We start from the raw sequence: 210,392 nt of genomic DNA, 5'->3' as shown, positions 1-210,392 counted from the left end.
AAAGACAAAACAAATCAAAACAAAATTAATGCAGTCTTAACAGAGCTTGGCGTCTGGGGTCACGACTGAGTTCAAAGTTTAGCACTGCCACTTTATAGCTATGGGACCACATAATCTCCCCAAGCTTCAGTTTTCTTATCTGTAAAGGATGTAGTGGTGTTGTGAGACTAAAAGAACTGATGCGTGGCAAGTGTCTGGAACAGGACTTGATACAAAGTAAACACTCAATATCCTGTTATCACTATAAACCTTTTTTTTTTTTTTTCCTCGCATGAAATCTTAGGTGGAAACCTTTCATATGAAACAAAGGAAAGCAGAGTTGCTCTTTTAAAGGTCGTCCCAGAAGCTTTGGGTTCTCAGTCCCATAGGTGGTCTTCAAGTTTCCTCTAATGGAATCCCCAAGCTTGCTAAAACAGATGAAAACAACTGTTATTGGAGAAAGTCCAAACTTAGAAAGTCAAACTGACCTTTTCTATTTTTTTCCCCTGATACTCCAAACAACGTCTTCTCCTGCACACACTGTATTCCTCCTTGCCTTCATGTTTTTTTCTAAAGTCATTCTATCGGGAGCGGGAGTGCTCCTTTTTTTTTTTTTTTTTTTTGTCTTTTTGCTATTTCTTTGAGCCGCTCCTGCGGCATATGGAGGTTCCCAGGCTAGGGGTTGAATCGGAGCTGTAGCCACCGGCCTACACCAGAGCCACAGCAACACGGGATTCCAGCCGCGTCTGCGACCTACATCCCAGCTCACGTCAATGCCAGATCGTTAACCCACTGAGCAAGGGCAGGGACCGAACCCGCAGCCTCATGGTTCCTAGTCGGAATTCGTTAACCACTGCGCCACGACGGGAACTCCTCTCCTTTTCTTATTTATCATTTAAGATATGACTCAAATTACAACTCTTTCTTGGGTGACTGAATAAGAGATTCTTTTTTACTGTAACCTCTTCCTACCTTCAGCATGGTGTAGACAGCTCAGAAAGGACTGAGTCATTTTCTCTCTTGTTTTAGGAAAGCTCACAGTTTTTTGTGATTACAGGGTTAAGGAAATGCTTTGTTCTCATGGTAGGTAAGGAAAAAACAAGTAGATCCCCAAGGATACAGGGAAGAAGGACCTTTGAGAGGAGTCTGACGGCCTCCAGGGCTCTGCTCTGTGCCCCATATGCAATACAGTGCTGGAGGTCAAATCCTTTCCTTTTAAGGAAAATGGAGGGCACATTAACAAACATGAGTTTTGGAATTCTGACCAGGTCAGAGGGCTTGGGCCGTATTTAATTTAGAGTAGTCAACTGAAACATGTGCTATTACTTGCTCCCAAAATGGCATGAAGCAATTTCCATTTGTTAAACAGAACTAAATTATTCATATAGAATATTCATACAGAAATATGATGTTCTGAAACATTTAAAAATAATGTCCTTCACTGATTTAAAGACAATATGGTGCAAATGTAATAATAATCACTTGAAAAACATCTAGAGAAACACCCAAAGCCTCTTTTATGGTAAAAAAAAAAATAAGTTAAAATAATTAAATTGGTAATATTTGTAAATGCTATTAAAAGCAAAAACTTTTGAAGAGCAAAGAGAACTTTATTCATGAGAGCAGTTTTCACTAAGTGATATGAAAGTAGATTCAAAAATATTTTCTTTTTCTTTCTTTTTTTTTTTAATCTTTTTTTGCTATTTCTTGGGCCGCTCCTGCGGCATATGGAGGTTCCCAGGCTAGGGGTCCAATTGGAGCTGTAGCTGCCAGCCTATGCCAGAGCCACAGCAACACGGGATCCGAGTTGAGTCTGCAACCTACACCACAGCTCACGGCAACGCCGGATCCTTAACCCACTGAGCGAGGCCAGGGACCAAACCCACAACCTCATGGTTCCTAGTCGGATTCGTTAACCACTGCGCCACGACGGGAACTCCCCCCAAAATATTTTCTATATAAATGGTTCTGTACTTCTGAAAGAATTTCAATAAAAGTAGAACTTTGGCTAGTGATCTATTTGGTATGATTTAAGTGCCAACTTTAACAGTCCAACCTATCACTAATTCTCTTTATCAACTTTAAATGCCAGGCTTTACTGTACTCCATGCTTCATTTTCAAACTTTGCTAATATGCCAGCCCTCCATCTAGCTGTTCCCTTCTTCACCTCCCTAATATCGACTCAACAATCCAAATCATATCCACTCTTCAAGTCTCACTTCCTTCAAGAAGTTCTTCTTCTCACTGACAACAGTTTTGAATCATGTATTTAGATTACAGCTATTTGTACATATTTTATTTCCTTGTAAGGTTCTTGAAAGCAAGTATCATGTCTTATTCATATTTGTATTCCCATCAGTCCCTCTCCCACTAGAATTCAAGTTCCACCAAACAGAATCTCTGAATATCTTCTTCATCACCGTATTTCCCAGCACCCAGCATAACTGGCACATAGTAGGCAAGTTACAAGTGTATTTAGAGTGAGTGAATGAATGGATTTTAGAACATAAGCTCCATAAAGGCAGAGATTTGTCTGTTTTATTCATTGCAAAATGAATATTTGAGTGTTTACAGAAGAATAAATCATATTTTGGAAGACTAAGCATTCATTATATACAATAAAAATTCTTCAATCTATTTATCTTCACAGAAGTCAAATATAAAGTATTTATGTTGCCTTTCACCCAACTAATTCAGTGGATGATATATCTTTCTGAAAATAAGCTGTCTCCCAGAACTGCAAGAGTAAAATTTAAAAGAATCAAATAAAATGACATTAAAAGCAATTTCAGTTTTCTTTCTTGTACTTTTGTGTTCTAAATTTTCTGCAATGAAAATGTATTTTTTTTTGTAATCAGACAAAAATAATCAATACTATCTTTAAAGAAACTATGAGATCATTTGCAAACATAACTGAGGACATTTTAGGGATACTCAAATCCAATCAAGTTATATGGAGTTAATACCCGAGAGAAAAACATTGGAATGTGAAACTAAAGAGTTGAAACCTAATCAGTCTGCCTAAAAACAAACTCCTCAGTGGGGAGATGGATGGCACTGACTCTAGGAAAAAAAGGGTATTGAAGAACATGAATTGACACTGTTTAGCCCTGTCCTTGGAAGTATGACACACTTGCTGTGAACTGAATTGTGTCCTAACTGCGCTCACCACCAATTTCATAGGTTGAAGCCAAAACTCCCAATGTGATGATATTTGGAAATTTACCTTTGAGAGGTAATTAGATTAGATGAGGTCATGAAGCTACCCTCATGGTGGACCGGTAAATTTTTTTTTTAAGGGCCATACACGCATATGAAGTTCCCGGGCTAGGGGTTGAGTCGGAGTTGTTGCCAGCCTACACTACAGCTACAGCAATGCCAGATCCGAGCCAGCTTGTGGCCATGTGGGATCTTTAACCCACTGAGTGGGGCCAGGGATTGAACCTGCATCCTCACGGACACTGTGTTGGCTTCTTAACCTGCTGGGCCACAACGGGAACTCTGGATTGGTAATGTTTTAAGAAAAGACACCAGAGAGCTTGCATATGTTCCTCCATCCCCATTTCCTCCCCCACTTTGTGAGGACAGAGTGCGAAGGAGGCTACCAGCACACTAGAAAGACAGCTCTCATCAGAGCCCAATCATGCTGGCAACCCTCATGCTTGACTTCCAGCCTCCAGAACTCTGAGAAGGTGAATATCTGTTGTTTAAGCCACTCAATCTATGGTACATTGTGGTAGGAGCCCGGGGAGACCAAGATAGATTAAACTGACCAAGATCTAAACTGTTGTGGGACAGGTAGTTTTCTGACACTGGAAGAGAATCTCCTCACTGTTTCAGTGGATAAACATTTATTAAGCGTCCACCGTGCTCCATGCCCTGTGCATAGTGCTAAGGATTCAAAGGTAACTAAGATATGGCTCCCACTCCTCAGGGGTTAATTTAATAGGAGACAAACATACAAACAAACTGAAAAAAGCACTGTAAGTATCTGACAGACGTATGTGTAAGGTACTACATCCTTCTTCCAGGCACCTGGAGGTTAGGGTAGTGGATTCTATCGCTGGTTGGGGTGGGCTAAGTTTGGTTGGCCTGTCATCCCTCCGCATCGTTAACTCTGAGATTACCGACCAAGACAACAGCTGTGACTTACAATGTGGTGATAAACGTGAGACTTCACAGTGAGCCCTGCAGAGACCACAACTGGACAGAGAGCCATAGAGATTTGGTCGGTGGCTGCCCACCGAGGAATGGTAGGAAGGAAGTCACCACATGCTCTGAAAAATGGAACAGGCTCTTGGCAGTGGCTTACTGGACTCCTCGATGATTTCCACGGAATTTCCACTTCTCATTCTTCTTTGGGGCCTTGAATGTTTATAACAACATTCTCGTTTACTTACAAATACTGACTATGTTTTGCATTAGTTAATAAGTATTCAAAGCCTATTACACGGAGAAAATCTACTGGCGAACGTGGGAACCAGCACTAACTGTACCACCCTTCAGCCTCACGTGCCTTTTGCTAATCATCCCCCGAGTCCTGGTCAAGATCTTACTTTCTCTAGAGGCTCTGCCTAAACTGCACCTCCCCTGGATTGATTGGGTGCTCCTGCTATGAGCTCCCTGGCAACCCCATACTTCCTGCATCCTAGCACTTATCATACTGTTCTTCAATCTCTTGTTTAATGGTCTCTTTCCTCGATCAGACTGTCAGATCCTTAAAGATGGTAATAATATTAGTCTCCATGATGTGCCTGGGTCACTGAAGGCTTTTGGTGATGTTTGTTGAATGAATCTAGTTTCAGAGCCTGGGAAAGTAGAGACCAGAGGAGCATTGTTTATGGTGCTACCACCAAGGTACACCTAGCTAAGGAAGTTCATCCATCTGACTTTGGTAGAAGTTAATCCAGTCCAAACAGAACATAAATAGTAAGGGAATACAGTGAGCCAGAGTCAGGCTGACATAAAAATGAAGATTGTTAACGGTTTCATATTATGTTACCTTCGTGAAAATTAAGCTAGGTTTGGACAGGTGAAGGTCATGGTGGAAGGGGCTGGAAAAGCAGTCTAATGACAAGATGTTTATTCCAACATGACGTGCTAGTCCAATATCCAAAAGTGTGTTTATACTCTATATTCACTTTTGTCAGAGCACTTATAACCCTTTTCTCAGTTGGTTTACATGTATGTCTCCTTTTAAATCAGGCCCTTAGGTAGTCTAATGCCCTGCTTACTTAAACATGATTATTCTAACAACTAGGCAGGAATTGGCCTAAAGCAGAGGAACTTATGGGTGATATGTAAAAGCAGAGATGGGCTGCTGATTAAGGGGGATAAAATGTGACCTATGCAGGTAAGCCTTTCTTCTCATCTTCTCTGCTAGCAGGTCACGACGCCTGAAATTCCTGCTACAGAAGTCACTCTTTTGGTTAAAGGTACTATCTTTATTTTTTTTAATTTTAATTTTTAAAAATTTTATAAACTTTTACTTTATTCACTTATATACATACATGTATTTGAAATCATATATAAAACAATTAGAATTTTCTTTGAAGTTTATTTAATCGTAATCTTTGATTCTTAATCCTTGGTTCATACAAGGACTAGTTTTATGTATTTAGAAGGTGATTTCATTTTTTATATGTCATGTAAAAATCATCTGAAAAGTCATCCCCAAAACAAAAGCTTTGAGGAATGCTTATTTGCATGGACTTCTTTTTGGACAAGATTGTAATTCAGCTTCTTCATGAGGATCTGACAACGTCTTCTTGATCTCTGGTCACTTAAAAGGTACTGTCTTTAAATAGCCCTTGTTAATCCTGTAAGAATATGCTACTAGGTGATGGTAACACCCAACACAGTGGTACTCTTGGCTCTCGAATCTGATCTTTCCTTTTCCTAGGAATGTGAATGCTTAGTGAGGGACAGCACTGCTCAGCCTCTTCACACCTGGGCATGGTCACCATCAACAGACTCTAAGAGGAGAGGTGCGTCCAACTTCCAATCACTTCCTTGAAAATAAATCGTTTGCCTTGGGCTTTCTTCCTTCCTTCCTCCTGAGGACTAGAAGGGGGACATGGGAGAAACCATCTTTGACCTTTGTGGGCATGGCAGAGCCTCAGGACAGAAGGACGTGGGTCTCTGAGTAGACCTCAGAGTAACCTTGTCATTATCAACCTGTCTGCTGGTTTTACTGGAGGGAAATACATTAAATACTGTACTTTTTGTTTCTTCATTACAGCAGCTTACCTTACCCTAATTAAGATGATATTCATGAGGCTGGCATAGATTTGAAAACTAGCTCTCTCTCACCTGGAGAAAAAGATTAGCATCAAGATGTTGGTCACAAGAAACAAATAAGAAAGGGCTGGATCGGGGCACTCCTTAGGTGGAAGCAAACTCAGATGGGCTGCTGAAATGGGGGACTCTGTGTACCTGGCTAGGGAATAGGACAAAGTCTCTGACATCTAGACAGGCTTAAGAAGAAAAACCAATGAAAACACCACGTGTACTTCAAAATTTTGGGGACCAATCAGTTATACTAAGTCACAGAAAGTTGTTCAGAGAGGTAGAAATGGAAAAGAGGCAGATTAGCAGGGAAGCAAAAATTGATCAATGAGTAAAACAAAACAACAAAAAGAAGACGAGCCCCAAACAATTCAAGGCATGAAAGGCTAGGTGACCATGAATCATGAAACTGTGATGGTAAGAGCAAGTCAGAGCAAGCCGTGGGCTAGCAGAACAGGATACTGAAATTGTGGCAGTACAATGACGTGTACATGTCACTATACAAATTAAGATATACTGATGAATGGATGTTTGAAAAAAAAAAAGGAAGGTAGAGTTGAGGTTGGAGATGTAGAACATTACCCTCATAGCCCCATAGGGAAAGGGTAATGGCTAAAACTGCTGCTTAAAGAAACTGGCACACATTTGGTTCTATTACATTTTAAGCTTAAACACTACATATGTCAATATCCATCTGGATAAGAGTAGCCGCTGCTGGCATCTTTCGAATAATTATATTCAGCATTCTCTCTTTTCACCTTTAAGCTTGTATAGAAGTCTCTCCTTGATCTTCTTCATCTTTATTTTTCTGTTCAGCTTTTTCGAGAAGCCTGGGGCCTAGCAAACCAATAAGTAGACCTCCAATTGGGGCCGTGATGAGGATGGCCAAAAATGCCACTGTCAACACATCCATTCCATATCCTTCTAACTCTTTCTCTCCATGTGACCTTGCTGTGTCCAAAGCCACAGATCCTATTGCAGCCTATAAAAGGAAAAGTTGGCAGCATGAGAAGACAAGCACACAGAAAAAAGGTGAATTATTTTATCATTTGCAAAAACAAAATTTCTTTTTCTTATCTTCAACAGAAAGTTTGATAGTCTCTTTTTAAATGTACTGCAGTTGGTTTTTCTTTCTTTCTTTTCTTTTCTTTTTTTCTTTCTTTCTTTTTTTTTTTTTGGCCACACCCCCAGCACACGGAAGTTTGGAGACCAGGGATCAAACCTGAGCCATAGCCGTGGCAATGCTGGATCCTTAACCTACTGAGCCACCAGGGAACTCTTGCAGTTGGTTTTGATGATCTCTGAAAGCTCTCCCTGCTCTTTCATAGGAAAAGAATGATGGTTCACATGTCCCTATTTCCACAAGGTAAACTTACAAAAATATCAGGCAAATATATTTCAAAATACAAGGCAAACACAAACTTAGGATATTAATTAACTATAACATGATTTTATATACTAAATTCCCTTTGAGTAAAGATGAAAGTTACTAGTTATATCAATTTTTTAGTGTTAGGAATTTGGGATTAGGAAAGACCAAGATAAAAAAATGCAGTGATACTTACTGTAAGATGGTGAAGGTTTTCTTTCTTTGGGTTTTTTTTTTTGTGTGTGTGTGAAGTTTTAAATGAAAAGCTTAAGAATATTTACTGCTTTAGAGCCTAAACTGCTTTACAGCCTAATTATTAAACATCAAGAAACTTGAAAGTGGCAGGCATCTTCGAAATGTGAAGCTAATCTTGTTAGGTATGTGGTTCACTCTCTGCCTTAAGAGTTGGTGAAATGTTTTATTCAGAATCTATCTACTAGGAAGTATTATGAAAACTTATTTTCTTCTAGAGGGAAAATGCAATATATTTTTTTTGTCTTTTTTTTTTTTTTGCCATTTCTTGGGCCCCTCCCGCGGCATATGGAGGTTCCCAGGCTAGGGGTTGAATCGGAGCTGTAGCTGCCAGCCTATGCCAGAGCCACAGCAACGCAGGATACGAGCTGAGTCTGCAACCTACACCACAGCTCACGGCAACACCAGATCCTTAACCCACTGAGCAAGGGCAGGGATCGAACCCACAACCTCATGGTTCCTAGTTGGATTCGTTAACCACTGCGCCACGATGGGAACTCCGGAAAATGCAATATTATCAGCACAGATGGGAAAAAAGATATTAGTCAATCTAGTTATCCCCTTATTCTAGAATATAGCAATGCTGATCTCTAGGACAATGAAACAGAAAAGAAAAGATTGGTGTGGATGAGACACAAGAGCAAGATTATTAATTGGCCACAAATATCTGAATGCCCCCTTTTGCTTCTATAACAGAATCTCTGAGTTTTAGCTGATCACACTGCTGTCCAAATAGAGATTTCTTTTCCAGTCTTCTTCGCAACTAGTTGAAGCTATATGCCAATTGTAGCTTATTCTTTTTCCCCTTCCTATTAGATGAGAAATGGTGAAAAAGTGGACCCATGGACAGAAGGTGCATGCTGAGAACAGCAAACACCCTGCAAGCTCCGGAATGTCCACACTGGACTGTTGGTTACAGAGAAATAAAAATCTAGCTCATTTAGCTTCTGTGTTAGAGGGCTCTTTGTGACTGCAGATCACCTTTTCCCATAGCTAATTCAACATTTCATGAATTCTCAGCAAGAACTGCACTCACTACAATGTATTTTTCTCTTTAAGTTCTCCCTTGAGTGTATAAATGTGTATGTATTTGTATATTTTGGGGTTTGTATGCTTTCTGAGTTTTCATTTAAAATATATTTCTTGAAGTTCCCATTGTGGCATAGTGGAAACGAATCCGACTAATAACTATGAGGTTGTGGGTTCAATCCCTGGCCTCACTCAGTGGATTAAGGATCCAGCGTTGCTGTGAGGTGTGGTGTAGGTCACAGAGGTGGTTCAGATTTGGCATTTCTGTGGCTGTGGTGTAGGCCTTCAGCTGTAGCTCCGATTCAACCCCTAGCCTGGGAACCTCTATGCCATGGGTGAGGCCCTAAAGAGCAAAACAAACAAACAAATAAACAAAAAAACCCAAAAAACCCCAGCTCTCTATATTTATTTCTTATATATCATAGATAAAAAGTTTGAAAAACACTAATATGGAAAAAATATATACAAAAGTATTATTTCTTGTGCAGTGGCAAAAGAAGAAAAATAAAATTTTATACAATACTTGTTTCATGAATATGCAAGATTCAACAAATAATTTCTCCTTACTTTAAAATTTGGAGTTCCCTAGTGGCCTAATGGTTATGAATTCAGTGTTGTCACTTCTGTGGCTGGGGTTTGATCCCTGGCCCATAAACTTCTACATGCTGAGGGCAAGGCCAAGAAAAATTATTTTCATAGTGTGCAAGTGCCATCTTTCAAATTCTAACATTTGGAAACAAATCCTTCATACCAAAGCCACTAGAGTGATTCTTTTATTTATTTGTCATTCTATCTTTTAGGGCCGCAGCAGTGGCATGTGAAGGTTCCCAGGCTAGGGGTCAAATCAGAGCTTTAGCCGCCGGTCTATGCCACAGCCACAGTAATGTGGGATCTGAGCCTTGTCTGTGACCTACAGCTCATGGCAACGCCAGATCCTTAACCCACTGAGAGAGGCCAGGGATTGAACCCTCGTCCTCATGGATGCTAGTCGGGTTCATTAACCACAAAGGCCTGTAACACTGAGCCACGACGGGAAGTCCTAGAATGATTATTTTCATATTCACCTACTAAGGTTACCAGAAGTAGTGTGGAAGGTGGAGACACTGAGGGAGAAACTATTCCACTTACTGTCCTATATTAACCTCACAGCATTCTTAGCCAGTTCAGATGCTTTTGAAAGTCTGATGGAAAGAAAAGCTTCTCCTGAATAATGCTCAACTCCATAACCACACCAAACCTGGCATATGGTTACAGAGCATACACATCCTTCAAAGCTTCCTAAATTAAGACATCTGATTTTCACTTCATGAAACAGATTTTTTTCTTTCTTTCTTTCTTTCTTTTTTTTTGGCCACGCCTGCAGCATGTGGAAGTTCGCAGGCCAGCAATGGAACTCATGCCACAGCAGCGATCCAGGCTGCTGAAGTGACAACACCAGATCCTTAACCCACTGAGCCACAAGAGAACTCCTGAAACAGATATTTAATAACTGCAAAATAACCAAGGATGAAACAGTTAAATCTCATTTGCTATAATTAGTCAGAGAATATACAATGCAAACAGGGATATATAACATTTACAACAAATGATAATCTATACAGTTCTAATTTAATTAACAACTATAGGTAGCTACCAAATACCCAGTCACTCCACTCAAGCATTTACCTGTTGGTGCCTCGTTCAGTAGAGTGCATACATTTTGGGTCATGGGATTGAGACCTTTGGCAGGTGGTTCAATTGGACTGAAAAATTTAATGTCAACTAATAATCTAGGAAATAAAGCATTTTCTGAGTTGTTTCTCATTAATCTTTCTCCATTATACAGAAAGACTGTGGTAGAGCATAACTGATCATCAATTACATTGACACTGAAGTATTTCCAAATACTAAGATGGGCTATGCTATTTCTTTTTCACACTCTTCTTAGAAGATACCGAAATGAAAAGAGTTTAATAACTATCTCTGGGTGATTTAGAGAGCTCTGACTGGTGAAACTCTTTCCAAACTCTTTCTTCCTGCTTCTACTGCTTTCTAGTAGCATGGGTATTTACTGGATATTCAGTTGTACTCTAGCAATCGAAAGAAATTTAAACAGGCAGTCATATTTAAGGACTCACTACACCAAAAATAAAACTGTTAAAGAAGAGATGAGCATAAATTCTTTCCATAAATCAAACTTTAATTACTTATTTTCACCAAATTTGAACAAGGCCTCTTATTCAAAATTTCAAAGTGTCATACAGAAATAGGAGTTAAAGAATCCATCATTACCTGTACTGTGGCCTTTGGAAGCCATGCAAAAGAAATAAATATCTTTTCCTTAATGTTAAAACCAGCAAAGCACACCATCAAATATGTGGTCAAAATTCGTATCAATACTGCAATGCCCAGGGTGGCAACACAAAGGCCTGTAAGACATATTCGATTTTTAGACATAAGGAAATACTGAGGGAAAAACTGAATCTCATGGTTATTACTTCAAAATTCTCTCAACAGATATTAAAAACATTAAAAAATTTAAAAGACAAAAATGGCTAGGCATAATTTATCAAAACATCAATATTAAGGATCAATAAGGCCATTCGTTTAAAAGAAGATATTTCCCCCAGATTTGTTTTATTTTTTAGTAAAAGGCAAAAGATTTATTTGATCTGAAGAGAAACCAGATTACTACTCTAAATTAAAAACAGAAATTAATTAAACAATTTGAATTTCTACAAAGGAAATGTGAATGTCTTTTTATGCTTTCTTCCATGTGTTTATTTAAGAAGAATTTATTAATGACAGGTTATGCATGGCAGGATTTGGACTAGACACTAATATAAAGAATGTATAGTGTGCAGATTTGCCTCTTCATAGACAGAGGAAGACAGCAACATAAACAACTAGTTAATATACTATGAGGTCAGTGCAGTATAAAACACTGGTAAGAGAGCATAAAAGAAGAAAAAAATTAATATTTTCATCAACATGGTTGAGAATTCATTACAGAGTACAGAATCAGAAGTAAGAGCCAAAATATTTATGAGCCAATCAGAACAGAGCTGGCTGAGCACTGACCAATCAAAATAGACACTGGCACTACACATCTGTTTCATCATACTGATGTGTACACTCACAGCCCCTCAGTCCTGGTTGTCATATACATCAACTTCATTCAGTCAGCATTTAGAATCCTTTGCTGATAAAGGTAAATTTATTTTGATGTACAAAATAAAGGATTGTGGCTTGGCCTCTCCAGGCTACTGGACCTGAAAAAGGCATAGCTAAAGTGACTCGGGATCCGAACCGAATCTGCAGCCTACACCACAGCTCATGGCAATGCTAGATCCTTAACCCACTGAGCAAGGCCAGGGATAGAATCCTCATGGATTCTAGTCCGGTTCCTTACCACTGAGCCACAATGGGAACTACAGGATACACAGATTTATAGATAAAGATTTTGGAATTATATAGTTTATAATCAAAGTCCCTGAATGTAGATGAGCTCAGGAAAGTGAAGAAGAGCGAGAAGCATAGAAAGCTTTGGAAAGAACTGGGAGGAGGAGACGCATTTACGCCATATGTAGCATAAAGACTCAAAAGACACTGGAAAATAGGAAGTTTCACACCTCAATGTTTAAGTGATTTTTTTTTCTTTTTCGGGTCACACCTGTGGCATAAGGAGTTCCCAAGCTAGAGGTTAAATTGGAGGTGCAGCCACAGGCCTATGCCACAGCCATGGCAACACTGGATCCAAGCCTCAAATGTGACCTATACCACAGCTTGAGGTGACAGCAGATCCTTAATCCACTGAGCAAGGCCAGGGATCCAATGCACATCCTCACAGAGACAATATCAGGTTCTCAACTCTCTGAACCATAGTGGGAACTCCTGAAAGTGTTTTTAAAGAGGCTAAAAGCATCAAATGCCACTGAGATATTAAGGAAAAAAGAAAGACTGATAAGTGTTCAGTGAATTCAGTAATACAACCTTGGTAAGAGCAGGGTTGCTTGTGTGATGGGGCGAAGCTGAACTGAAATACTGAGGAAGGGAGAGAGCATTGAAACAAAAAAGGGGAATATAGGTACTGTTTTAGAAAAGACTGAATAGAGGAATAGAGAGACAGAGTGGTAGGCGAGGGGGAAATGAAATAGAAAAAGGATGTGTGTGTGTGTGTAAATTTTGATCACGAAAAATACACATGAAATTTTTACCAGTTAATTCATTTTTAAATGTGCAGTGCAGTAAGCACACAGTTAAGCACTGATATTTTCTGCAACAAATATCCAGAACATTTTCATCTTGTAAAACTGACACTCTGTACCCATTAGACAACAAATCCCCACATGCCCTTTTCCCAATTCCCTGGCAACCACCATTCTACTTTCTGTTGCTATGAATTTGATTACTCTGGTTACATCATATAAGTACAATCATACAGTATTTTTCTTTTTGTGACTGTTATTTTTTCTTAGTGTAATGTCTTAGGTTCATCCATGAAATAGCATGTATCAGAATGGAAGGATATTATCTTAAGATAGGTGAGATTAAAGTCTGTTTAACTTCCAAGGAGGAGAAAACTGTGATAAGGATGTTTGAAGGTGCATGAGAAAAAGGGAAGAATCTATGTGTGTGATCCAGGAGGAGGTAGCAGGGGATGGAGCCCCTAGTAAGGATGGAAGACTACTGTGATGCAAGGAAAGGAGGAAATAATGAGTGTATGTGTGTAAAATAATTTTTAAGTGAAATGCTATGAATTAAGAGAGTTTTAAAAAAATTTTTATTATAGTGGATTTATAATGTTCTTTCAATTTCTGCTATACACATTCTTTCAATGTGACCCAGTGATACACACACACACACACACACACATTCTTTTCCTCATATTATCTCCCATCATATTCCATCACAAGTGATTAGAAGTAGTTCCCTGTGCTAGACAGCAGGACCTTATTGCTTAAAGAGAGTTTTAACATGATGGCTTTCAAATGTTTGAACAAATAAAAGAATGAATGCATAAACATTTCTATTCCAGGGGCACATATTACAAGAGTCACTATTGAAAATTCTGGCCTTTGATTAGGATAAGACTAGATGGAGCTCCCTTGTGGTTCAGTGGGTTAAGGATCTGGCATTGTCACTGCAGTATCTTGGGTTGATGCTGTGGTATGGGGTTTGATCCCTGGTTCTGGAACTTCATCTATATGTTGCAGGTACAGCCAAGAAAGGATAAGGCTAGATGAACAGTCTCATCCTTGGGAAAAAAAGTTTTAAGGCCTGCATTTTCTTCTTTCATTGCTGCAGTGAAAATACCAGATCCTTAACCTACTGGAACATGAGAGACACCGTAGGCTTGCATTTTCTTGATGGTAGTCAGCAGTGCTACTTTTCTTTATAAGGAACCGTATTAAAGGTATAAAATTTACTGTCTTAGATTGATATTTATTATATAATTGTGACAGTGGGAACTACTAAGTATATTTCAACTGAATTTAAAGAGTTGATTTTAGCAAAAGTGTAACTTTGAAATTCTTACCTACAGTTTCTGGTCTGAGAGATGCAATGGAAACCTCCGCTCCAATCAGTCCAAAAAGAAGGGGCTGAAAAATGCTCCAGGCAACTGCTATAATTTTTTCAACATCTACCTAAAAGAAGTGCACACATACACACACACACACAAAACACACAGATTTTTACTATATGAATTTAGAAGTTCTAAGAGTTTTACTAATTTGAAATTTGAATGAATTTGACCTGAGATAGACTACATCTCTGTGGCACCTATAAATAAGAATTTAGCTAGCATGGAGCAAAAAATTACACAAAGATATTTCTAACACAGTTAAGGTATGAGGTGTTTTAGTATTGGTTTGAAAATAAATGTTAATTATAAAGAATCTTACCAAGTAATCTCAGGCGTACTTCAGCTTCTGAATACACAATCTATGCATATATATTATAACTAGTATATTATTTCATAGTTTAAATTTTTGTTAATTTTCATCCAACAATATGATTTAAAGAACTTACGTTAGTGCATATATTTAGATATGCTCCTCATAATTGCTGCACAGTAATCTGTGGAATAATACCAGATGGAAGTACCATACTTTATGCAATAATTTCTTTATTGATAGGCTTTTGTTTCCAATTTTATTTTATCTTTATAAAAATACTGTTTATGGTTATCTCAAATCATGCACAAAAATAAAATCCAGGTACAACAAAGTACTGTGACAGTTGTTAATTTATTGCCTCTTTGCTCAAAATCCTCCTTTCTTTGATGCCCTGCAGAAAATGGAGCTGGGCCCTTTAAATATTTCTCCATTGCCAGCTTGCACTATATTAAATTTTGTCAGCAGAAGAGGCTGAAAGATATTTCAAGAAAAGTCACTCTTCCTGATTTCTGTGGCTTCTCGCAACAGGGTCCTTCAACATTAGGCTCCTGCAATCCAGGTGGTTTCACTAGTACCAGGCTCCTACAGTACCCATGGTGGCCAGCAGCTCCCCCCATGCCCTCTCCTGGGGTGATTTCATAACCAATTCCCTTGGGCAGTACACCTCCCTATGTACCCTAGAACCCTAGGGGGTGGATGTCCTACAAGTTTGGAGAGTAGATATCCAGCAAATTCTGTAGACAGGGTGCCACAGTGATTTCTCTGTCACCCAATGAACCAAGGATCTAACAAGGTCTAAATATTCTCGGTCCAGGGGGACGGGACTAGTGAGGTGGGGAAGGGAGGTGGAAGGATATGCTTTGTCTCAGCCCTAGGGATTTAGAGCTGCTATTCCTATACTATTTAGGGGTCTCTTTACATCTTACAAGCCAGTCCCTTGTTGCCTGATCCCCAGGATGGTTAATAATAAATTTCCTACTACAGATACTATGTTACTATGTAATGTCTATCTCTACAGGGATTCACATAATTGAGTATGATTATATACCTAATCTCAAGATTTATAATCTTCACATGCTTCCATATGGCATTATATTAAGCTTAATTATTTTGAGCAGTTGTCTCAATGTTTTCCAGAATGATATATCTGCATTTAGTTTAGGTCACATGCACTCAGTTTCTTCATTAAACAGAATAACATATGATCCTGTCAAGTTCAAATCCACAAAAATGCACCTTGAAATTAAAAAAATTAAATGGGAGTTCCCATTGTGGCTCAGAGGATTAAGAATCCGACTAACATCCATGAGGATTCAGGTTTGATCCCTGGCCTTGCTCAGTGGGTTAGGGATCCAGTATTGCCATGAGCTGCGGTGTAGGTTGCACGTGTGTAGGTTGCAGGGGAGGCTCGGATCTGGCTTTGCCATGCCTGTGGTGTTGGCCAGCAGCTGTGGCTCCAATTTGACCCCTGGCCTGGGAGCTTCCATATGCCACAGGTGCAGCGCTAAAAAGAAAAAAATAATAAAATTATTTAATGAAGGAAAATCAGCTAGCTTCCATCATACATTTTAAGAAAATGAGTAATCTTTTTTTTTGGTCGTGTATATGGCATGTGAAAGTTCCTAGGTCAGAAATCAAATCTGCACCATAGCAGCGACCCAAGCCACTACAGTGCAACGCCAGATCCTTAACCTCTGTGCCACAGAGAACTCCAAGAAAACGAATAATCTTAATGATCGTGAAAATTGCTAAGAAAAGCCAAAACAATCTTATAAAAATGGGCACATTGAACAAATTAGGCAGTAAGCATATGAAAAGATGACTAGCTTTATTAAAAAAGAAATGAGATCAGATCATCAATGAGATACATTTTTCACCCATCAGGTCAGCAAAATAGCTAAAGACTGAAAGTGTTAGCTAATTTTCTCCGGAAAAGCAGATCCTGGAGTTCCCGTCATGGCTCAGCGAAAACAAATCTGGTCAGCATCCATGAGGATGCAGATTCGATCCCTGGCCTTGCTCAGTAGGTTAAGGATCCGGCATTGCCGTGAGCTGTGGTGTAGGTTGCAGACATGGCTCTGATGGATCCTGAGCTGCTATGGCTATGGCGTAGGCCAGCAGCTACAGTTCTGATTTGACCTCTAGCCTGGGAACTTCCATATGACATGGGTGTGGCCCTAAAAATCCCCCCCCCCCAAAAAAAGGCAGATCCTCACACACTGTTGGTGAGAATATTTATTGGTACAGCCTTTTAAAAGGGCAAATTGACATTATCAAAAATATTGTGCACTTTCATAGAGCAATCCTATTTCCAGAAATGTATCCTATACATAACCTCAATAATATGCTATACTTTGTTAACTTTTTTCACATTTTAATGTTTCAGAAATTAGGACATTATGTCACAGTTTAATTGGCAGCATTCTTTTTCTTTTTTGGTGGCATGTAAAATAATGATGCTTCTTAGACTGGGTAGTATCTTAGAGTTTATGGATTATAGTATAAGAAAGGGCATTTTACTGAAGCATTTTCTGTCTTAGCTGAAAACTAGAAACAATCCAATGTCTGTTAGTAGGAGACTGATTAAACAGTAGAGCAACAGCTATACCATGGATGCTCTACAGCCCTTACAAAGAATAAGGAAGGCAGCATGGAAATAGGACCATGATATATTTTAAGACGTTAAGTTATAGATTGGAATGTGGGGGGGTAAGGATGTAGGTGTGTGCACTTGGACATACATTTACACATGCATAGAAAATCGTTTTTTGTTTTTTGGGGTTTTTTTTGTTGTTGTTGTTGTTTTTGTCTTTTGTCTTTTTAGGGCCACACCATATGGAAGTTCCCAGGCTAGGGGTCCAATCGGAGCTACAGCTGCCGGCCTGTGCCATAGCCACAGCAACACCGGATCCAAGCCACACCTTCGACCTACACCACAGCTCACGGCAACGCTGGATCCTTAACCCACTGAGCAAGGCCAGGGATCAAACCCGCAAGTTTATGGTTCCTAGTCGGATTTGTTTCTGCTGCACCACAACGGGAACTCCAGAAAATCGTTTTTAATGATTCATTAATTTCATTAATTTGATGTTAGGAAATTTTCTGGAAAGAAAACATGAATCTGGTCAGAAAGTAATCACAAGCAGAGGAACGTAAAATGAATTCACCTTTGTGCTGGCCCATCCCTTGCCCGCGAGGAAAGCCATGACCAATGTGCAGAGTCCTCCAGACCCAGGAAAACCAAAATACGTGCTGCTGAACACAGCCAGCACTGCCAGCCCCAGGACCAGGTACGCTCTCTTCCATACGAGCTTGTCCTTGAGGAGAAAAGGGGCTGGTTAGTGCAATTATTTCAGACAACTGATTTCTATTTATTGATTTTTCCATATTCAGGACTTAGTAGGAAATAAAAATGTCCCTTGTCTGTGCACATGAATGCATGATATAACATTTACTTTCTTTTCATTAGTAAAAATAGAATTAGCCCACGTACAAATGTAGGTTCCTCTCCAGGGATGCCAGTTATTTTTCTCTGTAGTTATCAAAGCAGAATTTTACAGCGCTAAATGGAAGAGCAGGAAGAAGCATATGGGCTTTGGAGTCAGACAGACCAGGGTTAAAATTCTCTCTTTTACACCATGGGCGTGTGCAGTTGGCCACATTACTTCCAAGCTTCCGTTCCTTCTTCCTGAAAGCAGTTACATCACAGGGATTCTGTCAAGGCTAAAAATATATCTCTACTATTTTGAGGCACTTTCTGTTCACTCTTTAATGTGGTGCTCTCCTGGTTTTTCTTTCTAAATCCTTGAGTACCAAGAAGCTTTAATAGCCTCTAGACTGACAGTAGTTTTTTGTTATTGATGATTTTTGAAGTCTAAGAAATGTGGACTTTTTTATTTTACTTTTCCCTGTTCAGCCTTTTAAACTTCTTGATCACTTTAGAAGGAAGGCAGGGCTTAAGAAATCTTGGCTTGGAGGCACGCAGGCTCTGGCCTGGGTTACCTGAGTTCATTCCCAGTTGCACTGCTTTCCAGCTATATGACCTTGTTTAACTCACTTCTGCCCAAGCCTCATTTTCCTCATCAGTAAAATGGTCATATTAATAGTATGCTCTTCAAGTGCTATGGTGTGGGTTGCACTAGATCAGCACTTTCCAACAGAACATTCCGTGACGACGGAAATTTCTGTATTGGCACTGACTATGGAAATGTCCTATATCGGCAATGGCCACAGGCAGCTAGTGGCTGCTATACTGAATGAGAGTACTTTATTGTACTTCCAACATACTTTATACACAGTAAGCACTAATATGTAAGCTACTATTTTTCTCTTTCTTTTGCTGTTTAATTAGAAAATTTTATAATTTTCTTTTATGCATCTATAAAATCTTTTACAGACAATCTCACGTGGAGCTTTTTGGAGCACATTAAAATTCAAACCAACATACATTCTGATAATGTTAGTTCTACTTTAATTTCTTTCTGTGTGTGTGTGTGTGTGTGTGTGTCATTTTGCCTTTTCTAGGGCCGTACCTGCGGCATATGGAGGTTCCCAGGTTAGGGGTCTAATCCGAGCTGTAGTCGCTGGGCTATGCCAGAGCCACAGCAACTTGGGATCCGAGCTGCATCTTTGACCTTCCCCACAGCTCATGGCAATGCCAGATCCTTAACCCACTGAGCGAGGCCAGGGATGGAACCTGCAACCTCATGGTTCCTAGTCTGATTCGTTAACTACTGAGCCATGATGGGAAATCCTACTTTAGTTAATTTCTAACTACATTCAAAATGCTCTGAAATCTCAAAATAATGCCAGTTCTCACAGGAAAAAAGGACTTTCATGTGATAATTCTGAGAGACTTAAGTGGGTAAAGGAAGTGGGTATAGTGAAAAACTTTGATATCTTTGGTGAGAAATATTGGACTACATTACAATGAGATGTTAAGGTCTATCTATTTGACAGTATTAGAATCTAAGGTATTTTGATACTGTAGAAGAATTTAAGGTATTTGGATACTTAAAAAGGTGGGGGGCCCAAAAGCCATTTTATATTCTGATTTAGTTGAGTACTAATAATAAAAACAAATAAAATTTTAAAAGACACGTATTAGTTTAGAATTGATATTATCTGTTTTACAGTGAAATTTGAAGTATACAGAATACAGAGAAAAAAAATTCCAGGACTGCATTAAAATCTTATATATCCAGCCCTTTTCATAAACCTCATGGACAGTACCAATATTGCAATTAGCAGTGTTAAATTGGGGGCCCATTCTTCTAAATCACATACTTCACATCAGCTTTCAGGGGTGTTCTAGAATGCTTCTCCAATGACAATTTTTTTTTTTTTCATTTTTGGCCACCCCACGGCATATAAAGTTCCCAGGCCAGGGACCATATTCAAGCCATAGTTTCAACCTAAGCCACAGCTGTGGCAAGGCTGGATCCGAAACCCACTGTGCTGGGTTAGGGATTGAACCTGCGACCCAGCACTCCCAAGATGCCTCCTATCCCACTGTGACACAGTGGAAACTCCTCCAATGACATTTTAGAGCATGACTTTTCCACAGATTATTTATTTTACCTGGTCACTGCTTGGAAAATGCTGAATAAAAAATCCAAGAAGGAATCCAGCTGCCATCCCAATTACAACCTCCAAAACTCCCTTGAGGACATTAAAAACTGTGGAACCTTAAAAATACATAAGAAGAAAAACTTCAGACAGAATTCTAAATCCATAAATACACAGCCTTTAATCAACAACATAAAGCGTCTGATTTACATAGAAGGAAAAGCTCATAGGTATTTCCTGCTCTCCACATTCTTAAATATATGTGAGTTAGAATGCCTCACATATAAAATGGGCTTATATTAAGAAAGATATGTATATTGTATCTGTATATTGGAGATAAATTTCAAAACTAGCATAAGCTATGATTTGTGTATCTTTTCCTTGTTTACTTCAGTATGTATCTACTTTATTACTTACTAAAAAATATGAAAGATTGGCACAACACTGTAAATCAATTATAATAATAAAATTTCATTATTGTAGAAAAAAAGAAAATATGAAAGATAAAATTCATGAATCAGAGCTAATTTGTTCTAATACATTATATGCATAGGCTAGGTAAATAGATCTAATATTCAAATTACCATTTAAGAGCTTGATTTTTTTTGTCTTTTTTTGTCTTTTTGCCATTTCTTGGGCCGCTCCTGTGGCATATGGAGGTTCCCAGGTTAGGGCTCAAATCGGAGCTGTAGCCACAGGCCTATGCCAGAGCCACAGCAATGAGGGATCTGAGCCGCGTCTGCGACCTACACCACAGCTCACGGCAACGCTGGATCCTTAACCCACTGAGCAAGGCCAGGGATTGAACCCGCAACTTCATGGTTCCTAGTCGAATTCGTTAACCACTGCACCACAACGGGAACTGCAAGAGCTTGATTTTTTAATAATAAATGCACATTTATCTTAGTACCTCTAAATATGTCTAGAATGTAGTAACTTAAGAATTCGGTAATTAAAGTCAAGAATCTTTTCTGACTACAATGAAGGTAGGGGACTTACCCCTTCTCAATGTTATTTCTAAGAGTAAATCTGAAAACAAATTTTTTTTTTAAATTTTCTTTAAAGTATTGTTGATTTACACTATTGTGCCAATTTCTGTAATACAGCAAATTAACTCAGTTACATACACACACACATATATACACATTCTTTTTTTAAAATGTCATTTTCCATCATAATCTATCCCAGGAGATTGGATATAGTTCCCTGTGCTATATCCTATAATAAGTAGGACTTTATTGTCTATTCATTATAAATGTAATAGTTTGCTTCTATTAATCCCAAACTCTTCGTCTATGCCCCTCCCCTCCCCCCTCCCTGAAAACAAATTATTTTTGAAATTGCTCTTGGAATAATCTTTATTTGTTGCTTAGCTTCTTTGAAATGTAATATAGAGGTAAGTAAACTATTCCCCCATGCTGCCCCATCATAGCAAACAGAATTTAAGAAACTTTAATTTCAAAAAATCTTTGTTAGCACTTTGTGCAGAAAATTATACTGAAATTGTCCAACATAAAAAAACCTTTGCTCACACGCTGGTCTAAGAAACTATTACTAACGACTCATGTTGTTTCTTGTTACTGTAGTTTTAGGTACAGAATTTGCCACTCCAAAGTATGCCACTTTGGCATAAGGATTATTTTGAGCTGAAGGCAACTGGGAAAAAAACAGATAAAGATAAGCTCTCTGCCTTCTCCCTATTTGCCTTTGAGAGCAGGACCTAAATATCAGGAAGGACAGAAGTCAACCACTGAGACGGAGTGGAACCCTAATCAGCCCAGGGACGGCATCAGAAGAATGTACATAACCACCTTCTAAAACCAGCTCTACCTTATCTAACAGTAGTTTGCTCATATATTTGCCTCTCCACAATTTGTTGCCTCTAAAAGCTCAAAGTCCTTTTCTTTTGTCCAGCACTGCTCTGTAAAAGTATTGTTCTTTGCTAAAATGCTACATATAAGCCCCAATTCTAACCACCCCTCTGAGTTACTCATCACGAGTACTCCTGTGTATAAATGTGCGCACATGCTAATAAACCTTTTCTCTTGTTAATTTGTCTGGTCAGCCTGATTTACAGGAACCCAGTCAATGAACCTGAGAAGGGTAGAGGGGAAACAATTTTTTCCTCCCCTAGGTTTTAGTCATCTCTTATTTAAAAAAATAATCACCTCTGTAGTAATTTTGCTTAGCTAGGAGAGCTCTCTGTTAGGTAATGGTGTGAGGGTCAAAAGCATCTAGCTGTGGTAGCGGCCTATGTCTCGAGAAAATAATTTTTATAAATGTGCAGGAGTTCCCGTCGTGGCGCAGCGGAAACAAATCTGACTAGGAACCATGAAGTTGCAGGTTTGATCCTTAGCCTTGCTCAGTGGGTTAAGGATCCAGCGTTGCTGTGAGCTGTGGTGTAGGTCACATATGTGGCTTGGATCTGGAGTTGCTGTGGCTGTGGTGTAGGCCTGCAGCTATAGCTCTGATTAGGCCTCTAGCCTGGGAACCTCCATATGCCACAGGTGCGGCCCTAAAAAAACAAGAGACCAACAATAACAACAATAAAATGTGTAAAAAGGAGCTAATTAGTTTCAGTCTCTGACATAGTAAAATTGTTTTAAAAAAAAAAAAAGATTTCTTGGGCCCTACTTCTGAACTTCCTGATTCAATAAATCTAACAGGGCTTGGAATCTATATTTATTTTCTTTACTGGCAACCTGAGCTGCTGCATTGACAATGCCTGATCCTTAACCTGCTGTGCCACATGGGAACTCACTAGGGAATCTACATTTTAAAGAGATACCTGGGAGTTCCTGGTAACCAACCTGACTAGCATCCAGGTTACTAGCATCAGTCTCAGTCTGTGGGTTAAGCATCTGGCGTTGCCTCAAGCTATGGTGTAGGTGGCAGATGTGGCTTGGATCTGGCATTGCTGTGGCTGTGGTGTTGGCCAGGAGCTACAACTCCGATTAGACCCCTAGCCTGGGAACTTCCATGTGCTGTGGGTGCGGCCCTAAAAAGAAAAAAGAAAGAAAGAAAGAAAGAAAGAAAGATAGATAGATAGATAGATAGATAGATAGATAGATAGACAGACAGACAGACAGATAGATGAAAGAAAGGAAGGAAGAAAGGAAGAAAGGAAGAAAGAAAGGAAGAAAGAAAGGAAGAAAGAAAAAGAAAGAAAGAAAGAAAGAAAGAAAGAAAGAAAGAAAGAAAGAAAGAAAGAAAGAAAGAAAGAAAGAAAGAAAGAAAGGAGAGAGAGAGAGAGAAAGGAAGGAAGGAAGGAAGGAAGACAGACAGACTCCAGGTGATTCCCATCCGAAAGACCTGAGAGCCACATTTAGTGGGGCAGGGCAGAGGGTATACAGCATTGGTGACTGGGAAGGTTCTTCAAGGGATCCACGGCCCACACCCTCCCCACGCAGACTCTCCCAACTGTCCTGCGCTTCTCCATCTTCTGTGATTCTAATGCGAACTGTTGCTCCAAAGCCATGGTTTCCATTCCCAGAGGTTGTAATTTAATTGGACGAAGGCAGTGCCTACTTGAGTACTTTTAAGTAAAAACTCCCCAGGTAATTCTAGTGTGCAACTGAGGCTGAAAGCCAGGGTTTTAAAGGTGGGAACGTAAGTTTGGACACGTATAGCCGAGTTAGAAGAGGCAAAAGTGTAGATGTGACTTAATAGGGAATAGGGAATCCTCAATGGTTCTCGAATAAGAAATTAATATTAGGACAGCCATGTTTTGATAAGATTGATTTACCAGTGACATATGGCAGGGTCTGGGTGTCAGGCAAGTTGAAGGCAATGGGAAGAGAGAAAGTTCTAGGTAATCAGCAGAAATCACATATAATCCAAAAATGGGAAGACACCTTCAGCAGGGTGAGGAGACTGAAATTCGTGATATTCTGAGAAGGTGTCTTCTCACTAAATTATCTGAGGCTAAACTTAAGCTTCAGTTACATTTTGTCATTAATATGAAACTGCAAATCTTCTCTCTCAATCTTGCACGTGGATTAAAAAATGAACTTAAGTTTATGCTGCGCCAAAGGAGAGTAAAAATACTGAATAATAGCGAGAAAAAAAAAATGCCTTGAGTTCTTTTTTTATGACTACTAAAAACATAATTCATCCATTTCAAACACTTAGTACGTATTAAAAAGATACCCATTAAAATCATTGCTGCCATTACCTGTAAAATGCTGAAACTCTTGCTATTTTAGAAGAGTGCTGCTCCTTCCACTTGGCCTGATGTCATTGCACTCATTGAAAACCTACTCATCCCTCGTGGGGTGTCTCCAAAATTAAATGTTCCCAGAGGCTTCGGCAGAAGCTATTTTAGCCCTTCTTTAAACTTTGCCTCTTTGAATCTCCGCTTACTGCACTTACCAGACTGAGCAGTGTGTGTCTAGGGGTGAAGCAAGTAAACCCAGGAGGCTACGGGTCCCTTCTTAGGTATGGAACTAACTCTGGGGAGGTGCTTTCTCTATTTTAATTTCCCTTAATCAGTTATCAAGCAAATACGCCATGCTTGTAACATTATAATCTCCGTCTCTCGAGTGCAAGGGAACAACACATTGTGAATGGATCAGTGTACCTGTGGAAAAGGCCATGCCCAGGCAGGTGTTGAAGCCAGTGATGGCCAGAATGTCATCGAAGCTGCCAGCAGCCATGAGCAAGGTTGGGACGCCTTTTTCAACACCATAGCCTCCTTCTTGCAAAAGGAGCATGGAGGGTACCACGACAGCTGGGGATACAGCGCCTACAACAAAACTAAGCAGGCAGTGCTTTGAGCATTTATGACAGCATCTTACTCATTATCATATTGTTGTTGTTCATGTAATAATAATCTCCACTTTTTCAGAGGTTACACTTTTTTTCTTTTTATGGCTGCACCCATGGCACATGGAAGTTCCCAGACTTCCAGGTGACTTCGTGCTACAGCTGCCGGCCTACACCACAGCCACAGCAATGCCTGATCAGAGCAACGCCAGATCTTTAACCCACTGAGCAAGGCTAGGGATTGAACCTGCGTCCTCATGGATAGTAGTTGGGTTCGTTACCTCTGAGCCACAACGGGACCTCCAAGAGGTTATACTTGAGACAACTACAGTCTTTCAGATGGCAGCAAAACACCAAACCAGAAACACATACACATAGGCCAGTTCCACAGAATGCTTTTTCAGAGTGTGGCCATGGATAACCTGTGTTAGAACTACTTAGGCGGCCTTAAAGTGTGTATTTATGAGTGGTATAGAAGGCCTAATGGGGCTAGGTCTTGGGAATCTGCCTTTTTTTAAAAAAACAAAATATTCATGGTATGAGGTTTGAAAAACAGGGCCAGGGACTTTGGGGATGGGAACCCAGTGACATCAGGCCTTCTATCAGGATGTGACATGTAAAATAAAACAACAGGGTAGAACAAGAAGGCCATAATGACACTGGCAGCGATGCTCATCATGGCAACAGCAGTTAACAGCAAGAGAGCATTTCACAGTGCTTACTATGTGAAGCACTTTACATACAGTGACTAATTTAATCCTCACAACAACCCCATGAATTGGCTATCATCATTATCTTCATTTTGCATATGAGTAAACTGAGGCACAGGGAGATTAAATAACTTGCCAAAGACTGCATACCAAAAAGTTACAGAGCTGGACTTGGAATCCAAGCAGTATGTATAGTTTCAGGGTCTTGGCCATGAGAAGTAAGACGTTCTCATTTCTTGCCTACTTATTAGTACTAAACTCTTACTGGGTGTTTTCATATTTACTTACTTCTCCGCCTCTTTAACCATTAGACAGCAGGGCCACCTAATCAAATCTGTCTGGTGATAAAAGGAGGAAAACAGTGCTGGGTGTTGATCACTGTTGATGCATTTATTATCCTTTCAACAGACGCTGAGGTGAGATTGGGCATCTCCCTGGCCAGCACGGAATCACGTACAGGTAGAAGATGATTATGTCTTCAAGAGTTTATTATAATCACTGCAAAAGCTAGACATAAACTATATACTTAGACTCTAATTTGAAGTTATAATATTTATTTTATTTTATTTTTTATGGCTGTGCCCATAGCACATGGAAGTTCTTCGGCCAGGGATTAAATTTGAGCCGCAGCTATGATCTGAGCCACAGCTGCTCCAATGCTGCATGCTTTAACCTACTGTGCTGGGCGAGACCTGAACCTGCACCTCCACTGCAACCTGAGCCTATGCAGTCGGATTCTTAACCCACCGCACCACGGCAGGAACTCCAGAAGTTATAATATTTCGATTATGCTGGAATAACAATACTGTATTTTCTGATGTCCTCGAGAAAATGCTATTATGCTTTCTCTTGTATGGAATCAGCGAAAGCCCTAAATGTGCATGTTGTCACACAACAAAGAAAACCATTACCCCAGCATAAATCCCCACTGCCATGGTAAACCCATGAGGAAATGGGCAAGAAGAGCAGATGAACACGCCTCCACGAGACAAGGACCCATGGATAATCTTACGCAAACACCCTTCAACTTCTTCAGGGCCTGAAATATAAAAACAGACATCCTAAAATAATTCTCTAGGGATATGCAGAGATTATGATATCAAGTGCTTTCGCTTCAGTCTTCAGACCATGTCTGGATCACCATACATTTTCCAGGTATGTTCCAATGAGAACATCCAGTGTTTTCAGTGTTTTAGAGAGAGCTTGTTTAGTCCTCATAGCAGCCCTATGGTACAAGCAATATGATTATGCCCGTTTCATAGATTGTGCATCTAAAGAGGCACAAGTGAAAGCAATTTGCTTAACGACCATGAAATGAATGACTTGTGGAGCTAGGTTTGCACCCAGGCAGGCTGCTTCCAGAGGCTGTGCTCAAAATACCCACACTGGCTGTTTTAATCCTCGCAGTTTTAGCTTGACTTATCATTTGTGGCCCCCAAATGAGGCTTGGATGAAAACCTCCATCCCCAAGAACATTTGTTCCTACATTCAGAACATACAGGGGAAAAAAGCACTAAAAAACCTTGTACTTGAGATTCATTCTCTATACTAGGCAGGTTCCTGAGCCAGTAATTAGCCCTAAGCTATAGGGCTTTCACACAAAAAATACAGTGTGTTCTTTCTCATGACCATTATTTGTAACTATGGCCCATATCCCTGTCAGAGAAAGCAGCAGGGGCGGGGGGCGGGGGCAGGGGGAGCCCTGTGCTTGGTGCTGTGCCCACGCAGTAACCCTGCCTTTCTCCAAGAAAGAGCATGGGAACATCTGGGGAGTGTCCTGCATGAAATAGGTTCTCTTCTCTTCTTGAGAAAATAATGCACAGTGTTCACCTCCATTTCCCAAAGCTCAGTGATTCGAAATACTGGCAATAGTGAAGGAACAAAATTCTTAGTTGACAATGAGAAATGTGTTACTTTGTACATTTGAATCAAGCCCAAGGCCAGCGCGAACTAATATGACAGAGAGGGCAATGCTTCTCAAAGCCGAAGACCACTTGTGCTTGATCTGTATGTTATCACTGATGACAGGGATATTTCTGATGAGAAACCCAGCAAGCAGCATGCCTGGAATGAAGAAGTCAAACAACTCTTTATTAGTTTTCAAATACAGAAAGCAGGTTTTGGCACTTTAGCTGTAAAAGAGATTCCCTATAAACCCAGGAACCACCTCATTTTTTCACTCAGTCCTTAGGTGAAACTAGATTAAACTTTCAATTAAAAAATATAAAATACAAATTAATTAAAGTATTATGATAAATTAGAGAAGCTAATACAAGGCTTTAATATGCAGATAAGAACAATAGATTAGGAGCTCCTGTTGTGGGCTCAGTGGGTTAAGAACCCAACTAGTATCCATGAGGATTCCGCTTCAATCCCTGGCCTCGCTCAGTGGGTTAAGGATCCGGTGTTGCTGTGAGCTGTGGTGTAGGTCACAGATGCGCCTGGGATCCCACCTTGCTGTGGCCGTGGTGTAGGCCAGCAGCTGCAGCCCTGATTCAACCCCTAGCCTGGGAACTTTCATATGCTGCAGGTGAGGCCCTGACCAAGATAATAATAATAATAATAATAATAATAATAATAATAATAATAATAAAATAAAATGCTTATGGTAAAATTAAAAATTACTGTTAAAAATTAAAAATTAGTGTAAAGTATCAAGTACATGCCCTCCACCGACTGCAACTTTTGACCTTCATTCTTCAAAAGTTCCACTGTTAAGGATTTTCTGTGCCCTTCCAGAAAGTTTCTATACCTATTTAAGCATGCCTCTGTGTATGTGCATTTGCGCTCATGCATTCTTCTTAGCTAGACACAAATGGGAGCACGTTTATATATTTTTGTGTAATAGTTCCTCATTTATATATCATAAATATATCTTCCATACATCCTAATCTATATCCAATGAAGCACATATATATTTATGTCTTATTTTTTAATAGTTGTGGAGTTCCCACTGTGGTACAGTGAGTTAATGATCCAGCTTGTCTCTCTAGCATTGCCGGTTCAAGCCCCAGCCTGGTACAGTGGGTTAAGGATCCGGCATTGCCACACCTGTGATAGAGGAGATGTGGCTTGGATTTGATCCCTGGCCCAGGGAACTTCCATATCCCATGGGTGTGGCCGAAAAAGGAAAAAAAAAGTTGCAACGGTATCTGATTGTTTGGAAGCATCATAATTTTGGAACAAATTAATGGACTTTAAGATTTTTTCATTACAGGAGTTCCTGCTGTGGCACAACAGGATTGGTGAGATCTCCGCAGCACCAGGACACAGGGTGATCCCTGGCCTGGCATAGTGGGTCAAAGGATCTGGCACCGCTCCAGCCGCGGTATTGGTTGCAGCTGTGACTAGGATCTGACCCATGGCCTGGGAACTCCAAAAAGAAAAAAACATTTTTTTCATTACAAACAGTGCTGAAATGAACATAGTTCATATATCAAGTGTTTACTAAGTGCCTGCAATGTGCCAGATCCTTCCGATACCCTGCTAATACAGAGGTGAGCTGGACCAGCATGATATCTATACATATGGTTTATCCAAGTATACCCACAAGACAATTCTTAAAATGGAAATATTAGGTCAATAGGGTATAGGCCTATTTCATTTTCATAGATACTGACAAATTACCAAGTTCCAAATGCTGCACTAACCTTATATTTCATTAAGACGTCTACGATTCCTTACTGAAACTTAAAATGTGGATTTAAACCAGTCCTAAATTAATTATAGCATATACCTACTTGAAATCAAAATATGTTAAGAGCTTCTTTTGGAGTTTTTTGGGGGAAGGGAGCATTTTCTGTTCCCCAAATGAATGTGAAAACAATTTCCCCAGGACCCAGTTTCCTTTGCCGATGGTCTGGGCTGATGAGGCCGCTTGACATCCCTTTGACACGTGTCCTCTTTTTGCTTCTGCGCCCATGTGCACCTTGTCTGTGGTTGTGATGGAAAGAGCATCTTTGATAGAGGAGTATTCTTCCTGATTTGTATTATGGAGATGTTTTCAATAATAATCTGCTCCAAAAAAATTTAGGAGTAGACGAAATAAAATTGACCAAGTACTGATAACTTTTGCATATTTAAAAAGGTTTCCACAACACAGACTAAGAAGAAATGGATAATGCTCCTCTATTAAGGACCATGTTCTTTTCCCCATGATCAAGGGAGGCCCTCGTGGGCTCAGAAGTAAGAAGGGAACATCCAAATCAAAATCACGTGGCCACATCAGCCCAGATCATTGGCAAAGGAAACTGCTCCTGAGAAATTGTTTTCATGTTCATTTGGGGAATAAAAAACTCTCCTTCATCCTCCACTACCAGCAATTATTTCAATGAACTCTCGAAAATAAAGAACAGGCAATCAGCACACACACTTGGCCTTAACAAGTCTTTATGGATTCGGATGTTTTGGTTTTGGATACTGGTCCTAATATAAGAACTGCTAAACTTTTTCCTCTGTCACAAGTGCAATACTACAAAAAGAGCTGGAAAGATACATCACCATGTGAGCTTTCAGAATAATTTCTGTTACCCCAGGAGAATTCATGTGATCTCAAAGCCCAAGCCTGTACCACTTGGCAGTATGGTATATTTTGTTTGTTATAATAATAGGCATGGAATGGAAAAAAGGAAGAGATATAAAGGGCATTCTCATGGACTCTAGAATAGCAGTCTCAGCTTAGGTTGCACATTGGAATCCCCTGGGGAGCTCTGAAAAATTCTGATGCCCAGGGTACATCCCACATCAATTCATTCAGAATCTCTGGGCATCAGCTTTTTAAAAACTTTCCAAGGTGCTTCCTATACATGCAGCCATGTTTCAAAACTTAAGATCGTGACATGGAGAGGATGGTCTTTGAGCTTATTAGAAATGAAGAATCTCAGGCTCCACCCCCATAATCTCCTTAATTAGAATCAGCATTTTAACAAAGTGGCAAGGTCATTTTTCTGCACGGTGAAGTTTGAGAAGCATTGATTTAGATGCAGGAGTCAGCAAGTATTTTCTGTCAAGGGTTATATAAGAGACACTTTAGGCTTTGGGGGCCACAGGGTCTCTTTTACAACTTCTCAGTGATGGCACTGAGGTGTGAAAGCAGCCAGAGATAACACGTGAATGAGTGAGCAAGGGTGTGTTCCAATAACGTCTTATTTACAAAGAGAGGTAGATGGCCAGCCCTTTATCACAGCATACAGACATATTTAGGAACAACTCATTTTAACAATCATTCAATTTATAACTTTAGAGGATAAAAAGCGCTCGATAAATAATATGAATTAAGCCAAATAACTTTAGTTTTACCTAAAATTGAAAACTATAATTGAGAAAGAGGGCATGGTAAGATATAAATAACTATTTCTTTTTATATTTAGTTACAACTGATGACCATAAATTTAAAAGCAAGTTAACTGTGGTTGATGTTAGCCAATATCGATGGTCCTCACTAATATGAAATAACAGGAAAAAATTTTTACTCAGGAAATGTGTGTAAATATATATTTAAAAGATATTTAACTTTTAAATAAAATGTGATGATTTATAAATCTGTGAGAAATGGACAAAGAATGCCTTCTGTGATATAATGAAAATGGTAATTCTTTGAAGAAACATTAAAGATACAATGCCCAGTTTTAAGACTAATTTTCATGTGTATCATGTTTGGGCAGTTCTCATGGCCTTTGGAAGAAAATTTCTGGCTAAATTTTTTTAAATAAGCATGATAACACAATACATCCAATGGTGTGCTGGTAAATGCTTAACAAGCGGCTTTCCAAAAAAAGTGCGTGTCTATTTATATTTACATATTTATTATAAAATTTACTGATATAAAGGGATGTGACATACAACAACAACAACAACCATCACCGTATCCGGCGTTGCTGTGAGCTCTGGTATAGGTTGCAGATGTGGCTCAGATCCTGTGTTGCTGTGGCTGTGGTGTAGGCCAGTGGCTCTAGCTCCAATGTGACCCCTAGCCTGGGAACTTCCATAGGCTACAGGTGCAGCCCTAAAACCCTAAAAAGCAAAAGGCAAAAAAAACCCCAAAACCCAAAAAACCAACCATCAATGTAAATTCTATACAGCCAACTGATTCTCACAGAAACCTTTCACGGTTTTTCATTGCTGATCCTGTATCCATAACTATGGTTGAGTTTAACAATGAATCGACAAAATCGGACTACAAATAAATGCATGACTACTATTTGGTTTAGCAAACTCACATCACTGACGACTGAGGATAGTGTCACCTTGAATGTTCGTTGATATTTTGTTTATATTAATGAATTGCAAGGTGAAAATGAAACAATGAAAATCCGTGATGGAACTTCACTTGTTTGTTAGCGATACGAATGACTAACAACATATTAACTCCTGATTTGTAGCATCTGCTGATTTCTGTCTTATGGATACTTCCGCTGAGAGTTTCCAACACAGTGTCACTGAATGTGGATTTAGGAAGAGAAAGCCAGAGGCATACCATTACATGGTATTTCCACAGTCTCAAGAGCACAGATAAGGAGGAAATAAAGTAAAATAATTAGGAAGTGATCAGTTTTGCATACTTAATGGCTCTTGTTTTTAATGAAAGTTTTTTTTATATTTTAAGTATATATAATTTAATTTTAAAAAACTGCTGTGCATAACAACTGGCTCACTGGACTGAAAATTTTACAATTAGCTTTTAGTTCTAGGACAGCAAATACAGAATTTTTTTTTTTGCCTTTTTTTTTCTTTTTAGGGCAGCAACCATGGCATATGGAAGTTTCCTGGCTAGGGGTTGAATTGGAGCTGCAGCTGCCCGCCTACACCACAGCCACAGCAATGCCAGATCCGAGCTGTGTCTGTGACCTACACCCCAACTCATGGCAATGAGCTGAACTGAACGAGGCCTGGGATGGAACCCGCATCCTCATGGATACTAGTCAGGTTCGTTACCGCTGAGCCATGATGGGAACTCCAGAAATATTTTATAGGTACTCCCCAAAGCTTTCTAAACTACTATTTAAAAAAAGAAAACAGAAAGTGTTCAGCACTCACCCAGAAGAGGAGGCAGCGGAGGTAATGTAGGCAACTTAATGAGCCCAAAAAGTTTACCTCCAGTGACGGCACAATAGAATAGAATTATAATCCCAAACAGGTTTCCTCCAGGAAGACATTCACTGCCAGTAATTGACCAAACGACAGCCCACAGAAGAACCACCATGGTAACTGAAATAAACCAAGAGAACTAGTTTCGACCAACAAATGTCATATGCAGGTCATAATATAACCTAAACATTAAAAATATACTGAATATTTATGTATTGTAAAAATACAATATTTATAACCATGTGTAAGTTTGAAAGAACATCAATAATATGAACAACTGTGTAGTCACCAACCACCTTAATAGGATCTCACCTGTACTTTTGAATCTACCAATGTGCCCCCTCCTAATCCCATCAGCCACCTCCTTTCATACTGTCAGAAGGAACCAGCACCTTGAATTTCTTTTTACCACTCCCTATTTTTCTTTATAATTTTACCATAGATAAAATTCACTAGTTAAGAAAAAGCATAATAATAGTCGCCGTCTTTATCCTCCTCAGAGGAACACAAGCATACTGAACAATCACAGTCTAGGATTTTAGTGCTGCATTGAATTAAACCTCATTGTTTAATTTATTGGTTAAGCCTTGTTTCTTTTCTAGAGTTAATGCTTGTTGAAAATTACTCACATACTTACCTTTTTGGGGGGATCATCATCCATATGGCATCTCAAACCTTTCATCTGGGAAAATTATGTTGTTGTCTGAAGTATTTCCTTTAGGAGAGGCATTGCTGTCAGAATGTGCAATCTGTTTTTCTGTCTGAAAACCTTGTGTTCTACAAAAATTGTACACTGAAAATAGAAAGGCTCATGGAAGAAACAGGGCAGGCCACACACAACTCAAAACTTGTGACCAAAGCACTAAGAACAACAACAACAACCCTAATAAATGTACTGGCACAGTTAAGTCTCTACCACCATTTGTATCTCCCACAGTCAGCCTCGTCTTTGCAGACTTAAGCTCTGGGACCACTCTTCCTATTTCAAGACAGAGAATCTTAAAAGCAGTTCCATAAAAATCTGATCCAGCTTGTAGCCTTCTCCATCAAACAAGTAATTTGTTGTTGTTTATTTTTTTTAACTAAGGGAAAAGCATCAGCAGCTTCTTTATCTACCTGTGGTTTCATTAGACAGCTTGATGTTGTGGAAAGTTAGTTTTTGAAGCCTCTGGGAGAACAACTAACTGCCTGAAAAGAAGGCACTTCCACAGAGTGCTCAGTTTTCCAAAAGGTTGCATCTTTCAAATTAGTTAAGTCTTTAATTGTAATAAAGTATAATATTGATCTTCTGGAGTTTTTTTGCTTTGTTTTTCAATTCACTTTGTACTTATCTGCTATTGCTTGATGTTAAATGTTAATGTCCAGGGAAAAATTATGTACAAAAATGCAAACTTCATCTTAGACACAATTCCCTATTTACCATCGCATATGAACAAATTCATGGTATAGAAACACCCTGTAGCAGAGCATGCTATATTTCTCATGAGGATCTGTTGGTAGCAAATTCTTAGTTTTATTTATCTGGAATTATCTTTATTCTTATTCTTAAAAGATAGCTTTTCTAGGAGTTCCCATCGTGGCTCAGCAGAAACGAATCTGATTAGGAACCATGAGGTTGTGGGTTCGATCCCTGGCCTCGCTCAGTGGGTTAAGGATCCATGAGCTGTGGTGTAGGTGGAAGATGTGGCTAGGATCTGGCATTGCTGTGGCTGTGGCTGTTGTGTAGGCCAGCAGCTGTAGCTCCAATTAGACCTCTAGCCTGGGAATCTCCATATGCTGCTGGTGTGGTCCTAAAAAGCAAAAAAAAAAAAAAAAAAAAAGCTTTTCTAGGAGTTCTCCTGTGGCTCAGTGCGTTAAGGATTCAGCATTGTCACCACTGTGGCTTTGGTCGCTGCTGGAGCATTCATTTGATCCCTGGCCCAGAAACTTCTGCACGCCTCAGGTGAGGCCAAAAACAAAACAAAACAAACAAACAAAACCAAAACAGATAGCTTTTCTAGGTATACAATTCTAAGTTGAGGGTTACTTCTCTGGAGTTCCTTGAAAATATTATTCCTTGATTTCTGTCTTTCATTATTGTTTTTAGGTCTAATTTCAGCTCTTTGAGGGAACAGTTTTTCTTTGGTTGTTTTTAAGATCTTTCCTTCTCTTCAGTTTTCTGCAATTTCAGTGTATGTTCAGGAATGGCTTCCTTTTGTTTTGCTTTAGGTTTTATTTATTTATTTATTTATTTATTTTGTCATCTCTGGAAATTTCTGAATTTCTTCAATTATTTCATTTTCCCCATTCTTCCTATTCTCTTTTTTTTCTGGAACTATGATTAAATAGTCACATTCTCGTCTCCTTGCTGCTAACTCTAGCTTCATATTTCCCACCTTTGCTTTGCGTACTGCACTGTAGATAATCTCTTCAGATCGATTTGCTAGTTGACCAGTTTTCCTTTAACATACTCTGCTGTTTAACTTATCCACTGAGGTTTAAATTTCAATTACTGTCCTTTATTTTTCATTCTAGAATTTCAATTTCTTGTTAAACTCTATTCATTTTTATAAAGTTATTAGTTTTGTATTCATATTTGCTATTTTCACTTTAATTTCTTTATAGATACTGAAAATATTTTATATTCTATTTTCTGATAATAAAAAATTTTGAAATGTTTCTTTGTGCATTTCTTTGTGATTTTTTTGGCTTGCTTTCCTGCAAGAGCAGGAAACTTCATCTTTGGGAATTGCTGGAGCCTTAGGTTGAAAGTGAGTTTTCCTAGTTAGAGCTGACTTTGCTTCTACCATGTGTTTAGATGCTTACCATCTGGGACCACTTTTAGATATACTTTCTGTTTGAGTCTTTTTCTGCAAATCTGGAGAAATTCAAATCAGAATGGAGTTACCCATTTTTCAACGGAGACTCTCCCTTCTCCCAGCCAGCACCACAGTTTAGACAGAGAGGCTTAGTTACTGGTCCCCAAAGGGCAGGTTTACCTCAAATCCACCATCACACTGGGTCCAACTTTGTGTGGCCGAGGGAGAATCATTTCTCCTATGATACTTCTCCCTAGCAGGACAGGCTCTAACATAGCCTCCTATACGCTCATGGTTCTCAAATCTCAAGTGCATTGGTGTTTTGCAGAAGCTAATGCAGTAAAAGACAGCTTGAGAGTTTATTTATCTCTCCTACTTAACACTTTGTTTTTTGTGTCTGATGACTTCCTATTTTCTTGACAGATAAAAGGTATATTTAAAAAGACTTAAAATACTGTTTTCAGACATTTGCATTGGCCTAAGTGAGAAAACTCTTCCTTGAGTCTCATCTACATATTGCTAGAGATCAAGTCCAATATTCCATTTTTAAAATCCTCACAGAATTGTTTAAGATTTTCTAGGCTTATGGGGCTATTACAATGAAGCAGTTAAAGGGCTTTCAGTATTTTACAATTGGCTCTAGGGGCTGAAGTTTCTAACAGTTCTGTTAGTATAATGGGAAAGCAGAAATTGCCAGCTACTAAATTTTATCACAGCATAAACTTAATTTTATACTAAATTCAGAAAGGCAGAATTAAGAGTTTTCCGCTTCAGTACTACTCTTTAAAAAAACAAACAAACAACAACTCTAACTTTTCTTTTTCTTTCTCATATTCAAAATGTATAATGGGAAAGCAGAAATTGCCAGCTACTAAATTTTATCACAGCATAAACTTAATTTTATACTAAATTCAGAAAGGCAGAATTAAGAGTTTTCCACTTCAGTACTACTCTTTAAAAAAACAAACAAACAACAACTCTAACTTTTCTTTTTCTTTCTCATATTCAAAATGCATGTAATTTACTAATTACATAGTAAATGTTCATTTATAAGGTTTCTCTGAATCATGTTGAATTCAGTTAATAATTTACTTCTTATCTACAATTTTGGAAAATAGTATTTTCACATGTAAGATTTACTTCTTTTTTTGGTGGGAGAGGGCCCCACACCTGTAGCATGCAGAAGTTCCCAGGCCAGGGGTTGAACCTGGGCCATAGCAATGACAATACTGGATCCTTAATCTGCTGAGCCAGCAGGGAACTCCTAAGACTTATTTTTAAGAAGCATATTTTGTATATTGAATGAGCACAGGAAGGAGTATAGTGGGGAAAAAAAAGCAATCTTGTAAGCCTTGGGAACAGAAATACAAGAAAACAAGTGAGAGAAATTTATGTATTGGGAGTCCCCATTTCTCAGGTAGCTTTACGGACAATGATTACAGAATTACAAAATTAGTCTCCATATCACATCACTCATTTACACCCTTTCCTTAGTGCAGTCTATTATCTGCTGTACTGTAAATGTTTTAACTAGAAGTGTGCCATAATTTGAATGGTAAAAGTTTAAAAAAATAATAAAAAGAACAAAATAGGTATTACATTTTCTGTTCCCGTCTCAACTAGTGTATATTTTGGAACCAGGTTTTCTCTACATGTTTATTAAGGTTTGAGATTTTTTATCATGCAGTTTAGAAACTTACCTAATTTCATTAAAAACATATCTACAGCCTGAAGTATAACATATTATACTTGGCTTCCTTTGTCCCAGTTGAGAATGATAACAATGTTTTCAGTGAAATAAGAGTATAAAGGTGTGAGTCTGACTTTTCGTAAACATAACTTCTAGATTAAATGTATTACATTCTTCAATATATTTACACGGGGAGGCCATATACTTACTATAATGATGCTGTCATTCCTTAACACAAGTTTTGAAATAGGCTTTATAGAAAAGTTTTGACTTTTTTCTCCCTTTTTCCTGCTCTATTACACATCCTCCAATATACATACACAGCTCAAAAACAAATATAGATCAAAGGAACAGGATAGAAAGCCTAGAAATAAACCCAAGCACCTATGGTCAATTAATCTATGACGAAGGAGGCAAGAATATACAGTGGATAAAAGACAGTCTCTTCAATGAGTGGTGCTGGGGAAACTGGACAGCTCCATGTAAAAGAATGAAATTAGAACGTTCTCTAACACCACATTCAAAAATAAACTCAAAATGGATTAAAGCCCTAAATGTAAGCCTGGATGCTGTAAAACTCTTAGAGGAAAAGTAGGCCAAACACTCTCCGACATAAACTGCAGCAATATCTCCTCAGATCCACTTCCTAGAGTAATGATGATAAAAGCAAAAATAAACAAATGGGACCTAATTAAACTTAAAAGGTTTTGCACAACAAAGGAAACCATAAACAAAAAGACAAGCCACAGAATGGGAGAAAATCTGAGAATGAAGCAACCGACAAGGAATTAATCTCCAAAATATACAAACACCTCCTGCAGCTCAATACCAAAAAAACAAAAAACCCCACCAAAAAATGGTCAGAGATTATAAATAGACATTTCTCCAAAGAAGACATATGGATGGCCGAAAAACACATGAAAAGATACTCAACATCACTAATTATCAGAGAAATGCAAATCAAAACTACTATGAGGCACCACCTTACACCAGCCAGAGTGGCCATCATCAAAATGTCCACCAATAATAAATGCTAGAGAGAGTGTGGAGAAAAGGGAACCTTCTTACACTGTTGGTGGGAATGCACATTGGTGCAACCACTATGGAAAACAGTATGAAGGTTCCTCAAAAAACTAAAAATAGAACTACCATACGATTCAGCAATCCCACTCTTGGGCATCTACCCAGAGAAAACCATAATTCAAACAAAAAGATGCAGGCATCCCAATGTTCATTGCAGCACTATATACAATAGGCAAGACACGGAGCAACCTAATTGCCCATCAACAGATAAAGAAGATGTGATACATATATACAATAGAATATTACTAAGCCATAAAGAAGAAAGAAATAATACCATTTGCAGCAACATGGATAGACCTAGAAACTATCATACTAAGTGAGGTTAGTCAGTCAGTGAAAGACAAACATCATATGACATTACCTATGTGTGGAATCAATAAACATACATATACACACTTCCTTTATGAACAAAAATAGCATTATTGAATCTGATCACCTATTCATTCATCAAATTGCTATCAAAATATGTTGGGCTGATTCCAAAAAACAAATCCATTCCTAAAAGACAACTATATCCCAACCCTAACATAAGATAAATTCCCCCTCCCTACTCCTCAAATTTTAAGTATTTGCAGTTCTACAGCAATAAGTGGAACTGAAAATCAGGATCCTGATGGATTCATCTGGAAGTGTACATTGAGCTGTATTTGCTCAAACATTAGTGGCATTATCTAATAGTCTTAACAACCAACATTTATGTTAGTGCTTTTCTGTTGACAAGTGATTTCTCAGTCATTTTTCTCACTGGAGCCATAACATAACCCTGTGAAATTACTCATATACAGAAAAGGAAAGTGACCTTGGCTCTGCTCTTTCCCTCTTCCTGCTGGCTGCACTGGTGGTGACAACAGCATTCTTGGAAGCCCTATGTTGAAGATGGTGGCACCCTGTTGGCCTGGGATCCCGAATGGCTGTAGAGCAGGGCCACCTACCGTTATAAACTGTTCATCTTGCAGTTTTGAAGTGACAGAGAAGTAAACCTTTTTGTCCTTTAAACCATATTATTTTAGAATCTCTCATCATAACAACTTCATCTTTTATCCTCTTGGTCTGAATTCATCCTTCCCGTGTACATACCATTTGTTACTATGCTGTCCAGTAAGCCATGTGGTGGGCAAGCAAATGTCTGTCTTATTCTTTGCAAATGATTTGGTTCAGGTGTTGTTTCCTGTTGCATTTTTTCACCGCTATTCAGTAGGTTACTTCCTTCTGTTGGTTCATTTCCATCTATACCTTTGGGGTTCATAATTGTTTCCTCCTGTGTGCAAAGCAATTTAAAAAATTCTTAAATTGCTATACATTTTTATGTTTGCAGTTACTGAATCATCACATCACAAATCAAATTTGCATTGCTAGAATCAAGGCTAACACTTTACAGGGAATCCGCACAGCTTTGTTACTAATTAGTGAATGCTCAGAATGAGAACTATGTGAGGTGTAGTTATCATTGAGTCACAATTTGTTGCATTGTAAATGCTTGAGTCACACAAAATTTCATTATGTTGTTCAATACTGGGTTTAAAAATTAGCCTATTTAACATAGGATTCAAGGCACCAGTTGGTAAATATATCGAAGTGATTCAGAAAGACATAGTTATCTGTGGTGAAAATGAATTCACACTCATTCATCTACCTGAATTTAAGCAATAAAGACAGAGAAGGAAGAAACCAGAATCATTCTAGGGGTTAGGCTGGAAACATAAAGCATCTCACAGGCTCTCCATGTAGGGCCAGCTGGGTACGACCGGGTAGCTGGGAAAGCTGGTGGTTACACATCTATACCAGTTTGGGGATTAAGAATGGGGAGAGTGGAGTTCCCGTTGTGGCTCAGCAGAAACGAATCTAACTAGTCTCCATGAGGATGCAGGTTCGATCCCTGGCCTCGCTCATGGATTAGGGATGCAGCGTTGCCGTGAACTGTGGTATAGGTGGCAGAAGCTGCCTGGATCTGGCATTGCTGTGGCTGTGGCCTAGGCCAGCAGCTACGGCTCTGATTTACCCCCTACCCTGGGAGCCTCCATGTGCCTTGGGTGCAGCCCTAAAAAAAAAAAAAAAAAAAAAGAATGGGGAGAGTTGTTAATTGAGTGATAGGGAATGAAAAAGCAATTCTATCACAGACTAGTTCCCTCCTTAAGGAAACGGTTGGGATATCCTCCATCTGATCATACCTGTGCTTCTTGATACGTGGACATTGTGTTTTTCACCCCCGTGGATGGTTCCGAATCTTCGTGTTCAATTGTTTTATCTTCGTTCTCCATGGTTTATAATTAAGAATGAGATGACAGAAAAGGAACTAGATCTGTTCTGAAGGAGAAACAGTATAGATAAAGCAAAGCGATTTGAGATTTAAGTGATTTAAACAGCAACCTGAGCAATTTAAATGAATGAACTGTACTTATTTTTCCCCTTAGAACTCTGAACAACTAAAATATTTTAAATCAGATTACTCTTAACTTTCAATTGCTAATCTTGTCTTTGATTGCTAATCTTGTCTTGTCATCTTAATTCTTGGCCACCTTTTCACCTTTCCTGAAAAAGACCTCTTTGATCATCATATTTTTATGATTGACTTTCCACCCTGTTTTTTGAGTTATATATCAAATAGTCCCAGCAATATGACTGACTGTTAAATTGTCCTTCCTAATGGGCCAAATTGAAGCAGGAGAGCTCCAAGTAATTTTCCAATGTTGACATGGAAATGAGGCATCAAAGAGAAATCTACAGATTCTATCATGTTCAAGAGAAACTAGAGTCACTCATTCCTGCCTAATTCGTATTCCAAAATTAAAGTTAAAAAATAATACAACAACCCTGATTGAGTAACCATGGTGTCTTGAACCCTGTAATATGTTCTATGATAGTCTCTTGGTAGTCACTGTGGGTAATTCAAAGATTACCAAAGCACAACCTTTGTTCTCTACACACTTACAATATACCAAGGGGGAAAAAAAAAAAAAAAAAAAAAAAAAAAAACCAACTTGGATGAAGTAACTAAAAGACCCATAGGGCAGACATACAGATTGGTTTCATAAACACCCATATCAAGCTCTTCTCCCTTGGCTTCCCGTGCTATAGAGACTGAAAAGTCAAATATTCCAATTCCGAGCTATTTCTGCAGTGAGAGGTGGCCATGTGCCACATTCTATGGAATGGGAAATAGGTGGGAGTCCCTGAGGACGGCTTTCATTCTCAAACAATGAAGCCAGGCCTTTCAAGGATAAAAGTTTACCTTTGCCCTCTAACATCATCTCCTTCTCCTTCCTAGATTGTAGATGTACTACCTGGAGAGCCAAAAGCCATCTTTCAACCATGAGAATAAAGATCCCTATACCAAGGACAGCAGACAAGAACAGAGGAGATGGCTGAGTTGCTGCATCAGGCATGGACTGCCCAGCTTTCAAGTAACTAAAAACTATGAGTCGTGTTTTCTTTTCACTAGTAACCAAACTTATTCTCAATGTAAGAGGATGATGAAGATTATAATAGAGGTACAAACTACAAGCTTTGGCAGAACCAAATTATGTGAGAGAAGGAAACAATCTAATTCAATACACCTTTGAGTGCCTAATATGTGCCAGGCACTGTACCAGATCATAAAGACAAGGATTACTTAGATAAGAACCCTGCCTGGAGGAATCATTTTCCATTTAACAACATGCCAAGATATTTGCATTTAAAATTTCAAAGGAAATTACATTCTTTCCATCACCATCACCACCATCATTTTTCTTTCTTGCCGAACAAGATGCCACCTCTGCTGGCCAGAGTGGCATCTCAAAAAACCTTCAGTTTGATTTTTATTATCTACAACAAATACATTAAATAAAATGATACACATGTGCACATTTACTTCAAAAGTCAGACTTACAATGAGAAAGAATGGCATCCTGAGAGGAAAATGTTGGGTTCAGAGAATCTTTGTTTTAAAAGCATAGAGACATGAAAGCCAGGGGCTCCAGGGTGTATAGAGGAAAACTCTGTTGGAGCACATGGTGGGAGGCTGTGATTAACGGGAGATGAGGATGGAGAATTAGGACACTGTATCCCAAACCGCGGCACTTGGTCTTCATCATCTGTAGAGAACGACCCTCTAACGTAGTAGGTGACAAAGTCTGTTGGGTCTGGATTCAGACAAACCTGGGTCTGAAGTCCAGCTTCATCATAGTCCAAATTTCTTAGCCTCTTTATAAGTAATTCCCTATCTATAAAATGGAGACAAGAGTAGTTCCAGCCATGCACATAGCAGGCATTCAAAGCGTTGGCTATTAGCCACTCATGCTCCTCCTCCCTAATGATCATAAATCTCTAAGATTCCTTTTGCTTTTCCTATTAAAGCAGGACCAGGTCTCTCCAATCTTGAAGAATTTATTGCATAATCACACTGATTTTCTTTGATCACGCTTTGTATCTCTTTCTTTCTTGATTAGGGGATGTAACACTCACCAGTGCCGTTTCTTCACCTTTCTCATTGGTAGAATTTCATCGCAACTCGTGAGCAATGTTACGAGAATCACCACCTTTATCAGATTCCCTAAATCAGCCAATTTTCCCACTTCTGAAGAATATTTTTATTTTTAAATTAATTATTTAGCTGCACCAGCAGCATGTGGAAGTTCCTGGGGCAGGGATTGAACCCACAAGGCAGTTGGGGTCTGTGCCACAGCTGGGGCAATGCTGGATTCTTAACCTGCTGCGCTACAAGGGAACTTACTGACAAATATTTTCAAAGAGCCAATAGTACAAATGCTTGTTTTTAGTAGACATAAACTATTGGTTAAAATGAGTTTGAGAGTTCATTTTAAAAATTCTGGTTGTTTTTTTAACATAAACAATGAAAAGCGGGCAAGTTGGACAGTGTATGAGATTTTTGAGAACCCATATAGCTTTGTGTTTTAAAAAAAAAAAAAAGCCCCGATTCTCCCATCATCTCCACCATGGATGCCAAAGTACTTATTTGAGATCAGAGAGGTACTGCAGAGAGAAAAGGTAAAATAAAATACCAGTATTTTAATAAATCCTGGTCAGCTCTGTTTATACTCTGCTATGTTTCTATTTTCAAAAGAGCACTTAAACCACCTGTCTCATTTCAGAAACTCACTTACAGTTAGGAAAATCACAAACATTTAACCTTGACTTAAAGCAACTATATTCATGGCATTTATTGTTCATAATCAATAGGTCTTGAAATTACAATAGTATCTCCCCATTAAGAAAGCAGTTTGGACAACGAAATCAGAAAATATGCAAAAATAACCTTTGACGGGCCATAAGAAATATTGTGAAATCCATTAAAAAGTAGAAAGTTTATACTACTTGCTCATGAAGAGGTTCTCAAGTCCTCACTCAGAGCCTATTAACTCTTACTTAGAAAACAGTTCTAATGATCTTGCTTATCTGGTTTCCAAATCCTCAGATGATGTCATACACTAAAATGCAGGAAGAGATTGTGATAGAGGCAGATTGACAGCAGTGTGACTGACAGCTGACAGTGAAAGAGATGGAAAAAAATAGCAATCTAGAGCTACAAAATGTGGGGATAAATATCATTTCCATAGGGGATATTTATAGTTCTTCCAAGCATTTTTCTCCCCCCTTTTTTTGTAACAGCAAATTTATTTTCTTTTGTAGAATCCACACCTCCTCTACTCCCTATCTATTGCAGTTCATGTAAAGCTGTTATTATTCCTCCTTCCCCATCCCTATGCTCGGCCAATACTCCAGAGGTCCTCGCCAGTGAGGGAACTTCTTCGTGGTCACCTGGACTGTTTTAGTCACGAGCATGTGACCCATACCTGGCCAATGAGAGTCGGATTTAGGGTGTTTACTGGAAGCATTCAGAAAGAGCTTTCTTTCTGTTGGGGTTGCTAAACCCAGACTTGCTCTTGACAATCCTTGTACCATACAAGAAAAACCTTCCAAAGAATGAAGTCACTGACCATAGAGCAAAGTGGAGTCTCACCATGGAACGATGGAAAGTTAAAGCTCTAAATTAATAATCACATTGTTGGTACACCTGGAAGCAGCTCCTTTTCAGTTAGTGCAATAAATTACTTACCAGTTGGAGTTGGTTTCTGCCACTTGCCACCAAGTCAGTCCTTAGTGAGACTTTTCACACCCAAATTGGCCCTGAAGGATTCAGGACCCTGTGCAATAACAGATGTTTAGAAGAGTGATTCTACATCTTCAAGAAAATGAAAAGAAAAAAATTATGTGCAAATATCTTCTATTTTAGAAGGCATTAAAATATACAATACAGTTTAGAGCTTTTCATTACAGAAAATGTAATGAAAATTTTTCTATTCAAAAATTTTCTAGTCAATAAAATAGGTGTCAGTTACACAGAAAATTAAGTGAAACACTTTGTTTTTCAACAATGCTAGTTAACTGAAATACTACAGTTAGTGGACCCCAATTATAATTATAATTTTTATTGTGCTCATGAAGTCTTTGGGCCCACTGAAGTTTCAACAGAGCTGATGAGAATCACCCTGAGATGCTGGGTGTCTGAAATGGAAAAATTAAAAAGTGAGGAAATACGGAGAAACTAGATGGCTTCTACGTACCTAAAAATCACTCACAGTTTAATGGAATAATAAAAATTAGAAAGACCTTTAGAAAGTGCCTTGTCCAATCTCTTTCATATTTAAACAAGAAAATTAAAACCTAGAAAAGCTAAATAAATTTTCTCAGTGAATACAGCCAATATCAGCCAAGCTCCATGGTAAAACTATAAAAATTTGAGATAGTTCATTAATCTATATTTTAGACTTCATGTCATTTCTACCAAATCGATGATTATATTTTTACAATTTTGCTATATTTTGTTTAAAACTTTACTCATATATACCCATAGCTTATTATTATAAGTTTGAAAACGCGTTCCATAAACAAATATAAATATTAAATTTTCTATCTTATGTTCAGTTTTACTTTTTTTTTTTAGGGCCGCACTCGCGGCATATGGAGGTTCTCAGGCTAGGGGTCCAAATGGAGCTACAGCTACCAGCCACAGCCACAGCCACAGCAATGCCAGATCCGAGCCAAGTCTGTGACCTATACCGCAGCTCATGGGAATGCCAGATCCTTAACCCACTGAGTGAGGCCAGGGATTAAACTCGAAACCTCATGGTTCCTAGTCGGATTCGTTTCCGCTGTGCCACGATGGGAACTCCCAGCTTTAGTTTTTTCCATTGTTATAAATGTTATAATTACAAACAAAAATTTTCACTAATCCATTTAAGCTGCACAACATTGGTAATAAAATGAATGAAATAACTTTTATTCTATGATTTAAGATTCTAAGAATTAAGGAGGTTTTCATTTAACAAATCCAGTTAAACTGAGATGCTTTGAGAAATTTTTGCATATCTGAAGATTATACCAAGAACTAGGAATGCAAGGCACATTTTAGATAAACATTAAAAGGGCACATATGCAGAAGCAAGTTTTTTTTTTTACTGCTTCTCAATCAAGATACTGCTTTGTTTAGACTGATACACAACTTGTAAACCATATTAGAAGAATGTATCTTTTGTCAAATGGTGAAATTTTATAGATTTCATGAATTTAATAAAAAATGTGAGTTTAACCAAGGTTCTCTGACTCAAATACAGGTTTCCATAGAAGAATGAGGCTTGACCTAAGCCCAGGGACATGGCTGTTATGACTGTTGTGATTGCCCATTTGCTTATAAGTTAGTAGGTCAAGTATTTTCAAAAATCACATGCAAAGGCTCATGCCTCTAGCATTCTCACTATGTGGAATTTCCTACAGGACAGATGCACATGCTTAGAAACTACCTTGGTTTAATTTGGCTTTATTTTCCGGTATTAGGCACATATGCCACCAAAATCATAGAGATGTGGACCTCAAAGAACAGTCTCTTTAGCCTCTCCTTCAAACTTGGGAGAAAATTGCAGATCAAGAATACTAGATGAAGAATATGAGCAGTTCTATATATGTATGTGTGTGTACATATATATAGTCTGTTGAAAGTAGTTGCCTTTAGGGAGGGAAATGAAATGGAGCTGTTAGAATTTCATTCTTATTCTCCATGTTTCCTTATTGGCAGGATTTTTTGCAATAAGATTTTGAAATGCAATTTAAAATACATGAGAACACAACTCAGGCAATTCTTAGGGCTTTAAAGAAAATGATACAGCTTTCCTTGGTAATAATATTTTTCATAGACAGAATCTGGTGATTGGATTTTAGGTAATTTAATTCTACCTGCCACAATTTAAAGTCATTTTTGCTTTCTGTAGTTTTCAAAGAAGATAGGAACTGCCTAGAATCTTCCACAGCAGTTTTCAAATGTTTTTTGAAATAATCCAGAGATCTTTCATCAAATGAAAACTTACCCTGAAATACAACAAATGGGACAGAGAAAGGTGAAGCTGCAGGAGCCCTGTCCCCTCTTTCCCCCACCCGCCTTGCTCCTGACAAGTGAGGCACACTTTGAAAACCACTCTAGAAATATGCTTTCACAAACAGAAAGAGGTATGTTAAGTCAGTCTTCTCTTTTTCAAGTGACCTTATCAATCTAAGTGCTTTCTGCAATATTCCAGAGGAAATAAAGGAACTACCAACCTGCAAATGTCCATAAGCTCTTTGATTAAGTAAAATACACTTAACTGCAATCAACTGTATTACTGCTAAAAGACCATTACATGGGTAAAGGCTGGTTGTTCTTGTTCTTTTCTGTCTGTGGTATAGACATGCTGACGTTTAATAGGGTGATTGTACTGAGAATTTACATGTACTGCTGGAGTACTCTATACGCATTTGAAAAAGCATTTCCTTGACTGTGAAGTACTCTATGATAATAAAAATCGTACATCTTTGGTTTCATTTATTTATGTGTTAAAAGCATAGGGTTTCTGTTTCATTCAGTATTTCTATGTAGAACATACTGAAACTTTCCAATTTCTGGATTCTGCTAATCAACTCTGATCTAATGTTCATTTTCCAAAAGGGTCTCTATCATCAGTGAGGAGTTCAGATCAAGTGAAGAGTAGAATTTTTTTGACAACTAATTACTGAAATAACTAGCAATGTCTCCTTGAATGAAAACTACCTTATCTGAACTTATAAGCATGCCAACGAGACCAAGTTACCAAAGGAAAACAACCACTATTCTGTTTAGTTAACTGACACAGTGATTTATTTGGCTGAATCATCATAAAGTAAAATGCTATGTAATGAGATAAGAATAAAAGGAAATTATCCTTAGGTAAAAAGGGACCCACGACTTGCTTCTCCTTAAAAAAAAAAAAAAAACTCTCTTCCTAGCCAAGGGCAAACGTATTTAACTGAAAGTTTAAAATACTACTTCAGCGGAGTTCCCCTTGTGGCTCAGCGTCAACAAACTCAAGACTAGCATCCATGAGGATGTGGGTTCATCCCTGGCCTTGCTCAGTCAGTTAAGGATCTGGCGTGGCTGTGAGCTGTGGTGTAGGTTATAGGGCTTGGATCTGGTGTTGGTGCTGTGGCTGTGGTGTAGGTTGGCAGCTACAGCTCTGATTTGATCCCTAGCCTGGGAACTTCCATATGCCTCGGATGGGGCCCTAAAAAGACAAAAAAAAAAATAAATAAATAAATAAAAAATAAAAATACTACTTCTAGGCTTACTAAAATCAGAATCTCCAGAGACTGAATCTCCTCAAGTGTGGAGCATGACTTATGAACTATCTAAGACTCACCAGCAGTGGGTCCCTTCCCAACTCCTAGGAAGAAACCACTACTGATCTAAACCAATCTCTGTAATACTATCCTTCTTTGCCAGTTGCTGTTTTAAGACTGAACATGGTTCATTTCTTACCAATGAAATCTGTGGGCAAGGCCATTGGGGACCACTGGGTAAGATTTTCCTTCCTAACATAAAGACAAGAGAGGCATGAGGAGAATCTTTTTCTCTTTCTGTCTTTTTTTTTTGGCTGTACCTGAGGCCTCAGCCAGGGATCAAACCTGCACCACAACAGTGACCCAAGCCACTGCAGTGACAACACTAGATCCTTAACCCAGTGAGCCGCACTGGAACTCCTTCTTTGTCTTAAAAAAGAGTTACTGGAATATGGCTGATTTACAATGCTGTGGGGTTTTTCTGTCTTTAAATTGTGTGTGTGTATGTGTGTGTGTGGTGTGTGTTGGGGAGGAAGGATGAAGCTGTGGATGTGGGTGTTTCTTGGAATTCTAGCAGCAATCATTTACAGGTTGAAGAAAAAGTCAAGATTAGCTCAGAGAAAGCAACCTAGACTCCTATCAATGGGCTACTGAACAAACCCTGGATCTACTTACCTTCAGATATCTTGTTGTATGAAAACGGTAAACTTGTATTTTTTTTTTTTCCCACTGTACAGCAAGGGGGTCAGGTTATCCTTACATGTATACATTACAATTACATTTTTCCCCCACCCTTTCTTCTGTTGCAACATGAGTATCTAGACAAAGTTCTCAATGCTACTCAGCAGGATCTCCTTGTAAATCTATTCTAAGTTGTGTCTGAGAAGCCCAAGCTCCCGATCCCTCCCACTCCCTCCCCCTCCCATCAGGCAGCCACAAGTCTCTTCTCCAAGTCCATGATTTTCTTTTCTGAGGAGATGTTCATTTGTGCTGGATGTTAGATTCCAGTTATAAGTGATATCATATGGTATTTGTCTTTGTCTTTCTGGCTCATTTCACTCAGTATGAGATTCTCTAGTTCCATCCATGTTGCTGCAAATGGCATTATGCCCTTCTTTTTTATGGCTGAGTAGTATTCCATTGTGTATATATACCACCTCTTCCGAATCCAATCCTCTGTCAATGGACATTTGGGTTGTTTCCATGTCCTGGCTATTGTGAATAGTGCTGCAATGAACATGCGGGTGCATGTGTCTCTTTTAAGGAGAGTTTTGTCCGGATAGATGCCCAAGAGTGGGATTGCGGGGTCATATGGAAGTCCTATGTATAGATTTCTAAGGTATCTCCAAACTGTTCTCCATAGTGGCTGTACCAGTTTACATTCCCACCAACAGTGTAGGAGGGTTCCCTTTTCTCCACACCCCCTCCAGCACTTGTTATTTGTGGATTTATTAATGATGGCCATTCTGACTGGTGTGAGGTGATATCTCATGGTAGTTTTGATTTGCACTTCTCTTATAATCAGCAACATTGAGCATTTTTTCATGTGTTTGCTGGCCATCTGTATATCTTCTTTGGAGAAATGTCTATTCAGGTCTTTTGCCCATTTTTCCATTGATTGATTGGCTATTTTGCTGTTGGGTTGTATAAGTTGTTTATATATTCTAGAGATTAAGCCCTTGTCGGTTGCATCATTTGAAACCATTTTCTCCCATTCTGTAAGTTGTCTTTTTGTTTTCTTTTGGGTTTCCTTTGCTGTGCAAAAGCTTTTCAGTTTGATGAGGTCCCATGGGTTTATTTTTGCTCTAATTTCTATTGCTTTGGGAGACTGACCTGAGAAAATATTCATGATGTTGATGTCAGAGAGTGTTTTGCCTATGTTTTCTTCTAGGAGTTTGATGGTGTCCTGTCGTATATTTAAGTCTTTCAGCCATTTTGAGTTTATTTTTGTGCATGGTGTGAGGGTGTGTTCTAGTTTCATTGCTTTGCATGCAGCTGTCCAGGTTTCCCAGCAATGCTTGCTGAATAGACTTTCTTTTTCCCATTTGATGTTCTTGCCTCCCTTGTCAAAGATGAATTGACCATAGGTGTCAGGGTTTATTTCCGGGTTCTCTCTTCTGTTCCATTGGTCTGTCTGTCTGTTTTGATACCAGTACCACACTGTTTTGATGACTGTGGCTTTGTAGTATTTCTTGAAGTCTGGGAGAGTTATGCCTCCTGCTTGGTTTTTGTTTCTCAGGATTGCTTTGGCGATTCTCGGTCTTTTGTGGTTCCATATAAATGTTTGGATTGTTTGTTCTACTTCTGTGAAAACTGTCCTGGGTAATTTGATAGGGATTGTATTTTTGAAGGCAGTTTTGGCTGAATATCCATCCTTATTACTTACAGCCAAAATCAGCCTAACCAATGTAACAGGTGATTTTGATGCAGAGCCAGCCCTGAGAAGCTCTGATGATGAGCAATGACGAGGAACCTTTGGCTTACAGGTATCTCCCTAACTTCTTGACATGGTGCAAAAGCTTCATAGAGGAAGAACAAATAGGACACTGCCTTTTTATTGATATATCTCAAAAATGTCCAGAAAATAATATTTCAGCAGGTAAAAGTCAGTGCCTAGGTTTTTAACATCATTCTTTTAGTCAATAGAGATTGCACAGGTTGTAAGGTTATATACTTTTTCTGTGCTATCCCTGAAGTTCAGCTGTAATATTTGACTATTAAACTTTTAAAAGTTGTGCTTACCAATATTTGATTGTTTTGTAAATTTCTACTCATGAAACAAATAAAGCATTAACAAGAAATACCACTACCATCACTGCCTGGGGTTTCACGTTTCACTTTCTCTACTAGGTAAAGTTCTGCTACTCATTCAAGATCTAACTCAAATGTCATTTTTTCAGTTAGTATTTTCTAACTCCATGTAGACTAACCCCGTGCCTCTTTTTTTTCTCCCGGTGGACTCATTCATTCATTCAACAAACATCTTACCATGTTCTAGCCCTTGTGTTAGGGATTGGACTGTGAATAGAATGCCATTGTTCCTATACTCAAAGGTTGCAACCTGGTCAGAGAATGTCAGAACATTCCTTAGGCAACCATAATGAAGTGTGTAGTAAGTTTCTATTTTAGGCACATGAGGTAGCAACCCCATCTTTTCACAGTCAGTGAAGTGCATCAGACTTTTCCTGGGTTTCTACGGTGTGCAGAGCCCAAAAGACAGAAAGACGACTGAGATGTAGTCTCTACTTTTTAAGAAAGGGACAGAGACAGATAAGTGTTCACCAAACCAGTTTCCTCTGCTGCCCCAGCACACAGGTCATCGACATTTCCCAGCCTCCCTTGCAGGTCAACGCGGCAAGTCCCAGAGTCAGGCAATTGCGTATAGGTGACAGATTGTACCTCCATTGCCTTAAGAAACCTCCCAGCTTCCCTTGAAAGTCCCAGAGTCAGGCAATTGGGCATAGGTGACGGATTGTACCTCCATTGCCTTAAGAAACCTCCCAGCTTCCCTTGCAAGTCCCAGAGTCAGGCAATTGGGCATAGGTGACGGATTGTACCTCCATTACCTTAAGAAACCTCCCTCATAATTCGCCATATGCTCTTTTCCTGTCCATTGACTGGAAACCAGGGACTCCAAGGTCTTACAGGATGCAAAGCCATAATACAAAAAGAGCTTCTTGAATCACTGAGTAGAAGGCCACCAGCTGGAGACCTGACTGGACTTTACATGGGTGAGAAATCAGCTTCCAATGGGTTGAGTTTAGAGATCATGTGTCACAGCAGCTAGTGCCACCATAAGTAAGGTAATTTAACTATAATGTCAAGTGCAGGCACAGAGTTAAACAGGGGAGAGAAGGTATTGTCCTGCTTGGCTTATACTTGAATTAAGGCTGGAAAGATGACTTAGTCTTGTAAACAAATTAAAGACCATTAATAGGCAGAGAAACAGCATGATTAATGGATAAGGAGAGAGCATGTGGGGGAATTTTATGCACATCCATGTCAATTAGAGTATAATGAACATAAAATGTAAGATATGGAGTGGTGGAGTTCCCGTTGCAGTTCAATGGTAACAAACCCAACTAGGATCCATGAGGACATGGGTTTGATCCTTGGCTTTGCTCAGTGGATTAAGGATCCATGAGCTGTGGTGTAGGGTGCATACGCGGCTTGGGCCTGGCTTTGCTATGGCTGTGGCTGTGGCAGGCAGGTGCAGCTCCGATTCAACCCCTAGCCCAGGAACTTCCATATGCCACAGGTGTGGCCCTAAAAAGACAAAAAGAAAAAGCAAAAAGATGTGGAGTGGTCAGAGGGAAACGAGATGAAAACCCTGAGTCTATACCCTGGTGTTGCTGCTTCCTAATTGGGCCATTTGGGGCACATTACTTAGCCAGCCTACATGATTTTCTTTATCTGTAGAATGACGATAATGCCAAGGCACAGCAAACCTTACACCAGTACGCAATACATCATGGAGTCCCAGTAAAGTCCCCCCAGTACTTTATCTTCCTTTTATGTAATTTTCCTTGAGAAAGAAACATATGCGTACTGAAGAGCACAGGTAAGGGAAACTGGTAAAGCAAACCTTTCAGTCCTTACGAACCACAGAAATGTAAACAGAAATAAAAGCAAAGTGCTTTTATTATATTGACAAAATATTACTTAATAGCTTTATAAGACTGTTAAAAACTCTTTAGAACTTATCACAATTGCACTTTCTTTAACACGTATGACTCATGCCTACAAAGAATGCTCCCTCATTACCCAAGTGCATGGCAGCTCCGTCTCCCCACATACCATGTTCCTGGGCTTTGTATGAACATGGTGTAAATTCTTTTCCCACAGAGGAAAAATGCGTTCTATCATTGGGGTTTGTGCGCCAACCAAGAGTCAGCAGCCTACCAATTATGAATTGGTAGGGAATGGTTAGTCATGAACCAGGTTGTCAACAATTGCTTATTATAGAACATAGTCTGAAATTTTTATTTTTTCCATGTTTGGCTGCCCTGCAGCATATGGAGTCCCCAGGGCAGAGATCAGATCCAAGCCACAGTTGCAATCTATGCCACAGCTGTGGCAACACCAGATCTGCTGGCGTTCACTGTGCCGGGTCAGGGATCAAACCTATGTCCCCGTGCTCCAGAGATGTGGCCGATCCTGTTGTTTCACAGTGTGAACGCCTGAAAACTTTATTTTTTTTTTTAGGGTCCTACCGGAGGCACATGGAAGTTCCCAGGTTAGGGGTTGAATCAGAACTGCAGCTGCTGGCCTACACCACAGCCACAGCAATGTGGCATCTGAGCCACATCTGCGACCTACACCACAGCTCAGGGCAATGCCAGATCCTTAATCCACGGAGTGAGGCCAGGGATCAAACCTGTGTCCTCAAGGACCCTGGTCGGGTTTGTTAATTGCTGAGCCACGAGGGGGACTCCCTGAAAACGTTTTAAATGAAGAAATGTTTTGTATTATACTTGCAGAACAAGAGATTTCTGAGATGATCTAGTCTATGCATAATAAACTCAAATACCTTCAGGGACCAGCTCAAATGTGGCAGTTTGTAGCAAGCAGAGAGGGCAGAGCCCAACTGAAGACATTCAAATTGCTGCCAGCCCCTGGATTCATCTTACGGTTTTATTTCCCACCTAAAAAAAACTGAAGAGATTAGGTATAGGTGACTTTTTGAGGGGAGGCTGCACCCCCAGCATGTGGAAGTTCCCAGGCCAGGGATGAAACCTATGCCACAGCAGTGGCAATGCCAGATGTTCAACCCACTAGCCACCAGGAAACTCCTAGGTGACTTTCAGAAGCTACATTACAAACATATTATTCAGAGTCTGTGCAGAAAACAGAAACCATGCCAAGTATTTTAAACAGAAAGATGTTATACAGGGAATTAAGTGAATTGTTGACAGGCTAGAGATTGTTGAAAGGGCTACCAGTGTTGCCTCTTGGCTAGGCCTCCAGGAATGACTTCTAGAACACTAGTAAATGAACCACCATGGAATATACTATTTTTTTTTGTCTTTTGTCTTTTTGTTGTTGTTGTTGTTGTTGCTATTTCTTGGGCTGCTCCTGCGGCATATGGAGGTTCCCAGGCTAGGGGTTGAATCGGAGCTGTAGCCACCGGCCTACGCCAGAGCCACAGCAACGCAGGATCCGAGCCGCGTCTGCAACCTACACCACAGCTCACGGCAACGCTGGATCGTTAACCCACTGAGCAAGGGCAGGGACCGAACCCGCAACCTCATGGTTCCTAGTCGGATTCGTTAACCACTGCGCCAAGACGGGAACTCCAGAATATACTATTTTTGCCACAATCAGGAAACTCAGAGGGACTGTGGAGTTCAAGAACACATTGACACTGTAACCCTGAGAAGCTGGGCTCTGGAAGCTGTCTGGACCGGGAATTCAGAATGTGCTCGTGCCCTCTCTCAACTACCCCTCACAAGCTAGGAAGCTGGTAATTCAACATGGCACGCTGAGTCTGGCTGCTGGACATCCCAGCCAATATCCACAACTCTGTAGACTGGACACTGATATCTTGTGTACCTTCTTTGCCAACAGAAAACAGCTGAAAATAGCAAGGAGTGTACTGAAGAGCACGGCTAATGGACGCTGGTAAAGAGACACTTGCCTCACCTCTGCCTTTGAAATCACAGGCAAGTCATCTACTTGCTGGACTCTACCTACACAGCCAGAACTCTGGAAGAGCGTCTGGGAAATATTCTTTGCTTTCCAGTTTCTCCTACACGAGAAGGCACAGGTAGGCAGGAGTGTGAAGTGCCAAACTTCCATATCCAGCTCAGTAACTCTCAGTGTTGACCCCGACTCAGGCCTACGTCACTGACGTTTCCCCCCTTATTCTATCATGCCTTCTATGGACATTCTAAAAAGGCAATAATCTAGTCAGTAAGATTGTAATTCTAAAGGTTTTAATATGCTAGAAAATACGCAAATCAGCCACTCTGCTCACATCATTAGCATAGGGTAAATCACACTACCTCGTTACTTGTTAGGTATATTCTGACCCATTGAATTTTGAGCTCCTGAATGGCAGAAAGTGTATTAAATTCCTATTTGCATCTCCTGTTCCCATGCCTGCTTGGCCCAGAGAAGATGCACAGGTATTTGCAAAATTAAAAACTTTCATTCTTGACTTAGAAGCAGTAAACTAGAACTTCATGAGATACTGTATAGCAGCAGTAAAATCTGGTGGAGGCCGCATGACAGAGGAGTGGGGAAAGGGGGTTTTAGTCTCTCAGAGAAAACAGAGGTAGACCTGGCTAAGGAAGCTACCTGCTCTGTCTCTAGCCATTGGTGTCCTGGATTTCTTGATGGGAGGCTAAAGTCAATGATGCCTTCCTGCTATGAATCTTTTAAGGCAACAAAACACACCGGGATTCTATGGTGAGGTAACAAGGATGTGATAACAAGCTGATGCCTGGTAAGTCACATAAAGCCTCAGACGCAGTGTGCGCTTAAGAGCAGGAGGTTATTTATATTCCCCAATCAGTAGGATCTGATTAGTCGTAGCACATCAGGGGTGCTAACCCGAGGCCACAGTAGCAACAACTTCTAGTGGATTTGAGAACTAAAACAAAAACAAATAATAAGAACCTACTCCAGTAACTACCTACAGTAGACAGACACACAGCCAGCCAGCCAGCCAGCCAGCCACCCACCCACCCCTTTGCGCACAACCAGAAGGCGCTGGGCGCTCGGCTCCCGGTTTCTGGCCCACAAGGCCTACAGGTTGCCGCCACGGGTGCGGGTTTAATTTACCCCCCAGTGCTCTTGGGGGTGAGGGGGTACTCACCTCGCGCTCCGGGGCCCAGGCACCCGGGTCGGCCCCAAGGATGAGCAAAGTGGCTCACAAGTCCTCTGGGAGGCCGGGTCGAACCTTGCGCGCTAGGTTTCCGGGTCGCGCATCGCCCCAGGCAGCGCCGGAGGCTACAATTACTGCAAATACCGGGGCGCCAGTTGCCCGCAGCCCCGCCTTCTTCGCTCGGCGTAGGCGGTCCGGTGACGGAGACCCGCCGGGTGGTCCCCGCAGGGAGCCCGGGCGGGTCGGGGCCCAGCAGTAAATGGTCCCACGCGCTTTCCGCAGGTTTGGGGCTGCAGGGCGCGGACGTAGGCTTTGCGTGGGGCTGGGGGACCCGGAGGACAGCTGGCTCACTTCTCGGGACCTACGGGCGGCGCCGCCAGCCCCCGGGGACCGGACGAGCGCGCCTCCCCGGGAAGCAACGAGGATGGTGGCCCAGCGCGCGCCGACCCTGGCGTCGTCTCGCCCGGCGAGGACGAGCTCCTGGGCGAGGACGCGCAGCGCTGGCTCTTGAGGATCCAGGAGTGCGGCCCGGGCAGCGAATTGCTGGCTTTGTCGTCCCCCTCTACATTCTGAGTTTTAACCCCCGTCTTTAGAAGTGTCTTCTCCAGTGGGGCAGGAAGACGAGATTCTCTCTACTAGTGAACAACTAAGTGGGATAAAAGACTTGTTTGTCCTCCCTTTTATCGCTTCTTTTTTTTTAATTTTTAAATTTTATTCTTTTTTTTTTTTTTTTGGTCTTTTTTAGGGCTCCTCCCGCGGCATATGGAGCTTCCCAGGCTAGGGGTCCAATCGGAGCTGTGGCCTCTGGCCTACACCACAGCCACAGCCACAGCCACACGGGTCTGCAACCTACACCACAGCTTAGGGCAACACGGATCCTTAACCCACTGAGCAAGGCCAGGGATCGAACCTGCAACCTCATGGTTCCTAGTCGGACCACTGAGCCACGATGGGAACTCCCTTTTATCGCTTCTTTAGCACTTGCCCTTCTTGCTGTATGGGTTTAGGTTTTCACCTGTTCATCAGCAGTTTGATTCTTTTGCATTTCGTTCTCCTTTCCATTACCGTGTCTTCCGTTCCTTTATAATCCCTCCTCCCCCCTTTAACTAAATGTGTGTATATGCGCGTGCGCCCTTTCGGGGGTAATTTTCATTTCCTTTAAGAAATAAAAATTGTCTTACCTGTTTTTCACCCCTTTAACCAAGTGCCAGTTTTAATCACCGTTTTTCAGGCAAGACGGACAATGTCACATAAATGTTTCCACTAGACAAAACCCACTCCTTCTCTCTCAGGTCCTCCTTTAGGAGAGAATGGATGAACTTCTTCAGAGCGTCTAAAATGATTATTTTTCTAAACAGAACACTTCCTCTCCTAAAGCTTGTAGAAGTTTCTAGTGACATCCAGCTTCCTCTTCCCGCAGGAATGAACTATATTTTTCCTTATCTTTCAGTCATATGATCTTCATGATACATCACCCGATTTGATTAACACAACTTTGGAGAACAAGGAACTTTTGGCTAGCTTTACTTTGTTTTATCGTTTATAATGTTTTATATTTATAGTTCTCTCTGAAAGAACTAACTCTGAGGAAACATTTGCTATTGTTAGAATCCATTTTGCAGTATCCATCACATGATTATTTAGAATTCATTTTTTCATCGCTCACATATGCATGTAAGTACTTCATAAAATACTTAAAAGCTTCAGTGTTGTATTATTTCACTTGATAAGAAGTTATAGCATGTTGATTGATACATCAAAAGAAACCCAATCATTTGGCCCAGTTCCCTAATTTCACAAAGCAAAAAACTAAAATCCAAGATAAAGTGGATGATGTGGAGTCTAGGTAAAAAACCACACTATAGGTGATCCAGTAGTGGAATATCTGGTCCAGAACCCTAAAGCAAATCGTAATCAATGAACTCTTTAGGAATGCTAGTCAAAATGTCCTTTGCTTTCAGTTTTAACTCATCTTCATCAAATGCATGTTCTTCCTCATACATAAAATGTTAGCCTTTCACTGTCCATTTCAAAATCTTCCTTGTTAATATTAAATACAGTTTAATATTAATACAGTTAATACAAAAGATTGAGGAACTGCTCATTTATTATCTATATGTGCATTAAGTCACTTGGTCTTTTGAGGTAACAACAAAGAAAAAGCAAACATCAAACCCTAAAACAAAAAGAAAAACCTTCTCCCTAGTAATCTGTTATTATAGATAATTTTCTGATTGAGTCTAGAATTATCATCTATGAATTTAAAGTTTTTATTGAAACTCTTGTTTCTTGTTATATGATTCATTTCTGTTTACTTATCCAGAGATTATTTCTAAATTTCATGTTCTCTTGCCTGTTATCTTGGAATTTGATGAAGAAATCTATACTTAGTCTGTAAAGTATCTCTCAAACTGTGACAATACTGCAGTTTAGTTAACTATGTTTATTATGCCCATGTCAAATATTGCTTATTTTAATACAGATTCTTTAGACTAACAAAATAGTACTTGGTTATAAGTGATGACATGCATTAAGTATAAACATCCGATGATTATATTTCTTTTATATAACAGATCAACAATAGTTCTGAATCTAAATTCCTTTTAATGTAAGTTATTGAAAACAAGCACCTTCCTGCCTTGGGTGTTCATTTTTTTAAAAAGATATTATTATTCGAATGTCTTTTTTAGGGCTGCACCTGCGGCATATGGAAGTTCCCAAGCTAGGGGTTCAATCCCAGCTTCAGCCACCAGCCTATACCACAGCCACAGCAATGTCAGATCTGAGCTGCATCCTTGACCTACATGGCAACACTGGATTCTTAACCCATTGAGCGAGGCCAGGGATTAAACCTGAATTGTCATGGATACTAGTTGAGTTCTTGACTCCCTGAGCCATAATGGGAACTCCTATTTTTATTATTATTATTATTTTTTATGACCACACCCATGAGACATGGAAGTTTCTGGGCCAGGGATTGAATCCAAACCACAGCTGTGACCTATGCTGCAGCAAGGTTGCACCTTAACCCACTGGGCCGGGCTGAAGACTGAACCCACACTGTCACAGAGACAACGTGGGATCCTTAACCTGGTGCACAGTGGGAACTCCTGGTGTTCATTTATAATGGTGTAAAATTTAAAAATTAGTATCCACATACATACCAATGCAAAATTGTACAAAAATATTTGAGTATTGGAAACTAGCTGGAATGTAATATACCGCACAAATGAACCTTCCCACAGAAAAGAAACTCATGGAGTTGGAGAACAGACTTGTGGTTGCTGAGGGGGAGGAGGGAGTGGGATGCACTGAGAGTCTGGGGTTAAAAGATGCAAACTATTGCATTTGGAGTGGATAAGCAATGAGATCCTGCTGTATAGCACAGGGAACTATATCTAGGTACTTATGATGGAACATGATGGAGGATAATGTGAGAAAAAGAATGTATATATATATATATACATATATGTGTGTGTGTGTGTGCGACTGGGTCACTTTGCTGTACAGTAGAAAACTGATAGAACACTGTCAACAAACTACAATGGAAAAAATAAAAATCACTAAAAAAAGAATACTTTAAAAAATTCCTTTTTTCTTCATATTCACATCTTAATTGTATATGCTTACAAATTGAAATTTATTTTAAAAATATTCTTTTTGCAGTAAGCTCATTATCCCACCTATCTACAATGATTTCCGAAGAGATTAGAAAGAGAGTAATATATTTAAAGAATCAGAATTCTCTGAGCAACGACATCATCAAAAAGGTCTTGTTTTCATTAATATGCCATTGATAGCAGAGAGAGGATGGGTGACTGTTCTTCATAACCGGTTCACTGTGGACAGGAAGTGACTGCCTTCCCAGGCAAGGAGATCCTGAAATCACAAGCTCCAGCCTCCATCAATGACAACAGGATTACCTGTTACGTAGGCAGACTGCAGTGATAAACACAAAAAGAAAGAACGATTAACCAGATGTGTGTTCCTTCAGTCTTCCTGACTGAGATAGCTCATCAATTTATTTTCATAGTACCAGGAAAATGCACTTAACAAAGAGAAATCAGGAAAATATGAATTAGATTTCCGATGAGTTAAAAGTGCTGATTTTTCTCGGGATCGGGTGCTAACTGGTCTCTGGCTAGTGGCTGAACACATGTCACATTCTGAGGGTGTTTAGACTCAGAATCAGAAAATTAAGAAATCTTGTGATATATTGCCGTTCCCCAAATTTGGATAAAGTATAGGCTAAAATAGTACGTTTTTGTTTTGAAACTCAAAAGTATTGTAAGCTAGCTGAGTTGTGTGCCACTAATAACTTTTGACATAATCAAGCGTGCGAAAGTGGTCACAACAATTACCAAACAGAATTAAAAAAAAATGTACATTTAGTTAATCAATAAACATGGGTAATTCCAGGAACTTATTAAGCACATTAAATGTGTTTTTAAAGTTTAAAGGAATAGGAGTTCCCATCGTGGCACAGCAGAAACGAATCCGACTAGGAACCATGAGGTTGCGGGTTCGATTCCTGGCCTCGATCAGTGGGTTAAGGATCCGGCGTTGCCATGAGTTTAGGTTGCAGACATGGCTCGGATCGGCGTGGCTGTGGCTGTGCTGCAGGCCGGCAGATGTAGCTCCGATTCAACCCCTATCCTGGGAACCTACATATGCCACGGGTGTGGCCCTAAAAAGAAAAAAAAAAGTTTATGTGAATAATAATTATAATAATCTACTAACCAAAAATATATTCTATACTAGTTTCAGACATCCAAATCTGTACAAAACTAAAGGAGTTAAAAAATAAGTTTTTTTTTTTTTTTTCCATAGAAGCTGAAGTGATTCTTGTGGTAGAGAATTAAAAATGTTTTAATGTAAATATGGATAATGAGGACTCAAATTGATGTTCTTAGTTTTAAATTCACCTGATGTCTGAAACAATGGCAGAGGCAGGAAGGAAAGACATCATATAGGAGTAAAGAGTGTTTTAAAGTTCATTATATGACAGCTGATCATCTAAAGTAGGTAAACAAGGTTAGTTACTCTACCAAGCAACCACTCTGAATCCCCCAAGTTTTTTTTAAAAGGCAAGCTTTCTGTTTTACATATGGACTCTTCTGGACCTTTCTAAAAGGACAAAGGTCCTTTTGTTGCATATTCCAAGCTAGAACATGCCCAAATACTTGGCAACCTAAGCTCTGGCAAAACAGGGGCAACTTAGCTTATCAGCAGTACCCACAGAGCAAAAGAGCTCTTCGGAAGATACAGATTCAGAGACATCAAAACGTCAAGGTACTCGCTTCATCATAATCTATCTAGCAATTTTCTCAGCTGTGGACAACTGCTGCTAAGAGTTCTCAGAAGTAACTGTTCTGTTATTAGCATATTGCAACCTCTGTATTTGTCCCAGTCACCAACCACCTGCTGTGCTCCAAGTCACAGTAAAGAAGAGCTGACTGACTGACCAATAATACACCTCCGCACTCACCCCGACTCCCCTTTCCTCCCTCTTTTCTCTCACAGTTCCCTGGTCATGTACTATTCAAAAGCATAAAACAGGGGATGTCCTTGTGCTCCATACCTTATAAATAGTTTCTGTTTTCATAGCCCTATGCCATTTAAAAATACACAGCAGCCATTAAACAAAAACTGATTACTAAATAGATGCAAAGTGTAAAGAGAATGAAGAACTTCCATATAGGATGATAAACAGGTAGGAATTTGTAGGAAAAAAAAAAGAGGTAGTGGGATTCTTCTAAATAAGTCATCAGTAAAAATGAAAACATCAGATGCTAATTCAGTGTCTCCTGGACACAATTACATCTCATTAACCCTGCCTTCATTTCACCTGAAGCTCTCATCATTTGGGAAGATCACTTGATTTATATTGCATTATGCTTTCCCAAACTGTAATTTTGGAAAGCAGTTATAAAATCGAGCAGTTTCATTTTTTTCCATCCTCTACCACTTCATTTGCTATCAGATTTAGTGACACAGGAAGCTGAATGAAAAAGAGTTGCTGGCTCAGATCAAAGTGGCTTTTCTTTGAGCAAATTAAATCAGAATTTATCCCTGCAGTATAAACACACCGTCTCAGCATCCATATGCCCTAAAATCACATTATTTTGATGAGCACATTGTGGTCAAATGTGACTGAGGATAATGAACTCCCTGGGAAGAACAGTGCTTACTTCATCAGAGGCCAAGTACACGCAGAGCAGGGCTACTTCTTCCGCGGTTGCAAATCTTCCTGTTTTCTGTCTCTTTAGAAAATCGCTCAGTGCCTGTAACCAGAAACCATACCAGACATCAGTGATGTGAACTGAAGTATGAACTCACCTGTGACTCCTTCGGGAGGTCAAAGGCAAGAGGAATCTACAAAGGTACCATTGGCTTGCTGCCCTGGTTAATCATAAATGATATAGGACACAGGAGAGTATCGTTAAAAACATTAATTGTGGACCAAGTACGACTCTGGTGACTTCCTAGCTATTCAAACTATTTCTGTTTTTCTAAACATTACAGACACTGTGACAGATCAGAAAGCTAATATTAAAGAAGAGGGCATTTTTCGGAGTTCCTGTTATGGCTCAGCAGAAACAAACCTGACTAGTATCCATGAGGATGCAGATTTGATCCTTGGCCTCGCTCAGTGGGTTAAGGATCTGGCGTTGCGGTGAGCTGTGGTGTAGATTATAGATGTGGATCTGCTGGTGGTGTGGCTGTGGTGTAGGCCGGCAGCTGTAGCTCCAATTCGATGCCTAGCCTGGGAACTTCCATATGCCACAGGTGCAGTCCTAAAAAAAAAAATAATAATAAATAAATAAAAAAGAGGAAATTTTTATATTTTTTGAAAATGTGGTAAATACATACATAACAAAATTACCATCTTGACTATTTTTAAGTGTCCAGTTCAGTAGTGTTAAGTATATTCACACTATTATGCAACAAATCTCCAGCGCTCTTTCCATCTTGCAAAATAGAAACTCTATACCCATTAAATAATAACTCCCATCTCCTCTCCCCCAGCCCCTGGCAACCACCCTTCCACTTTCTGTCTCTACCAATCTGTCTACTCTGGGTCAGGAAAGGGCAGGTCTTTAAAGTAGAAGATTAAAATAGTAGACATACCTCTTCAGGATTTGGTCTAGCTTGTATTCTTTCTTGCAGAGAGGGGGTATCAACGGTACCTAAATCAAAGGGAAGCATTCAGCTTGGTAACTTAGACTGAAAAAGAAATGGACTATTACACTTTAAACTTTCAATTCAATACAATAATCACTGAAATCCTTCTCCATCACTTAGAAGGACAATTTCATCTCTACCTGTCTGCCCTTTTATTTAATAGGCTTATAACTTCTTTAGTAACATCCATGATTTTTAAAAACACAGACTCCAATTCTTTGTGGCACCAGTCAGGGACTCTGGGCGAAGCAGCCAGCATTTCCAAGAACACAGTTTAGTCACATTACACTGACACGATACTTTATGGATCTTAAGCACTTTTATAGGTATTACCTGTTGATCCTCATAACAACCCTGAGATGTGGCTAAAATCATGGATATTCTTTACCAGTACAAGCACCCAGACCAGACGGGTTTAAGGCTCTCAAAACCACTCTTCCCTGTCAAGTTCCCTCTGGGGGTCTTCAGGGACAACTCACTGCCTGTCACAGTCCTCAATAATTTAGGTGGCTCTACATTTTCCTCATTATCTTACCTATTTTCATTGGTTTCAAATTTAATTGTTTCATGTTTCTTATCAAAAGATATAACTTAAAATTATTTTACTTTAGAAAAGGAAAAATAAGAACGACACTAAATTTTTTAAAATCCCACCTAGTTCACCTTCCTACAGAGCAAATGGCCAGACATTTTTTGTTCACTTAGGTCATCTGTAAACTCTCTTTAGAGGGCCCTTCTTCTGGCTGACAGTACGCCAGGAGACCACACGATCTTTTCCAAGGTCATAACAAATGATTTCACAGTCACACCCTCAGCTCCATCCTTAGACCTTGCTCTTGGGTGGGCCATAGATTTGCTGTTTGCTCAGAAACCATTTAATTTTATTTTTAGTCTTTAAAAAAAAATTTTTTTTTTAGGGCCACATGTGCAGCATAAGAAAGTTCCCAAGATAGGGGTCCAATCATAGCTGCAGCTGACGGCCTAGCCCACAGCTGCAGCAACACGGGATCCAAGCCACATCTGCAAACTACACCACAGCCACAGCAATGCTGGATCCTTAACCCACTGATTGAGGCTAGGGATCGAACCCGAATCCTCATGGTTACTAGCTGGGTTTGTTACCACTGAGCCACAACGAGAACTCTCTCTTAATTTTATTGTCATTTGCCATTTCTCTAGAGAGGCTGGGAATCTTCAAGATCTGCAAATCTTGGCCCCTTTTTGTTGAAAAGCCTTTTCCTTGTGTCTTTGCTCTCATGTTTCACTGTAAGTGGGCGGCACTATCAACACCCTGGTGGCAGTTGCCTTGACTGTGTCCCCAGCTTCATCAGGAACATTTTCTACCCTCCACGGTACTGCAGGCAATAGTCTTGATGAAGTTTCTTTTTCTGTTGTTGTTGATAAAATTTCTTAAACCACATAACAAAAATTCCTTTGTATCTAGTTTCCCATGATATTTTCCTCACTTCCCTCATTAGTAGCCTCCTAAAGTCTGCAATTCTACCAAGGGCATGGATGGCCAAAAAAACACATGAAAAGATGCTCAATGTCACTAATAATTAGAAAAACACAAATCAAAACTACTACGGAGTATCACCTTATACCAGCCAGGATGGCCATCGTCAAAAAGTCTATAAACAACAAATGCTGGAGAAGGTGAAGAGAAAAGGGAACCTTCTTACACTGCTGGTGGGAACGTACATTGGTGCAACCACTATGGAAAACAGTATGAAGGTTTCTCAAAAAACTAAAAATAGAACTACCATATGATCCAACAATCCTACTCCTGGGCATCTACCTGGAGAAAACCATAATTCAAAAAGATACACCCCCCCCCCCCAATGTTCACTGCAGCACTATTTACAATAGCCAAGACGTGGAAGTAACCTAAAGTCCATCGACAGCAGAGTGGACAAGGAAGATATGGTGCATATATACAATGGAACAATCCTCTGCGATAAAAGGAGCGAAATGATGCCATTTGCAGCAATATGAATGGATCTAGAAATTGTCATACTAGGTGAAGTTAGTGAAAGACAAACATCCTGTATCATTTATATGTGGAATCTAAAAAAAGGATACAAATGAACTTATTTGGAGTAGAAACAGACACACAGACTCTGAAAAACTTATAGTTACCAAAAGGGACAGGTGGGCATGGATGGATGGACTCGGGGTTTGGGACTGGCAATATGCACACGGAGGTATATGGAATGATTGGCCAATGGGGGCTTACTGTATAGCACAGAAAACTCTACTCAATATTCTGTGATCATCTACGGAATGAGAGTATATGTATAACTGATCACTTTGTTGTATAGCAGAAATTATCACAACCTTGTAAATTAACTATACTTCAATAAACTTAAAAAAAAAAGGGTGTGCTCAAGTCACCTAAGCTTTCACTTATTCTCCTCAAAAATCCTTAAATCTCTGGAGTTTCCTTTGTGGATCAGTGGTAATGAACCTGGCTAACATCCATGAGGACAAGGGTTTGATCCCTGGCCTCGCTCAGTGGGTTAAGGATCTGGTGTAACTGTGAGCTGTGGTGTAGGTTGCAGACGAGGCTCGGATCCCATGTTGCTGCAACTGTGGAGTAGGCTGGCAGCTGCACCTTGGATTTAACCCCTAGCCTGGGAACTTCCATATGCTGCAAATGTGGCCCTAAAAAGCAAAGAAAAAAAAATCCTTAAATCTTGAACAGATTCCTCCCACTGAGTCAAATGCACAGCACATCTTACCTACGGCCAGTATTACATGAACACTGTAGAGAAAGCCTGTGCCTCCCACTTAATTCCTCTGTCATCTGACTCTGCTGTGACAAGGCATAGACTAACACACCGTGTCACTGTCCACAGCAGTCTGGAGTTGAAGGGTTGTGACCATACCATCAGCACCACCCCTGACATACTCATCCCTTGTCACATTTTCTTCTATGACTAGCTTAGTGAGTCACAGCTGGTTCCTTGTTCCAGAGAGTGTGATTATATACTTTCCAATCTTCCGAAAAGTCCAGTTTTAAAACAACCACATTTTCCAAATCATCGTGCCATTTATTCCACTGGATAAATGGCCCCAAGAATAGCTTGACTCAAGCATCACTGGTGTGTATGTTAAAACCCGATGCAACTGTCCCTCCTGTATCTCCTTCTTTCTTAGTGTTACCTTTGTTTACCTTTCCAGTCCAAGAAAAATTAAGTGGAACACCTCAATCAAGGAAATTCTGTAGCTTGAAGGTTATTCAGTAGTTCCCCCCTTTCAACCAATAAGTCAGGGTTTTCACCTGAGAAGAGACTATGATGGATTACATCAGAATCTCCAAACTACACACAGTGTTTGTCCCCCACCAGCTTCTTCTCCCAATTCTGGGATGCCCCTCAGGTTTTAAAGGGTCCCATGGGTAACGGTGAAATGCTATCCCCTCACCAACCCCTACCCCCCAATACCAGTTGTGAACTACTAAGAGAAACCATGATTCTGGAGATGCAATACTGAATTTCTTTTAAGAGAGGAAGTTGATAATTCTTCCTAGGCACCCTGTACAGGCAGACTTTGTTTTACTGTGTTTCACAGATCCTGTATATATATATATATATATATATATATATATATATATACACACACACATATATATATAATTTTTTTTTAACAAATTGAAGGTTTGAAGCAAACCTGTGTTGAGCAAATCTATCAGTACCATATCTCCAATAGCATTTGCTCCCTTTGTGTCTCTGTGTCACATTTGGTAATTCTTGCAATATTTTGAACTTGTTCATTATATTTGTTACGATGATCTGTGAAAGCGATTTTTGATGTTACTGCTGCAAAAAGATTACTACTTACTGAAGGCTCAGGTGATGGTTGGCATTTTTCAGCAATAAAGTATTTTTAAGTTAAGGTATGCACATTGTCTTTTTTAGACATAATGCTACTGCACACTAATATGTGTTTTTTTAGACATAATGCTACTGCACGCTAATGCTATTGCAACATAATTTTAGTATGCATGGGGAAACCAAAAAATTCATGTGAGTACAGCTTTATTACAGTATTTGCTTTGCTGTGGTGGTCTGTAACCCAGCTGGAAGTATCTCTAAGGCATGCCTGTGTTCATTTTGGATTGGTTGAAACAGGTGAAAGGGCATAACTTATTTCAATAACTTATTTCTTAAGAAATAAGAAAATGAGACATTATTCCTAAGAAAATGAGACATTATTCCTAAGAAATAAGTTATTGAATACTTTTCTTTGGATAAATTGAATGTCCTCTCTACTAATATAAATTCAGCTATTCTCTTTTCCTTTATAAGAGGGGCCAGCATGCTTTTTGGTCAAAAGCAAGAATGCAAATGTTTTCAGCTTTGAGAACCATTTGGACTGCAGCAGGAAAGCAGACTTAGCCAATACAAAAGCAAGCTGCGTATGCTCCAGTAAAACTGTGTTTACAAAACAGGAAGTGGGCCAGATCTGGAAGGCAGGCCATAGTTTGTGGACCCCCTCTTTATAGCACAAGGGAAGGTGTTAATCTCTCCTTTTTATTTATAGGCGCTCCAGGTGATTTACATGACTCAGTGGCTCCCTATGTTCCAGAGCCCCCTCTTTCTTCCTACTGTCCCGTGAGAACGGTCTCCTTTTCATCTTTCCCCTGACAAGGTCATCCCAGGCCTGCTTCCAAAACACCAAGCCCTGGCCAGTTAGGCCTCTTAACCACAGGGTTTGGAATTGCCCCAAACACCCAAGTAGCATTTAAACCTTTTGCGTCTGTTAAACCAAAATGGCGTCATTTGTGCTGAAGCCCATGCTGTCAAACCCGGATTTAATGCCTGATGTAACTGCAGAATCGACCTTCACCAGAAAAGGAATCACCCAGTCTGGAACTTTCTGGTCAGCGCCAATGAGGTAATGGGGCCCCTTGGCTCCTCCTCTATCCCCCTAGAGGAGGAAGCAGCAGCAATACGTGTGGTAAAACTGGCACAGTCCCCTCCCCGTAAAAAAGAAGCCCTGTCCCAGAATAACCTGTTCTTTTCTTTTGCAAATGCCCTCCTTTTGCCTGCCCTGCCCTCCTTTCTGGAAACACCTTCCATTGTGTTACCTCTCCTTGGAGCATCCATGGTGCTAGGTGGGATGCTGCCTGACTCATGAAGTGTTGAATAAAGCCAACTAAAGCTTCGGATTTACTCGGTTGGAAAAAAAAAATTTTTTTTAAACACATCTGCAAGTTATTCCTCATGACTTAGGATGTCTTTTCCAACTTACCCTTGGATGGTTATAAGCCAGACTATTTTTCTTTTGAACTTTTCCCCATGACAATACAGGTGGTAAACAAGCTTATATAGACACCTTTTACAGTGGCAGCTGGGATGTCAGAAAGGACAGTTTCACAGCCCGGCAGTGATGAACTCACCTGGACACACACAGTTGCACCGAATGCCTTGCTGGATGAAGTCTGCAGCCACGGACTTTGTGAGGCCAATTACGGCTGCCTTGGTTGCACTGTACACACACCTGTTCACAACTCCTGAGAATGAAGGGAAAGTTCAGCAGTTGAAGGAATAAAAAACATAGTCTCCTTTAGGAAAGGAACACAAATAATTATCTGTGTGGAGTTCCCTGGTGGCTCAGTAGGCTAAGGACCTGGCATTGTCACGGCTGTGGCTTGGGTTGCTGCTATGGTGCAGGTTTGATCCCTGGCTTGGACACTTCCACATGTCATGGGTGCAGCAAAAAAAAAAAAAAAAAAAAAAAAAAGGAAAGGAGGAGTTCCTGTCATGGTGCAGCAGAAATGAATCCGACTAGGAACCAGCAGGTTGAGGGTTCAATCCCTGGCCTCGCTCAGTGCCATGAGCGAATCTGGTGTGCCATGAGCTGTGGTGTAGGTCAAAGATGTGGCTTGGATCCTGTGTTGCTGTGGCGTAGGTTGATGGCTACAGCTCCTGATTCAAACCCTAGCCTGGGAACCTCCATATGCTGTGGATGCAGCCCTAAAAAGCAAAAGCAAAAAAACAAAAAACAAAAAACAAAAAAAAACACCCAACACCCTCTCCCGGAAAAACCAAAAACCAAAAACCAAAAAATAAAATAAAATAAAATAAAATAAAGGAAAGAAAAAGCATCCTGAGTAACTACTGTCGTGCTTCCTCATACTCCATCATTTTTAAACATTGATTTCAGGATTTCATTGCCCTTAATAAGACTAATTTCTGAACCCGGGAAAATAATGTCATTATTGACACAATTAAGTTGAGACTTCAGGTTTGAGATGCTGCGTTTATTTTTAATTTTTAATTTTTTTTTGTCTTTTTGCCTTTTCTAGGGCTGCTCCCGAGGCATATGGAGTTCCCAGGCTAGAAGTCTAATTGGAGCTGTAGCTGCCAGCCTACACCAGAGTCACAGCAACGCGGGATCTGAGCCGCGTCTGCAACCTATACCACAGCTCACGGCAACGCCACATCCTAAACCCATTGAGCAAGGCCAGAGATCGAACCCACAACCTCATGGTTCCTAGTTGGATTCGTTAACCACTGCACCACGATGGGAACTCCTGAGATGCTGCATTTAAGTGATAGGAGTGAACTTAGTTTTTCATCGCCAGTGGGTAGAACCCTTAGCGTATTCCAAAAGAAAATTAGGGTAAAGCAGTGCAAAACAAAACACAACCCAAACAAACCCAGAGGCATAGGCATCTCTTTGCATTCTTCTCCAGGGTGGACTTACCATGGGTACCCTTGCTAAGAGAAGGGATGTTATCTCAGCAATAGCTACTTCATTTCAAACTCAAAAACCCATCTGTTCCAAACTGCCACCATCCACCATCTCCATTTCTGCACTGCGATCTGGCCCTTCAACTTGACTTCTTATATAGGACTGGATCAAATGTATTTGTGAAGCACTCTCCAATTCACAGGCAAACAAACAAAAAAAATCCAAAAAAAAAAGGTGAGTTCCCGTTGCGGCTCACTGGGTTAAGAATCTGACTAGTATCCATGAGTGTGTGGGTTCAATCTCTGGCCTGCTTAGTGGGTTAAGAATCTGGCTACTGGGAGTTTCTGTCATGGCGCAGTGGTTAACAAATCCGACTAGGAACCACAGGTTGCAGGTTCGATCCCTGGCCTTGCTCAGTGGGTTAAGGATCCGGTGTTGCCTTGAGCTGTGGTGTAGTTTGCAGAGGCAGCTCCGATCCCGCGTTGCTGTGGCTCTGGCGTAGGCCAGTGGCTACAGCTCCGATTCTACCCCTAGCCTGGGAGCTCCCATATGCCACAGGTAAGGTCCTAAAACAAACAAACAAACAAACAAACAAACAAACAAACAAATCCAATCCACAGGCAGAGTTACAACATTGCAGGTACTGCGGCAGCACTTCGCACGAAGCTGTTCTCATCCTGTCACAGTGTAGGTGTGCATTTACCTGACCCTCCCCTCTTTTGGTCCTCAATTCTTTGGGGTCAGGGACACCTAATGGGTGCTCAATACATCTTTTTTGATTAAGTCAATGGATAAGTGTTTTCTTCTCCACTTTGGTCTTCATTTCTGTATCTATCAGAAGGAATAAAAGGCAGGGCAAAGCAAATAAACTTCTATTTAACTTTATAACCCTTTTGTTCTAAGGCAAAAGGGTTGGTAGTTAAAGAACTTAATGCCAATTTTTATTTTTTTGTCTTTTTTTTTACAGGGCTGCATCCGCAGCATATGGAAGTTCCCAGGCTAGGGGTCAAACCAAAGCTGCCGCTGCTGGCCTACACCACAGCCGCAGCAACATGAGATCTGAGCCGCGTCTGCAACCTCTACTGCAGGGCTCAAACCCGCGACCATCTTCATGGATATTAGTTGGGTTCGTTACTGCTGAGTCATGATGGGAACTCCAATACCAATTTTTAAAAAGCAGTTTTGAAGTTATGAGTGGGTTACATGATGTCGGCTATGCCTGTTTTCCAAACCCCCAGCTCCCGAAGGAGTGTGAGTATGTACAGCATAATTCCCAGAGGAACAGAGACCTACCTTTGATGCTAGAAGCTACAGAGGACATGTTGATAATGTTGCCAGACTTCTGAGCAAGCATCTGTCAAAACAAAACAAACACACACACAAAAGGATGTTATTTGGCAGGCTAAAGACACTACCTCTTCAAAAGATGTGCACTTACTTACGGTTTGCAGAAACATTTTATTAGCTATTAACATGAAACCCTGTTAAGCAGTCTGAAGCGTCTCACCCAGTCACTGCTGGGAATTGATGGCTTGTGCACATCCCTGGGGGTCACCGCCTTTCTGTGGCATAAGAGCATCAGAAAGACCAAAGAAGAAGCTCTGAGCTAAACGAAATGCTAATCAATGTTAATGTCACTGATGCTGGAAAATTCTTACTTCAGTCAACACGTATTTGTTGAATGTCTCCTGTGGTCAGATACAGTGCTAGGTTCAGGAGATTCAAAGATAAACAACTCAGTCTCTGACATATAGAGCTGCCAGTCTGATTGGAGTGGCTGATATAACCTGCATCCAGCAACAGCACAGACTGTTACAGAGAAGGGTAGGGGGAGAGGCTGGGTTTTCTTGGCCACGCACACAGCATGTGGAAGTGTCTGGGTCAGGGATGGAACCCTCACCACGGCAGTGGCTCAAGCCACAGAAGTGACCTCCACCTGGACTGACAACTTAGATTCATTTATTCATCCAACAAATGTTTGCTAAGCACCTCTATGTGCAAGAGACTCTTTAAGATAACAGCAAAGGAGGAAAACGCCCCCAAGTAGCCAAGACCTCCCTAAATCCTTGTTGTAACTAATTTCTTCTGGTGGACGTTGGATTCTGCATTTACCTCTTTTCACAGTATTTTTAAATTTGTCCTTTGCCTTTTGACTGCTTTTCCAGTCTTGGGATGGTTTTCTGTATGCTCATCCATGAACAAAAATTTCCCTACAAGTGTTCCTCAGTTTTGACCACCTGACCTTTCCAATGTGCCTAGTTTCCAAATCCTGGCTTCCCCTGGAAAGTTCTAACCTGGTATATGTGTGTCATGGTTTGTGAACATAGCCAGAGCTGGAAGGGATTGTGTCATCTATCACCCTAATTTTGAATAGAAGCAATGAATGCTGAGAAAGCACAAGTGCCATCTCCCAGGTCATGGGGTGAATTAGGGGCAGAGCTTGGGCTGTGCCAAAGGCCTTCTGCTGCCAGATTCCAAAATCCGAGGTCAGGTTGGTTACAGTCACTTTAACAAGTGTGGCACTGACTCCTTTTGATTCCCTGTTCCAGTCATTAATATCTCTTGGGATTTTTTTTTTTTTTTTTTTTTAACAAATGAGTGTCATTGGCTTACATGGATTACTGTTAAGGTGCTTTAAATCATAGGCAAACTCACTAATTTGCAAGCTAGTGTTTGATATTTTAAAAGTTAACACTTAACAAGTTTAAATTTCAGCTCCACAATACCCCATACCTACTTCCTTACCTGATCCTTGTCAAGCATTCAGTTTTACATATATCTCATGCACAGGCAACAGTCTTATCCATCTCACCTAAGCTTTCCTCTTTTACTGCTCTTCCTCATATCCCATGCTAAAGGTTAGTCTTAAAAAAATACATTTACGTTCCGAACAACAGATTTCATGAACTCCAAATAGGAAAAAAAAAGGGGGGGGGACAATTTATATTTTTAAAGAATTTGCCAGCTCAACATTCAATAGGCCAACTCAAAAATTCCTTCTAGGTGCTAAACAAGCAGACTGAAAAATGCCTTTGTTACTAAGTCAATTCTCTAATTTTCCTTTCAGCATTCATCTGCACCCCCTGACATCAGGCTGAAGGTCCAGAGCAAAGTATCAGCCCTGCTTTGCCATCAAACAGCTCTTCTCCTGCCCCAGGTTGGGCAGCATTCAGTATCATCAGTCGGTCACCTAATCCAGCTGGGAAGGAAGAGACAGATGGCTCTTTTGCATTTCACTAGAGTGCAGCTTACAACCTTGAACTGACCTGGTTCTCTACAAAAGTCAGTCTTGTTCATTGTCTGCTACGACTGGCTTATAAGCTCATTTGAAGTCAATGCTTTTCATATTTAAATTTTTTTTTTAATGGCTGCACCTGTGGCATATGGAAATTCCCAGGCTATGGGTTGGATCAAAGCTGCAGCTGCAGTCTACACCAGAGCCATGAGAACACTGGATCCGAGCCACATCTATGACCTATACCAAAGCTTGAGGCAATGCGTGATCCTTTCACTGACTGGTCGAGGCCAGGGATTGAACCCACATTCTCACAGAGACTACATTGGGTCCTTAACCCACGGAGCCACAACAGGCACTCCAATGTTTTTCATACTTATATCCCCCTCCTCCAGAACATGTAGCATGGTGCTTTCTATCAAGAGGCACTTAATACTTATTTGTAAAATTAAATGAAAAATGACAAATTGTGTGAAGGCTGGCAAATTTAAGGGTAGCAGATTCACAAGGAACACTCTTTCCTTAGCATATGATATCTCACCTCTCTGGTACCTCTGTGGCTGAGCTGGAAATAGGAATGCAAGGAGAATACTCAGGGTACAGAAAAGCAATGGGGTACATTCACCTTGAGAGTGTGTGCCAAGACACTGAAATCAAGAAGGAGCCCAACTTCCAGGGTTCAAATCCTGGCTCCAGCTAGTTGCTAGCTACATGACCTCAGGCAAGTTACCTAACTTCCTAGTTTCATCCTTCTGCACAGTGGCTGCGATAAAGTAGTACCTTCCTCATTGGATTTCTTTGGTCCCACATGCTTCCTTGCTGTCCCAATCCCTGGAACCCTCTTTCCAGATACCTGAATGCTCAGCTCCCTTGCTTCACTGGGATCCCTGGGAAAATTTCACCTGATCAGTGAGGAGTTCCTGGACCTCACTGATATCTGAGCTTCTTTTTAATTCACAATGCCTATAACCATACCACACACTCTGTTTATTTGATTATGTATTATCCTATTCCACCCTCTCAAACATAGGACCTCCCTTATCCCTTATAGAAAGGACATCTGCCCAGTTCTGTGATGTGCCTCCTGCGCCTGGAATGCAGCCTGGCGCATGGTGCTCAACACTCCTGGGATGAATAAAGGGGAAAAGTAAATGAGTTAATTTCTATTAAACGCCTTGGTATAAATGTTCAATACAGGTTCGTCATGTTAGCTCTCATCACCCTTCAGCACACGTGGGGACCCTCCCTAGATGTCTGCCACGCAGACCTACTTCTCCAGTGCTGCGTATCCCAGCGGGGCCGGTCCTCTTACTTTAGGAAGAAATGCCTTGATCATCAGGTACATGCTGCGGACGTTGAGATTCATTGAGAAGTCCCAGTCCTTCTCCTCACAGTCCAGGATGGTTCCGTGATGGACGAAACTGGACGAATGGTTAGACAATGGGGAAAACAATCATTTAAAAACATTTCTACTCTATTCCTTTATCCTTTTTATTATCATTTATTGGCTTAGACTGTAGCCCCTTCCCTTACCAAGATTGTTAATTTAAGCATAATATCACTTAGTACATTAGATGAGGAAGTATCCCAACAACATACTTTAGTTTATTTGAAGACAACATCTTTATTTTATTTTACTTATTTTCCTTTACTTAACTTTTTTACTTTATTTTATTCATTTTAATTTTCCTTTTATGGCCATACCTGTGGCTTATGCAAATTCCCAGGCTGGGGAACAAAGTGGCAATGCCACAGAGACAAGTCAGACCATCAACCCATTGCACCACAGTGGGAACTCCAATATCCTTCTTTTTTTAATTTTTTTCCCCCTTTTGCCATTTCTTGAACCGCTCCTGCGGCATATGGATGTTCCCAGGCTAGGGGTCGAATTGGAGCTGTAGCCACCAGCCTACACCAGAGCCACAGCAACTCGGGATCTGAGACGCGTCTGCAACCTACACCACAGCTCAAGGCAACACCGGATCCTTAACCCACTGAGCAAGGCCAGGGATTGAACCCGCAACCTCATGGTTCCTAGTCGAATTCGTTAACCACTGAGCCACGATGGGAATTCCCAACATCCTTCTTTTAAAAGAAGCAGGACTTTGGAGTCACCAAATATAAGAAAATCTACACCAACTGCATAGGAAACATCAATGCCATTAAACATGCACAAATGAGAACAGGAACTGTCTTGACTCCTATTTCAAGAGCAACAGTGCCCTCAGGTGGCACAGATTTAACATTCTCAAGGGAAATGAAAACTGCAAGGAAAACAAGTGTCTCAAAATCTCAGGATAGCAAAGTAATACCCATACTGAACATTTCTAGCATACTGAGTAAACAAAGCAGAACAAAGCAAAACCTTTAAAATAAGCTTCACTCTTTTTTAAAGTCACATTTCCTAAAGCTTTCTAAACACTGGGGTCCTAATTGAGTTCACTGACCCTGGATCAAAGGTTTATAATTTATTATAAAATATTGTTGGTTGCAATAGCAAAATACACCATGTGCCAGTGTATTTCCAGTTCAACTGAATGACAGCAAGAACCACATATTATAACTCTGAATCTCTCATGCTGCTGAAAATATAATAGATGCTCCAAAACTAATTTTGCTAGTTGATTTTTTCACAGCTTTGGGTATATTCCCCTAAAAGGGATGAGCAGGTTACTTATAAAATAGATCAACATAAATTGTTGCTTTAATTTAATTTCCATACATTGCAACATATGATAAATGATAGACTAAGGTTTTTTTTTTTTTTTTGACTCTGAGTCATGATTGGGAAGAATCACAAAAATATTATTAGAAGGCTGGGGATTTTTCTATGTAGCATTGTAAATGGAACACTATATAAGAAAAGTGGGGTTTGGAGGGTATCTGCTGCGTTCCTATGTACTCACAGCAACGGTTGTGCCTGAGAAGGGACATTGGGTACTAGCACTTCCTGTATCTACATGTAATGACTCCAATTTCAGGCTTTCATCATTTACGCATGATTCAGCAAGCTTGGTACCACCCTAATAAGTTCAATTAAGGCATTTTCTTTGGTGCTGTGTATAAAGGTACAATATGAAACTTCTTTTGCTGGGATTGACTGTCCCAATCGGAAACACTTGAGTTGGAAGGTATAAAGAACTTGCTAGAATGTGCCAAAAAATTTGGAACATTTCCATTTCCCTAAGCTGAGTACTTGGCTTCTGGTAAATATACCCTGGTTAAGTGGTATTTTAAAGACACTCTACTGGAAAAGTTTTCCACATTATTTTCTAAGTCCTAGGGGAGCATCAATGACCAGGCCATTGGCAGAAGCCTGTTCCCAGCCTTGAGAAGAGCACTAGCTGCTCATTAGTACTGGCTGCCTGAGTGACCTTAACTGTCTTTAGGCTTCAAGCTTATGTCAATGTCTATGACTGTCCTACTTGCCGAATCTCACTTGTAATAAAAATTCTGTTTAAAATCTAGCTATTTCCCAAGGACTATATAATGGTTCACAATGAGTAATTTTGCCATATTCTCAAAATTCTTTTGATAAAAGTTATGGGAAACTTTCTGTAAGGAGAATGAAGTTAAAAAGTTATGAATTACCCAGCAACGTTAAAGAGAACATCAAGCCTCTCAATGTCATTGGCGAACTCATCAATTTGTTTCTTCTTTGTGACATCAAGGACCCGAGTTTGAATACCTGAAGAATAAAACAAAGAACACAATTTGCCTATACCTATAAAGAATGTTTAACCTTGAAGATTTAGCGGTTTCGAGGTGTGAAGATGGCAATATCCGTCCAGTTAGGCTTTGCAGGATTGCTGACCATTAGCAGGTTTCCAGAATATTAAGACTCTCGGGAAAAATTTTGAAGTCCATCCTATTTTGACCTCCTCATTCTCCCTCCCTTTGTCTCCATTATTTAAAATGAATGATAAAGGTCTTTTCTGAGTAAGGACTTCGTGGTGAGGTATGAATGATCTATACCAGATGCTTCTCAGTAAGCAAGCAGTAATAGCTGAGAGTTGGCTCACTTTAGCCCATTCTTTCCCCCAGAGGTCAAGTCAGTGCTACAGCAATGGTGAACCATCTATGTGAAGGGGAAGGGCAGGAATGGAGAATAAGGGATTGTTTCAATTTGTGAACTTGACCTTAATGTTAATTCTGCAATTTTTTAGGGAGTTCCCATCATGCCTCAGCAGTAACAAATTTGACTGGTATCCACGAGGATGCCGGTTTGATCCCTGGCCTCTCTCAGTGGGTCAAGGATCTGGTGTGCCATGAGCTGTGGTGTAGGTCACAGATGTGTCTCAGAAGTGGCATTGCTGTGGCTGTGGCTGTGGCCAGCAACTGCAGCTCTGATTCAACCCCTAACCTGGGAACTTCCACATGCTGCAGGTGTGGCCCTAAAAATACAAAAAAAAAAAAAAATTCTATGATTTTTTTTTGAAATGACTCTGTTGGCCAAGGGTATTATCCCTTATTTCTGGACTAAACTGCAAGAAGGAGATATAAAAAGGCAGAAGAAGGGGTGAAACACTTGAAAGCCAGACATAAGAGATCTACCATAGGATCTGAGAGAGACACATCATGCTAGCTGCTAAAAAACACCTGGACATTCTTTAATGAAACAGCAGTCATTATTTTAATGTTTTTTAAAATATATACATATATATGGTTTATTTTATTATTCTTTTAGATATAGAAAGAAAAGTTCATGAAAAGATTATAAATACAGGGAAGACTGAAATTGAATTTCAGAAAGACCTTTTTTCCTTTGTGCTTTTCTAGTCTAACAACTTTATACTGATTTGTTGGAATTAAAATTCAATATAGCCTAATATAGATAACTAGGTCAGTGAACTAATTTGTGTTTGATCACAGAAACGTCTATTTTGTCGGAACAGTCAACTTCCAGATGAATTCTCTGTTTTGATTTCTTTCAGAGTAAATTGCCTTTGATATTGGATTTAGGTTTAGTGTGGTGTGGTAAGGGGTAATACACACCAAAATAATTTGGGTTGTTTCTTTGGGTTTCTGGTTATGATATAGAATGTTAAGGCTGAGCTGTTTCCAATATGGTAGCCACCAGCCACACGTGGCTATTAAGCACTTGAAATGCAGCTGGTCTGAGTTGAAACAAGTTGTGAAATGTAAAATACACGCGGATTTTGAAGATTTAGTATAAAAAGTGTAAAATATCCTGTTAATAATTTTATAGGGAGTACATTACACTTATAATAGTTTAAATATATTGAGTTAAATAAAATATATTTTTTAGATTTAATTTTCACCTGCTTCTGTTTACTTACTTGTTTATTTCTGGTTGCGCCTGTGGCATGCAGAAATTCCTATACCACGAATCAAACCCATATCATAGCAGTGACAATGTCAGATCTTAACCTGCTGAGCCATCAGGGAACACTCTTGGTTTATTTATTGACTGATTTATTTTGCTACACCTGAGCATGTGGAAGTTCCCTGACTAGGAACTGAACCCTGTCCAAGTTGCGACCTGAGCCATAGCTGCAGCAATGATGGATCCTTAACCTTCTGTACCACATGGGAACTTCCCTCTGTTCACTTTTTAAATGAAAAATTTAAGTGTAAATTTTACTAGTAAATTTAAAATTATGCCTGTGGCTTACGTCATGTTTCTCTTGGACAGGGCTGCCCTGAACGGGGGTGCAGAGCACAGAGGTGAAAGGTTGTCATCAAAAGTTAACATAAAGACTGTTAAATAGGAATTCACATTGTGGCTCAGCAGGTTAAGAACACAACTAGTATCCATGAGGGTGCAGGGTACGATCCCTGGCCATGATGGGTTAAGGATGGGTTAAGGATCTGGCATTGCTGCAAGCTGTACCATAGGTCGCAAATTCAACTCGGACATTGCATTGCTGTGGCTCTGACTTAGGTCGGCAGCTACATCTCCAATTCAGCCCCTAGCCTGGGAACGTCCATATACCTCAGGTGTAGCCCTAAAAAAAGACTGTGAAATATTCACAGAGGATTTTGTAATTAGCTACTGAACCCTTCAACATGTTGGATAAATAAGAATTTTAAGTATATATCTTGAAAATTTTGTTTATACATTGCATTATATAGACTTGTCTGTAGGTTCATAGAATCGGGCCAGTAGAATTGAACAGCTAAGGAATTTTTTTTCAACATGTCAGTACTACTAACACTTTATAATCCCTAGTAGACTCTGAATCGCAGGTTCAAGCTGTTGAGTTGCTTACCTGGGTAGTTTTCCAGTTCCTGAAGTTTGGACTCATTGATATCTGTGGCTATGACTTTGGCACCTTCTCTTGCAAAAGCCTGGTAGACACAATGCACAAATAAATCCTTTGTTTACTTGGTTAAACCACTCTCATGACTGAAAGTCATTTAGCCTTTCCCTCTTATCTTATTTTCATTGCCGTTTCCCTTATAAAATACGTGGGATCTCAAATTTTCAAGTAAATTGATAGTCTCATAACTCTGGAGTTCTATATCTGAATGGACATAATTTCAGAAAGCTGTGCACTCCTGTAGGACCCCTGCAGTAAATGTATTATGGTGCAGAGAAACTGAGGCAGAGAGGTAAGTTTCTCAGAGTCCAAGTTGATTAGTGATGTCGCCTAATAAGCATGTCAAGTATATTCATTCCTTCATCTATGTGGGGTCAGGAGTCGCCACCTTCTTTTTTCAACTTAAGACAACAGACGCACAAAAGAAAAAAAAAAAAAACAGAGCGGATTAAATGACCATGGAATCTGTCCACACAATTCAATACCTCAAAAGTTAGCAAGAAAATAACAGGAGATAACTTACCAAGGCAGCTGCCCGGCCGATCCCCTGAGCAGCGGCTGTCAGGATGATGACCTTCCCATCAAGTCGACCCATAATTGAACCTGTGGTTTAACACGAAGGTGTGTTATTAATGGCTTTTACTGTAGGCATGGCCGTGTGCAGGAACATCTAGAAGGATGAGTTCAATGCCCTCCTTTAAGAACCCAAAGACAGTACTGCTGTACAAATATTTCCACCACTTGAGAATATTCCCATCATTCTCCGAGAATGCCTTCTTTCAATGCCTAGCTTTGCCTATGAAAAACCCACTGTAGGGCTAATTGGTGACAGACAGACATCAGCCTCTAATCCCCTGTTAGACTCCTTCAGTTCCCCAAGAGGACAGCCTCTGGTGCCGACAGAGCAGGGGTGGAGTCCTTCCTTCCACCCTAGAGGGACTCCATTCCTGCACACACTGATACACCGTCGTGCCCCGGATGTGTCCTGACTGTCTGGGGCTGCTGCTTGCGTCTTCTCTTGGAAACTTTTGTTGGGATTTGCACTATTAATTGTCTGCGTTTTTTCATAACCCTTGGGAAGATTTCACAGTTGTCCTCAGAAAATCATTAAAAAAAAAAAGAGTTGGAAAGTCAGACCATGTCCAATGCCCCCATTTTACAGATGAGAGAACTGATGTGAACTGCCCACGGTACAGGACTGGTCAACCAACCGAGCCAGAAACTAAACTCAGGCCTCCTGACTCTTGCTCTGTGAACATTTCACTCGCCAACGCTGTTGATCTTCTTTAAAGTTTAAGCATTCGGTAGGAACACTTCAACAGATACAAACAGTAATTTTTAAAGCGAGGACTGAGAAATTCTGACATGGGGGAAATGTGATGTGCAGGAGATATTTGGCCAGCATTTGGATTGTAGATTCAGGGTGAGAGGAATGGCTGGTGACGAGGAAAAGTGAAGAGTCAAATGGTGGTCAAATGAGGCTGTCTGCAAGGAACCAGGTCCCTTCTCTCACCCTTTGGTTCTTAGTGTGTCTCTGACCACACACCAAGGCAGAAAATGGCTGCTATGTCCAATCAGATCTGTGTTCCAGGCAAAAAGAAGGAAAGGAGCAAAGGCCAAAAGTCTTGCAGAGGCCTCGCCTTTCTATTGAAGAAGGAAGCCCTTCTTAGAAATTCCAGCCTATGTTCATTGGTCAGCTCTGGCAGCAGAGGCTAAGAGTAGGAGTTTTGTTCATGTACAAAATAACCTCCACAGTCTGTTCAGTTACCTGCCTGATAAAGTACAGTTAGCTAGCAGTCTTGCCTGGATGGCTCTTGTGATTCAGTCACATCTTTTGAACTTATCTCTCTGCTCTCTTTGGCCAAAATTGACTTTGCCCTACCCAGTGTGTTCTGGCTTTAAGCTCTCCAGGCTGAGAGCTAGTTACTCCTCTGTGCAATGGGCACGAAAGGATTTATGGAAAGAGCATGACACGATCAGGTGTATATTCTAGAAAGCTCACGTGGAGAACAGTCTAGGGACGGAGACAGCAGGTGTGAGCAGGGGGTTTCCTTCTAAGCTCTGGGCTTCAGTAGCGCAGAGATTGGTGGAGAAACAGCAAGTATGGACAGCAGGGGTGGAGGAGGGACGTGTTTAAGAGATGACACAGGGTTTGGTCACCAGCGCACTAACCTCAAAGAGATTACGTGGTTTGCCCAGAGTTTCACGGCTGTGAATTCATACTGAGGCCTCTTGATTGTGGGTTCGAGCGAGAAGGCCTGTGGTCCTGGCGTTCCTCTTGCGGTCCTCACACACCCAGCGGAACTCTCTAAACCCCACGCGGCACCAGGAGCCTGTAGAACAGGGACCCGGTAACCGACCAGGAGGCCGGCGCTGCGCTCTGAAACCCATCGCTGAGTTTGTGCCGAGGCTACTTCCCCCTGGTTATTTCCAGTTGGTGTCTGACAGCGGCCTCAATACTAAGCCAGACCTATTTCTGGGACACACCGAGTCCCTCCCGCCGGCCTCATGGACCCTCCCAGAAACGGCAGGATCCCGCAGGATGCGCCCATCAGCCCAGCCCGGCGTCCCACGCTCCTTCCTTTGCCGGCCCACTGCCCTCGTGGTCCATCTGCGCTCCGAGCCTTATCTGGTTCCTTCATTTTCTCTCACCCCACATTTCCCCTAATAAAGCCCAGGCATGTTTAACTCTGTCTTGGAGTCAGCTTCTCAGAGGGCCCCGGACTAACAATGCGTCCCAAGAACTGACTCCAGCGACGAGTTTACGACTTCACTGATGTTCTTGTGTTGACGGGGAAGCTGGTCTTTTACAGTGCCTGACCTACTCTGATGAAATGAATTTTTACTTTTTTTTTCCCATATACGACTTATACATTTTCACTTAAAACAGGGTAAGCATTGAGAAATGTATTCAATAACTTAGAAAGTAAGAGACCCCCCCCCAATAATCTTCCCTCCCCCAATCTTGAGTATGCTGTATTAAAAAGTTATTTTACACTACTGTTATTAGTGACTTTTGGCCCATGGCACTGTGAAGACAAATGCCAAAGGTTTCCCTGGGAATCTTTGACACCCTGAGAAGCACTTACTAAACAACTGCTGAAGCAAAGAGCAGTCCTTTTACTCACTCTGAAAACCTCCCCCTAGCTGTCCTCTCTGTCTTTCTGGGACCAGATTTTGGAGCCAAAGCCTTACTACTAGATAAAACTGCAGAATCACACTAAAATGGATTTACTTGAAAAAACGAGTGCAATCATTTGGTGAGATGAGGAAACTTTCGGTAAATACAATGTGAAAACCAGACAAAATAGACTTCTTACTCTAAATTTTGGAATCAAAGTGTTTTTTTTTTTTTTTTCTTTTTTAGGGCCGCACCTGTGACATATGGAGGTTCCCAGGCTAGGGGTTGAATCAGAGCTACAGCCGCCGGCCTATACCACAGCCACAGCAATCCCAGATCCAAACCGAGTCTGCTACCTACACCACAGCTCCTTAACCCACTGATCGAGGCCAGGGATCGAACCTGCAACCTCATTGTTCTTAGTCGGATTCGTTTCTGTTGCACCTTGACCGTAACTCCCAAAGTGTTAATTTTTGATTAGCAGAGACACAAACAGAGTTTTCAGAAACTCTTATCTTCATTAGCCAGGAAAAAAAACCCCATTTACAGACACTGTAAAATCCTCTCTTCTTTGGCAACTCTGAGTTTCAACCTGTTAAAAACCCATCCCTATCCTGATTCTTACTAAAAGTATCTTGAAAAAGGTAATGCGCAGAACAAAGTAATAGATATCTGACAATTAAACCTCTTCTTTTCCCAGTTCCAAGTTTCACTTAAAACATAATTAAATATCTTACTTTAGAGCAGCAGAGTGATGGCGTCCTCCAAATCACACTGCACTGCGCACAACAAACTTAAGACCTTTGTGCAGAAGGAAGTCATGTACCCAATAATGCATCCTGGGATTTGTAGTTAAGGCTGCTCCAGTTTTTAGAAAAGGGCACGCACATGCACATACTTTATATGTTATATGCTGCCATCTAGTGGGGCTAAGGTAGAACTGTTAACTCCAAGTACTTAGTGAAAAGTGGAAAAGCATCTTATTGCTCACTTAGAATGTGGAAATCATTTTCTTCACCAAATTGACCTCAACCCTTCTCTTTTATTTGCAATGACTATATGCTGCTCTGGGGACATTATACGATTGGACGAGCCAGACATTTCATGTGGAAGTTAGCAACAAAACAGAAGGAATCTGGGTCATCGAAGGTACTGGAGCTTTTCTTCCTGGCCCTTGACCTGGATTGTTTTGAGGGACGGAAATAAAAATCCTCTTGTGTTTTTAAGATGTGGTTATTTTGTCATACACAGTCTGACACTAATACACATTTAGTGGCAGAATGCAGGCATCCTGGGTGCATATCTAGGAAACTTCAAAGTACCTGTTGAGTAAGGGCAAAAAAATCAAGTTTGACTCTAAGAGAACAAGAAATATCAGAATGAAAAGGACGAACTGGATCATGTGAACCTTCTCTATGAGGCTTAGTAACTCATACTTCATCAAGTGTGTAACTGAGCCCAGTGATTGTTCAGGCTCTTTTGTGCATGTGCTATTTAAGTAGGCTCACTCAGCACCCACCCACCTCTCTCTACCCTGCCTTTTATTTTGTAAAGCCTGGAAAAAAAACCTCTCAAATTCCTAGCCTTCTTTGCTGCTAGAGCTGGCCAATGAAATGTGGGCTGAAATCTCAGAGGGCTTCTCTCTTAGATAGAAAGGTAAGGCTTCTCTGAAAGGCTTTTGACTTTTGAGCCTTACCTTCTTTTCCCGTGTAAGGCAGATACAAGGCCTAGGGACATGGCAGCAGTGACTCTGGTGTGAGGTCAGAAGCATACATTAAAGACAACAGGGTGAGAGAAAGGACAGGGTTCCTTGAAGACAGCTCCAAGATAACAGCCTTAGGCTAACTCCTCTGGACTTCTTATATGTGAAAAACAAACTTTAGATCATATTTTTGTTCTTGGAGCTAAGAGTATTTATAATAATCACAGTGGCTCAGAACAAAGACTGTGGAGTCAAAACTGTGCTACTTTCCCTCACTAGCTAAGTAAATCACTTAACTCTACAAACCTCAGTTTTCTCATCTGTAAAATAATTATAGCACCTACCTCAGGGATATTGTGAGGAGGAAGGACTTGGCATGTTAAACCATCAGCACAATGTTACTTGTACTTAATAAATGTTAATTGTGATTAACAAACATTAAAAATCAATTATAATAGATGGCAAATATCACCCTTAATTTTTTAAAACTCTAACCTAGTTTCTGCATATTTCTTTGGTAATTGAACCTCCTTTTCTCACTGTAGTTTCTAGTGTTGAGTCTAATTATCTGTAACCACATAACCTCCTTGCTTTATTGTCAATGCCTTTTCTTTGACTTTTGAGGGTTTTTGGAATAGATATTTTATGAACACAAGAGTTCTCTTATCAAGGCCAACTCTGATTCTTTTTTCTTGATGCAACTTTCTCCAGCCTCCCTTCATCCACTGATCTTCTAATGCTTATTCTATAACAGATGCCTAAGTCACAAGGTATTACAAGTATTTAACTTGTAATTTAACTATCTGTATTGTCAGTGGACTAAATTTTCTCAAGGCTATGGACTGTTTTCATCCTTTATGTTGTGATCAGCTCACATTAAAAGTACATGAGCTATCATTCCGTCACAACCAGGCATCACAACATTGAAACTCAGGTTGTGAGAGTTAGGCAACATCCCCAGGGGGATGTCAGTGAGGTGGAGGACTAGGAAGTGCCCTGACAGAGACACTGACTTAACAAGTGTAGGAGTTCCCACTGTGGCACAGTGGGTTAAGAATCTGACTGCAGTGGCTTGGGTCACCAGGGAGGCACAGGTTCGACCCCCTGGCTTGGCACAGTGGGTTAAAGGATCTGGTATTGCTGCAATTACAGCACAAATCACAGCTCCAGGAACTTCCATATGCCAGGGGTGGGCCATAATAAAAACAAACAGAAAAAACAACTAATATATGGACCACAACACTTTCGTGAGTACTTTAGAAGCAAATTAAGAAGTTTCAGCCCCCTGGGCAAAGCTGAGAACAGTCATGCCCCTTCCCTGGGCTAGCAGAGCTTCGTCCCTAGCTCAGTTTCCCCATCATGAAGAGCAGGAGGGAAGAGAATGGAAAATTCTCCCAGGTTCCAAGTTTTTGAGAGCTGCCCGAGTGACTGGTTCCTCTTTGCCGGATTTGGAGTGCTGATGGAACTGGCATGGTTTGGCACCCGAGGGTCTGCAGTGCCCCAGACATAGGCTGGTGTGGCTCTGCACAATCAGGGGAAGGTGCCCAACTTGAAGCTTCATCCTTGGGAGGGAGGAAGAAGTGTGTGCGTCTGGTGTTCCAGCTTTCTGGATGGCTGCCCAAATGACTGGTTTGTGTCTTGCCTGACTTGGCCTGTTGATGTACTTTGGGTGCCTGGGGGACAATGAGAAAAAAGGACAGTGGGGTGGCTTCCTCCTCTAGCACCAAAGAACCTGCAGTACTGCAGATGGACACCAGAGGGAGAAAGAGATCATGAGTGCCTGAAAAAGAAAATGGCAACCCTCTGTAGCAAATCACACACACAAGCCCAGAGTTGTGTCCCTCCAGAAAAGTTCCAGAGGCCCCCAGAATCTATAAATGGGCTGATTGGTGCAGGTCTTCCCTTGTCAAAGCTGGAGGAGGTGGCTGTTTTTTCAAATGCATAGAACTCAGCCAAAAATCAGAAGGCACACAGAGAAGCATGGCCCATTCAATGGTATGAAATTAATTTCCAGAAACCAACTCCAAGGAAGTGATCTAAGAATAACCTGACAATTCAAAATAATGGTTTCAAAGAAGCTCAATGATCTATAAGAGAATGCAGACAGCTAAATGAAATCAGGAAAATGATGCATGAACAAAATGAGAATATGAACAAAGAGAGAAATTATTAACAACAACAACAACAACAACAACAAAGCCAAATTCTGGCATTGAAGAATACAATTGAGCTGAAAAACTCACTCAAAGGATTCAACAGCAGGTTTGATCAAGCAGAAGAATCAACAAAGAGGAAGTTAGGCCATTTGAAATTATCCAGTCAGAGAAGCGAAAGGAAAAGGTGAAGAGAGCCTAAGGTACTTATGGGACTTGAGCAAGCAGACCAATATATGCATCATGGAACTTCCAGAATAGAGATGAGGACAATGTTTGTTTTGAGAAAATAATGGTCCAAACTTCCCAAATCTGAGGAAGGAAACACACATCCAAATTCAAGAGTTAAGCAACATTCTACTAGACTAGAAAACTGATGATTATATTTTTAATGGCCTTTAAAGCAGTTTTATTATTCAAGTGAACTTACCGACTACTTTGAGGGAGAAGCCAACACTGTAAAGAATCAAACCTGTGGTGCTGTTATAATGTCTTATTTGTGTAAGGATGGAAAGGAGAAACAGGTCCAGGGGGAGGATTATAGAAGGGGATACTTTCCTCTTAGCCCTGCCATTTCTATGGGAAAATATCCAATCCACAGACTTTAAAATGAAGTTTATGATGTAATTCATAAGCTCTTTCTTTGAATAAATTTTCTTACCAAAGAACCAAGACTTGAAATCATTCACTCTGTTCTAAACCTTATGCATCTTGCTTATATTTTACGTGGTTTTTAAAAGTCGTATGCTATAAAGTATCACATACTCATCAAAACTGTAGACCCCTCTGGGAATATGATAAAAGAGAGCACGGACCCTAGTATCCTCGAAAAATGCATCCACATACCCAAGTTAGCATTAAATTTCAGAGGTTTTATAGACTGCATGAAGTACACCTTGGATGCCTTATGTATCTGTGGGGACCCCAGTTTTAAAAACTTTGCTTTGATGGAGACCCTGGTGCTGTTTCCCCATGTCCAAAGTGAGAGGGTAGAATAAATGATCCATGCAGTTCTTCCAGCTGGGGGTGAAGTACAATCAAGTACAAAGTCTAAAACAAACCAACTAATTTAGAGTGCTTGCGTAGGCTGGGAGTAGGGTGGGTGGAAACTGAAAAGAAACCACCTTTGTAGTTATTACAGCTAGAGGAAGATTAGACTAGAAAATGAAAAGGTCATACCACTTGCTATCTCTCAACAACCTAAGTCAGGAATGCATGTGTATATTTTTCAGCAAAATTCTCAAAGTCAACAAAGAGAGGAGAGCCAAATATACCCCGAGTATCCCACCAAGAAACCACCTGCTAATATTACACGGTGCTGTGAATCAGAGCAACTAATCAAACATTTATTAAATGAACAGGGTACTAAAAATAAGGAGTCTGTAATTTCGTTAAGTGATGCTTTATGTTAACTTCTGAATTATGCTTTGGAACTCTCTAGGTCATATGTGGTTAACTTTAATAAAAATGTATACATTTTATGTATACATGGGAAAATTGGAAATTTCCTTCAATAACTTTATTCTTTACAAAAGTTATAAATAAATAAAATGATTTAACTTCTAAAGAATGATTATATTGAAGAAGAAGGCATTGCTATCACCATTCTAAATTATGGGAATGCACCCTATTCCTTCACCTTCCAATTCTAGCGGCAAAGTGAAAACTGAGCTGAAATTAAGCTGAACTAGGACATCGCTGCCTGGGATAGACACATATGGTAATAAGCACAGGCATTTCCAAACACGGAACGCTGGGCCCCCAGGGTGAGAGAGAGGGGTCTACTGAATCTTGCACTCGGGCACATCTTCTTCCGAGGAGGCATGCCAAAGGCCTGGCTGGGGAGCCACAGTCTCTGCTTCCGAGGTTTGTTCTTCTGAGGGGAAAAAAAAAAGAAGCAACAACAAAATTAACCTTTGTAAAAGCACACACAAAATCCAGATACAAGTGAAGTGGAAAGGATAGCAGAATTGAGACAGTAGAAATACATGTAGAATGAAACATGACACTTAAACATGGTCATTAAATTCTTCGTTAAAAAGGTTTACGTGGGAGTTACCATCGTGGTTCAGTGGGTAACGAATCTGACTAGCACCCATGAGGGCGCAGGTCTGATCCATGGCCTTGCTCAGTCGGGTTAAGGATCCAGTGTTGCCGTGACCTGTGGTGTAGGTCACAGACGTGGCTCAGGTCCTGTGTTGCTGTGGCTGTGGTGTAGGCCAGCAGCTACAGCTCCAATTTGACCTCCAGCTTGGGACCCTCCACATGCCTCGGGTGCGGCCCTAAAAAGAAAAGAAAAAAAGGTTTATTTTACTTCATCAGGGCTAGAGAAGTTTATTCCCTATTTTCTCATAAAATGAATCATAAGAAAAACCATATTGTACATAAAGCAAAGAATTAAAAAAGTCGTATTAGGAATTCATCAAAGTCAAAATAGGAGATTCAAAGTGAATCAAATACAGATTAACTAAGTTTGATTTTCTTGTGTCTTATTTTTATCTTATTTTTTTTTGCTTTTTAGAGTCGCTCCTGCAGCATGTGGAGGTTCTCAGGCTAGGAGTCTAATTGGTACTACAGCTGCCGGGCTATGCCCAGCCATAGCAACGCAGGATCCGAGCCGCGTCTGCCACTTACACCACAGCTCATGGCAATGATGGATCCCTGACCCACTGACCGAGGCCAGGGATGGAACCCACAACCTCGTGGTTCCTAGTTGGATTTGTTTCCTCTGTGCCAAGACGGGACTCCTTGCGTCTTATTTTTACAAAAAAATAAAATAAAAAATGGTGTGCTAAACAAATACTATATATTTTAGAGAATCTTTGGCCCTCTTTCGAAACTAAATCTAGCATAACTGATTTTGGCAATTATCTTAAGTGTTGAAATCATGTAAATTTCCTTTTATAATTAAAATTAAAAACTGACATTAAATTTTCTTAGACTTATATTTCAGTAAGTCAAGCTGAGATTATGTTCCTTAATTCTAAATTGGTCAGTTTCTGATTTATGTATCCCTCCAACCTACTCTTTTATTGATTTCACTTAAAAAATTGTACCAGAGATCCATATATTGATAAAAAGATTTAATCTTTTTTTGAGGTTGGATTAATCCATATTATGCATGTACCTTTGGCACTTCAGATAAGATCAAAAGGTGATTGTAAGACTTCATCAGCTTCTCAAAAGACTCTTCTAAAATGTGTTTGTGTGTGTTTGCAGCAAAAGTTCCATGAAGTGCTAGCTAATGGAAGGTCCTTAAATGTTTGTTAAATACTATTCAATGACATGAATAGTTAAATTTTTTGTCCAAATTGCTTTGTTCCTTACTATATCCCTAAGAGCACTGTCAGACTGCTGACTTGATCTGGTTTTGATGTGTAGTTGGTAAGAATGAAGTGATTCCTTCTTGGTCACAAAGCAGTGCTTTCATAAACCCTGGCAATCTTTGCTCAGAGCTTTCAAAGATCTGGCAGCTGCCTCTTTTGGTGTAGATGACTGCTTTAGATTTCCACAAATAGGGTATTTCTGAGAGGGATATAATGCTGTCACAAAGGGCTATGGTCCATGTACACTTGGGCATGTGATAAATGCTGTGTGGTGAGAAAGACTGAGAAAAACCCTATTTCAGAATTTCTCCTGACAAATTCTCACCTCTGTGTACAGCACCCCCACAGAGCGGGGATGTCCTTGACGCCACCCCACTCCATCCAACCAGGCATCTAGCACTGCTGATTTTACCGCCAAGTCTCTCCCATCTGCCCGTGTTCATGCTGTCACACCCTTGCTCTTGCAACTGTCAAACTCTTGTTCTTATGATTTGCTGGTTACCTTATAGCTGAGGTAATGTTTTCAAAATTTACAAGTCATCATGTTCCTCTGCTATTGTTTAAAGTCTTTCAAAGGCGTCCTAAATATGCTTTCAGGATCAAGTTTAAATTCCTTTATACCATCCACAAAGTCTCGCCGCACATCTGGCCCGCCCTTCTCTCTGACTGCATCCACAGGAGCCTACATTCCTCGTGCTCTGGCTGCATTGTATTTCTTTCACCCTTTCCCCGGCTGTGGTCCCTCCTGCCCTGGGTCCTGGCTGGGACTGCTACTCTTCCATCTCCCTGAAATGCTTTCTCTCCCCTCTTTTCTAAGTAACCTGTATATTTACATACCTGGGCAAAGGCCTAAACCTGAGTTATCAAAATAGCGAACTGGAGGAGGTATTGGCAAAGTCTTGGATCGTCTATCAAAAAACCAAGATTTCGGCGATTCCTTTGGCCCAGGATCTTGTAAATTCTGTTCCTTGCAGTGAGAAGGCATATGCTGTCTCTTTTTAGAGGCTGTTCCAGTCACTATAGGAGACTTTGGAGAATTCTCACAAGCTACTTCTTTATGAGCCTCTCTTTTAAGAGTTTTCTCCTTCCATGTTTTGACTTCATTGGAAAGATGATGATTATTGCTGAAATGTGGGGGGGGGAGAAAGGAGACTGTGATTCCTGCAATACATTCACATTTAAATTAAAAAAATTGTTTTAAATTGTAGTAAAATATATATAACATGTAATTTATTGTTTTATCAGATTTATATTTTAATTTTAACCTAATGCTGCCTGTTTGGATTGTTTCCAGTTCAGAAAATGAAATGTGGTCAGTATAAATTGTAGTAAATCTTCATAATCATAGAGTTTTGAAAAGAAAACTCAGAGCATGTCATTGGCTTTATACATGAATCAATGATATCATCCAGGGTTTATTTACTGATAATTTGTGGCCATCATTTGATAAACTAGCCTTCTGGATAGATGACTCTAATGTACTGCTGTTTTAAAATAAATAATCCACGGTGCTTTTCTGGATTAGCTATGGTCTTGCTTCTATAGGCAATGCCACCAGCCTTTATTCAGTTTCTCCAGAGGAAAACCTGGCCAACAATCCTAGGGACCTTTCTCTCCTTTATTTTATGTCAGCCAAGTCTGTTGATATAACCTCATACTTATTTCTCCAATTCACCTCCTTATTTTTATGTGCATTGGTGCCATTCTAGTCCATGCCAAAATTGTCTTTTTCTTGGACAACAGATGCCTAAATCAGACCCTTTTACACTGAGGTGCTATCTATCTCATCAGGCCATGCCTTAAAATTCTCCACTGGAGGTAACCTTCCGTTACATTTAGGATACCATCCCAACATCCTCAGATTGACCTCTAAGGGCCTGTGGAGTCTGGACTAGTTAACTCTGGCATCTCATCTTGCACTTCACTCTGTCTCATTCTCTATGCCTTGGCCACACTGGATGTCTCTCAGTTCTACCAACTGTTTACTCTTCCTGATTCAAAGCCTGTGCAGATGCTGTTTCCTCAGCCCAGAAGGCTTACCTGCCTCTCCCTTCATCTGGCCTAATTTCTACTCATTTTTCACATCTCTTCTTATAGTTTGTTGATCACCACCCTTCTCCATACCTAGATAAGGTTTGAGTTCTTTGTTACATACCCTTTCATAATGTACTATTTTTTTTGTTGTTGTTTGCTTAATAGCACACATTACAAATATTTAGTTATTTGTAATCTTTGCCCCCTCAAAGATCTTTTTTCACTTCCTAGTTCTCGGCTTAGTTATTAAAAACAGGTCAGTTGATAAACAGCAAACACCTGAAATGGTACTACCATATTCTTATTCCTTTAAAAAAAGATGTACCACATTAACTTTAAACATTACTTTCTCTATATGTGTGAAGCATTGCCAACTGCAAAAAAATATTTACTGATGTGTCTATATCATCCTCCTCCACATCTAACAGCCATGAGTATAATTTTTGTATCATGTAAGCAGCTCTTACCTTAACAGTTCATTCTTTTGCTTTATTAGCTGTTCATTTTGCTGCTTTAACTTAGAAACTTCCTTTTCTAGCCGCACATATTCATTTTTCAGAATAAGAACTTTTGTGCTTTGTATAATACCACTGCCTCCCCCACAGGTTAAGGGTTTATTTGAAGGCTGAGAATCAGTATGTTCTGATACCACTGTGAGAGGCAAAAACATAGGTGATACTTTTAATAGTTCCGAAGTTCAAAATAAAGAAAACATCACGAAGGGCAGTAAGTCACTATAAAACCCCAAGCATCTCAACCACCATCTCCCTGACTTCTTCCTTCTCCCTTACTTCACATGCATATTTGGTCATCAGTTCTAAATAGCTCTGGAATCCTCCTGCTACTCTCCATCCACCAGTTCCATGACCATAATCCTGCTGACTGTTCACCATGACTGCAGCAGTGACACTCCTCCCCGAAAGAGCTGTCCTCCACTCTTCTACCTTCCACAGTAGTGGAATCACCTGGACGGCTTCTTCCTACAGTGTGCGTGGGGTTCACCCCCGTCACTCAGTGCATTACAAGTACTTAACACATACTTGTTCACTAAATAATCCTTAGGCTGCTACTGAAGCACATATTAACTATTCTATAGTATGTGTGTAAAAGTAATGTAAAGAACTGTTTTGTAAAGTTTAGATAAAATTGCATAAAAATGCAAGGAGCTTATGAAGCAGAATTATCCACTGGGTCACTGACTCAATGTCCATTTCCTTGTGAATTATTTTGAATTCAGGGATAATATATACCTGAAAGTCACTTACGAATCAAGAGTATTTATCCTGATCTTTCTGTAACAACAAGGAATCCTCGGTTCTATTTTTATCGGTTGAAGCTTTCCAGGTAGGAGCTGTGATCATCTTTAACACAATCTCTGATTCTTTTTTTAAATGAGTGCACAATAATACACAAAAATATTACCTTATGCTTGCTTTACCTTTAGAATTTTCAGTGTGTTTGCACACACAACTTTTAGTTTGATCCTTACAACAATTGTATATGTAAGCCAGGATTGTCCAACCAATCTTAGTGTTGTCCCCAGGATTTCAGAGCCGTTAAGTGAGGGCAATCACTTCAGAGACTATCCCTGACTGCTAGTTTAATGCTTGTTTTACTATACAAAGCTGCCCCAAGTACTGTTCAGCATTTTCTTTCAAATGAAACATAAGAGAGAGAAATATGGAAAAAGGCATATAGTTTGAGGGATGCACTGTAGAAATTTGATCATTAGACTTGAAGACTGTACCTGAGATAAATACCAAAGAGTTTGTAAGTGTGCATCAACTCTGTATTTTTAGTATTAAGAACAAGTAGGATAACATTTAGTTCTTTTTACCGTGAAATGATAATATTTTTACTGTGCATGTGGTTATAATCCATTAAGACATGTGCTTGTATTTTCACTGGCAAGTGTACTTCCACCCTGGTAATTAAGTCATTCCTTTATAGGACTGAGGTATCTTCACTAGTAAGATCTGATAATGTAAAAGTAAAATTCATATTTTCTAAGAATCTATAATGGATAGTTAAGATTATGGTAAACTAAAGAGATTTCACAGGATAAATATGAGCACAATGACTTCATTTAAAAAACAGCTCTTTCTTCACAGAGAGAACAGACTTGTGGTTGCCAAGGAGGGAGTGGGATGGACTGGGAGTCTGGAGTTAGTAAATGCAAACTATTACATTCTATCCATTTAGAATGGATGAACAACAAGGCCCTACTGTATAGCACAGGGAGATGTATCCAATCTCCTGGGATAGACTATGATGGAAAAGAATATAAAAAAAGAGTGTATATAAATGTACAACAGTCATTTTGGTGTACAGTGGAAATTGGCACAACAGTGTAAATCGCCCATACTTTAAAATAGTCCTCCCTAAATCAGTGATTAATTAGGTTTATTCTTGACAGTCACATTTATAATAGTAGTCTTCAAAATGTATAAGCACACTGAAGTAAAATGGAAAAATTGGGAAATATCAGCATTTTCTACTTACTTGAGGTATCTTGGGCCTGTTGATTTCTTCTAAGATTTTCTCGCAATAGCCTTATAACTTCTTTTTGATATTCTACAGTAGCTTTTGTAGAAGCAATTCTATAAGAACAACAATAGGAATATGTAAAAGGCCAGAAACTAATGTTTAATGAAGGAATAAACAACTGCTACCACGAATATTCTAATAAGATCTATCACATCAACACAACATCCATAGGTAGCAGTAGATAAGACCTCAGGATGCCCTCTTCGCATCATGCACCTCACAGCTGTAACGCCATCAAATGGAAATATTCTGTTTGGTTGCAGGGACGATTTTTTCTTTTTTTAACACTGGGAAACCAGTTCTTTTTGAATTTCAGGAAGCCCAACAGCTATTAATTGATACTGAGTAACATTTCATTTGGGGTCACCATAAAACAAATAATTGGTCTGTTACCACGAGGGCCTAGAAATACTTTCAAGGTACAACAATCACCAGAGCATGAAAGCAAAAAGCAGCTTCCTTTCTAGATTGTCAGGAAGGCAAACCCTGGCTGCAGCTCTGGTCTAAGGTGATACAGTCAAAGGTCAAATTCTGCTCATTGTTTCCTGGTAGAAAGAGATATTTTATGAATTGTTTGCTTAAGCGTTAATTAATGATGATAAATTATGAGATACACTGACTTAGAAATTTACAGCACTTGCTGTAAATAAAATTGTTTTTTATAATGAAGATCTTAATTGGTATAAGTTTTTCCAGGATAAATGAAAATTTAGTGTCACATTTTAGGCAAAATTAGACATCATCATTAAAATATGTGTGTGTGTGTATTTATTTATTTTTTGGCGCACCTGTGGCATGTGCAAGTTCCAAGGCCAGGGACTGAACTTGCACCACAGCAGTGACCCAAACCACTGCAGAGACAATGCTGGATCCTTAACACACTGTGCCACAAGAGAACTCCAAGATATCATTTAAAGATTTATAGGAAGAATAAAGAATGTTAGGAGCCAGAAGGAATCGAAATCCTTTAATAAAAACCTACCCTTTTATAGATTATGAATGTGAGGCTCAGAGAGATTAAACAGCTTGTGGAAGGTGATATATTCATTAGTGATAACACATTTCTAATTTAGGTTCCCTGGCACTATTTAATGTTCTTTAATTATGCTATACCACAAAGAACTTTAAGCATGCTATTATATATAGTACCATACAGAAATCAATAAAAAGAAGATATGCTTTTGGGCACTAGGTGTGATTTAAAAGAAAATACAACTTTTACACAAAAACACAATAGGAAGAAAAAATAAAATTAAGAGAATAAACAGAAACCCCAGTTAAACTGCTAAATATACCTACACACACCCGCAGGTTCTTAACATTCACTTTTAAGCATAAAAAAGCTATTTTAAAACCATTTATATCTGATTGAGCAAAAAGCATCCAAAGACATAATGTGTTAGTAATTAATTAGAGCTGTGCTTATTTTAAAAACCTTTGCATCCGGAATGAAATTTTAATAAATTTAAAAATCTGTGCATGTTTCAATTATTTTTTGAAAAAAGCAATAACAATATTTTCTAATACTTAAAAAGTTTTAACTAATGCAAAGAAATTTATATAAATTTCCTTTTAAAAGGAAATTTAAGCTATTAAAGTCATGTTTAATTAAGGCAAAACCATACTCCTTTTCAAACTCCTTGGCATTCTTCATTTTCTCTAGGTCTATTTTCACCAGCTTCATTTTGAGGTCTTCAATTTCTTCTTTATAGGGCTTAGCTCCTAAAGTAACTTGGTCCTAAATTTTTTAGAGAAAAGAAAAATAATTTTAGAGCAGTTTCAGAATTGTTAACTGCCTTGAACTGATAGGAACACTTGAAAATAGCAATTTTCAAATATATGAAAAGCAGAGAAGATACAAATTTTAACCCTAAAATGAGTAATAAATGGATATTTGATGTAAAGTATATTTGAAGCTATTGGAAGCTAATATGTACTTAGAGAACATGATTTTTGTTTCTGAAAACAAATTTTGTTCCCTACTTAAAAACAATCTACCTAAATAAATGAAACAAAGGTTGAAAACAATGAAACATGTAGAGAAAGGCGAATCAGGAAAATGAAACAAAAAGTGGTCAGAATAGCAATATAAATATTAAACTAGAACTGAATTAAAGGCACAAAGTATTATGCAGCACTTTTTTTTTTTTTTTTTTTTTAAATGGCCACGCTGGCAGCATATGGAAGTTCCTGGGCCAGGGATGGAACCTGCACTTATGCACTGACCCAAGTCACTGCAGTGGAATTCTTAACCAATTGCACCACAGCAGGAACTCCTATGTAGCATTGTTAAGGATATTTTTTAGTCAAAGATGGTTCAATCCATTAATAAAAATATATCTACCTACTACTCAAAGAAAATATCCACATAGAAATCTTTCTTTAATGCATAGATTTCAATTTTAGAGTATTTAGGCTTACAGAAAAATTGAGCAGAGTACAGAATTCCCAGGTACTGTGCCCTCCCCAACCCTAACTTTCCCATTATTAACATTTTACATTAGCGTGGTGTATTTGTTACAAATGATGAGCCAATATTGATACATTATTATTAACTAAAGTTCATAGTTTACACCAGCATTTATTGTTTGTATTGTATATTTGATGGGTTTTGATAACAGTATAATGATCTATTCATCATTACTGTATCATACGGAATAGTTTCACTGCCCTAAATTCCCCCTGCACTCCACCTATCCATCTTTCCCTCCCTCCCACCCCCCTTGAACTGCTGGCAACTATTGATCTTATCATTGTTTCTCTAGTTTTGCTTTTTCCAGACAATCATGTGGTTGGAATCACACAATATGTAGCCTTTTCAGATTGACCTCTTTTATTTATTTATTTTTTATTTTTTGTCTTTTTAGGGCCGCACCATGGCATGTGGAAGCTTCCAGGCTAGGGGTCGAATGGGAGCTGTAGCCACCGGCCTACACCACAGCCACAGCAACACCGGATCCAAGCCACATCTGTGACCTACACCAAAGCTCATGGCAACGCCGGATCCTTAACCCACTGAGTGATGCCAGGGATCGAACCCAGGTCCTCATAGATGCTAGTTGGGTTCGTTACCACTGAGCCACGACAGGAACTCCCCTAGATTGACTTCTTTTAATTAACAATATGCATTTAAGGTTCCTCCATGTCTTTTTGTGGCTTGATAGCTAACTTTTTATTATTGCTGAATAAAATGCTCTTTTTTATCATTGTATGACAGCCACACATTGAAATACTATTAGGTATTGAATAAAAAAAATAAACCAAACTAAATAGGGCCCTAGAAAGCTCTCTCTACTCCTCTACGCTTTTCTATCCCTATAAAAACATATCATATGCACACACACAATAACTAGCAAAGACTGAAAAGATGCTAAGCTTCTAAAAATGACAGATGCTTGGTGTACAGAGATTGTTGACTGGGTCAGATGAACTCTATTTGCTCAGTCATAGTACTGGTTCAATACAGAGGCATTCTGGACCAGACACTGGTAGCATGGACTCCTTGAGCATGTGATTGACTAAAGTAGTATCAGTTTTGTAAGAACTGTCTTCCAAAGCAGCTGTGTTATTTGCAGTCCCACCACAATGAGTGAGTGTTCCTGTTGTTCCACATCCTCGCCAGCATTAGGGTTTTAAGTGATTTGAATTTCGGCTGTTGTGGTATTTTGAGATACCATATGTATAGCATTATTCTTATCGTTTTGATTTTCAATAGTCTAATAACATGATGCTGAGCATTTTTTCATATGCTTATTTGCCATGTGCCTATCTTCTTTGGTGGTGTGTCTATACAGATCTGTTGCCTATTTTTTAATCCAGTTTTCTGTTTTCTTACTGAGTTTTAAGAGTTCTTTGCACATTTTTAGATAATAGTCCTTTATCTGATATGTTTTGCAAAGATTTTTTTTTTCCAGTCTCTGGCTCGTCTTTCAGAGAATAAATACTTTTAATTTAAATGAAGTCCCATTTACCAATTTTATCTTTCACGGATTGTGCTCTTGGTGTTGTAACTAAAAAGCCACTGCCAAACCCAAGTTCACTTAGCTTTTCTCCAAAAGTTTACAATCAGTTGAGTTCACTGATGTGAAAGGGGTAAGGTCTGTGTTAAGATTTTTTTTTTTGCTTGTGGATGTGCAATTGGTCCAGCACCATTAGTTGAGAAGATTATAGTTTTCCATTAAACCAATGAATTGCCTTTGCTCTTTTGTCAAAGATCAGTTGACTGTATTTGTGTGGGTCTATTTCTGAGTCCTGTATTCTATTATTCTATTTGTTTATGTACTGTTCTAAATGTTGAAAGAGCTTGACATGTTCAAAGAGCATTTATGACATAAAAAATTTTAATATATTCTAAAAGTGTAGAAATTACTGTCTCTTTAACACAACATAAGGAGATAAATTTTTTAGTTAATGATCTGTTTATCACCTATATTTTATTATTTATTACTTTTTAGTTTTAAAAAATTTTATGGCTACACCTGTGTCATATGGAAGGGATTGAATCCAAGCCAGAGCTGCGGCAACACTGGATTGTTTAACCCACTGTGCTGGGCTGGGGATCAAGCCCTCACTTCTGCAGTGACCCGAGCCACTGCAGTTGGATTCATTCATGACCTACTGCGCCATGGCAAGGACTCCATCACCTATATTTGAGATGGATTCTGTCAAGAAACTTTCCTTATTCTACCAGAAAAGAATTCCTTTGAGAGTTTGAACAGAATTACATTAAATTTTGAAATTAATTTGAGAAAAACTGATGGATGTATAGTAAGTTTCTTACTTTAAATCACATAACAGGAAATGGTAAGTTTATTATTTTAAACCACATGTTTTCCTCTGTTTCTTTTTAAAGTTTTGTTGTTCTTTTCATATATGTTGCCCTCATCTTTTGTTTAGTCTTTCAAGTATTTTATTTTAGATTCTGTGGCCATTTTAAGATTTTTTCATAACGTATAGCATGCCATAAAGTTCTAGTGCAGTTTAAATTTTTAATGAATACACTGCTCCTTGACATAAAGAATTTGTAAAGATACAACAGAGGAAAAATACAAAGATTTAAACAAAACTGTTAATGATTCATTTGTTCAAATTACTTTCTTCTATATTCAATTAATAAACCCTATATTATATTGGACAGGTATTTTGAAATAGTGGTAAATGGGTTAAAAGTTAGTATCTTTGTATTTTTATTGTGCCAAGTCTTGAGTTAAATACAGTCTGTTGCATTTTATAGAATATTTATATTATACACAGAAACAAAACTTTCAAAAGTCAAACTGTATGAAGATTTTATGGATACCCTGTATTTTGCTTTCTTTCTCCACTGGTGCTATACAACACCAGACCCCCACTGTGTTATCTAAATGGTTACTTCTGGTACGTAGGAGAGATATTTCTCTCTATAACACAAGTATCAATCTATACTGAATGTGAAGCAGTTCACTGCTCGCTCTCTCTTTTTTGAAGTACTTTCTTCACTTAGGTGAAGAAACTGGAACCACTCCCTCTTGCCCCCCTTTCTCTTTTACGCAGGCCTGCTCCTTCTCCGTATTTTCCGGCTACTCCACATCTCTTCTCCGCTATGCTCATGCCTCAACGAATCTCATGACTGTTACATGCTGACAATTTCTCAAACTTATTTCTCAAGTTTAGACCTCTTTTTCTCAGACTAGTATATCCGGCTGCCTAAGTCATATCTCAACTTGGGTGTCCTCAACAGGCACTTCAAACTCCACATGTTCAAAACCTAACTCTGAATCTGCTCCCATGGTTTCAAAACCTGCTCCTCTGGCAGTCTTTTCTGTCTCCATAAATGGCATGTCCGATCTTCCAGTTGCTCAGGTCAAAAACTAGGGAAGTCATCTCTGACTCCAAGAAATATGAGAGGAAGAGATGGGTGCCACTTCTGGGCCAGAGCCTTTTTTTTTTTTTTTCTTTTTTTGCCTTTTCTTGGGCCGTTCCTGCATCATGTGGAGGTTCCCAGGCTAGGGGTCTAATCGGAGCTGTAGCCGCCGGACTTACGCCAGAGCCACGGCAACTCAGGATCTGAGCCACGTCTGCAACCTACACCATACATAACTCACGGCAACGCCAGATCCTAAACCCACTGAGCAAGGCCAGGGATCACACCCTCAACCTCATGGTTCCTAATCGGATTCGTTAATCACTGAGCCATGATGTGAACTCTGGCCAGAGTAGAGATTTTAAGGTAATTTTTAGTTTCTCCATCTTGTCCCTTTCCTATGAGCCTGAGCATGGACAGCTTACAACTTGTCTCACGGGAAGAGGAAAACAGCGCCCAAGGGCATGGTGGAGAAACAAGACAGGAGAAATGTGGGCCTCTGAATGATCACGTGAGATAAAGCCGCCCGCCAACCTGGAACTGAGGCTTTTATGTGAAATAGAGAAATAAGCTTCTGTCTTGCTTGAGCTACTGTCTTTTTGGTTCCCTCTGTCACGGTAGCTGGCTTGTCAAACACTAACAAACAACACCTTCTTCTTGGAGTCTATCTTTGAAGGGCATTTTTTAAAAAAATAAGTTAGGCCAGGAAAAAAATAAAAATCATTAAAAAAAAAAAAGAATGTACATATGTATGTGTGACTGGGTCACCTTGCTGTACAGCAGAAAACTGACAGAACACTGTAAACCAGCTATAATGGGAAAAAACAAAGATCATTAAAAAAATAAGTAAGACCATAATATCCTTTAGCCAACGTCCTCTGATGATTTCCCATCTCATCCAGAATGAAAACCAAAGTAACCTGCAGGACATTTACGATTTGGCTCTCTGCTACTTCTCACCTTACTTCCTACCTCTGTCCTCTAGCTCACTCTGCTCAGGAGACACTGGCTTTCTTAAATATGTCTAGACTGTTTCTGCGTTGGGGCCTTTGTGTTTGCTATTTCCTTTGTGTAGAAAGCCTTCTCCCATCACTTGGCTCACCCCATCACTTCATGTCACCATGACTCGCCCCATCACTTTATGTTACCTTAAAGGTGTGGCTCTCCTCAATTCCCCTTTATAAAGTCACATCTCCTACCCTTATACTACCACTTACATGCAGTATCCATGTACCCCCTTGTCTGGCTTAATTTTTTTCCATTTCACTTTTCACCATTTGACACACACCCATACTTTACTTTCTGTCTTCATGAATGAGAACATAAAAACTCCTTGAAGGAAGGGAGAAACATTTTTTTTCCCACTGCTGTACACATGGCATCTAGAACAATGACCAACACACAGAAGGTACCCAACGATTTTTGTTGAGCGAATAAAAATGTGGTCATTTAATAATTTGAAATATTAAAAAATTACTCTCAAAAATTCTAAAGCTTCACAGTTAATTTTCTTGGTTTTTAGTTATACCAAAAATTGTCAAAAAACAAAACATTATTTCCTCTTGCTTCTCTGTTTCACGTCTCACTGACTGGATTAGAATTTTTAGAACAATTAAATAATGGAAAGAACAGACATCCTTTATTTGTTCCTAATTTTAACTGGGGATGAAGAGACACTGGAGCAGAAACAGCAACAAATGCCTGTCCAGATAGGACTCAAGTAGCAGAAGTGTGAGAAATGGCAGGGCTAAAACAGAAGGGAGTGGTAAGGATGTGATGAATGAGGGTGCAACTTGTGCAATGGCATTCATGGTCAAAAACATTTATACTACTGTTCTTTATAGAAATAAGAGGTCAGATTCAGCTGACAGGCTAGCAAGTAGGATTAAGGAGAAGAAAAGAGAATTTTAAAATGTACTTATCTAATAAAGAAGGTTAAATATTTAGATAGGGAGCTTTTCTGAAAGAAAAAATATATGTTTTAAACTATAAAGAATACTTTTTATATGTCTTTTAAAATAATTTTTCTAGGGAGATAAAAATGAAAATGTATTCCTACATTTCATTTCTAAGTTGTTACTTGCTTTTTTAAAGCTTGAATATTGAACCTCGGCTATTCATAGAAAATAGGAAGTTAAAGATGGGTCCCAAATTATCTGCCAAATTCAATTGTGAAAAAAACAAAACAAAACACCTTTTATTTATGAAACAAGTTTGTTAAATTACCTGAAGTACTTGGATCATTTCTTTTGTTTTTTCAAGGCATTCATTGGATTCATTAACTTCCCCTTGAAGTTTTGCTATTACATCATTAGTCATCTCAAGTTCTCTCTGCAACTTTATGATTTTGCCCTCCTTACGCACAGCACTTTCTTTAGCTTCATGGAGTGATGTTTCTAGCTCCTGAATTTTCTATTAGAAAAAGCATAAGTGTAAAGTCTGCCATGTAGACCAATTCACAGTATATAAGACAAAGATATTAATATACAGATACTAATTTCTACAGATTGCACTAACAAGGGATAGGAAAGAAGAGAAGCCAAATGTCACTCAATTTACACATGCATTACTTTTTTCATTTAGAAGCTAACGCTTTTTGGATTAAAAAATGCCCAAATTTTACATTATAAGGTTGAGTGTGGTACTAGTTAGCGTGGTGCCAAGCTTATTAAATTGGTACTTACATTTTAGTTTTTAATGTTGAAATTTATTAGTATTTTTTTCTCTTTTTTGGCCGCCCCGTGGCATATGGAGTTCCTGGGTCAGGGATCAGATCTGAGCTGCAGTTGCGACCTATGCCGCAGCTGTAGCAACACTGGATCCTTCAACCCACTGTGCCGGCTGGGTATGGAACCTGCGTCCTGACGCTGCAGAGACGCTGCTGATCCCATTGTGCCACAGCAGGAGCTCTGGCGCTTACATTTTAAATGAACACTACTTAAAGAAAGTACATTTGATAATTAGCTCTTTAATATATGTCTTTTCCTTTATTTTTATTACCTAGTTTTTAACATGAATAACAAGTATGTGGAAAAATTCAAAGGCATTTGATGAAGAGTAAGTTTTCTACGTCAGAACCCCAGGTGACCCTGAAGCAATGACTAAACGCTTTCAGGTGTATCCTTCCAGAAATTTTCTATGTGTAAATAAGTATAAATAAATATTCAGTTCATAAACATGACTGGTTATACAAATAGTAGGACTAGCTAAATATATAATTCTGCTTTTTAAATAAAAGTTTGATGATATAGTGTTCAGATCTTTGCTTAATCAATATACATAGATCTCTTACATTTTTGTTTTCAAATATAAAACAATGTGTATTTTAATACACATACATTCTGTTTCATGGAGATGAACTACTACTGAACCTGAGGTTATTTCCAGTTTCTCCCAAGTATACAAATACCTGAATTTGTTCATATTTATAAGATTATTCACATATACATATATGCACGTTTTCCTAGAAAATGTGTTTTTATCCTATTCATAATTTATTTTTGTGAATGAGGTAGAAATCCAGATTTTTTTTCCAGAGAGCTCACTGGTCATTCTGAATCAAATGTTAAGTACTTCATTTTTTCCTGAGTTGACTGTTAGCGTTATCATATACTAAATTCTCAGGCTTAGTTGAGTGTATTGCCATGTTCTAATGCTCTATTTATACATTTTTGCATCATTACCAAACTATTCTACTTATTTACTCCTGTATCACTACCAAACTACTCTAATTTAGCATAATTCCCAAACTCATAGTACATTATTTCTTAACTGATAAGACACCTCCTGGGTCACTGAAGATAGAATTTCCCTCTGCTTCTTCATCTTATTGCTTTGGTAGATGGGTCTCAAATTTCTGCTATTTTCTCTCTGCCAGATGACTGCGGTCTGTTGTAATCAGCAAATAAACTGTATACTAGTAAACTTCTAATTTCTACTGGTAATTATTAAACTAGTGGTTGATGTTTTATTATAAGTTTAGTTTTGGTAAAAATGATAAATTATACTTCACTCTTGAGTTTCCCACTAAGTCATTTTGTGTGCTAACAAAATAAAATAGCATGTTTGCTTTACAGATCTCCAAGTAAGGATGATAAAGCAATTGGTTATTCAAATAATATACTGATTCTTGGATATAGGTTAATCTGCTTAAGAAATCTGTTATATTTTTTGCTTCTTTCATTTTCATTAAAATCATAACAATAACCACTATTTAAAGACATTGATGATAATTAGAGAGAAGCTAAATTGCTCTTTTCCTCTAAGCTAGTTCTGTAAATAGACACAGATATAGTTCAACAGGAAATTATATGATTTAGGAAACTTACACTGTATGGTAATAATACTGTAAGTGGTATATGTATCTATTCATCAAATTAAGCTATGAGTTACTTCTGTATTATGATGCAAAGGGAAGCTCTTACATAATGTCTAGCTTTAGAATTAGCTGAGTGATAGCTACAATAGAACTATATTTAAAAAAGGCCATCACACAAAGATAGTGCATGTTCCTTAACACATTCAATACTATAATTTTGCTCTGAAATGTTATATGTGCTATATATAAATATTATGTAAGATGTTAAGTGCATATTTAACTCTGTGATGAAGCTATAAATTGAAAAACATAAGAAAGTACATACCTCTGTGGCTTGATGTGTAGCTCTTGATGTAACATGAAGATTCTTATTGTCTTGTGTGGTAGCATTAACAACGGCACCAGAGGTCAGGGAGATCTTCAAAGTTTGGTAGTCTTTAAATAGTTTTTCATTGTCTTCTTTCATGGATTTCAGATTATGTTCCCATTCTTTGGCTATAGCAGCATTTTTTTCTTCAAACTCTGTTGACTCATTCATTAAAGCCTATTGGATAGTAAAGACCACTACTGCTTTAAAATGAATTACATATTTAAATAAAAACACTATGAAAATACTAGAATTCCAAGACAAAGTATATGCTGAAATTCATAATTCAGAACATTTTGGAGTGGCTTTGAAAGAAAGTGAACATTCTTTGTGATTTGCATCAGTTCCTGAAATTGCAAATGCTATTGCTATTGAGAATGAGAATAAAAAACTAAGGACTGGAGAAGATTCATATTGATTTGCAAGATGATAATCTCACTTTATGAGATCAGTACTAACATAGGAAGAAGAATCCGAAGAATTGTGCAGGCTAAAGTTATTATGTGTGTTATGACATAAATCATGCCATATATAAACATTAACTGACATGTAACAGTGGAACATACCACCCCTAGTAAACTTAAGAGCGATCTATTTTCATTCCAAACCTCAGTGTTTACCGGGAAAATAATTCACTGTCTTCCGGTAATTAATCTGAAAACCTTGTACTTTTGTGCAAGGAATAAGAGTCAACTAATACCTTCTTTACATCAAAGCCCAACTCAAATTACTCATAACTTCTTACTTCCTAATTCCTACAGGATGTACTTTGTTCTCATCGCTGATGCCTTATTGGTCTTACCTATAATTTTTTTGTGTGTGGCTTTATGGCATTCCATCAGACTTGAATCCTAAATTAGTTGTGTCCTTCCTGGCACCTTGGCCCCTCTGTGGCTCCAGACTACTGACCCCCCACTATACAGAATTATCAGTTCCTTCTCTCACAGCGCTGGAAGAAGCCACATATCCATGCTGATCCACACAGAAGGATCCCCTACTTTCTAATCACAACTGGACCCTCAATATTATAAGAAAAACACTGAATTATACGGAGATTATCTTATCTAAACATTGGTTATGCTGTTTTCTACTGATTATGGACTGTTTTTTTTTTTTTTTTTTGGAGACAGCGCATTTACTATTTTGCTAGCTCGGGGCATTCAACAAATGGGGTAAATTATCTAACCATGGGAAAAAATAAAAAAAAAATTATCTATATTTCCATGTGATTTAAGTATAGTTTCTAGATGAAGCTAAAGTTTCTGTCAGTAAAGAACTACCCAAGCGTATGAAATATAAAAGCAATTTTAGAAGCTGTAATGTTAATCTAGGTCCCTTTGCTCCAGTTGCAAATATAACAAGCAACTTTCTGATTATTGCATATTTCACCAGGTATATGAAGTAGGGATTAATCAGAAAGCAGAATGAATACTGTGATCGGTGAAAAGAAAAACAAATTAATAAACTATTTGTAAGCAATGCTGGTTCTATGATTCTGTCCATTAAAATTGATCACCTTGGGAACAGCGATTACTAATCTCATTTTCAACTTCAGAACTAAGGATCACGGCATGTGACAGAGATACCACTGGAATGAAAAGCATACAAGGCTTTACTAAAGCAGGTGGCCAGGCTTGCCTAGGGCTTTCCCATAGCTGCTGCCTGTAGCCCTGACATGGGCTCAGCCTGGAGGAAAGGCTTAATTCCTACATAAGCAGTGAGAAGTGAGAAATGAAAGAGGTGAATGGCAAGAAGATTCCAGATTCCACAAGTGGAAAGTGACAGTTACACACCAAGATTTTTGTTATCCTCTTCACAGGTACAAATATATATTTAATTATCCCAAGGAAACATAATACATTAGAGAAAGTAAATGCTTTGCAGCGTCAATTTTTTTTTTGCAAAGCATATACAAGTATATTTAAAAAAATCACTTAAAATTAAGTTGTTCTAAGTCTTTTTATAATTGAGCTAGGAAAATTAAAGCAGACAACCAAAAGAATGAGGTGTCACAAGAAAATTACTTACTATTACTTTGTTATTATAGAAGTTGTTTACTTGGCAAATACTATCATTTTCTTTCTGGATGCCATTTTTAAGCTTTTCTATATCAAAATGAGCATTCAACCACTCTTCCAAAAACTGGGTCATTTCTTTCCTATTACTTAGCACTTGTTGGAATTCAGTCTTTATGCTATGGAAATCACTTTCTGAGAAATCTTTGAGAATTTCCTGTGGAAAATAAGCATTAAATTGTCTGAACATTAGAAAAGTTTTTATCTAATATTATACAAATATCATAAAAAGAACGCTCTTTCCTGAACTCTCATGCTTATTATTTAGAAGTAAACATAGTTCTAATTCAAAATGTTAGTAATTTGAATCATAAAATTCTGGCAATATAGGCTATGTAACAGAGGCACATTTACAAATTCTGCCTTTAGAATTAAAAACCATCAAAATTATAAATCTGTGACTGATAATCACAATATATGATTTTCTTCTGGATGTAGCTTTCTGTGCATAGAGCAGGCCTTACATTGTATTGGGGGTTGGGGCCAGCCTCATACTGCTGGGTGAGAGCAGGACACTTCATGTAGAGCTGACGCTATAAAAAAGTTGCTGACACCCCAGTCACAGATCTGGAAGTTTTAGAAGGCATTAGGAAACTTATGCTAGGGTTCCATGAATTCCCACTTGCTGATACTACATCTATTTTCTGTATCTTTGGGGTTCTGAAAGGAGGCTAGACTATTCCTTGGCATTCTTTACAACTGGCCAACTGTTATGCTGCAACCACTTTTTAATTTCTGGTAAATGAAAATGACTCTAACCATACGAAAAGGCACCTTTCTACTTGATGAAAAGCCTTAAAATCTAATTAAACTCATTTTAAACACATTGTACCTCAATATGTAGATCCAAATTCTGGCTCAATTTGACGTCCCTTAATTCTCTGGGCGGTACCGCATAATCTTGTTGAAGGCGCTGTATTTTAATTAGTAGGTCATTTTGCTTTTCCACTTCATCAATAAAAGCCATTTCAAATTTATTGATGGAGTCATGTTGTTCTTCCTTTGTCTTTGTAATATGGCTTAGCACATACTTGCAGAAAAACATTAATCAAATCACAAAATGAAACTTTTATCACATTTAGATGAAGCTGTAAATCCCTAAGACTATGAAGCAGGATGGTATCTCTTGTTATTCACTGGTAAATGACTAAGAAGGAAAGAGCCCTTCTCTCTCCCAATTTTCTTCTCTCAGCAACTTGGGAGAATAACTTTCAGGCTTCCCACTGGTTCTATATTTCTGTCTTCCCCTGGGATATATCTCATGAATGCCCTACAATTACCTCAAAATCAACAGGTTTAAAAATGTGCATAATTCCTTTCCCTAGAAACCCATTATTCTCTGCTGTTCCCCTTTTGGTTAATTAATTAATCAATCAATCATACGGGTTTCCTAGATAGATACCTAGGATTCATTTTCAACATCTTCTGCTTACCTTGAATTGGTAACTGAAATAGGTGTGACATGCCTCAAGATTTACTTGTCAAGTATATTTAGATGTTTGCCCTAAGGTGACAATAATTTGAATACCGTATGTTTCATGGACCTCCTCAATAAATTCTGGATATCTGATGGCCAGGATTTGTGGAAGAATATCAGAGCCTGAGGGGCAATTTACCTAGCAAGGGTACTCCCTGCTTCCATAAATTCTACCATTTCTTAACCTCATATAATTTAGCCTCTTTCTTAACCACTCAACAAAAACTGCTCTGACAGACGTCATCAGTGAGCTCTATTACCAACAAATTGAGGAGAGCTCTTCATTTCTCATTATGACTGTCGGAAGCATCTGCCACTCTTGACCATTTCATCTTTTAAATACTGTCCACTGACTGGAGTGATAGCACTTCTGCTTGGTTCTCTTCTTTTTTTTTTTTTTTTTTTAACTTTTCCAACCTTGAACTCATGTGTTGCTCTCTTTTCTCTACTAACTCTTTAAGAGTGATCTTTTCTGGAGTTCTTACCTTATCTCCAAATTCTTATTCTTCTATTACGCTTTCTGGGTGACCTCACTCAGACATGTTATGCAGTCTATCACGTATATGAATCCCACATCTTTGCCTTTAGTCCTGACTTTTCTCCTGACAAACCTCAGACTCTCTACTAAATGCCTACTTGGTCTCACTTCTTGGATGTTCATCAGAATTATAGGTATTTCTACCTCAACACATCTCAAACCAAACACCTGATCTCCCTTCTTTATCTCAGTTAATGGTACCACTATCCACAAGTTCAAATCCAGGGACTCAAACTAAACGACTCTCTCCCTCCACCACCAATTACATGGACTACAATTTTAAGCTAAATGTTTCTTTATTCTGTGCTCTCCATCCCTATCAATCCTTCCCCAGTAGTACAGTCATCCATAATCTCATCTGGATCATTTTAACCGCCTCTTATCTCTTTTCTCTGCCATGAGGCTTAACCCCTACAAATATATGTCTTCTTTGTCTGTAGGAAATTATCCAAAATGATAATCTAATAATCTAAAAGGTAAAATGATCATGTTAATGTTACTGCCACCAACTTAAAACAGGCATACAATGGCTTTGTCCCATCTACAAAATGAACTCCAAGCTTTATTGCTTGAGTCTGTCTCATCTTCTCTAACTTTTTATCTGGTACGTTATATAATCTGTACCTCCTTCTACTGCTACACTAATTACCTGTTTATACACTGAGATCCTTGAGATGTTATTCGTACCTATCTCCTGAACACCTGGACAGTGTCTAGGCCCATAGGCAAAGTCCATGTTTAGCTGAATACACAGGTTTTACGTGCACTGAGGATCTTGTACATACTGTGCTTGGACCCATGTAATCTTTAATTTAGTAGTAAATATGCTAAATAGCAAATATGCCAACTCCCAAAGCAGAATTTAAACATAGTAAAGTCTGTAATAGAAACTTATAGTAATATTTACAATGATGTTACTAAAAAAAGACAATACCTCAAGTTTCTTCACGACTCTATGAAATTCCATGGAGTATCTTTGGTTTGCAGTTAGAAATTTCTGAATTTGTTTGGTTTCTGGATATGGAAGTGAGAGGTTTGCTTTTACTCTAACTGAAAGCTCTTTTTGAGTTTCAATTTCCTTCTTCAAGTCGAGAGACAACCTATTTAAGCACTCATAGTCATTATCCATTTCTGAATATTTCTTAAGAAGCTCCTAAAGAAAATGAGAATTTATTCAATTTAATAATTCATTCTAACTTAATAAATAGTTCTAGCCCTAAAATTATAACAAAGCTTAATGCTTTAATACATTTTATAGGAAAGAAATAAAAGACCTTTGTACTTAAAACACAAAAAGCAAACTCCTATTGTTGATTTTGGATTATAGAAATATAATTATATAAGTTTTAAAAATTTAAACAAATATAACAAAGAAAACCTAAAACAACAACTGTTATCACTTTGATGCATTTTCTTTTGGTCTTTTAAACATCTATGATTTGAAGGAGCATTTACAAAGTCTGAATGGAAATTTTAGTAAATTCAATCTAGTAAGTATTGTAGTTCAAGGCTGAATGCTGACATATTTATAGTAGGCAATATGAGTGAGAAGATAAAACAAATGACTAAGATCAAGCCAGTTAGTTATCTGTCAACTTGCTGAAGCCTCTTTATGCATTTCTATCACCTGCCTAAGGTCCAAGCTTTCCAACTTTTTTTTTCTTTTTATGGCTGCACGTATGGCACATGGAAGTCTCTGGGCCAGGGGTCAAATGGCAGTTGTATCTAAGGCCTACACCACAGCCATGGCAACACCATATCCTTAACCCCCTGAGCCAACCAGGGATCAAAGCTGCATCCTCACAGAGACAATGTCGTGTCCTTAACCTGCTGACCACAAGGGAACTCCTGACTTTTTTCAGTTTGAACTCAGCTTCTAGCTCTGTCACTTGCAGACTGGGGAAATACTGAGTCATTTTCACAACTATAAAATGAAAACTATAATAAATGCTGCAAAGTTTTCTAGGGGATAAATATTAAATACTTTAACAATGTAATCTGTAAAGTATATAGGCATTTCAGTTTAAAGGAAATAAAAATTATATTTGTAAAAATGCTCTATACACCAGTTTAAAACTTTGTCAGACTTGGTTTCAAATCCTTATTTTACCAACTTACTAGCTATGTGACTTTGGGAAACCACTAAATTTCCTCTTTGAGCCTCAGTTTCATTTTTATAAATGGAGTAATAAAACCCATCTCATGAGGTAAAGCACCCAGTACAGTGCCTGCAAGTGGTAGATGCTCAGTGAGCCTGGGCCCATAAACTCAAATGACTGCAGATGGGAAGGTGACCCCTTGGTCAGGGTAATAGGTGGAGGAACACAAAAAGCTTAAGTTGCTCCATCATGTAATAAACAACATATTTAGTTCAGGGTGTTAAATTACAGAAGAAGGGGCTTCTGACAACAATGAGCTCTCTTTTTAATAATTTAAGGAAAAGCTAGATGGATGTCCATTAATCTGGGATGCTGGAGAGGGGATTTTACCTTTGGTCTCAGAATGAATCACATTATGGCACGAGCAACATTGTATAGTCACTCATTTGTACTTTTAATAAATACATACTGAGCTTGATTTTTGTCAGGAATTGTGCTGATACAGCCATAAACAATTGAAAAAAGTCTTCAGTGACTTTACATTCTAAAAGAGGTGACAGTAAATCCTGTTGCTTTTACCTCCAATATATATCTGGAATCTAAATACTTCTCACTACTTCCACTGCTATCTCTTTAGGCTAAACTACCATCACTGTTGCCTGCAGCACTGAAATTAAGTCTTTCAAATGGTCCTCCTGTTTCCACTCATTTTCAACAAAACAATCAAATACATTCCTTTAAAATTTAAGTCAGACCATGTCTCTATTTTGTCGAAATTCTCCAAGGCATCTCCATCTTACTCAGAGTAAAAACCAAAGTTCTCCTAAGGCCTCTTCCCCATTAATTCCTGATCACATTTCTGAATTAGGTGTCTTCCTTTCTTGATGTTTCTGGAACCCATCAGGCAGGCTTTTGCCTCAAAAGCTTTGTAGTTGCTGTTCCTCCAGCTTATTCTGCTTTTGCTAGACACCTGTGTGGCTTGATCCTTTCCCTCTTTCAGGTACTTACTCAAAGATCACCTTTCCAGTGAGGCGTTAACATCACAAACGCCTCTGTTTTGTGTGTGTAGTGTATACATGTATATGTGTGTACATATTCATATTTGTACTAGATTATAAAGTTTAGAAAAACACTCAGCTTTTTCTATTCACTCCACATTTGGCCTTTGGAAAGGTACAAATATTCATTTGTAATTTTAATAGGAGAGCACTTACTTTTATCCTAAAGCACTTTTCTCTCAGGCTTTTTATAAGGTGTTGGTTTCCATCACATAGTAACTCTTTTCCGTATTTTACTACCTCCTCATTGTTCTGTTGATCCTGCTTTGATACAAAGAAATACAAAAGGCTTTAGCTGTAATTATATTCACAAATAATGAATAATCAGATACTTTTTGATTACATCTTTATAGTCTTTTGATAATGGAATTAAACATCACATGTAACTAAAAGCAATGCTAAAAATGCTCAGAAAATGAGTATCAGTACCTCTAAGTCTTGGAGTGAGTAACCTCAAATTGTTGGAAAAAGAAATGGGAAAACTACCTATTTTTTAAAGATAAGATTTGTTCCTTTACCATTTATAGTTGCAAACTGGACTTAATCTCTGGTTTCTACTCTTCTAAATCTCTGCCTTAGAATCACTGCTGCCAACTCAATACACTAGCAGAGCCCAGCATACTAACTATGGTGTTACAAGCCCTATTCATATATTCTTTCCAGCATCTTGGAAAAGAAAATTCATATCCTGTTTATATATTGCACTTCTTTCTCTCTTTTTTTTTTTCTGTCTTTTTAGGGCTGAACCCATGGCATATGGAAGTCCCCAGGCTAAGGGTTGAATTGGAGCCGTAACTGCTGGCCTACATTACAGCCACAGCAACACCAGATCCCAGCTGCATCCATGACCTATGCTGCAGCTGGCAACAATGAAGGATCCTTAACCCACTGAGTAGGCCAGGGATCCGATCTGCATCCTCATGGATACTAGTCAGGTTCTTAACCTGCTGAGCCAGAAAGGAAACTCCTACATTTTGTATTTCTGATTAAAACTGCAAAATGAAACATTGTTCAATAAATATTTGTTGAATGAATTAAGTCTCTTTATAAATTTAGTTAGGGCCCATTTAAGATGATTCCCAAGTGTCTGACATTTTCACTAAGATTACAATGATACTGCTTTCCACTCTATTGCTATTTTTTTTTACTATGAGATAATGATGAACATTAGAATGAAATACGAGCATAAAAAAGATTTTAATAGATTTCATATTTCTTATTTGTTTGAATTTTACAGAGGGATTCAATTAGATTTTAAAAGATACATGATTCTGAATATCTATAGTCATAGTGATAGAACTTCTTTCATATTCATCTTGCCTTTTTTCCTTCTAACTTCACTAACAAGAGCTTATGTTTAAAACTTTTTCACGCAGAGGTAGAAAAATGAGATATTTAATCTTTTAAAAATCTAATCCTTCAAATATTTCTCCATTGAGAATAATGCTATTTCTTGGTTTAAAAAACTCTTTTACAACTGACAAGGGCTTAATCTCTAGAATATATAAACAACTTATACAACCCAACAGCAAAAAAGCCAATCAATCAATGGAAAAATGGGCAAAAGACCTGAATAGACATTTCTCCAAAGAAGATATACAGATGGCCAACAAACACATGAAAAAATGCTCAACATTGCTGGTTATAGAGAAATGCAAATCAAAACTACCATGAGATATCACCTCACACCAGTCAGAATGGCCATCATTCATAAGTCCACAAATAACAAGTGCTGGAGGGGCTGTGGAGAAAAGGGAACCCTCCTGCACTGTTGGTGGGAATGTAAACTGGTACAGCCACTATGGAGACCAGTTTGGAGATACCTTAGAAATCTATACATATGACTTCCATATGACCCCGCAATCCCACTCTTGGGCATCTATCCGGACAAAACTCTACTTAAAAGAGACACATGCACCCGCATGTTCATCGCAGCCCTATTCACAATAGCCAAGACATGGAAACAACCCAAATGTCCACCGACAGAGGATTGGATTCGGAAGAGGTGGTATATATACACAATGGAATACTACTCCGCCATAAAAAGGAATGACATAATGCCATTTGCAGCAACATGGATGGAGCTAGAGAATCTCATCCTGAGTGAAATGAGCCAGAAAGACAAAGACAAATACCATATGCTATGACTTATAACTGGAATCTAATATCCAGCACAAATGAACATCTCCTTAGAAAAGAAAATCATGGACTTGGAGAAGAGACTTGTGGCTGCCTGATGGGAGGGGGAGGGAGTGGGAGGGATCAGGAGCTTGGACTTATCAGACACAACTTAGAATAGATTTACAAGGAGATCCAGCTGAATAGCATTGAGAACTTAGTCTAGATACTCATGTTGCAACAGAAGAAAGGCTGGGGGAAAAAATGTAATTGTAATGTATACATGTAAGGATAACCTGACCCCCTTGCTGTACAGTGGGAAAATTAAAAAAAATTATTAAAAAAAAAAAACTCTTTTAAAAATTACATTTAAAAAAACCAGTCTGCCTTTTTTTTTTTTTCCTTTGTCTTTTTAGGGCTGCACCTGTGGCATATGGAGGTTTCTAGGCTAGGGGTCAAATTGGAGCTACTGCTGCCAGCCTACACCACAGCCACAGGAATGTGGGACCCAAGCCATGTCTGAAACCTACACCACAGCTCACAGCAATGCCATATCCTTAACCCACTGAACGAGGCCAGGGATTGAATCCATGTCCTCACGGACACTAATCAGGTTCATTAACCACTAAGCCACGACGGGAACTCCAAAACAGTGCTTTAACAAATCTTTTCTTAAAACTAAAGAATTAAAAGGTACTTTCTAAAAAAACCACAAAATCCTAATTTGAAAAGATACATGCACCCCAATGTTCACAGTAGTATTGTTTACAATTGCCAAGACATAGAAGCAATCTTTTAAATGTCCATCCATAGATAAATTGACAAAGAAGATGTGGTATGTACACATAAACACCATGGACTACTCAGCCATAAAAAATAATGAAATTTTGCCATCTGTAGCAACATGGATGGACTTGGAGGGCATTATGCTTAGTGAAATAAATCAGGGCAGAGAAAGGCAGGTATTGTGTGGTACCACTCATATGCGGCATCTAAAAAATAAAACTAGTGAAAGTAAGAAGAAAAGAAGCAGACTCACAGATGTAGAGAACAAACTAGTGAAATTAAGAAGACAAGAAGCAGACTCACAGATGTAGAGAACAAACTAGTGGTTACCAGTAGGGAGAGGGAAGGAGAAAGGGACAATATAGGGGTAGAGAATTAAGAGGTAGAAACTATTTTGTATAACATAAGCTATAAGGATATATTGCACAGTATAAGGAATATAGCCAATATTTTAGAGGTGTAGATGGAGTATAACCTTTAAAAATTGCACATCATTATACTGTTCATCTGTAACTTAGATAATACGGTACAACTGTATTTCAATCTTCAATCGAAAAAAAGTCCTTATCAAAAAAAGCATTTTCTGAAAATATTTTGGCTTTTATAGCTGTATTTGTATTTCCTTTCTTTTCTTCTTTTTTTTTTTTCTTTTGTGGCTGCACTCCACAGCATACGGAAGTTCCTGAGCCAGGGATTGAAATGTGAGCCACAGCTGTAGCAGTGCCAGATCTTTAATTCACTGCACTGGGCCAGGGATCAAACCTGTGCCTCTGCAGTGACCTGAGCTGTTACAGTCAGATTCTTAACTCACTGTGCCACAGCAGAAACTGATAAATACTGTATCTTATATTCATGTGAAAAATTATAATGAATAGTTTTCCCCATTATCCTTTACTATTTGTAGAGATTTATAGGAAACACAAAACACTGTTACCCTTTCCAAAAAAGCTTGATTCTTATAAATAGTTACTGGATAGGGGAAGATTCCAAACTCATTCTAGCTATCATTTCTCTCAAGGTTTCTCTGAATTGGTCACTTCCCATTTTGAAAGATTCTTTTATCCTCCTTAGCTAATTAATCTCTTTCCTTAGCTACAATTTTTATTTCTTCAAGGCTTAGTCATGTGTAAATTATCCATTTCCACACTTTGCACAGATAAATTCTGGGCCTCCAATTACTTCAATTGTTCCATTTCATTCATTTTTTAATAAGCTGTACTGACAGCTTTCATTTTAAGAAACTTAGGCTCTTTTTTTCTGAAGTTCTTGAATCTTGATGTAATTATAACACAAGTTAGAATGCAAACAGAATTCCTTCGGTAAAGGAAAATGTCATCTACAGTATATGTACATATCTATAACTACATCTATTACTGACATATCTGTATCTATGTCCTTTCTCATTCCTAAGTAATTCTGGGCATAGTTTCTCCCCAAAAGAACAAAGCAACACATACCTTTTTTTGTAATCCATCTTTTGATTTCTTTAAATTTTTTGGAGTATTTGAAATCTGAGATGTCTTTTCTGAAACTCTCTCTCTGAACTTATCAATAGTTTCTTGGTGTTCTTTCAAATGCATACGAGCAATTTTTAGTTGCTCTTGTGTTTCCAGATCCTTTATTATTAGAAAAAAATTGAGAAATATGATATAAAGGCACGTTACCTTTTCTTAACAATGAACTAATTAAACAAAATCTTAAAAAAAAATACATGTTCATAGTTAAAAACAACCACCATGCCACCCCCCATGGAACTAGAGACTCTCACAATAAGTACGTCAAAAAGAGAAAAAAAAAATACTGTATGATATCACTTATACCTGGAATCTAATATGTGGCACAAATAAATCTATCTATAGAAAAGAAACAACTTGTGGACTTGAAGAAGAGACTTGTGGTTGCTGAGGGGGAGGGGGTCACTTTGACTGTATAGCAGAACTTGGAGAACAGATTTGCGGTTGCCAAGGGCTGGGGGTGGGGGGGTGTCTCTTTGCTGTGCAGAAGAAATTGACAGAATTTTGTGTCAACTATAGAAAAAATAAAAATCTTAAAACATTAAAAAAGTCCCTGTCCCTAGCCTCACCCATCCCAGTTCTGTCTCATGTTGAACTCTGCTGCTTATTTTTCCCATTTCATACCATTTGGACATCTTTCTAAATAAGTTATCATTCTTTTGTTTGTTTTTTGTCTTTTTTTTTTAAGGGACACACTTGTGGCATATGGAGGTTCCCAGGCTAGGGGTTGAATTGGAGCTGTAGCCGCCGGCCTATACCACAGCCACAGCAACGCTGGGTTTGAGCCACGTCTCTGACCCACACCACAGCTCATGGCAACGCTGGATCCCTAACCCACTGAGCAAGGCCAGGGCTTGAACCCACATCCTCATGGATACCAGTTGGGTTCGTTACCTCTAAGCCAAGACAGGAACTCCAAGAGTGTCACATTCTTCTGCTTAGTACTCCACTATAGCGATGAACCCCACTCAGCCAGGGCCTTATTTATTGGTAGATACCTGGATCAATTCTGATTTTGTTCATTACAAACAATGTTGCAGTGAACGCTGTTATATTTCAGTGCAAATATGTGAGTATACCAGTAGGATAAATTCCTACAAGTGGAATTGCTGTTGCAAATGTATATGCCAATAAAATTTTAAAACAATACTGTCGAACCATCTCCCTAAAAGGTTATAACATTCAATACTGTCAAACCATCTCCCTAAAAGGTTATAACATTCAAAATTTAGCCAATAGTATCACTTATTTTCAAACCTCTTGTATTAAAGACATGTTACTTGACAAGAAAAAAGAGAAGAGCACAACTCACTCGAGCTCTGGTTTCTTGCAGGTCTTCCTTGAGGAGGTCTCTCTCCAGTTTGAGAGTTTCTTCTGCTCTCCTCAGGTTATCCCTTTCTTTCACTACAGATTTCATTTCCTCAAGGTTTTCATGGAGTTTCTGAGCCAAATTTAAGTTCTCCATTTCTATTTTATCCAGAGTTAAACTTTGGGCCTTGAATTCTTTTTTCAGTCGTTCCATGTCACACAGTTTTTTCTGTGTCACGATGATCTCTTCTTTTAATTTAAAAAGTTGATGTTCATTTGCTTTAAGTTCTTGCATCTTAAGATAATCATAAAATATGTTAGGATATAGATGGTTTCTTAGGGAAGGATAAAGAATAATTTCTAAATTGATTAAGTGATAGTTTTCCCATGTCACTCATTAATATTCTTTTTTTTGTTGTTGTTGTTGTTGTTGTTGCTATTTCTTGGGCCGCTCCCGTGGCATATGGAGGTTCCCAGGCTAGGGGTTGAATCGGAGCTGTAGCCACCGGCCTATGCCAGAGCCACAGCAACGCAGGATCCGAGCCGCGTCTGCAACCTACACCACAGCTCACAGCAACGCTGGATCGCTAACCCACTGAGCAAGGGCAGGGACCGAACCCGCAACCTCATGGTTCCTAGTCGGATTCGTTAACCACTGCGCCACGACGGGAACTCCCACTCATTAATATTCTACATAACTCCACACAGGATTTACTTTCCTTTGCAGTACAATGTACATAACTACACACTAATCTTACATGTATACAGCTCAACTATTGTTGACATATGCATACAGCTATGTAACTACGACTCCGATTAAAATACAGAACATTTATTTCCCTTGCCATAAGTTTCCTTCCTGTCCCTTCCTAGAGCAAACCGCTATTCTGACCTTCATCTCAGATCAATTTGCCTGCTTTTTTTTTTCTTTTTTTGTCTTTTTAGTGCTGTACACAGGGCATATAGAAGTTCCCAGGCTAGGGGTCGAATTGGATCTGCAGCTGCCAGCCTACACCACAGCCGTATTAACTAGGGAGCTGAGCTGCATCTGTGACCTACACCACAACTCACGGCAACGTCAGATCCTTAACTCACTGAGCAAGGCCAGGGATCAAAATCATGTCCTCTCCAACACTAAGCAGGTTTGTTACCGCTGAGCCACCATGGGAACTCCTGCCTTTATAAATATATAAATCACAATATATTTATCCCTTCTCCTGTTGATAAGCATTTGGGTTGTTTTCAGTTTTTGCAATTATGACTGCAGTTGTTATGAACATGTACGCACACCTCTGTGTGGAAGCGAGCACTCTTTTCTCTTCGGTACATATCCCGGGGTGGAAATGCAGGGCCACAGACAGGTGTATAGTTCAGTGCTAATAAAACCCACCAAGCTGTTTTCTAACATGGCTAGACCATTTTACATCCCCAAAGGATTGTAGGCATTGCTATTTATTCTAGGAATAAATCAGGCATCCAAACAAATAACCCCCCTGACCCACTCAATACCTTTTCTTGTAATTTAGCATTTGAATCATCTAAATCCATTTGTATAATTGATATTTCATCTGTTTTCTCAGAAACAAGCCTTCTGAGTTTATCAATAATTTCCTGGTCCTCTTTCAGATGCATGTGAGCAATTCTTAGTTCTTCTTGTTTTTTCAGGTCCTTTGTTATTAGAAAAAATTAAAAAAACAATGACACATCTTAATGTTAACTAGTACTTTCTTTTTAATGAAAGTGATACGTTTTCTTAGTAAAAATAATAAATCTTTTACTTCTTACTCTACATTTTTGATGTTGTTAGAAAGTTATAGGCTTTTGCTTCCTCTGTCCTTACCTCCCACAACATACTTGTATTTTTCAGAGGCAAACATGTTCTACACACACTGTTCTACAACTTGCTTTTTCCCCCTAAGAGTTACTTTGGGCTTCCAAATTAGGACATTCAAATCTATTTCATTTTCTTAAGGGTTGCACAGTATTGGTATATGGCTCTCATCTATTCAGTTGCCTTGTGATGGACATTTAGGGTATTTCCTATTTTTAATCATAAACTATTATAGTGAACAACCTTATGGCTTGTGTATGTTTGCGTTGTGAATATATATATACACACACATACACATATATCCCTTCCCTTATCTCCCCCCCACCACTTTTTTTTTTTTTTTTTGCTGTGCCTGTGGAAGTTCCTGGACCAAGGATCAAATCTATGTCAGAGCTGTAACCTAGGCCGCTGCAGTGACATGAAAATGCTGGCTCCCTACCCTGCTGTGCCGCAAGAGAACTCCCATTTTTCCTTTACCTTAAATGAGTAAGTGTACATGAAAGATAAAGTCCATAAAGAAAATGCTGGTTATAGAATTTAAAAATTTAAAAAACAGTAACAAATTACTTGCCTAAAAGCTTGTATCAGTTAACTCTCACCAATTCCAAAGAAGGGCAGCACTCATTTCAAAGAACAGTTCACTGATTTAAGGAAAACATCACATTTAGTTGCTGGGAAGAGGAGTGAGTATAACTTACTTTAGCTTCCGTTTCTCGGAGGCTTTCCCTGAGCTGGTCTTGCTCCATTTTGAGGGTTCCCTCCATTCTTCTTAGGTCATCTCTTTCCTTAGTAACAGATTTTATTTCTTCAACGTTTTCATGAAGTTTCTGAGTCAACCTTAACTTCTCTGATTCTATACTTTCCAGGGTTGAATCCTGGGCCTCTAATTGCTTCTTCAATTGTTCTGTTTGATACATATTTTCCCTGAGATCATTTTTTAACTTAAGAAGTTGATGTTCTTTCTCTTGAAGTTCCTGGGCCTTGATATAATCATACAATAATAAGTTAGGATATAGATAGACAGTTAAAAAGTTATAAAAAGTTTCTAAATTGAGTAGGGTTAATTTATATTCTGTTTCATTACACAAAAGACCGGATTCAAACTCTCACTTTCTTAGATATTAGAAGAAATACCTGTGCTTTTAAGGCAGTATTTGTGTTTTCTAAATCCATTTGGGTATTCGATATTTCATCTGTCTTCTCTGAAACAATTCCTCTGAGTTTACAGATAGTTTCTTGGTGCTCTTTCAGGTTCATGTGGGCAATTCTTAGTTCCTCTTGTTTTTCCAGGTCCTTTATTATTAGAGGGAAAAAAATACATTCAGAATAATACAATTCAATAGTGTGTAGAAAGGTACAAGGTAAGAAGTAAAAATTCCCCTCCCTCCTTAGGGCTCCCAGGTCTCATCCTCCGAGTGACTTTCTAATGTCAGTATATTCTAGATACGCTACTCTGTAATGTAATCCTTTTCCCTATCAGGACACTTCCAAATCAGCTTTACATCATTTTTTACCTGTGGGTTGATATTCTGTCATCTGAATGTGCTGTATTTATTCATCCAGTCCCTACTAGAGGACAGTCAGAATTTTTCCTATTTTTGGGGTGTGCTTTACTTTGTTACTGCAACTTGTTGCAATGAATATCTGGCTACAAATATCTTTGCACAACTGTGCTAATGTGTGCAGGATAAACAGCGAAAACTGGATTTTTTTGGGTCAGTTCATACTCTTATTGAAAAGTTTGGAAGATATTCTCATATACCCACCCCTGCAGCCTTCTTCAAGGTTGGACCAATTTTACATGACCACAAACTCTATCAACCATGGTTCTTTTAGGACATAATGTCATATTTACAAGTCAGAGAAAGATGCTAACTCACTCTAATCATGGTTTCTCTTAGGTTTTCCTTGAGCTGGTCTCTCTCTACTTTGAGAGTCTCCTCCACACTCCTAAGATCATCTCTTTCTTTTGTAACAGATGTTATTTCTTCAAGATTTTCATGGAGTCTCTGAGTTAACCTTATGTTCTCCATTTCTGTATTTTCCAGAGTTGACTTTTGGGCCTCAAGTTGCTTCTTCAGGTTTTCAATTTCACATAATTTTTCCTGAGTCTCACTGACATCTTTCATCTTAAGTTGATGTTCTTCTTCCTGAAGTTCTTGAATCTGAGAAAACATAAGACAAGTCAAGATACAGGCAGAAAATTTTAAGAAAAAAACAAATCAACCTGTTTTTAAATTAAGGTAGCCATTTCTCTCTCTCTCTACATATTTATTTCAGGGCTGCACTTGTGGCATGTGGAAGTTCCCAGGCTAGGGCTTGAACTGGAGCTGTAGCTGCAGGCCTACACCACAGCCACAGCAGCACTGGATCCGAGCCGCATCTGTGACCTACATCACAGATCACAGCAACGTTGGATCCTTAACCTACTGAACGAGGCCAGGGACTAAATCCGTATCCCCATGGATACTAGTTGGGTTTGTTACTGCTGAGCCATGACGGGAACTCGACTCCCCATCTTTATATCTTAGTCTAATGTATGTACTGTTTTCTTCCATAAGTGATAAGAGGAGCAAAACAATCAGATGTCATTTTATAACTTAATAAAACAAGACCTACCTTTCCCTGTAATTCAGCATCTGAATTTTCTAAATCTCTTTGAATATCTGTTCCTTGATCTATCCTCTCTGAACTATTCCTTGCATTGATGGTTTCCTGGTACTCCTTCAGAAGAATGTTGGTAGTTCTTAGCTCCTCTTTGATTTTCTGTCCCTTAATGTTTGGAGGAAAATTAATACAAGTTAACAGTGAACATTATCACTATCATCTTAACACTATTTTTATTCAAAAACATTACAAGAAGCAAACTTACCTCAGCTACAATTTCTTTAATATTTTCTCTGAGTTGGTCTCTCTCCTTTTGGAGGGACTCCTGCGCCCTCTGCAGTTCATCTCTTTCTTTAATTATGGTTTTTACTTCTTCTTGACTTGTCTGAAGTTTCTCAGCCAAACTGAGCCTCTCGCTTTCTGTTCTTTGTAGTGATGCATCTTTGGCTTTGAGATGTTCCTTCAACTCTTCTAGTTCACTCATTTTTTCCTGAGTCTCACTGATTTCTTTAATGCTGATAAGTTGTTCCTGTTTTTCACGAAGCTCTTGGGTCTTAAAATAATAAGAAAATAATTTAATAGCCAAATATATACATAATATGGGTGATTAGATATGTGTATGCATAGTTTTTTAAAGGAAAAAAATCCAGGATGCTTTCCAAAACAGTTTAGTAGGTAAATAGTAGTCTTTGAAATCCAATTAGCTACCTCCCTTCAAGTTTCCTCCCACTGTTCCTTTACCCTCAATTTACCTTTTTCTGTAATTCATCATTTGTCATTTCTAATTCCTGCTGAATGCTTGATAGTTCAGTTGCCTTCTCTGAAAGATCCACTGTCAGTTTACTAATAGTTTCCTCCTTTTCTTTCAGGTGACCACGAACAACTTTAAGCTCTTCTTCGGTTTCTATGTGCTTTATTATTAAAAAAGGAAATTGCAAGAAATTTATGAATGAAAACATTATAACAATTACACTATACCTAGCCCCTTTTCCCCAAAGGTTTAGTTTTTACCAAGATACCTGCTTAAGAATATTAACAACCCCCCCATGTGAGCAAAGGATGAAACCTACTTTAGCTACCATTTCTCTTATGTTTTTTTGGAGTTGGTTTCTTTCAGATTGAAGAACTTCCTGTAGCCTCTCTAAGTCATCTTTCTCCTTAGCTATAGATTTCACTTCATCATGACTTTCTTGAAGTCTCTCAGACAACTTGAGCTTTTCCATTTCTAGTCTTAGTAGTGCTGAATCTTTGGCTTTGAACTGCTCTTTCAATTGTTCCATCTCACTCATTATTTTCTTAGTCTCACTGTCCTTTTCTTTCACACTGAAGGACTGTTCTTGTTTGTCTTGAGATACCTGAATCTTAAGAGAATCATAAAACAATACAGTTGATATCCAGAGATAATTTATTTTATTTTAGGAGAAAAGAAATAGGATCCGTTCTAAAACAATTAAGTCAGGGATTCAATGGTTCATTTACAGAGCAATCTTTGCACTCACCCACTCTTCCATTATTCAGATATTTAACACTTATTGAGCACTCACTGTGCTGTCATTATCAGAGGTTGGAGGTGAAACAGTAAAAAGGCTTTACATGATTTGCCTTTTTGAGACTTACACACATTAGGGGGAAAGATAGATATAGCAAATATTATCAAACAGAGGTGCTAGGTTCTTTCAGGACATGACTGGCAAACTTAACCTACTGTGAGTGGTTAGGAAAGGCTTCCTGGGGGTTGAAAGCTTCAGTTGAGATCTGAAGCGTGAAAGTACTAGTAAGGCAAAGAGGGGTGTGGAAATACTACAGGAAGGGAGACCAAAACATCTGAAAGTCATGAGATGAGGAAGAGCAATAGACTAGAGTTTTTGGAGACAATGAGCTGGACAAGTGAGATAAAATAGGGCTAGAAGCCAGCAAGGACGGACTGGGACCCAGGATCTCACAGGCCACATTAAAGAATCTAGCCTTTACTTCAAGAGCAATAATAAGCTGTTAAAAAGTTTTAAGAAGAAAAGATTGCTTGGGCTCAGAATGAGAAATGAATTAGAGAAGTATGGAATGACTGGGGAGACCAAGTAGGAGGCTACTGAAGAAAGCTGGGGAAAGAAATAATTGTGGCTTGGATTAGGGTTCGGTGAGTTGGAGAATTTCTCTCTCTCCCCCTCACAGACACACCTTAAAATCAACAAGGTTTGGTGCTTGAATAAAAGGGTGAATGGAGAGGAAGGGATAGTAGTAGGGGTGGGTGATTCCCAGATTTCTGACTGGATCAGTGAGAAAGATGGTAATGCCTTGTGAGATGCTAGAGAAATAGCTTTAAAGAAGAAAAGAATAGTTTTTTTTTTTCCTTTTTTTGACTGCCCTGCGGTATATGGAGTTCCCAGTCCAGAGATCAGATCCAAGCCACAGTTGTGACCTACACCCCAGCTGTGGCAATGCTGGATCCTTTAACCCAGTGTGCTGGGTTGGGGATGGAACCTGTGTCCTGACACTGCAGAGATGCCACTGATCCCACTGCACCACAGCAGTAACTCCAAAAGAGTATTTTCGCTTTATCTTTTCCTGTAATTTAGCACTGTCTTTTCTAAATCATTTTGAGTATTTATTAGCTGTCTTCCCTGAAACACTTTCTCTCATTTTGAGTAGTTTAAAATTTATGAGAAATTTTTAGTTGTTACGTTTCTAATCACTTCACAATTAAGAGGCACTTAAAAAATTGTTAGTAACATTATAATTATAAATGCCCTCTTTCCCAAAGACTGGATATTTATACAACACTTATTAAATGGGAGGAAAGAATGAAACTTACTTTAGCCAAAGTTTCTCGAATTTCTTCTTTCAACTGGTCACACTCAATTTGAAGTGCTTCTTTTGTCACTTTAAGATCATCTCTTTCTTTAGTTATGGTTTTTATTTCTTCGTGACTTTCTTGAAGTTTTTCAGTCAATCTATGCTTTTCCATTTCTATACTTGCTAGTATTACTGAATCCTTGGTTTTGGATTGTTTTTCCAATAGCTCCAGTTCATCCATTGTTTCCTGAATATCACTGACTTCTTTCACATTGGGAAGTAACTCCTGTTCCTCATGAAGCACTGGGATCTTGTGATATTCATAAAATACCAAGGTTACTACCTGGTCAGTGTTGTCATAATATTTTTCTTTTAAAATTTCCTTTTCTTTTCACAGCCACACCTATGGTATATGGAAGTTCCTGGGATAGGGATCGAATCGGAGCTGCAGTTACTGGCTTATGCCACAGCCACAGCAACATGGGATCCAAGCCATATTTGTGACTATTCTACAGCTTGTGGCAATGCTGGGTCCTTAACCCACTGAGCGAAGCCAGGGATTGAACCTGCAGCCTCATGGACACTATGCTGGGTTCCTAACCCACTGAGCTACAAAGGGAATGCCCATAATTTTTTAAAAGGGAAAAGATGAACATACTTTTTGTAGTAATGAAAGTGATCTTGAACCCTCATGGTCTATTATGGATCGCATACTCATATTTATTCATTTTCACTTGATTCCTACTAAAGCTATTCATGAGTTTTCTGCTAGCTATATTGCAACATAATTTTCTTTTTCCTCTAGCTTCCACCCAAAGTGAACCAATTCTTACATATTATTAACGAGTCTAGTCAGTTGTACATTTCATTTCTATACTAGTTTCCAAATGCAGTAGAAAAATTAGTTGACAAAGAACTAAGAAGAAACATTTCTGAGAAGGCAGCTCAAGTAATAAATATTCAGAAGAACTTAGAAAAATCCAGTATTGAGTTACAAGAAAAGGTTTGTCTTCCTTCCTTCCTTGTCCCATCAGTTCTCAATAAATGAACAGCTCCTATTCTCCGGTGAATTCTAATTCTAATTCTAATGCTACTTTACAATCTTTTTACGTGTACAGTTTGATACCCACATCCCATGACCACTGGTGGTATAAGTTTACATATCATATTTCTGCATATATCATGGTGGAATTGAGGAATTTTTTCCATGCCTACGCTGGGGAAAAAGAACAATGTCTTATTCATATCCGTAGTCTCAATGCCTGGCATGTACTAGGCTTTTAACATAGGTTGATCCAGTTACCCCAATATTTCATTTTCTCCACAGCATTTGCCATTATCTCAAATTACTTTGTTTATTCTTTTCACTACAAAGTTTTCTATGGTCAGAGATTTTGTCCACCTTGCTACCATTTTATTTCTATAACCCAGGACTGTACCTGTCATATGAGACATTCAACAAATACTACCCAATAAATGAATGAACCATAACTCAGTCATTATTTACTGCTTATCTTTCTCAAAGGAGAAAAGAAGGAAGATAGGGCAAGGAAGGAAGGAAGACAAATCTTTTCCTGTAACTCAATACTGGATTTTTCTAAGTTCTTCTGAATATTTGTTACTTGAGCTGCCTTCTGAGAAATGTTTCTTCTTAGTTCTTCAATAGTTTCTTGGTGCTCTCTTAGATGTATGTGAGCCATTTTTAGTTCTTCTTTTGTTTCTAGACCCTTTATTAGCAAGTGAAATTTTGAATAATTATAACATCATTCCAACACTATCTCCCCCTTTCCAATTGATTCAGTTTTTAAGAAAAAAATTAATAGAAGAAAAGCATATGACTTACTGTAGCTTCAATTTCTTTTATGTATCCTTTAAGCTTATTTCTCTCTGTTTCAAATGACTCCTGTAATTCCTTTAGATCATTTCTTTCTTTGATTACGAATTTCATTTCCTCATAATTTTCATGAAGTTTCTGAGCCAACTCTAGCTTCTCAATTTTTAGATGTTCCAGTGTTAATTCTTGGGTCTTTAATTCATTCTTTAAATTTTCCATTTCATTCATCTTTTTCTGCATCGTTCTCATCTCTTCTTGTACACTAAGAAGTTGTTGCTGTTTTTCTTGGAGTTGTTGGCTCTTAAGAAATACAGTTTTTATTATTACCATTTTGTCTATTCTCTCTTAAAATTCTCATGTAACATAACTTTGCAAGACTGAAATAATCATTATCATAGCCCTGACTGCTATCCAATATAAACAAACAAGTAGCATTAAAAGTAAAGTAACTTTCTAGGCATAATGTTTATAGTGGGTAAAATAGTGTCTCACTCGAAATTCAAGTCTACCTCGACCCTCTGAAAGTGATCTTCTTTGAAAATAGGGTTTTTGCAGATGTAATTAGTTAAAGACTGAGAAAAAAATCCTCCTGGATTAAGGTAGGCCATAAATCCAATGATAATTTCCTTGTAAGAGACAGAAAGGACACACGGAGGCACAGAGAAGGTTATATCAAGATGCGGGGGGTGAGATTGGAAAGATAAGGCTACAAGCCAAGGAACCCCAAGGGTAGCTGGGAGTTAAGGACAGTAAGAGGCAGGAAAAATTCTTCCCTAGAGCCATCAGAAGGAGCTTGGTCCTGCCAACATCTTGATTGTTAACTTCTAGGATCCATAACTGTGAAAGAATAAATTTCTGTTGTTTAAGCCATTAAGTGTATGGTAATTCAATACAGAAGCCCTAAGAAACTAAGATAGTGCCACTAGGTTAATCCAGGAGGTAAAGTAAACATGAGAAAAAGTAAAAAAGAGACATTAAATATGCATTTATAACTTCCAAATAACTGTAAATTGCTCTCCTCTTCAAAACTTGGATAATTTACTTTCATTTTCAATGAAGTCTATATGGGGTTGCCCAAACAAAGAGGCCATTGAACTTTTACATAAGCATACTGATTTCATGTCTTTAGGAGGAATATGAAATAGACATAAGATTTTAATATATTCAGTTAAGTTATAGTAAAAAAGATGAAAATTAAAAGAACACATATTAGGGAAAAAAACTCTACAGAAGCACAATGGAAGTCACAATATATTATCTACAATGCATATGGCACTGCTTCTGGAATATACAGAAAGATCTCATTGAGTGCACTTTAGAATTAGGCACATCACTGCAAATACTAAGAGATGGTAATACAGTCATCCCTAGGTATCCACATGGGATTGGTTCCAGGACCCCCTGTGGATATCAAATTTGTGGATGTCCAAGTTTCTTATACAAAATGACAGTATCTTCATATAATACAAGCACATCCTCCTATATACTTTAACTCCTCTCTAGAGCACTTATAATACCAAATACAATGTGAATGTAATGTAAATAGTTGTCAGTATGTGGCAAATTCAAGTTTCACTTTTTGGAACTTTCTGGAATTTTTTCCCCTGAATATTTCCGATCCATATTTGATTGAATCCAGGGAGGCAGAACCTGCGGATGTGGAGGGCTGACTGTAGTGATAAATCTTATATTTTAAAGAATGACTAATATAGCTTTATCAGGGCAGAATCTTGTTTTGTTGACTAATACATCTCAAGAGCACAGAATAGTGCGTGGCCTATGGTAGGCTCAATAAATACTTAATGAATGAATATATCAAATGATTAGTTTGGATGAATGAAGGCCCTCTCTCTTATTTTATAATTCTCACAAAGGATGTTAGTTAACTTCTCAGTAGGAGTTGAAATTTCCCCAAATATTAGCATTAAGATCTGTTCATTTGAGAGTTATGTGTTATTTCTGGAATTTAGGTCCACTGGAATCAAATTTATTACCAAAAAAAAATCTAGTTAGGAAAAATGACCAGGACGATAACTTTGAAAAGTCACCTTTTCCTTTAGCTTTTCTTCAACTTCTATCAGTTTCTCACAGGTCCTAGAAAGCTCTTCTTCTTTCTTTATGGTATGGTTCTTTTCTTGTGCAACTATCTCTTGTTGCCTTTTAAGTTCATCTCCAAGAATTCTTAATTCTTGTTGGTTTTCAATGGTCTAGAATTTTTAAAAAGTGGAGATTAAAATAATACTAGCTTACCTTTATGAAATCAGGTAAAAACCAGCATTTACCTCGGCCTAGTGAAGGTTCTAAATGGAGAAATCATGGCAAACTATAACTGAAAAGACTAGTTAAAAACAAGCCTTTAATTTAACGCTTCAAATGCCAAGAATCTGTTTTCAATGCTATTTCTTCATTGCTCACCTTATGATCTATGATGAGAAGTTTGCTCATTATCTACCCTTAAGCCAAAAGACTTTCTAAGCTTTTGTTGACTATAGTTGAGATATATAACCTCATATATATGGTTGTGGGCTTTTCACATACTAGAATGGCTTTGGTTTTGCACACTGCTTAATGGCAAGCTCAAAATGGCAGCATCCTTTGCTAGCGTGAGGTGAGCTAATCCTAGTTAATACACTTAAACAGTAACATTCTCAGTTATTTTTATTTATTTATTTATTTTTGTCTTTTTGCCATTTCTAGGGCCTCTCCTTCGGCATATGGAGGTTCCCAGGCTAGGGGTCGAATTGGAGCTGTAGCCTCCGGCCTACGCCAGAGTCACAGCAACGCGGGATCTGAGCCGCGTCTGCAACCTACACCACAGCTCACGGCAACACCGGATCATTAACCCACTGAGCAAGGGCAGGGACTGAACCCGCAACCTCTTGGTTCCTAGTCGGATTCGTTAACCACTGCGCCACTATAGGAACTCCTCAGTTATTAAGATCAGAGACTGAAAAAAGAATATCACTGTTTGTATTCTAATTTGCATTCACCAGGTCATACTGACCAATCTCAAGAAATATGGAAAATTACACAAAAAGTCAGGTTCTACTGTGATCCATAGCAAACTTCTCAAAATATTAATTTCAATCTATACATATTAAATTGTCCCTAAATTTAGAAACAAAAACTAAAGTAGGTCTGAAAATGTTGGCAAACACAACAAACGATTAAAAATGAAATTTAAAAAATTACAACAGCATAAATCAAACAAAAACATCTAGGAACAAATTTAACAAAATATGGAAAAGACCTGAACACTGAAATCTGTAACAAATCACTAAGAAAACATAATTTACAGAAAGATACACAATGGCCAATAAGCCATTTTATGTTAAAAAGCATAAAAAGATGCTCAATATCTTTAGTCATTAGGGAAAGGCAAAGGAAAACAATGAGGTATGCATCCAACAGAAAAGCTAAAATTAAAAACACCCATAATATGGAATGTTGGTGGAGATGTGGAGCCATCAGAATTGTCTTAATTTGCTGATGGGAATGTAAAATGGCACAACTACTTTGGAGATTAGCATACCAAATTCTCATCAAGTTAAATATACTCCCCTAGGATTCGGCTATTCCCTCTAGATATTTACCCTAAAGGAAAAAAATATGTTCATAAAAAGACTTATATGGAGTTTCCATTGTGGCTCAGCAGGTTATGAACCTGACTAGTATCCATGAGGATGCTGGTTCGATCCCTGGCCTTGATCAGTGGGTTAGGGATCCAGCACTGCCACAAGCTGTGGTGTAGTTTGCAGCTGCGGCTTGGATCCTGCGTTGCTATGGCTGTGGTATAGGCCAGCAGCTGCAGCTCCAATTCATCCCCTAGCCTGGGAACTTCCATATCCTGTAGGTGTGGCCCTAAAAAGCATAAAAAAAAAAAAAAAAGACTTGTATGTGAATGTGTACCGCATCCTTATTCAAAACACCCAAATAGTGGAGATAACAAATTTCCATCAATAGCACAAAGTCCAAACAAATTGTTGCCCATTCGTACAATGGAATACTACCCAGCAATAAGCAAGAGAGTAGCAAGCAGACACTAAAGAGTATATGCTCTGTGATTCTATCTGTATAAAGTTTCAGAAAAAACAAAAGTCAAACTGTACACTTGCACCAGATATATTTACTGCACGTAAACTGTACCTCAATACAACTGTAAAAATCTGACGCTTACAAAGACAAAATGTAATGCTAAGTATACAGTGCTAAATCCTACCATTTCAATGTTTTCCCTTAAGTCAGTCTTCAGTTGTTCCTTTTCTGCTGTGATATTCTCTAACATTTGTTGTAGTTCATTTTTCTCCTGTGTTAAAGAAAGTATCTTTCTCTGTTGCTCCATTAGCTCATTATCTTCAACAGCTGCAACCTATGGAATGGGAGAAAATACTTCCAAATCATACAACTGTTAAAGGGTTAATACCCAGAAATATATAAAGAAATCTTACAAGTCAACAACAACAACAAAAAAACCCCAATTTAAAATGGGCAAAAACCTGAATGGACATTTCTGCAAAGAAGATATACAAACAGCTTACAAGTCTGTGATGTTTCATTATGGCTGCCCTAGCAGACTACTATACCTCTCTTAAAAAAACAAATCACCATTAGCATCCTAGCTTTTCTTGTATATAATTAAATAACCAGTCAAGCAGTTATTTTCCTAAAGTTTCAGGACAAAATGAACCATATTATCTAAAATGAATTACTAGGGTAAGATTTAAGCACCTAGTAGTAAAATTATGGCCCGAACCCTGGAAGTAGACACAAATACAATAAACACATTGATTTTATAGCAAACTAGTATACAAAATCTGACATAAAACAGATATTTTAGCCGTAATTAATAATAAACACTCAATCTTTCCTCTATTCTTAGAATTCAGAGGGGATTTTAGATGTGTAAATCATATCAGGCCTCAGAAAAACATTAGCTCCAAGTCTGAACTAGTATTTTGCCTTTTCCTTTTCAAATTGATTGATTATAAATTGTTATATTTGAAGGTATTTCAAAGACATAAGGGTAAAGCTTGTAAATTATTCTGAGTTATTAACACCATGAATAATAAATAAGACTGAGATTACCGTGATGGATTAAGTGCTTGAGGTTAAGGAGAAAGCTCACATACAAGTATACGAAAACTTCAAATAGAAACTTCCCTTACCTTTTCCTGAAATGCATTCTTAGTGTCTAAGCTTTCCTCTATGTGCAAATTCTTTGAAGTTTCCTCAGAAATTTTCATTTTTAGTGTGTTAATTGTTTCTTGGTGTTGTTTCAAAGACTCAAGAGCATTTCGTAGTTGTTCCTGGGTGTCTATGTTCTTTTTCGGAGAAAGAGAAAATAATTTTCATTAGAATGTGAGACAATGAAAATAATTTTATAATTATTGCTTGATCATAAATAGTGCATGATGGTTCCTTTAATGTTTTTAAAGAGGCTCTGAGATTTCAAAGTTTCATGAGTCAAAACCTTACCATGTTTATAGTATCCTGAATGTCACTTTTGAGTTGGTCCCTTTCGATTTGCAGGCTCTCTTGGAGTTGTTTTTGGTCATCCTTTTCTTGGGTTAAGGTTTTTACTTCCACTAAGGTTTGTTGAAGTTTCTCAGTAATCAGTGTTTTCTCCTTTTCTATAGTGTGCAGCCTAGATTCCCTATTTTCTAATTGTTCCTTCAGCTCTTCCACTTCTTTTAACCTTTCTTCATTCTCAGCTGTTTTTTGCTGAAGTTCTTGGGTTTTGTGAGAGAGCTTTAAGACAAGAAAAAGTAAATGTGAAAAGCAGAGCATTCTATGTCATATACATGGAAGCCAAACACTGGAAGACTAACAATTACCTCCCTAGAGGGTATTTGTACCAACCTCTGTCTTCAAAGCATCCAAATGTAAACCAAGTTCTTGAGCTTCTTTAGAGAGATTTCCTATTTCCTGATTCAATCTTGTATTCTCCTCAAGGATCGTTTTATACTTTTGCTCAAATTCATCATGATGATTTTGATCTTGGAATTCTTGATCAGCACTTTCATAATTTGACTGGGAAGTTGCTAGGTCAACTTTAGTTTTCCCAATTTCTTCAAGTAAACCTTGAATTCTACTTTCTTTATGAACTACTTCAGAAAACAATCTGTCTTTTTCTGATGTTACTATACAGAGCTCTTCAGATTTATCATTTACCTATGGAAAAGAAAGAAAACTTATCTATGTTAGCAATATACGATCCACCTAAGCAGTTTAGAAAAAAGCTTTCTTTGCCCCCCTCCCCTGAAAAGACATTGAAATTAAGCAAAGATTTGACCGAGGAAAGGCAATTTTTTTTTTTTTTGTCTTTTTGCTGTTTATTGGGCCGCTCCGGCAGCATATGGAGGTTCCCAGGCTAGGGGTCAAATTGGAGCTGTAGCCTCCAGCCTATGCCAGAGCCACAGCAACATGGGATCCGAGCCGCGTCTGCAACCTACACCACAGCTCATGGCAACGCCGGATCTTTAACCCAGTGAGCAAGGGCAGGGACCAAACCCGCAACCTCATGGGTCCTAGTCGGATTCGTTAACCACTGCGCCACGACGGGAACTCTGGAAAGGCAATATTTTTATTGTCACATCTCTTTAACAATATACATGCCATAAAAAAGAATGAAATAATGCTATTTACAGCAACATAGATGGACTTAGAAATTATTACATGAAGACAGTGATAGACAAACATCCTGTGATATCACTTATATGTGGAATCTATAAAAAGGATACAAATAAACTTATCTGCAGAACAGAAACAGACTCACAGACTTTGAAAAACTTATTGTTTCCAAAGGGGACAGGTGGGGCTGGGGGAGGGAAAGACTGGGGGTTTGGGACTGGCACACGCACACTGTGGTATATGGAATGACTGGCCATAGGGACCTGCTGTATAGCATGGAGAACTCATTATACATGTTTTCTTTTCCATATTCTTTTCCATTATGGTTTATCATAGGATACTGAGTATAGTTCCCTGTGCTACACAGCAGGGGTTTTTACTTCAAAATAAGAGTTGTTTATTTAAAAATGTTTACCTCTTTCTTTAGCATTTCTACTTCTGAAGGTAAAGATTTCAATTCTGAGAGCAAATTCACTTCTTTACGCAACGCTTCATTTTCTTCAACTTCTTTACTGAGTTCTTTTTGGAGATAGGTAATTTTTCTCTCCAATTCCAAATTAGAGAGCAAATCTAAGAATGTTAATAAAACAGCTTGCAGTTATAGAGTCATTCTAATTACAAACAGATTAATCAGATTATAGAAAATGTATTATAGAAAGAAACAGTTGGTAAATAGCTAATCTAATCGTTAATCACCTTGTCCAAGACTGGGTTCAAATTACTTGAAAAATAATTTTTAAACCTTTATGATTTGAGGTTTATGAAAACATTTGTAACTACTGATAAAAAATGAGTAAAAAATTTAACATTAAGCTTTTAAAAACATCAGAGAATCTTTATCTCTTTTTATCTCCCTTTCTCCCTTCTTTCCTATCTCTCTCCCCTCTTCCTCTTTCTCCCCTCATTTTATTTTTGGCTGTGCCTGCATCACAGCAGTGCAATGTCAGATCCTTAACTCACTGAACAACCAGGGAACTCCAATAATAAATTTTTACTTATTTTTTTAATTTTATTTTTGTTTTTTTAGGGCTGCACCCCGCGGCACATGGAAATTCCCATGCCATGGTCGAATTGGAGGTGAAGCTGATGGCCTACACCACAGCCACAGCAAAGTGGGATCTGAGCCCCATCTGCGACCTGAATCACAGCTCACAGCAATGCCAATTCTTGACCCATTGAGCTAGGCCAGGGATTGAACCTGTTACCTCATAGATACTAGTGAGGTACTTTACTGCTGCGCGGTAATGGGAAAGCCCTCCAATAATGAATTTTTAATCACTGGAATACAGTTGCAAAACTCTTTAGGTCCATTTCTATACAAAGTCAGATTTGCAAAGACATGAATCTGAAATGATAAAATACCTTTTGGAACTTTGCCATCTATAAGAGAGGTGAGTTTTGTTATTTCATTAAAAGAGGACTGTAATTCTTTCTCCAGGTCAACTTGCATTTTCTTCTTCACTTCCAAGTGGCTTTGATATAGCTGAATATCATTTTCCATTTGCTTGCACGTACTTGTAAGTTCTTTCTATTTAGAGAAACATTACAAATTCACAGAAATATACTAATTATTAAACTGTTATTACAAATATTACAAAATTACTTACCATTTTCTCTTTCAGGTTTAGATTTTCACTTCTAAGAAAGGCTGATTCTCTCTTGGCATCAAGAGCCACAGTTTCAGCATCAAGCAGAGTCTGTTTCATTTGTTTTAGGTCTTCAGTGTCTTCCTATACACATGACAAAAAGGACTGAGCGAAATCTACTTTTCTTAGAGTTAGAAAATACTTAATATGCACATATGTTATTCCCAACAAATAAAAAATGATTAAAAGATGCTAATTGCCAAATATATTTTTAGCATAGATAATAAAAACAAATGGTGTTTTCCATAATAAAATTTTTTAAAAATTATGGTTGTATTTTTCTAAATTATAAAAGCACCATATGGAAGTATCAGAATTGTTGTTTAAAAAGGTTAACACACAGGAGTTCCCATCATGGCTCGGTGGAAACGAATCTGACTAGGAACCATGAGGTTGTGGGTTCAATCCCTGGCCTTGCTCAGAGGGTTTAAGGATCCACATTGTTGTGAGCTGTGGTGTAGGTTGCAGATGCGGCTTGGATCCTGTGTTGCTGTGGCTATGGTGTAGGCCAGCGGCTAGAGCTCCAATTGGCCCCCTAGCCTGGGAACCTTCATATGCCACAAATGTGGCCCTGGAAAGCAAAAAAAAAAAAAAAAAAAAAAGGTTAACACAATAGTTGTTCACCTAGCCTATTAAACTTTTCTAGGTATTTTTAAGTTATTTTCTTCAAGACATGATAAGTGAGTAGTTAATAGTTAAAATTATGGATATTAAATCACAAATTAAAAAGAAAAAGATAAATAATCCAATAGAAAAACAGGGAAAAGATATGAACAGGCAATTCACAGAAGAGAAATGTAAATGAGTGATAAATACATGAAAAAAATCCGGTCTCATTTTTAGAAAGAAGTTGCATTTCCCCCCCTTTTTAGGGCTGCACCTGCGGCATATGGAAGTTCCCAGGCTAGGGGTCGAATAGGAGCTACAGTTGCTGGCCACAGCCACAACAGATCCGAGACATGTGTGTGACCTACACCGCAGCTTGCAGCAACACTGGATCCTTAATCCACTGAGCCATAATGGGAACTTCAGAAGTGGCATTTTAATATGACCTGAACTTACATGAATTCAACCGTATGTCCTCGTCAAAATATTAATGCAAACATGCATAAATGAATGAGTGAATAAACTGGATGAATAAATAGAAAGAAATAAACATTTTAAAAAATGGGCAATTCTATTTGCCATTCTATCAACAGATACTCCAGGATTATATGAAAGTGCCTTCCTTCCCAGAGCTTCAGAACAATGAAAACACTTTAAAAAGAATCATTTGTCGTTAACAGAAGGTAATAAAAGAGTACTAATAGAACGTAGCAAAAAGTACTATGAAAAACTCAAAATGAAAACAAAAGAACAACAGGAAGTAATATTTTAAAAATTCTACCTAGAAACTGTTGCCTTTAAAAAAAAGTATTGAAAACTAGAATCCAATGGCTATTTTCCTGAAGTAATCAGGTGGATAGAAAGCAAACAGGAAAAAAAAGTTAATTTCATCATGAGAGCATATGCCAACTAAAACCATTTAGAGCTAGTTTTTGAAAAATACCAAACTCCTAAATGGTTACTTAATTATAATGAGAATGTATTAATATCTGTTAAATAAAATTAATAAAATTTATGAAGTCATACTCAATTACATGTACACTTAATATTTACTTATCTATACCAATATTGAGTGCTCATCTGGAGATGTTGATTATACATTTCTGCATGCATTTGTATAAAACAATTTGACTTTTTTTAATGAAAGCTCATTTCTAATTTATTTACATCCAGCCAATGGATAATATCATCAACTCTCTAGCCATAAAATAGCAATGATACTGAAGTTACTGATAGGATCAAATAAAATGCTACCCATAAAACAATTAGAACAATGCCTGGCATGTAGTTGGCTCACTATAAGCATTTGCTATGATGATGATGATGATAGCATACTATAAATGTCAAAATGATTACACCACAAAATAAACCTGATTTTTACCAAGGAGTATGACAAGTCCATTTTCATACTTCCTGACTTCTGAGAGTCTATGTATTTCTGTAGCTTCTTAATCTGGTCTTCCTTTTCTTTAAGCAGCTCTACTTTTGAACTTAGTTCATTCTAAAACAAAGGAGAATGAAATAAAATTTAACTGGGCCTGAAATCTGAAGAATTAAAAAGAAATTACATTTAACAGTTTAAACTGGTAGATAATAACATTCAAAAAGTTGATATTTTTAAAAATATAATTCTGGAGTTCCTGTTGTGGCGCAGCAGAAATGAAGCCAACGAGTATCCATGAGGACCCGGGTTTGATCCCTGGCCTCGCTCAGTGGGTCAAGGATCCAGCGTTGCTGTTAGCTGTCACATAGATAGCAGATGCAGCTCGGATCCTGCGTTGCTGTGACTGTGGGATAGTGGCAGCTGTAGCTCCGACTCAACCCCTACCCTGGGAACTTCCATATGCTGCTGGTACGGCCCTAAAATATGTATATGTGCATATATAAATATATGTTTATTTATATACATATACAAAAATTCCTTCTACTTTCTGAAATGATGTTTAATTACATATGATGTATGTTTAATAGTTTGTTCCTTATCAGCAGGAATACCAACATAAATGCTCACCTCAAGATCTTGATTATATACTTCTGCATTCTTAACTAAATTCTTTAAGGTGGAAATTTCATGAATTAGTTGCATCTGTAAGAGCATGTGAACAGGCAACAGAGCAAACCAATAGTTAATAAAGCAAAAAAAAAACAACCAAAAACCAAAAACAAACCAAAACAAAAAAGAGCATTCAAATACTGCATTCATTCACCACTTTAGAATCACCCAAAACAGTAAGGACTGGGAGATCAAGCTACTGCAACAAAGAACCTCACTATTTAAAAGTAAATGAATAACTAAATAAATAAAGCCAACCAAACAAAAAAAACCCAATTCCACAAAACAAGCAAATAAGGGAAAAAAACCACAATATGACCCAAGAAACAGTTATGTCATCTGTTAATAAAGCTATAGTAACATCAAAAGCAAATTAGTATGCACCACTTATAGCAGATAAAGTAGTAATCAAACTTTTAAAAAACATTTGTTTAGTAGATTTTTGTTTTGAGTAAGTTAAGTGCAGAAATGTGTTTATTCTCTAAGATTTTTTTCCTCTTCCATTAAATTATTCTCCTAGTTTGTACTGGCGTACTTTTTAATGAGCTATGACTTGGAATTTAGGTTTGGGTTATGACAGTTTCATGTGGTGCCTTTATAATATTATTACTGTTCACCAAAGCTACAGAGATATATATGGGATTATCAACTATTACCTTGTTGGTTTATTCTATAGCAAATATTGGAAATATAATGTTATTGCTTTATACTGTGTGTCTAAAAGTATTAAAAATACTTAAAAATACAAGTATTTCTATTAAAATTTCCTTCTTATTGAAATATTGGTAGCATTAAATATCTAAGTACCAGAAACTTTTGTGTTCAAAATAAACTACAGTTTAACAAAGACAAACATATTTTCCCTTAGAATTATTTAATCTTCATAATCAGATAAATCCTTAAAGTGTAAAAGCAAATTTTAGTCAAATGTAATGGACTTAGAAAAAAAGCAACTTGTTTAAATACTATTTTCTAGATGTGAAATTCAGTCCTAACTAGTTTTAGATTTCAGACTATGCTAGTTTGACATTCCTATTTTAGGTCAGCACCAGTAAATTGAAATATAATGTGGAGTTCCCGTCGTGGCGCAGTGGTTAACGAATCCGACTAGGAACCATGAGGTTGCGGGTTCGGTCCCTGCCCTTGCTCAGTGGGTTAACGATCCGGCGTTGCTGTGAGCTGTGGTGTAGGTTGCAGACGTGGCTCGGATCCCGCGTTGCTGTGGCTCTGGCGTAGGCCGGTGGCTACAGCTCCGATTCAACCCCTAGCTGGGGAACCTCCATATGCCGCGGGAGGGGCCCAAGAAATAGCAACAACAACAACAACAACAATAACAACAACAAAAGATAAAAAAATAAATAAATAAAGTTATAAAAAAAAATTAAGAAATATAATGTGAGCCAAATTTATAATTAAAATTTTTCCAATAGCCATCCTTAAAAAAAGAACAGGCAAAGATTCCCATTGTGGCTCAGCAGAGTGAATCTGGCTACTATTCATGAGGGCGTGGGTTCGATCCTTGGCCTCACTCAGTGGGTTGGGCATCTGGTGTTGCCGTGAGCTGCAGTGCCGGGGATCTGGTGTTCCTGTGGCTGCTGAGTAGGTCAGTAGCTATAGCTCTGATTAGACCCCTGGCCTGGGAACCTCCATATGCCATGGGTGTGGCCTTAAAAAGACAAAAAATAAATAAAAAAAGGACAAAATTAATTTTAATATATGTACTTCATCTAACCTACTACATCCAAAATACCATTTCTTCATGTAATCAATATTAAAAAATTAATGCAATATTTCATATTCCTTTTTTCATACATAAGTCAATTGAGACTGGCCCTATTTCAAGTAACTGAATGCCATATATGATTTAGTGGTTACCTCATTGTTCAGCAAAGTTTAACAACTGAATTGGTTATAAATTAAGTTGGCTCTTTTGCCTTTTCTTCTGTTTCTAACTTTTGTGCAAGGAAAACCAACTTTGTAATTTTTGTGCAAGAAAATCACATTTACCAGAAATGAAGAACTAAATAATCAATCTCAATTTTTCAGAACATTAAGAAAGAAAAGTTCTCCTACTTATTTGAAATAGCTCTTCATTTTAAGTACTGGTTCACCTAAACAGAAAGATTGTTAAGATCTGAGTATATTCTCCCAATGATGTAATGTTTAAGATGAAGAACATAAACATACAATATCATCAAAAGTTAATCCATCGTGGAGTTCCCGTCGTGGCTCAGCAGAAACGAATCCGACTAGGAACCATGAGGTTGCGGGTTCGTTCCCTGGCCTTGCTCCGTGCGTTAAGGATCTGGCGTTGCCCGTGAGCTGTGGAGGTCACAGACTCGGCTCAGATCTGGGATTGCTGTGGCTCTGACAGAGGCTGGCAGCAACAGCTCCGATTAGATCCCTAGCCTGGGAACCTCCATATGCCGTGGGTGCAGCCCTAAAAGGACAAAAAGACCAAAAAAAAAGAGAAAAAGTTAGTCCATTGTTATGGATTGTAAGTTGCTACAAAAAACATTGTATATTTCAACTGTAATTTTCAGCAGGTGAAGTGAAATATTTAATTAACTTAAGACAAAAATCTCCAAGTTGTGGAATTATAAAATTAAATCAAATTAAAATAGGCAGGAATGAAATTTCTCTTATTCCCTAATAATATTTGACCTTGTCTATTCCTTTCTCTAAAATTACTATTTAGATATCTTATATTATTGTATCCCCACTTGAAAATTATTCACGGCTTTGGTGATTTTTGACAAAACGCTTAGGCAAACCAGGGCAACGGTCACATGTCTTAAGGCCATAATTTGACTTTTACTTCTTTTTTGGTTAAGCCTTTACCCTAAATCTAGGTTTTAGAATATATTTCATGGCATACACATAGACTTGTATTTCTAGTTTAACATGGAATGGATATTACAAAACTATCTCTGAACGAATTAATTTTTTTTTTGCTTTTTAGGGCTGCACCCACAGCACATGAAGTTCCCAGGCTAGGGGTCGAATTGGAGCTACAGCTGCCGGCTTACGCCGTGGCCACAGCAACGTGGGATCCGAGCTGCATCTGTGATCTACACCACAGCTCACAGCAATGCTGGATCCTTAACCCACTGAGCCAGGCCAGGATTGAACGTGCATCCTCACGGATACTAATCAGATTCGTTTCCACTGCGCCACAGTGGGAACTCCCCAGAGTAAGTTTTAATTATTTAATCTTTTAGGTTACTTCACAGAACCCAGAATTTCAATTTGTGCCCAGGTAAAAATAGGATTGTTTCCCCCCTTAACTACAAAAAGGAAAAAAAAATTGAGATGTGAGATTCTAGGCATATATTCTGTGTTATTTCATAATCTTTTTGTGTGTGAGTCAATTCAGTGAGCTACACTGAATATATGTGATGTAAGAAAAATTAGAGAATTATTGCTATACATACACCCGAAGTTAACTTTACGTCACATCATTTGTAAGATATATACAAAAAATCAGATGAAATTTTGGAGTTAGAAGGGGACTTGGCAATCCCCTAATCTTACTCCAAGGGGGAAGAGATGCAGAAAATAAGCCTTGAGAGATTTGATGACTTGCTCAAGTCCTGCCAATAATTCACGCCAGGCTCCAATCTGCAGTAAGCTGGTAGACAGCAAAACTGGGGCTTCATTCCAGGTAGTTTGCTCCAGAGACAATGCTCTTAATCATAACATTAGCGTACCCCTCTAAATAAAACCAGTTTATTGTGGGTGTATGACATCCTTTTCATGGCATTTTACATTTTGTGAACACACATATTTTAAAACAAATTAAATCAAACTCTGTGAAGAACTTACAGACTTTTGCCTCTCAAGATATAATACCTATGAAAGGCAGGAGTAAATTTAATTTGTAGGTAAAACAGAAATAATAGTTTTGGTACAGAATTCTTTTCTCTTTTTAAAAGAGAAAAATGGGTGAGAAACTAAACAAGAATACTGAGGTAAAGGATTATGTCTCTTTGGGCTATCCATACAGAAATCTGAGAAGTAGCTGCCAATTAGCTCATACTTTAACTACACCAAAACATTGGCTCTTATTTTTGAGGGGATTCATGGATCACGACACAAGTCTGATCACAGCTATGGGTTCTTTCTTCCAGAAAATTAAGTATAAACTCCAAATTATATAACATATTACAGTGTTTATGAACTCTAGGTTAAAGACTCTCTACACTAAGAAATCTCTTGACTCTTTGGATAGCTTCCAGGTCCCCAAAGTCTGATGATTTCTGAATTAGGTTCTCTTAACATGTAGCCTAACACTATATAGTTAAAAAATATATGTGATCCATTTCATTTCTAAAAATTCCATTAAAACTCTTTAGTATTAGTTATTCTAATTTTCACAGTAACTTTATGTGAAAAAAAATGCAAATTTAACTTCCCCAGCTATTTTAATAATGGTCTGGCTATTTAGGGATTTACTTCCTAAAGAAAATAAAATCCATTAATAGGTAGTATCCATATGTAAAAACATTCATCTAGATATTAAAAATCATGTTGATCTCCATAGGAAATGGCAGTGCACTAGGCAACATTTCTGATATGGTCAACAAATTAAATATTGTTAATATACAATTACAGGAAATCATTTCTTCAATACAAATCCATCAGTAAGCAGATTCACCAAACCTTCCTAAAGATGTTTTTAATTTCTTCTCGTGCATAAACACAATGAAACAAATATAATTTAACTAGTTTTAAAACATTATAAATGAATTAATTACTTCTCAAAGTCTCTAAATTGTGTATATGTACGGAAAATGGTTGGATCCTCAATATCTCAACCTTAGAAGTAAGTATCTTTAGGAGAATGATACGTCTTTTAAACATGTAGTTTCAGTTTAGTTCCACATTTCCACATCTTTTACCTCTTGATCTTTTTCTGCTTTTCTTTCTAGAGCCTCAAATTCATCCAAATCATTCTTTTCTTTTAATTTCAACTCCATTTCTTCATTTTCTTTTCTTAGTTGTTCATAGTCTAATACCAGATTATCATAGTTAGCACGAAGTGAACTCAACTCACTTTCTAAGTTTTCCTGTTGTAAAGAAAACCAAATTTTCAAGTCAGAAAAAATTCAAATCATGTATTCTTTGTTTCCTTAACTAAAATTTGCATTAGTCAAATAATTAATTTAACCTTGAATCATTCGTCAGTTTAAATAAGCCATTTTCTTCCTCAATATCTTTTTAATGGTCTAGATTGATCTAGAATAAAATAAAGGGTCTGCATTTTGGTAAACTAACTTAGAAGACTATTTTGAAAGGGGTATAATTTTAAAAAAAATCCTATAACCAAATGTTCTGCCTATGCCTGATTGGAAAAGCTGAGTCAGAAATAAGAAGTAGGGCTCATAACAGAATACAGATCCTTAAGCTCCTTAGGAATAAAGCTGGTAATTTAATTCTCCACCTGTTTGACTACTATGTTATTTCTCACATAGCTCTGAATTTTAAAAATGAAACTGAAGAATTTTTTACTGACCTTTAAAACTCTAGTGGCTGCTAGGTTTTACTATACTCAAAAGAGGCCTATTTCTGCTTTCTATACTATTATGTGAAACAGTTAAACCATGAGTTAAAAACAGAAACTAATACCAGAGGTTTTCAAAAAAAACAACAAACTTCTAGAATATGTTTTAGGGACACAAAAGCATTTTATCTAAATACTTAACTAATCATAACTAATTACAATGGTTAGCTAATGATAATAATTCCTAAGAATCACAATTTTATTCTAAAAAACATAAAGTTTTCTTTAACAAATATATTTGTAAAACTATACTATATTTCTTTGCACATTAACAGCCTAGAAAGTTGCCGGAGGCCAGCTCCGGCGGCCAGGGAGTGTACACTTTCCCGAAGAAGATGGACGGCGTCGGCGAATGTACAAATATGGAGACAGCCTCTTTGTCCCTTCTTTCAGGGCGCTGGACTGCTCAAACTTTATTGGCAACAGTGGTTGATTTACACAGACAGTTTTTCACTACAGATGACATCACAGTGTTAAAAGTACATTGGTATTACATGGTATAGCAGCTATACACCATGTTTTAAGATCTCTATCTTAACTAAACTTAGTGAGTACTTTGAAGAGGCCATAGACACAAGAATTTGGCATTCACAAACCTTGTTTGTAGACTGGTGCTTATCTTCAAAGCTTAATAGTAGGGAGATAGTGTAAGTAAATGTAAACCAACTTAACTAAACTAGCTATCACTTAAAAGCTTTTAAAATCAAGGACAAAACTCACAGCTAGGTTTCTTGGATAATATATGTCTAACTTCTATGAACCTCATTAAAATCCTAACTCTGAAATTTACTATCTAACTAGTTAGTAGATAAACACTATATATTAATTAAGTTGGATATGAATAGGTGAAAGTCCTTCAGGATGAAATTTTTATTATATTATTATTGTAACTTTGTTAAATCACAAATTACCACAGGAAAATAAGAATGGAAAATAAGAATAATAAGTAAATAATCAGGAGAGACTGAGGAAAACTGAATAGCAAGTGAAACAGCAGGAAAGACTAGGTCACCAGAGAAACAATCCATGCTCTCCAGCGCAAACATGGAAATTGCTTTCCCAGGAAAGCCCCAATTCTTCCCCATCAACATCAAAATGAGAGCTGTGTAACCTGAGGCCTGCCCTCAGCTTGTACCTTGCAGGCAGGCTTTCATCCTGACTAGAGGTCTACCTTGGGCATGCACATTCAGGCAGGCTTTTTATCCTGACCAGAAGCCCACCTTCGGCTTGTACCCTTCAGGTGAGCTTTTATCCTGTCCAGAGGCCCACCTTCGGCATGTACCGTTCAGGTGAGCTCCCTTCCTTGGTTAGGAACTTGCCTTCAGGTTTTTCTGCCATCAGGCAAGGTCCTTTTCCTCACTCCTTGCATCTCCTCGGCTCCCCACAGAAAGTAAACATGGAATTTAAACTTACTAATGTATTGACTAATTATTCCTTACTAATGTATTCCTTATTTCTTAAGGTTGTGGTAATATAATATACACTTACTTTTATTTTTCAGAATTACTCGCTAATCTTACCCCTCTCAAATGTGTATCATTCTTCTAATATATGCCTGAGAATTTTGACACTAAAAATTAGCCCTTTTTACCCCAGTGGACTGCCCAAGTCAAAACAGAAACTTAAAAAAAAACAAAAAACAAAAAAACCCCATAGATACCAAGATCTGTTGGCAAAGAACTAGAAGACTTAATTAGAGCCAACATTGTTACTGAAATTAAGTCAGACAACAACAATAAATACCAATAACAAACGAACTTAAAAGAGTAAAAGGATAATGTCCTGTAAGATTCATCGAAGTTACCTGACTTAGTAGCTTTGTTGCTGGATTCCACTCTATCTCAGTTAATGTGTTACTGAAAACGTCAGACTCTGAACAGAGAGCTACAATTAGAGGGAAAAGAAATTTATCCATAGACATGTTATTAAGTTCCTTAAAACTCAAAGGACTAAAAAATTCTGATCAGAGGTAATAAACTCAAATTAGCTAATATGTGGTGATAGTATGAATACCAAGAATATAATAACAGATGTGATCATTTATATTACTGTGTAAATTAAGACCACTGGTTAGAATGAATGATAAAATATAGGTATCCTTAACACAATATAGACAGAAGGGATAAATTCTAAATCTGAGGTTTATGTCATGTAGATTTTAAAATGCCCCTAAAAGAACTTGTAACAATATTGGAGACATAATTTTGAAACAGCTTCCTATGTAAATACCACTCTTTCAAGATTAGCAAAGTTTAAGGCTGATGTTAGATGGAAACTAATTGGATAATGATTAAAACAAGAACATACAATAAAATTATCTGTCTCCTATGTTTCAGCTATAGTGCACCATTCTTAAGAGATACGGAAAAATAAAAGTTCCCATCATGGCTCAGCAGAAATGAATCTGACTAGTAACCATGAGGATGCAGGTGTGATCCCTGGCTTTGCTCAGTGGGTTAGGGATCCAGCGTTGCCGTGAGCTGTGGTATACATAGCAGACGCGGCTCTGATCTGGTGTTGCTGTGGCTATTGTGTGGGCCAGCAGCTACAGCTCCAATTCAACACCTAGCCTGGGAACTCCATATTCCACATTTGCAGCCCTAAAAAGACAAAAAAGAAAAAAAAAGAAAGAAAAAGAAAAGAGATCTGGAAATAATAAAGAACTTCATGAATGTTCACCTTCTTAAAATTATTTATTTTTATCATTTCCATTGTAATTACATCTAAAATACCTTTTATTTAAACATGTTTATCACATTAACTAAGTTACAAATAAAATCTCTATAGGGATGCTTTTATAATTAAAAGTAATTGAAAAAGTACTCACATTCATCAATCTCTCCTAAACTTACAGCAGCCTTATGGGTTCTTGTTGTTATATTCATTGGCATATTAAATTCATTTACATATTTTGAGTCCTTCATTTTGTTAATTTTGCCAAGGCACCAAGTGACTCTTCGTTTTTTTTTAGCCTAAAGAGAAATAAATCAAAATTACCTCACAGAGATCTTGGCTCAAACATTACAAAAACAGGGAACTATTTTCCATCTAAAAACAAAACAAAACACTGACTTGGTAGAATTTTTATTAAGCCTAGTTTAATATCTTATCAGTTTAAGGATATCCTGAGATAAGAAAACATACTCAAACTTTTCAAATCAGTGTTTAACTCCAAAATAAATTTGATGAAACATTTAAATTTTACATTTTTTTTATTTGAAGGTTTACTTATAAAGCTTTTCTGGAATGTAACTGAAAGAAATCAGCTGAGCCACAACCCTTCAAGTAATCTGGTGTGACACAGAAGGGATAGCTGTTGCTGCCATGACCATAACTACCCAAACCATCTGTGGGTACTCAGTTCAGCTCCCTCAGTTATCTGCTCATCTGTCATCTTCCCTAGCTCCTTGCTCCCAGCTCCTCAAGCCTACTTATTTGCTTCCTCTATTACTACACCTATTTTATAGATGAGCTGAGTGTCCAAAAAGTTGGAAGAAGTTGAGAGCGGTGGCTGAGCCTATGTCTGTAACCTCAGAGCCTAAACACCAATCATTCTATCTCAGTGACTCTCAAATTACCTGCTGTCCCCTGAATATACTGCATGCTTTCATGCCTCTACCACATACTACCCTTCTGCTTGAAATGGCCAGCCCTTTCCACAGCCTGCTCTTCAAAAACCCAATTGTATATAAATCCCTGACTCCAATGACCTGAGGCTCAACTCCATGTGCTCCCAAAGCCACTCTGGACCTTTTCATGATCTCAAACTCATAAAGCCAGACCTTCGGTTCTTACTAAATTGCTATTCTTCTACTTCCTTGATCCAGTTAATCCCATTACAGCTATTTAGCTTAAGAGGTACCTTATTTTCTTCCTAAGAAAGAAAGATGCTTGTCACATCCCATCATCTTAAATTCCATAGGCTGTCACTTTAGTCATATTTTTGGGTCAAACACCTCAATTATTTGACCGAGTCTCTGTTTCCCATACCTATCTCAACACAGTACACTTGGGTGAATTATACTGCTTTCTGAGGCTTTATCAGCCTCCTGAATACTGCCAGGGCCACAAAGTTGGAGGACAGGCTGCCACCATCACCGAGGTCCTTAATGCTGCCCGGAAGGACTCCTCTCCCCTTTTCTGGCCTTCTTTTCCGTTCCCTGTAAAGCTACACTATTTCAAACTCTTAGCATGTCTACAAACTTGTGTCTCCACCATCTTCTGCCATCATAGCAGAAAAATTAAATCTTTATTTTACTAAGAAAATAGTAAGCTTAAACTTACAAAAGTATTACTTGCACTGATGCCTATCTTTTCCTCTGTTCATGTTATAATGAAGAGGTGTTTCTCATTCTAAAGCCAGACCCTTCTACTCGTATTCAAGATCCCATCCCTTCACGCCATCTCAGTCCACTTGCAAAGTGCCTTTCACTACTGATACCAAGTCAAACTGCTTTTGCAAATGAGCGAGCTTCTTGGTTCCAAGGCCTAAGCATTTTTGTCTATGTGTACCTTATTTAACTTTTCAGCAGAGAATGACACTGCTGACAACTACCTCTCTGAAATACTCTCCCCTGCTTAGTTACCACATTCAAGTGGTTTCCTTCTAAACTCTAGAGCTAAATGTGGGCTCCCTTAGGGATTCTTTTCTTCTGCCTTTACCTAAAAAGTTATTTCTCGGGGTTTTGTGTTTGATCCTCTGATCTTTCCATTCTCAACATGCTGAGAGCAAGCTCAACCATTCCTAGACTTTAAACTGGATCTGCCCAAATTGTTATCTCCATCTCAGACTTTTCACATTTTCAACTGCCTGACATCTTAAGGTGGAGATGCCCTGAACCAAAAACTGAGCAGCTCCACTGCTCAACTCTGTGAATACGCTACTGTCACCCAGCAAGCCTAGCAATGCAAGTCATTCTGGATACCTCTTTTTCTCTGCTTTCCCCGCCCCCACATCTAACCAACTGTAAAGTCCTGTTGAGTCTACCCCCCAAATAGCTCTCCAGTTTAGCCAACCTTTTCCATCTCCAGAGCCACACTGCTTGCAGAGGCCCAATCAATCGATACACACAGCAGCCACACCTTTACAAAATTCAATTCTGATTATGTTCAATATAAGGCTTTTCCTTGTCCTTAGCATAATACAACATTCAAATTCTTCAATGTGGTTTAAAATGCCCCTCCACCCAAAAAGTCCAAGAAACATACTATTTTTCCACAACTTCAAGCTTTGGTGCATGTAAATGTCTTCCTGAAACATTATTCCCTATACCTTCCACTGGGCTATTTCCTACTCATCATTCAGTCAACAAACAGATTTTGAGTGTCTTCTATGGACTCAGTGTAGTGATCTGAACACAGTATTTATTAATAGTAATCTTAATAGCATATATTTACTGAGGGTTTGCTGAATGGCAAGTATAATGTTAAGCACACACTGTATGTTACTTCACTTAATCCTCACAACAGTCCTATGAGGTGGGGATTAAGCTATATATCACAGATAGGAAAATTGCAGCAGCAAAGTGTACTGAGAAATTGCTCAAGGTCAAGTGTTAGGAACTGGGATTCAAACCCAAACAATTCAACTCTAGACGCTATCCTCTTTAAAAAATATCTGATGGATAAATAAATCCATAAAACTAGTAAAAGCAAAAAACACATAAACTATAGGCCGGAATATTGACCACTATGAATTACATTCTAGATCAAATTCCTGATATTAATGTTTTTGTTTTTTTAAATAGAAAATATTCCCACATACTCTAGACCTATGATTTCTAACCACCTTAGGATTTCTTAAGAAGCATATTGCAAATAGATGCTTTGATAACACTCTAGACTCTAAACCACAAGATTCCAAATAGCCAAAACAATCTTGAGAAAGAAGAGCAACCTGGAGGCATTACATGTCCTGATCTCAAACTACATTACAAAACTATAGTAATCAAAACAATGTGTATGGTATTATTATAAAAACAGATATATAGACCAATGGAATAGAGAGTCCAGAAATAAATCCTACACATATATGATTGATTAATTTACAACAAAGGAACCAGGAATATACATTCGGGAAAGGACAGGATCTCCAGTAAATGATGCTGGGAAAACTGGACAGCCATTTGCAAAAGAACGAAACTGGACCACTCTTTCATACCATACACAAAAATTTACTCAAACGGTATTAAAGACTTTAATACCTAAAACCATAACACTCCTAGGTGGTAAGCTTGAATACTTGAATTAGGATCTCTACATCAGGGATTGGTGTTTTTTTTTTTTTTTTGGCTGTGCCTGCAGCATGTGGAATGCCAGGCCAGGGATGCAACCTATGCCATAGCATCGACCCAAGCTGCAACAGTGACAACACTGGATTGGAATGCCAGGCCAGGGATGCAACCTACGCCATAGCATCGACCCAAGCTGCAACAGTGACAACACTGGATCCTTAACCTGCTGTGCCACAAGAGAACTCCAGGGACTGGAATTTTTAATGAACATCTTCTCTTAGCGGTTTTGTTGCTATACAGACAAACACAAAAAAAAGTTCTGGGTTTCTTGCATATACCGTATCAAACAATAAGAAAGGCAAAACTATATAGTAAACATATAGGAATATCTACTCCATTTTCTGTTTACCAAGTTTAAGTTGTCATCTTTTAAATTTTACCTTTAATTCCTGTTGTGATGTGAGGGAGGAAGAGGTCACCAGCATTCTTGTTAAGTTCTGAATTTTCTCAATCTGCACTTTTTGAAGGAGATCTTTTTCTTCTAAAAGTTGGGCCAATTGGTCTTTTTCCATTGCCTGGGCCCGAGTCTCTAATGAAACCTAGAGAATGTAATATTCAGTTATGTTACTAATATATGCAGCTAGGTTTTAAAGACCTTGAAAATAGCTTAAAAGAACAGGATAGAAATTTTTATGTGAACTATGAGAATTTTAATTTTATTGAATTAAAACATACCCTACCTATAGAACACCAATAAGCAGTTACCGTAATAAGTAATTTCTTAAACTACAAATAAAATATACATTTCTTCTCATGGCATGGCACTATTCTACATGCCACTTATAAGATTATAGCAATCTATTTATAATATGCTAAAGCAATTATATTAATTGCCTAAATTAATATAAGCAGAAGTCATAAAAGCAGAGACTTGAATACCTACGGCAAAGTAAGGGGTGTTCTCATATGACTATCAATTGATATTTTAGTTCATTTAAAAAAAGATCACTAAAATGCAAGATTTATACCAAATGGGGACCATAACAGTTAAAAAAAAATTACAATGACAAGTGATTATGCTGTCTTATTAGATTGCTATCTTAGGGTTAGAAGAAAAAGTCAAGGTAACTATAGAAAGCGGTTTTAAGTAACTATACATGCTCTCTCTTTTTAAAACTAACTCCCTAGGTATTTGTGAAAATTAAAAAACAACAACACAAAACCATCTCTATCTGGCCCATTTGAAAATATCAAATTGTGTCCCTTGAAGATGAAAAAAATCTCAATTTCAAGAAATCAGTCTTTCAGTTTATAGTGAATTAAACTAAAATTTTTATGACTGATTTCTTTTTTAGTTGAAACTGTTTTAAATTTATGTTGCAGAACTCAGATATTGATGACTTAAGAATCTCTAGGCATTTAGGCAGATCTCAATTCTAAATCTGTCCCTACTCTTCACTGAAATACATGGTTCACACATACCTCCTCTAATTGCTTTTTAAGATCCATTATTTCTTTTCTGTATCTTTTCAGGAGAGCTTCGTCACTTGATACCTCATTAACATAAGGAGTATTCTTCATATATTTAGCAGTGCTGGCAAACTGAGAAAAAATATGAGTGTTACACGCAAAAATTAATATTTGAGTTTCTTGTAATTAAGTTTTGTAAAGAAATATCAGTATTCTTCCTAGATGGCTTAATACTTTTGAGTACAGAGGACATTCTATGTCCCTGCAACAATGCCTGTGATATTCTAGTCAGAAGTCTCCCTCCTTCCATTGAACCCTATCCTACTCATTAGCAATTTAAGTATTAATCCAAGGCAATCATGTTGGAAGACAGGTCTTATCTTCCCTGTAAGACCATAAATTCTGTGAAGCCAGGGACTCTATTTTCTATCTTTGTTTCTCTAACAGCACTTTGACCCAGTGCCCAATAGCCACTAAGGCAATGTTTGTTAGAGTATAAGAAGTAACTTCAAGTGTCTATATAAAGTTGTTTATTAGTATAACATCGAGCCCTTCATTGAGATAGCTATTCTTTTTTTTTTTTTTTTAGTCTTTTGTCTTTTTTGTTGTTGTTGTTGTTGTTGTTGCTATTTCTTGGGCCGCTCCCGCGGCATATGGAGGTTCTCAGGCCAGGGGTTGAATCGGAGCTGTTCCTACCGGCCTACGCCAGAGCCACAGCAACGCGGGATCTGAGCCGCGTCTGCAACCTACACCACAGCTCACGGCAACGCCGGATCGTTAACCCACTGAGCAAGGGCAGGGACCGAACCCGCAACCTCATGGTTCCTAGTCGGATTCGTTAACCACTGCGCCACGACGGGAACTCCGAGATAGCTATTCTATTAACAATTCACAATCCCCCATCATGCTCCCTCTTTTTTTTTTAAATAAAATGCAGACCTTAGGCTTAGTGCAAAGGCAGGCACAATTAGCTGGCAGGAATTTAAAAATTATTTTGTTATAAATGCCTACAAATATTTTTTGGGTCACTTTGTTGCAAGTGATACTAGTTTTTCCATTTATGAGACTGATATAAAGTTTCCTTTCATAATTAAGTAATAAAAGTGGGTTTTTTAAAAAAAATCAAGTCAATTTCAGTATAATAGTGAAGGTGGGATATGAATGATCGAATTTTGGGAAAATTATGGAATGCTATTTAGTAGACAACACATCAATTTTAACAAGTATGTTATGTCAATTTAAAAAACTATATCTATTTTTAGTAGGTAATTTTTCCTTCTTAAAGACATCCCCTCATATTAAGATAAAAGTCAAACTCACCTGGAGAGTAGTAAGGGTTTCATCAAATGACACTGGAGTAATTGTGCAGATAATACGTGTTTTTGCATTTCCTCCCAAGGAATTCTGGAGAATTCGTGTTAATTTGCTATCTCGATAATTTATGAAACCACTTAGTGAGAAATGAGTTTGGAAAGAAAAAGAGTAAAACTTTTAATTAACAAAAGTGGTTCTTTTAATGTAGAACCTTAAAATAGTGACACTTATAAAAACTAATCCTTTATGGGTTACATAGACAGATCAAAACTACTAACAAAATTAAAAGAGAAAGTAAATTTAGTAGGGCATAATCATATGTATAAGAAGCCACTTATAGAATCATGAAAGCTTTCAAATATACAAAAGAAATATGTATATTTAATGTCACTAAAATATTCTCATTTTCAGCATTTATAGGTAAATGTACAGTGGGACAAACTTACCCAACTTGTCCATCACTAAGTTTCTTGATCACTTGTCCCAAAATAAATAAGCTTCGATTTATATTACAGCCTTCCTTGAGTCGCAAACCTGCATTTATTAAACAAATATAAAAACTAAAATTGAACCCTCTACTGGATGATGAATTTATCAGTATATTATGACAGAAAGTAGAACTTGAACAGATGTTAAAGTCTATGCTTTGTATTAGATATGAGCCCATCTTTAATATCACTGATTAAGCAGTTCTCTCCCTTAAGCCTCCCATCCATTAGGTGAGTTAGAAAGCTTATCACCTGAAAGAAAAGAAGAGGGAGGAAAAGCCCATTTCCTAAAAGAGCCCCTCTAACTCCTCCTTTCCAATCTCTTTTTTCCAAACCTCTGAATATAGGCAACTGGAGACTTACAACCAAATTAGTTCCCATAGGCTCACAACCAAAAAGTTCTCACTTAAAAATTGTTAATATGCTCACATGACTCTAACCTTAGAAAAAAAAGTACCCTGAAAAAGCTCTCTCCTACTTTTATGCCCCATTCAGCCAGTTCCTGTCCCCTTTATTAGGAAACCATATTTATTACCTATTCTTTTAGAGATTTTTAAAAATACAAGTTCACATATACTCATTTTTCCTTTGTTTTTTAGACAAATAGTAGCATACTATACACGTGATTTTGCACTTTTTTTTTTCCCACTTGGCAATATATTACATATAAATTTGTAAACACTGGTCTTTGTCATAGCACAGAATTCCACTGTATAAATGTATTAGAATTTATTTATATAGCAACTCTGTTGAGGGATTTTATGTAGTAGGTTTTCAATCTACCATGTGTACAAAAAATACTGCAACAAATAACTGTACAGCTGGTATTTCACAGGTGCATTATTCAGCTATTGCTACAATACTGCTGCTTAACAAGTCAGCTTAAAACAATAACCACTTATTTCCTGTTCATGGGTCTCAAGATTCTACTGGTTTGGTGGATCTAGGCCATACTCAGCTGCACAAAATGCAGCTTATGTCAGGCTGCAGGAAATTAACACAGAGAGAGGCTTAACTTCTTTATGATTTTGTACCTTCCAATTTAAGTATGCATTTCCATTTAAGTATTTGGTTATGTCCTTCAAGTCTGTTTTAAAGTTTTCTTTATTTTGGCCCCAATTTTTGCTGAGTTTCTTCCTAGGTATTACATCTTTTAAGTCATTATCATAAATTGAGTGTTTTTGTACACTAAATATTCTGTTTTTGTTTTTGTTTTCCAATGGGATTTGACTTTCTGTATTTTCACACTCTGTGATAAAGGAACATTCAATGATACACACGCTACAGGGTTCATCATCAGTTGTAGCCTCTTTGTGTATGGAACTACACAGGATCTCACGCAGGACATCACACTAAGTATAATTTACAACTAACTCCAGTGCACACTTTTGATCATTCCCACAAATGCATACACATGCCTCAAGAGATTACATGCAAGTAGGAAGCTATTTGCAAGATAAGATACCTTCAATATTACTTATATTAAGTTTATAGGAACATTAGACAAAATATAACCAAAAATATTTTGGATATGGTCAAATGCCACTCAGTTTTCTTTGTTACTATATCTAGAGTATCCTTTTTGTCTTGCATAGGCTGAAGAGTTTTATTTTTTTCAGATTTATTGGATCACTTTTTTTCCCTGTCTCTATGATTTATTTATTTTTATCATTTATTTATACATACATATTTTTTCTACTGTACAGCATGGTGACCCAGTTAAACTTACATGTATACATTCTTTTTTCTCACATTACATGTTCCATCATAAGGGACTAGACAGAGTTCCCAGTGCTACACTGCAGGATCCCATTGCTAATCCATCCCGAAGGCAACATTCTGCATCTATTTACCCCAAGCTCCCAGTCCCTCCCACTCCCTTCCCTTTCCCCTTGGCAACTTTTAAATCTAAATTTTCATAAATAGAACTGAACAAATGTAAATTAAAAAAAAATTTAAATTTTCATAATCCGTAAGAAAATTCAGAAAGGTAGTAGCGTATAAAATTGATACACAAACATTAATAATTCTGATAATAAAAAACAATTTTTATTTTAACCCACTGAGCAAAGACAGGGATCAAACCACATCCTCTTGGATACTAGCTGGGCTTGTTACTGCTGAACCACAATGGGAACTCCTATCACAAAATTATTATCATTACTTTATTAGTTTCTAAAATGCATGAGCACTTTTATTCTGTGAAATAAGTCACTCAGACTAACATATTTCATGGTTGTCATTACCTTCAGCACCTGTTTGAGCAGCTCTTTCACTGCCTGCAAGATCAACCAAATTCTGTAAGACAGATGAAAATAAACCTTTAGGAAGGGTAACTTGAGATAAAATCCAAACTACTAAAAGAACATTTTAAACAGAGTTTTCTTGAACATCCCATCTGTATTGTCATCTCTTACTCCACTGCTTAGGTCTTCCCTTGTCAAACTGATCCAGAAATCTTGTTCCTCCTTTGTACTGTATCCTCCAAAATGCTTCTGGAAGAGTGCTCTATTTCCTACACAAAGTTCAAAACCTTATCGTGGTAAATGTGATTCTTTGCAATGTGGCACTTGTGTTGTTCCAGCCTTAGGTCTATTCACTACTTACTTCTAACTCTAGCTGAACTATTCACTACATCCTAAACACCTCCTGTACTCCTACACTTCCAAGCACTACCTTCTGCCATTCTTTCTTACTTGTAATGTTCTAGTCTGACCCTACTCTTTATTTAGGTCCAAAGGTGAAGGTTATCTGCTCAATGTAGCTTTGCCGATTTTATCCCTCCTCTTCCCATACCTTGAAAGAACTGCTCTTTCAACTGTATACCCAGAGGTCATTACAGATATGACTCTTACAGCTCCACTCTTACTGTGTGGAGCTAGTCATTTGTTTCTGATTATACTGTAGCATCTTTAAAAGCATGGACCTCTCTTTCATTTCACAAATATTGTTGGAAAAAAGTGCCTGTTCTGCTTTAGGCAGTAAGTTAGTTTCTGGGGATAAGGCGGTGAACTAGACAAATAAGGCCCCTGCCCTCACAGACCTTATAGTCTATATGAAGTGGGATGAGGAGAGGAAGAAGTTGTTGAGAAGGCATAAAGAGATAACCAAATAAGAAACATATCATGCTTAGTGTAATACAGATAATTTAAACGAGCCCTAGGAGAGGGAAGAAGAAAGGACAGAGTAGGTCCTCTGGATTGGGTGCTAGGGAAAGGCTTCCCATTAAGCTAAAATCTGGAATGACAGAAGAGAGAGGCAGCCATACAAGACCAGATTAAAAGAACAGCCAGTATGCCCAGCCACAAACCAGAAATGAGCTTAATATGTTCAAAAACCAGAAATAGCAGCATGGTAGAGTTGGTGAAGTGAAGATGGGACAACACAGTGTGAGAAAAGGAAGTGGGAGTTAGATTATGCAGAGCTTTGTCAGCAAGGGTAAATAAAGGGTAAGAACTCTGGATTTTCTAAATGCAATGGGAAGCCGATAGAGGGCCTTAAGCAAGAGTGACTTTTTTTTTTTGGCTTTTAGGGCTGCACTGGTGGTGTATGGAGGTTCCCAGGCTAGGGGTTGAATTGGAGCTGTAGCCGCTCGCCTACGCCAGAGCCACAGCAACGCGGGATCTGAGCCGCATCTGTGACCTACACCAACAGCTCATGGCAACGTCAGATCCTTAACCCACTGAGCAAGACCAGGGATCGAACCCGCGTCCTCATGGATTCTAGTCGGGTTGGTTAACCACAAGAACTCCCAAGAGTGACATATCTGGATTTAACTTTCTGAAGGATCAACTATGGCCCCCAAATTGGGAATGAATTGGAGAGAGGCAAAAGTGGCAGCAGGGAGCCCAGTTAGGAGACTAGTGCAGGAATCAAAATGACAGATGATGGTGGCTTGGGCTAGCGAGGTCACAGTGGAGATAGTAAGTAGCAGAGGGATGTCTGCTTTATTTTTTTCAGTCTGAGAGCCAAGTAATTGTTCTCTTTTTAACCCCCCTTTTTAGGGCCTCACCTGCAGCATATGGAAGTTCCCAGACCAGTGGTCAAAGTGGAGCTGAAGTTGAGGCCTATGCCACAGCGATGGCAACATTGGATCCGACCCACATCTGCAACTGGCGGCAATGCCAGATCCATAACCCACTGAGCGAGGCCAGGGATTGAACCTGCACCCTCACAGACACTATGTTGGGTTCTTAACCCACTAAGCCACAAAGGGAACTCTCCAGTAATTATTCTTAATGCAATAAAAGTCAGAGATTTAAATCACCACTCTCTTTGAGGGGCAGGCAGGTAATTATGTACTTCTGCTTTACAGTTTTGTCTCAGATCCTGCTTTCTCTAAAATATTCAAAGAAAAAGAACTCTAGTCTTTGTTATATAGTATCTACTACAAAGGACCTGGATACATAATAAAAGGGGTAAAGTGGTGATGAAAGCAGCATGAATTATGGTGTAAAGATGGGTACAAGCATTAGTATTCAAAGGCCCTAAGATGCTCAACCTGTTTATAAGAGAGGAGCTCATGCAGAACAGAAGGAAGTAAAGTTAGATTGGTTAAATGTGGAGTTCCTGTGGTGGCTCAGCAGAAACGAATCTGACCAGCATCCATAACAACGCAGATTTGATCCCTGGCCTCGCTCAGGTTAAGGATCTGGCATTGCCGTGAGCTGTGGTAGGTCATAGATGTGGCTCGGATCTGGCATTGCTGTGGCTGTGGCATAGGCCAGTGGCTACAGCTCTGATTCGACCCCTGGCCTAGAAACCTCCATATGCTGTGGGCGCAGCTCTTAAAAAAAAAAAGGAAAGATCGGTTAAGTGCAACCCGATCTTGTCCAGGGAAGTGCCACAACAAAAGCAGTGCTTAGTAACTTTAGAAATCTGCAAAACAGACTGAAGAGAGGAAGACCAGAGTCCCAGAGACCAGGTTCAGGAGAATGATAGAATAACTCAAGAGAGATGAGAACCTAAATGACACCCATAGGAATGATGAAAGACGGAATCAGGAAGAAATGGTGATGAATGGACAAAAAAGAAAGCAGGAAAAAAATGAGCCAAAATTCACTTGGGTTTCTGGCCTAGGTGACCAGGATAAGATTGATACTACCAGAAAAAGGGATATTGACTATGATAGGAAGAAATTAATTTGGTTTTGGACCCACTGAAGTTTGAGATAACAGTGGAACACACAATTATAATAATCTCTAGAAAGACATGAATTAGAACTTAAAGACTTTATTTTTTTGTCTCTTTAGGGCCGCACGCACAACATTAGACCCCTAGGCTAGGGGTCTAATTGGAGCTGTAGCCCCCGGCCAACACCAGAGCCACAGCAATGCCAGATCTGAGCTGCTTCTGTGACCTACACCACAGCTCATGATAATGCTGGATCTTTGACTGGCTGAGCGAGGCCAGGGATCAAACCTGCAACCTCAAGGTTCCTAGTCAGATTCATTTCCACTGCGCCACAATGGGAACTCCAGAACGTAGAGATTTTAGAAACAGCAAATACTTGGCTGTCATCAACACAGAAATGGCAACAATGTCTGACGGCGAATAAGGGAAGAAAGACCACAAAATATTCCTGTGTTTTGATTAGGAGGGCAGGAGGAAAGAAGGCACAGAAGGGAAAAGAGAAGGAGTGGAGCTAAGAGCACTTGGATATTAGGTGGGGCCAGGACACACTCAAAAAAAAGAAAACCTCCAAAGAGCCAGAATATGACTCTTTGGGGAAGACTTCTTTTCAAGAAGATACTTAGAGTAAATGGGAAGGCTGAAGGGGTGGACCAGATGGCATCTGTGGTCCCTAGATGATAGAGCATCAAAGAATATGATCTGGATCATATCATATGGATTACTGAATATGTCAAGAATATTAAAGCTCAATTATTAAGAGAGAAGCTAAAACTGTAATGCTACATTACAGGCCAGGTCTAGAAGACAGAAGAGAAGTTAGGTTTTATGTTTCTCGTTATTAAAGTAAGAATAATCTACTAAAATAAATTTTAATACTTTTACAGTAAAACTGAGGTGAACTGGAATTAGATGTTTAATTATGACTGATTTTTCAAATTCTGAGAGTAAAAAAATTTATTATAGATTTATTACTTTTCTCCCTAAAGTTTTTCAAGTCAATAGAGTAATCTTAAATCATATCCCACATCAAGCTAAAGAATTTAGGAAGGAAGCATAAAAAAAGGAAAGGATATAGTTCCTATGAGAAGGAACGTTTGCATAATGCTTATATTTACTTATTAACAAACAGGTACTGAAAATAAACTAAGTACAATGGTTGGAGCCACAAAGATGGAGATATCACTCTTCCCTTCAAGGGACTTCCAGTCTAAAACACTCTTGAATAATGTGATTTATTTTTTAACTATCTTATGCAGGATTTTGTTCATCTCATAGGCTTCAATTCTATTGTCTGAGACCAAAAAACCCCTCATGACACAAGCACCCAAAAAACCATCCCAAATTCGAAGATTAACTAACTCCTCCTCCATTACTGGTTAGGAAAAGCCTCAATTTCTAGAGTTCTCACATCTAACGTTTAGGAGATGGCAGCTATAATATAATAGGAAGAAATATCCTCTGATCTCTTCCTAGATTTCAGCTAGTAATCTCATGTCACTGACCAATTTATAAGTGCTTTTGCCAATTAGTTAATAGTTCTTATAAAACCAAACATTCAGTGGCTACATTAAATTTTACTTTTTGTCCCATATAGTACATTATCACAATTCATCGACACTCACCAAGTGGGACACCTTGACAGATCCTTCACAATTAGAAGGTTCACCTTTCTCTCTACTTTCCAAAATCTAGAAAGAAAAGGCAACTTGTAGACAATTAGTGCATTCTTAATTGGAAAGACCAAATATAGACAGAATTACCTACCATCCTAAAAATGGTATGAGAACGACTACTTCTTTGGTTCATTTTTGTAATTCCATAATGCCTGTTCTCTGTTTAAAAAAAAAAAAAAGTCACATTGGGTGTATATTAAAACCCAAAGGAAAATACTTCTATTTTAACTTAAAAGTAAAAAGTGTGGTTTAAAGCCTACATACATTCAATTAAATAGCTTTTACAAGTGTTTTGGAGAAATACAGTATAAAGTCTTACTTTCTCCCTTTGTGATCCATTTCAAAGCCATTTCTGATGTATAAACAACTTCTTCTGTGAGATCAGCCACATACACATTCCTCTGAAACAAATTTAATTATGAGAAAAGTAGGGAAATATAAGTCACTTAGAAGTTTGCATTTCAAAAAGAAGTGCAAACTATTATAGAATTCAGTTGTAGAAGTTAAGAGTAGAAAACGGGGACTATTACTCTGTATGAAAATAACAAGTAAACCTATGATATTTACATTTTATTTCCTATACCAAAGCACACCAAATTCTAACCTGATACTTCCATCTTGTTCTTTTTAGGCACTTACACCAAAATATTACAGCTGTCAATATTTTAAAACTATACACATTACTTAAAAGATGACCTCTATAAATGTTTAAAAAATAAAAAATCATAGTAATAGGAGACACTTTAAATACATAGCAATTAAAAGCAAATGTTCAAGAAAAATATTCCTAATAAGTAAGTCTATTTTTTGAGCAACCCTGTTAACTCTGTTACTCACATTGAAATCTTCCCGAATTATTAAAGGCTTCATTTTTTGAGTGTCGCAGAGCAAGTCTGTAATGGTTTCATTGTATATCTCCATGTAAGACACACGTAAGAGAAACTCCCTATCAGGAAACTAGAAGGCAAAAATATGTGAAAACATCAGAGACTATCCAATTATGAAAAACTAAATACTGAATGCTTATATGCTAATATTAAATATTAAAATATTCCTTGAGAAATTATTTAAAATATTTATTTTTTAGTTGCTTTATAGTTACCTATCCCACTATGTTGGTTCCTAGTGCACAACACAGTGATTTAGTATTTCTATACATTTCAAAATGATTACCATTGTTAAGTTTAGTTACTGTCACAATACAAACCTTTTACAATATTATTGACTATATTCCCTATGCTGCACATTTCATCCCTGTGACTCACTTATTTTCTAACTGGAAGTTTCTACCCCTTATTCCCCTTTACCTACTTTTTTTATTCCTCCCCATCTCCCCTGTTTGTTCTCTGTATCTATAAGTCCGTTTCTATTTTATGTGTTCACTTGTTTTGTTTTTTATAATTCCACACTTAAGTGAAATCATGCATTATTTGTCTTTCAAGAAATTATCTTTGAAAAAGAAACGAGAAATAGAACAAAATACCTCTGTGATTCTACACTGACAATAAACAAGAACAAAAACTAAAAGAATTCTTTCAGAATGAAAAATATAGTATCACAGAATTATAAAAGGAGAGTACCCAGTCCAACTCTAATCTCAAAATAAAACTCATATTTATTTAAGATGATTAAAAATAAATCATTAAAACTGATTAAAAAACTAATTTAAAGCCAACTCTTAACTAATTAAGTTGCCTATTCTGGCCTTCTGCTTCCTTTATCTTTTATCTAGTCTACTTTTTATTGCTCCTTAATAATCAATGGTAGCTACACAAAGGCAATGAGGACCTAACCATTCTGATAAGATTTTCCTGTTCTTTACTGCCCCCTTTCTGGTTGGAGTACTATTACAGGATTCAAGGAAAAGAATGAAAGAAATTTAAGCTTGTAGGTAAGTCAGTCTGTGGGTTAAAAAAAAAAATCTATGCCTTCCTTCTTTCCCCAAGGATAATCTACTTCCCTTCATTATCAAAAGAGAACACTACGGCTGCTATTCTGTTATCACTACGTTTTCCTGCAAGTACTAGAAATTTAATTTACCTTCTTAATTTTTTGGAAAATGTCATGAATTGCCCTGGGTATTACTCCCAAATAATCTTGTGAGCCCATCATAGTATATGTTTTTCCTGATGCAGTCTGCCCATAGGCAAAAATAGTACCTGTAAAAATAAAACACATCCGCAAAGATTAAAAATGAATCTCTAGTATATAAAACTATCAATATTTGCTGGACACCCACCCAAGACTGAAATATTTCTGCAGTGAATACACACCATTATAGCCTTGTATGGCAGAATCAATGATTGGTACTGCTATTTCTTCATACACATTTTTAGTAGTTTCATTACTATGAAAGACACGATCTGAAAAAAACAAATATATAAGTTAGACCAAACAAATAAACTGTGTTTTCATTCTGAATTAGTACTTTCCCAAAGAAATAAAATTGTCAGGATATATATGAAAAAAAATACTTGACAATGTTTTTTAACTTACTGGTGCTCTGAAAATACTCTTCTCTTTAAGGTAAAGTGTGTTGGTTCTCACACAGAAAAAATACAAGTCGGCAATCCTATTTGTTTTCAATAGGCAGGAGGGCATGGTGGCTGAATATGGAGATTTAGACTCAGACTGACTGTAAATTTTGGTTCTCCCACTTACAAGCCGTGTGATTTTGGCCCAAGTGGTTGATGTCTCTGTGCCTCACTTCCCTAATCTATAAAATGGATATATATTATCTTCCTCATAGTTATTGTGAACATATGGTTAATACTTAGGAAATGTGGACATTACTATTCATTGAGAAATTTTTATGTTTCTAATACCTAGCAAGAGGGCCTACCTCAAACTAAACCAAGAAATGCAGATGTTTGGAAGAAAAGCACTGACCAAAGCTGAAGTATCATAGGGAATGACCAGTTAGCTGGCTGCTACAAGCTGGGTTTAGGGTAGCATTCGCACTGAGGAATTCACTACTTCAGGATGTGGTTTTCTGCTTTTGCTGGCACATTTAAAATAGACCGCTCTTTCAGTGTGGCCTCACATTAAAAAGCTCACAAGAAATGGATTTGCAAGTCAGGAAGGAAAAGCATTCACTTGTGATGAGAAACATAGTGATCACATCTCTTGCACCATGACTACACATCTGCCCTGTAGGCAGAATGATATGGAAAACCAAAGTGCCATCTGAAGGCTACTTATGGTTCATGATTTCAGAGCAAGGACAAATTGCAGGATGATTCAAATCTTAATTTTATCTGTTTCAGATAGATGGATGAGTCTAAATCCTTTACGGGCACAGATGGCTACTGAGACTCTGCTTGTGTTGCTAGGTTTTATAATCTGTGGCACATATTATTCTTTAAAAATTATGTTAATACCATCAAACATTCCTTGACCAGGAATCATTTTCTACACATCCTTGTGGCTTTCTAGTTTAACACTAATTTGACAGCCTAATCACTCTGACTCCTGAGGTTGTTGAGAGGATGTCACTGTGGCTCTGTGGTGCCTAAGTGGCAGCACTGTAGTGTGGCTGGAACACAGATCTGGAGCCTGACTCTTCCATTTGCTGGCTATGTGAGTCCAGGCCGCTCTGCTTCAGTTCCTTGTTAAAATGGGAAGGTACCATAGGCTTGTTAGGAGGATTAAATGAGTTAATATATAAGAAGTGCTTAGAACAGTGCCTGGCACAATATCAGCACTAAGACAATACACAAATCAGCCCAGTTAACCTCTAGGGTCTCCAAGTCTCTTTGTCTTTGTCTCACTCATCCTGCAGTGCAAATGGTACCATTTCAGACACCTAGATTATTTAGATCCCTGCTTTAAACTCCCACAAAACTTATGTCATTGTTAAGTCTAACTACTTGTTTAAAGACTTTCTTTCCACCATATGATAAGCTCCACAAAAGCACAGGCAGGACCATCCTGTATTCTAGCAAAGAAGGAATGTCTTCACTATTTAAAGAGTTTTCTTGAAATAAATGAAAAAAACATACCAAACTGTAAGATCTTAAAGATGACCTGACATTAAGCAACATATTTTGGGCTTACAGTTTTAGGTCACAAGTATGCTAATGAACGAGAGGAAAAATGTTAGTTTCAGTCATAAGGCATTAATATATATACATATTTTTTTGTCTTTTCTAGGGCTGTACCCATGGCACATGGAGTTTCCCAGGCTAGGGGTCTAATTGGAGCTGTAGCCGCTGGCCTACACCACAGCCACAGCAACACAGGATCCGAGCCTCGTTTACGACCCACACCACAGGGCACAGTAACGCTGTATCCTTAACCCACTGAGCTAGGTCAGGGATTGAACCCACAACCTCATGGTTCCTAGTTAGATTGGTTAACCACTGAGCCACGACGGGAACTCCCATAAGGCACTAAGACTCGAAGTGTGTTTTATTTTTTATTTACTTCTTTTTTTTCCAACTGTAGTTTAAGTATGAATTTATTATTTTTCTTATCATACATGATGGATGAACAATTTTTCAAAGTTTCCACTGAAGAAGTTTACTGAAGGCTTGGTCTGATTTTCACAGCAGTGACCTAAGCCACAGCAGTACCAGTGCTGGATCTTTAACCTGCTACAACACCAGGGAACTCCAAGCCTTTTGTACACTTAATAGAAAAAGGATACCAGGTTAACTTTTTATGCTATTATAAACTTACCAAAATTGAAGGATTTACTCCCATCAACTTGATAAATAGTATTGTTATCAGTTTTCCAGTAAACTTGAGTATCGTTTCCAAGTGCTTCTTCTCTAAAAGAAAAACTCTGCATTTTAGTAAAACTGGTAATAGAAGTTGTGTTATATGAAAGGTAATTAATAAGATTTTACCTTCTGATGATATTCTAAAAGATGGTAATGACTTATACAATAAATTACCATGGAAAATCCACCTTTGGGGTGGATATTTTAAAATGGAGCTTCAGTGACCTCCTACACTTTCATGGGAGTTTCCTTATGAAGCTCTTCACTTCCACCTTCCTACCCAGTACTGGCAGGTGAAAAGATACACTCAAAACAACTCTGATTATTCTCTTCTTGTGTAAAACCTTTAAAAAACATCTGAAATCCTTGATTTGACAATGAGACCTGTATCACCGTTATTTCTCTCTTCAATCTTCCTCTAATTTCCTGTATACACCCTAGCTTCATACACATCAACTACCTGAAGGTTGCCCCCAAATAACAAATTTAACCTCTCTCTACCTGGAATACCCTAATCTACTTTTCCATAAAGTAATTTAGCATGAAAAGTATCAGGAGTTTCTTAACACTAGCCCTGTCCTTCCTCTAAACTGTCATCTCACTTAAGGACTATTGGCTCCTCTGGCAAATATTCTCCACCTGCCTATTGTAACACCTATCATGATTATTTTAATGGTTACTTTAAAAAAAGCTGTCGTTTTTTCATTTAGGGCCACAAGTGTGGCATATGGAAATTCTCAGGGTAGGGCTGAATCAGATCTGGCACCACAGCCACAGCAATGCTGCAGCTCACAGCAACGCTGGATCTTTACCCCACTGAGGTGGGGCTAGGGACTGAACCTGCACCCTTATGGATACTAGTTGGGTTTGTCATCTGCTGAACCACAAAGGGAACTCCTATGTAGCTGTCTTCTAATGCATTAATGACCTTCTTAAAAATAAAAAATTCCTCATCTTGATATTCTCATTTATTGAACATCCAGTATTGTTTAATAAATGTTTCTCAAACACATAATGAGTTATCATTCTGGGGTGTGGGCCTGAGACTGGAGAAGCAAACAGACTTAATTTTACTTTAATTTCTTCCTCTTCCTGCTTTTTCTCTTTCTATAGTATTTATTACCCCAGTATCGTCACTTAACATTCTACATTTTTAATTTTCTGTCTACCCCTTGAGAATGTAAGATCCACAGGGTAATGTCTGTTTAGTACAGTGCACAGTACTAAAAAAAAAAAAAAATTAATATTGATGAGTATTAGTCATTCAACATTCTGAATGTGGAATTCAGACACTGAATTGAGTGCCTAATGAATACAATGCAACCAGACCGTTTAGTTCTTGCTCTCAAGGAGTACACAGTAAGAAGGGAGAAACAGTCAGTTGTATGTAAAATGACTGTAGTAAGTGCCAATAAGGATCTTTGAAACGAATTTCTTAGGGGAGGGGTGGGGCACGCAGATGAAGGTGCTGCAGTGCAACACAGGGATTAAGGTCTTTGTAACTGGCGAACACTAGTTATAAATTTATGTCAATCTCACAGCTGTAAGTATCTTCTAGATTCATCAATCCTAGCTCGGCAACTGACAGATAGGAAAACCGAGGCACAAAGCGGATAAGTGTTGGAGTTTCCAAGCTGCGCAGCCGGAAGGAGCGGCGAGAACGCTCCCGCTTAGGCCCACGCCGGGGGCCGCTCTGCGGACCTGGGCTCGGTCAGGCCCACTTACCTGCTGTTGAGCGGCCGGACTCGCACACAGACCGCGACAGCTCCTTCCTCCGCCATCCTCACCGGCGGGTTAATCAAAAAACCGGCCAAGACCCTCCGCGCCCCGCGCTTCTGAGCGCACTGGCCACCCCGCCTTTAAATTTGAAATTTCCGGAACTGCCGTCCGATTGAGTCGCGGTCTCGTGACGTCACGGGCCGTTCCACCTACTTCCCGGCGCGGGGGGCGCTAGGCCGCCGCGCGTCCACGAATTAGGGGTCGAGGGGCAGTTTAAAGGGTCTGGAGGAGAACGAGGTTTGAGGGTCGCAGAGAAGGGGTCCGAGAAGAGCCTGGCAGCCTGGCAGCCTGGCGAGCGGGTCTCCAGGTAATAGCAGAGATAACTGTTATTTGCTAAACGCCGTTGAAGTGCAGGCAGCCAATTACAAACGCCGTCCTCCACCTTTCTGTGTTTTCAGAGTTTGCAATCAGCAGGAAAAACAAAGCCGGGAATTTTTTCTTCACTGTCAAAGAGAATTAGGACCTTTAAAGTATTACATTAACAGTTGTTGTTGTATTAAATTAAAACAAAAGCAAAACAAAACACCGCAAATGGCAAAAGTTGAAAGTCACTGCCCACTCCAGAAAGAGAAGAATCTTTTGCTCCTTGGAAACTCTGAGTTTTTGGTTTTCCCTTTTCCTCTCTTTTCCTTTAAACTCTGCCCCCCCCCGCCATTGGCTGTGCGTTCCTAAGAGGTCGACTTAGGGCAAAAATTTTGGAGACTGGAAAAATTGTTAATGAGGTGAAATGCGAAGGTGATTATAAATTATTCTTTCTCAGACATAGGGCCTGGTTTCCTTTGCTTTAAATGTATCTTAGTAAAGTATTAGTGTTTTCTCTAGGAGTGATTTTGATCTCAGAGAGACAGCAGTGGGTGATGGCTTGAAGTGAGATCTTAATTCTCTGCTCAGGAATTGAAACTGGGCAGCCTGAGTGAACCTAGCCACGGGACCAGCTAGAAGCAGAATTGCCCTGATTTTTGTCCCCCGTTGCAAGCAGGAATGTTTAAGGAGACAAAAACTGCAAAAACAGGAACGTTTATTGTTAGAGTCACAGTACAACGTGTGGGAGAGCACACAAAGAAGTAGTTAATTTAAGTCAGAAGCAAAGAGGAGGGGTGGGTGCGGTTGTTCCCTTCTGAATGAGAAGCCCGCCGTATAGGTGACCTAAGTCATTTGTGTAGGATAGTTCTTTCAGGTCTTTGTTTTAAGTTGGCCAGTTATCTTGTTTTAGTTTTCACATCTGACTTGACATGGGGTCCTCCCCCATATGCGTGGGCATTTTTGGTCAAGATGGATTCCAGAGCAGAGGGTTCTGTGACGGTACCAGGACTTATTTTGGCGCCCCCTCCCTTTTTGACTCCTGGGAGTCTTACTACCCATGTGTAACTGGGGAGATCTCCTTGACCCCAGGAGTGACTGATGAAATCATCTTATCCTCCTACTCCAGCACAACTCAATTCCTGCAATTAACTTTCTCCTTGAGGTGTAGAAGAGAAGCAAGACCCAATTTACTCAGCCTAACGAGTCCCAGCTGCTCTCAGCTCAGGGGCCCATCTACCTTCTACCTCGATTTCAGTGCTTTTTTTCAGTTGATTTTAGTAAGATCAAGAATTATCCCCCTTTTCCCTCACCAAACCTGCAGATGCTAATAAATCTTCACTATTTAGAGGAGTAGAAGGCTACTGAGTTAATAAAACTATTTTGGAAGATAACTTAGAAATATCAATAAAAAACTGAGGTACATATGTCCTTTATGCCGGCAATTCTGTTTTTAAGAATTATGTAATTACTAATGGATATTGAAGGACTGCACAAGAATGTACATAGCTATTAGTTGCAGCATTGTATACAATAGCAAATGACAGGAAACACATTAAATGCGAATAAATAGGAGACTATTTAAATGGATGGTATTTTAGCGCTGCAGTAAAACATTATGTGGCCTGTAAAAAGAATGATATAGTTCTTTCTGTGTACTTTAGAAAGCCATCCAAGATGTTTCATTAGCTGAAAGAAACCTAAGGTGCATAATTGTGTGCACACTGTGGTCCTATTTGATATTTTCAAAGGGTATTTATACGTCTGGATTTTCATACATAATTTCTGGAAAGATACCCAACATATCTCATTTCCTTGGAGAAGGAGGACTGAGTAAGATAAAATATCTTTCTTTGTATATTATTTTATAACTATTAATTTTTTAAGCATGTCCATATTAAAGTTTTGTTCAACTTAGAGAAACCAGATAATAGGAAAAAAAAACAGTAAATAAAAATGAGTTCATTTGAGATTTGTTTTGGTTAACTAATTATGAGGTAGTATAGACTATTCTTTGTGGTAAATGGTAAAAATACTTAACTATATTTAATAAGATACTACATAATTAAGAAACGTACATTTTAACTGATTTTTAAAAAATGATGGGTGAATATTGTACATTTGTAGCTGGAGGGAAGGAGGCTGTGAAGAGGAGGAAGGGACATAGAATTAATGAAAGAAAATCTCGGACAACAAAAGGGGCTTTGGTTTATGGGCACAGAGGAGGATTAGCCTTTCTTGATTTGCTTATGATTCATTGATGCCGTGGTTGTCTTTGTCATCATCATAACAGTGGACATTTACTGAAGATTTACGTTGTTCCGGGCACTCTGTTATGTGCTCTATATGTGTTTTTCATTTAATTTGTTAAATATTAAGTAATTTTCATTGAGCACCGACTATGTGCCAGTCATGGTTCTAGGCCTAGGAAACACCGAGTAAATGGATTAGAAAAGCACCTGCTCTCCTAGAGCTATTATTCCCTCAGGGGAGATGGATAATTCACAAATCTATATCTGTATTTATCAAGTGATGATAAAGATGAGAAGAAAAGTGAAGCCAAAGCAGGGGAGAGAGAGTGATAAGGTGGAGCTGGGATGCCAGTTTCTTATGAAACACATTCTTAGGGGAGGAAGCAGACAATACAGAATAAACATGTAAGTAAAATAACTTTTGAGAAGAGTAGGGGCCTCTGTAGATGGGATACTTAAGAAAGGCCTTTTGTGATGAGAATTAGCCAGGCTCTAGAGGGTAAGAGAGAGGGCTTACCAGATGGAGGGCAAGTATGTCAAAGGACCCAAAGCCTGTACATATTTGTCATATGTCTGACATAGGAGAGCCCCTGTGGCTGGAGAATTTGGGGCAGTGAAGGGAGGTGCTGTGGGACCTTGCTGTGGTAAAATATTATTCCGATGGTGCATGGAAGCCTATGGAAGGTTTTGAGGAAGGGAGTGAAAAGAGATTCACTGATTCCTTCAAATAAGATTTTCTTTTCCATCTCATTATGAAAACAGAAGCAGCCAGAAGAAACTGCACTGATTCCTGCCCACCCGTCTAACCACCTAATGCCTGTGACCATTACCTCTTCTTCCAGATTTTACTAGATGAATAACTGTCCTCTGCTCTGAACATCCCTCCATCTGTGCACTAGATATTTGTTATAAGATAAACACAGGCATGTTAAAGATTTTAAGAATTTATTTAGAAAAAATTGATTCAGGCAGCATCGAATCCAGCAGAAAGGCTCTCCAAGGAACTGTATAAAATGAAAGACTTTTATAGGCAGAAGGATGTGGGGACAAGGAAGTTATACTAGGGAGAAAGAGCAGATTGGTAATTGCAAAGGTTGGTAATCTCTAGGGAATGGCAGTGATCTAATCTCATCTAGTTAGATTATCCAACTAGTGCTACTGATTAGGTGACTCCTGATTGATTAGCCTAAGATTCCATTTCTGGATGGAACTGTAATTAAAATAAATCTTGTTTTTGCTGATATGAGGTTTAGCATAAGTGACTCCATTTTGGGCATGTTTTGTTTTTTTAACAGATTAGAAATGTTGTCTGAAGCTATGGAACTTCAGAGAGAGGCTTAAAATTTGGATGCATGCCATTTTTCTAAAAGGTAATTACATTTTTTGATTAACTTTTTTCTTACCTGAGATTAATACATGCATGTGTTGAAAAATTTAAATAGTATCAGAAGAGTCACAGTGAAAACAAATTTCCCTATAAATGATCCCCAGGGTACCAGTTTTTCTGCCCTAAGAAAACTGCTATATCCTAAAGTGTTATCCTCAAAGTAATCTGTAGATACACACATTTATATATCTTTTTCCATTTTGCATACTTTTTACACAAATAGGTTTACCTGCTGTACATGCTGTAGTCTTTGCTTAAAACGTGATCTTTACATACATATTTTCATTTAATTCAATAAGATAAACTGACTTTCTAAAGCATGTTAATTGCTTACGCTTTCATGTTGATATTTAAATTACTGGATTTTTTTGTTTGTTTGTTTTCTACTGAAGCTGCAGAGGGCACTGTAATCCTTCTAAAAGCATGGCCTAGCCTTGGATAGTGCTTTGCAGTTCCAGAATGTCATACAAATTTTAGGATTTGGAGAAACTTCTTGGTTTTATAAATATACATAAATTCAAATTACTTGTGTTCAATTCTTTTATGCATTTCATCTGAAATTAATTTCAATGTATTTATATCATGCCATCATCTTCAATAGGTGTAATTTTTGTTTAATAGATACAATCTTTAATTTCCAAAGTGTGCCACAATATGGCCTCTGTCCACAGCACATCAGTGCCGAATTAAAGCACAAGTCTTGGGAGTTCCCATCATGGATTAGTGGTAATGAGCCAAATAGTATCCCTGAGGGTGCAAATTCAATCCCTGGCCCGGCTCAGTGGGTTAAGGAACTGGCTGCCTTGAGCTGTTGTGTAGGTCATAGACATTGCTCGGATCTGGCGTTGCTGTGGCTGTGGTGTAGGCTGGCAGCTGCAGCCCCACTTAAACATCTAACCTGGGAATTTCCATATGCTGTAGGTGGGGCCCTAAAAAAAAAGAAAGCACAAGTCTTGCCTTAAAATGTGACAACTGTTTATAATGACTGCAGACATAGTATCCCTTTCCTTTTAATCATTGTTACATAAGATTAGAAGATTTATGAGCCATTATGGAAACTGCGCAGACCCAGGTCAGTCCAACTCCACCATTTATAAGCTATGCCATGTTAGAAAATCATTTATTTCTGTGATTCACCATTTTCTTATCCACAAAATGAGGAAATTGGCGTTTCTGAGGCTCCTTTCAGCTTTAATAAGTCTATAATGTCTTCATAAAAAAAGAAACCTGTTAAAATTGAGTATGGATAAATGTAAATATGGGTGTGTGAGGGTGGGAAACGTCATCTAATTTACAGACAAAATCTCAGGTACAGTGACACAGAGATCAATGGCAGTCCACCCAAAACCCATTCTCCTCTTTCTGATCAGAAAGCAAGACTGTACTCCTAATCTGTCTTATCCTTAGGCTGCTACTTTTAGGACTAAATTCCAGATACTTCACAGGTGCACTTTTCCGCCCTTGTCCTTGGTGAATATCCTTCCTCTTTCCTTCATTGACTATTCCAAACCTAGACCACTCTTTTCAACCCTGGGTCCCTCCTTATCCTTACTGAGAAACCGGGGCTATAAGGCAAACCACGTCTTACCAGCCAGCTCTCCCACCCCTACAACCTGCATACCAACTGCAATTTACATCTTCACCAATTCCTGCCTCTTTTCTTGCACATCCCTAGAATGAGGTGCCTGCCATTTCTGGGGTGGATTCTTCCATTTATACCCTTGATTCCTTCCTCTCAGTCTCCTCCAGGGGTCTGCTCCAGCGATTAATTCTCTGTTTCATAAAAATGCTATAAAACAACAAAGAAAAGAATCATCTATAATTCTACTACTATGACATGATTATCTAGAATCTTCAAGTGAATGTTCCTTTACTACTCACCCATCAAATTTCATCTGCCCTAAAGTGACTTATGTTAAGTGTCTTCCCAATCTTTTCGTGAATAGATGCAAGAAATCTATGTGGGGAAGCAACCACACTTATATTTTCAAGAATGGATTTATTCTGTACTTATTGTTGTGCAATTTGCTTTTTACATTAACAAATCAACATGTAGACCTCCCTTATTTTTAATCATCTGCCTTATAATCAGTTATATGATTACATTGTATTTTAGCCATTCTTTTATGGATTTTAGATTATTGCCAATTTTCAATATAGCTTATAATACAAAAGCCATCCATACATCTCTACACTATTATGCTTTTATTTTCATGAAATAGAGTGCTAGAAGTGAAAATGTTGGTTGAAATGATATGCTTGCTTTGAATTCTAATAAGTACTACCAAGGTGCTTCCTAACTGATTTGTACCAATTATTGCTACAACTAAGAGTATGTGAATGGGAGTTCCCGTCGTGGCTCAGTGGTTAACGAATCCGAGTAGGAACCATGAGGTTGCGGGTTCGATCCCTGGCCTTGCTCAGTGGGTTAAGGATCCGGCTTTGCCATGAGCTGTGGTAGGCCTGCTGCTACAGCTCCAATTAGACCCCTAGCCTGGGAACTTCCATATGCCGTAGGAGCGGCCCTAGAAAATACAAAAAAAAAAAAAAGAATATGTGAATGTTCATTTCCCCATTCTTTCATCATCACTCTACATTATCAATATTTCAATTTTTTTCTCTTTTATACAGAAAAGGGATATTTTATTGTTTCAATTTGCAGTTTCCTGACTGCAGATAGGATTGACTGTCCTTTCACTGCTTATTAGTAATATTTACATCTTGTTTTTCTCTTGTCCATTTGAATTAAATATTTTTTTGATCCTATGACCATTTTTTCATGTGAATTGTTTATTTGTTCAAATATTTTGGTCCCTTTTAAAAAGTTGGTTGTTTTCTTAGTTTTGAGTCCTAAGAGTTCTTTATATATCCTAGATACAAGTCCTTTACCAGATATTATTTACATATATACTCTCCCAGTTTATGATTGGTTTTAACGATGTCTTTCATGAAGCAAATGTTTGTAATTTTTATGAAGCCCAGTGTATCATTTTTTTCTGTTATGGATTGTACTTTTGGTGTCATATCTAAGAATTATTGGCCTAACCCAGGGTCACAAAGGTTTTCTCCTATGCATACTTTTAAAGTTTTGTAGGTTTAGAGTTTAAATTATATCTATGGTCTATTTGAATTAATTTTTATGTAAGGTATGAGGTATGAGTTTATGTTCATTTTTGGCATATGCATAGTCATTTGTGCCAGCACCATTCATTGAAAAAATTATCTTTACTACATTGGAATGCCTTTGTACCTTTGTAAAAAAGTTATTTGATCTTTTTGTTTGTGTGTGTTTCTAAACTCTGTTTCATTTCATTGATGTATGCGTCTAATTACTGTTGTTTTAACCTACAAAATTTTGGGGCAGTTTGTTATACTGCAGTATATAATTGTCAGTGGCTGTTGAGAACTGTGAAAGATCTTAGATTTTATCCTTCTTCTAAGGTAATAAGTTAGCATGCCACAATTTCACTGATGCTGGTAGAAGACCTAAGACTTTGGGTCAGGGATGAAAAGTTTATTACTTATAAAAACAAAAGTTTATTACTTATTTCTATAATAACAGTAGCCAGAGTATCAGCATTTTTGCATTGGTTTCCTAAACCCCAGTTCCTACAAGGCAGGGCAAAGAGGGTCAAGTGATGCCTGTACACCTAGTGGATTAAATTACAAAAGAGGAACCCTGAGCTTAAGAAATCTGTATCTTTTATAATAAGCAGTAAGTAAGTATGCCTTCTCTTTGCTCTACAATGAGACATTATCTTCATTTTCCAAGGCTGTTCCTTCTAGAAATATCCTTGAAAAGATGTGTTGGAATAAAGGGCACTCCGTGCTTTACTTACAGGATCTAGAGAAAAATGAGACCTATGGAGAATTGTCTACCAAGAGTAATGATTACTTCTTTCCTGAAATACTCTATGCCTAATAGAAATAAACCATGATACCTATTACCACTTCCAAAAATAAGTGAAATTAACTTTAATAACTTTTTAGTTAACCAAGTGTGTCCAAAATATTATCATTTCAACATGTAATCAATGTGCAAAAACTTTAATGAAATATTTTACAGTCTTTTCTTCATACAAAAATCTTCAAAATCAGGGGTGTATTTTGTGTTCACTATATGTCATAATTCTGGTGTTAAATTTTGATTAGAAATACTTGATCTTGTTGATATTTTATGACATTTACATTGAAAAAGTAGATTCATATAACTCAAATCGTCTTCAACACATTTAAAAGTTTTCCAAAAATGGAATCCATGATCAGTTTTTAAACTAAAATAAAACAGTTAATTCCTCAGGTGCACTATTCAAATCCCCAGTAGCCACATGGGGCTGGTGGATAATGTACTGGTTGTATAGCTCTGATCCCTTCCATTCTAATATGCACTCCTTCCCTGACTCCCTTGTTTCTGGCCAGTGCTCTTTGGTCTCCTTACCAAAGCTCCTTATTCTTAGATGTTGTGGTTCCTGGTGAATTCATTCAAAGTCCTCTGCTTTTTTAATTCTCTGTCTCCTGTCATTGTTTTAGTTACCATTTGTAGGCTGATAACTCCCAATTCTATACCTCTAAACCAAAGTATTTTCTAAGATTTAGAAATATTAATTTGATTCTTTATTGGACATCACATGAACATACCACAGAAATATCAAAAATTTCCCAACTATCCTTGTATTTTTCATTAAATTAGCTCTGTCTCCTTTATTGTAATTTTCAGTTAGTTCAACAACAACCCAGTTATCTAAGAGAAAAAAATTGGAAGTTGTTTTTAACTCCTGTTCTTGCTCAGAGCCTACAACCAACAAATCAGCCATCCTTATGTTTTTTCCCCCTAAATATTTTTTGAATATTTTGCCTTCTTGTGCATCACTAATACCATTGATATATTTCAGCCTCTCCTTCCTTTTGTGACTAACTCCTATTTTTTTTCCCCAAAATAAGTTCAAACACCATTTTCTAAGAAGCCTCTGCTTCTTTATCCTCTGTGTTCCTATAAAACCATGGGCAGTGCTTATAACTCAGTGCATCATATGACTTCCCAAGTAGGCAGTAAACTCTTTGAGAACAGGACTCTGTTTCATTTTCCTGATATCCTAGTTATAAATTATTTAAAAATGCCTGACCCAGCAATTGCACTTTTGGCATTTATCACAAGGAAGTGAAAACAGGCTCATGCGAAATCCTGTACGTGAATGTTCTTAGCCCCTTTACTTGCAATAGCCAAAAGCTGGAAATAATTCTAAGGTCCTTCAATAGGTGAGTGGATAAGCAAACTATGATACATTCATACCATTCAGTGTGACCTAGTAATAAAAAGGAACCAGTGATCCATTCAATCACTTGGATGAATCTCAAAGTAATTATGCTGAGTGAAAAAAAAGCTAATCTCGAAAGCTTACATACCTTATAACTACATTTATGTATAATTCCATTTATATTGCAATAAAATTATGGAAACAGAAGACAGATTGGTGGTTGCCAGTTGTTAAGAATGGGAGGTGGGAATAGAGTCGGTGTGCCATACAGAGGCTGGTGAGCCTTGTGGCGATGGAACAGTTCTGCTGCTTCTTGGTGGCGGTCACACAAGTTTACACACGTGATAAAATTGCATAGAACTCCATACATACAAGTACATATAAACCTGGTGAAATCAGTGTGAGCTCTGTAGGTTGTGATATGTAATTTTCCTGGTTTGGGCACTGTACTATAGCAATGAAAGATGCAATCACTGGGAAAAACTAGATGAAGTGAACATGGGACAATGCTTTCCCCTCCCCCCAATTTCAGGCGACTCTATAATTATTTTAAAATTAAAACATTAAAAGGTAAAAAAGCAATGTACTCTATGTTTAGGAGTTTCACAGAGATTATCCTAGTCTTTGTGTTAAAAAATTTGAAAGTAACCTTGAATCAATATTTAATAAGCTTGTATAAATGTGAAAGGTGGACTTTTCCTGTTCTAGGTAACACAGTCGTAAATGATTTTGTTAGGGAGAGGGATTTTTTTGCTTGTTTAAAGACACGTAACTTTAAGAAAAATAATTTATTTAATTTTTATAGATTGCCAGTTATTTAAGCCTTCAAGGTAGGATTGTATCTTATTCATCCTTGTGTGCTTCCATAGCCTGTAACGAACAAAACACATTAATCATTTTAGACACTCCACACGTTTTCTGCGTCCTAATTTCGCTGCCCTATTCTGTACTATATTCCTCCAAATGTATAACAACTCCCTTTTCCTTTGATGTTCATGAAGAAAACAATTTGATAAATTTGCTAACAAAGGCATTGGTGTGGGCAGCTGATTTTTCAGGGGGGAATAAATGAAGGTGGTTTATATGATAAAATGCATGCAACTTAATATTGAATGTTTAGCATTTCTCTTCTTAAGAGTTCTTGGGTGACTTTTCTTATAAAAAGTGCGGAGGCATTTCTTGGTTTCATTGTCTCTCTCCAACCTATACTTCCAGAGTCTTACCTTTCATTCCTAACAAAGTCAATTCCTTCTTAACTGGAGCTTGGGTACTGCCTATTAATACTTCCAACCTGACTATTATAATTTTTAAAATGATCTTTTGTACTTTTTTAGGATATAAGTAAACAGATGAGACAAAGTTATGTGTATGTCACATAGAAATGCATACATATGTGTATCAAAAAAGACATAAAAATGTTCATAGCAGCAGTATTTGCAATGGCCAAAAAAGTGGAAACAAGCAAATGCTTATCAACAGTGGAATGAGTAAATAAATTATGGTATTTTCATATGATGAAATGCAGAGTAAAATAAATGATGTACTGTTACATACAGTGATGTGGGTACATAACACAAATTTGATGTTGAACACAAAAATTTGGACACAAAAATGATACATACTGTTTGATCTGTTTTAAATAAAATTCATAAACAGATGAAACATATCAATTGTGTTAGAAATCAGAATATTTGTTTCTTTCAGGGAAGAAGAGCATTTGGAGGGGGACTTCCAGGGTGCTGGTAATATTCTTTTTCTTGATACTTGTGGATATTGAAAAAGTGTGTTTACTTTGTGTACAATTGAGTTTATATATTATGCATATTATACAAAATATACATAGTTTATATATTATGTATATTATGATTCAACTACATGGTTTATTTTTTAAAAGGCGAGCTAAATATTCTTACTTCCGTTTAACAGTTGGGCAAAGCTATACTTAAAAGACTGAGTTATTTGCCCCTGAACCAGAAGTGGAATGCAGGTCCAGTGCTCCTGTACCATTAGTACTGCTTTCAGAAAGGGTTTACTTAGCATCCATGTACATGACTAAACTTTTTCTGACACTCTTCACCCTTTACTTTCTCTCTTAAAGACCATTTTAGGCTTTGTGAGCCACATGACCTCTTAGCAATGATCAACTCTGCCATCATAATATAACTATAGGCAATTTGTAAATGAATAGTGAGGTGGTATTCCAATAAGGCTTTATTTATAAACAAAGAAACATAAATTTATTTAATTTTTACATATCAAAATATTGCTCCTCTTTTGTTTTTTGTTTTTAACCATTGAAAAATGTAAAAACCATTCTTAGTTCTTGGGCTATGCAAAAATGGGTTATGTGCTGGATTTGGCCCTTGGGTTTCAGTTTGACAACCCCTGTTTTTGGAGGTCTATTTGCAGTGTTGATAGGAATTGCACTTTATGTTTGTAATTTATGTATTTCCTTATGTACATGGGCATGCTACATTGTGAGACTCTTTACATTGTAAAATTTCCAGCTTATTTAGCACAATCACTAATTTCATGGCTCATAGGTTAAGCTAGAAAGTTTTGTCAAGAACAGTTTTATTCATGATCTTTCTCTTGTGTTTTCTTTCATTTCTTTCCTTTGCATTTATTGAGAATAAACAAATGTTCCGGGATAAGAACAAAAGGATTTATCAAATGTCAACAGCTGTTGAACCATCTGTTATTGAAAAAAGTATTTAATTAGCACCCTGGGGCAATCAAGCCATTTTAGCTCTGGATGTACTAGGAGAGAGGGGAAATCAGGAAGGCATAGCTAACCAATGGTGGGTATTACTATTGGCAGCATCTCGTTTGGAAAAAGATTTAGATAACAGAAGAAGTAGTAACTTGAATACTCCTGATAAATTATTATTCTTATGAATTTTTTTACTCATTTTGGTGAAAATTTGAAAGGGAATCAAGGCATGTGAAAAGAAAGAGCTGAGAAAGTTACTTGTAAATTTGTAAAAACAAAATTTGATGGTCTGTGTGTCATTGATTCACAGTTGGTTTCCTGAGGCTTATGTACCACAAATCTCTTACAAACATGGTCCTAAATTTTGCACATTGAGTTTTATTTACAACTGAGAATAGAAACTATTTTATTAAATGTCTGACAGACTGAACCCGTAATTGTGTCATAAGATGTGGTGAGAAGTGGGGCACATCTCCCTGCAAGGAACATATGAGAGGTGGTATGTGTGTCATCAAATTGGCACCAAGGACATGCTCCTGTTGACTGGCACAAATGAGGATTGGCCTGGTGAGTTTATGGGATAGAACTCAAGGCAGTCAACACTTCAATTCAAACAGCAAGATAGTGCTGGACATCATTTAAGGGCATATAGTAATAATAGGTGAGTACAATTGCACTCCTTTGCATATACAGCCAAATATTCTAGTATCCAAAGTTGCTGTGAACACAATCGTGGTTTAAACATGTGTTACTTAACATGGCTGCTATCAGGGATTTAGGGAAGAATAATTTTTTTGCTCTAAAAATAACCTCATGTGCTCTGCAGTATGTTTATTATCTCTAGCCCCACCCCATAAATGACAGCAGGATCCTCTAGTTATTGGGACAACCAAAACACCTTCAAATTCTTCCAAATGTGCTATGGTACCACTTTCCTGACCTGGACCATTTGCTTAAAGGATGTGATTCTTCAGTGTCACCAATTTTACTCATAGTGGATTTTTGCCAGACTATTGGATAGATGGCTTATGCATAACCAGGCTTTGCAACAATAGACATATTGGCAATAACATGTAAAAATATGAAATATTTCTTTCACCCTTCAGATGAACGAAGCAAAGACAAGACACGTTAAATGAAAGATGTGCTGTTACCCTCCCCCAATTAAAGTGCATTGTTCTTTATTCTTTAAATACAAGGCTTGTACAGTAGAAGCCTTTCTTTCTTTTTCTTTCTTTCTTTCTCTCTTTCTTTCTTTCTTTTCCTTGCTGCACCTGCAACATGTGGAAGTTCCTGGCTCAGGGATTGAAACTGAGCTGCAGTTGTGACCTGTACTACACCTGTGGCAACACTGGATCCTTAACCCATTGTGCCGCAAAGGAACTTCCTATGTATGGCTATTTCTTTTTTTTTTTTGTCTTTTGTCTTTGTTGTTGTTGTTGTTGTTGTTGTTGCTATTTCTTGGGCCGCTCCCGCGGCATATGGAGGTTCCCCGGCTAGGGGTTGAATCGGAGCTGTAGCCACCGGCCTATGCCAGAGCCACAGCAACGCGGGATCCAAGCCGCGTCTGCAACCGACACCACAGCTCACGGCAACGCCGGATCGTTAACCCACTGAGCAAGGGCAGGGACCGAACCCGCAACCTCATGGTTCCTAGTCGGATTCGTTAACCACTGCGCCACGACGGGAACTCCAAGTATGTCTATTTCTAATAAGCACAGCCTTTCACTAATTTTGGTGCATTGATCGTATTCTTCTTTTGTGTGTGATACATATTCTATTTATATTCTTTCACGTCAGCCCTTGAGACGTGAAATATTCAATTACGGATTCCACAGGTAAAACACTGTAAGTTTTTAGTTCATGTAAACTAATGTCTTATGTAAAGTAGTTTCCATATACTTGATGTCCTTGTTTTCCTCTTGACACACTGTTATTTGTCAATATTCTTCCTAAGTTCTGGTGCTCAGAATTAAACCAATTAATAAGTCTGGTTGCTGTCAGGTTACAGTGAGTATTGAGTACTATGATCTGTATGGTAACTTCCTGTCAATACAAAGGAAGAATTGTGTTTTAGATACCATGACTTATTATTTCTTAATGTTGTATTTTTGGTCGTTTAAAACCTCTTTGGTGGTTTTTACGGGAATTATGGTTACTCTTTTTCATCTTATGCCTAAGTTATTAAGGATTTATTCTTATGTTTCAGAGTTTATATTTTACTTTCACCTTTTTTCATGTTGATTTTAGCTTACTTAAACTTATGAGGAATAGTTTGGATCTTCATTATGTCACTATGTTAACAATTGCTCTTATATTTGTGTCAAACACAATTTTGAGAATACTTTTTATGTGTTTATTCAAATCATCAATAAAAATGTTGAAAAGGGTGGAGCCAATAATAGAGTTCTACAGCAAATTACTAGAGGACACTCTCCAGGTTGACACTTAGTAATCAGCAATCTAGTTATTATTCTCAGTAAGCAAAATGTTAACAGTGATTTCCTCTGAAGAGACTAGGCTTGAGGAGGAGCGGAACATTTTAATTGTCTATATTTGTTGGTTTGATGTTTTTGAGTGGATGTTTATTTATTTAGAATAAAAAAACCAAGAAATTAGAAAAGAACCTAGACACTCTTTCCTTTTAACAGCTTATGAGGTAAAATTTATATGCAGTGACATGCGAAAATATTAAGTGCACAATTCCATGAATTTGACAAATGCATGTTGCTGCATAAACACAGATCTGTCAAGACAGAGCATTTCCTTCAGAAAACTGGCCTTCCTAGGTATTCTTTTGCTAACTCCTTTTTCTGACAGGGCTTCTATTCTTTCTTTATGATGCTTATTTTTCTCTTCTGATTCTATGTTTCCCTAGGCCACATCCACCTAACCTAAAAATAGGAATTCTCAAACATAATAAAACAGTGTTTCTTTAGACTTCTTCCAGCCACTATAAGGGGAAACTAGACCAACTCAGACTCATCTGATATTTAGTAAAATAATAGGTTATCTAATCAATGGGCAAAATCAATTAGCATTCATATTTATACATAATGAATGTATAATTTGAGTCACATTCAAAGAATGTGATTCTTTGAATAATACACCTATTAGAAGGTGTAATAGGAAAGGAGGATCCTGTTTATTATGAAAAATGGAGTGAATTGAAATAGAACATCTAGGCATTAACTTAACAAGAAATATTCAAACTTGTAAGAGGAAAAATATTAGACATCACCAAAATGCACAAAGTTACATTTGAACAAATGGAAAGACATATCATATTCTTGTCTAGAAAGACTGAATATCCTATATGACAACTTTTCTTAAGTTAATTTATACATTTAATGTTATCCAGATGAAAAGTGGAACTATATCATAGATTAAATTTTTTATTTGGAAGATCACCGAGCAAAAATAGCCAGGAAAACCCTAAAAAAGGAGAGAAATGACTGAATGCTGGTCCTGGCATATATCATTGCTATAAGAATTAGACTAACATAATAGACAAACTAAGTGTAATTAAACAGGGTAACATACAATTTTAAAAATCAAGGAATAGTTCCAAATGCGTATAGAATTTGATGTAGGATAAAATAACATATCTAAACACTGCTGAGAAGATGGATATTATAACAAATGATGTAGACATATTGGCATAACTGAATAGCTATATGGAAAGTGATGAAATTTGATTCTTCTTTGAATCATACACACCATACAGGATGAATTTCAAATCTGTTAGAAAAACCATGTTAAAATATGGAGGCATTTAAAAAAAAAACAAAAAAAAAAACAAAAGTTCCCTTCATGGTGCAGTGGAAACTAATCTGACTAGGAACCATGAGGTTGCAGATTTGATCCCTGGCCTCATTCAGGGCTTTAAGGATCTGGCATTGCTGTGAGCTGTGGTATAGGTCACAGACTCGACTTGGATCTGGTGTTGCTGTGGCTGTGGTATAGTCTGGCGGCAATGGCTCCGATTTGACCCTAGCCTGGGAACCTCCATGTGCAATGGGTGTGGCCCTAAAAAGCAAAAAAAACAAAAAATAAAACAAACAAACAAAAAAACATTTCTTAAAAATTGAGAGCAAAATAAAACAAATTGAGTTGGTAGGTTAACTACACAGACAATAAATATTTCAAGTGATGTAAAACATAATGTCTGTAGTGTAGGCACCATAAATAGAAAAAGAACTGCAAAGAAATATTAAAAATTTGTTGGCAATCGATGTTAGCAATAGTATTGATATTATTGTTCAAAAGTAGTTATTAAGTAATTATGTTAATGCTGTTAGGAACCAATATTTTTAGCAAAAGAGATGTATAAACGTACAAACAAAAAATCATGTGAAAACATCTTAAATTTAGGTTGGAAAACCAGCTATAATGGAAAAAAAATCATTATATTAAAATAAACTTAAAAATATTTAGGTAGGAGATACTGACATGAACTCATGATATATTTTCTCTTAAAACAAGTGTTTCCTAACCCTGTCTGTTGAAAAAGTCCTGTGATATTACTTTATAATATCCAAGATGTGGTCTTTAAATAATTCTTTCCCCATAAAAAGAAACCAGATTTCCTGGGGAAATGAGTGTTTCCAGGTCCAGGGCAGAAAAATGTGCAAAAGGAGTCTGAAAGATTTTATCATACCAGAAACCAAGGGAACTATAAAATTCCACTATGACTTATGAAAAAAATGACATAGAAGTCAAAATAAAGAGGTTTTCCCAGACAAGGACTAATAACTGTGTTAGATTAGAGCACAACAGATATGTTAAGCTTCATGACTTCATGATACTTAAATAAAAAAGCCTCATTCGTTACTTTTGGAGAAAATTAAAGAACCAACTCATTATTCTGAAACTTGGCAAATAAAGGGAAAGTTTCCAACATGTACCTGTCTTTCCTGTAAGAAGAACCCTAGGGTAGCCACACAGGTAATACATAAATAATTTTCTTTATTGAAGCATTCCAGATAATACATAAAGAAAAAGCAAATAATTAGAATATTCTCATTTTCTAATTTCTAATGAGAAATAATAGATCTAGGCAAAACCAACAATTGCTCCTAAAAATGTTTTAATGAAATAATTAGCCCAGCAACACAAAACTCATAAAGGAATTAAAGCCAAATATTATATAGATGTGCACAACATCAACTACGAAGTTTCCTTGATGATATATCAATCTGAATCTGAACAGACTTCTCTACCCATTTACAGGAAATATAGGAGATAATAATATGATAACTGACAGCATGGAGATACATAAAATCAGCAAAGTCTAGAATGTGGAGAACTCTATAGGAATAACAGTCTTGTTTCTTCAAAAAAGAATTGCAAAGAATTAGAGAACCCAGAAATAAATCCTTTCCTTTAAGATCAGGAGCAAGAAAAGAAAGCCCGCTTTCCCACTTTTATTCAACATAGTATGGGAAGTCTTAGCCACAGAAAGAAATTAACGTAGTACTGGAAATCCTAGCCAGATAAGGAGAAATTAAGAAAAGTATTTTTAATGATGGTATCAAAAAATAAAATACCCAGGAATAATTCTAAGGAAGTAAAAGACCTGTACTCAGAAAGCTGTAAGATACTGATTAAAAAAAATTAAACATGAAAAAAATAGATGGCAAGATATACTATTCTCATGGATTGGAAGTGTTAATATATATATATATATTTTTTTTTTCTTTTTCTTTAGGGCCACACCCGCGGCATAAGGAAGTTCCTGGACTAGGGGTCAAATTGGAGCTACAGCTGCTGGTCTACACCACAGCTCATGGCAACGCCAGATCCTTAACCCACTGAGTGAGGCCAGGGATCAAACCTGAAACCTCATGGTTCCTAGTTGGATTCATTTCTGCTGCGCCACGACGGGAACTCCACATTGATATTGTTAAAATGACTATACTACCAAAGGCAATTGACAGATTCAGTGCATTCCCTATCAAAATACTAAAGGCATTTTTCACAGAACTAGAAAAATAATTTTAGAATTGGCCTATAAACACAAAAGACCCTGAATAGCCAGTGCAATCCTGTGAAAGAAGAACAGAGCTGGAGGTATTATGCTCCCTGATTTCAAACTATACTACAAAGCTACAGTAATCAAAACAGTATGACACCAGCACAAAAACAGACATGTAGATCACTGGAACAGAATAGAGAGTCCAGAAATGAACCCATACTTATATAGGCAATTATCTATGACAAAAAAAGCAAGAATACACAGTGGGGAAAAGGCAGTATCTTCAATAAATGATGTTTGGAAACTGGATAGCCACATGTGAAAGAGTCAAACTGGACTACTTTCTCATGCCATATGTGAAAATAAACTCAAAATGGATTAAAGACTTAGATATAAGACCTGAAACCATAACAATTCTAGAAGAAAACAGGAAGTTTTTACTTTTACATCAGTCTTAGCAGTAGTTTTTTGGATATGTCTCCTAGGCTAAGGGAAACAAAACCAAAAATAAACAAATGGGACTACATCAAACTAAAGAGCTTTTGCACAGCAAAGGAAATTACCAACAAAGCAAAAAGTTTACCTAGTGAATGAAAGAAGATGCTTGCAAACATATGTCCAATAAGGGGTTAAAATCCAAAGAAATCATACAATTCAACATCAAGAACCCCCCCAAACAAACAAACCCCAAAAAACCTGATTAAAAAAGGGCAAATGTACTGAATTGACATTTTTCTAAAGAAGACATACAGGTGGCAACAGGCACATGGAAAGATGCTCAGTATCACAAGTCATCAGGGATATGCAAACCATAGCACAATGATATATAACCTCACACCTGTTAGAATGACTGCTATCAAAAAGCCAAAAAAGTAAGTGTTGGCAAAAATGTGCAGAAAAGGTGTAATACTTATAGATTGTTGGTGGGAATGCAAATTGGTCCAGTCACTATGGAATACTGTATGGAAATTCCTCAAAAATTTAAAAATAGAACTACCATATAGTCCATAAATTTCAAAGAAAGTGAAAATGCTCATTACAAAATAAATGTGCACCCTGATGTTTATATTATTTGTAATAGTAACAATAAACCATTATTTACAATAGCCAAGATATGGGGGCTAAGTATTCATGGATAGATAAATGGGTAAAGAAGATGTGAGATACATGGATGAAGGGAATTAAGGAGTACAGTCCTCCAGTTATAAGACAGATAAGCCATGGGACTGTAATGCAATGCAAGTGGAATATGGTTAATAATATTGTAATGGTTTTGTTGGGGATGATGGTTACTAGATTTATAGTGGTGCTTATTTCATAATATATGCCAATGTCATATTAGTATTCAGCACGTTATTTTTTATTTTACTACCTTTTATTTTTATTATGATTGATTTACAATGTTCTCTCAATTTCTGTTGTACAGCAAAGTGACCCAGTCGTACATACATATATAGCTTTGTAGTAGAATCTGAAGTCAGGGAGCCTGATTCCTCCAGTTCCATTTTTTCTTTTCAATATTGCCTTGGCTATTTGAGGTTTTTTGTGTTTCCATACAAATTTTAAAATATTTTTTTCTGGTTCTGTAAAGAATGTCGTTGCTAATTTGATAGGGATTGCATTGAATATGTTGATTGCCTTAGGTAGTATTGTCATTTTGACTGTATTGAGTCTTCCAATCCAAGAGCATGGTATATTTTTCCATCTGTTTGTGTCTTTGATTTCTTTCATCAGTGTCTTATAGTTTTCAGAGTACAGGTCTTTTGTTTCTTTAGGTAGGTTTATTCCTAGGTATTTTATTCTTTTAATGCAGTGGTAAATGGGATTGTTTCCCCAATTTCTCTTTCTGATCTTTCACTGTTAGTATATAGAGTGCAACTGATTTCTATATATTAATTTTGTATCCTGTGACTTTACCAAATTCATTGATGAGCTCTAATAGTTTTCTGGTAGTGTCTTTAGGATTTCCTGGGTATAGAATCATGTCATCTGCAAACAGTGATAGTTTTACTTCTTCCTGTCCAATTTTGATTCCTTTTATTTCTTTTTCTTCTCTGATTGCCATGGTTAGGACTTCCAAGACTATGTTGAATAACACTGATGAAAGAGGACATCCTTGTCTCGTTCCTGATCTTAGTGGAAATGCTTTCAGTTTTTCACCACTGAGAATGATGTTAGCTGTGGGTTCGTCATAAATGGCGTTTATTATATTGAGGTAGTTCCCCTCTATGCCCACTCTCTGAGGAATTTTTATTAGGAATGGGTGTTCAATTTTGTCAAAAGCTTTTTCTGCATCTACTGATATTATCATATGGTTTTTATTTTTTAGTTTGTTGATATGGTATATCACATAGATTTGTGGATATTGAAGAATATTTGCATTCCTGGGATAAATCCTACTTGATCATTGTGTATGATCTTTTTAATGTATATTTGTATGTGGTTTGCTACTATTTTGTTGAGGATTTTTGCATCTATGTTCATCAGTGATATTGGCCTGTAATTTTCTTTTTTGGTGGTATCTTTGTTTGGTTTTTGGTACCAGGGTAATGGTGGCTTCATAGAATGAGTTTGGGAGTGTTTCTTCCTTTGCAATTTTATGGAAAAGTTTCAGAAAAAGAGGTGTTAACTCTTCTCTGAATGTTTCATAGAATCCAGTTGTGAAGCCATCATGTCCTGGACTTTTGTTTTTTTGGAAGTTTTTAAATCACATTTTCAATTTCAGTACTCGTGATTGGTCTATTCATAGTTTCTCTTTCTTCCCGGTTCAGTCTTGGTAGGTTTTACCTTTGTAAGAATCTGTTTGCTTCTTCTAGGTTGTCCATTTTATTGGCATATGGTTGCTCATAGTAGTCTCTCATGATCCTTTGTATTTTTGCAGTGTCAGTTGTTACTTCTCCTTTTTAATTTCTCATTATATTGATTTGAACCATCTCCCTTTTTTTCTTGATGAGTCTGGATAATGGTTTATCAATTTTGTTGATTTTTTCAAAGAACCAACTTTTGGTTTCATTGATCTTCTCAAATGTTTTCTTTGTCTCTATGTTATTAATTTATGCTCTAATCTTTATGATTTCTTTCATTCTACTAATTTTGGGCTTTGTCTATTCTTCCTTCTCTAGATGTTTAAGGTGGGAGGTTAGGTTGTTTATTTGCATTTTTTATTATTTCCTGAGATAAGATTTTATTGCTTTAAACTTCCCTCTCCAAACTGCTTTTGCTGTGTCCCATAGGTTGTGGATTGTTGTATCTTTATTTTATTTTATTTTATTATTATTTTTTTACTTAGTATGCTGATTTTTATTTTTTTCCGATTATAGCTGATTTACAGTGTTCTGTCAGTTTTCTACTATACAGCATGGTGACCCAGTTACTCATACATATATACATTCTTGGATTGTTGTATCTTGTGGTTATTTGTCTCTGTTTGTCTTTTAATTTCCTCTTTGATTTCTTCATTGATCCATTGATTGCTTAGTAGCATATTGTTTAGCTTCTAAGAGGGTGTATTTTTTGCTATTTTTTTCTTGTAGTTTATTTCTAGTCCATAGCATTGTGATTGGAGAAAAACCAAGCCAAACATAACACTAAACATGGTTAGCAAATTGCAGGAAAAGACAAAAGAAAGAGGAAGGGAAGAAAAAGGACCCAAAATAGCAATCCAAAAATTTTTTTTAAGTAAATGACAATGAATAGTACTTATCCATAACTACCTTGAATATGAATGTATTAAATGCTCCAACTAAAAGAAAAAGACTAGCTGAATGGATTCAAAAGCAAGACCCATATATATGCTGTTTGCAGGAGACCCACTTTAGATCTAAGGACACATACAGACTTAAAGTGAGGGGATGGAATAAAATATTACATGCAAATGGAAATTATAGAAAAGCAGGAATAGCAATACTCATGTCAGACAAAATGGATTTGAGAATAAAAAAGGTCACAAGACACAAAGAAGGACATTACATAATGATCAAAGTATCAATACAAGAAAAAAATAACAATTTTAAATATATATGCACCCAACATAGATGCAGCACAATATATAAGGCAACTAACAGCCATAAAATGGGAAATTGACAATAACACAATAATAGTGGGAGACTTTAACACCCCACTTAGAGCAATAGACAGATCATCCAGACAGAAAGTCAGCAAGGAAACACAGGCCTTAAATGATACACTAGACCAAATAGACTTAACTGATATGTATAGAACTTTTCACCCCAAAAGCAGTAGAATATACTTTCCTTTCAAGTGCACACAGAACATTCTCCATGATAGATAACACCTTGGGCCACAGGTCAAGCCTTGATAAATTAAAAAAAAAATTGAAACTTTATCAAGTATATTCAGTACATTTAAAACTAACATAACATTGTATATAAACTATATTTGAATAAAATCCCCAAGCCCAGATATTCTTGAAACCATTGAATAATAGAAAGTCTGGGAAAAAATTTGAAATTCCTAGCAAAGAAATAGAAGATATAAAGAAGAACCAAATGGAAATTTAGAACTAAAAAGACCAATAAACACAATTAAAAAAGCCTTAAGTGGTAGGTTAAACAGAAGAATGGAGAAGATAGAGGAGAAAAAACATAGTGAACTTGAACATAGAACAATAGTAGTTATCCAACTTGAAGAACAAAGAGAAGAATAGATGAAAAAAATAAATAGAGCCACAGGGAAGTATGGGACTGCAACAATTCCAGTCACTGTAATTCCACAAAGAGATAGGAGAGTGATGGCTATTATTTAGAAATACGATTAATTTTTGTATGTTAATCTTGTATCCTGCCATCTTGCTTAACTCATTAGTTCTAGTTTTTTGTTTTTTGTTTTTTTTTTTAAATAGATTCCTTGGATTTTTCTATGTAGATGTAGGGATAACTTTATTTCTTTTTTTCTAATCTGTATATCTCTTATTTCCCTTTCTTGCTTATTGCATTGGCTAAAATTTCCGATACTATGTTGAATAGCATTGGAAAGAGTGGACATCCTTGCCCTTCACCCCGCATTAGGGGAGGCGGTTCAGTCTTTCACCATTAAGTCCCATGTTAGCTATGGGGTTTTTTTGTAGTTGCTTTTTAAAGTTGAGGAAATTTCCCACTATTCCTAGTTTTCTGAGACTTGTTATCATAAATGTTGAGGCTGAAATAAATACAATGCCATTTAAAATCATTCAAAGAAATACTTAGGTATAAATTTAGCAAAATATCTCTAGGACCTTATTCTGAAAACTACACAATTTTGATGAAAGAAATTTAAGAAGGTCTAAATAAACGAGGAAACGTGCCAAGTTCATGGATTAGAAGAATCAACATAAAGATGTCAGTTCTTCTGTAATTGATATACAAGTATTCAAAATCCAACAAGTTTTTTTTTAGTAGAGATACACAAGATTATTCTAGAGTTTATGTAGAAAGGTAGAGGAACTAGTACAGTTAAAACAATTTTGAGAAAAAATAAAGTGGGAGAAATCAGTCAACCTGATTATTTATTTATTATTAATATATTCATTTATTTCATAAATGCATCTTTCCATTAAGTCTGCCTGAGTTTAGGACTTATTATCTAGCTATGGTAATACTGACTATGTGGTATTGGCAGAGAGGTAGACACGTAGATCAGTGGAATAGAACAGAGAACCAAGAAATAAACTCACACAAGTTTGACCTGCTGACTTTTGACAAAGGTGCAAAAGCAATTCAATGCAGGAAGGATAATCTTTTGACCATATACCTCTGCCCCAAAAAAACCCAAACCACACCTCAAAATTTCAAACTAAATCTCACACCTTATGCAAAAATTAAGCTGAAATGCACCATGAATTTAAATGTGGAACATAAAATATACAACTTTTAGAAGGTAGCATTGAAGTAAACTCTTTGGGATCTAGGGCTTAGTGAAAAGTTCTTAAACATGACCCAAAAAGCACAATCCATGAAAGCCAAAAATCAATAAACTGGACATCATTAAAATTAAATACTTTTTTCTGTGAAGGTTTTTATTAAGATGAAACAATTATCTACAAACTGCGAGAAAATATTTGCAAACCGCATAGCTAACAAAGGACTCACTTTTGAATATGTAAAGAACTCGAAAACACATACTAAAACCAAACATTGTGAATAGAAAACAGGCAAAAGACATGAAATGGTATTTCAGTGAAGAGGCTATCTGGATGATAAATAAGCACATGAAAAGATGTTCAACATCACTAGCCATTAGGGCAATGCAGATCAAGCCTACAGTGATACATCACTACATACCTATAAGAATAGCTACATTTCAAAATATGACACTAACAAATACTAGCAAGGATGCTAAGATACTAGAGCTCTCATAAAGTGCTTTTGGGAATGTAAAATGATGTAGCCAATTTAGAAAATAGATAGTTTCTTTAAAAAATCTAAGCTTTCACTTACCCTAAGACACAGAAGTTGTACTCTAGGGCTTTTATCACAGAGAAGTAAAAACTACATCTATACAAGCTACTATGGAAAACCCTATAGAGGTTCCTCAAAAAAATAAAAATAGAACTATATGATCCAGCAGTTTCACTGCTGGGTATATCTGAAAAAAACAAAAACACTAATTTGAAAAGAAACATGCTCTCCAACGTTCATAGCAGCATTATTTATAGTACCGGAGATATGGAAGCAACCTAAATGTTCCTGAACAAGTGAATGGACAGATAATATGTGAAAGGTATATATTAGCCATAAAAATACAATAGAATGTTAGCAACAAAAATGAATAGAATTTTGCCTTTTGCAGCAATGTGGATGGACCTAGAGAGTATTATGCTTAGTGAAATAAGTCAGATAGAGAATGACTAATACTGTACATTATCACTTATATGTGGAATCTAAAAAATAAAACTAGTGAAGAAACAGACTCACAGATATAGAGAACAAACTACTGCTTACTGAGGGGAGAGGGAAAGGGGCAGAAGCAAGATGGGGGTATGGACTTAAGAGATACAACCTAACACATATAAAATAAATAAGCAACAAGGATATATTATATAACAGAAATATAGCCATTATTTCATAGTAGCTTTAAATGGAATATAATCTATACATTATTGAATCAATATGTTGTATACTTGAAGCTAACATAATATTGAAATCAACTATACTTCAATAAAAACAAACTAAAACTTTATGTCTGCGCAAAAATTTGTATGTGATTGTTTATAACAGGTTTATTTACAATAGCCAATACTAGAAATAATTCAAATATCCTTCAGGAGGTGAGTGATTAAGCCAACTCAGGTATATCTGTACCATGAAATGTTATCCAGCAAAGAACCAAAACTAAAACAGCAATAGTAACAACAAAAATGAATGAACTCTTGATACATGGAAGTTCAGATGAGCATTACTCTAAGTGAAAAAAGTTAATCTTAAAGGATTACATATTGTATGGTCCCATTTAATATCATTCTTGAAATGTCAGAATTATAAAGATCAAAACAGATGAGTGGTTGCTAGGGGTTAGAGATGTTGGGGTGAGGGTATAAAGAGGTGGATTTGACACTGGAGCGGGAGCAAGGGAGAGATCTTTGTGGTGATGGAATAGTTTTATATCTTGTATTGGTAGTTGCACAGATCTACACAGACCATAAAATGACACAGGACTACACTCACATATTGTATCAGTGTCAGCAATCTAGTTCTAACAAGGAAATATAATTATGTAAGATGCAACCATTGGGGGAAGTTGAGTGAAAAGTGCAGATCTCTCTGTACTATATTTGCAAATATATGTTGTGAATCTATAGCTATTCCAGAATAAGATGCTAAAAATTTAACTGTTAGAAGGAGCCATATGTTCATGCAGTTTCTATTCTGGTGGGAGAGATGGAAATCAAGTAAGTACATGTGTATGTACATATGTACATAAATATATAAAGACATGTACTCTCACCTTTTCCATGGAATGGATAACCAAGGTACATGATTCATAAAGCAGTGCTTTTCCCCTAAAAATATCCATTAAAATAAAAGTACTTTAGGAGTTCCCTTTGTGGCTCAGTGTGTTAAAGATCAGGTGTTGCTGCAAGCTGTGGTGTTGGTTGCAGTTGCAGCTTGGATCCCCTGTTGCTGTGTCTGTGTCTGTAGCTGTGGCCAGCAGCTGCAACTCTGATTTGACCCCTAACCTGGGAACTTCCATATGCTGAAGGTGTGGCCCTAAAAAGCAAAAACAAACAAACAAACAAAAAACAACTAGAGAAACTTTCAAGTCCCTTCCACTTTCAAGGTGATATAAATAAAAGCTAAAATTTACACACTAGTTCCCTTGAGTGAGAAATTTTTTAAATGGCAAGAATTCCTTTTCAAAGAGGAATTATATTAGCTAAAATCACATAGAGAAGGTGCCATAAATGATTAATATTATACCCCTTATTAATGAATCCATTTGTTTATTAATTCGGCAGATAATTTTTGAAATCCTACTGTGTTCTAGGCAAGGGTCTAGGCTCAAGTGTAGAGGATCTAGGCTAAATCAAGTCTCTATTTTCATGGGGCTAATATTGTAATGGGGGCTGGGAGGAAAAATATGTAGACATAGAATAAGGTATGTGGTAATTAGTGCATAGAGAAGCATAAATCAGTATAAAGGGAATGGGAAGTCCTGAGGTGACTTGCAATTATTTATAGAATGCCTGTAAAGGCAGCCTGCTTGATCAGTTGATATTTTAATCTAGACTTAAGGGGAATGAGGGTAAGTGAGCCATGGCAGTATCTGGGGAAATTAAATTGTAGGTAGGGACAGCAGCTGCTAAAATGCTCTTATGTAGTGTGTGTGATGGTTAGTTTTATGTGTCAACTTGTGTGGACTAACAAGTGCCCAGATAGTTAGTTAAACATTATCTCTGGGTGTGCCTGTGAAGATATTTCTGGAAGATACTGGCATATGAACCAACAGGCTGAGCAAAGAAGTTTGCCCTCACCACTGCCAGTGGGCATCATCCAATTTGTTGAGGGTCTGAATAGGACAGAGAAACAGAGGAAGGGCAAATTGGTTCTCTTTGGTTGAGGCTGGATGTCTGTCTTTTCCTGCTCTTGGACATCAGTGCTTCTGGTTCTCAGACCTTCAGACTCTGACAGGAATTTACATTATTGACGCCCCTTCTCAGGCCTTTGGACTTGGACTGAACTACACCACCAACTTGCCTGGTTCTCCGTGCAGACAGCAAGTCGTGGGACTTCACGACTTTCATGATCACATGAGCCAATTACTACAATAAATCTCCCCTTTTGTATATCTCTGCATATCCTATTTGTTCTATTATCTGGAGAGTCCTGACTAATACAGGTAGGAAAGAGTTTGATATGTTGGAGGAAAAGCACGAAAGCCATTGTGGCTGCAGTGGAGTAAGAAAGTAATAAAATTTTGGGAAAGTAGTGGTAGAGCAGAAAGTGGAAGAATTATGTAGGACATTGTAGATCATAATAAGTCTTATGGCTTATACTAGAATGGAAAACTGTTAAAGTTATGAGCAGAAAGTGGCATCATCTTTCCTATGTTTAAAAGAATTGTTCTGTTGAGAACAGATTGTAGGGTGTAAGAGTAGAAGCAAAGAGTATTTAGGAAGGAGGTTATTGCAATAATCTAGATGAGATGGGTAATGGTTCAGGTAGGAAGTGGATTCGGTATATAATTTGAAAGTAGAGACTAGAGGTTTTTACTAGTGAATTGGATGTGGAGCTGAGAAAAAGAGATAAATTAAAGATAGAGTCCCAAATTTCTGGCCTGAGTAATTGTAAGATCATAACATTATATTTAATAAATTAACATTATCAAATGGTTCAGAGGTGTTGAAGAATGTCTTTGTGTTCATTGAGCCACCGCATATGGCTGTTGCTGCTCTTTGACTCAGATTTGTAGATTTGATGAAAATATTTACCTTTTCCTTCCTGCCAGTTGTGCCTGGGTTTCCCCATGATTTATGGAGGGTGGTTATTAGCCACAGCTTGCACAAGTCATACCAGTGACATGAATTTAAATATTATAAGTGCAATACAAAACACATAGGCAGGATAATTTAGAATGCCTGTCATTTTGTAATTGGGTTTTATATCATTATGCAAAAAATTTTATATGACTGCCTAACTGGGCCCATTATTCTTTGTGTTCCCCATTTTGTCTCTGATTGTCACGTTCCTGCCTACCTCTACCTCCAAGGCTAACCTAGGTTATCAAAGGTTTTTTTTTTTTTCCTTAAAATATATCTTTCAAACCAACAGGAAAAGGTCGAAGGCTTCCTTTTAGACAGCTTGTATATGTCATCTTTCAACATATCCAATAAAATGTTATTGTCTGTGATGAATGGCAGTATCAATTTTTTTCCTAGAAGGACTTTAGCTGTTTTCTCTGAATGATAGTTTTGGGTTTCTCAGGGGCACATTCTGAGTATTCCGGATATTTTTATTTTAATTTGCACAAAAATTTATCAGTTTTTTTTTCATTCTTGTTTATATGGGTTAATTCTACTAGAAAATCTGTGTAGAAAAATATACTTGCTCCTTAATCTCGTAATAATTGGAGTATAATATGAGACTTTGCTTTAGGATGCACTGAGAGAGAATATGAGTATAGGTCCTGGAGAACAAGAGAAAAAAAGAACCCAGAAATATTTAGAAGGAATCAAATTAAACATATAGCTGTATATCAAGACCATAATAATCCATAAATATTGTGTTGGAATAGATTTTTAGATTGTCCTCACTGGGAATAGGGTTGAAAGCAGAAATCCAAGATAGAAATATATGTAAAAGTTTCAGTGGATGAATGAAATAAGATCAAAATATGAACTTTGAACAGGCGCTGTCAAGAATCAGGATCCTGAGTAAAATTAGCAGATATGGTCAAGCAGCAGTGGGAAGAAAGAGCTCATTGTCACAGAATGATGTTGTGTATACTGATGTGCGGGCAGTGAGCAGGGCACTGAGAACTTCCCTGTTATCACACGATAATTAGAGGTGTCTTTCCTTAACTTTGTAATGGCATCACCATAAGCCACCAAGGAAAAATGGGCAGGACAGTCTCTGGGGTATATGGAATGGTAGTGGTGGCCTGAGCACCCTGCTTCGAAGAGCCCAGAGTAGCTCAGTGAATAGTACTTGAGGAAGAGTGAACAATTCAGATCCTTGATCCAAGAGTAATGGGAACCTCATTCTTTAAAATTATTCCCTTTCTTTTATATATATCTTTAGGCTTCATATTGCTTATTTATAACTACTTTCTTCACATCCATGCTACTCTTTATTGTTACTTTATCCCAAATTTACCTGGCCTGTGCAGACCTGGCTGTGACCAAAGAGACTCACATTTGAGTTTGCTTTTGAGAAGAGGGTAAAATAGGAGGGAAGAATAGAGACACTTGGGAAAAGATATGGCTTTCGCTGTGTGCTTTAAAGAAGATGTTTGATGCATATTCCTCATGTGACTTGTCTCAATTTGAACACAATTGCACTCGTCTGTAAAGTACTGTTTGAGATTTGCAGTCCTGATTTTTCAATTTACTGATAAAGTCTTCCCTGGGCCTCAAAAAACAAACAAACCTCTGTAGGTGGCCTGGATTCTTATGTCCTGAAAACAAAAACAAAACAAAACAAACCCAAGAACAGGGTGAATTAAGCAGAACATCAGAGTGGGCATGTGCTTTGGAATTAGATTTTCTGAGAAAGAATTCTAGCTTTATTACTTAATTTTGTGTGTAATCCTGGGCAAATTGCTTCATTTCTCTGTGCTCCAGTTCTCTCATAAATAAAATGAAGTTTCTAGTAGTGTCTACTTTATAGGGTTGTTGTGAAGAATAAATGTGATAATGCACATTATCTGGCCCAATAAATGTTAGCTCATATTACTAGGTCAATTAATTGGCCTGCTAACAAATATCTTTCTCCTTCTAGAAAATAATGAAGAGAAAAACCATCTCTGTGGCATTTAGTAGGCCCTGATAGGTAGTATTTCCAAATTTCCTTTTTAAAACAAAAATAACAGTTCTCTCATGGCTAGTGGCTAAGGATCTGGCATTGTCACTGCTGCGGCTTGGGTTGCTGCTGTGAGGTGGGTTTGATCCCTGTCCTGGGAATTTCCACATGCTGCAGGCATGGCCAAAACAAAACAAAAAAACCCCTGCTTTTTAATGTGGGAATTTTTCTAGCAGTAAAAACTTAATAATTTTTGGTCTAAAAATATTCAAATCATTATTGGAACTTGGATTTTTATGGGGAAAATTTCATTTTCTTTATGGAGGATATCATCTATTAACAGTTTACAGTGTATGTGCTAAAAACACTCTAGCTATCTTTCAAGATGAAGCTTAAAACTAAAAATCAGCAGTAAATATTTCTTACAAAATAGAAAAAAACAGAAACAACCCGACTCGTGGCATTAGAGGTCTCTTCTGTCACAGTCATGGATGTGGAAATACAAGCCCTGGCTGATGGCTAGCCAAGGAGCAGGTATAGCTATTTCCTTTCCCTCCTTTCAGAGTTGATGCAGGTTTGTTTGTTTTAATTAATTTATTTTCTTTTTTTTTAAGGTCATACCCATGGCCTATGGAAGTTCCTCGGCTAGGGGTGGAATCAGAGTTGGAGCTGAGACCTACGCCACAGCCACAGCAACACGGTATCTGAGCTGCATCTGTGTCCTACGCCGCAGCTTGTCATAACGCTGGATCCTTAACCCACTAAGTGAGGCCAGGGATCAGACTTGCATCCTTATGGATACTAGTTGGGTTCTTAACCTGCTTAGCCACAATGGAACCTCCTGATGGAGGTTTTTAGTTACTCTTCTGGCTGAGTGGTGCTGGAAGGCAGCAGGTTTGTTGTCTGTTGGCATCTCCCATAAGCTTAAATTGATTATGTTGCTCTTTCACCTGTGTGGTCGTCTGGCTGACAAAGGAAAGGTGCTCGGGGAACTCAGAGTTAGAAATTCATGTACGAAAGGCAGCATTTTTCGTGGAATTACTTTATGAGTTTGTTCTTTTATGACACAGTACACTCCTCAGTTTATTTTGTATCTATCATTACCCTTGCTGGTGAAGTGTAGGTGTTAAAGGGCATATAGTTCAGCTTCCTACTCGGCACCAGAAACTCTTCTCCTACCCCTGTCAACTGATTATCTAGCCCCTGCTCCAATACTTTTGGCCTTGAGTCATCTTACCTCACAACATACCTTTTAGGAGGCAGGTTTCTTCCTTTTTATTCAGCTAATCTACGCTACTGACATAAATCATATAATATTTTATTTATTTCTATTTTTATTTTTATTTTTTTGTCTTTTTGCCATTTCTTGGGCCGCTCCCGCGGCATATGGAGGTTCCCAGGCTAGGGGTTGAATCGGAGCTGTAGCCACCGGCCTACGCCAGAGCCACAGCAACGCGGGATCTGAGCCGCGTCTGCAACCTACACCACCCCTCTCGGCAACGCCGGATCGTTTACCCGCTGAGCAAGGGCAGGGATCGAACCTGCAACCTCATGGTTCCTAGTCGGATTCGTTAACCACTGTGCCACGACGGGAACTCCATAATATTTTAATTAAAAAGAATAATTTTTATTCTAATTCATTTCATTTCTGCATGGATTTTTTTCCCTTTTCTTTTTTAGTCTTGATAATAATTATAAAAGTTTTTTTGAGTATTAGAGAAATATTTAAACATTCAATTTGCTCATTAATGAATTCTTTTACTAGTTTTTCACAGTTCTTTTACTCTAATTTAGAATCAAGTTTATATTTAAGATTTGTTTCCATGGTCTCTCTTACTTTTCTTTGTGGAGTTTTGTAATGCTATGTAATTAGTCATTTAATTAATGCATCATTTATTATTAAGTGGCAAATGTAATGATAATACCTCTTATGCTAATCACTGGAGATTTGAGTAAATCACTCATAGATCTCCCAGTACTAGTGTAGCAAATTTTTCATGCATATTCTCTGAGGGTACTTGATACTAAGCGCAGGAAAAGTTAACTGTGGGTCTGGGATTAAAAGAGTGCATGAATCTCCTGAAATTATATGCAAACATTGCATTTTGCACTTACAGACAGGGAGTTCCTGCTGTGGTGCAGTGGAAACGAATCCAACTAGTATCCATGAGAACGTGGGTTCAATCACTGGCCTTACTCAGTGGGTTAAGGATCCAGCATTGCCGTGAGCTGTGGTTTAGGTTGCAGATGTGGCTTGGACCCCATGTTGTTGTGACATAGGCCTGCAGATACAGCTCCAGTTTGACCCCTGGCCTGGGAACTTCCACATGCCATGGGTGCAGCCCTAAAAAAAAAAAAAAAAGAAAAAAAAATATGTACTTATAAACAGCTTTTAGGGAAAGAGATTCCAGAGACTTTTGCCAAGCTTTTAGAGAGGTCTGTAAATTCCCCTTTCCTGAATGATATGAACTTTGTTACTAGAAGGTTATGGGAGTGTGTATGAGTTTTCCAGGGCAGACATAACAAATACCATAGATTCGGTGGCTTATTCAACAAAAACTTATTTTTCAAGATCTCAGCAGGGTTGATTTTTTTCTCCTTGGCTTGTAGATGACTGTCTTCTCCCTGTGTCTGTCTTCACATGGAATCCCTCTCTACCTGTCTGTGTCCCAGTCTCTTTTCCTTATAAGGACACCAGTCATATTGGATTAGAGTTCTTGCTAATGACCTCATATTAACTTAATTACCTCTTTAAAGACTCTATCTCCAAATACAATCACGTTCTGAAATATTGTGGGTTAGGACTTCTAAATATAAATTTTGATGGGGAGGACACAATTCAGCTCGTAATAGAGCACTTGTTTGAAAATTAAAAATCAAAAAGTGAAAACTGCATTCAGTTTGTTCTACAACAAGTTTTCAGAATCTGCTTGCACAGTTCTTGTTAGCCTGATACTCCAACAATTTCTTCTTAAAACTAGTGGCTTCTGTGTGAGCTCTCTGGAGCACTGGAGCCTGAGTCAGTCAGCAGTGTTTATCCAGTACCCACTGTGTGCATAAAGCTATACCAAGAGCTATAGAGTCTATGGTATTGATTATGCCTGCCAGCCAGGGTCAGGTTATATTGTGAAATAACTCTGGCATTTGCCTTGTGCTGTGAAAGGGAGCAGAAGTATGGAGGTATGAAGGTATGAATTGGGTGTTTTAAGAGCTGAAGTTTTTTGTGGTTTTTTTTTTTTTTTTTTTTTTTCCCCTTTATAGGGCCACATCTGTTGCCTATGGAGTTCATGGGCTCGGGGTCACACTGGAGCTGCAGCTGAGGACTACGCCACAGTCACTACAAAGCCTGATTACCAAGATGAGGCCCTCTGGAGGAGAGTGAAATATAGATTGCTAAACTGCTCTGGCTATGAAAGAAAAGAAACTTGTTCAGAGCTGAGTAATCCAGGGAGGAGAGAGCACTGGAGAAAAATGGGAGGAAAGTGGAGAATCTGCAGAATGATTGGGAGCTGGGAGCCTGGGAAGACACGAACATTGAAAACGCCTCTGAGGTGGAAGTGGCAGAAGGGAGGTCTAATCTTTAATTGTAAATAATTGGCAGTGTGTGCAGTGCTGTGAGCTTGATGTACTTTCTCCAAATTTCTGTGAAGTTTCCTGCAGTTACAACTTTGAGTCTTTGCTTGCCAAGAGACAAAGGGTCAGGCCAGATGGTATGAGAAAAAGGAAAGAAATATAATAAGAAAATAAACACATGAATCTACCTAAACTAAGGAGTAATATTACCAATAATGTTGAAGTTGCCTTTGCAACATTTTACTAAATCAAGCAGCAGATTCTCCCAAATTGAGAAGCCAACTTTATTTCACTTTTATTACCTGAAGCCTAAACATTTGTTTGGTCTCTGGGGGCTTCCTCTGGGACAACAGAAGGGAGCCAGCAGAGTATGTGGTGGGGGCAGCAGCAATGGCAGGTGTAAAAGGGTCATCCTTAGGCACGGGTGAGTGAGGATTCCTAATTTGTCTTTAGCTTGGCCCAGGAGTGCAAAGTTAGGGGCTGTTTATCTTATTGAGCTGGTCATTTTCATCTATCTTTCTGATGCTGAATATGTATACACGAAGTTATTAATGATATGGGAAAGGACAAGACCTTGTGCTTACTTCTCTGGATTCTCCTAAAAGTCCCTATGTAGGCAGATTGGGGTCTTGGATCTTTAATACCTCATTCTTCATAGGCAGAGACTCATATTTCAAGGTTTGATAAGGTCTTCAGCTTAGCAATATGAATGGCAGCCCAAAGTGGACTGTATGTGCCAGGGTCTTTCTAGAAAAGGGATGACAAACTCATACTGGTTGTCTCACCAGAGTTGAATAAAAGGACAGTTTATAATGGTGTAGCCAGGGTTTAATGAAGACTGTGAGGGGTAGCGTAGCTCCTCAGGGCTAGTATCAGCTGGGAGTTTTTGCTCTTCTGAGCTGAAAGGAACAAGAGGAAAGAGTGATCCCTGAAACTGGTGAGACAGCTGTGTGGAGATGGTCCTATGACAGGAGCTGGCAGTCATAGGGAGATGGACATAGATAAGTTGGATGGTCAGCAAGGAGGAAGTTGGAGCAAGAAAGACTCTGACTTCTCTTCCTGCCTTCAGTTCTCCTGCTGAGCCTCAGGTTGACTGAACCCAATTGGAAGCTTGCTTCAGTCCACACAGGCCAGTCTCCCAGGGAAAAGACCAGGGTGGGGAAGGGTAGGAGAGGATCTGGAGAGAAAATAGAAGACATTAACCCATAGCCACATTATTTTTCTGTGTTTTGAGTGTTCAAGCATTGTTCAAGGAGTAGGTGCTCTCATATCCAAGGAAAGCCTGGGTTTCTAACCTTAGTCCTAAGTGTCATTTTCTCCAAGAAGGCTTCCTCTTAGGAGGAGGCTTAGGCCCAGGCAGAAGGAGGCTTGCTATCTATTGAACATCTCTAGTACTGTGCAGGTCCTAGTCATTAAACACAACAGATACTGCTTTGGATTCAATGTGCACGAAAACGTCTCTATTAAATTTTTAGCTCCTAAGGCAGAGTTGGTATCTTGCTCATATTTGTTTCCTCTAAAATGCCTTGTACAATGTATTGTCTCAACTTTTTCCATTAAAAGTTTGTTTTGTTTTTGAAGAGACCAACCCCACAGTAGCAGGGAAAAAAATTACTCATGCCTCCTTAAATATGACCAGCGTTTGCCTCCTGTTTCCACTGTCCCTAAAAGGCTTCAGCCTTTACTTGGATGGAAATGATAGCATTTTTTTTTTTTTTAGCATAATTCATGCCACCATCCTTCCATGCAATTTCTAAGATACAGAGTAGCAAGAGGAATCATAAACTTGAAAAGGTATTGGGATGATTGTCTCCTTAAATGGTATTGACATGATTGTTTCTCTTGTTCTCAAGTTTGTGGCTGTTTACCTGCTTCCTGCCTTAGCAGTTAGTTACTCCCAGACTGTTCTCATCAGTCCCTTCCTCCAGTCAGACTCCGTTCCTTATTACTCATTACCTCAGGCTTTTTGCTATAGTTTGGCAAAGTTGCTTGCTGGCTTGTCAGCATGAAGGGCATAATTTGCCTCTTGTTCTTCACATGCATCTTGTTAAAAGTCTGGAGCACTTTCTTTTTGCTTTCCTGGGCAGAAGGAAATTGGTGTTGCCCTGAGGTTGTGGGCAAGAATTGCATCAGAATTCGGGAAAACTACTTAATTAAGGCACAGTTCCCTAAGTTTGTGCCTGTGTTCTTGAATTTGGAATCTGTAGGTAGTATTTAAAATTTTTCCTCAAAAATTAAAAAAGTCATCCTAACAGATTTATTAGTATAGGCTGTTGAATAATTTGGATCTTGATTGTGCTCTCAAACATATTAATTACTTCTCTAATTTCTATTTGTAAATTTTATAGGAAGATGGTCAAATTTTCCATCCAAATGTTGTGTGTTGGTGAAAGCATCAGATAGACAATTTAATATAGATTAAATTTCATCTATTAACTAACATTCTTTATCATTTTTTGTCTAGCTACTAATTCACTTACTTTTAATATTATCCATATCACATTTTCCATTGAATTAGGAAGTATATCATTAAAAGTTTCTGGCTATTAGGAAAGCAAATTAGGTTAACTTGCATGAGTTATTCTTCATAAAGCCAGGTTGGCTCTTAGTTATTAACACTTACAAATGTTCATACACCCTATTAACTATTTGTTCAAGTTTAATTTTGGGGGGCCAGTAGTTGAAATAAACCTTACAAGTCTGCAGCTTCCAGAAACTATATTTGGAAAATGGAATGTTGGCCTGCTAATCTTCAGTCTTTTGCCATTCTCTTTTATCCACTCCAGTGTCTCAAATGATGATGTTTATCTTGCATTGCACTTGCAAATTCTTTTATTATTCAGGGATAAAATTCATCCTGGTTAGATCCACTTGAACTTAAAGTAAGCAAAATAACCAGCACCTGATGGGAGCTCTTCAGTTCTCATGCCACTAATTTTTGATTTCAAAACAATTAATTTAATCATGTAAGCATCTCACTCGCTCTTTGTTAGACTCAACAGTAGTCTGTAAGTTAAGGTGAAAAATTGAATGCTATCTAACATCCACAGAGAGGGAAGAGTAGCTTGGTAATTCATGCACTATGTTTAAGTCTAGCTCTGAGTTTGGAATTCTAATTATTTAAAGACCCTTTTACTTATAAGGATACTGAAAATGTAGAAATGAATTTGTACCTAACAGGGGCTCCTTATTAAAACCCACACTTCTATGAAATGATGCCTTAGATTTGTTGAAGTGCTAAAGGAGCTTCGTGACGACCTGTTCTTTCTCTCATCTTAGATGAGAGACAATGTGTGAGGGGAAGTGCCAGTCTAAATCCTATCTGACACATACTCACTGTCTTTGCTACAGTATGCTTGTGACCTTATGTGAGGAATTAATAAGTGGACATAAATAATAGCAAGCTAATTATCACCTATCTACTATACTCCTCAGACAGGTTTGAAATAGAATTTGGAACTTCAGTATTTTTATTATTTAAAAGGTAATTTACTTATTTTACCTTTTGACCCCCCCTCACACATTTTTGCCACCCATATCTCCCACCTCTGGCATCCACTAATCTGATCCTTCTATGATGGTTTTAAAAATGACTTTACACATAGGATTTTTCTTTCTCTGTATATCTTATTTCACTTACCATAATGCCCTCAAGGTCCCTCTAGATTGTTGCAAATGGCAAGATTTCATTCTTTATTTATGGATGAATAATATATACATATATATATACACACACACAAAATATAACACATATTTATCTATTCATCTGTTGAATAGATAAATATTACTAGAACATAGATTACTTCTGTACCTTAGCTATGTGCAGTATTCTGCAAATGAACATAAAGGTGTGTATGTTTTCCAGTTAGTGTTCTTATTTTCTTCATATAAATATCCATAAGTGGAATTGGTAGATCATTTGACAGTTCTATTTGTAATTTTCGGAGGATCCTCCGTACTGTTTTCTGCAATGGCTATAAAAATTTACATTCCTACCAAATATGAAAACTGAAAGTGTTCTCTTTTCTCCACATCTTACCAATACTTGTTGTTTTTTGTGTTTTTAATAATTCTAACAAATGTGACTGAACAGTTCATTATGTTTTGATTTACATTTTTCTGATGATTAATGATATTGAGAAATTTTCCATGTACCTGTTGGTCATCTGTATGTCTTCTCTGGAAAAATGTCTATTCAGATCCTGTGCCTATTTTTTAATTGGATTTTTTTTGGGTTTTTTTGTTTTTGTTTTTGTTTTTGCTATTGAGTTGTGTGAGTTCTTTGTGTATTTTGGATATTAACTCCTTATCAGATATATGATTTTCACCCACTCAGTAGGTTCCTTTCTATTTTGTTAGTAGTTTCCTTTGGTGTGCAGAAGCTTTTTAGTTTGAAGTAGTACCACTTGCTTATTTTTGCTTTTGTTGTCTTTGCTTTTGGTGTGAGAGCCAAAAAAATCTTTATCAAAACTTATTTCAAGGAGGTTACCACCTATATTTTCTTCTAGGGGATTTATTAGTATTAGGTCATACATTCAAGTTTTTAATCTATTTTGAGTTAATTTTTGTTACTGATATAAAGTAATAGTCCAGTTTCATTCTTTTACATGTGGCTGTTCAGTTTTCTCACCACTAATTATTAAAGAGATCATTCTTTCCCTATTTGTATATTCTTGGCTCCTTTGTTATAATTGACCATATTTGTGTAGGTTTATTTCTGGGCTCTCTCTTCCATTCCATTGATCTATATATGTCCTTTTCTATGCCAAGAGCATAATGTTTTAATTACTATAGCTTTGTAATAAAGTTTGAAATCAGGGAGTATGATGCTTCCAGCTTCCTTCTGTCTCAAAATTACTTTATCTATTTGGGGACTTTGCATATTTTCAAAAATTTATTCTATTCCTTTTTTATTTGAAGATTATTCTCCTTAAAGCAAAGATAAAGGCAAAACAGGAGACCTAATTCTGTTATTTGTTGGTAATATATTGTAGTGTAATAGATGGTCCCAAGTAGTGGGCTTTTGCTTTTTTGTTCTGTTGTGACTATATTGTTTATTACTTCTTCACTCCCAAACAACCTTAAGCCACAAATCCATATAATAAACCAAGTCAAAATAAAAATTAATAAACAAAACCAAATTAAAAACAGTCTCCTTAAACTGGAAGGTCTGGTCCTGGATGGTGAAGGCCCAGGGAGCAGGGCTACTTCTAACCCGACTTCTGGGGTTTCCAAGGCATTCAGCTATTTTTGTTGTGTTTATTCTACTCTTTTTATGTTTGTGCACCTTTAAAATGTATGTAGATGCCTTTTAAGTGTACCAATAATATTCTTCTTCGTGGATTAAGAATAAAGCTGTGGTTGTCCCAAGAGCCTGAACCTGAAGTGATAATAGCAAGCATTAACAGAGAGTTGTTCTCTTGGTTCTGTTTACCCAATATCAGTTTGATTTGATAATCTCACCATAGTATCATTTAGAGGTCATAAAATTAGCTACTTCCTTTTTAATTTTACTTCCCAGTGTTTGACTCTGTTGCTTTCCTCTCAGCTCAACACAATAAAATTCCAAGTCTTATTTTTAAAGAGTCTTTCAACTATAACACCTAAGGAATTTAGCGTAAAGAAAAACAATATATGCCCAGAAAAGTTATGTTATGCTATGCTCCTTCATTGTTTGTGTGTGTTCTAAGTTTGGATCTTTGAAATGATTAGTTGATTTTTGTAAACAATGTTCTTGATATGGTAAGCCAGCAGGGTTATGCATTCGTTAAAGATACTAAAACACAGCTGCTGAATAGGGGGACTTGGTTTTCCTCAGTGATTCCACCTCATGATATACAATTACCAGAACTACATTTTTTCTTATCACAGTGAACACTGAGAACAATTTAATAATCTTTTATCAACTATAAGAAAATCTTTTAAGCAGAGCATGGTGTTTTTTGTCCATTTTCTGCAGAAGAGAGATAAAAATAATTGATATTGATACATAAAGGATTAAAATATGTTTTAAGGACAAATTCTCAACCATGTGTGTTATTAAATATTAAAATGATATTGTAAAGAAATTCTCACTGCTTTTGGGGAAGTCAGGTAAGGAGAGAGAAGGTAGAAGTGGGGTCATTGAGAAATGGTATTTGAGGTGAGAAATTTTATCCTGTAATTTTTAGAGGGGCTTTACCAATAGGATATGTTGAAAGAAATTTAGATTCTACTCTTTCTAGGAATTCATGGATGATATTGGAGAAAGACTGGACAACAAACAGCATTTTAAGATCTGGGTTAATATTATGATTCTATGATTAATCCATTTACGATTTAGTTGCAAGTGTATTTTATAGAAATCTCATTTTCTGTTAGACCAAAGCATAACAGGTATTGAGCACAGTTATGCAGAAAGCTCTTTTGGATTATGCAGAAGGCTGTTTTGGGTTTGTATAGTCCTAAACTCAGACATTGCTGTTTAACAAATAAAACTGGTTTGGTTTTGATTTTCCAAGGTCAAAGGTTGATTCAACCTTTTCTTTTGTTTTTCATATTTAGTGTATCTGTTTTCTATGTAAATTCCATAGATGGCTAGTGGTAAAGATGAGTACTCTGGGTAGTCAGAGTAGTTTACATGACTCATGGAACTTCTTCCATCCCACCCAAACTCCCAACTTCCTTCTGCCTCATTTTATGGAAGCTTAAGATTACTCCATGGGAGCTACTCTCCACCTCTCTAAGGCAGTCTCACATAAGCAGCTATTGTATGTCAATCATGTACTATCTGAAATTATCCAGAGTATTTAGTAATCTCTGGTACCACCCTTACACAGGCAAGAGGGGTCCCTTCTTTGGGCCTTCTGTGGGCCGAATTGTGTTCCCCCCACTCCCAAATTCATGTGTTGAAGTGTTGATCATTAGGACCACAGAATGTGACTGTATTTGGGCACAGGGCCTTAAAGGAGGTAGATAAGGTAAAATGGGATTAGGGGAGGCCCTAGACTATTTTGACGGATGTTCTCACAAGAAGAGATTATAACACAGAGAATATATACAGAAGATATTGACAATATGTCCATCTGCAAGCCAAGGAGAGAGAACTCAGAATAAACCAACCCTGTGACACCTTGATTTTGAATTCCTAGCTTTTAGAATTGTAAAAAAAATAAATTTCTGTTATTTAATACCAAGTCTGTGGTATTTTTTTTTATGGTAGCCTCAGAAAGCTAAAATCAATATGATGATTCAGAGTGCCCCATTCTGGTCCTCCTCCTGTTATTTATCTTGGTCAGGGACTAGAGGTCTCCAGGACCAAGGGGACATTCCTATTTGAATAAGACCATCTGGTACTCATGCCTGCCTTCTAAACTATGCTCTTTGAACCTAGACCCTGAAATTCTGTAACTGAATGGCCTGGGTCCACTTTCAGGGCTTGAGTGGGGCTCCTACCCTTGTCTCTCATTGTGAAGGCAGATTTGTCTACCAGAGGTTATCCTCTTAAACCTAGGCTATATCTGTATGCAGTGTTGGAGAATGTGGGGGAGCTTGGACAAATGGTCTGGGATACCCATACAAATGTGTAAGATCCTCTGTTCCAAATGTGTAAGAATGGTCTGGGGATGGAAAAACAAGTGAGGTGGGGGAAGCCGTGAGTGGGACAGAGGCAGAGAAAATGGAGCTATTCTCTCAGTGCCTCTATGCTCTCATAGAGAACTTTGGGTAATATGAGCGTTACAAATCTGAACCTATATTTCCAGGTTTTCATAAAGGATATTTTTCCAGGTATCAGGGTAAGACATTTAATTTAGGGGTTTGTAAGCTCCGTGTATAATTTGTAAGTATTTTGTGTATGTTTTGTGGATCTCTGTTTGAATGCTTATCCAGGCTTCACAATGTGTTGGGGTGGGTGTGGCATCACCAATTCTTCTATTGCAGTTTTCTTCTGTCCATGTTAAAAACAGTACAAGGAAGCTGGATTTGTGGTTGGCATCAACAGATGAATCAAACAATTTATTCAATCTTAGTTTCTTCCAAATTTGAGGAGAGATGTGAAGACTCTGTTGCTGAAATCGGAGATAGGGGCAGAAGAAATCCAGAGTGTTGGCACCTGGGGAAAAGAGACACTGTTTGTATGTCCAGATCTCTGGGTTCAGATTACCTTTGATAAATTTTAACATCAGCATTTTTGAACTGTGATTGTGCCATCTAAGGTTTTCTAGGAAATACAGGCTAAAATGAAGTTAGAAGTATAAGATATTTATTGGAGAAATAGCCTGAGGAAGAAAAGGGGCAGAGTAAGCAGTAGCGGGTGGGGAAATCTTTCAGAAGATGCTACTGCTCTGAGACCATGAAGGGAGAATGGGAGGAAATCGGTGAGGGCAGAAAGAACTTCAAATTACCGTGCAGTTCTGAAAAATCTCAGCTAGTCCTATGGGGTACTTCAGTGCAATAGAACTTGTAAAGGAGTCCTGAATTGGGAAGAAAGGGCCAGGCTCTAGCACCCCCATGAGGCTCAGTTATTGGCTGGGGATGGCATTGCTTCAGCTCAAATACTGTAGTGATTCCTGAAGGTGTTATAGCTATTATCAGCAGAATGCACTCCTCATGATAGGTTCTTACTTGGAACAGGATCTGAGGGATACATTAGCTGTCTTTGACATTTATTATTTTTTTCCGATTGCACGTATAATTTCATGTTTATCATGAAAACTTTTTAAAACTAAAATAAAACCCAAAAAACTTCTGAGAAAGTAAAAATGACCCATAATCCCTTCCTTCATGGATAACTATGAACATTTTGGTAAATGTACTAGTCAGTGTTTGTCAGAGAAACAGAAACAACAGTTTACGTGTGTGTGTGTGTCTTCATGTGCACATACATGCTCTATGCATGTTTATTATGAGGAATTGGCTCATATGATTGTGGGGGCTGAGAAGTCCCATGGACTATCTTCTGCAAGGAAACCTGGGGAAGCTGGTGGTACAGTTCCAGTCCAAATCTGAAGGCCTGAGAGCCAGGGGAGCCAATGGTGCAATCTCAGTCCGAAATTGAGAAGAAGAATAATGCTGTATCTCAAGCATTCACGCAGAGAGAGAATTCCCTTTTCCTCCACTTTTTTTTTGGTTCTCTTTGGGCCTTCAACGGATCAGCACCCACCTATGTTGGAGAGGGGCCAATCTACTTTACTCAGTCCACTGATTAAAATATTAATGGCATCCAGAAACACTCTCACAGATACATCCATATCCCAGTCAAGGTGACACATTGACTTCCATGTGTCCCATGGCACACCCGGGACATATGGAAGTTCTCACGCCGGGGATTAACTCTGAGCCACAACTCTGACTTATGCCATAGCAGTGGCAACACCAGATCCTTTATCCCACTGCTAACTGGGCTGGGACCCAAACCTCACCTCCATAGCAACCCAAGATACTGCAGTCATATTCTTAACCCACTGAACCATGGCTGGAACTTCTAAATATCTTTAATTATAAAGATACTTAAACATTTAAATTCATATTGTAAATATTATTTGGCGATCAAAAATTTTCATCTGGGCATTCTGGACAGAGGACAGGACCATCTGACTTGGATTATCTGATGATTTCACTGGCTGTCGTGCAGAGAAAGGATTTCCTTCGAGGGTAGCAAAGGGACATTTCTAATTCACTCTAGTTCATTAATGTTAAGTATAAGTCTGCTGTCTAATGGTGTTATGATCTTTTATTTACTTAAAATTGAGTTCAGAATTGCCTCTAAACTTATTTTCGAAGTGCTGAAGTTTCCCTAAGAAATTACCCCCAATTCCTCCATCTTCTTAGAAATGCAGTTGTTTTTGAAAGCTTTACCGAGATTAGCAAATGATTTTAAAATTCAATTTCAGTCTTTATTTTTTCCAAGTATACTAAAATAAATTGTTTTATTTGCTCCCCCAATGCTCTTTTAGTGTTATTTTATTGGAAACATTAGCATTAGTTACTGTGTTTTTGTAAATATCTAAAGTATAGTGTATAGAACTCCTTTAATTTTCTGTAGGTGGCATGTCCATTTAAAATATATTGGGAAATTTGTTAATATAGTTGAATGGTTCTGAATTGAATGTATAGAGTACGAATACATTTAATAAACAGATTTGTTGCTTTAAGTATAAAGATATATGCTAAGGACTTTTTCATTTTGGGAAAGAGATTTACTTAATAAAGAAATATGTGTTCATAATCATCACCTCTCAGAATTTAGTGTTCCTTGTTAAAGTAAGATAAACTAATTTGGTTTGGTCCTGTTTTTTGTCATATTGTTTTACTTTCTTTTTCTATTTTTTCCCTCGGTTTACGAACCAGTGTTACATTTTTACCTCCATTTTCCTAAGCAGCACTTTGATATAAAGTGCCAATAACACTCTTATTTATCAAGGTATCTCCATATAATTATAGTGTTAATTATGTGATCGAAAACACAACACAGAAATGCAAATCAAAACTACCATGAGATATCACCTCACACCAGTCAGAATGGCCATCATTCATAAATCCACAAATAACAAGTGCTGGAGGGGCTGTGGAGAAAAGGGAACCCTCCTGCACTGTTGGTGGGAATGTAAACTGGTACAGCCACTATGGAGACCAGTTTGGAGATACCTTAGAAATCTATACATAGACCTTCCATATGACCCCGCAATCCCACTCTTGGGCATCTATCCGGACAAAACTCTACTTAAAAGAGACACGTGCACCCGCATGTTCATTGCAGCACTCTTTACAATAGCCAGGACATGGAAACAACCCAAATGTCCATCGACAGAGGATTGGATTCGGAAGAGGTGGTATATATACACAATGGAATACTACTCAGCCATAAAAAAGAATGACATAATGCCATTTGCAG

At 38.0% G+C, this 210,392-nt stretch overlaps 3 protein-coding genes across 5 annotated transcripts; all 3 read right to left on the bottom strand.

Annotated features, from left to right (window-relative positions):
• Positions 1 to 6,830: 6,830 nt before the first annotated feature.
• On the bottom strand, positions 6,831 to 44,676 carry SLC9B2 (solute carrier family 9 member B2). Of its 2 annotated transcripts, none has more exons than XM_047798794.1 (12): positions 44,552 to 44,676; positions 40,665 to 40,800; positions 39,574 to 39,754; positions 32,875 to 33,045; positions 27,761 to 27,903; positions 26,751 to 26,878; positions 24,945 to 25,120; positions 20,378 to 20,484; positions 17,965 to 18,114; positions 14,437 to 14,545; positions 11,190 to 11,326; positions 6,831 to 7,250 (listed from the first exon to the last, which is right to left on the bottom strand). In XM_047798794.1, exons 2-12 carry the CDS (start codon positions 40,752 to 40,754, stop codon positions 7,029 to 7,031), a joined length of 1,614 nt encoding a protein of 537 aa, XP_047654750.1. In that variant the 5' UTR covers positions 40,755 to 40,800; positions 44,552 to 44,676; the 3' UTR covers positions 6,831 to 7,028. The 2 variants fall into 2 exon arrangements, with proteins under 2 accessions (XP_047654750.1, XP_047654751.1); XM_047798795.1 differs by having other exon boundaries at positions 40,665 to 40,795.
• Positions 44,677 to 59,653: 14,977 nt separating this feature from the next.
• On the bottom strand, positions 59,654 to 83,292 carry BDH2 (3-hydroxybutyrate dehydrogenase 2). 2 transcript variants are annotated; one of them, XM_047799008.1, is made up of 11 exons: positions 83,210 to 83,286; positions 81,524 to 81,684; positions 79,875 to 79,954; positions 79,301 to 79,379; positions 76,659 to 76,755; positions 74,380 to 74,488; positions 71,126 to 71,186; positions 68,535 to 68,648; positions 63,077 to 63,135; positions 62,137 to 62,229; positions 59,654 to 59,884 (listed from the first exon to the last, which is right to left on the bottom strand). In XM_047799008.1, exons 3-11 carry the CDS (start codon positions 79,944 to 79,946, stop codon positions 59,831 to 59,833), a joined length of 738 nt encoding a protein of 245 aa, XP_047654964.1. In that variant the 5' UTR covers positions 79,947 to 79,954; positions 81,524 to 81,684; positions 83,210 to 83,286; the 3' UTR covers positions 59,654 to 59,830. The 2 variants fall into 2 exon arrangements, with proteins under 2 accessions (XP_047654964.1, XP_047654965.1); XM_047799009.1 differs by lacking the exon at positions 81,524 to 81,684 and having other exon boundaries at positions 83,210 to 83,292.
• A 4,539-nt stretch (positions 83,293 to 87,831) lies between these two features.
• CENPE (centromere protein E) lies at positions 87,832 to 166,193 on the bottom strand. Its single transcript, XM_047799137.1, has 50 exons — positions 166,055 to 166,193; positions 164,286 to 164,377; positions 161,879 to 161,968; positions 161,646 to 161,764; positions 160,443 to 160,562; positions 159,925 to 160,006; positions 159,697 to 159,764; positions 159,555 to 159,620; positions 155,046 to 155,097; positions 152,758 to 152,845; positions 152,318 to 152,447; positions 151,010 to 151,129; positions 149,968 to 150,126; positions 146,122 to 146,266; positions 145,099 to 145,178; positions 142,633 to 142,800; positions 137,690 to 137,764; positions 137,060 to 137,179; positions 135,034 to 135,156; positions 134,789 to 134,954; positions 133,842 to 133,996; positions 132,656 to 132,967; positions 132,272 to 132,544; positions 131,962 to 132,117; positions 131,016 to 131,165; positions 128,845 to 129,003; positions 126,806 to 127,096; positions 126,534 to 126,689; positions 124,982 to 125,275; positions 123,243 to 123,533; positions 122,925 to 123,083; positions 122,438 to 122,725; positions 122,185 to 122,337; positions 121,446 to 121,730; positions 120,700 to 120,858; positions 120,264 to 120,545; positions 119,244 to 119,402; positions 117,739 to 118,029; positions 116,370 to 116,528; positions 112,165 to 112,272; positions 109,786 to 110,004; positions 107,669 to 107,866; positions 106,790 to 106,993; positions 104,720 to 104,938; positions 102,303 to 102,488; positions 95,860 to 95,972; positions 94,190 to 94,287; positions 92,155 to 92,338; positions 90,491 to 90,777; positions 87,832 to 88,203 (listed from the first exon to the last, which is right to left on the bottom strand). The coding sequence occupies exons 1-50, from the start codon at positions 166,108 to 166,110 to the stop codon at positions 88,109 to 88,111; spliced, it is 8,202 nt and encodes a 2,733-aa protein (XP_047655093.1). The 5' UTR covers positions 166,111 to 166,193; the 3' UTR covers positions 87,832 to 88,108.
• Between the last annotated feature and the right edge of the window lie 44,199 nt (positions 166,194 to 210,392).

This window comes from Phacochoerus africanus, chromosome 10 (genome assembly GCF_016906955.1).
Source record: "Phacochoerus africanus isolate WHEZ1 chromosome 10, ROS_Pafr_v1, whole genome shotgun sequence".
Taxonomy (NCBI): domain Eukaryota; kingdom Metazoa; phylum Chordata; class Mammalia; order Artiodactyla; family Suidae; genus Phacochoerus; species Phacochoerus africanus.
The sequence above is the reverse complement of the archived record's forward strand: the minus strand, read 5'-3'. Positions and strand labels throughout refer to the sequence as shown.

Excerpts from the sequence above, each read along its gene's own strand:
- BDH2 (XM_047799009.1), bottom strand. The coding sequence starts at position 79,946 with ATGGGTCGACTTGATGGGAAGGTCATCATCCTGACAGCCGCTGCTCAG. Across the intron at positions 79,380-79,874 it reads TCGGCCGGGCAGCTGCCTTG|GCTTTTGCAAGAGAAGGTGC; the intron begins GTAAGTTATCTC and ends TGTGTCTACCAG. Across the intron at positions 63,136-68,534 it reads GTGCAACTGTGTGTGTCCAG|GTACCGTTGATACCCCCTCT; the intron begins GTGAGTTCATCA and ends CCTTTGATTTAG.
- CENPE (XM_047799137.1), bottom strand. The coding sequence starts at position 166,110 with ATGGCGGAGGAAGGAGCTGTCGCGGTCTGTGTGCGAGTCCGGCCGCTC. Across the intron at positions 161,969-164,285 it reads GAGTAAATCCTTCAATTTTG|ATCGTGTCTTTCATAGTAAT; the intron begins GTAAGTTTATAA and ends TGTTTTTTTCAG. Across the intron at positions 160,007-160,442 it reads TAATTCGGGAAGATTTCAAT|AGGAATGTGTATGTGGCTGA; the intron begins GTGAGTAACAGA and ends AATTTGTTTCAG.
- SLC9B2 (XM_047798794.1), bottom strand. The coding sequence starts at position 40,754 with ATGGAGAACGAAGATAAAACAATTGAACACGAAGATTCGGAACCATCC. Across the intron at positions 33,046-39,573 it reads GGACAGCATAGTAACAAATG|TTACCATGGTGGTTCTTCTG; the intron begins GTATGTACACGG and ends GGTTTATTTCAG. Across the intron at positions 26,879-27,760 it reads GCCTTGGGCTTGATTCAAAT|GCCCTGAAGAAGTTGAAGGG; the intron begins GTACAAAGTAAC and ends TTTATATTTCAG.